This window comes from Pteronotus mesoamericanus, unplaced genomic scaffold (assembly GCF_021234165.1).
Source record: "Pteronotus mesoamericanus isolate MK-2021 breed Mesoamerican mustached bat unplaced genomic scaffold, CSHL_Meso_final contig_228, whole genome shotgun sequence".
Classification (NCBI taxonomy): Eukaryota; Metazoa; Chordata; class Mammalia; order Chiroptera; family Mormoopidae; genus Pteronotus; species Pteronotus mesoamericanus.
The window spans coordinates 915,994-1,204,351 of NW_026555095.1; the positions used below are offsets into that span (position 1 = coordinate 915,994).

At 39.1% G+C, this 288,358-nt stretch overlaps 1 protein-coding gene across 3 annotated transcripts; it reads left to right on the forward strand.

Moving 5' to 3' along the window:
* Positions 1–9,833: 9,833 nt before the first annotated feature.
* On the forward strand, positions 9,834–171,486 carry IGSF11 (immunoglobulin superfamily member 11). Of its 3 annotated transcripts, XM_054572324.1 has the most exons (8): positions 9,834–9,881; positions 150,915–151,078; positions 152,521–152,728; positions 161,806–161,961; positions 162,346–162,428; positions 168,175–168,292; positions 169,108–169,258; positions 170,762–171,486. In XM_054572324.1, the coding sequence occupies exons 2-8, from the start codon at positions 151,040–151,042 to the stop codon at positions 171,198–171,200; spliced, it is 1,194 nt and encodes a 397-aa protein (XP_054428299.1). In that variant the 5' UTR covers positions 9,834–9,881; positions 150,915–151,039; the 3' UTR covers positions 171,201–171,486. The 3 variants fall into 3 exon arrangements, with proteins under 3 accessions (XP_054428299.1, XP_054428300.1, XP_054428298.1); XM_054572325.1 differs by lacking the exon at positions 162,346–162,428 and having other exon boundaries at positions 168,170–168,292; XM_054572323.1 differs by lacking the exon at positions 9,834–9,881 and having other exon boundaries at positions 150,921–151,078; positions 152,521–152,572.
* The last annotated feature ends 116,872 nt before the right edge of the window (positions 171,487–288,358 follow it).

Genomic DNA, 288,358 nt, shown 5'->3' on the forward strand with positions numbered 1-288,358 from the left:
ATTGAAATAGCCAGTTAGATCCTCCTGAGAAGAGTGGGATCTAAACCGTAAGCAAGGATCTCCAGCCTATAGCACCAGAGCCCAAAAAGTACACAGATAACAGCCAGCTGCAAAAGCAGCAGGGTTGTCTTTCCCAGAGATGGGAGGTTGGAGACACAAAGAGCCTTCTAAAGGGCCAAAGCATAAATTTTTATTGCAGCCACTTACCCTGGGCTCCAGCAAAGGCGGGGGGCGGGCAGAGTGGGCTAGAGATGCCTGAGGAAACACTGGGCAAGGAGGCTTTAGGGAGAGAACTAAGAGAGTAGCCAGCGGAATCCTGGTGCTGACTCACCCTCTATACGGCAGCAGCCATCTTGCTCAGGTAGGCCACTCCTCTGAGCGGCAACAGCATGAGAGGACACAACAGGTCCGCTGCCAGGAGAGAATCAGCTCTGGCCCTGTGGTGTCTAAGCCTGACTACTATGTACAGAGTGGCAGCCACAGGCTAAAGTACATCCCTGGCTAAAGGGGATGCAGAGTGGTCTAGACACACTTGAGGGGAGACTGATGATGGAGTCTTTGGGGAGAGAACTGAGAGAGCAGCTGGTGGGATCCTGGTGCTTACTCCTCCCCCATATGGCAGCAGCCATATGGCTCAGGAAGACCACTCCCCTGAGTGGCAACAGCATGAGAAGACCCAATAACCCCACCTTCAGGAGGGACTCTACCCCACCCTGTGGTACCTAAGCATGACTGCTAAGTGCAGAGTGACTAGATTAACCATTGCAGGACAAAGGCACAGAGAGTAGATTCCTGGAAGTCTCTGAACAGACTGCTTAAGGTCAGACAGGATCAACATCTGACATCATCAGAGGCAGATCCAGAAAGAAAAAACAGCGTTTTTTTTCTACCATAGAAGTTCACACCATGAAGTCAGGAAGTCAAGACACATCAATTTAAGAAGCAGAAGTAAAAAGAAGAGTCTCACAAATAAATAATGGGAAGACATAGAAACACCCCCCAGTCAAAGGGAAAGGAGGAATCCCCACAAAGAGAATTAAATGAAATAGAGGCAAGTAAACTATCAGATATTGAGTTCAAAACTATGGTTCTAAAGAAGCCCAATGAGTTCAGTGAGCTCAGAGAGAATTACAAAAAACTACAGAGAAACTACGAGGAACTTATTGCAAACTATATCAGCATGACAAAGGACATAGAAACTATGAACAAGAGGCAGAGGAAATGAAGAATACCATTTCTGAATTGAAGGACACAGTAGAAGGAATCAAAAGCAGGCTAGATGAAGCAGAGAATGGAATCATCAAGCTGAAGGATAAGGTAGAGAAAAGCTCCCAGAAAGAGCAAGAAAATGGAAAAAGACTGAAAAAGAATGAAGAGGCATTGAGGGAAATGCAGGACAACCTGAAATGTAATAATATCCATATAATAGGGATACCAGAAGGAAAAGAAGAGAAGCAAGGGATAGAGAACCTGTTTGAAAAAGTCATGATAGAAAACTTCCCTAATTTAAGGAGAGAAAAAGTTATGCAAGTCCAGGAAGCACACAGGGTCCCATTCAAGAGGAACCTAATGAGGCCCACTCCAGGACGCATCATCATTAAAATGGCAAATAGCAAAGATAAACATAGAATCCTAAAGGCAGCAAGAGAGAAGGAGGCCGTAACATTCAAGGGAGCCCCAATACGGCTAGCAGGTGACTTCTTGATAGAAACACTACAAGTCAGAACGGAATGGCAAGAAATATTTGAAGTATGGAGCAGCAGAGGTCTGTGACCAAGACTGCTCTACCCATCAAGGCCCTCAATTAAAATGGAAGGCAAAATAAAGAATTTGCCAGACAAAAGAAGGTGAAAGAGTTCACCTCCACCAAACCAGCATTGTAAGATATGCTAAAGGGACCGCTTTAAGAAGATGAAGAAAAAGAGTCTATGAATATCCAGTTCCTTTCACAGTCACCAATACTTGATATTACTAATATACTTAATACTTATTAATCTGATTGTGAGAATGATGTGTTATTTTAATTGTTACTTTATTATTTGTTGAAACTAAACATGTTTTTGTAGATTTCTTGCCTATTTCTATTATTTTAAGAAAGCTTTCAATGACTTTTCAGTATTCTTTATCCATTTTGACTAAATGTTTTAGAGTTCTTTCCCTAAAAAAAACCCTATTAATCCTTTTTTAGATGTGTTGCAAATACTTTCATATTCTATTACTTGTCCTTTAACTTTTTTTACATGCATAGTACTGTATAGTCTTAAATGTTTAATATAGTCATCTTGTCAGTATTTTACTTTATGTCTTCTGGGTTTGAATATGTTACTTCAGGGTAAAAAAAAATTTGTATTTTCTCCTAAAACTCCTTAGGTTTTACATGTTGATTTTTAACTCACCTGAATGTTTTTTGTATAATGTGTGAAATAGGGCTCTATATTTGTTTTACTTCAAGTAATAGTGGTCCATGCACCTTATTTGTTGAAAAAACCTTATTTTCTCCATTGATTTGAAATATCAAATTAATCATATATTACATTGTTAGAGAGATATATACATTTGTTCCTAGAATGTTCATTTTATTTCATTGACCTACTTTATTAATTCTGTGCTGGTGTCATGTTGTTTTAATTGCTGAGACTTTATAATGGATTTAAATTTTAAATATTTTATAATGGATTTTGACATTTAAAAATAAATAAATAAAAATCAATCTGCATTAAAAAAAAAAAGAAGGAACGCCTACCTTTTGCGACAACATGGATGGAACTGGAGAATATTATGCTAAGTGAAATAAGCCAGTTGGTGAAAGACAAATACCATATGATCTCACTTGTAAGTGGAACAAAATAAACTAATGAACAAAATAAACAACAGGCATGGAAACATGGAGCAGACTGAAAGTGACCAGAGTGGATGGGGAAGGAGGACAATGGTGGAAAGAAGGGGAAGGGACTAGACAAAGAGCATGTATGAATGACCCATGGACATGGACAACAGTGTGGGAATTGACAGTGGGAGTGTAGGTCTGGGGGTGGGTGGGATGGGTGGAGGAGGGCAAAGGGAGAAAAATTGAGACAACTGTAATAAAATAAATATGATTTAAAAAAATAAATAAAAGGTTTACTTTTGACTTAAAAAAAAAGAAAAGAAATATACTGTATAGAGACCTGCCAAAATCTCTAGGACAAGAAGATGTATAGTTTTGATGTATGATTTGAAAAAAGCTGGCTATTTACAAAAGCTACAGTAGAATCTTAGTAAAAGCTGTATGCACCGATATACAGAATCTGCTTAAGTGAAGGACTCTTACTCTAAGTTCTGCTGAAAATTTATCTTGAGTCAAAGGCTTATGTAGAATTATTTTATTTAAGAAGTAATTTCAGGGAGCAGGGTTAATTGATGGGAGAGTGAAAAAGGGAGAGAGGAAAAGCCAGTCAAAAATGTAGTTTTTATTGGATGTTGTCTATTGGTTCCTGTTGATCATGTCAGGATCTTCTGAGGAGTTCGATGAATTAAGAACTGCCCATGTGGAGAACACAAGGGAGTAGAATTATCCATTGTTTCCCATCCTACATTAGTCAAGAGTGGCCTCATATGTGTTGACATCCCTGTGCTTTCAGGGTGTGCACATCAGGGCCAGCAGATTCCTGCTGGTGTCCCAGGCAGCAATGTCTGAGAAGCTCTGAGCAGAGAGAGGTACTTCGTGTAGGCCACGGTGAAATAAGTTAATGTCAGGTTATACCTGTGAGAAGCTAAGCTTGTAACAGAAGCTGGAATAGGAGGTAGGGCTGAGAAGATCTGAAATACTTCATAGGAAGGTTCTAATACTGTGGTGCTCTTTTTTTAGAAATACCTGGCCCTGGCTGGGTGGCTCAGCTGGTTGGAGTGTCATCTAATACACCAAAAGGTTGCAGGTTTGATTCCTGGTCAGGGCACATACTTAGGTTGAGGATTTGGTCCCTGGTCAGGGCTCATACAGGAGGCAACTGATCAGTTTCTGACATTGATGTTTCCCTATCTCTCTTTCTCTCTTCCTCTCTCTCTCTTTCAAATCAATAAACATATCTTTGGATGAGGATTAAAAAAATACCTGGGATTAATTTTTAAACTTTGGTAATACTAATTTTAAAAATTTTAGTAAGAATTAGATATAACTGGATTTTTCTAAAATGATATTAAAACTGTGAAACAACTTATTGGAATTAAAATATCTTTGGCCATCTCATTTCTTTTCTCACTGTTACCATAGAAACAAAGCATGGTTCACTGTTTTTAATTTGAATTCCAATTTTTATCAGTTATTACTGATTTTATTATTAATAGCACATAAAATTCAGGTATTATTTAGTTTTTCAAGTTCACGAAATATAAAGTTTTAGAGTAATTTTTAAGGGGGGTAGTATTCATTTAATTGTGTAAATCCTTATCTTTTAAGGAAGATTATTCATCAACAAATTCAGAAGACAAGCTGAAATCTGAACAATTATTTAGTATTAAAAAGTACCAGAAATGTTACCAGTTCTAAAGTGTCAGTGAGGTTGCTAATTCAAATAGAGGTATCAGGGTATAGTGGAAAGAATACTGGCCTCAGAGTAAGAAAAGTTAGTTTTTACTACTAGGGGGCTGTTGATCAAGAAGTTTCAAGTTTCTCTGAATCTTAAATTTTTTCTTCTGGAAAAATGGGGTAAAACTATTTATCTTATGGCATTGTTTTGAGGATTTAAATGAGAGTATGTATGTTAAAGCACATAGCACAGTGCCTGGTACAAAGCAGATACAGTGAGAGTGGAGTCAGCAAGGGGTAATCAAGAGAGGCGACTGTAGGGAGAATGGGGGACTAGATCAACTTGGGTCTCGTGGTAAATAGAGTACCTCCTGAATCCTCAGAGACACCCACTTCCTAATCCCTAGAACCTGTTACATGCGTGGCAAAGTGGAATTAAGGTTGCAGATAGAATTAATATCACCTTCAACTGATCTGGAGATGAGATGATGAGATTATCCTGGGTTATCCAAGTGGGCTCATTGTAATCACAAGGGTCCTTAGATGTGGAAGAGGCTGGAGACGAGAGAATGAGGAAAGAGAGAGAGAGAGAGAGAGAGAGACAGGACTTGGCCTAATGTTGATGCCTTTGAAGATGTAGGGGAAAGGGGCCATGAACCGAGGAAAGCAGGTTGGACTCTAGAAGCTAGAGAATATGAGGAAAAGGATTCTCTACAAAGAATCCAGCCCTGCCGCCATCTTGATTTCAGCTCATTGAGACCCATTTTGGATTTTTGACCTCAAAACTACAATTGTATTGTTTCCTGCTGCTTAGTTTGCAGTAATTTGTTATAACAACAATAGAAATTTAACACAAGCCCTGTAGTTTATAGTAAGGACTTTCACTGAGTGAGGCAGGAAGCCATCGGAAGGATTGGGTTGGAGGAGTGATCTGATTTGATCTAATAGGATCGCTCTGGATGTTGTGTTGCGAATAGACTGTTGAAGGATTCCTTCCTTCATCTAGCTTTTGGCTTGCCTTTTCCCTATTTATTGAGAGATCATAAATTCACTTAAGATTTAAAAGAATATGATCTCACAAACTTTGTAAGTCAAGATCTCTCTAATCTGTTTTGTTGCCAGAAATGAAAGTCTGAATTGCATTTTAAATTAAACTTCTATGGAAAACTCACCAGAAAAAATTGAATACCCCAATATATAAAATCAAGTGACCAGCGTTCCAAGCAAATTAGAGAATACTCGTGAAGAGACTTTGAAGATTCTAAAAAGTATATTCCTCACAAGAAAAAGAATACAAAAACATTTTCATCGTTTACTTTCATCTAAATCCTATCTAGCAAGATCTACCAGAGGAGTGAGCAGAAACAGATACAAGAGTAAGCAGTCAATATGTCTAGGTTGTAAACTGATCCAAAATGTGAGAAGTATGTTTTAAAATATTAAGTGATCCATTTATGTCTTAACACACAGTAAACACTTATTGGCTTGTTAATTACTCTAGCGATTCCACTACTATCTTCTCCATTCCTTTATTGTTATTTCAGAGCCATTATCGCCTCTTCACTAAGGGGAATGGGGAAAAATTCCTCTAATGTTGCACTTCTAAAAAGACCAAGCTCTGCTTCAGACTATAGATGGTTCTAAGCAGCCAGGTTAAAATATAGAACGAGTTACTGGCTCAAACAAGGAATGAAAGGTATTTTCTAACTTTAAGGAAGAGGTTCTTATAAAACATTTTATAGACAAATGTTCTCAAAAACTTAAATACAATAAACCTTTAATTATATACATCATGGAGACGGATAGGTGGCATTAATAACTTAAAATAGTTAATAGATAATATAGTGTTACAAAAATAATATATTTAGCTTTGAAAATCTTTGTAATTTCCTTTATCATTTTTCTCTCTCAATTATTTTTTTCTTAAACTAATAATTAAATTTTCCATTCTTGAATGTAGAGTAACTCACTGTGGAAAGAGATGATCCAGGGTTTTGATGGATGGGGGAGAGAAGCTGGTCTAGGATTACAATTTGAATTTGAATAATCCACATTTAAATATTTAGAAGTGGACTGTATTATCATGTCATCAATGTTTCTGAGCCAAGATTACCATATTTTGCCGTGTATAATAACACATTTTTGCCCAAATTTTTGAGGGAAAAATAAGGATACATATTATATATGGGTGGTACTAATTCTGTATCTGTATAAATGTTTTTAATTCTTTTATTTATGCTTATGTATTAAAAGTGTAACTCTAGAAAGCAATAATGACATTTGTATGCAAAATAATTCCCTGGAATACAATAATTGGTTTTGTTTCTAAATATAAATAAATAAATAATTGAATTAAAAAGTTAAAAAAACTAAAATGAAAGATTTTTTTCCTGAAGGTTTTGGCCAAAACCATGGATTTACATTATACACAGCAAAATACAGTATTATACTACAGCAGATTCTTTTATCCCAGAGTTCCTTGTCCTGGCCATTCCCATCTTCATTTTTTTCTTGGTCCTGGCCATTCCCATCTCCATTTCTTTCTTGGTCATTTCTTTCTTGGTCAGATAGACCTGGAGGTGTGTATGTGGGAGGGGGGCAATGTTATCTGAATTTTAAGCTACCCATGTGGGGGTGGGGTGGAGGTGGGATAAAAGTTGGGGAGGCAACAGCAGTGTTCCACACAGGTGGCTTTAAGACACTATAGTCTATATAAATTTCTATAGATATTGGTCTATGAAAAGATAAAAGATGTGATGTTGTAGAACAACTATAGGGTAGATGTGAGAAGACCTTTGTTCCAGTTCTGCCTATTGGTATTTGCAGTCCTGAAGGTATCCCTTGATTTCTTTGAGACTCAGTAGCTTACTATGTGAAGGCTGGGGATGGTGATAATACCTGTTTTACCTACCCTCTGGGGTTGCTGTAAAGATCAATATATGAGAAAGTACTTTGAAATCTATAAAGTATTATAGAAATAAAAATGTCTGTTGCTTTAGCACTCAGAATACTTAAGAGATTTAAAGAAATCCTACTGTGGTCATAAGGCAGATTAGGATAAAAGAGTTCATGAAATTCATCATTACTAATAAAAATGTACTAAGAATACATGCCAGTGGGTATTATCTCTGTGAATTAAAAAGCACTTTTTTTCGCTTTGTGTCCTGTGACGGTGTTCTTTTGGAAGCCTCTGTGTACAGCACTTGGAGTTTCCAGTCCTCCCGATCTGCTTCCTTCAAGTCCACTGTCTACCATCTGCCTTGTGCTTCTGGGCAGCCAGATTGCCTCCTGAAATCTGATGGTCCCCACTCCCCCTTCAGAAACTACACTTCTTTTTCTAATAAAAGGGCTGCTCCATTGAACTGTGAGCACTCTGTCCTTTCAATAACTCCCTGGCTCCTGTTGGGTAAGCAGAAGTATGCCATGGTGACAAAGAGGCAGGAGAGCTCTTTTTTTTTTTTTCCTGATTCGTGACAGTGGAGATATGTTCCATGTTCAATTAAAAGTTATTTAATATGAACCTATGATCCAATGTTACCCCAATACATTTAATTTAAAAAGTTATTTAAGAGTGAGGATTATATATTACACTTTATGTTTGACCTTCAACTAGTAGGTCATGTTGATACTCAGTAGATACATATTTGCTGAATTGATGTGCTAAGAAGTGTATCAGGTAATTTGCTTTACTAGGGTTTTTCAGCCTGGATTATTAGGTTATTTATTTAATTATATACTAAATATTCTGTATTTAAATCTGGGATTGTAATGAAGCAAAGTCCTGCTCCAAGTAGCACCTGCCAATTGACAACTTCCTTGCTTTTCTCTTTATATTACGTTTTTATGTTCTGCTTGTTCCTGGGTTAGAATGCATGAATACGTGCCAGACAAGGTAAGGAATTAGGTTGGATGGAGAAAAAAAAAATCTAGTCCTTTCCTTGGAGTTTAAATGAATGAGAATAAGCCCAGTGTTGGAATCATAATTGAAATTTTAAACTTCTGTTATTACTATCAAAGACACTATACTGTTATATTATTCTTTTCTTGCTATTAGAGATCTGGTAAGGGATTCTAGCAAATCAGAAGTAGGGGGCAAAGTTGAGGCATCTCTAATTCATAATCAAAGTATACTTTTCAGGGTATCCTTGTTAAAAGTGACTGGCATTTATGAATGTTATCCCTTCTTTAAATTTGAAATTATAACAGCACTGTTATTTTCATTTCTACATGTATCTTCTAATCTCTGTCCAAGTGTATAAATGTTTTACATATTTGCCTTTTTTCTGTGCATACTATATTCTCTCCTGAATTGCCCTGGGAGGCTCAGAATTTCTGAATGGCTCCAAGAATCCTGATCTATGCCACTGCAGAAATTGATTAGAATGGCCTGCCATCCCCTGGGCAGGTATGCCTTCACATTTAGAAGGCTAGGGTTAAGTGCTGAAGCAGAAAATGACTGGGGCCTGCAAGTTAACTGGTGACCTCAAGGGAAAAGGAATGAAGTTAGGTTTTATAAGGGAAGCTGTAGGTAGGGAAGATGTAGGTAGGGAAGATGTTTTGCCAGGGTCAGGTTCTTTCAGATTATTTCGGTTACAGAAGAGAGGATTGAGAGAAAGTGAAATGTCCAAATGGAAATCATCTTAGAACTGCAATAGAAAAGAATCTCGCAGATTCGGAGGAAGGGGGTGGAAAAGTCCCTCTCCGAGCTCTCTGGGGATCAGGACTCACACTACCAGTCTCAGGAGCAATTCAGGACAGGCGAGGAACACAAGGGCCTCTGGGTCCACTGCGCGCTTGCAGGGGAGTGCGGAAGAGTGGTCTGGCTCGCACACAGGTGGCAGGAGCCGCGCCAGCTGCGCACCGCTCTAGCTCTGCGGGTGGGCCGCCAGGCGTCGCGCGGGAGTCGCGGTTGCCCGGGAGACCGAGCGGAGCCAGTGGGCGGTGCGGAGCTGAGCGGAGCTGGGCTGCTGCGGGTGTAGCTGGGCGAGAGTTGGGAGGGGGTGTGGCTCCCTGGGCTGCGCGGGAGGCCGGCGGGTCTTGGGGCAGAGCGAGGTGGCCGTGAGGCTGTGGAGCGAGGCCGGCGGGCACGGCGAGTACGCGACGCGCCGGGTCGCAACTCAGCCTTCTCCACTGATCGAGGCGGTGCGGGAGCTGCACTTGCCTCGTCTTCCCGACCGACGGTTTCAGCTCCACCGGAGTGACTGCGGCTGGACGTCGAGTAGGGGAGGACCCAGCTTCCGCGAGAGCGCCGAGAGTCCGGCCCGCGCCTCCGCTGCGGCGAAGAGGAGCCAGGCGGGCGCCGGGCGCTCTCCCTGCGGCCCCGGCATGACTTCTCTGGGGTTTCCTCTGGCGCCCTTGCTGCTCCTCTCTCTGCACTGTGAGTAGCCCAAGCCCTCCGCTCCCGGCGGTGCCAGGCTGGGCTGGCGGGACCGGCAGAAGCTGTTTGGGGATCGCCTGTGCCAGGTCTTTGAAGCCCAACTTTCTCAGGGCCATGCATAGTCGTTGTTCTTGGCCTAGGCTCACGCGCCCACCTGCCGCGGGTGCCCTCCTGCCGGCGCCCCTCTTTCCCGCCTCCCGCACAGCCCAGGTGTTCCCTAATCAGAGAGATAACTGCACCTGCTTCTTGGTTACCGCGATCCTGGACCTGACTCTGACCCCGCTGTATTCTTTTTCAGTTAATGAACTCCCGTACTTACTGGGTCCAGTGAGAAACAGTATTCAGAATCAGTTTCTGTTACTGGGCGCCTCCCAGAAAACTAGGGATGCCTTTAAAATTAGAAAACTTCAAATAGTGCTTTTACCACAACCTTTAACAAACATGCAGGTGTAACTGAAATTGTGGTCTCGATTTTAAAAATAATTATACATTGTGCTATATATAATACATTTGAAAACAAGAATTTATTTTATTTTATTTATGCTCTAGCCTCTTCCCCAAAGGATCTAAATTGGCTTGCAAAAATACCTAGAATATAAAAAAATAAAAAAAATATATAACAACATTAGAAGAAAAGGAATAAACATATCTTTATTTTTCTTGTTAACCGTCTTTAAATATGTTTAAATTTAATTTTATACTCTCCATTTAGTCTTTCTTATATTTTATTTTCTATAGTTTCTATCAATAGCCATCGTATGAGAAACAAAACTCTGTTTTTTATTTTATACAGTGCCCTTTTCTGAATGCACTGTCCTGTGGAATCAAGTCTTCTGTTCCATTTAATTGATTGTTGAGATTTACTGAGATTTATTTTGAAGGGTTTTATTTTAAAAGCAGATTCAATGATTGATGGAAGATTGTGGTTAACTCTATTTATTTTTTTCTGGAGATGTCAGTATGTTTCCCATAGTTTTATGGTCTTATCTGAATTGATAATGTACCTGTAGATCTTGAAGTAACCTAATATTTGTTAGCTGACTTAAGTTGTACGAATTCATTTAATAAAAGAGAAAGGAACACAAACTTTGTCTATCATTTCCATAGAAGCCAGTGAAAGAAATAATAAAAATTAGAGGTAACTTTTGTGGAGCTCAATAGATATATTTTTTGTAATGATGTGTAGATAACGATTAAGTGACATTAGCATGTGCTTCCAAGTGAGTTTTGTCTGGTTTCCAGTTTGAGAGAGCTAACGTTTTTCTCTGTCCTACTTTTTTCAAGTGTGAAATAATATTGAGTAAATGGTCTTTTTAATACAACCCCTTGGACATAACTGAAACTATTTTAAATATCACTATAAGAACAGCTGAGATTTTTGGTAAAAAAGATCTGTTAACCTTTGTATATAACAATCAATGACCCTCTCTTTTTTGTAAACAGCGTTTGTGTATAGTTTGTTGAATTATTAGGCAGTACTTTTAAAGAGTTGATGTAATTCTCAGAATCAGGCTTACAAGGTCATCTGCTTTGTTTCTTCTCCTTCAGTAGAATTATTCCTAAGTCATCTTAGAATGTTTTAAAGACTTCCAAGGACATTTTAGCCTTCATGATAACCTATTCTGTAATGGCCCTTTTCACCCTCAAAAATGAAAAAATATGTTCAGATGTTCTGTGAATTTTTACTAAGCTCCTCTGGTGGGGAGGAATGGTGGTGGGAAATAAAGATGTGTGAGTTTGTCCACAGCCCTTAAGGAGTTGGCGGTTTTGAAACAGGCTGCAAACATGCACAAATGATTTATGATAGAGGAAGATATGAAGAGTGCCATTTATTAATGATGATATTAAGGAAGACTTCGTGGAAAAGTTTACTTTTGGTCTGGACTTTAAATGAGTGGGATTTGAATTGACGGAGTCGGCAGCGATTGGGCTTTCCTAAGCCAAAGGAGCAACCTGGATGAAGGATATGAAATGGCAAGTGCAGGGCCATGTTCTGGAAAGGCCAAGCCCTTCCAGTTGCTAGAATAGGAGGTTGTGCAAAGGAGAGAAGGCTAGAAATGTAGTAAAAGGAGAGTAGAGGGCCTTGTATGCTCAGTTTGGTATCTATTCAGCAGGTCATGGAATGGCCACTGACATTCAGTTTCCTTAAGATGGGGGAAGGAAAGAAGGTAAACATCTCCTGAGTGTGTAGCATAATAGTCTCCCTGAAAATACCATGTCCTGGTTGCATTAAGTTCTTGAACCAGTCAATGGTAAAGCTGGTTTCAGAGAATTAGGACCCATCCCTAAGACTTCCAGTGTGGAGTGATGGGGAGGAGTGGATATCTGAACAAAGTTATTTCCATCATGAGAAGGAAAAGAGAAATGGACACTAGGTAGATAGCCATTTGTAGCAGTGACCACCGCAATGGCATAATGCACCAAATGTAGAAATAGATAGTGTCTTAAGTTTTTGAAAGAAAATGAATGTCAAGGCATTTCTGTTTTTATTTTTGTTTAAATCTCTCTGGAGTAAACTTCAAAGGGAATTTGAATAGAAAAGTTGATTACTATCATATAGTTCTACCAATGGGTTAGATAGTCAAACCTCAGTTTTCTGCCGTCTTGGTTCTCAACTCAATTCTCGACCAAGTTTTCATAGAAAAAAAATGTCTTGGTTGTCTAACAAAACTTTGGGTCTCATTTTCTATGGGACAACCCTTTCATGCTGATACCTGTATGATCAGTCATGCATCTCTCAGGCAACAAATTGCTTTGGTTTTTGGTTTTTGAACAAATTGCTTATTGAACAGTTTTCCAGAACGAATTAAGTTTGAGAACCAAGGTTCTCTAAAGCAGTGGACCCCAAAGTTTTTGGCACTAGGGACCTGTTTCGTGGAAGGCAATTTTTTCCACAGACCAAGGGTTGGGGGATGGTTTCAGGATGATTCAAACTCACCTCCTGCTGGATGGCCCGGTTCCTAAAAGGCCCGACCGGTACTAGTCTGCAGCCCGGAGGCTGGGGACTCGTGCTCTAAACTCTTTCTTGTACTGCTTGTGATTCCTTGAAATAGTGAATAACTTTCCAGAATATGAGAAAAGTATAAAAGAAAGAAAAGACCATATAAAATCAAGTGAAAATAAATTATGAGCCTAAATGTCAGCGTTTTGAAAAATTTATTGTAGCCCTGTGGCTCTGTGTCTCAATTGGTTGGAGCATGATCCCAGACACCAAAATGTTATGTGTTCAATCCCCGGTCAGGGCACAAGCCTAGGTTGCCAATTGGATCCCCAGTTGGGGGGTGTGTATGGGAGGCAACCAACTGATGTTTCTGTCTCTTCATTTTCTTAGCTCTAATTTTAGTTATGTAACTGTTTTGGAAGAACTCACGTTTTAGTAAAAATTCTGTAGTTTGACCCACATGAAAGGTGACAGCCTCTGGATGAAAATTTTAGATAAGTTAAGCTTAATACACTGTATATTCAACATGAACTATTCAGGAAGCACTTTAAATATTAAATCACCAAGTGCTTCTAAAATGTTATGCTTAGAGCTGTTGTGGGACCCAAGGTAATGATGCAATGGGTAAGGTTTTTTACCCCCCAGTAACAGTATGTGGCACATTTTCAAATGTGTTTTCACACCTTGATAGTGGAAGCATTTATAATGAAAAGTCTCATTTGAATCTTCATACTTAAGCCATGTGATTTAGTGTCAAACAAGGTGACGTGATGGCCCATAAGATTCTTTAGTTGCAGTGAATTATGCAAAACAAGGGACTGGAAAGCCTAGCTGCGTTTGGGAGAAAGTTGGAAACTGTGGTGTTCCCCCTTAAATTCTGATCTATAGTTTATATAGAATAGGGATTCTTAACTTATTTGTATATATATTAATGATGCCAATTTCTATATTTTAGGAGACTGAGGTAAGATTGCTGGATTTCTGGTAGTCCAGTCACTTCAGATCCCCTTCTTCGGTTGATGAGGGCTACTTGGCACTCACACTTCTCGCCCTTGCATTTTGAGGGCAGCTCTCAGACCCTCAAGATCCTCCTTTGAGGTCTCTGAAATCCTCCTTTGATTGTACTTGGAGAATACGTGGTTTTAGAGAGGTTGTTAGTTCTTGGGTAGTATTCAAAATACCATCTGATTTGAGCTGGATTTGGTCTTAGAAGTAGAAAGTTAATTAGTTTACTTATGAGTTAAGCTGATCTTACTAAACTGTGGAAGGATTTCTTCCTTTCTATTAAAGTTTGGGTACCGGTAGTTGATTCCCTCTGTACCTGGTTTCCTACCACCTAAGAAAGAGACTATAGTTAGCATTTGTGATGGTTTTAAAATTGTAGAAATGTGAAGACAGTCACAGAGAAAATCTATTTCCTAATTTCACAAATGATAGACTCAGCCATTAATTTGATATCAGTTTATCTTTACTGTTATCAGATACTACAAAATATATTCAATATGGCATGGCTCTGCCTCACTCATGTACTATAGGAATATCACAGTTTAATAAATGTCCCTAAAATTTCTGTTTATAGGATTAACAATACAAATTTGCCAATGTGAACAAAAATCCTATTCAATAAAAATCCTTAGAGGAAGTATACTTCCTGGTTTCTCTTCATTTAGCATTTTGATCCTGAGAGAAGTAACAAAATGACAGGGTTAGAGGCACACTTTTATTTAGGAAAGCATGAGGCTAAAGAAGTTGAGATGCCTGTACCACATGTAGTTCTTTGGGAGAATCTTCAGAGAATTAGGTTAACATCAGTGGCTATGAAATAGAGTGGGTCAGGATTTAGGGTTGAGATAGATGTTTAAAGTAAAATAGCTTTGGAAATTCAATGCCATTTTTTCCATCAAGGGTCACAGCTATGTAATAACACAATTTGTCATTGTGAATGTAACTCTAATGTGATGAGGCTGCCTCCAGGCCAGCCTTAAAAGACTCATTAATCTAACATTTCTAAAAATTGAAAATAAATTTAGATTTTGTTGAAGCCTGTTGAAGATTACACAGTGGAAACGGTAATAATGTCCTAATTTAAAGAACCCCTTTACCCGCCTTTTCCCAGGGACTCCCTGTTCATAGCAGTTGCTCCTGTACAATCTCTTTGTTCTCACTCCTGCATTCTCAGTAATGTTGATTCTTTTCTGTCCTCTTTCCTTCTCATCCTCTCCTACCTTTTTGGAGGATGTTATATTATACTACTAATAGCATCAAGTTCTTTTAAGGTAAGTAAATCTAGCATTCTTAGCTCCTTCCAATGATTTAACTTTATGTTGGGGATTGATATAAAAAAACCAAACAAACCCAGAAATCATCTTAGAATGTGCGCATTGGTGGGGGTATGTGAGAATGTGCACGTAGTCCTATTTTCTTCTTGTTCAATAAAATTAACTTTATGATAGATACAGTTCCCTGTGTGTGTATATATACATATGCATGTATATTTTCCTTAAAGTGCAGTACCATTCTTGGCATATAGTAAGTACTTAGTAGATACTTATAAATGAATAAACAAGTGTTTAATAATGTAAGTGGTAATCCCATGTGCTTAGAGTACATAAAAGTAATTTTTTTCTTTTTCAAGGAAAGTAAGAATTTTTGTTAAAATTTTCTTTACGGATTTGGTGTTACTACGTCAGCTTCAACTTCTTTAAATTGTAGTATATATTTTATAGAACAGAGACGATAGAGATATATTTTCATAGTCTTTTCAAATTCTGTGGCTTTGGGAGTTGTACAATACAGGTCTTGCAAAATTGACTTTGAGCTAATTTTAATCATAGAAGTTTGAAGTTGTCCATTTTTGAAATATTTTTTTCCTAAGAAGTTCCCAAAGGTTTTGCTCCATTTAAAAATTTTTTAAATTGAATATATTGAGATGACATTTGTTAATAAAATTGCATAGGTTTCAGGTGTCCAGTTTTATAATACATCGTCTGTATATATTGTGTGTTCACCAAACTCAGGTCTAGTCTCCTCCTATCAACCATTTATCCCCTCTATAATGTTTTGCTCCATTTAATAAAAAATGACCTTGGACTTTTGGGACTTCACTTAGAACCTTCAGTTTTCCCATTTCCATGTCTGGCATTTTTGGTCCTGAGGGCTGGTATGTTAGAATTAGCTTAAGAACAGAGATAATTAAAATAACACCTCATGTAGTCTAAGCACAGCTTCCCCTCCCTTATCATGGATATAAAATACTAGAGATGCTTTTATAGAAATAGGAGCATTAACTAAACCAGCCCCATGCAGGGGCATTTTAACCCACTAGTAGAGGTTGCCAGTTGTCCTCCCCTCCCATTCCCTTTCCTTTTCCTGAAGTCTGCATATTTCCAGCCATAGCTTCTTCCAGGTAGGATTCATTTTCTTATTTACCGTTTTTCTCAGTCTGCAGTGATGTTCATACCTCTCAAAATGTCAAAGGTCTTAATATAATCATAGCCATATCATTGACTTATGCTCAAGATGCCTTAAGTAACACCAAACATGGATCACAGTACTTAATGTTTGTTTCTTTGGACCAGGTCTATCACCACCAGTTTCACAACTTCTAGCAGCCCCCATGGGTCGAGATCCCTTGGCAGAACACAGAATAAATGGCCAAAGGAGAGGTTGGAGTATAATAAACATCACTTGTTGCAGAATGTATTCAAATTGGGCTAGCTAGCATTTTGGCTTTCATTGGTTAAGAAAGCTTGTAGTACAGTTCACATACGCATATTGCCCATATACAAATAAAAATTGCTGTGTTAGCACTTGTTGGCCAAGACTTAAGACAATAGGCAGAACATGTGAAAAATGTGCTAACAGAATACTGCAAAAATTCTCCAACTTTTGGCCTTAATGGTTATTGGGGCCTTAAAGATTATTGACGATGATAGAAAACTTTTGTTTTGTGTGGATTTGGTCTATGGATATTTACCATAATAGAAATTAAAAGTGAGAAAAATTTTACATAGTTATTAATTTGAAAACAACATAATAAATCCATTATATTGTGACATAAATAATGTATTTTTGTGACAATTAAGATCCCCCCGCCCCCAAACAAAAAGATATTAGAAGGAGGAATGGCACTGTTTTACATTTTTGGAAATCTCTTTTAATGTCTGGCTCATTAGAAAGAAACTGGTTTCTCCTATCTGCTTCTGCATTTAATTTATTATGATGTGTTTCTTGGTTTAACTATATAAAGAATACACATTGTCTCACACAGATATGCAGTTGGAAAAAGAATATTTTGATAGCATTTTCAAATAATTTTCTATATTATTCTTTGATATTCCACCAAAACTTATTGGGTAGTAGTTTATTAAAAATTGGTTGCAATGTGGAATCAGAAACCACTATCAATAAACATTTCTTACTCTGTTATATTAAAGTCTATTAGTTTATTTTGTACTTTGTTTGAATGGGTATTTTATTCATGCATCATTTTTTGGTGACATACACATTGATAATTTAGAATATACTGGTCCATTGATACAGGTCTTACAAATGTTGACCTATTATAAAGTACGTACTGGGAAGCTGTTAAACTCACAGTGGCAGGTACAAGTTTTCTAAAATTTTAATATTTCCTCCAGTTGACAACAAACAACTGTCAGTTATTTCCCCTGCAGTAATAGTCTTATTTTGTTCATTTTTGATAAAATCCCTGCCAAATACCTAAGTCTAAATACCCATAGTCTATGAATTGTTCTTTCAAGTAAAAATGCTGATACATGGAAAAAAGCTATGCATTCGTTTAGCTTTGAGCTCCAGCAGTTGCACCAGGGCTTTTCCTTGGGACAGCCCCCACTCTGGTACGCAGCGCAAGTGCTTCATGTGTCATTCTACCCATTTTGCCACATGGAATATTATAAAAGGTCAAGCTTTAATGAAGTTACTGTTATTGCTTCATCAAAGACATTCTTTAGTCAAACTGGATTTTCTTTTTTAACTCTGAGTGCATGACAGCGAGGCCTACAATGACTTAGAGTACAGTTGTGCCAGTGCCTTGACTTGTGTGAAGGTGCCAACATTTTCACCCACCACTGCTTCTGCACCGTCAGTGCAAATGTCAGCAGGCAAAAAGGCAAATAGCATTTTATCATTGTTTAAAAAAATAGCTTTTACTTCATGGATTTTTGAAAGGGTCTTAGAGACCATCCATGGACTATAGCACTTGAGCCCTGGTGTGCTGTTATAGAACCTTAGAGTCTGTTTTTAAAAATTATATTAGCAATAAGTAGCCACACAGTCATTCCATGCTATATGGAATGGCATTAAATGGAGTATGCATGTATTATTTTAAAATAAGTAATATGTTCATTTAAAATTCTTTATTTTTGTATTATAAATTTTCAAATTACAAAAGTAGCATATACTAGGCATAAAAATTAAAACAATGCAAAAGTGTTTAAGAATTGAATTCATATCCCATCTCCATCCATCAGATTCGCTAGTTTTGCTGAGCATTGTTCCATACCTTTTTCTAAGTACAAACAAAGGCTGCATGTATATGTATTTTCAAAAATAATGCCATAAATATTGTTTCACAAATTATTTTTAAAACATAGTTTAAGATGGGCATTTTGCCACATCTGTTAAGTGGATCTACTTCATTCTCTTTAATGATTTAAGTTTAGTATTTCACAGCAAGTCTGTACCATAATTTATTTAGCTGTTTCCTCATTGTTGGACATTTGTTTCTGATTTTTTTGACATTAATGATGTTATAGTGAACCTCTTTGTGTATACATTTATAACCTGTAAATCTGTGTAGGTATTTCTGCAGCCTTGCTTGGCTAAACTGGAATTATTGGATGTATACATGTTGGAGGAGATAATAGCATTGTGTGAAAGCTTTGTATAGTCAGACATATTGGGTTTGAATTCCTGAATTGTCCTTTTTTTTGCCCTCTGATTTTGGGAATGTTTTAATTCCTGAGCTTGAGTTTGATTATCATGTAGAGTGGAGATGGCATTCTCAGTACATTCAGAAGTACTAAGTTAAAGGAAATGACACATCTTTAAAGTGTCTAGCATAGTGGCATATAGAAAATGCTCGGTTATTGGCACTTGTTGGTGCAAGAATTGATCAGCCCTAACCTGAGATAGGAAGTAAGAGTTCTATCCGGAAGGTACCAGTGGAGATACCTCAATTCTACAGGTCTGCTTTCATTTGCAAAATGAGGGAGTCGTATTTGGTAATCTGTTTTTTTTTCCAGCTCTGTAATGTCATGATTCTTTGAGTTGGCTTCCAAGTGTTGAGAATATTGTCAGTAAAATAAATGAGATAATACACAGCTGGTTTTAACATACTCATAAAACTTTTCCTAAAGTAGTTACTCGACTTTTCCTTCTGCCTCTCCCTCTATCAGTATAATAGGACTTTACGGTGATATCTCTTCTATGAATTAAAACCATCTTCATCTGTTGTAGAAATACTATAAAAATTGGCTTCAAATATGAAGAATGTTATTTTTAAATTTTATTTTAAAATGATTTCATGTTAGCTCAGGCTATCTACATACATTATTTTCTTAAATCCTTTAGGTAAAAGAAAGATCTTGTATGTGTCTGAAAAGTGTCAGTTGTAAGCACGCTATAAGTATGGCAAAAATCTTTTTACAACAATCACTGTATTCTTTTAACTTGATTTCTATCACCTTTCTCTGCTTTTCTATCATAATGACTTTTCTTTGTATAAGCCAGGCATAGGTGTCTAAATTTTATCTGTACTGGGTTACATGTTGAGTATAGATGTTTTAGTATTGCCATTATTGATTAAAAGTGAAAAACCTGTGAGCTTTTAAAAAACTGAGTTTTTCTCAGGGAGGTAGTGATACTAAAGCGAAAGCTTTAGAGAAGTGTGGTTAGGGCTTGTCTTAATTCGGACTCTAGGTTGTATATCATCGATAGTGTTTCCCAGCTGTTCTTTTTTGTATTTTCACTAAAGAGAATGTTTTGTAGAAAGCCTGGTGGTCTCCAAAACGGACAGAGTTGGTCACATTAGCAGAACTTTCAAAATAATTCTGAGATTTATAGATTCACTGCCTATTGCGTTATCATGATTAATACAGTTTGTTTTTGGATCATTAAATTTTTCCTGAAACTAAACCACACTACTAGGGAAGGTTCTTGAGTTTTGTTCTCCAAAATAGTTATAGAAACTTAAACATGATTCATTTTTATGAAAATAGTTTCTGAAATTGTGACTTTTATTTCTTCCTAACTTGTGGTTTCATTGTGCTTAGAGCAAGACATGTTTTAGTTGCTCTTTGATCAATATGTATCGGCAGTTTCTGTCCTAGCATTTGCACTTCTTTGGTCAAATTAATTGTGTTCATCCTTCCTCCCTCCCAGGTTACTTTGAATTTAGGGAGTGGGGTTGTCTTTCTCATTAATAAGAAAGTGTAATGTTATGAACCACAGGGAGCTAAACCAGTGAGGTCTCTTAGAGCCCTTTAATTCCATAATGTCCTTGATCTGATGAAGCCGTTCAGTAAATGTCTTCACAATTTCCATGACCAAGCCATCTGCCTGCATTAAAATAAATCAAATCTGCTTACTCCTTTAGTGTCTAACAAATACTCTGTAAACTGATGACGATGGAGACCATGACACGAAAATAATTTGCAGTCTTTAGCACTTCCTCTTGTATTTTTGGCTCAGATTCTCTCAGTGGAGGCTGGCATTCCAGCCTTCTTTTTCACTTGAATAAAAGGGTAGTGGGACCATTTCCCTTCTTTTATTGCAGTTACCCTATGTGTGGCCAGCGAATTAACTCAGCTTTTCCATATTTAGATTTAACTTCACAAAACCTTTACTTGCTGTTCTACTTCATGTATGGTAGCTGATTAGGTAAACACACATATACTTATCTAAGTTTAAATATGACTCAAGCTTCTGGTACTGTCACTGTTTGGAGACTCTGTGTAGGTTGTGGCAGCAACACACTGTACAAGTGCATGACCCAACAGCCTGTTCCTAGGCAAAACTAGTTTATTTTTTTTACATCTGAAAATTACAGAATCTTTAAAATATTTCTTCTAAGTGTTAACTTCTTACTATTCTTTCTTCCATTGCCACCTTATTATTAAATTATATTCTTAGCATTTTAAGTTTATATTATTCCAACAGTTTTCTAGCTACTTTTTATCTTTCTTCTCATTGATCTATCTTTTACTCTCTGCCGGTTTCTTTTCTGTCAAATACTGCTTCCATTATATTGTTCTCTTCCTTCATCAACAATAACTGCAACAAACTCCAAAACTCTTAAAGGATAAATTCCTGTGTCCTCTATGGCTTTCTATTCTTCCCCACCCAGCCCATCATGTTTCCACCACCCTCTGCTCACACTCTGGGCATGTTGCTCACATTTCCATCCTCTTCTGGTTGGTCTGAAATAACTTCCTTTCTTCTCTTCATATCCGTACTACTCACCATCTAGCCCAGCTCAAGCCTGTTTCCTTTGAGGCCGATTGCCTTACTTTCTGGTCTGACTTCTCTGTAGGGGATCTTTTTCTCTTACAGTTTCCTAAGCAATGCGTTTGTGTACTCCTGTGGTGGCACCTCCAAAATGCTGTGTCTTGTTCTCTTACACTTTCTTGTGAGCTAGACAGGGTGAGTACTCTGCAGTGCACATGGCCATGCTTACTTTATTGAGTGAATGGATGAATTTTAGAGCTTTACTTTTCAGCAGGCTTTTATCTTATGTTAGATAATAGACAATCCCGTTTTTTTTATTTTGCAGGCAAATTGTTGAAAATCTATACATGCATTTGAGATAGGAAGAAATATGAACGTTAAAGTTTTTTACTAAAGCATAGACATTTCTTATTCACAAAAAATGATAAAAAACAGATTCTTTTATGCTGTGGATTTAATTTGCACTTCATTTGTATTCCAATTTTGAACAGGTTAATACAGTTTCTGAGCCCTTTATGTGAATGAAATTTATAGTAGTTTCCCACTATCTCCTAACATGTCCCTCCTGCTTTTCTCTATACTTTGTTCATTCCACTGAAGAGCATTTGAGGCAGACAAACAGAATAGGAGGGAGGGGTAGGTCTCCAACCAATCAGCAAGAACTTTGCAATTGCCCTTGCAGTCTGTACCTCCTGTTCCGAAGATGAAGGGGGAAGTCCACAACCTGCGCCTGCGCACTGAAGAAGGAACCGGTGACCTCGGATGACCTATCCCTCATTATAATAAATCACCATTGCAGTTTTGCAATCCCCACCGCTCTGCCACCCTCCGCCATTGTGAATCAAGGAGGATTCTGAGTAAAACAGGCACAGAAAGAGACAAGGGAAGGGGAGCAAAATTAGAAGCCACAGCCACAAATCCTCAATAAAAGGAAGAACCCTGGGCCCACTGGGAGTGGCTCTGCCTTTGTTGGCAACAGCCAGACTTCCCCTCTGGAACTGTATCTGTGTTAACTTTGCTTTGGCTTTGCTCTATATTGGGACTCCACTTTCAATTCTTTGACTGTGGGAGACCAAGAACACATGGTTTTTTGTGCTATCTCCAATTGCTGATTTTATTTGGTGCCACGCCTTGGATCGCCTTTGGAAGTCCATTCTTTCTTCCCCTGAGGCTTGAGGATTCTGCATCTTACGTCTGCCTTGTTTTCTTCCTATAGTTCCCCCCAGAAAGTAGTCTATTTACCAGCAGGCACGGGTGGGCTAGATAAAAGTCTATAGTGTGGCCGTGGTTTGAAGACTCGCATGGCGGGATAAGCCATGGGATAGAACTGCTCTAGGCAGGCTGGTGGCAAGAAATTGAACATGCAACGAAGGCAGTCAGTTCACAAGCAAACATCTGCTCCCTCCTCAGCCAAGCCCGTTAGAAAGCTTTTAGATCACTTTGCCTGGGATCTGCTTTGCTGCAAATCTTTTCAATGGTTTTCCCCTCCTTACTAATGTGTCTTAAAACTGTTCTTAGCCCTTGAGAATACCAATTTCCCCTTCCTCTTATTAGGAATCGAAAGACCCTGCCCCTCATGCCCTGAATTTTAGGCTGGGTGTGTGTTTGTGCTCTTGTGGGGTGAGACTGTGGTTGCTGCAGCCTGGTGGTACATGGCTGTATTCATTCCTCTTGGGATGGAGGATTTCATACGGACCAGGTCCCAAGGCTCTCTTGGCCCCAAGCCCAGCAGGAATAATGCGAAGTAGTACCTTATACCACCCAAGTGCAGCCAAGTCCTACCACTTTGGGAGGTAGCCAGCCGGGACACTGGAACTATAAGGGACACATGTCCCCTTCTTGGTCCCCTTCTCGGTCACGGACCTAGCTCAATGTAAGGAAAGTCTAGGGAGATTCTTTGAAGACCTGGGGAAATTTGCTGAAGGATTCCACTCTCTCACCCTCATTTATGATCTCACTTGGAGAGACCTCTATATCTACTAACTGCCTGCTGTACTCCTGAAGAGAAACGAGAATCTGGGAGGGTGCTAGGCTTCATGCATGCAGAGAATGCCAATAATTGGGGGTGGTCTGCCACTACGGTGGCCAGACCAGCATCCCCAGTGGAATTAGTAATGACAGAACAGACACCAGGGTGAGGGACAATATGATACAATGTCTCATAAATGAAATAAGGAAGTGTATCAAAAAACCTGTAAACTATGACAAAATTAAAATCTCTCAGGATAAGGAAGAAAACCTGGCAATATGTCAGGGATGCCTAATAAAAACCCTCAGAAAATACAGCAACATAGACCTTCAGACCCCGGGTGGGCAGGCTTTGTTAAGTCATTATTTCACTATCCACTCAGCTCCAGATATTCTAAGGAACCTACAGAGGTGAAATTAGGACCTCAGACACCCAAGATCTAACTTAGAGATATAAGAACTAGAGTCTTTAACAACAGAGAAATAAAAACAGAGGAGGAGAGGCTCCAACAAGAGAAAAGACAGAATAAGACCCAGGCTAAGCTCGTCGTCGCAGTGGTTCAGAGTGCAATTGGACAGGCTCCTGCAACCCATCCTGGTCAACCCAGGGGAAAACCAGTGTCAAAAACCCAGGGAGAGGAGAGAGGATACTTTAAGTGCAAGAAGCAGAGACACTGGGCCTGAGATTGCTGAAAACCACTCCCAACTCCAGACCATGTCCAGTCTATGGAAAAAACAGCCACTGGAAAATCAATTGTCCCACTTCCTTGACACGGGGGACAGGTCATTGATGTAAGGCCTGCCCCTAGTAGGGGACTGAGGGTGCCCAGGGAAGAGTTTGTCCCCCTTGCAGAACAACCTTTTCATCTCCCCCAACAAGCCATGGGTGGCCTTAGATGTGGTAAATAGGCAAGTTCAGTTTCTTATTGACATGGGGGCCACTTACTCTATCTTCGTCTCTTTTGTAGGACCTCTCTCTTGAGAAATCTCCATTATTATGGGGATGAAGGGAAAGCCAGCATTTACCACTATACTCCCTCTGTTCCTTGCAGGCTAGGTAATAAGATTTTTCACCATGCCTTCCTTGTCATTCCTCACTGTCCCTCTCACTTACAAGGGAGGGGTCTACTAGAAAAACTAGGAACCATTTTTCTCTTCCCTGATCAAATTATTAATAAAATACGGCCTCTGTTTTTGGAACCCCTGGCCCATGAGGGGGTCTACATTCCATGCCAAGTCCTTGAGGGAGTAGCCTTTCTGTTTGGAAGGAGAGAATTCCCGGCCAAGCCAGACATACCACCCCTGTAAAAACACAGTTCTGGCCAGGAATATAGTGTCCTAGCAGATGACAATACCCCCTCAAGAAGGAGGCTCTTGAAAGACTAAAACCTACTATCCAGAAATTCCTGCACCATGGACTTCTGGTACCTGTACAATCACCCTGCAATACCCAAATGTACTTGTCCACAAGCCCAGTGGGGATTACTGCCTAGTTCAGGATTTATGTGCCAAAAGTGAAGCTGTTTAACCCCTGCACCCCATAGTAGCTAACCCTTATGCCATCCTAACTCAAGTACCAGGCAACACTAGTTGTTTAATGTATTAGACCTGAAGGATGCTTTCTGTTTTGTCCCTCTGGACCCTGACTCCCGGTACCCACTTGCCTTTGAATGAAAAGACCCAGATATGGGTCTATCCCAGCAGTACACTTGTACTGCTACCCCCGGTACAATACTACCCCCGGATTTTAGAGACTCTACACCTCTGTGCTTGAAACCTGGAACAAAACTTCAGGGAACTGAGCCTCCCTGATAGTATGCCTCTACAGTTTATAGATGACCTCATTTTTTACAGTCCTGACCAAGAAATCCCTTTAAAGGACACTATTGAGACCTAAACTTCTAATGACAGAGGGGATAATGAGTATCCCCCCAAAACCCAGGTTTCCTTACGATAGGTTACTTGTCTGGGATATATTTTAACTGCTGAGGGCTGACAGTTGTCGCAAGAGAGAAAAGCAGCTATTCTCGACATGGTACTCCTTGCTACTTGGAAACAACTAAGGACCTTCTTGGGGATGGCAGGGTTCTGTAAAATTTGGCCAAACTTCAGGCTAAACCTCTATACAAATCCACTATGGGACTCAATTCAGAGCCCCTTGAGTAGATTGGGGAGATAAAATGAGCTCTAAAAGACATTAAGCAACCTCTGTTAAGCATCTGGCCTGGGATCCCCTGATATCAGGAAAGCTTTTACTTCCTAGGTATCTAAAAGACAGGGAGTCGCTCACCATGGTGTCTAAACTTTTGGTGTCTCTGGGCCATACATTAAATATATAAACACTAATGAAAAGTGATGAGCAAAAAAAAAAAAAAAAAAAGGGTTTTGAGTGAATTTATGATTTTGTGTTGGGCCACATTCACAGCCACCCTTAGCTGCATGCGTCCTGCGGGCCTTGGGTGGGACACCCCTGTGAGAGATTCTAACTCAGAGGCTAGGAACAGGCCCCCTGGCCAGGAGCCTTCTTTTCTAAGAGAGTAGATAATGTTGCAAAAGGCTGGCTCTGCTTGTCCCAGGCCTGGCAGCACTGGTCCAGCTAATCGAGGAGGCTACTAAGATAACTCTGGGTCAGCCCTTAGAGGTACAGACTCTAAGTCAGGCCCAGGCAGTATGAGAAACCAAGGGACACCTTTGGCTAAAGGGCTCAAGATGAGTTAAATACCAGGCTCTACTCTTAGATGTCCCTGACGTAACTCTAACACCTTGCAACACTGTAAACCCAGCTACCCTTCTCCTTGACACTAGGACTACAGGGCTGACCTATTAATGTACTAAGACTCAAGCAGAGCTGCCCCACCCTGACCTGGAAGACACTTGGTTCACAGGTGGGAGTAGTTTCATGAGGGATGTCTGAGGAAGGGCAGGATATGCAGTGGTCATTCTCACCCAAGTCTCAGAATCTGGGAGCCTACCCTTGAATACCTCCTCCCAGAAGGCTGAGCTCATGGCACTAACCTCAACTCTGACCTTGGCAAAAGAAAAAGGAATTAACATATACATAAACTCTAAATATGCCTGCCTCATTTTACACACTAATGCTGCAATCTGTAGAGAACGAGGACTTCTATGTGCAAAAAACACCCTCATAGGCGCAGCCAAGAAATCTTTAAATTATTTCAAGCCGTACAGGAGCCGCTAGAGGTAGCAGTAATGCACTGCAGGGTACATCAAGGGGACAATTCTAGTAGATTTGGAGATCTCAGGGAAATGCCAAGGATGATGCTAAATTCAAAAGGGCAACAGAATCTGAGCCTCTGCTCAGCCAGGAAATCCTGGCATTAATCCCACATGATAGTCAAGAACACTCGCCCATCTACTCAGGCAGAGGATGAGTGGACTCTCTCAGGGAGGAGAAAAAGAAGGCCCATGGCAAAAATTAGGTAACAAAATCCTAATACCTGGGGAATTATAACAGCCTTTCACAAAGCCTCACATCTCAGCAGAGATGCTATGGCTACCTTAGTCTCAAAATTATTCATAAGATGGGTCTAGCCACTACTATTAGGAAGCTCACAAGGACCTGCCCAACCTGTCAGATAAACCTTCTCTGGGGGACAGACTTTCTCTTAACCTAACTCCCCCAGTCCTGAGATAAGGAAATTACCTGGGGGAAGATTGCCAGATGAAATTCACTCCCCTTCCCCCATGCCAGGGATACCAGTACCTTTCAGTCTATATTGATACCTTCACTGGATGGATTGAGGCATACCCCTGCTAAACTGACAAAGCCACTGAAGTAGCTAAGAAATAATTTCTTAATTCAGGCTGCCTCGGGCCCTTTAGAGTGACAATGGCCTGACCTTTGTCAGCCAGGTCACCCAAAGGATAGCATAGGCCCTAGGAATAAAACATCATCTCCACTCCTCCTGGAGGCCACAGTCCTCAGACAATGTAGAAAAGTCCAACCAAGTACTCAGACCCTTGCTAACCTCTGTCAGAAGACCTCAACAACCTGTCTCAAAAAAAATCTACCTCTTCCCTTACTGTGGGTCAAAAATTTGCCCAAGACTCAGCTACAGCTCAGCCCCTATGAAATGGTATATGACAGACCCTTTTCAGCATGCTCCTGGACTCCGAGGCACACACTCTGACAAAACATTTCCTAAATTTAGGACAGGTCCAAAATATTTTAATAGAGCATGGAAACAAAATTCTCCCCACACCTCAGGGTGCAGGGTCTCAAAACCCTTACCAACCAGGGGACTGGGTCTTCCTAAAGACATGGGAAGAGAAATATCCCTCACCCTGCCCCCGCCACCAAAAGCAATTAAAACCCAAGAAGAAAGGGCCTTGTCAAGTCCTTACTATCCCTTCAGCTGTGAAATTACAGGGCATCAACAGTTTGATGCATTTCTCCTGAGTCAGTCCCCATCCTGAAGCCCAGAGGGAGGAGACTAAGTCCAGCAGCCCCACACCACAGAATATACCTGGGAACTGCTCAAGGACCTCAAGCTTCTCCTCAAGTCTTGCAGATAAGTAATGACAGAAGCCGGACCTCTGTTTTGGATAACAGAAGGGGAAGGCGCTCTCCTCATTCTAGTGTTTTGTTTGAGTAACTCTCCTTTGGGGGATTGGAAACTACTTCTACTGTAGGCAGTAGTTAATGTCTTAGGATCCAGACACATTCTGTGATAGACTCCTTGCTGAACTAGTCATCTACCCCGAGTCTGGGATATTTAACTCCTACCCAGGCCTATTTGCTAGTTCTAACCTTGACCTGGGACAAGTTCCTCCAGGGACTTTGCCTATGATGACATCTCCTTGTTCCTTTTTGACCCTCACTATTCTCTTTTACACCCCAGCTGTCCACCCTCAGAAGCATACCTCTTACACTATTCATAATGTAACCGCACAGATCCCTAAAAAACCCAGCTGCTGGCTCTGGATGCAGAATTCCGAGAATCCTTTATGCCTCCCTCTCTTTTAGATTGGGCAAGGACTCCTGTCTCTCTTAGCCCACATCAAAGTTTCCAGAGGGTGTCTCACCTAGCAACTTCCTTGTTCATGCAGCTGTACTCTTCCTACCTCGGGACCTTCAAACCCTGTAGCCCTCACTACCCCCCTCCCCCCCAGTCACAGGGCCACCATTTGAAGATACATCTACTCAAACACAAACATATGCCATATGCATCCAAAACTATAGCAAGAACCTCTTTGCAGCCTTCCTAGGAAATTTTAGCTTAGTATCTTGCCCTAATATTCTTCCTGTCAGAGGGGATTCACACACAAGCCCACAAACATAAACAGGTTTGACACTTACTTGGCACAAAATAAAGAGCACTTCTTTATACACCCTACATCAAACATCACCATCCCTTCAGATACCACCTCCTTTACTCTTCAGACCTCCACTTTTTGCCAGGGATGATCTAAACAGGGCAATGGGCCCAATTCTCCCTGTATTCACTTGGTTATCCTCACTAAGCTTCTATCCTCCAAGAGTTCTAAGCTCTGATAGCAAGCCAATAACCTCCTGCTTGAAAATACTGCTCAAAATTCCTCTGAGGAACGTAACCTCCCTCTAAACCCCTTGACTGCAGCAAACTTCACAACCCAAGCCTTCTTTATCAAAGGATATTCATCTAGCTTCACCAAAGAGATTTAGGCAGAGAGGTGGACAGCCAACTGGAACCCTATCTTCCAGAGGCCCAATATAGAGGGTATTAAGCCTGATGTTTTCTTAGATTTTGAACTCTCTGTCCTTCTACCTTTCAGTGTGGTGCTCTTTTTCGTATGTGAGAAAAAGGCCTGCCTCTTGTTACTACCATGGTGGACAGGCTGGTCCTCTTTAGGATATACTTGGCCATTCACCTCCGTAGGTGAAGGATCATCCACTCCGCCCCTGCCAGTCCTAACTAATGGAGGAGTTTCCAAGTGAGTGCACCTCCTAACACCCTTCCTTGTAGCTTTGGGAACTACATCAGGACTAATGTGTGTCATGACAGGGATGTTATAACCACTCCCTTACCTAGCTAGCCAGAGAAACCTCCTGCATGTTGAAGGATATAGCAGAGACCCTAACTAGGCTACAGGAACAACTCAACTCTCTAGCGGCAGTTGTTCTACAAAATAGGGGGACTCTAGACCCTCTCACTGCTACCCAAGGAGGAACATGCCTCTTCCTCCAAGAGGAATGACGTTAGTATGTCATCCAACCTTTCTAAGTACAAAAAGACACAAAAGCCTTAATCACTGAGACCACAGGTTTAAAAAGAAAATATAAAAACTCCACCTGGAGGAACCCACTAGGATCCTCTACCCTTTTGCCCTCCCCCCTCCTGCCCCATTTGGAGCCATGATACTATTAATCTTTGGGCTCCAGCTCTTTAATCTCTTTGTACACTTTGTCTCTAATAGATTAGAGGCCATCAGACTCCAGAGGATGCTAACTCAGGGATTTCAGCCCATCCCAGATGTGCCCCTATAACTTGCAGACCAGGCAGGATGAGAATTCCAAAATCCTCAAGATTTAGGGACAGTACCTCTCGGTCAGCAGGAAGCAGTTACAGAAAAATGACCTACCCCTTTCTTTCCAAAAGAGTTTGAGGATACAGATTCTCAGAGGGTATTTGATCCAGGCAAACAGAATAGTAGGTATGGGCCTGGAAGGGAGGGGTAGGTTTCCAACTAGTGAGCAAGAACTTTGTGGTCAACATATCCAGTCCCTGCGGTTTATACCTGCTGCTCTGAAGATGAAGGGGGATTCCCGAGGCCATGCCTGCGCACTGAGGAAGGAGCCCATGACCTCAGATAACCTGTCCCTCATTATACCATCATTATAATAAATTACCATTGTGGTTTAACTCCTTCACCCACAGTGGGGAATCAGGGAGAATTCTTGTTAGAACATGCACAAAAGGAGACAAAGGAAGGGAAGGGGAACTGGAAGTCCAACCCACAAAGCATCAGTAAAAGGGAGGGCCTATTGGGGGCTGCCCTACTTTTGTTGGAAACAGCCCACTTCCCCTCTGGAAATGTATCTCCAATAAACTTAGCTTTGGCTTTGCTATGATGGGATCCACTTTGCATTCTTTGTGGGACACTAAGAACCCACAATTCCTCAGAGGATCTCCAATTGCTGACTTCACATTGACTTATCTATAGTCAATTTTTCTCTAATTATGATGTATTTGAGAAGTGCTATACCTGTTAGAAAAGTCAATAGTGACAGAGATTAATTTTTAAAGTGTAATACACACAAAAAAGTATAGAAATATTAATGAATTATCATGAGTGAATATACTTGTGTAACCATGGTCTAGATCCAGAGACAACATTGACAACATCCAGGTGCCCCAGTGGCCCTCTCAACCAGTTTTTGACTTCTAACACCAGAAAGTCGTTTGCCTGTTTTAAAAATTTATACAGTTAGAATCATGCTTATTCATTATGCGTTCTTTTGAGTCTGTCTTTTAGAATTCAACATTGTTTATGTGATTTATCCATGTTATATGTAGCTGTTAATTCTTCACCTTCATTACATAATAGCATTTTGTTGTATGAATACATTGTGATAACGATTTATCCATTCTACTACTGATAGACATTTGGGTCATTTCCAGTTTTGGCCTATAATGAATAATACTGATGGACACATTCTTGTATGTGTTTTCATGCATATCAGAGTGCATTTCTATTGGGTATATATCTAAGTGACATATTGCATATTTTCAGCTTTTGTAGGTTCTGTCATTTTTTTTCTAAAGTAGTTGTGCTAATCTTTCATCTGCTAGAAGTATACGAGAGTTCTGTTTCCTCTGCATTCCTGTGAATACCAGGTATTGTCAATTCAAGGGTGTCCAACCTTTTGGCATCTTTGGGCACACTTTGAGAAGAAGAGTTGCTTTGGGCGAAACATTAAATACATTGAGACACTAATCACCAAAAAATCTAATGTTTTAAGTAAATTTACGATTTTGTGTTGGGCTGTATTCATTGCCATCCCAAACTGCATGCAGCCCACAGGATGCAGGTTGGACACCCCTTCAACCATCCTGATGAGTGAATAATGGTGTCTCATTGTGTGTGCATATTTGTAGGTGTTTTGCACTTCCCTGATTACTAATGAGGTTGCACCTCTTCCTCCTTTACTGGCCATTTAGGTGTCCTCTTTTGTAAACCATCTGTTCAAGTCTTTTGCTGGTTTTTAAAAACATACTTATTGAGATATAATTCACATACCATGTAATTTACCCTTCTAAAGTATACAATTCAATGAGTTTTGGTATATTACATTAATTTTTTTAAGAATTGTGATGAAGTATAACATAAAATTAGCCATTTTGGCTATTTTAAGTGTACAGGTTAGTGACATAAAGCATATTCATTCACAGTGTTGTACAACCATCATTAGTATCTATTTCCAAAACCTTTTCATCACCTCAAACAGAAACTCCATAAACATTAATCAATAACTCCCCATTTCCCCTTCTCTCAGCCCCTGGTAACATCTGATCTGTTATTATTGCTATGAATTTGGCTATTCTACAAACCTCATACAGGTGGAATCATACAATGTTTTTCCTTTTGTAATCAGTTTATATCCCTCAGTATGATGTTTTCAGGGTTCATCCATGTTTCAGAGCTTCATTCTTTCTCTTTGACAGAACGTTTCATTCTGTGTATGTACACTATTTTTCCATTTATCTACTGATAAACCCTTGGATTTTTGCCAGTTTTTAAAATTGTAGAGAGTGTGTCTTTTTTTTATTGTCTCCTTTTTTGGGGGGGGGGTCCTGTTATCTCTTTTTCCTTCTCTCTTGCCACTGCCATCTTTATCATTGTCATCTCCTCTTTCATTAATATCATCTTTATCACCTGGAACTGAGATTAAGTTCTGAATTTCATGATTTTAATTTTATTGTTTTATAATAATTTCCTTTAAAAATAGTAACTTTAGTTGTATAATAGCATTTATATTCTTGAGTACTTTGCATCATAATAGCACCACCTTACATTTGTTTTGTACAAGAATTTTTTTAAGGTGGTAAGTTTTAAAAAAATTATTATATTGATTTATTTTTGTTGAGGTATAATCGACAGGCAGCATTATATCAGTTTCAGGTATACAACTATATTTGTATGTATTGCAAAATGATCACCACAATAAGTCTAGTTAACATCTATCACCCTACCTAGTTACGTATTTTTTCTTGTGATGAGACCTTTTAAGATTTACTTTCTTAGCAAATGTCAATTAGGCAATATGGTATTATTAACTGTAGTCACCATGCTTTACATTATATCCCCTGACTTTTTTATTTTATGACTGGAAGTTTTTAATTTTTCAAAATTCCTTTCACCTATTTTGTTCTCTCCTCCCACCCCCAACCTGGCAACCACCAATCTCTTCTCTGTATCTATGAGCTTGGTGTTGGTGGTGGTGGTTTTTTGGTGTGTGAGTGCGTGTTTTCTAGATTCTACATATGAGTGAGATTATATGGTACTTGTCTTTCTCTGCCTGATTTATTTCACTTAGCATAATAACCTCAAGGTCCTTCCATATTGTCTCATATGGCAAGATTTCCTTCTTTTTTATGGCTGAATAATATTCCCTTGTGTATGTACCACATTTTCTTTAACCATTCAGGCATTGGATACTTAGGTTGTTTCCCTATCTTGACTGCTGTAAATAATGCCTCAGTGAACATGGGATTGCATGTTCACTGAGATATGTTTGTTTTTGTTTCCTTTGCATAAATACCCAGTAGTGTAATTGCTGGGTCGTATGGTAGTTTTATTTTTAATTTTTTGAGGAATTTCCATGTTGTTTTCCATAGTTGCTGTATCAATATACATTCACACCAGCAGTTCACAAGGGTTCCCTCTTCTCCACATCCCTGCTTACACTTGTTATCTCTTGTATTTTTTATAATAACCATTCTAAAGATATGAGGTAATACCTTATTGTAGTGTTAATTTACATTTCCCTGATGATTAGTGATGCTGAGCATCTTTTCATGTATCTGTTTTCCATCTGCACATCTTCTTTGGAAAAATGTTGATTCAGATCCTCTGCCCATTTTTTTTTCAGATTGTTTCTTTCTTTTGCTATTGATTTGTATGAGCTCTTTCTATATTTTGGATATTAACCCCTTATCAGATATATGATTTGCAAATATTTTCTCTTATTCAGTTATTTGACTTTTCATTTTGTTGATGGTTTTCTTTGCTATGCAGAAGCTTTTTAGTTTGATGTAGTCCTGCTTGTTAATTTTGCTTTTGTTGCCTTTGCTTTTGTCACCAAGACCAATGTGAATGGACTTACTACCTATGTTTCTTCCTAGAATTTCATGGTTTCAAGTCTTACATTTAAATCTTCAATCAATTTTGAGTTAATTTTTTTTGTGTGTTTGGTGTAAAATAATGGGCAGTTTCCAGTTTTATTCTTTTGCACATGGCTGCACAGTTTTCCCAAGACCATATATTGAAGGACCACCCTTTTTCTGTTGCATGTTCTTGGCTTCTTTGTTGTAAATTAATTAACCATATAGCAGTGGGTTTATTTCTGGGCTCTCTATTCTGTCCCATTGATCTTTGTGTCTGTTCGTATAAGGAATTTTAACCTGTGGTCCAAAAATAGTTTTCAGATAAGTCATAGAAATTTTACACAGAATATAGTGGTGTATGCATTGATATTTTTCTTTTTCCTAGAGAGAAAAAGATGTATATTCTTTCATTTTCCAATAAGCTACTTAAACCTACTCTATGCACACCACTGTATTAGGCATTATGGGTTATACAGAGTACTTAATATGGTACCTGGTTTTAAGGAACTTAATACATGTGTAACTATAGTTACAATTTATAGTTATATCTTATAACTACAATTATTATTTGGAGATTTGTATAAATCAGAAAAGGAGTAATTGTGAAACATTGTTGAAAAAATCACTTGAGGAAATATGGTAGAAGTCCAGATAATGTGGTACTTCAGTGTCATGTGGACAACGATGTAGCCAGGTAGTGGCTTTTGTGCACTGCTTCTCTGGTCTCTGTCCCAGCTGATAAGACTAAACACCTTTGTTTCTTCTGTATTCAGCAGTTTTCAAGGAAAAAAACAAAACAGACACACAAAAATGGAGGATTTATTATGCTCCAAGCATTTGGGGATAGAAAGATGAAGAAAGTATAGGGTCCAGTTTTCAGGCCTTCATGCTTCAGTCTAAAAGACAAATATGAGTCTGTTCAGTATCATATATAAAGTGTTACATTAATGCAATGAATGAAGTGTGGTCTCCTGCTCAGTTTTCATTCTTGTTTTGACCATGCCATGCCATGCCATTTCCCTAGGTGGTATGCTTCTTGGGGTCTGTAAACTCTGCAGCTGGCCACTTTGACCATGTGCTCGAGAGATGGCATAGAGGCAGTGGCAGAAAGCAGATGGCATCTGAGGAGGTACTCCTGGTTCCTCAGAGCCCACATTCAGTGTGTAAGAGACCTGGTGAGGGAGACTGATAGAGATCTGAGGTTAGAATGAAGTCTGCATGTGCAGGAATATTTAAGATCAGAGACAGATGATCAGGACCACTGCACAAGGATGGGAACTGGCACATTCCCACCACTATTTCCCCATTCAACATCACCACCACTGCCACTGGAAAGAACACCCCGACAGGCGACCAGTGTACCTTACTGATTTCCAGTCTGGGTGTAGCCAGTTAAGGTGCTCTGGCAGAGGCAGTGCACAGCTCGAGGACTTTGTGGGGGCTATGAGGGCCACCTCTCTTCTCCTCTGCCTTCGAGTATTTTAAGGACTGTCCCCCTCATGTAGTCAGATACCCTCTTGGAGAAAAGCAGGACAAGGGGGAAGAAATCTGAAAAACTCATCATTTATCTGAGCCATCCAAAAGAGACATCTATAGGGTTACTTAAAGAGGCTGTTCAAATTGTATTGGATCAGCCTTAGATGACTAGATAAGACTGAAGTCAGTCCCCCTCCTAACCTGCACCACCCCTCTGGTTTTGGGGTGGGTTGATGGGAGTTGAGAGTAATAAGAAAATCATATCAGCTTGAGAGAAAATAGATTCTGTAATTTTACATATGCTTACTTATTAACAAAGGGATGTAAATTTACTTACTGTTTTCCTTTTGAAAACACTTGGTTGAGATGCATGGCCAGTCCCATAGCATCTAGAGTCCTCATCAGGCCAGATTCACCAATCTTGAGTTCTCTTCTAGTTTTTAACTTAAGCTGCTGTACCAGCATAGCAGCAAATGTGTAAGCAATTGCAAGAACTGTACTACAGTGGTTTGTTGAATGTCAATAAATGATCCTTTCTTCCAAGAAAAGCCTCTTTATTCACTTGATCACTTGGAGTGTTTTTAAAAAATACTTGGATTTGGCAGGCTTTTTTGACACGGAGGTGCCCACAGTGAACTGAATGTGGTTAAACAGCTTGGAACACTGGAGTTGAATAGGTTCTGGGCACATGTGCCAAAGGGTGACCAGCCAAGTCACCCTTCCTGCAGTGCCAGCTCTGACGAGCTCCAGTTCTGCTGGTGCCACCACTGTGGATGCCTCTCCAAGTCACACACATTTCTGCTGCTTTTGGTGTCATAAGTTTCTAGTCTGGATGTCAAATTTCCATTAGGATCACAGTTTCCATTATTGGCTACCCACCATGGGCCGTGCAGTGCCTGGGTATTTTATGTATGTTTCCTCACTAACCCTTAAGGCAAGCCTATGAAATAGATGAGTATTAGCCCCATATCTGAGTGAGGATTGTGCTTGTAGAGTAGAATGAACTTCAATACCTGGAGTTCAGTGCCTGAAAGATTAAGATAATATATAAAGTGCCTAAAACTGTGTTAGGCTCACACAATCAGAAAATGGATTACATTTTTCTCTTTGAAGCTATATTTAGCTTTGTGGTGGTTTTGTCTCCATTCTAGGGCCTAACTAGAAAATAATCTGGAAAACATTTATGTGAGCTGTGAGCTGGGCTTTAAAGACCCTTAGAACCCTAAGTATAAAAAGATTATGATGCCCCCTCCTATGGAACTCAAATTGAGGCACTGAACTGTAAAATCAGGGTAAGCAAGTTCAGCACAGTTGTGCTTTTTCCTTCAATAGGACTACTTTAATCTTTGTTCTGATGTATCAAACATCAACCTTAGAAACACCCCTCTCTGCCTCCCCCGCCACTGCCGCCTCTCACAGTGCTCCTGCATTGCTCTGGTGTCTTAACTATTTATTTGGCGTGCGTGTTGTGCAATAGAGCACCATCCATAAGAAAGTTTAAAATTTTATTTTTATTTATAGAAAGTAAGTAGGTACGGTAGAAGATTCGTATGTTATTAAGTTTGAAAGAGAATGATTAAAAATTATTATATTTTTATCTTTTGGAGATTACCAGAAAACAAAAATTGTGCCTGGCAGTTGTGTTTGACAGTGTAGGTGATAGGAAAGGAGAATAAAACTCCATTCCTACCTTGGCCGAGTTTACAGTTTTTGAGAAGGGAAAGGAGGAAACATTTTTTGAATGCTTGCTGGGTACCAGTTCTTCAACATATATTGTATAATTGATTTTCATTATGCCTTTGCATTCTTCCACTTTATAAGCAAGGAAATTGATGTTCATAAAGGTCATAGCTCAGACCTTTTGGTTTCTAAACCTATCTTCTTCCTGCTTCAGGAAAAAGAGAACAAGAAAATACTATTGCTTTAGCTTGAAATCCTCCTTTCTTCTTTTTTTTTTGTTTCTGGGTCTGGAAAAAAAATACTTATATGTCTAGATGCAGGTTGGATGTCAGTCATCTCCCAGGTGGACTCCCTGGATTGGTTTTTTCCTTCCCTGTCTTAATAGAATGTTGTTCAGGCATTAGCCCTTCCCTGTCTTCTGTAATCTACTCACTCATCTCTTTGTTTAACTCTCATTTCCCTTCCTTACCCTTTGCATTGTGTTTGGTACACAGCCAGTGCTTAACAAATATTTGTTTCATAAATAATAAATGGTAATTATATATTAGTTCAGGCTGTAAGTGCAGCTGGAACTCAGAGACTTCATGGAACATGTGGGAACTGACAAAGTCTTGTAGCACCTGAATCAAGTTTTAGTTTAGCATGAGGAGGCCGGTACACGAAATTGGGGAGGGAAGTGGATGACACCATCAGAAGCTGTCACGTGGAAAGGAGCATTGCTACTTCCCGTTAGGAAGTAATGTGTTAAATTTGGACGCCATGGTTATTATTTCAGCTCTTTGAAAACTGCTCCTAATGATGTCTCTTCTTTTGTTTCCTCAAAATTATCTTTTTGTAGCTATGGTAACTCATTTGAAATTCTATTATGCTTGAAATCTGTACATATTGAACTATTTGCTTCAGCATTCTAAACATTTTCCTGTATAGCCAATAAAAATTCTATATTTACAATGTTCTCTTGTGGTGAAAATTGGCTTTTCCCTTTAGATTTCTACAGATGATTTAAAAAAGAATCAGGAATGACAGTTTGACTAATACATTACCATAAATGACCATTATCTTTGTCACAAATGTTCATGCCATTATTTCCTTGTGCTGATATATTTCTATGCAGTTTTTACTTGGAGAAATTTTGAACACGTGACACACACCACCCTGGGACCCCCAATTTCCCCGTCTCTGGGGAGCCCTGCATCCTCATTCCTGAGAGCTCCATGCCTCCCATCCTCACTCCTGGACCCCTGCAGCCCAGCGGGACACCCTCTGTGGCTCTTGCCCGGCTCTGGTCCAGCCAGGTACACTTCTGTGACTGTGCCTCTCCTTTCCATGGGCTGTCGCTTATTCTGTTGCTGACCTTCCTGGATCAGCCTGTCTGCCTAGTCTCAGACTGCTTGTCCTTTATGCCCTGTGTCTGTCTGTCTCTCGGTGGTGTTTTGCACTCACAACCCAGGTCACCTAGGTACACTAGATGGCCCCATGTTTTCTTTTATTTGGTCAGAGTGTTGTTTAACCTTTGAATCTTTTTTTTAATCCCCTGTCTGGAGAGTGAGGCAGGCTAAACCTACCCCCACTGAGTGGCTGGATTAGATGAAGAGGTGGCCATACACCTGGTACAACATTAAGAGCCTTAACTCTTTTCTTTCCATCAGTCCTGGACATTGTAAAACTTGTTTTTTCAACATTTGTTCATTTATTCACTAAATGTTTATTGAGTTCCTGCTTTTTGCTGGGCACTGGGATATAGCAGAGGCAAAAATGGACTGAAAATCGACTAATAACATCTAAGGCAGTAAAAAATGAGGTAGCACTAAAATTTCTTTTTTGAAATCGCTGGTTCTTCTTAAAATGTTTGTTCTCCTATAAAATAATGGTAGGTTAAGAATAATGTAACTGATAAAGAAAGAAATTGTTAAGAATTTGAGTCCTTTTTAAAGCTTTTATAGCCCTTTGATTTTATTTGTATTCTCTAGGTACGCAATGGTTTCCTGAGTGAAGCCACGTGTCACGGTGGGACACACAGCCTGTGCTGCTGGGCCTCTGTCCCTGAAACTCTAGCAGTTGGCTGTGTTCGACAAGCTGGTTCTTACACAAGAAATTGGAACTGACTCTTGTTAATAGTGTAGTTTTTTATTTCTAATTTAGTGGCTCCTTACTCCTAAGAGCAGTAATAAAAACATTAACAATTTTGTCTGAGACAGTCATTGCTTATATCAGTCACAATACCTTACATGGGAAAAGTATTCAGGAAAGGTTTATGAACCCAGAAATAGTTTATTTCTCTAGATGAGCTCTTATACTTCTCTTTTTGGGGCTTTATCAACAATTACATTTGATGCTTATCCCCAGTGATAAACATTATCCTAGAGAATGTTTTTTTCCTTTTTCTTTAACTTATTTTTGTACTTTAGAAATACAAAATTGTTCTGTTTGAATTGTGTTTTTTTTTAAAAAAGGATTTTATTTACGTATTTTTAGAGAGAAGGGAAGGGAGGGTGAAAGAGAGGGAGATAAACAACGATGTGTGGTTGTTCTCACGTGCCCCCTACTGGGGACCTGGCCTGCAACCTGGGCATGTGCCCTGACTGGGAATTGAACCTATGACCCTTTGGTTGGCAGGCTGGTACTTAATTCACTGAGCCACACCAGCCAGGGCTGTGTTTATTTTTAAAATAGTTCTATACTGTATTAGTGTTTACTAATACAATTACATTTAGCTTTCAATATATATAACTGATACACTTTAGAGATGCACTGAAAGGTAGATAAGGAAATATTTATTGATTTGCTTCTGAGTGTAATGTTGATCATTTCACACCAGAAGGGGAAAACTTCTTACATTTGCAGTGGTTTCTTGTGAAAATTCATGCAGCTGTCATGCAGTCCCAGGATTGAGATCCAGAAAGCACCTGCAGTCTTCTGGTTTCTCTTCTCTTGCTTCTGTTTTTCATATTACATAGTAAGAAACATAGAGAGGTAACAAAATCTTTTCAAAACTACATAGCATGTAAGTGGCAAAATTTGGACCAGAATCCAGGTTAGCATTCTTTCCAATAAGGTAAGGGAAATAAACAGCCATGCAATATTTAAGTTATTTTTTCTGTCTTGTTCAAACTAATTGTAATCCCAGTAGGGTCAAAAATTATCTCCTTAGGGTCTTTGGTCTCCGTCCCCCTATCATCCCTAAAAGTATCCCACAAGAACGATGTGTGTATATCGTGAGTGGCACACAGATGTGTATACATTGTGCATGTGTTTGTGTAATTATGGAAGCGTTCGTTAAGCACAATGGAGGTGCTGTGTGCACCAGGAAAAAATACACATTGGACACCCTGCCCTTAGCTACTTTTAGGCTTCTGGCCTGTCCTTGTGTTCCAGACTGGGTAAGATGAAACAGACAAGAACATACTCAGATTTCATTTCAGAATCTGCAGCAGCTGGAGTGAACATCAAACAGATGGGCTTTTCCACCCTGATTATCCTAACTTCCTAAATTTAGAAATACATGCTTTAAAAAAAATGTAAATTACCCGAGGGGGTGGTGTAGCACATGCCAGGCAGTGCTAACGAGTGCAAATAGATGTCATCTGCTGACTTAGATGAATCTCAGCTCCCACTTCTGGGTCTCTGTTATTTCATTCCTTTTACATTAGTTTTATGTCACTGCTTCCCGTTCTGAAAATGTAGTGCCGAGCCTCATTTTACATGTAGATTAATATTACATTAGAATGTTGAGATTTATATGGTGTAGTAAACCAAAATAATGTTTAATCTGTCTCATTAACCAAAATTCCTTCAAACTGGGGTAGGGGATAGGAGAGAGACATTAGATGAGAAGCCTGTAGTATCTTACCTTTGCATTTAACTAGCTGGATGAATTTAGGCAAGGCATTTCCTCTACCATAAAATGGCTGGTCTGGACTTCTCTGATATACCTTTCAGTTATAAAGCTTTTTATTTCTATAAATTACCTGTATCTATAAAATTATTCTGTACTGTGTTGTGTCCTTAGAATCTAGCAGAATATCTGGCACATAGTAGGTGTTTAATGAACATTGGCAAAAAAGTCAATACAGTTTTTTATATTCAGTTAACAAAATTCATTGGACAAATCATTTAAGAACTAAGTGTTTTATGGCTGCTGTGCCCCTATTAGAAAATTCTGTTTCTGTCCTGTATCTTATAGTTAAGTTGAGGAGATCAATAAAGATCCAAGAACATAAAAAAGCAATATCCAAACAAGTGAGGGGATTTGAATATGCACATTACCTGCCATTGGAGTGTGAGTTGTGTGGGAATTCACATTTTATGTCAGTGAACATGTTGACAGAACCACCTTTACTCCAAAGTTACAGGCAGGAAAGCAGAAAACGATCTGTAAAGGCCATTACTGAAGAAGTGGAATGATCAAGTCTGCAAGGTTAGGGTAGAAGCAGGTCCAGACGCTTCATTCTAGGGGACAGTGGGAGTTCAGGAAGCAAGTGGTCAGGGGTGAGGACATGAGAGAGCTAGCCTTTCTGGGCATAAACAGAGTTACAGAGGCATAAAATAGTCTGGGAGCTAAAAGAAGTTCTGCATGACTGAAGGGTGTGGCTCAAGAGGACCAGAGGCTGGAGATGGGGCCAGAAGGATAGGCGAGCACCAGACATCTGGACTTTATCTGGTGAGCAGTGGGAAGCCTTCCGAGGATGTTAAAGAGGAATAACTTGCTTAACTTTGCTCTAAAGCAATCTGACATGAGCATCAGTGTGGAGAAGTAGACCAGGAGGGAGACAGGAGATCAGTTAAGTGGCTTTCGTGCTAGTTTAAGATCATGTGAGATTCCTCATAAATGTTGATGAATTAAGTGTAAGTCCAAAAGGAAAGACACAGTCTCGATTAATCTTTTAAGAACTAGGCATAATTGCTACTTCAGCTCACTTCCTGTCCCACCCCCTGTTCCAAAATAAGTGAGGAAGACTTGTACAGAGAATATTTTCTTCTCAGAATAGGGGGACTGTAAGAAGGAAATGTTAAATTTGTGGGAATTTCATTAATATATGGAATATTTGAATAATTGAAAGGTTGTTAGTGTTGCATTGAGATCAAAACCTAGCCATTTGTGTCTTGTGTTCTAGTTCTAGTGTTGGTGACCAGGCCATACCTTAGAAATCTAAGTGTGGTAACAGAAGAAATTCAATTTTAGTTAAACGTACCCATCTGAGCACAAACTAAACTAAACCTTTTTTTGGGGGGGAGGATATAAATTATGAATGTGTTAAATAAAGCATATAAAATCATTGTGTAGCACTTGGGAATTTCATGAAAGGTTTGGGGAATGTCATAATAAACACTCAGCATGGCAGTCCTTTTCAGTGTCTCCTTTTTTGAATTCATCTTAAGAGACTAACCACTGATAGTTTGACAGTTTCTCCACATTTCTCAGAGGTCCCCAAGGATCTCTTGATGATCTCTTGTCCTCCAGACTCTTTTCAGAGATTCCAGTTAAATTGTACCTTGTACTGGAAGAATCCTCTCCAACCATCCTCGGAGGAAGGGAGTAGCACATTACTGCCCTCTTCTCTCTTCTCTTACCTAGATCCCCCAGTCGAAAAGTACAGAAAGCCAAGTAAGCAGCCCTTTTTGACTACAGCTTCCCTCTCCACCCTCCATGGAAAATAGTTTTTCAAAATTAATGTTGCATTTATTTATGGTAACTTTAGTGTGAAAATAAAACATGATTTATTTTTTAGTTGAGTTGATGTAATTTTAACTTTTGCTGATACGGTGGTTTTTGTGGAAGGTGGTGAGATGGTGAGTTGCCTATTACTAGTTTACCAATCATACCACAGAATGAATAAAGGACCCTTCAGTGGGTACTGATGATTTTTTAAAAGTCCACTTTGATTAGGTACAAAGTATCCATTTAAAGTATGTAATTAGGTGATAGTTGTATATATCCATGAACCCACTACTTCAATAAAGATATGGAACATTTCTACTGCTGCCTAAAGATTACCTGCATCATTTTGCATCCATCCCCCTCTCCACCTTCAGGTTTGGGCAAACCACTGATCTACTTGCTGCTACAATGTGTTAGTTTGTATTTTACAGAATTTTTGTAAATGGAATCATTCTACATGTACTCTTTTTGCCTAGCTTCTTTCACTCAGCATAATGATTTGAGATTCATTGGTGTTGCTTCATATATCAGTAGTCTGTTGCTTTTTATTGCTGAGTGGAACCCTTTTGTATGGATATACTACAACTTGTTCTCCACTCCCTTACTAAGGAAAACGAGTTGTTTCCAGTTTTGGGATTACTGTTGTATGGGTCTTTGTGTGAACACATTTTCAGTTTTGGGAGGTGAATAGCTAGGAGTAGAATGGTTGGTGTTTAATTTTCTAACAAACTGCCAAGCTGTTTTCCAAAATAGTTGTGCCACTTTTTGGACCCCTACTATCATTGTATTAAAATTTTAGTTGTTTCACATTTCTGTAACCTTTTTAAGCATTAGCCATTCTAATATGTATATTGTTATTTTTCAAGGTTTTGGTTTGTATTTCTCTGATGACTAGTGATGTTGAGCATCTCTACATGAGTTTAGTGGCTATTCCTTTGTTGAAGTATTTGTTCAAAATTTTGCTCATCTTTAAAAAGGTTGTTTGTCTTATTGAGCTGTAAGAGTTATTTTACATTGTGAATACCATTTTCTTCATTAGATATGTGTATGAAGAAATATTTGCTGCTCTTCTGTGGGATTATTTTTCACTTTATTAATAGTGTCTTTTGAAGAGTAAATGGTCAATGGTTTCAATTTTGGAAAGTTCACTATATTTTTTTCTTTTCTTTTATGGCTTGTGCATTTTCTTATCTAAGAAATAATGTCTGTCCAAAAGTTGCAGATATTTTTTCTATGTTTTCATATGCATTTAGTCTTTACTTTTAAGTCTATAATTCATTTTGAATGAATTTCTATATATGTGGTAAGGTAGGTAAGGGTAAATGTTCATTTTTTAAATGCAAATATTCAATTTTTTTCTTTTTAAAAGATATTCTTTTCCCCATCAGAACCTCTTATCTTTATTATTTCCTCTCTCTTTCTATTTTTTTTGCACGTTTTATTTTTTTAACTTATAAATCATGTTTATTCTATTACAGTTGTCTCATTTCCCCCCCTTTACTCCCTCTACCCATCCCATCCTCACCTCCCACCCCCACAGTCAATTCCCACTCCGTTCCCATGTCCATGGGTCATTCACACATGTTCTTTGTCTAGTCCCTTCCCCGACTTTCCACCGCTGTCCTCTTTCCTTCTCCCCTCTGGTCATTTTCAGTCTGCTCCATGTTTCTGTGCCTGTGGTTTATTTTGTTCCCTAGTTTATTTTGTTGAATAGAGTCCACATATAGGTGAGATCATATGGTAATTGTCTTTCATCAACTGTCTTATTTCACTTAGCTTAATATTCTCCACTTCCATTGATGTTGTCACAAGAGGTAGGAGTTCCATCTCCCTCTCTTTCTTTCTTTCTTAAATGCAGATTGTTTTTATTTTTTTAATGTCAAAGTTAATTATAAAATGTTTAAAAAATGTAAAACCATTATAAAGTCTCAGCCATTAAACCAACATGACGCCGGCACAGAAATAATCAAGTAGATCAATGAAATAAAAACATTCTAGAGACAAACATATATATCTGCCTAACAATATAACATGATATTTCAAATCAATGGATAAAATAAGGATTATTCAACAAATAAGGTGCGTGGACCACAATTACTTGAAATAAAACAAATACAGAGCCCTATTTCACACATTATACAAGAAATATTCAGGTGACTTAAAAATCAATACGTAGACTCTAAGGAGTTTTAGAAGAAAGTAGAACAAATATTTTTCATGACCCGAAGTAAAATATTCAAAACCAGAAGCTATAAAGTAAATATTGACAATATGACTATATTAAACATTTAACTATATAGTAATATACATATAAAAAAGTTAAAGGACAAGAAATAGAATAGAAAGTATTTGCAATACATCTAAAACATGGTTAATAGGTTTTCTTGTTTTTTTTGTTTTTTGTTTTTTTTAGTGAATAAAGTTCTACAAACTTTTAATCAATAAATGGATAAAAAATACCAAAAGTCACTTAAAGCTTTTTAAAAAAAATAATAGAAATGAGCAAGAAATATACTAAAACTGGTTTAGTTTCAACAAATAGTAAAGTAACAATTAAAATAACATCATTGTCACAATGAGATTAATGAGTATTAAAAATATTGGTAATATCAAGTATTGGCAACTGTGAAAGGAACTGAGTATTCATAGAAACTTTTTCTTCATCTTAAAGCAGTCCCTTTGGCATATTGTGCAGTGCTGGTTTGGTGGAGCTATATTCTTTTAGCCTTCTTTTGTCTGGGAAACTTTTTATTTTGCCTTCCATTTTAATTGAGAGCCTTGCTGGGTAGAGTAGTCTTGGTTGCAGGCCTTTGCTTTTCATTACTTGGAATATTTCTTGCCATTTCCTCTGGCTTGCAGTGTTTCTATTGAGAAGTCAGATGCTAGCCTTATCGGGGCTCCCTTATATGTTACTACCTCTTTCTCCCTTGCTTGCTTTAGGATTCTCTCTTTGTCTTTGATATTTGCCATTTTCATGTAGATGTGTCTTGGAGTGGGCCTCATTGGGTTCTTCTTGAATGAGACCCTCTGTGCTTCCTGGGCTTGCGTGCCTTTTTCTCCCCTCCAATTGGGGAAGTTTTCCATCAAGACTTTTTCAAACAGGTTCTCTATCCCTTCCTCAGCCTCTTCTCCTTCTGGTATCCCTGTTATATGGATATATATTATGTATAATATATTATTATTCAGGTTGTCCTGCATTTCCCTCAATGCCTCTTCATTCTTTTTGAGTCTTTTTTCATTTTCTTGCTCTTTCTGGGAGCTTTTTTCTACTTTGTCCTCCAGCTCACTGATTCGATCCTCAGCTTCATCTAGCCTGCTTTTGATTCCTTCTACTGTGTTCTTCAATTCAGAAATGGTATTCTTCATTTCCTTTGCCTCTTGTTGATAGTTTCTGTGTCCTTTTCCATGCTGATAAAGTTTGCAGTAAGTTTCTTATAGTTTCCCTGTAGTATTTGGTAATTCTCTCTGAGCTCATTGAGCTTACGGAGCTTCCTTAGAACCATTGTTTTGAACTCAATATCTGATAGTTTACTTACCTCTATTTCATTTAGTTCTCTTTGTGGGGATTCCTCCCTTCCCTTCAACTGGGGCGTATTTCTTTGTCTTCCCATTATTTTTGAGACTCTTCTCTTTTGCTTCTGCTTCTTAAGGTGATCTGTCTTGATTTCCTGACTTTGTGGTGTAAACTTCTATGGTTGGAGACCGCTGTTTGTATTTTTTGGATATGCCTCTGATGATGTCACATGTTGACCCTGTCTGGCCTTAGGCAGTCTGTTCGAGGCTTCCTGGAATCTACTGTCTGTGGCTGTCTCCTTCATCTGTTAATCTATTCTCTCTGCACTCAGCAGGCTGCCTTAGACAGCCCACGGCGGGGCGGAGTCCCTCCTGGGGGAAGGGGTTATTGGGTCCTTTCAAGGCTGCTGCCCTATGAGCGAGGAGTCTGCACTGGGATCCTGCCAGCTACTTTCTCCGTTCTCTCCCCAAAGCCTCCTTCCCCAGTCTCTCCTCAGGCGTCTCCAGCCCACTCTGTCCCCACTTTTGCCGGAGACCAGGGTAAGTGTCTGCAAATAAAAATTTTGCATTGGCCCTTTAGAATGCTCTTCGCATCTCCAGCCACTTGTCTCTGGCAGAGAGCAACCTTGCCGCTTTTCACAGCTGGCTGTTTTCTATGTACTTTTTGGGCTCTGGTGCTGTGGGCTAGAGATCCCCACTTTTGGTTTAGACCCTGCTCTTCTCAGGGGGATCCCACTGGCCGTTTCAATATCCTCCTGGTGCTGCCACCCGTGGGCGCCCCACCCGCCTTCTCAGGTCTGTACTGCACTCCTTACCAGTTAGATTGCACTAAAGCTGATTCTTCTGTCTCCAAGGTTACAAGGCTCCTCTCTGGCTATTGTTCAGTTGTTTCTTCCAGGTGATTTCTCCCCAATTTAGTTGTAATTCCAGGTTGGTTCTGGGAGGAGGTCAGTGTGACTTCCACTCATTCCTCCGCCATCTTGATTCTCCCTCCTCTCTATATTTTTATTTGTTTTCGATTATTTCAGTGGAAACTTATGTCACTGATTTTTGACCTTTTCCCCCCAATATGAGCATGTACAGTTATAAATTTCTGTTAAACACTTTTTCTTGCTTCACATGCATTTTGATGTTTTGTATTTTTCATTTGAATTCAATTCAAAATGTTTTCTAATTACCTTTGTGATTGCTTCTTTGATCCATGGGCCCTTAAAAAAGTTGTATTCAATTAATTTCTATTTAAAATAAAAATATTTATTTTAATTTTTATTGTTCAAATCCATTTGTCTCCATTTTCCTGCCACCACTACCTCCTACCCCACCCAGCCCCACCTCCCACCCTCAGTCCTTCCCTACTTTGGTTTAGTCCATGAGTCCTTTATACATGTTCCTTGACTTGGCTCTTTCCCCTTCTTTCCCCCATTATCCCTTTCTCTCCTCCCCTCTCTTTACTGTTGGTTTGTTTTTTCCTTTCAATGTTGCTGGTTATATTTTTCTTGCTTGTTTGTTTTGTTGATTAGGTTCCACCTATAGGTGAGATCATATGGTATTTGTCTTTTACCCCCAGGCTTATTTCACTTAGCATAATGCCCTCCAGTTCCGTCCATGCGGTCTCCAAGGGTAGTAGGTCTTTTTTTCTGCTGCATAGTATTCTATTGTGTAAGTATATCTTAGTTTTTTTGATCCACTCATTTATTGATGGGCACTTAGGTTGCTTCCAATACTTGGCTACTGTAAACTGTGCTGCTATGAACATTGGGGTACATAGGTTCTTTTGAATTGGTGTTTTGGGATTCTTAGAGTATAATCCCTGCAGTGGAATCGCTGGGTCAAAAGGTAGTTCCATTTTTAGCTTTTTGAGGAAATTCCACACTATTTTCCACAGTGGCTCTACCAGTCACATTCCCACCAACAGTGTACTAGGGTTCCCTTAACACTTCAATTTTGCCAGCACTTGTCGTTTGTTGATATATGATGGCCATTCTGACCAGAGTGAAGTGGTATCTCATTATGGTTTTAACTTTCATTTCTCTGATGACTAATGATGATGAGCATCCTTTCATATGTCTCTGGGCCCTCTTTATATCCTCCTCACAGAAGTGTTTGTTCAGGTCCTTTGCCCATTTTTTAAATTGGATTGTTTGTCTTCCTGGAGTGGAGTCATGTGAGTTCTTTATATATTTTGGAGATCAAATCTTTGTCTGAGGTATCATTGGCAAATATATTTTCCCATGCGGTTGGTTCTCTTTCATTTTGCTGATGTTTTCTTTAGTGTGCAGAAACTTGTTATTTTGATGAAGTACCATTTGTTTATTCTTACCTTTATGTCCCTTGCTCTAGGGGATGTATCGGTGAAAATAATTGCTGCATGGGATATCTGAGAGTTTCTTGCCTATGATCTCCTCTAGGACTTTTATGGTGTCACGACTTATATTTAAGTCGTTTATCCATCTTGAGTTTATTTTGGTGTATGGTGTAAATAAGTAGTCGAATTCCAATTTTTGGCATGTAGCTCTCCAGGTTTCCCAACACCATTTGTTGAAGAGGCTATTTTTATTCCATTTTATACTTCTGACCCTTTTGTCGAATATTAATTGACCACAGAGACATGGGTTTATTTCTGGGCTCTCTGTTCTGTTCCATTGATCTAAGTGTCTGTTCTTATGCCAGTACCAGACTGTTTTGATTACAGTGTCCTTGTAATATAGTTTGATGCCAGGTATTGGGATCCTCCTACTTTGTTCTTCTTTCTCAAAATGGCTGCGGCTATTCAGGGTTGTTTATGGTTCCATATAAATTTTTGAAATGTTTGTTTCTATACCTGTGAAATACATCATTGGTATTTTAATAGGGATTGCGTTAAATGTATAAATTGCTTTGGGTTGTATGGATATTTTGGTGATGTTAATTCTTCTAATCCATGAATGCAGTATATTTAATATATATTTAATATATAATAGAATGCAGCTTCTATTTGTTTGTGTCTTCCTTAATTTCTTTCTTCAGTGTTGTATATTTTTCTGAGTACAGGTCTTTTACATCCTTAGTTAGGAGGTACCTATTCTTAGGTACTTTATTTTTCTTGTTGCTATAGCAAATGGTATTTTTTTCCTGATTTCTGCTTCTGATATTTCATTTATGGTGTATGAAAATGCCTTTGATTTATGAATATTGACGTTGTATCCCACTGTTTTGCCAAATTCACTTATTAGTCGAGTAGTTTTTTTGGTGGAGTCTATGGGGTTTTCTATGTACACTATCATGTCCTCTGCAAACATTGATAGTTTTATTTCTCCTTTCCAATTTGGATGCCTTTTATTTCTTTTTCTTGTCTGACTGCTGTGGCTAGGATTTCCAATACTATATTGAATAGAAGTGGTGAAAGAGGATATCCTTGTCTTGTTCCTGATCTTAGTGGGAAAGCTTTTAGTTTTTACCCATTGAGTATGATGTTGGCTATAGGTTTTTCATATATGGCCTTTATTATGTTGAGGTATGCCTTCTTTATTCCCACTTTGCTGAGTGATTTTATCATAAATGGGTGCTGTACCTTATCAAATGCTTTTTAACATGCATTGATAGCATCATGTGATTTTGTCTTTCCTTTTGTTTATGTGATGTACTACATTTATTGACTTGCAAATATTGAGCCATCTTTGCATTCCTGGGATGAATCCCACAGGATCATGGCAGATGATCTTTTTAATGTATTGCTGGATGCAGTTTGCCAATATTTTGTTGAGGATTTCAGTGTCTATGTTCATCAGCGATAATGACCTTCAGTTTTCTTTCTTTGTTGTGTCCTTATTTGGTTTTGGGATTTGGATGATGGTGGCCTCATAAAAGCAGTTTGGGACTCTTCCCTCTTCCTGGATTTTTTGGAATAGCCTGAGAAGGACAGGGGTTAGCTTTAAATGTTTTGTAATATTCTGTGCAACCGTCCGCTGCAAGGCTTTTGTGTGCTGGGAGTTTTTTTATTACTGCTTCAGTTTCACTGGCTATAATCAGACTGTTCAGCCTTTCTGCTGCTTTTTCATTCAGTGTTGGAAGGTTATATTTTTCTAGAAACTTGTCCATTTCACCCAGGTTTTCATATTTCTTTGTATATAATTGTTCATAGTAATTTCTTGGAATCCTTTGTATTTCTGTGCTATCAGTTGTAATTTCTCCTCTTTCATTTCTGATATTATTTTTTTGCATCCTCTTCCTTTTTTTCTTGATGAGTCTGCTCAAAAGCTTGTCGATTTTGTTTATCTTTTCAAAGAACCAGCTCCTAGATTCGTTGATCCATGAATGATTCTTTTAGTTTCTATACCATTCAATTCTGCTCTGATCTTGATTATTTCCTTCCTTCTACTTGTTCTGGGCTTTGCTTGTTGTTTCTCCATTTCTTGAAGATGTAGGGTTAGGTTGTTTATTTGAGATGTTTCTATTTTTTTTAGGCAGGCCAGTATTGCTTTGAACTTCCCTCTCAGGACTGCCGTCGCTGTGTCCCATAGGTTTTGGACTGTTGTGTGTTCATTTTCATTTGTTTCCAGAAACTTTTAGATTTTTTCTTTGACCTCATTATTGACCCATTCATTGTTTAATAGCATGGTCTTCAGTCTCCATGAGTATGAATGTTTTTGAGTTTTTTCCTTGAGATTGGTTTCTAGTTTTTAGCCTTTGTGGTCTGAGGAAATACTTGTTATGATTTCAGTTTTCTTGAATTTGTTGAGGCTTGTTTTGTTTCCAATCATGTGATCTGTCTTTGCAAATGTTCCATATGCATTTGAAAAGAATGATTTTGCTTCTTTGGGGTGAAAGATTCTATATGTATTTATCAGTTAAGTCCATTTGATCTAAGGTGTCATTCAGTTCCACATTGTCCTCATTCATATTTTGTTTGTAAAATCTATATGTTGTTGACAGTGGGATGTTAAAATCCCTTCCTATCTGTGTGTTGCTGTCTGTATCTTTCTTGAAGTCCTCCAAGATTTTCTGTATGTATTTGAGTGCTCCTTTGCATATAGATTTACAATGTTTATGTCTTCTTCCTTTGAGAATTATGAAACGTCCTTCTGGATCTCTTTTTATGCCCTTTGTTTTGAAATCTATTTCATCTGATATAAGTGTTACTTCCCTGGCTTTTTTTTTCCCCTGTCCATTTGCTTGGAGTATTTTTTTTCCATCCCTTTCAGTCTTTGTAGGTCCTTTGTTCTGAGGTGGGTCTCCTGTAGGCAGCATATGTGTGGGTCATGTTTTCTTATCCATTCAGTTATCCTATGTCTTTTGGTTGGAACATTTAATCCATTTACCTTTAAAGTTATTATTGATAGGTACTTATTTTTTTTTCTTTGTACCTGTGATCCTCTCTTTTTTACTCTTTTTCTTCATGTTCTTAAAGCAGTCCCTTTAGCTTATCTTGCAGTGCTGGCTTGGTGGAGATATATTCTTTTAGTCTCTTTTGTCTGAGAAATTCGTTATTTCACCTTCCATTTTAATTGAAAGCCTTGCTGGGCAGCCGTAGTCTTGGTTGCAGGCCTTTCCTTTACTTTACCTGGAGTATTTCTTGTAATTCCCTTCTGGCTTGTAGTGTTTCTGTCGAGAAGTCAGCTGCTGGCATTATCAGGGCTCCCTTGTATATTACTGCCTCCTTCTCCCTTGCCTTTAGGATTCTCTCTTTGTTTTTGATATTTCTTATTTAATTATGATGTGTCTTGGAGTGGGCATCATCGGGGTTCCTCTTGAATGGGACCCTCTGTGCTACCTGGACTTGTGTGACTTTTTCTCTCCTCATATTAGGGAAGTTTTCCATCATTACTTTTTTAAACAGGTTCTCTATCCCTTGCTCCTTTCTTCTCCTTCTGGTATCCCTATCATATGTATATTATTACATTTCAGATCGTCCTGCATTGCCATGAATGCCTCTTCATTCTTTTTGAGTCTCTTTTCATTTTCTTATTCTTTCCGGGAGCTTTTTTCTACCTTGTCCTCCTGCTCGCTGATTCCATGCTCTGCTTCATCCAGCCTGCTTTTGATTCCTTTTACTTTGTTCTTCAGTTCAGAAATTGTATTCTTCTTTTCTTCTTGTGTCTTACTGATAGTTTCTGTGTCCTTTTTCATGCTGATGTAGTTTGCAGTAAGTTCCTCATAGTTTACCTGTAGTTTTTTTGTAATTCTCTTTGAGCTCACTGAGAGAATCACAACTTAGAACCGTTGTTTGGAACTCAAAATCTTGCTTCTGTAGTTTACTTGCTTCTATTTCATTTAGTTCTCTTTCTGGGGAACTTTCCCTTCTTTCCCTTTCTTTGTCTTCTCATTATTTGTGAGACTCTTCTTTTTTGCTTCTGCTTATTCATCTGTCTTGACTTCCTGACTTTGTGGTATGACCTTATATGGTAGGGGACCTGTGAGATTCAGAGGTGCAGTCTCCTTGATCTCCTGAACTTGATGCTCTTGAGATACCTTCTGTGGTCTTTATGTTAGTTCTCTGGAAGTAATTGGGTTTTGAATGTTGTTTGTTCTTTCTTTGGGCGGTCCTTCCCTCAAGCTGGTTGACTGAGGGTCACTTTGCCCCCTACGTCTTGTATGTTTTTGTGCGGGTGCTGCCAGAACAAAACCAGAAAGCCCAGGAAACTAATCCACATCTGCAAAAATAACTCCCCGTGCAATCCCACTATCAACAGTAAATGAACCAGTATTAGTAGGGCTGTAAAGAGATTAATACTATTATAAGAAAGGAGAGAAATAAACTATTAGTATAAAATCTAATGACTTAATATGCACAAACTTGATGGACCTGAAATGAATGTTAAAAAGCTATGTAGTCAAGAAAATATTGCAAGTCATAAAGAAGACCACAGTGGATTTCGCGTCGGGAGCTTCTAGTATTTACTGCTGTTTTTTCTTTCTGTACCCTCCTCTGGTGATATCAGAAGTTGACCCCATCTGACTTTAGGCTGTTTGTTGGAGACTTCCAAGAATCTATTGCCTGTGGCTGTCTCCTTCAGTTGTTAGTCTAGTCACTCTTGCACTCAGCAGTCAGGCTTTGGTACCACAGGGCAGGGCAGAGTCCATCCTGGGACTGTTGTTTCCTTTCATGCAGCTGCCACTCAGGGGTGTGGTTTGCCTGACCACAGTGGCCGCTGCGGTATCGGGGAGGACTCAGCACTGGGATCCTGCCAGTTTTTCCCTCAGTTCTCTCCCAAAAGTCTCCTCCTCCAGTCTCTCCTTAGGTGTCTCTAGCCCACTCTGTCCCCGGCTTTTTCAGAGCCTAGGGTAAGTGACTGAAAATAAAAAATGTATGCCTTGACTTTTAAATGGCTCTTTGCATCTCCAGCTGCCCATCTCTCTCAGAGAGCAACCCTGCCACTTTTCACAGCTCGCTGTTATCTGTGTACTTTTTGGGCTCTGGTACTGTAGTCTGGGGATCTCCACTTATGGTTTAGACCCCATTCTTCTCAGGGGTATCCAACTGGCTGCTTAAATATCCCTTTGTCGTTGCTTCCTTTGGGCACCCAGCCAGTCTTCTTGAGTATCTGCCACACTCCTTACCAGTCAGGCTGTGCTAACGCTGATTCTTCTGTCTGTCTGAGGTTATAAGGCTCCTCTCTCGCTATTGTTCTGTCATTTGTTCCAGGTGATTTCTCCGCAATTTAGTTTTAATTCCAGATTGGTCCTGGGAGGAGGTCAGTGTGACTTCCATTCACTCCCCTACTATCTCGTCTCTTCTGTATTTAATTAATTTTTAATCACTCAAAGGTTTTCCTAGGTATATGAGATCTGTCCAGAAAGTATCCAGCCATGTACTATGAAAAATAGAGATGTTTATTGAACATACGAGGTCAAGAAACATTGTACATAGGACAGTGATGCCTCAGTCATTTTCAAAGTAGGCACCTTGGATCCTTACATGGTGCTCACAATCACCATCAGCTGTCCCGTTGTATTTTCCTGAATCTCATTCACAGTCTGAAATCTCTTCCTTTTCAAAGGTGATTTTAGTTTTGGGAAAAGCCAGAAGTTGCGCGGCACCAGATCTGGGCTGTAGAGGGGCTGAGTTACCTGGGTAATTAGGTGTTTCACCAAAAAAATCTCTGCACTGGACATGATGCATGAGTGGGCACATTGTTATGATGAAGCTGCCAATTTACCAGTTGTCCATACCTGCGGCCTTCTGAATCATCGAAATAGTTTCCAGGGAGGAATGTTCAAGCTTAATGCAAAATTTGATGCAGATTTGTTGCTCTGCTTGCTCAGTCATTTTGAATGCAATGGCCACACAGTACCATGCTCACTCAGTGTTGTCTACCAGCCCACTGACTAGTACAGTGAAGTCATCATGGTTTGCACATGTACATTCCAGTTCACTCTCCTTGGCTGGAGGCTATATCGATGTCATGCAAACCATTCTCGTTATATTAACAACGGTTGGACTTTTTCCAGACAGACCCTGTATTATTATTACCAATTTCCAACTTAATTTCTTTTTAGTCAGAAAATAGACTCTGCGTGATGTAATTCATTTTAAGTTGATTGGACTTTGTTTTTTGGAAAGCACATGTTTGTTCTTGGTGAATGTACCATGTGCACTTGAAAATAATTCATATTCTTCAGTTATTGGAGGTCAAGGTGATAATGTTGTTCTGATGATCTTTTTTCATTATTTTTTTGGTCCAATGTTCATCAGTTGCTGAGAGGGGGTGTTAAAATCTTCTATGACTGTTTTGTCTCCCTTTAGTTTGTCAATTTTTAGTTCATGTGCTTTGAGGGGTCTGTTATTAGGGTAATACACATATATAATTATTAGATCTTCCAAATGAATTACTCTTTATCATTGTGAATTGTTCCTTTCTATGTTTGGTCTTACTTTTTATGCTTAATTTTGTTTGCCTGATTTTATTATATCTCTTTCAGACTTCTCATAGTTACAATTTGCATGGTCTATCTTTTCTCATGCATTTATTTTTTAGTTTATCTGTGTCTTTATATTTAACGTGCATCTCTTGTAGGCAGCCTGCACATGGGTCTAGGTTTTTAATATATTTTGTTAATTATCTGTTGATTTTTTACATTATTATTATTTGGTGACTGCTCTAGAGATTATAATGTGCATCCTTAACTTCTTACAGTATAATTAGGTTTAACATTGCACTATTTCACCCAAAATACAGAAACCACACAAACATAGAAGTCATTTACCATAAGTCCTATTGTCTTTTATGTGATTGCTGCTATATGTCTTATACTTACATATATTATAAACCCAAATGACAATTTATGTGTTAAATGGTCATATTTATTTTAAGAAGGTTAAGAGAAAGATATCATTTTATATTTATATAAATTATAACTATTTCTCATACTTTTAATTCATTCATGGAGATTCACATTATTTTCTGGCGTCATTTCCTTTCAGCCTGAAGAATTCCCTTTAGCAATTCATATTGTGCAGATCCACTCATGATAAATTTTCTTCTGTTTCTTTATCTGAAAATGTCTTTGTTTCTCCTTTATCCTTCAAGGGTATTTTTTGCTGAATATAGTATTTCTAGGTTGACAGGCTTTTTTGTTTTTTGGGTTTTTTTTTTTTTGGTTATTTTAAAGGTATTGTTCAACTGTCTTCTGGCTTTTGTGGCTTTGGATAAGAAGTCTACAGTAATTGGAATTATTTCCCCTTTGTATGTAATGTTTTATTTTCTCTGTTTTTAAGACTGCCTCTTAGGAATGTCATAGTCAAAAACAATTTTTTTAACTAAGTGTAGTTTCCTTTGAATTTATCCTGTTTGGGTTTCACTGAGCCTTTTAAATCTATAAATTTAGGCCATATGCCATATTTTGGGAGTCTGTGGTCCTTTATCTTCAAATATTTTTCTTGCCCTATATATTTCCTCTTTCTTAGAATATAATTACTATGTGCTAACATTTGGAAATTGCCACACCTGTCCTTAGGTTTTGATCATGTTTTTTAAATCTTTCTCTCTTCAGTTTGGATTTCTGTTATTCTGCCCTCAAGTTCACTGATTCTTCTCCCCCTTTCCCATTCTGCTCTTAAGCTTACTCAGTGAATTTTTAAATTTCAGATCTTTTTCCAGCTCTAAAATTTTTATTTTGGTTTTTCCTATTTTTTTTTACTAAGATTTCCTATATTTTTATTCATTACAAGTGTACTGTTTTTCCTTTGTTGAACATAGTTGTTATAGCTAATTTAAAGTTTTTGTCTGATAATTTCAGGATCTGCCTTATATTGAGGTTAGCATCTGTCAGCTGCCTTTTTCTCTGTGGATAGTTCAAATTTTCATAACCTTTTTTATGTGGAGTAATTTTATATTATATCTTTGACATTGTAGATGTTACGTTGTAGTAATTGTTTCTGTTACTTCACCCTCAAGTATGTTGACATTTTTTCCTTTTAAGCAACTGTTTTAATTGTCATGCCTGCCATGTTGGTAGTTCAGATCTCATTTTAGTTTTAGATCTAAAATGAGATCTGAACCATGACCAAAAATACATGAAAAGAGACCTATAGGGGAATGTAAGTACAAGGCATTTGTAGTCCAGGGGTCAGCCACACTTGTGCAGTGTTTATACAGAATTTTGGGTTGTCTGCCTTTCTTTTTTGCAGGGTGGCCTTTGTTTCCTTGGACCATGGTGTGTTTTTTTTTGTTTTGTTTTCCTGCCAGAAAAGACAGCAAATTTTTGTATTGGAGTTTTAGTCTCTACATGCTGTAATCATAATAGATGACAACTCGTGTTACATTTTAGACGAATTTTGGCCTGTCCCATGCATAGATGCTACAAGGGTCTTTCAGAGACTTGGGCAGAGTTTTTAAAGAGAATTTCTTATTTTCATTCTCTGGCTGTCTTCTTTCCAGGGTATTCCCTCACTGTCTGGTAGGTCTGGTGTCTCTTAGCCCCTTTCCCTGGTTTTTCTGGTCATTAAGAAGATGAGTTGTTTTAATGGGAGCTTAGCTGTCCAGCACCATGACTGTGGCTGTTCTCAGGGCAAAACCACAAACTTGATAGTCACCCCACCCTGGTCACTTCTTCCAAGTTTAGACTTCATTTCTAAAGATGTTCACTTTTGTTCACTTGCCACAGCCCTCAGATAATTGTATTTATATGTTGTCCAGAGTGCATAGTTGTTATTTTGGGGAGGATAAATTTGTTAGAAGCTTATGCTTCCCCACCAGAAGTAGATCTTGCAGTGGTTTATTTTCCTAAGTGCCTACTTAACCTCTAAGTAGGGAGGTTTGATTAAATGACTTCTTAGTTCATTTTTTAAAAATGATTTTATTTATTTTTAGAGGGGAAGGGAGGGAGAAAGAGAGGGAAAGAAGCATCAATGCATGGTTGTATTTCATGCACCCCTACTGGGGACCTGGTCTGCAACCCAGGCATGTGCCCTGACTGGGAATTGAACCGGCAACTCTTTGGTTCGCAGGCTGGCACTCAGTCCACTGAGCCACACCAGCCAGGACGACTTCTTAATTCATTTTTAACTAGTATGGTTCATTGGGTTTAAAATTATATTTAAGGTAACTAGATGGTCTGTTTTTTGTCTACCAGGCTTGAGTATTGAGGTATAAAGAGAAGCTCTGCGCTGTTTGCTAACAATGGAATAGCTCCTGTCTTTCTTGCCTTTCCCCTTCCTGCTGTATTTATCTTTATTCCTTTTAAACAAGGCTTCTGGGGAATCCCCCTTGAATCTCTGACCTCATGCATACCACTTTGCCAGAGGAAGCTCTTTTCTTGGGCATACTCTGTGCTCCATGCAGGGATGTCCCTGGCTCTGAAATAGGAGTCTGAAGGAGAGTGGAAAACAAGCTGATACAGCACAGGGCCCCAGAGGGCAGCTTGGGGGATCACTCTTCTCATCCTAACTGCCTTTCCTTTCCCTTCCTGTGTTATGCCTCTGTCTTTTCTTTACCCTTGTTTGCTCATTCCTTTTTTCTCCTCCTCTCCTCATTCTGCATATTGACTTTTCTAAAGTAATATTCAAAATTATTTCATCAAAATAGTATCTTATGTTTTCCAGCCAGTAGAACATTATTTTACTTCTTTTTGAACTCTCTGTATTATATACTTCAAAGTACATGCTAGATCTCATGTAATAACTTGCTTTTCTCAGTTTGTGGGGTAGCCAGAAATGGTATGGCAAAATAGTAAAAAGTGATGGAAAAAAAGTCTACAAAATCTCCCAATTATTAATATTTAGGAATGGAAATTCCTGGAGAGGCTGAATGTAAACAAATTAATCTTTTTTATCTGTTAATTCCTGTTGGTTCTTTGTTTAAAGTCCTCACTTATTACTAATTTTTCATAGTTACATAGGCATTTAAAAAATGTTATGGAAGAAGGTGTTGGATGGGGAGAAAGCTTCAGAAGTAGAATTTCAAATATTTCATTCTAAGACTGTTGGTTGGCCTTTAGATTTGACAGTGAGAGAGATGGAACACAAGCAGATTACAAGTAGATTAAGGAATGTGTGCTCTTCATGCTCAGATGGCCATGTTGATTTGTAAAGGAGGTTAAACGCTAATTTAGGAAAACTTCAGAAACATTTATAATGACCAAAAATACATGAAAAGAGACCTATAGGGGAATGTAAGTACAAAGCATTCAGCACTATTGACTGCTTCCTCCTCCTAGAAGCTCTTTTTTTCTTATTTTCCCAATTTTCTTTCTCCTCTTCTGATTACCCCTTCAGTTTCTTTCAACTGCATCTTTTGTGTACTGCGAACAAGTGCATGTTTGGGGGAGGAGTAGAGAGAAAGAAGAGGAGAAAAGACTTTCCTGAAAAGATTTCACTGTGGAACTTTATTATTTGGTTTACATGTTTACGAATTCATAAAATTCAAGGCCATATGCCAAAACCAACTGAAATGTGCTGTGGATTATCTGTTGCTATATTCGTATTGACCTTCATTTCAGATTATAAGTGTGCCTCTTCCATTTTTTTTTGTGGGTACTGGAAGTAATCTTGAGTAGGGTTCATCTTGCTTTCTTTAGTGTTTTTTGGTTTTTGTTTTTTTAATCAATAAATGTATATTTTTTCTGGATGGAATGTTGTCATGATTCCAGGTCATACTGATTTGATTGACTGTGTAATGTTGACCAAATTAATCTTTCACAAGTCTCAGTTTCCTTATAATAAGCCAAATGGAGTAGACAAGCTTGAAAGGTCCCTTTCACCTTTGATTCAATGTTAGGGGGCCATTAAAGAACTTTGGTAAGTAGAGGATATGAACCTGAAGCATATTTTTCCTGAGGGATGAGGGAGGAGGTAAGGTAATGGAGGTGGATTATGTATTTGAGCAGCTTCACTACATAAAGGAGAGAAATATGACAATAGTTAGAGGAGAAACATTTCAAAATAACAGTCTTGCTTTTTTTGAAGGCACAAAGGAAGGGGTCAAAGAAAAAAAAGCTCTTGAAATATGAATTGGTTGGATGATGGTGCAAACAAAGTATTGGTGAAAGGTTGAGAAGTGATTTAAAGCAAAGAAGGAGTTACCCTGCTTCCTGTAGGATGGAAGAGAAAGGTGAAATGATAGATTAAAGGATGGATACTCTGGTGAGATAGGGAGCGATTACCTTCAATTTCTTCTAGTTAAGATGAAAACTGAGGTGTTTGCCAAGAGTTGGAAGGGTAAGATGGGGAAGGAGTTTATGAAAGATGAATATTTGGAAGAACTGTTAAAGTTAGTGTGCTAGGAACTGAATGAGAGATGAACAATGGGAATACCCATTTGAGGTTAGATGGTGAATCAAAAAGCCAACCTTTTTTGTTCATTTTGTTTTATGTTTTGAAATTTGTGATTTTTGTCCCCAACAACTCTGGGTGTCAGTTGTTCACTGGGCGTAGTTGGTTACTTGTTTTATGTTCACCTTTTTGTGACCTGAGACCCCGTTTTTCTAGAACTTCTTGTGAATTAATTTTTAGAAAACCTCTTGATACTTTGGGGCTATAAAAGAAAATGTGATACAGATAAAATTGATCTTAGGTGGATAATCTGTTATAAAGTACTGATTTATATTTTGTACTTAACATATGATTTAATGTAGCATCATATAATACATGAAGAGACATTTTGACTTTTTAATTTAGCAAGTGATTTATAGTGGGATTAGAAAAATTTAGTATGTTTCCAAACATTTTTGTTCAGTCACTTCTTCTGGGAATTTGTCAAGAAGCTCATGTTTGTACTGCTTTTCCTTGTAGCCCTGAGGACATAAAGGAACCCATTGTAGCTGATATTTCAACTACTGATAGAACATAGAAGAGGTTTAAGATGAAATTAACTCTAAGATTGCCATGCTTCATGGAATTTAAGGGACACATATGGAAGGAGCAGTTTTAAGATAATGGACATAATTGCGGTAGTTTCTTTACAAAATGGTTTTATCTATGTAATTATGAATAACCTGGTTATTGACTACTACATTTTTGAAAGTATTCACTTCTTTAAAAATCTTGTACATGGTTTTGTTTTTGAAATGTCATTTATTTTAACCATTTCTTTCTTGGAACAGATTAGACATTCACATGCCTCAAATTTCTAAATAAATAAAAATACTTAGTGAAAAGATTTTCTTGGCTTCATTCCGTTAATTTGTCTCTTTTGTAGGCAAATAGTGTTAGTTTTTGTGTTTTTTTTTTTTAGAAAATATCATTATAGAATTACTTCAAGCATATACAAATACATTTATCGCCCATCCCCATTTGCTACACACATAGTAGGACACCATTTCTGTATGTTCCCTTATTCTTTTCTTTATGTCTTAATACATTTTGTTGTATTTTTGTACCATAATTTGTTCCTCCTGTTGATGGATACTCAGATTATTTCTTGTCTTCTACTATTATAAACTGTTAAAATGAATAACTTTATTCATATATTATTTTGCATATGTAACGAAGTTGCTTAAATTACCATAAGCTAATAATGTAAAATAAGGCAAATTTTAAAATGACATGTTTTTGGTAATGAATATATAGTATAGATTAAAGTGCAGATTGAAATTAAGATTGTGTCCAGGCATCACAAAGAAAAAAACCTTACTTTGTCACCCAGTGAATAAAATCTAGAATTTGGCTTATTTAAAAATATGATTTTGGGGCTTTCTTTTTAAATACAATAATAGATAAAATACTTTAAACCGTTATGTGTCAGTACATTTCAGGCAAATAACACATTGTGAGGGCAGTTTTAATTCCCTGTAAGTGAAAAGCTGGTTTTGATGTTCTATTTGTTGTATTTTCCCTTTATTTTCCGATTGGATTTTGATGTATTGGAGACATTTTGTTTTAAGATGTCAGAAGTCTGATGAGATTTCAGTAATACAGAGGTGGTAAAACTCATTTTGAGTTGAAGGTACAGGATTTAACGTTTGTATTCTTTATTGACTTATATTTCAACAATTTGTACGTTTCCTGTATTTAACCAGTGGTCCTTTGCAGGTATAAAATAAGTGATACATAAGCAAACATAAATCAGTTTAAAATCTTAGGTCTGTCAAACATCACCAGACTGTTGCCTGTAATCACCAGAATAAGAAACCAACTGATGAGCTCATAAGCTGACTATGCTCCCTGGATATGCATACAGAGGTTCTCAAAATGTTCTGTTTTAAAATATATCATTTAAAAAATTGAAATATAGATAGATGCCATTCCCATCTCACTGAACTTGGAGGGTTTGTATCCAGAAATTAAGAAATACTGGTATTGGGGAAAGTTAAGGAGGAAAAAGGATATTGGAAATTATAATTAGTGTCTCCTACACCTGCATTTGGAAAAGCAGTTGTTATTTATTAGGAACTCTCTGACAGCTCTTTTCATTTGTCACATACAGTACTTTATATTGAATGCTTTCCACAGTAAGTTATAACTTAATTTTATTGTCTGAAAATCCTTATAGTAGCCACATCCTAATGCTGCTCTCTGGGGTCAGTAGGAGAGAGGAAGATAACTTTTGCATCATTCCTTAAACTGTTAACTCACTGGCATCTCCAGGCTGAGAAATTGCCTGGTGTAGTGGTCAGAATACAGACTTCCAAGCACTGCCCCAGATGTCCTGGATGTACTATCTGGGAATCAGGAATGATTTATGATTAACTAGTGGACGATTCATTTGGAAATTGTTGAGGACATTAGAGAGCTGAGGTGTTGCAAAAATAGTTTGAAGAAGTGGCCAAATCATAGGCTTTGCTACCAAATTGCTCCTTGTAAAGATCCCACAACAAATCTAGTGCTACGTCAGTGGTTTCTGCTGTCCTTGAAGTGCTAACTTAGACCTGACCCAGAGCCTCAGAATTTCAGGTTAGAGAGACACTTTAATCTTTTTAAGAAGCTGAGCTTGCTTCAAGCTTTATTAACTTAGTTCATGATTATCTAAAATAGTCTTAGTCCTGTTTACTGTAGATAACTCTACTTAGGTAATCCAGAAACCGGTGGAGCCAAATGTCAGGTGGGAGCCAGGCCCATACTGCCCTTTTCCAGTAGGGTAATTCTACTAGAAGGTCCCAAAGACATTTCAAACCCCACAGGCCTGTTGCTGAACTCATCATTTTGCCCCAGACCCAATCCCCTCTCTTTAGTTCTTTTTTTCTTTTTTTATTTTATTTTATTTATTTACTTTTTAAATACATTTGTCTCTGCCTCCCCCCCACCTCTTTCCCTTGCCCCCTCCCACCTTCCCTCCCTCAGCTCTTCCCCTTTGGTTTTGTCCATGAGTCCTTGCTATATGTTCCTTGACTTTCCCCTTCCCTTCCCTTTCCCTGCTCCCCCCTTCCCTCTTGTCTCTGTTGATTTCTTTTCCTTTCAGTGTTGCTGGTCATATTTTCCTTGCTTCTTTGCATTGTTGGTTAGGTTCCGCTTATAGGTGAGATCATATGGTATTTGTCTTTCGCCCCCTGGCTTATTTCGCTTAGCATGATGCTCTCCAGTTCCATCCATGCTGTCGCAAAGTTTAGTACTTCTTTTTTTCTTTCTGCTGCGTAGTATTCCATTGTGTATATGTACCATAATTTTTTGATCCAGTCATCTACTGATGGGCATTTAGGTTGCTTCCAACACTTGGCTATTGTAAATTGTGCTGCTATGAACATTGCACCCCCTGGCTTATTTCGCTTAGCATAATGCTCTCCAGTTCCATCCATGCTGTCGCGAAGTTAAGTAGTTCTTTTTTTCTTTCTCCTGCGTAGTATTCCATTGTATGTATGTACCATGATTTTTTGATCCAGTCATCTACTGATGGGCATTTAGGTTGCTTCCAACACTTGGATATTGTCAATTGTGCTGCTTTGAACATTGGGGTGCATAGGTTCTTTTGTATTGGTGTTTTGGTGTTCTTAAGGTATAGTCCCAACAGGGGAATCACTGGATCAAAAGGCAGTTCCATTTTCAACATTTTGAGGAAATTCCACACTGCTTTCCACAGTGGCTGCACCAGTCTGCATTCCCACCAACAGTGGACTAGGGTTCCCTTTTCTCCACAGCCTCGCCAGCACCTGTTGTTTGTGGATCTGTTTATGATGGCCATTCTGACCGGTGTGAGGTGGTACCTCATGGTGGTTTTGATCTGCATTTCTCTGATGGCTAGTGATGCTGAGCATCCTTTCAAATGCCTCTGGGCCCTCTGTATCTCCTCCTTAGAAAAACATCTGCCCAGGTCCTTTGCCCATTTTTTGATTGGATCGTTTGTCTTCTTGGAGTAGTGTTGAGTGAGTTCTTTATATATCTTGGAGATCAAACCTCTATCTGATGTATCATTAGCAAATATTTTCCCATACGGTTGGCTCCCTTTTCATTTTGCTGATGTTTTCTTTTGCCGTGCAGAAGCTTCTTATTTTGATGAGGTCCCACTTGTTTATTCTTTCCTTTATGTCCCTTGCTTTAGGAGACATATCAGTGAAAAAATTGCTGCGTGGGATATCTGAGAGTTTCCTGCCAATGTTCTCCTTGAGGACTTTGATTGGGTTGCGACTGATATTTAAGTCTTTGATCCATTTTGAGTTTATTTTTGCGTATGGTGTCAGCTGATGATCCAATTTCAATCTTTTGCATGTAGCCGTCCAGCTCTCCCAACACCATTTGTTGAAGAGGCTGTTATTGCTCCATTTTATGCTTCTGCCCCCTTTGTCGAATATTAGATGTCCATAGAGACCTGGGCTTATTTCTGGGCTTTCTATTCTGTTCCACTGGTCTATGGGTCTGTTCTTGTGCCAGTACCAGATTGTTTTGAGTATGGTGGCTTTGTAGTAGAGTTTGATGTCCGGTATTGTGATCCCTCCTACTTTGTGTTTCTTTCTCAAAATTGCTGCGGCTATTCGGGGTCGTTTATGGTTCCATATGAATTTTTGAAATGTCTGTTCTATTTCTGTGAAATACGTCATTGGTATCTTAATAGGGATTGCGTTGAATCTATAAATTGCTTTGGGTAGTATGGACATTTTGATGATATTAATTCTTCCAATCCATGAGCACGGTATATGCTTCCATTTATGTGTGTCTTCCTTAATTTCTTTTTTCAATGTTGTATAGTTTTCTGCATACAGGTCTTTTGTGTCTTTGGTTAAATTTATCCCTAGGTACTTTATCTTTTTTCGTGCTATATCGAATGGTATATTTTTTCTGATTTCTTCTTCTTCTACTGCATTGCTGGTGTACAAAAACGCCTTTGATTTCTGAATGTTGACTTTGTATCCTGCTGTTTTGCCAAATTCACTTATTAGGTTGAGGAGTTTTTTGGTAGAGTCTACGGGGTTCTCTGTACACTATCATGTCATCTGCAAACAATGATAGTTTTACTTCCTCCTTTCCTATTTGGATGCCTCTTATCTCTTTCTCTTGTCTGACCGCTGTGGCTAGGACTTCCAATACGATGTTGAAAAGAAGCGGTGAGAGCGGACATCCTTGTCGTGTTCCCGATCTTAGTGGGAAAGCTTTCAGTTTTTGCCCGTTGAGTATGATATTAGCTGTAGGTTTTTCATATATGGCCTTTATTACGTTGAGGAATGCCCCATTTATTCCCATTTTGCTGAGTGTTTTGATCATAAATGGGTGCTGTACCTTGTCAAATACTTTTTCTGCATCTATTGAGATGATCATGTGGTTTTTGTCTTGTCGTTTATTGATGTGCTGTATCACGTTTACTGATTTGCGTATATTGAACCATCCCTGCATCCCTGGGATGAATCCCACTTGATTGTGGTGGATAATCTTTTGAATGTATTGCTGGATGCGGTTTGCCAATATTTTGTTGAGGATTTTAGCATCTATGTTCATCAGCGAAATTGGCCTGTAGTTTTCTTTCTTTGTAGGGTCTTTATCTGGTTTTGGGATCAGCGTGAGGCTGGCCTCACAGAAAGAGTCTGGGAGTCTTCCCTCCTCTTGGGCTTTTTGGAATAGTCTGAGGAGGACAGGGGTTAGCTCTTCCTTAAATGTTTTGTAAAATTCTCCTGGGAAACCGTCTGGTCCTGGGCTTTTGTGTGCGGGGAGTTTCTTGATTACTGCTTCAATTTCCCCAGCTGTTATTGGTCTGTTCAAGCTTTCTGTTTCTTCCTCCTTCAGTGTTGGAAGATTATACTTTTCTAAAAATTTGTCCATTTCATCAAGATTTTCAAATTTCTTGGCATATAATTGTTCATAATAGTTTCTGATGATCATTTGTATTTCTGTGGTATCAGTTGTTATTTCTTCTCTTTCATTTCTGATATTATTAATTTGGGTCCTCTCCCTTTTTGTCTTGGTGAGTCTGCTAATGGCTTGTCAATTTTATTAATCTTTTCAAAGAACCAGCTTCTGGATTGGTTGATCCTCTGAATTGTTCTTTTTGTCTCTATGTCATTCAGTTCCGCTCTAATCTTGACTATTTCCTTCCTTCTACTTGCTCTGGGATTTATTTGTTGTTGTTTCTCCAGTTCTTGAAGTTGTAGTGTTAGGTCTTTTATTTGAAATGTTTCTATCTTTTTTAGGTAAGCCTGTATTGCTATGAACTTCCCTCTCAGGACCGCCTTTGCTGTGTCCCATAGGTTTTGGACTGTTGTCTGTTCATTTTCATTTGTTTCCAGAAATTTTTTGATTTCTTCTCTTATCTCATTATTGACTGATTCATTGTTTAATAGTGTACTATTCAGTCTCCATGAGTTTGCAAGTTTTTGAAGTTTCTCTTTGAGGTTGATTTCGAGTTTCAAGGCCTTGTGATCTGAGAAAAAGTTTGGTATTATTTCAATTTTCCTGAATTTGCTGAGGCTTGCTTTGTGTCCTGTCATGTGGTCTATCTTTGAAAAACTGCCATGAGCATTTGAAAAGAATGTGTATTTTTCTTCTTTGGGATGTAAGGTTCTATATATGTCAGTTAAGTCTCTTTGATTCAGTGTTTCATTCAGCGCCACAATATGTTTATTAATGTTTTGTCTGGAAGATCTGTCCATTTTTGACAGTGGGGTGTTGAAATCCCCTACTATCAGTGTGTTGCTGTCTATATCTTTTTTGAAGTCATCCAACAATTTCCTTATAAACTTGGGGGCTCCTATATTGGGAGCATATAAGTTTACAATGTTGATGTCTTCTTGATAGATTCTTCCTTTAAGTATGATAAAGTGCCCCTCTGGGTCTCTCTTTATGGCCTTTGCTTTGAAGTCTACTTTGTCTGATACAAGTATGGCAACGCCAGCCTTTTTCTCTTGTTCATTTGCTTGGAATATTTTTTTCCATCCCTTTACTTTCAATCTGTGTAGGTCTTTTGCTCTGAGGTGGGTCTCTTGTAGGCCGCATATGTGTGGGTCATGTTTTCTTATCCATTCAGCTACCCTGTGTCTTTTGATTGGGGCATTTAATCCATTCACATTGAGAGATATTACTGATAGAAACTTACTCATTTTTTCTGTTTGTACTTGTGTTCCTCTCTGTCTCATTCTTTTCCTTCATCTGCTTAAACCAGTCCCCTTAGCATATCTTGGAGTGCTGATTTGGTAGAGATGTATTCTTTTAGCTTTCTTTTGTCTGGGGAACTCTGTATTTCTCCTTCTATTTTAATGGAGAGCCTAGCTGGGTAGAGCAGCCTTGGCTGTAGGCCCTTGCTTTTCATGGCTTGGAATATTTGTTGCCATTCCCTTCTGGCTTGTAGTGTTTCTGTTGAGAATTCAGCTCCTAGGCGTATTGGGGCCCCCTTGTATGTTACTTTCTCCTTCTCCCTTGCTGCCTTGAGGATTCTCTCTTTGTCTTTGACATTTGCCATTTTAATGATGATGTGTCTTGGAGTGGGCCTCATTGGGTCCCTCTTGAGTGGGGTCCTCTGTGCCTCCTGGATCCATGAGACCCTTTCTCTCCTCAAATTAGGGAAATTTTCCATCATTACTTTTTCGAGGAGATTCTCTATCCCTTGCTCCTTTTCTTCTCCTTCTGGTATCCCTATTATACGGATATTATTGCGTTTCAGGTTGTCCTGCATTTCCCTAAATGCTTCTTCATTCTTTTTGAGTCGTTTTTCCATTTCTTGCTCTTTCTGGGAGCTTTTATCTACCTTGTCCTCCAACTCACTGATTCGATCCTCAGCTTCATCCAGCCTGCTTTGGATTCCTTCTACTGTGTTCTTCAATTTAGAGATGGTATTCTTCATATCCTCTTGTGTCTTCTTGATAGTTTCTATGTCCTTTTCCAGGCTGATATAGTTTGCTGTAAGATCCTGATAGTTTCTCTGCAGTTTCTCATAGTTCTCTTTGAGCTGCCTGAGCTCATTGAGCTTCCTTAGAACCATTGTTTTGCATTCCATATCTGATAATTCCCTTGCGTCTATTTCATTTAGCTCTCTCTGTGGGGAGTCCCCTTTTCCACTCATATGAGGGGAACTTCTTTTTCTTCCCATTTTTGTGAGAGTCTGTTAAGTATTTTTGTCCTTTACTTTTCTTTCTGGGCTTGCCTCTGATGATGCCAGTTGTTGACCCTATACAGCCTTGGGTTGTTTGTTTGAGTCTTTCAGGAGTCTAATGCCTGTGTCTGACTCCTGCTTGGAGCAGCTCTGTGACCCCTTCGGTCAGGACTGAGCTATTTTTGGGGATCTCTCTGCGCTCTCATGCGGGCTCCTTGAGCACGTTCCCAGCGTGGCAGGGTCTTTAGTTCTTTCAATGTACCCGGCACTAGGTACTGGGTGTCCCTAGGTGAATAAAACAGGACATGTTCCCTTCCTTTGGACTTTAAGTTCAATGGGAATCCATTGAACGGTTTTACACTTTAAAAAGGTCATCCTTGTGTTTAGAATGGATTGGAGTGAGTCAAGGATAGTGGCAAGGAGACTGATTTAGAGGCTGTTGGAGAAATCAAGAAATGAGGTACTAGTGGCATAAAGAAGAGCAGTGGCAGTGATGAAAGAAGTGGTGGACAGATGAAACAAATTTTGGAATTAGAATCAGTGACACTCAGTAATGGACTGAATGTGGGGTTGGAGAACAGACAACAGAGATGATTTCTCGATTTCTGGCTCAAGCACCAGCATACTGAGATGATGAAACCCAGCTCTGGGGACAGGTTTGGGAGAAAGGGACAGCAATTCAGTTTCGGGAATTATTAGCTTGAAATATCTTTAGAAAAATCTTTGGTCATCGTAGTCATTTCTTTTTATTAGGCCAAAAGCCCGCAAGTTATCCTCAGATCTTTCTTCTTCCTCAGTCTCTACACCTAGTCAGTCATGAAGGCCTGTCAGTTCTTTACCTCTTTGGAACTTTCTGGACTCTTTTCTCCCTTTTCTCCATTATTTATGCTTCCTTTAGATGCTGATCATTTACCTTCTGGGCTATTGCACTAGCTTCATAATTAATCTCCAGTATTCCATTATGAACTCTTTTTGTCCAAAGCTTCCCATACCATCTTCTGCAGACGACAAAGGGTCCTTCCGTGGTGGGGGCTAAAGGGGCATTGTCCAGGCAGAGTGCCAGCCCCTCCACCATTGTTTCAGCCGGAAGAGCTTTGCTTTTTGTTTATTTACATCTTAGAGTTCTGTATAAAATTTCATATGAAAGAAAATTAAAAATAATTACATGGGTAAATAAAAGCTGGAAAACCCTTTCCCTAGTGGATCTTCATTCTACAAACAGTTTCTGGAATGATATTCCTAAATAAATGTTATCATTTCATTCACCTACTTAAAACCCTTCAATGGTTCACTATTGCCTTTAGATAAGGTTTATAAAATTGTAGCATATCCAGAAGACCTTCCACAATCTGGCTTAATTTCCTAAACTCATCTTCTAATATCCTTGTTTCAGCCTTTTTGTCCTCAATTTCTTTCAGTCCTGAAGACTCTTTGCTATTATGTACACCTTTTCATTGCCTTGGCTATGGTTTGCCCTCCTCTTTCCATCCCCTTTTCTGCACATTCCTTTCTGACAAGCCCTTTTAAAAGTCCTGCTCAGGTGTCGTCATTCCTATGAAACTTTTGTGGGTCATCCATCTCAAGAAATTAATTTCTACTATTTGTCTGCCCCCATACTTATTCCTGTAGTTTGCACCCAGGGCACTGCCCCTGAATCATCTACATGCATGTTAGTCTTTGACTTAACAGGCCATGTACTCCTGGGGCTCTGGCTGCATTGTATCTTTTGTCCTTATAGTCTTTAAAGTTTTTTTGAATTACACTTAACATTCAATGTTATTTTATATTAGTTTCAGGTGTTCAGCATAGTGGTTGGACATTTATATAATTTATAAAGTGATCCCCTCTGATAAGTCTAATACCCAGCTGGCACCATCGATAGTTATTATAATACTATTCACTATTTTCCCTTAGCTGTACTTTACATCACCATGACTATTTTGTTACTACCAATTTGCACTTCTTAATGCCTTCCCCTTTTTCACCCAGCCCTCTAACCCCCCTCCCATCTGGCAACCATCAGTTTGTTCTCTGTATCTCTGAGTCTGTTTTTGTTCATTTATTTTGTTCTTTAGATTCCACATATCAGTGAAATCATACGGTATTTGTCTTTTTGTCTTTTTCTTTCTGACTTATTTCACTTAGCTTAATACCCTCTACGTCCTCACATGTTGCAGATTGTAGGTTTCACTCTTTTTTATGGCAGAATAATATTCAATTGTATACACGGGGGGGGGCAAACGTAGGTTTACAGTGGTTTGTATGGAAACTAATACAATAATTAATAAATTGTAATGCAAGAATAAACTCTGTGTTTTGTTTACTCACAACTGTACACCTATTTTTGCCCTACCCTGTGTGTACCACATCATCCTTATCCACTCGTTTATGGATGGACACTTAGGTTGCTTCTGTATCTTGACTGTTGTAAATAATGCTCCAATGAACATAGGTGCATATATCTTTTTGAATTAGTGATTTGGATTTTTTCAGATAAATACCCAGAAATGGAATTGCTGGTCCATAAAGTAGTTCTGTTTTTAATTTTTTGAGGAAGCTCCATACTGTTTTCCATATTTGTGATATCAATTTATATCCTTATATCCTAAACATGGTCCTTGGCCTGTGGTAGCTTCAGTCAATGTTTGTTGCAGTAAGTGGAACCAAAATTGGAAGCCAGAGCTTCTGGACTTTGGTAATCCTTAGAAACTCAAAGTGTTTGGAATGCATGCATTTGGTACTTTGGTACCCCCAGAGCCAGTTCAGTTTTAGACCAGGGCTTGGGGTATAGGTTGATAAACATGCCTGGCCCCTTCTGTTATCAGGTAGCTTTATGGATGGCTTTTAGGAATTCATAAAGGTTTGCAGTTTGTCACAATTTTTTTAAAAAGCTTTATTGAGATATAATTTACACACTATAATATTTACATATTTAATGTATACAGTTTGATGATTTTTAGTCTATTTATAGATTTGTGCAACCATGACCATAATCTTAATTTTAGAACACTTTTATCACTCCAGAAAGAAAATTCATACTTATTGCATTAGCAGTCACTCCCCACTCTTTCCCACTGCTTCCTGTCACTGTGTAACCTCTAATATGCTTTTTGTTTATATAGAGTTGACTATTCTAGACATTTCATATCAGTGGAATTAATACATTATGTGCTCTTTTGTGACTGGCTTCTTTCACTTAGCATAGTGTTTTCAAGGTTCATCCATGTTTTAGCATGTACTCTTTATTATTGCTGACTGATATTATATGCATGGATAGACAAATTTCTTTTTATCCATTCATCCATCTATTGATAGATGTTTGGGCTATTTCCACTTAAAAAAATATTTTTTTTTATTCTGTTAACTCTAGAGATAGGGGAAGGGAGGGAGAGAGGGAGAGAAACATTGATGTGAAAGAGAAACATTGATGCCTTTAGCATATGCCCTGACCAGGGACCAGATATGTAAGCTAGGCATGTGCCCTGACCAGGAATCAAACCAGTGACCTTTTGGTCTGCAGGATGAAACCCAACCAGCTGAGCCATGCTGGGTAGGGCTATTTCCACTTTTTGGCTGTCATTAATACTTTTCTGAATATGTATTTACAAGTTTTGTGTGGACATGTTTTCATTTTCATTGGATACCCAAGAGTGGAATTGCTGGGTTTCATGGATTCTCTCTGTTTAACTGCAACTATTTTCCAAAATGGTTGCACCATTTTACATTTTACATGAGGGTTGTGATTTCTCTGCATCCTCACCAATACTTATTATTATCTTTTGTTGTAGCCATTCTAGTGGGTTTGGAGTGATAGCTCATTGTGGTTTTGCGTTTTCCTAATTACCAATAATGCTAAGTATCTTTTCACATTTTTTTTTTTTTACCATTTGTGTGTTTTCTTTAATAGGGAAATGTCTTATTCACATTCCTTGTCTGTTTGTACTTCGGTTATTGTCTTTTGTTATTAAATTTAAAGATTTCTTTGTAGATGTTGGGTACAAGTCTTTTATTAGACATATGATTTACTAATATTGTCTCTTATTCTGTTGGTTGTCTCCTCACTTTCTTGATGGTGTCATTGGAAGCCCAAACATTTTAATTTTGATAAACATTTTAAGTTTAGTTTGTGAAATTTTTTTTTGTCACTTATGCTTTTGGTATCATATGTAAGCATGTCATTGCTTAACTTTGGCACAATTTATTGACTCTCATTTTCCGTTGAACATTTTTCTTCAATTTCAAGGTGGCCGTGGAATCTTTGTAAGTTATTTAAGAGCCTGCAGACTTGTCATAGCCCCCCAGGATCAGACTCAGAAAGCCGTATCTGTAGGTCAGATAGGCCAAAATTGTGTGTGTGCTTGGAGATGGAGGTGAGGGAGGTGACTGTTTGTCCTGTGAGTCTTGGAGAGGTATTTGCTAGACTCTTAATCTGGTGAAAACAGCCTTAAAAGTAGATTCAAATGATGTAGAAATAGGCTTTGTACTTTTTAACTAAACAGTCAAGGAACACCATCTAAACCATATGCTGGTGTCTTAGACTATGGTTTACATTTGTATATAATGAGATTTACTACAGGGGGATTGATTATTGGATGAAATTTACCAGTGTGAGTCGAAAAAGGAAGGACCCACAACATCAAGTTTTATGTCTGCTATGTGACTTTTTCAAAATGCTAACAATAGTCTTTATTATTTATTTCACATTTTGGAGTATAGGTTGTTTGCGATCATTTCTGGTACATTTCCCTGCTCTTCCTCTTAGTGCCACTTTAAGGAATTGCTAATTGTCCATTCTTGCTGGAAAGTACTGATTTCCATTTGAATATAACAGTCGTTTTGCTAAAACTTTCCTATGGTTGATTGGAGCAAACACAAGAAGCCTTCTGTTTGTGGACTGAATGTTCAGCCAGCCGTGACGTAGTCACCATTATCAATGAAGCTTATTCATCACTTTCCATGCTGGTGCTTTGTACGGGGCTTGTGGAGGGTCCTGAGGACTTTGAATGGAGAGCTTCTCCTCTCTTACCTCCATACACTGTTGGTATCAAGCAATTCTGTTCTCTGTCTTTTCCAGACCTTGTGGATAATTAGATCTTTTTGTTTTCTGTTGGTTCCCAATAGTGTCTTACAGAGGGGTAGGTGCTAATTGAGACTTTGTTTATTTTCTAATAAAAATAGCAATTAGTGCTCTGAGGAGATAGTTCTATATACTCTTCTCTGTGAGTATTTATCTTATATTCAATGCCATTTTACAAAGACATATGCAATATCATGTTTGTATAAAGTAAAATCAAGTGGCAGTTTATGATCTTAGATTAAAAGCTTATGCTTTAGGTAAATTAAACTTTTGAATATTTAATCTTGTATACTTGTGAAATAATTAGATTTAAATTAACAGATTAATTGCTGAATTTCACTTGCATAGATACAGCTGTACAGATCCAAAAGAAGTTATTTGTCCTTGTTCATGACTAGAATGAAGGAGAGAGTTGTCATAAAACTAAGCCTATTATAAACTTTGGTAAAATCATGTGTCTTGAAATGTCCTGGCACTTATTGTGAGTGCCTGGTCAAACATAGTCTGACCACCATAATGGATATTGGGCCTGTCCCACAACAACAATGTTAACCTAAGAGACGTTCCCTGTATGTGTTAGTTGTAGCTGATGGGGGTACGAATATCCATGATGGAACAATATTTGAATTGTTTCTGACTATAATAACAGGCTTACTTTTTTTCAAAATGATCCATGAAATATGGTATACACTTTGCTCTACATTCCCCATCCTTATTGCTTTCTCTCAAGGGTCACTGAGTTTCTGGGACTCACTAATCCTGTGATCTCCCTCCTAAGGGAAGAGTTCACTGGAGTGCAGTTTGCAATCCCTTTGGGAGGGCTGTACTTTTCGTGGAGATGAGGTCATTTCAGAGGAGCTGGTTGACTCAGTAGTTTAACTCTGGTGCAATTTCTTGATCCTCTTTTTCCCTTGAACATATTTCTTCTATCTCAGGATGGCCATGCAATCACTGTAACTAATTTGATAGCCTGAAGACTTGTTATAGCCCCAGGATTAGACTCAGAAAGTCAGGTCCTTGGGTTAGATAGGCCAAAGTAGTGTGTGCTTGGAGATGGAATTTGAAAGAAACTCAACTTTTTCCTGTAGACATTTTAGGAAGTATTCATTTCTTGTTGTGGGATAGAACTAACTTGTAGGGCATCTCAGAAGACCCTAGAGTTGCCATGGGGCTAGTGGTTAAAGAATTATTCTTATTCCCCTTTGTGTCTCCCATAGTGTTTAAATTACTGCTGTATATATAGAATGTGCATAGGAAATGTGCTAGTTGCAATTCTTTATTCATTACACACATATACATACACACTTAAATCTATTTAGATTATTAAAGCCCCATATCATTCTAAAATTTCACATTTCACCCCAGATATCTCTCTTGTCTCGCAGCAACACATTTATCATACTTATATATACTGGACTTTTACATTTCATTTTAGAATTGCCATTTTACTCTGACATGCCTTCTATTAGTAACCTACTCATCATTCTTATACTAATCTCCCACTTATATAGTCAGGCAACTTACTGAATTAAGTGAAAAATTATCTAGTTACAGATTATGATCCATATGGATAAGTAAGGAATATTACACATTCTTACTTTAAAATGTTTTTCTAAGTCATTCTCTTTTGCCTGTTTTCCTTGACATAGTGCAGGTTTTCTTTCCTTCCCACCTAGATTATTCCAGTGTGTTCATAAGCAGTCTCCATCCCTCCCTCTGGTCTCTCTCCCTTCAAATCTACCTACCCACACTGTCAGAATAGCTTTAATGAAAATATAAACACATCCTTCATCTGATTTTAAAAATATTCAGTGGTTCTTGTTTATTCCATTATAGTTGTCTCCATTTTTCCCTCTTAGCACTTCTCTGTCCTGCCCAACCCCCTCTCCCACAGAATAAAAATAAAATAAAATAATTTTAAAAAGAAATGAGGGCAAGGCAAAAATACTACATTTGAGAGGCCTCAAAATACAAAGAAAAGATCCTGTATGATGGAACCATGGTGAATAATAGGATTTAATGTTTGGAGGACATTAGGGGGGAAAATATTCAGTGGCTCCCTCTTGTGTTTTGGGTAAAGCCCAAAGCCAAAACTGTAGTCATACAGGTCTCTCTGAATCTTTGGTAGCTTGACTTTCTACATTTTTACTGTTTATTACTATGCCTCAGAGTTTATGCTATAAACATACTGTTCACTTTTATGATCCAGGCCTTTTTGCAGATGCTTGTCCTCTGCCTGAGACGCCTTTCACTTCTCACTCTCTCTGACTCACCCCCTGCAGTGCAAAAAGTTCTCTCCCCTTTGGAGCTCCTCTAAAATCTCAGAAGCCGTTTCTTATCTGTGCTAGTACAATATAGTATATAGTACTTCTGTTACATCACTTTATTGCATTGCTTCTCAAACTGTTTGTGGACTGATAATTTTGTAAAATGTAGGAAAAATGAAACACTGGAAAAATGAAGTATAATAGATAAACAAAATACAATATAGAAGCCCAAATTGTTCAGCAGGCCTAAAGTTACTGTTCAATTGTGATAAAGATTTCTAAATGTTCACTCTCAATTTCTAAACTTAGCTGTTGTCTTTTTGCAGACCAACAGTGAGTAACTGGCAGGGTGGCATTAGTTTATGGGCTACATTTAGAGCAGCATTGCTTTATAACATCGAGCAGTTTTTTTAGTAATTCGCATATATATTTGTTTTCCTCACTGGACAGGGGCTCTGTCCTTTTTTTTTTTTTTTTTTTAAATCCTCACTGGAGGATATGTTTATTGATTTTAGACAGAAATGAAGTGGGGGAGAGGGAGAGAGACAGACATCATTTGGTTGCCCCTATATACACCCTGACCAGGGATCAAACTTGTAACCTACGTATGTGCCCCGATTGGGGTTTTAACTCACAACTTTTTGGTGTACAGGACAGTGTTCCAACCAACTGAGCTGTCCAGCCAAGGTGCCTGACCCAGAATTAATCAGTAAATGTTTGTTGAATGAAGCAAGTGTAGCATTGGTCTCATTACCTTGTAACTACAATTAGCTTGTGTTTCAGTTTTTGAAGTAACTTGAGTAGAGCTTTATATTAGTTTATGTGCATATTACCTTGATATTCACGAGGCTATAGTGAAGTTCTGCTAGGGAAAAGTCTTGCAAATTTAGTCCGCGGTTGACCCAATTATGTTGTAATATACCTTAATTTCAGCAATCTCTAGAAATGCTGCATGCAAGACATCTTTCCATTATTAGCATAAGCGATATACTAGCTCTCTGCTAGGGGAGAAGTATATAGTAATACTATTGAAGCAACCTTTTAGCAAATAGTTGTTTTGAGGAGAATGTTTGCTGCCCGTTAACCAAAAAAAAAAAAAAAACCCAAAAAACAACAGGCTTTTTATTTTTCTGGTTGCTGACTGAACACATGTTGATGCCGTTCTGTCCTCGGGTCTCCTCCCCTTGAGGACATCCAGCCCCCACGCCCCTCCTGATCCCCATGCACAGTCATTAGGCAGCTTGTCTTCAGAGTCTGCCCTTTTGGAAGTGGTATTCATCCAGTCAACTTCAGAAGCCAGGAACTTGCCCCATTTTCTCCAATTTCGGAACAGTGTTCTGCTATGGTGGAGAGCACTGGAAACCTGAGTTCCAGCCCTGGCTTTGCTACTGATTGAAAATCTGCATGAATTTGGGCAAGTCACATTCTTTTTATGCCTCCATTAGAAAATCCAGATTAGGTGATTTCTAGGGTAGTTTTTTAACTCTTCCCTTTGATCCTCATTGGGCTGGTGCTTGCCTGTTTGTTTTTGGTCTTTTAACTCTGGCTGGTGATCTTCATATACTATGATACACATACTCTTCCAGCAATTGTCATATGATATTGACATTTGCTTTGCTTTTTTTCCTCCTCTCCCCATATATTACAGCTTCCTCAAAGATACTCATCTTTGTGTTAGCTGCTCTTGGCCCAGTGTCTTAATTCATATGCTTTTAATGTTGGTTGACTTGTTTAGCTGAACTCTGTCCTTTGTTTTTGCTTCAGAGTTTTGTTTAGCGATCTGCCTACCAGGAGAGAAACCTTGCATTGGTTGCATATTTGATAACCAATTAATATATTACTGTTTCAGGTTGTAGAAGTCATAAAGCCCAGTTAGAGTAATGCTGATCAGTCACATGCATGTGTAAAACAGATGCACATTGTGGTTATTCATTGATTGTTCTCCTCAGGAATATCTCATTGATTATTAGCTTGATGAAGGATCTGAGTTGGTAGCCCTCTGTCTGGACCTTCTTGGCCTTTCTGTCCACTGGCTGACCAGCCCCACAAGGCAGCCAGCCAAGAGTCTCAAGTCACATGCCCAGTGAGTAACTGCTACAGTTTTTCTTTCTTTTCTTTTTCAAGGCTGCTGCTGTTGGGCTTTCTGCCTGGTGTTCCTGAATTGTAATTCTTTTAGTTCTCTGGGTGATGAACTCCACACATTGTTTAACAGCAGATGCAATCTTTTTGGGGGCTGGATTACCTCCGGTAGGCCAAGCATGTTTTATGACACCGTGTTACCATGCAGGACTTGAAGAAGTGGGGGTGTTGGCTTCATTCTAGTCCTTGCTTCTGAGCTTGCAGCGATGCACCATATGTTGAGCCCACAGTCTTCAGCACCTCAGCACCCCAGCACCCCAGCACCCATAGGTTGCCCCAGAATGTTCCCCAATGTACATGTACATGGATATGGTGTAAAGGCAGCTTGCCCTCACCCATTTCCTGGAGGAAGGCATCCTTATGCTCTGAGATGAGCTCATGAAATAACGCTCACACACCTTTTCTAGTTAGGCATTTCATCATGCATTCTGTTTGCAGAGCTGACCCTCGAGCCTCTTTATGAAAGCTTTCATATACGAAAGCATGCAAGCCCCATTAGGATGGTTAGTACTTTGAGTGTTTGTAACAGTGGTGATTAAGACTGAGCCTTGACCCACAGTGTATTGGTCCACGTGTTTTTAAGATGGTTTACACAGGTTAGAAGTTTAGTAGATGGATGCCTAGTGGAATGAAACTAATTAATGGTTAAGTGTATTGAACCATTAACCTTAAACTTCCTTAGCACGGTGTTCTAAGCAACAACAGTGGTCTTAGAATGACCCCATTACCCAGGGTCACCCATTCTGATGAGAAACATGGAGAAAAGAGAAAACTGTGAGGCTGGAGAAGTTAGAACATTTTCTTTTAAAAATTCTTTGCATTGCCTTTTCTTTCCATTTACTTTCTTTGTTCTCCCTCTTATATGAGAAGGATTACTGAGTTTACATAAAATTTACATTTTTGTATTTGCCAGATCCACTTTCCAGCTATGTAACATTGGGAGAATTTATCACCCTCTCTGAACTGTGTTTTCCTTCTCTGTAAAAATGGGATACTACCTCTATTTAACTTGCATGGCAATTTTAAACATTATGTTTTACATGAAAGTGGGTGCTTGATGTGGTGAACTTGGTGTGCACTTGGCCCGGGGAAGACTTAGTAAAGGCTCCTTACCATTTTCCTGTTAACTTGAGCATACAGAATATCACTTACCATAAATCCCTCACTTGTTACCTGTATTGAAAACTATAAGAAAATGTTACATATAGCATAGGGAGAGAGAAGTTGAGGTACTTAATAAAAAAAAATGTAGTTCAGTGTTTAGTTCTTTTTCTGGAGTTTTATTTCGTTCTTTTAATTGGGCCATATTTCTTTATCTCCTCATTTTGGCAGCCTCCCTGTGTTTGTTTCTGTGTAGTAGATAGAGCTGCTTTGACTCCCTGCTTTGTAGTGTGGCCTGTTGTAGAAAAGTGCACCAGTAAGTTGGATGCAGTGGAGCCTTAGGTAATCGCAGGGGTGAGTCAACCTGTGTGAACCAAGCTGATAAGAGTCTCTGATAATGGTAATCGCTGCTCTGTGACCCTGTAGCTCTGTGTGGGGGAGGGTGAGAAAGGGGACAGTGATGCTGCCTGGCCTCTGGAGTTTTGTCTGGAAGGAAGCTGTGCCCCAGCACTCACCCTAGTGCCAGACACTTTAATCTCACCCCATATGCCACTGGTGCCCTTCCAGCTGCTGCCCCAGTGCTGAAGCCCAGAGGGAGTGAGTTTGCGTAAGTTGTAATTTTGTTGCTGGCCCTGTAAGTGGAGACTCTTGAGAATCCTGTAGTTTCTTCTACCTACCTGTACCCCACTAGTTTCTACAGCTAGGAGTTATGGGGGCTTATCTTTCTGGCACTGGATCCTTGGGCTCTGTGGTCTGGTGTGGGGCTGGGATCTCTTGCTCCTGAGGTATCCCTCCCAATTTTTACCCACTACATGTGGGTCTTGGACTGCCTGTTCTGTGTCTCCATACCTCCGCTCCTCCCCGTGCCTCTCTGTGTCTCCTCCCTTCCTACCCTGCTGTATGAATGTGAATTCTTTAATTCTTTGGTTGTCAGACTTCCGTACAGCTCGATTTTCTTACAGTTCTGGGTGATATTTGTTTTGTAGTGTAATTGTATTTTTGCTGTGGTTGTGCAAGGAGGCGAGAGCTGTGTTTACCTACGCCTCCATCTTGACTGGAAGTCTTAGGGGTGGATTTTTGAGTTGTGGCTTGTTGAGGAAGGGAGGACATTCTGAAGAGGGGGACCTACCCTAGGAAAATCAAAAGAGTGTAAAGCAGCTTAGGGTGTACAGCTGCTGCGGTTCAGGCTTGCTTAGTTGCAGCAGTGTGGGGCATGGCCCGGGGTGGTGGGTAAAGCTATCAATGGCTGACTCATGGAAGGCTTTTTAAAAGATACCTGGTTTATGTATTACAGAGAATGAAATTCATTTATCCCAAGACTTTATTCCAAAGTGTGGCATGATCAAAATCTCCTATTGGGATCATCCCTCTGGTGCTAGTGCCCAGAATGTATTGGTGGGAGATGAGATGAGAAGGGGTAGATGTGCTAAGAAGCTGGTGTGGGGCTCAGAGGAGAGATGGTGAGGGCTTGAGTTGAAAGAGCAAATGGCAGAAAGGATAAAGATGGGGAGACCAACTGAGAGTTGCTTAGGAAGCAAGATCTGTGGCTCCTTCCTCTTACAGGATAAAACAGTGTCCAGGCAAATGCCCTAGTCTTGTCTGCGTGCATTGGAATAGAGAATAAAAGAAGATCAGATCATCGGAACAGATGATAAATTTAGTTTGGGACAAATTGAATAAATTGAATTTGTTCTGCTTGTTGAATGTGATCCAAGGGGAAGGAAAACCAACAAGCGATTCAACATATGGGTCTAGGGCTTAACGGGGAAGTCATGGCCAGAAATGTAGCTTTTTACCTTGATCTTAATTAAAGCAATAATGTAGGAAACACCAAATAAAATGGTCCCTTTGTTCTTGCATTGTGAAAAAGGGACAGAAATTTATATTATATCACAGATGAAGCTGTCATTAAAAATGTCCGATAGATTCTTCCCCTGTCCCTCTTACCTTAATACTTTCCTTGATAGAGATAGATTATTGTTATCTCCCTTTTTTTCTCTCTATTCCCATAGTTCCTTTTGGTTTGAAATATTGCTTTGAAATTAAATAAGATCAAATTTTGAAGGGTCTTAAATTTTAATGTGATAATTTACATAACTCCATGCTGCATTTTAATGTGGATCAGCATATCTTGTGGTGCCTCTGGGAGTGCTTCAAAGAAATTTATTATTATTATTATTATTTTTTTATCATTAGCTCTCTGACAAAAATTTAGAGTAATATTAGAAAAATGAGGATGGATTCCCTAGGCTGTAAGAGGGATAAATGTAAATGTCTCTGCCACACTGGCTTTTTGTCTTATTACTTGACATACCCTGCATTCTTTCTCCTGGAGCCCTGCAGATTTAGATCAGAATCAAGGTGTCACTGAGTGGCAGTGTTCAGTGACAGAATCTTTGCAGCTCAGAACTTTTGTATAATCTTCCACACCTTCACCGTTTGCCTTTACCATCCCTTTCTCTTTTCTCAGCAGGGAAGACAGACTTCTATCTTCTTTTAGAGTACTTTAAGAAATCATATTCTTGGGCAGCTGCATTCTATTCCTTTATGGTCTATGCATATTTAAAAAATTGTCCTCTTGTCAGTATTAAGATCTGTGGTAACCTGTCCCTTTCTACTTTCTTCCATCTGAATATAGAGAAAATCAGCCTTTCTGTCCTGACCACCTTGAAATTATAGGTTTTTCTGTGTTTTACTTCTCTCTCTCCTTCTATTCCTTAAGATAAACATTCCAGGTCCAATCATCCCCACCTTCCAGACGTAACTGTTAAATCTCTATATTGCTCTAGCTACATGACGAACCATCCTTTTCTTAAGTACTTCTTGTCCTGGGAAGTTCACTGTGTCATACAGCTCATTTCATTTTCAGCAGCTTTAATTGACAAAAGACCTTCTTTATGTAACAGGTCATACTGTGATATATTAACCAATGTGCCTTCTGTTCCTGGTATTTCCTGTTGCCCTCTGATAGTTTTACTTATTCTGGAAATCAGGGGAGGGAACTGATACCTCAGCAGAATGTAGAGAAGAGGCAAGTGTCTGGCTTTTGAATTTTGGAAATTACAAACCCTGAGTCAGACTATAAAACTAAATTTGAAATAGTCAGGAAAAAATATTTCATAGACTAGTTAAGGAAGGAGAATCAGGAGCTTGAGAGACCCTAGATATTGGCGCTGCTTGAAAGAAACTTCTAGGAAGTTTTGATGAGTTTTGGAGGAGAGTGGACCTCCTATGATCTCAGAGCAAAAGTGCAAAGATTAAATTTTTGCCTCTCAGCTAACAGGGGGCTCACAACCAAACTTAAATTTAGTTACAGAAAAACTTATAAAATGGATTTAAATTTCTTGCGCATATGATTTGTAGATAGAGATTTGTATCTGCTATATCTATATTGAATCACAGTAAAATATAGTGGAAAATTGCTTAGTCTTGGAAGCCAGATTGATTTGGATTTAATTCTCGGATCTGCATAATATCCTAAAGTCAAGGTACTTAATCTCTCACAATCTGTTTTTCTCACCAGTGTTAACTGGAATTATAATACCCATTCAGAGGACTGTTTTTTCCTTTCCATTTGTGTGAAATGTCTTCTTCCATCCCTTTACTTTCAGTCTGTGTGTCTCTTTTTCTGAGGTGGTTCTCTTGGAAACAGCATATAAATGGCTCTTTTCTTATCCATTCAGCTACCCAGTATCTTTTGATTGGAGCATATAAACCATTTACATTAAAAGTGATTGTTGAAGATATGTATTTACTGCCATTTTATTTTTTAACTGTTTTCCTCTGTTTTCTTTTTCTTCTTAAAGCAAGACCTTCAACATTTGTTGCAATATTGATTTGGTGATAACAAACTCCTTTAGTTTCTTTCTTTCCTTTTTTTGGGGGGGGAGGTCTGGGAAGCTCTTTATTTCTCCTTCCATTTTAAATGACAGCCTTACTGGGTAAAATAACCTTGGTTGTAGGTCCTTGCTTTTCATCACCTTATATATTTCATGCCACTCCTTTCTGGCCTGAATTGTTTCTGTTGAGAAATCAGATGACAGTCCAATTGGAGCTCCTGTGTAGGTAACTTAACTGCTTTTTTCTTGCAACTTTTAAGATTCTCTGCTTGTGTTTAAGCTTTGCCATTTTAATTATGATGTCTTGGTGTGGGCCACTAAGGGTCCATCTGGTTTGGGACTTTGTGCACTTCCTGGACTTCTGTGTCTTTTTCCTCCACCAGGTTAGGAAAGTTTTGGTAATTATTTCTTCAAATAAGGTTCTTAATTCCTGTTTGCTCTCTTTTCCTTCTGACATTCCCATGATGCAACTGTTGTGACACTTCATGCTGTCCCAAAGGTCCCTTAAACTCTCCTCATGAAAAAAATTTTTTTTTTTTTTTTGTTGCTCTGCTTGGGTGTTTTTTCTACATTTTCTTCCAAATCACTGACTTGATACTCTGCTTCCTCTAACCTTCTGTTTATTCCTGTCAGAGTATTGTTTATTTCAGATGTTGCATTTCTAATAGTTTTTTCCATTGCCATTTAGCCCCCTTATACCTCACTCCCTGCCCCCCACCCCCAATAATCACCACACTGTGGTCCATGCCCATGAGTCCTTTTAACTTCTTTGCTTGATACTTCTTCCCCCTAGACTCCCTCACCCAGGAGCTGTCAGATATTGTATTCTTTATTTCTGACCAGTCCTTTTTTTTATGATTTCTATGTCTTTTTTCACTGTGTTGAGCATCCTTATAATCCTTACTTTAAACTCTAGGCATGACAATTTGTTGCCTCCATTTCATTTAGCTGTTCTTCTGGAGAATTCTCCTGTCCTTTCATTTGGGGACTGTTTGTCTTCCTGTGATGGCTGCCCCTTTGTGTTTGTTTCTGTCTCTTAGGTAGACCTGCAAAGTCTCTGGTGTAGACCTATGTCAGATGCTGTCTGTGACTGGCCCAGGGTAACCTGTTTGGTGCTATCAGTTATCCACAGCTTGTGGTTCCCACTGCTGGGCCTGGATTTGTACAGAAAGAACCAAGCTGTGCACTAAGGCCGGCATTTACCAGCACCAGGTCCAGGGGAGGGTCAACCGAAGTATCAAAACTCCCAGAAATCCACCAATGCCCGCAGGCTATCTGTTAGGCTGAATGACTGAACATACCTCCAGCTATACCTCTCAGTAGCCAGGCTTAAGTTCCACAGGGTGGGGCAAGAGGGATTCCTGCAAGTGGGACTATTGGTCCTCCCAGGCTGATGTCACCTGGACAGGAGTGCTTTGCTGGAGAGAGATGGTTTCTGCAGTATGGGGCATGATTCAGCCCAGGGATCCTGGCATCTAAGCCTTCAACTTTCCCCCAGAGCCACCAAACCCAGGCCCTCCCCATGCTGCTCTTGTCTGCTCTGCTCTCTGTCTTCTGAAGCCCAGGGTAAGTGGCTGCAAAATAAATTTTGGCCCTTTAGGAGGCTCTCTGCATCTCTAGCCATCTCTCCCTGCCAGACAGAAACCCCACTGCTTTTCACAGCTGGATGTTATTTGGATTTCTTTCCCAGTTCTGGTGCTGTAGGCTGGGGAGCCCGGCTTGGGGTTTAGACCCCACACTTCTCAGGGAAGAACCCCCTTCCTTGCCCTGAAGTATCCCTTCAGAACTTCAGCTGCCATCCCCGGGAGCCCAGCTAGCCTTCTCATGCCGCTGAGCTCACTGCCAGATTTGTTGTGGTAATGTGGTTACTTTTTTAAGTCCTTTATTATAAGACTTCTGTCCAGCTAGTGTTCAGTTGGTTATTCAGGATGATTTTTCTACATGTAGTTGTAATTCCAGTTTGGTCCTGGGAGGAGGTTGGTGTAGCTTCCACTTACTCTGCCACCATTTAGGATCCCTGTATATAGAGGGACTGTTTTGATGCTTAGGTGAGATATAGAAGGTCTGTCCAGAAAGTATCCAGCCATTTAACATGAAAAATGGAGGCATTTATTGAAGAAGATACAAGATACAAGAAACATTGTGCACAGGACAGTGACATCTCAGCCATCTTCGAAGTAGGCTCCTTGGGACCTCACCCAATTCTCCCAATCCTCATAAGCTACCCCATTGTATTTTCCTGAATCTCGTCAATGGTCTGAAATCTCTTACCTTTCAAAGGTGATTTTAGTATTGGGAAAAGCCAGAAGTCACAGGGTGACAAATCTGGGCTGTAAGGGGGGCTGAATCACCTGGGTAATTTGATGTTTTGCTAAAAATACTCTGCAGGAGCCATGATGCATGAGAGGGCGCATTGTGATGAAGCTGCCAATCACTCGTTGCTCATAGTTACAGCCTTCTGAATCATCCAGATAGTTCCCATGGAGGAATGTTCAAGCTTCATGCAACATTTGATGCAGATTCATTGCTCTTCTTGCTCTGTCATTTTGAATGTGACAGCCACACAGTACACATGCTCATTCAACAGCGTCTACAACCCCCACTGACTAGTACAGTGAGTCAATCATCATTGTTCATGCCTGTGCATTCTAGTCCATTCCCCTTGGCTGCCAGGTTGCATCGATGTCATGCAAACCATTCTCATTATATTAGCAACAGCTGGACTTTTTATGGGCCGACCTGGTATGAATAGTATTGATATTTATTTACATATGTGGAGTAATATGGCATCGAAATATACTCTCTTTCACTTAAATTTTTGTAAATTTTTGTATTAGTACTCTCAGTACTAATTCTTATTTTGTTCTTTCAAGACTTATAGAATATATCTGAATTCTTCTTTCATGTGATAGCCTTCAAATATTTGAAGACCATTATCTTTACCAGTGCCTACCACTGTCTTGCATATTTAAGGGTCATTATGACATAGTGTATTTTGGAGACTATTGCTTGGATTCCAGCTAGGCCACTCCCTAGCTTAGGTAAGTTACTTAACTTCTTTGGACCATAATTTCCTTTTTTTAAAGTGGGATAATAATAATAATACCAATCTAATAGGTTGGTCATGGATAGTAAAAAATGTTAACACATATAAAGATTTCCAGGTGCATGGTCATTAATTAGGTATATAGTAGTCAACTCATTGTAATAAGACAATGCTACATGTTCACCTAGTCCCATTTTATTTTCCTCTTTAGAGCCCAACCAAGGCTGTATCATCATGCCTTTCTTGCATTTAGGTTGGAGCCATGTATTTATTATAACTGGTAGACTCTAAGTGAGGAGCTGGTAGGTGTCATCTATGAGCCAGTGCTCTTTGCCATGTATATTGTGGTGATCCACATGTTGAGGTGATGGAATCACAAGGTAATTTTGGACTGGCTCTCTGGTTCACCTTTGAGAGAGAGCTTCTGGATCTATAGAGGACATTGTGTGAACAAGAAATAAACTTTGTGTAAATTTTAGAGTTAATTTGCTACCAAGGCATAATCTAACCTATGTGGCTTAATATAATATGCCTATTATTATTAAGGTTAGCTAAATACCAAATGAAAGAAATGGTTGAGTATTTAATTTTAGCAGAGGTTTTTTTCAATGAAGATACCAAGAAGGAGAGAGGAGGGGATTTTATTTAGGAAAGAAAAACAGGGATTAGACAGTTATGTAAATTTTTCTTTTTGAAAAAGATTTCTTGTAAATTCACATGTGGGTGATAAAATTATTCACTGTATTTTTTCTTGCCCTATATCCTATAATAGAAATTATTTGTTCTAAGCTTCTTCTAGCTTATTAAATGTCAAACAATTGTGTTCTGGATTGGTAACTGATAATTTCATTAGTGAGTGAGTTAATCAGATCCTGTACTGGGGAGCAGGTTTTATTAAAGGATATGGAAGAGAGTGGAGAACATAAGAGCTCCAATTAGGTTTCTGAGGAAAGGAGGGGACATTACATGGAGGCTGAGGAGGAAGCATGGGTCATCCACATAAACAAGGTCAAGTGATGCTTGAAGTGAAACCTATTAAGTGACAAAATGCTGCCAACCATTGGTCTTGATAAGTTTCTGTGCTTTTCCTGCATACCACACAAAATGGAAAATGGAATTGATTCTTGGAAAACAGGTTAAATATCTTTATATACTTAACAGAAGACTTCTCAAAATGTTTTCTGTGTCAGTTTTCTCTCTTCAATATTTAATTATTCACGTTTATCAGACTGAGTCATTATGAAGATGGGCAAAGAAATACAAGAATTAAGTGTAAGAAAAATACAAGTCATATATTAAGGTAATTTACTTAGAGGTCAAAGAATCCTATTCTTTTCCAAGAATCCTATTTGATAGTACAGACAATAGCACAAGAGGAGTTTGAAAAGATAGCTCCAAGGTTTGAGCCTGTTCTCATCATTAGCCATGAAAAAACCGTTGGGAAAACAAACTTTATCTTAAGGGGAAGATATTGCCTTCACTTTTGGACCTTGAGTTTAAAGTGACAAGTGATGACATGGTGGCTGGAAGCTTGACACTCCATCTCTTTGTGAAAAGCTGGAGTTTGCAATGGTTGCGATAAAAACCTTTCTGTTGTTAGGCCCCATTTAAAGACCCCTCCCAATTCTACTTTTGGTAGGACATATCTTTGAGATTATATATAGGTCAGGTGTATGAAAGTATATGATTATTTAAACTTCTGATGAACAATTGAGCACATCTTTTGTTTAGCAGGATTACAGATTTACCTTTGTTATAATTTGTAACAGAAACCTATATGAAGTAAGTTTTTTTAAAGGAAAGTTACTATTGAAGAAAATACAAAAGTGAGATTTTTTTTTTTAAACATAAATTTGGCTTTGTGAACAAAGTGATTTACTCTTTTTTCCAAGGCAAAGTTTCTTTATTAAGAGGAGAGAGAGGAGAATTCTTGTCTGTCAAATTTAATCTGAAGCCATCTGCTGCTGTATCTCATTATGTTCTTTGTGTAATTAGAGCAATTAGGATGCTTGCACCATATATTTGTCTTGGAAGGAGGGTTGAGCTATTTGCGGGCTCATTTTGAGAGACTGGAGATTTCTTTTAGGTAAACTGATGGAAACTGAGAAATACTTAAGCTAGGAAAAGAAGGGCAATTTTTTTCTTATCTGTAATGTTGCCTTTTTTTAATCACCATGGTAAATTGGTTTTTGACAAATATGTTTTTAATGATATTAACTCAAAAGAGAAGAGAGGTTGTAGAAGAAAGAGAGGACATGGACTCTGTGGTGCTGTGATTGTGGTAGAAACCTCTTTCCAGATTTTTGATTCTGAGCTGGTTGGAAGGAGGGAATGGAGAAAGGAGAATTTAAAGGAGACAGCATTAATCAGTCATGTAGAGCTTTTGGGAAGCCCGCCACTTGAATGTGGTTTGTGTACTGAGGAAGGGGACTAAGTACTGTAACCACAACCTGCTAAACCATGGTAGGGTCTCTCAGCTAGTACTGCAGTGCTACTCCACACACTCACCTAGGCTTAGTGTGCCTTTCCTCATCCTGGAAGGAACTTCCCATAAGGGCAGACAGTTCTTCCTTTCTGCTCTGTGTCCCCTTTTTGTCCCCCACCCCCGTCTTCATTGCCATTGCCAATACGCTAGTGATTCACATTGCCAATAACTCACAAAATGGAAAATGGCATGGAACTACTGTATTAGTTTCCAACTGATTTTTCTTGTCATTAACTACTTCAGTTCAACCTACCTGTGACCACCGAATACATGTTTATGAAATATCACCTCATCTTTGTCTTTCTTTTTGTTTAAATGCCAGACTTCTTATCCTAGAATTCAAGGTCCTCTGAGGGAAGACTGACCCAGTTATCACCCATAGCTTTTGCGAGTGAGCCCTACTTCCAGTTAGTCTAGTGTTTTCCCTGTCTTAACAATGTGTCACGTTCATCTCTACCGTTGATTCTCTGCACACGCCATTGCTCTGTCTGAAAACTTCCTCTTTCTCTGTGTACGTCCTAAATGCTTCAAGATTCAACTCAGTTTTTCACTGTTCTAATTGTTTTGTACCAAAACCGTCTTGTATATTTTTATCTAACTGTCCTTATAAGTGGTCAGAATAGTTGTGTAATATAGTGAATGCCTGAAAAGTTGTTGCTGATTGAATTATAGGAAGTGGAAGAAACTTTTTCTCTGCTTCTGAGGGGATTTATCCAGGATGCATTGAATGCATTTAGCTTCTGGGTGTGTGCCCAGTGCTATATGCAGGGAACAGTTAATTCTAGGGCCTGTCCATGCTCCACTTTATTCAGACTAGGGCTCATTTATGTGTGCCAGGCCACTGCTGAGCTTGGCACATGCTGGTGGGCAGGAGAGGCCTGCTTGTTTCCCTGCATGTGACAAGTTCTCTTCTCACTGGGTGGGGCATATGTTGGGGTGAGAGATCCTGGGTGTGAGAGCAGCAGGGAGAATAAAACACAGGGAATGAGAGACTGAGAGTGAGCAGTAAAACCAGAAAAAAAAAGAAGATAATAAAAATAGAGGGAGTTGGTATCTACATTCCGAGTGGAAGTAGTCAGCTAGAGCAGACTTATTGTATCTTAGCATCATACATCTCCTCCTAGGTCCTAGCTCACTGACTCTAACTCTTCATTCAGTTAGTGCATGACATATGCCTCACCCCAGCTCTACTTTAAGAAGGTGTTCATTCTTTATTGAAGGTGTTTATATTTTAGTTCTCCAGGGGTGACCAAGCTCTCTTTCATTTGCTTTTAGTTTATGCGAGTGAGACCCTGGTCTACGTATCTGCATTGTTCCATTTATCCTTGAATTATACCTTTTGAGCATTAAGCTATAGCTTTTACGAAATTCAGTAGTGGTGTCTGCCCAAAGGGACCAGAGAGCTGTCCAGCCCTGTACCCATACTTTATGTTGCAGGCACATGGATTTTGTTTAACTTCAGAATGGCAAAGTTATAGCTTGTCGGGATTTACACAGATTACACAGATTCATCTGTTGAACAACTATTTATTGAGCAGTGTTCTCTGTTACAAAAAAAAATATGAAGATCCTTTCCTTCATGGAGCCTTCTTTTTTAGCAGGGAAAGACAGGCAGTAAACATTAAATGTAATATCAACAAGTATAATGTATAGGATGTTATGAGGTGGTACGTACATTGGGAAACAGAAAAAGTAGAGACCCATAAGGGGGTGACTTGAAAAGACGTGAATGAGACTATAGTTTAATATTTGCAATTTGAATATATTTAAACCTTATATTTTTACAGATATATAATTTGAAGAGATGGTGCCTTTTCATGGGTTTTTAGGTTACAGGACCATGAGGACTTAGGCATTCAGATCCTTCTTTCTAGATCCCACAGGAATAATTGGCCATTTAGTTCTGTCCATTTGAGATTGGGAAAGAAGAACAGGAATAAATCCAAAAATCTCCAGTCTAGATCAAAATTTAATGAGAAGAAGCTCCAAAGTGAAAAGACACTCAATTCACCATTTTCTCATGGACTTGGGTGTTTCTCCTAAAGACAGAAATGCATTTTGTTCTAATATTTCTCTTCAATGTGCAGCAATAATTATTTGAGTTTTAGGTAGTTTTGATAAATAGCTTATTGAATAGATTTACATATGATTTTGGTGTATGTTATCTTAAACATACCATTCTTCTTTCATAATTTATACACTAAAATGTTCAGGTGTGAGGAAAGGCTTAGAAAGGTGGTGAATGGGGAAAGGGTTACGTTTCCTTTCTCCACTAACTGTGCTTTCATATCTTTATTTTCCCTTTTTCTCCCAGTTTTTTTTAATGATAACCACTGCTGTTGGAAATGAGGAAATATATCTCAGAATTAAGATGAAACCACATGACTTGACATAATCCTGGATGTTTGATGTTCTGTTTTTCATGTGTATAGATAAACCTAAAATGGTTTCCTTGAGGTATTTATTTTGTTACCAGATTCTCACTCCCTGAAATTTGATAATCTCACTGAAGCTGATGTAATTAATGTATAACGTGGAAATCTCTCTCCACTCCCTGCCCCTGTCAGAGTTATATGACATAGTTATATGTCATTATATTAGTTATTATGTTATGTTATTATATTAGTTATATGATATAGTGCGCTATAACTGCCCGTTGTGTACTTCAGTCATTCCAGTGTTTTTTGCTCTCTCATACTGTAATTAACTCATATTTCTTCTGGTTATCATATGGGTTGAGAGTGGGTGAGGTGTCTGTAGGTACTTCTGTCAGTTCCAAGGCTTGCAGGGATCTCTCTGCATTTAGGTTTTGCAGGGTGTGTGAAGCTGGGACTGTGCTCATTTTGCGTCAGCCTTATCGTGGTCCATTTTGCGTCAGCCGCCCAAATACAGCAGAGACATCACAGTGATAATCTTGGCCTTTTTTTAGCTAAATATTTTTTCCAAGAATAAATAATCTATGTACCTATTCCTACAGAGAAGAGACCGTTTAAAAGGGAACTGTGAATGGGAAGACAGATTTTTGTGTTTGAAGATTTTAAAAACTTTTTAAAAATATAATTGTGCTTTCTCTTTCATAACTGCAGCTATTTGAAATCTAATAGTATTTAAAAGCTGTGGTAATGGCTCTATTAATGAGAAACACCTCAGCAGTACAAACTCCTAGAGTAAGACTCAAATCCTTCTTGCTGGTTTTTAAGTCATCACCTTGGACATGGAAAATCTATGTGAACATAATTCAGAACCAAGCTTAGAACCTTTTCCACACTAAGCTGGCTTCTGTCTTGGTAACACCATGACTCTCATACTCTGGAAGTCCTGGATTGATTGATTACATTTCCTCTCTTACTCAGTATCCTTTATTTCTGTCTAACATTTCTGTCAGTTTTTCCTTTAATGTCTGCAAACTTAGCTATTTTCTATTCCCGAAGATCCCCTGGTTAAGTGCCTCTTTACCTCTTGCTTAGTTTGATGGATGTAGTGTTTGAGACATGAACCAGTGCCCCTTTCCTGTTGTTTCCTATTATACTTACCACCGCCTCTTTTTTGGTTGGCAATCTCTCTTCCCCCCTCCCCCGGCTGAATCTGTGTGTGTGTGTGTGTATGCGCGTGTGACCACCTTTCTTTCTTTCTTTCTTTCTTTTTTTTGAATTACAGTTTACTTTCAATGTTTTCTTGTGACTTATATTTTTTTTAAGGAAAAAACAAACACAGGATATCCCATTCCATAAAAGAATCAAGTTCTTGACTTTGAATTTTAGATGTAAAGCTCCAGGCATAAAGGGAATTGATCTGGAAGATTCCAAGTCAGTTCTTCCTCTCCTCAGAAAAGTAGAGCTCGGAATGGTGGCATAGAGCTCCTCTGAGCCCAGCATGGCTGGAGAGCACTAGAGGTGGCTGTGAGGGCTGTCTAGTTAGATGGACCTGAGATAGCCCAGAGTGGCATAGGTGTAACCAGGAGAGCAAGACTTGCAGAAGGCTTGTGGAAGGGAGGATTAGGATGAAGGAAGGATCTGGGTAGACCTACACATGGAAGAGCTTCAGATGTTTGCAGGGATAAAGGTGAGTAATGACCTCCACCCCCCTCTAAATCTAGCATTTTATAATCCTCTGGAAGTTAGATGCACCCTGAGAAAGAGGAAACCAGAAATTGACTGAGATTACCTGGAATTGACTGAAATTTAGTTTTCACGGTTCAGTGTAATGGAGGCCTCAAAATAAATTAAGTTCAGTTACACAGAAATAAACTCCAATTTCTTGTACACCTGCGTTTCTGTTTTGCCGTAGTGCCTGCTACACGAGTTCCTTTCAGTGCTGCCTCTCTACTCTTGCTGCTTTCCGTGGGAGAATCTACCAGGACTGTTTGTAATACCCGGAGTGGATTTTTAGATTTTTCACAGCCTGGTTCTCCTCCGTTACTTCCCTGTTCTCCCACTTTAACCTCCCATTTGGACAGGCCAGTCTCCTCCTTAGCCTCATGTCTGCCAGGTGGCCTCTCAGCTTCCCACCTAACTGCTCTTGCTTTGCTTATATTTCTCCTCCTAACATTCAGAAATGAGTCTGCTCTTTTCTTCTTTTTCTTTTTTTTGCCAGTTTAAATCCTATTCATTTTCAAAGTTCAGCCCAGATTGTGCTGCCTTTTAAAAACCTTTATTTTCAAATTCACAATGGTCTTGGTTTTTAAAAAATTAGAGTACCACTTAATACTTGGTTACACAGTGCTATTTGTTTCCTTGATTTTTGTCTTATGGCCATTAGTGTTTTTTTTCTCCAACCAGATGAAAAGCTTTCTAATTAGAAATATGGGCCATACACCCCATATTTCTCTGAATGCTAGGACATGGTAGGCATAGAATAGATAATGAAAACTTACTCATTAATTAAAAGGGTAGAAGCCATTGCTAGTTACACTGCTAATGAGATTAATTTTATCTTTATCTATTTGTTCATTATGTATTTCTGTATCTCTACCTCTCTAGTGGTTAAATTAAAAAAGCAAGCAGTGGGTGGATGTACTGTGCATGTCTCTGACAAGGAAAACAAAGCTGATTTCCTCTAATTTTAGAAAGCTTGATGGTGTTCATTTTTCAAGAGTCACTTAAAAATGGATAGCTAAATAAGTACCCTGTTTTTAATGCACTGCTATATACTCTGGTACAGAGGCCTTTGGAATATGGACATCACAGTTTTAACATCTTTAGTTATTACATGTTCAAAGTTGTTGAAGGATAAAAAGAGCTACTTCTTTCATGTCTGATATTTTAAAAAATTATTAAAAATTACTCAACACTAGGGTTCCTTCTTGACACAGAAATTATTCTAAAGAATAATTTTGTCACAGATTTTAGTTCTGTGTTTCATTTGTTTGCTTGAAAGAAACTCAGCTGGTTTCCTGCCCTCTTCTGTACTTTATTTTTATTCATTATTAGGGGCCTCTTCATGGAATGGTCTCCTTTGTTAGGTTTATAGAGAGGCTGGGTGTCCTTTTCCTATGTTACTTCTCTGGCTGTAATAATTCCCTGGAGGCTCAAAGTAGGCAGAAGACCTGGGGAAGGAAGGAGCAGAAACCGGAGACACTTCGCACACAGAGATGTTATCCTGCTCCCCTTCCCCAGCCTCCCCAACAATGCACCAGTTTTCCCAGTCCCAGGGAACATGGAGTCATAGTGCACGTAGTATTTTTTGAATCCTCAAATGACCCCTTACAAATAATTTGAATTTTTTTGATAAAAGCTCTCAAAAATTATATATGAGTTTATTTAATATATGTATACACATGCACACACACATGCTTTCATACCAGCCTGTGTCACAGTAAAGTTATTGGGGAGTGTGTCTATACTGTGAGAATAAAGAAGACATGCATTAACTTTGGGAAAAATCCTTGCCTCATTCAGTGGCACTGCTTGCCAGTGCATAATAAAAAATAAAATAAAATAAACTGAAATAATTGCTTCTACAAAGAGAAAGTAGGAATAATATATTTATTCACTTGCTTGCTCATTCACTTATTTATTTAACATATTTCAGTAAGTGCTGAAAAGAAAAAAAAAAAGCACAGGGTACTATAGAAAGAATACAAAAGAGAGGGGGCCTTTCTGAGAAGCGTTCTTTAAGGAGGTGGTGTCTCAGCTGACACCTGACAAGTATATAGGAATTAGAGAGTAAAAGATTTGGAGAAGAAGCTGTTGCCTTAAAGTTGGAAATGGCTGAGGCTGTTGGAAGACTTGAAGGCTTGGCATGTGGCGCAGAGACTGAGGAGAAGAGTGGCAGGAGGTGGGAGCAGCTTCTTTTAGAAATGCTTATGTTTAATAATTAAGAGAAGAGCCTTGGATTCATGATTGGCAAATAGCTGTGGAAAGTGGAATTGTTTTGGAGAATCTGCTGAAATAGCAAATTTATTTAAAGCTGTATGTAACTCAGTAGAAAATATAGTGAAAAGGCTAAGAGAGTGAGGGGGGGCCCCAGGTTGGGCGCTGGATGATGGCGGGGGGGTCCTTGTTCCCGCACAGTTCCTCTGGGTCACCACGGATGGTGAAAATAAGTCATTCCAGACACTTCTCGGTCTGCCAGGAAAAGCGGGTAGCAATTCCCTCTATTGGAGAATGCCCTGAACGCTTTTCTTGAAGTAGCTTTTATTGAGAATGATATGTACAAGGGTATACAGCATGGATGCAAAGCTCATCAATCAATGTCAAAGGGCTATGTTTACAGAAAACATATAGATAACAATTGAAGGAACACAGAGATTTGCCTCAGGTCAGGGTCTGGCAAACAAGGTGGTGCCCATTCAGCCCTGAAACCTGGGAAACTGATCACATTTTATTCTCGGACCCCAAACAGCAGTACTCCTTAACTGGAGGGCATTCTTAGCAAAGTAAGTTTCATAGGATTTTTTTTTTTTTTTTTTTTTTTTTTAGTTTCATAGGATTTAATGCATTCCTTTTCCAGGCCTAATTTTCCCTGGAAACTGCCTGATCTGGTTTAGAGTTGTACCTGCCTTTTGTATTGTTTTCAATTACCTGGTCAGTTGGTGGGCTGAGCAGCCAAGAGATTAGGAGACTTCTTTAGATAGAATGAGGACTCCGGCCATGACAAAAGCCGAGGGATGAGAAGGGGGTCTTTTACCCCTTCTCCATGTCCTCCAAGTCCTTCCCTAATGGCCCCTATGCGACTGTGCCTGTCTTCGGTTGCACCTGCCATCGAGGGATCTTACCCGTCATTGACTAACCAGTCATCCTCCAGGGCCAAGCAGGGTGATGTGAGGGAGGCAAGGGCTGTGCCCCTGACAGGTTTTGTCTCCTCAGTGGCCTATTTTCCCAGGGCCTCCTTGCTCAGCTCCAGCCTTGGGGCCCTCTCACCTGTCAGCAAAGCTATAGTCCCTGAAGCCAGGTGGGACAGTTCCCAACAAGAGAGATTTAACACATCAATCATACTATGATCAGTGGATTTTATAAGCTTCATTTTCAAATAATAGAGGGCTATCTGGATGTTTACTGGACAAATTTCATATTTATATATTAATTTGTCTTTTAGTTTAATACTTCAGCATTAATTCTTGAAATTCAGTTTATTTAGCATCCCCTTATGTTTAGTAGCCTGTAGAGCTTGTGTTATCTCACTGAGAATATAGCAGTATGGTTGAGTTGAAGCTGTCCTTCAGACTCCTGATTAACTTTGGAAAGTGTGTGTCGCTCTTTTTTTCCCCCTTTCCCTTCCTCAGCTCATCTATTAGGTAGAATTATAGATGTCGGTGAGAGCAGTTGTCTCTTCTAGACCTGGTGCTGTGTTAATCACCTCCTGTACAGACAGAGCCCTGGGCATTTGAAGATGGTTTGGGAAAGGAGATCAGACAAAGGTAGAAGAGTACTGGCCTGGCCTTAACTCTTAAAATTAAATCTAAATCTGGCCCTTATTAGTGTAATCTGGCTGTTTTTTATTTGGGTAAGTATTTAATCTTTGATATACTTAATGCTGCCTTTGTACTAGCCTGAGCCTGGAAATCTTTATGTTTGTCATTGGAGAGGCATGCCATGGACATGAAGGTGTTCTTTTTAATGTTGCTCTCTAGTAAGCAAATTGTTGACCTGATAAAGAAATGGAAAATAAATTGAAAGATTGGAAGTCTTTTTGTAGACTTACCATGACTTGTGTAGAATATAATTAAGATAAACCAAATAACTCATTCAAACTTGGAGCTGCGCTGTTGAGGAAAGCAATGTTAAATCAGGGCCGTTTAATGGCCTGCTCTGCTACAAACTAGCCATGTGACTTGGTACAGGATACTTAGCCTTTCTGAGTTGTTTCCTCGTGAACAGTTGTGAGAACTGAATCTCTTCTGGTTGCTGGATTTGTTGTTTGAAAAGCCGTAGCAGTGCCATTTCTGCATCAGCTTTGATTCAATGACCAGACCGTGGTCGCTCACAGGGTCCTGTGGCACACAGAGAGCCACAGGATGGGAAGCTCATGGGATCACCCTCCTGCAGGACTGCATGTGATCACGGGGTAGAAGAGTCATCCTGGTTTGGCTACTACCCAGACTGATGACATGCAGGTGAAACCCCAGAATCAGGATATGTGGGGAAGAGCCTGCACTCCATGCGCTGATGCTGGGGACGACAGTCAGATACAGCATGGAGGCATTGTTTGACGAGAACTGTGATGAGCTCTGAGCATGAGGGCTAGGCAAAATTTACCAAGGCAGGGATATACCTCATGTTAGTTTTGTATTACTCATTATGCATTTTGTATAAAATAAGAGACAGTATTTTTGTGCACCAAAATGGGCTCTGATTACACTTTTATCACAGTGCTTTAATCTACTACTACTGCAGTTCAATCCCTGTAAGTCTTCTTCCTTTTTAATTTTATTCTCTTTTAAATGGCCACCTCTTCCTTGCCCTTTTTAATCTCCTTGAATGGTCTTTTCTGAACACTACAAATGTTCCACCCCCCGAACTCATCCACCCCGTAGCTGAGCATAAAACAAGTTGGCCTTTCATCATCTTTCCTTCATTTCTCTAAAGTGACACATATTGCTATGCAGTAGCAATATAGGTTTATATTTAATAGATGCTTGCCTAATTTTAAACACACTATACATTTTTCAGGAATTTTCATAGATATAGGAAAGTATGAAGAAGAAAATTAAAGTTACCTATGATGCTTTAGCATCTGGATGCGACATCCTAAATTTTTGGTATATTCTTTCTTTCTTTTAAAAATTATTTAGTAAATGTTTAGATTTTCATTGCAACCCACATAGACATTACATTCGAAAACAGCACCACATTTATTATGATCTCTGATAATTTAGAACTATTTTTTCCTCAAGAATTGTAATCACTTCTACAAGAAAGTGCTTTTTTTCTTTTAACCACATCTGGTATAAGATTACTATGATTGGTAACCTCAATTCATTTTTGAGCCAAAAAAGAAGCAATGAAGTGGAAATTAGGAGACAGAAACGCTCTTTTATTTAGTAATTTATGACACAGATGCTTATCAGTTAATTTTCCTTTCCTTTTCTTTTCTTTTTTCTTTGCCTTGTTTTATTTTCTTATACTCGTTTTTTATCTCACAAATGTAGGAACTGAATGGGATCCTGCTGGATCTCTTGGGGGTGCCTTATGTGACACGGTTGAACTGGAATATCGCCCCTTAGAAGATATACTGATTCATCTAAGTTGGAGGCCCCTGATATGGGTTATCTGCACTCTCTAAAATTGTATGCCAAAATATATTTATATGTGCACTTTTCTGGGAAGATGATTGGTCCATGAGTTTCATCAGATTTTCAAATGATTCTGTGACCTGAAAAAAAGACATGGGACTTGAATCTAAGATTTGGTTGTGGATTAAACCTTAGATTGTCAACTCTGGGCAAGGCACATGACCTCTCTGAAGAGAGGGGAAATTCCTTGTGTATATATAGTGTACATGGAAATTTGTAAAAAGAATTAATTAAAAATTTATAACAAATTGGGTTTATTAGTCAGGAAAAAATGTCAAGGAACAGTTTGCTCTCAATCTGAACCATATAAACTATTCTGAAGCTAGTTATGAGCTATGAGATTGATTTAGAAGACAAAATAGATACAGGCTTCAAGCTCTAGTATGTTAGATTTGGGTATACTAGAAGGAGATGTTTCCTACAAGAATGAGTTTGTGTCATCTCTTCTACAAACCCTCACAAATTAGGTAAAATTTTTATTTGTGTGAGATGATTAGAGGTGATTTTATTTGTAGTTAAAATAGGTTGCATTACCTATGAAAGAGCTCATATACTGAATCTTAAAAAAATCTAATAGCGACTTTATTAAAAGTATAATTTGTCTTCTTTCCATTTGTATTTTCTTTCCTTGACATGCTTTTTATTCATGCAAGTAACTTATGTATTTGTATTAATGTGTGTACTTACCTTAAGTTCGAGTTTTCAAACCCTTTTCTCATCCTGTGACATACTGGTGTGAAGTTTCTCCCCTGATTCCCTTCTGTTAGTTCTGCCTCATTAGTTCTGCCCATTCTTCAGCCCATCCTTTGACTTGCACTCACTATCTGTATATATGTTAACTGTCTATGAAACACTGTGGTTAATATACAATCATCGATATAACTCATGTGGCTTTTGGGCTTGTTTTTTACTTACTTGCTATTTTACTGAGGAATCTGAAAAGCAAATATGCAAACTCATAGTGTAATGATACCCGAAGACTCTCCCAAGGTAATCTAATGTGTAGAATACTACAGATGCATCAAGAAATGACTAGAGGAACTCAAGAGAAATAAGATCTTTTGTTTAGACTTAAATGTGGGAGCTGGGGAGGTGTTGCAATGATTTTTAGAAAACAATGTGTGGAAGGTTGAATTAGATGGCTTTGCAAGGATCTTTCTGGCTCCAGTATTCTGAGACCTAACGAAGTGTTGCTTAGTTGAAGACCACTGGAAACAAAAGGCTTTTTCTGCATAATGGAGCTCATTGTGCTCCTGACCCAGGAAGCCTGGCAGAGAGGCCCATCATAAGACTGTCACCGGTCAATTAAAGTCAATAACAATTAGGGAATACTAATTAAAACTGTAGCCTCCCTAAGGAAAAAACAAGACAAAACATCGATTCTCTGTCTTTACATATAGATAAAAACATCGACTTTATATCTATCTCTCTCTCTACATGTATCTCTCTCTCTCTATGTATATAGATATATGTAGATATAAACATAGTTGTTTTTCCCAAACCAAAAGAAAGAGAATAACACTGAATATCTTTTGAATGTATCTAATAATAGTAATCTGGTGCTTTTAGATTGCATGACTGATCATTACCACCAAATAGAACTTTTCCTGTTTTGTTCTTGTTTTACATAGTTCACCTGGTCCACAACTCCATCTCCGTGGGTCTCCTAGCTGCCCATGGACTTACAGCTCCCACAGTTATAGTACTTCCACAACCCTCATTAGAATGATGGTACCACAAAATAGAAATGGACTGGTGTAAATGAATTCAGAAGTATTATTTCTGTCCTGGGTATTTCTGGCTATTTTATGTTTATCAGCTAATTTTTGACTTCTGGGTGCATTTCAGTAATAATTGCTTTAACATCCTATTTTCAGACAAACTATTGAATTATGGAATGTTAGAGGTAGAATGGACCAGAGAGAGCATTTAGTCAAGTGGTCTTCAAATTTTAGCACGTGTAAGAATTACCTGGGGAGCTTATTAGAGATACATGTCTTGAGTTTTTCCCTCCTGAGATTGTGATTCAAACATCTGAGGTAGAGTTCTTGAGTCAGAAATTTTAAACAAATGTCTCAGATAATCCTAATGTGTGTGGTTCAGGGACTTCACTCTGTAGGTCACTGAAGTTCAGCAAGTCCCACTCTGGCTCATCTGGGGTTGGGAATGTGGGCTTCTAATTCCTTAGTCCTGTGTTTCAGCAAAGTGGCCAGACCCACTGCCCTTTGGGATCTTTTGTGCAGGTTATTTTTTGGGGGGGGAGGAGACCACCAAAGACCTCTTGGTTGCCAAATCTAGAGTAGTTTGTTTGCAGGTTTTATAATAAATTGACTTAAACATACAAACTGATTTTATAACTTTTTATTCTTATGATTACTTTTTTTCCTCCCTAATTTCTACCCTCTCCAGGTACTTGTCTTACTCCTCTAGTCATGCGTTCTTGTTCTCTTTCCCAAGTGCCCCATATTTCCAGCTGTCTAGTGAGTATTTTCAAATACTTGTCCCTCAGAATTCATCAGACTTGGTGTCTCAAGTTGAACCCCAAATTATTCTCTCCCAAATGTGTCCCTCCTCTGCCTCTGTTTCCTGTTTTAGTAAATGGTCCCATAGTTGCCTGTGCAGAGTACTTGATGACCAAGTATGGGGTTGGCCAAAAAAGTCTGTTTAGTTTTGTCTGTAAAATAAGAGACAAATTTTTCATTTTTACCAATAACTTTGATTTGCATATTTTGAGTATGTTGGCTATCTCCTGCTATTGGCTTTCAGTGGGTAGGGACTAGGGGTGCTACCAAACATCTTCTAATGCATAAGACAGCCCCCCAGCAAAGAATTATTTGGCCAAAATGTCAGCAGTACCAAGAAACCTCACAAACCAATTTTAACAGGTTCAATCAGTCACAGCACCTTCTCCATACACTGCACAAATCTTTTTTTGTGTTTCAACCTTTCTGGATATTAATAAAGCATAATATACCAAAAATGTTGTGTATTTTCTTCTATCTTCAATATTAAAATGGCTACACATTCACCAATTTTGGTAAGTTTTTAAAAAAATGCATGCTGATATGACAGCTATCATAGAACAATCTAAGAAAAATGTTTCAAATGAAGTTAAAGACAATTAAGCACTACCAGAGCCATCATATCAAAAAAACTAAGCAAACTTTTTGGCCAACCCAATAATAACTGGAAAAAAAAAAGGCAGAAAACATGAAGAAATATTCTGAACAGAGTGAATTCTGCAAGTTTCAAAGAATGACTTGCAGGTAGAAGGACAAAATTGAAATAACTCAAGTTGTGTCCCTTCTGTTATAATCATTGTGCTAATTGTTTATTTGGGATCTACTATCTCCTCTTCAAGCACAGGATTATGTATTTGCAGATGTACGTGGGTCAGAGACAGGAACTATACCTGAAGCAAGTTCCAATTTCAAACAAACATGTACTGGGGGCCAGGCCATATAATTACCCATAAAATTAGTGACTTCTATAAACATAACTTCCGCATGGAATACAGTTTTACGAATAAGTAATAAAAATGTGCTAGTTCCAAGTTCATGTATGGAATATGTTACTAAAACTTAATAACCATGGTGATGGTTTAGAACTTAGACCAACGCATTTTCTTCAGGGAGTAACCTACTAGTGACAACGTTTAGAATTGTTGGTTTATGGTGACAGATTGAATTTTCATCAGCTTTATTATTATTTTTAAATTGCTTGCAAACAGTACACCCTGACTTGTCAAACCTCTTTGCCCTCAGTACACCACTGGCTTCTCCCATTCACACATTCACCTCAAGCCAGAAGCCTTAGAATAATTTCTTTAAGTTACTTTTTTCTCAGCTAATTTTGTTATTTGTTTCCTAACTTCTTAATTCTGTGGTTAATTCATTAATTTTGAGACTTTCCTTTTTGATTCTGTGAATATTCTTGGCAAATTTCCCATTACCACTCAAAAAGTAGCTTTTTTTTTGTTTGTTTTTAGTTATAATTTATATGCAGTAAAATTGACTGTTTTTCTAGTGCTATGAGTTTTGAGCAATGGATATGGTATGGGATGTGAAGGAGCCCGTGGGCCTGCAGAAACCTGGCATTGGCGTCACAAGGTCTCTCTTCAGGGTGTCATGACTAGAACTGGCTGTCTAGGACCACAGGCCCAGAGTGAGTGCCAGTGAGTCTTTCCCCAACAGCCCAGCACCAGCCCCATCTCCACAGGAACCAATCCAGGGAAGAAAGAAACCAATCCTGTAGGTGACAATAGCAGTGGTGTCCACGTGACAGTATTCAGACAGATCAAGGCCCTCCTCTTCTTCCCCTTGCCAGAAGGAGCTTGTGAGTCACTTTATGTACTCTGTCCTTTAGTCTTCCTGGCTAAGGGAAAGAGTGGTGCAGATGCCCTGAGAGACTGTCCTGAAGGCACTGAGACCTCCAGAGGGAACATTTAAACCAGCAGTTTTGGCAAGTCAGAGTTTGAATAGATAAATGTTTAAGCTGAGGAATGTTTAAACTGGAAGAGATTGAAATATGAGGTCTGCCTGGTTATTGTTAATGTGACGACAATGGTTTCTATGACATCAGTGTAACCTGGCAGCCAAGGAGGGTGGACTGGAAAGCACATGCATGAACAATGATGATTTCACTGTACTAGTCAGTGGGAGCGGTAGGTGCCATTGAGGGAGCATGTGTACTGTGTGGCTGTCGCATTAAAAATGATGGAGTGAGTAGAGCAATGAACCTGCATCAAATTTTGTGTTAAGCTTGAACATTTTTCCATGGAATCTATTCGGATAATTCAGAAGACTTTTGGGGACAATGCAATGAGTGCAGCACAAATAAAAGTGTGGCACATATGCTTCAAAGGTGGTTGAGAATCTGGTAGAAGTGATCCACGTTCTGTAAGGTCAGCAACAAGCAGAACACCTGAGACCGTTGAACGTGCACGACTGCAATCAACAAAGACCAGTGACTGACAGTGCGAGAACTAGAAGCTGATCTGGGGATTCTAAAAACTACTGCGTTTGAGATTTTGATGCAGGATCTTGGCATGAAATATGTGGCAAAATTCGTTCCACAACTTCTGCTACCAGAGCAGAAGGAACATTATGTTGCAGTTGCTAATGGCTTGATTCGAACTGCTACCAATGAACCAGAAATGGCACCCTGTGACTTCTGGCTTTTCCCAAAACTAAAATCACCTTTGAAAGGGAAGAGATTTCAGACCATTGATGAAAATCAGGAAAATATGACCAGGCAGCTGATGGTGATTCCAGCAAAGGATTTTGCAGAGTGTTTTGAACAGTGGAAGACATGCTGGCAGAACTATGTGAGGTCCCAAGGTGCCTACTTTGAAGGGGATGGAGGCATCATTGTCCTGTGTACAATGTTTCTTATGTCTTGTATCTTCTTCAGTAAATGGCTCTGTTTTCATATTACATGGCTGGATATCTTCTAATTAGTAGGTCTTTTTTTCCCCACTTCCCACTAGGATGGGACTCCTAAAGATGATTATTAAATAAGCTATAGAAATGAAAGACTTTGCATTTTCTTTGTACAATTAAATGTTTCAAATATAAATTTGTGATATTTTATGTCAAAAAGTAACCCTTGATAGAAAAAGAAATGTGTGTATAGTCCTACTGTGTGAGAATAGGAGTAATAAAGTAAGTGCTTGGGAAAAAGACCAGAAATATGTATACCAAGAGTCTTCATTTCTGAGTAGTGATGTCACAGGTGATTTTTATCTTCTTTCTGTATTTTTATGTTCCTCCCCTAAATTGTCTGAAATAAGTTATATATTTATAGCTAGGAGAAGAAAATGCTCTTAAAATAACTTAATTAACCAGCGAAAACTAATAATATTTTTATTGCATGTGTATGTATTATTACACAGCCTTATGGTGTACATTTTACATGTACATATTTGATATAATACTTTTTATAGAATTTTATATCCTGCTTTTTATCACCTAATATTATAGCATGATCATTTTCCATTTCCCCTAAATTTTTTTCAAGAGCATTTAAAAAATTAGTTATATAATAATTTGCTATTGAAGTCTTTCTCTTTTGCTGGACATCTAGTTTGTTTTAAAATTTTCACCATTTTAAATAATCCTATAATATATGTAATTTTTAATAAATCTTTGCATCTTTGATTGTTTCCTTGGGATAGATTCCTTGAAATGGTAATACTGGACCAGATAATAAGAATGTTTTGAAAGTACTAGAAATAAGATAGTTTTAATTTCAGTGATCCTTTTTGAGCCTAGACTAAGGAATGAGCTACATTACCTAGATGCAAACTTTTCATTTCATACATTCGTTATTTCTTAATAAAACAACAGCAACAATTAACACACACATTTACATGTAGCTGTCCTGCTTATCTAATCAAGACTTCCTCAGAACTCCTATTGTCTGTTGGTTCTCTTTGAGGTGAATCCACATACTATTAATAGTAATTCTTCCTTCTATGAAGTCAGCAAGGACAGCCAGCTAAGAATGGCTTTCATACTCTCTTCTTTTGTGTGGTCACATTATCCTGGGATGTTATTCCTCACCTTTTGTACCACCGGGAGTAACTCTTGACATGTTTCTTTAATGAATTCATTGCTGTTTTCTCTGTCTGGAGTATAGTACTACCTTTTTTTTTTTTTCTGTTTAATTATTCTTCTCTCTGTCCAGGTATTGCTCAAGACTCAGGCTATCCACAGTTTTTCCTTTTTGAGTCAACTATGTCATTCTCCTTTTCTGATATCCAGTAGGCATATGGCTATCTGGATTAGGAATATCTTACATGGGGGCTCAGATCTCCTCCAAGCAGAGTCCTGTGGCCTATAGTTCATGGCAGGGAACATCAAAATTTGTTCCCTGTTTAAAGAAAAATCTTCTATATGTATTGGAGAGCAGGTAGTATAATTGTACTTCTTGCCTAATTCATATAGAACCTCCAAAAAATCCAGTATTTAACATCCAGGGAAGGATACATGAGCTGGTACATGTATCCAACTTTATTTATTGATAAAACAGTCTTCTCTCTCACACATATTTTTCAGGTGCCTGTGTGGTGTATAGCATCCAGCTGATGTGAATTACTGCTGGGAGGGGAGTTAGTACTTGGAACGTACAAAACAGATGATGACTTCTGTTAATGGAGAGAATCTCATTTTGCTGCTTTGTGTTCCCCCAAATAATTAACTCAGTGCTAAGGACTAAACCTGCCTCTACTGAATATCTATTCTCTATTCATCTACACATCTGTTTCATTTTATTATTATTATAATGCCTTTTGTGTAAGTATTGAACATGTATTATAAAATATACATATTAATACTTATGGTCACTGGCTGACCATGGCATTAACTCTGATTTTACTCGCTGCAATTAAATTTAGGATTCTTCATTTTAAAAATTCATTCCAGTTACAGAAGCAATCATAACTGTAGTGTTTGTATTTCTTCATGTTACTGTAGTAAAAATGCACATATTCCTATGTAAAATTTTTTTATCTTGCTCCTTATAATTTCATCCTCATTTTTTTCCCACTGACAAGGGAAAGTTGGAATCTAATGAAATGCATGGCTGCAAGATTCCTGGCCACAGTCCTCATATAAGTCATCTGTGAGTACATTGTGATAAAGTAAGAAAAGGGAAGAATTAAACTACCAAATTTAGTCACAAAATATGCCTACATTCCCCCTTGCTTTCCCCTCTAAAGCATGAATGGTGGTCATGGTTATGGTAATTATGATGCTTTCTAGATTCTGGTTCACTGCCTCATTTGTCAACTCTGATTTATTTCTCTTCTTCCTTAATAAAAGAACAACACTACATTAATCATCATTGGCAAGGTTAATTGTGAACTTTAACCTTCCCTTTAGTGCAACTTTGAATTGTAAAGGTCCGATCTCCTGTGAAATATTGTAGAGAACTTTGTGTGCAGTGATATCCATGATTCTGAGAAATTAAAGAAAAGGGGTGATTTGCAGAATAAGCAGTGTTACGGTTAGGATTTCTGTTCTTTTTTGAATTTCCACTTGTGGATTTTAGCACCTTTGATTCTAGGAGGAGGACTGTGCAGGTACTGTAAACCTAGCTCATTTTGCTAATCAAACTGGAAATATATAACAGGCCCAGGGAAAGTAGAAAGGATAAGGAAATTTGAAGGGTGATATCCTTTCTTAGAGGTAAAGAAAGGAGTACTGGTTACTTGACCCCTACTCCAGCTGGTAACAAAACCAGCTGTTCCTTTACTTTAGCCTGTAGATGAGGCACTTTCCACTAAAGCCTCCTCTCAGTAGTCGGCTGCTGTTTCAAAGTAGAAATTACTTTCACTTTTCGAAACAAGGGTGAAGTGGGGACTAGTAATTACATTGAAAAAGTTGTTTGAAATATGTTGCTTGTGAAATAAATAAGGATTAAAAGAAATAAGGGAGCCTGCAAGAAGTGGAGAGCATGATGGTTAAGAGCATGTGTGGGCTCTGGAATCAGACTTTCTGTATTCAGAATCTGGCTCTATCATTTATTAGCAATAAATTGGTAAATTACTTTATCCCTCTGTCTCACTTATTTTTAAAATAGAGATAATAGCTTATAATAACAGTACCTATCTTATATAATAAATGTTGGAGAGACTGAGCTGGTACATGTGAAGAACTTGGAATCAAGAAATGTTAGCTCTTAGTGGCCAGCTAGGTATTGCCCTGGATAAAAGTATTTGATTTGCATTAAAAGCAAAAAGTGCTGTGATCAGTCATCTGTCAGCCAAGATTGTCCATGGATTACTAGTTTATAATCCCTGGTATGAGATGCATGCATGATAGTTTAGCCCTCTAAAAAGACTAAGGCTCTAAAACTGTGCTCTCCACTATCTAGCCATTAGCCACTTGTGGGTAATTAAATTTAAATTAATTAAAATTAAAATTCAATTCCTCAGTCACACTAGCTGCTATTCAGGTGCTCAATAGCCACTTGTGGTTGGTGGGTACTGCATTGGATAGTGTAGATATGGAACATGTCCATTTTTACAGCATGTTCTATCGGATAGAGCTGATCTAATGGTTTATAAAAATATGCACTTGTTACTATCTACTAACTTGTACACACCTCAGTGAGAAATGGCCAGACCAGTATACACAGTAGTGTGGGATTGGGAAGTATTGTTTCCTCCTTGATCTTACACTACAGCTTTTCATCCACTCTGTAGCAGCAGTTCATACATTTGTTTTGAAGTACTTTTTTTGTTTGGTGATTATAGGCCCCTGGTGCTAGGTGAATCTCTAGTTGAAGAGAAAATACCATAAAGGAATAGAAAAGGTGGTCTTCCCCACTGAATTTCAAAGGATACATTTTTTTGTGCCTCTCCAGACATGAAGGGAAAATTGAGTTGGGGTATATATGTGTTTGCATGTGTGTATTTTTCCCTCACTAAGAAAAGCACATCAGTGACAAACTTTAACCTTTAGATATTCTCTGTAAACTATATAAAATGCATATTGCCCTAGGGATTTTTTTTTGACTATGACATAATAATGCTTTATCTCATTGTGACAATCAGTATCTGCTATTGCTGGAATAATGTTTTATCATGTGTATTGGGAAATAGCACACTTTAAATAATTTAATGGTGGTTTGAAGAATTTTTACTACATTAAAACTCAACTTTTGTCCTGACCTGTGTGGCTTGGTGTGTTGAGCATCATCCCATAAGCTGAGGGGTCGCTGGTTTGATTCCTGCTCACTGCACATGCCTGGGTTCCAGGCCAGGTCCCAGGTTGGGGGCATGCAAGAGGCAACCAGATGATGTTTCTCTTACACATTGGTGTTTCTCTCCCTCTCTTTCTCTCTCTTTAAAAATAAATACGTAGAATATTTAAAAAATACCCTCACTTGTGGGAAGATTGAGCTGGTGGTGGGAGATAACAGATATTTACATCCCTTAAGGCTGTTTATGGTATTGGAGGAGGGTTGATTATATTTCTCTTGCCATTCATGGTAGAGCCTGTGTGTTACTACTTAAACAGAGAAAGCGTAGAGTACAGAGAAAGCCTGTGTGTGCACTGGGGTTTCTTTAGGAAGAGCTGGTAGCATCAAATATTACAGTAGTCACCCTTATCTCTGATTTTACTTTTGCAGTTTTAGTTACCCATGGTCAACCATGGTCCAAAAATATTAAATGGAATTTCAAAAATAAATAAATTGAAATGAAATGAAATAAAATAAATAAAATTCTCCAGAAACAAACAGTTTATAAGCTTTAAATTGTACACTGTTCTGAGTAGCATGATGAAACCTTGCACCTTCTCTCTCCATCTATCCAGAATGTGAATCATCCCTTTGTCGAGCATGTCCCCACTGTATTCGCTCCCCACTCATTAGTCACTTAGTAGCCCCTGCCCTTGGTTATCGGATTAACCTTCATGATATTGCAGTGCTTGTGTTTAAGTAGCCAATTATTTTACTTAATAATGACCCCGAAGTGCAAGAGTAGTGATGCTGGCAATGTGAATATGCCAAAAAGAAGCCATAAAGTGCTTCTTTTAAGTGAGAAGTTAGGTGCGTATAGGAAAAACAAGTATAGATAGGGTTTGGTACTATTTGTGGTTTCAGGCATCCACTAGGAAGCTTGGAATGTATCCCTGTGGATAAAGGGGAACTACTGTATATGTATCATGGGAGTTGCCTGTTTTCCCTGAACACATATGTACTTTCATCCCTGACTCAATAAAGATAGAGATAATTCTTTATATTTCTCTCTTTATTAAGTTACTGCATTGGTAACTGTCCCCTCACTTCCCCAACCTAATCTAATTTTTTCCAAGCCTTGGGTTTGAGGACTATGACCAATTTTCAGTGGTAAATTAATTTTCAGATGTTCATGTTAAAATGAATGTATTCCTTTCCCCAGAGTGAAGTATGCAGAGGTGTGTACATTTTTCTTTATGTTTGTTATACTTCAAAAATTTTGCATTAAGATATGAAGTTATAGCTGATTTTTTAATTATTTATAAGTATGGATTTATTTACTTTTGGGAAATAAACAATCTTTCTTGTTGATCTATCAATTTAGAAAACATTGTTCTTTAATATTATTTTTTATTATAACAATAACTGGTATAAATTTTATTTGTTTTATTATGTAATTTTCTAATACAAGCATTTAGAGCTATAAATTTTCTTTTAAGCACTAGTATAATTGCATCCCAAATATTTCAGGGTTATAGAGAAAAATATCCATAGCACTCTGTGGCAAGACCAAGGGGTTAATTCAAAGCTGATCCAATAAAGCCATCATTGCCATGGGCAAGGCACCTAACTCTAATGATACTTATTTGAGACCCTCTGGAGAAAGAAACATATAAATATGAGCAGGGTAAGAAAAATCTTTCTGAAGTATATCTAATTAAAAAAAAAACCAACAGACAAATACTTTGGATACACAGGTAGGTAACAAAGTACTGAATCAGAGGTCTACAGTTTGACCCAAATGGAAACCCAAAATTTATTAACAGAATATATATACAACAAAAAGATTAAAAGCAACTGATTGATTGACTTTTGTACTTTTGCAGCATAGGTTCTGAATTAATTTCATGATCTTTTGAAATGCACCTTCATGGTCTTAATTGATTTGTGACTTAAATTACAATTATACCTGAGGATCCCAATATATGTAAACAATGTAACTCTACACATAGGGATTATACTAAATTTTAATAAAATACCCTCTATACTCATAAGGAAGTTACCAAATAATAAATAGGAAACAAATAGGCATGCCTTACCTAATCCTTTGAACTATTGCCTTAACTAAATTCCCCATGGTCATAGAATTTATTGCCTTAAAATATCTCAGTTAGCATGAGTGTTCTGACGCAGTGAGTAGTAAATTAAATTATATCTCTAGCACTTAAACTTGTCTTGGAAAAATGGGACAACCTTGACCTCCTCCCCAGCCCATGATTAAAATAGTTAATATTGCCCAATGCAAATTAAAATAGACCCTTCGAGAACTGAAACCCGTATATAAGACCTTTTAGCGAAGGGGTGATCATCCCTACTGTTTCTCCATTTAATAGCACCATTTGACCTGTTGTTAAACTTGAAGACAGGAACGGTGCCTTAGAGTGGATTACCATTAACTTTTGTGCCATGCCCCTACCCATTAAGGCTGCATTTTCAGTATTGTGGAAATTAGTGACTGCATCTAATCCACTTTGATAATGATAATACTTTGCAGTCTTGGATTTGGCTAATATGTTCTCTTCAGAGCCTATTTCAACAGCCTCTCAGTTGCAGTTTGCCTTCATCTTTGAAGGGATAAAATATACCTCTACTCAGCAGTTCATGGAATAGCTCATGACTGCATGCAGTCTTTGCAGGCAAGGTCTTAACCATACCCAGCTTTCTCCAGAAGCACAAGTATGACATCACATTGGTGATGTTCTCCTTTAGGGAGATTTGTTTGACATACTCATTCAGGACATACTAATACAAAGGACTTGAGCCATTGCTCCACACTGTGCAAGGCCCTGCTTTCTTTTATTAAATTCCTGAAAATTATTTGATAAGTTGAGAGCCACTTCATCTGATGACACTGTCAAGAAAGAGCTATTGGCCCTTTAAACACATACAAATGTTAAAACAGGCCCAACAGCTTTCAGGTCATTTTGGGTTTTGCAGACAACATATTTTTCATTAAGGAACTTTACTTAAGCCAATTTATGCTGTTACTTGCAAATCAGCCTACAACAAAGGGTCCTAGAGTCTGTCCAAATTGCAATAGAATGGTTCTCTCATTAGTGCCCCTTTTCCCACTCCAACACTTTTTTACTAGAGGCTTCAGCAACTTCCTTTCATGCCTCTTAAAATCTCTGGACCACCTATAATGACCAAAAGTTGTTCATAGGCTTTGATGCAATCAACTGCCCTCCTTGTGCTTTATGCTATTTGCCATTAGATACTGACATCTGGAAATAGAGACTCTCATAGGTTCTGAGCCCATGTTCCTCTGCAGTATCTCTGTTAAGCTCCCCAGTAGCTCTTCTCTGTTGAGCTGTGTGAAATCATGCCCTTTATATGTGCAACTAAGTCACCAGCCAAAGACTTAAAGGGAACTTGAAATAGACATCTGGAGCTCGCTCTTTCTACAGTCCACTTTCTGGTGACCTATTCCATGAATTTGATCCACCTCTGTAGCCCCAAACATGAATCTCTCCTCCTTAGCTTAGTGAGTTTTCTATTCTCTGCTGTGATTCCACCTTTCTAACTAAGTCTGGAATGAGCCTCCAGGCAGAAGGCTGGGAGGATCGTGGGGCTCATCTTGTTACAGTCCTGTATGCCTGTTTTCCAACTTCTGAAAACAATAGTTTCATGTATTTTGTTCATTTTATAGTAATTTATACCCAGTGGGAGGGATAGTATGGTATCATTTAGTCTTTTGTGGCTGGTAGTAAGTTATAATATACCTTTTACTGATGTTCAGTAGCAACTTTCTTATTCTAACCATTTCAGTAATAGCATAATCTTTATTGAATGGCATACTTTGCTTTAACAGTACATTATACTTAGCATCACTTACATAACCTAGACTAGATATTATTTTTACCATGGCCATACTTTTATTTTTAATTTTTAAATAGCTGTTGAGTTGTTTGTAGGTTTTTCTGAACTATTTAGTGTTACCAGCTTCAGTTACATATAGCTCTGATACATATTTGTATATTTGATGCTTTATACTTTTTAAGCTCTTGAAATGTTTCACCAACTTTTAAACATGTATGTGAATTTTTATTTTATTTTTAAAATACATAATTTTTATTATATTTTTTCCATTACCATTTAGGCCCCTTATTACCTCGCCCCCACCCCCGCCACATCAATCAACTCACTGTTGTCTATGTCCATGAGTCCTTTTTCCTTTTTGCTCAATTCCTTGACCCCCTAACCTCCCCCTGCCCCAGCCCCTTAGCTGTCATCTGCTCTCCATCTATGAGTCTCTCTCTGTTTTGCTTGTTAGTTCAGTTTGTTCATTAGATTCCACATATGAGTGAAATCATATGATATTTATCTTTCTCTGATTGGCTTATTTCAATTAGCATAATGATCTCCAGGTCCGTCCATACTGTTGCAAAGGGTAAAATGTTCTTCATTTTTATGGCTGAGTAGAATTCCATTGTGTAAATATTCCATAGTTGTTTTATCCACTCATCTACTGATGGACACATGGGCTCCTTCCTTCTTGGTGATTGTAAATAACGTTGCAATGAACATAGGGGTGCTTATGTTCTTTCAAATTAGTGTCCTTTAGATATATTCCAAGAAGTGGGATTGCTGGGTCAAAAGGCAGATCTCTTTGTAATTTTTTGAGATATTTCCATCCTGCTTTCCATAGTGGCTGCACTGGTCTGCATTCCCACCAACAGAGCAAAAGGGTTCCCCTTTCTCCACATCCTCACCAGCACTTGTGTTTTTGGTTTATTAATGATAGCCATTCTGACAGCTGTGAGATGATATCTCATTGTGGTTTTTATTTGCATTTCTGGTTAGTGATGTTGAGCATCTTTTCACATGTCTGTTGGCCATCTTATGTCCTTCTTGGAGAAGTGCCCACCTTGCTCACTTTTTTATTGTTTTGTTTTGGTGTTGAGTTTTATAAGTTCTTTATAAACTTTGGATATTAAGCCCTTGTGACCTATATCAGCGAATATATTCTCCCATTCTGTGGGTTGTCTTTTTATTATGTTGATGTTTTCCTTTGCTGTGCAAAAACTTTTTAGTTTGGTATAGTCCCATTTGTTTATTTTTTCTTTTGTATTCCCCCAACTTTGTTCTTCTTTCTCAGGATCACTGCTGCTATGCAGGGCCTTTTGTGGTTCCACATAAATTTTTGAAATATTTGTTCTAGTTCTCTGAGAGGCATCACTGGAATCTTGATATGAATTGCACTGAATCTACAGATTGCTTTGTGTAGCATGGACATTTTAATAATGTTAATTCTTCCTATTCAGGAACATGGTACATGCTTCCACTTATTTGTATCGTCTTCAATTTCTCTTTCAGTGTCTTATAATTTTCCAAACACAGGTCTTTTACATCCTTGGTTAAATTTATTCCTTGGCACTTTATTCTTTTTGAAGCAATTGTGAATGGGATTGTTTTCTTAATTTCCCTTTTTGTTTATTATAGGCATATAAAAATGCAACTGACTTCCAAATATTATTTTTATATTCTGAATATTAATTTTATATTTATATACTTTGCTGATTAATTGATCAGTCCTAGTTGTTCCTTGGTGGAATCTTTGGGGTTCCCTAGGTATAGCATCATGTCATCTGCAAATACAGACAGTTTTATCTCTTCCTTTCCAATTTGGATGTCTTTTAGTTCTTCTTGTCTGATTGCTGCAGCTAGGACTTCCAATCCTGTGTTGAATAAGAGAGGTGAAAGTGGACATCCCTGTCTTGTTCTCGATCTTAAGGGGAATGCTTGTAGTTTTTGCTCATTGAGTATGATGCTGGCAGTGGGTTTGTCATATATGGCCTTTATAATGCTTAGGTATGTTTTCTCTATTCCTACTTTGATGAGAGTTTTTTTTTTTATCATAACTGGGTCCTGGCTTTTATCAAAAACTCTTTCTGCATTGATTTACATAATCATGTGATTTTGATTCTTCATTTTGTTTATGTGGTGAATCACATTTATAGATTTGTGAATGTTGTACCATCCTTGAATTCCCAGAATAAATCCCACTTGATCATGGTGTGTGACCTCTTTGGTGTATTGCTGTATTTGACATGCTAATATTTTGTTGAGGATTTTAGCATCTATGTTCATCAGGGATATTTGCCTATAATTTTCTTTCTTTGTTGTGTCTTTATTTGGTTTTAGAATTAGAATAATGCTGGCCTCATAAATTGAGCTTGGGAGCCTTCCCTCCCTTGAATTCTATGAAGCAGTTTGAGAAAGAGAGGTGTTAGTTCTTCTTCAAATGTTTGGTAAAATTCACCTGTGCAGCCATCTGGTCCAGGACTTTTGTTTGTTAAAGAGTTTTTTGATTACTGCTTCAATTTCACTAGGTGTACTCTGTCTAGTCAGATTCTCTGGTTCTTCCTGATTAGTTTTGGAAGATTGTGTATTTCTAGGAATTTATTCATTTTGTCCATGTCATCCAATTTGTTGGCATATAGTTTTCCATAGTATTTTCTTACAATCCTTTGTATTTCTTTGGTGTCAGTTGTTATTTCTCCTCTTTCATCTCTATTTGGTAAATTGCTTACTTCCATTTCATCTAGTTCTTCTGGAAAATTCTCTTGTTCTTTCATTTGTGGTCTGTTTCTTTGTCTTCCCATTTTGGACACTTCTTTCTATTTTCTGCCTTAGATGTTAAATTAATCACCAGTAAAACTGCTCAGTTGTTAATCTAATCAGTCTGTAATCAGCAGTCAGTGTTAAGCACCACAGGGTGGGACAGAGTAATTCCTGTGGGTGGGGCTATTGCTTCCCCTCAGGCTGATTCCATTTAAAGAGGAGTGCTCTGCCTGAGAGAGATGGCTTCTGCAGTATGGGGAATGACTCAGAACATGGATCCTGGCAGCTGTTCCCTTAGTTCTCTCCCCAGAGTCACAAACCCCAGACTCTCCTCAAGTGTCTCCAGACGATTCTGCCCTCCCTCTGCCAGAGCCCAGGGTAAGTGACTGCAAATGAAATTTTGTGCTTTGGCCCTTTAAAAGGTTCTCTTCATATCAAGCTGTCCCTCCCTGGCAGACAGAACCCATGCTGCTTTTTGCAGCTGGATATTTTCTGAGTTCCTTTTAGGCTCTGGTGCCTGTAGGCTGAGGAGCCCAGCTTGGGGTTTAGACCCCACACTCCTTAGGGGGAACCTCCCAGCTGCTGAAATATCCCTTCAGCACTTCCGCTGCCATCTGTGGGAGCCCAGCCAGCCCTATTGAATCTCCTTCACACTACCTACCAGTCATGTTGTGCTGAAGTGTTTTCTTCTGTCTGTCCATGGTTGTAAGGCTGCATTCAGTTGGTTATTCAAGATGATTTCTCTACAATTTAGTTGCAATTCCAGATTGCTCCTGGCAGAAGGTTAGTGTAGCTCCACTTATCCCTCCACCATTTTGGATCTCTGAATTTTTTTATACAATGAAATCAGATTATCATAACTAGGATATCTTGACAGTAATTTTAGCCATATACATACATATATATATATATATATTTTTTTTTTTATCATCACCCAAGGATATGTCAATTGCTTTTAGAAAGATAGGCAAAGGGGAGGGAGGAGTGAGAAAGACAAGAGAAGCATTCATCAGTTGCCTCACAATTGTGGCTTGACTGGGTATCGGACCCTCAATCTTTTGGTGTAAGGGACAATGCTCCAACCAACTGGGGCACCTGGCCAGTGTAGCCCAATATCTTTTAGGTATTTTACCATTTTGAGAGGGGGAGGAGGGAGGGCGAATGAGAGAGTGAGAAACATCAATGTGTAAGAGAAACATCAATAGGTTCCTCTTGCCGGGACCAAACTGGTGACTTTTCCCTTTGCGAGATGATATCAAACCAACTGAGCGACACAGGGCTCTTGTATTTAGTTTGAGCTCATGCAGAGACAGTACCACCAATATTTGACTTTTAATTTACAGAATATTTATTGAGTTTTCATGCGGATTGTAACATAACATATTAGAAGGTAGGGAAACATGAAAAACAGATAATTGAAATTATTTAAACCACAATTGCAAATTCTTCTCTACAATTCTAACCTTTCATCCAAAAACTTTAAAATAATAAGTCTTCTAGAAATTATTAGAAAGGATTGATTTCAGAGTCATTTTTTCTCTCCATCATCTACTAGTTGGTAAATGTCCAAATGAGAAATGGAATAAATAATGAAAGAAATGGAATAAAGAAATGAAAGTGGAAAGATAAAGAAGTAGAAATTTCAGGGTTCTTATTCATAAATACTTAAGATTTATTCCTGGGTATTTGAGTTTCTGTCTTTTGTGCGATAAATCTGATACGGTGGAAATAAAACTCAGCTGGGAATTACGGATTGACACTAGCTGTGATTTCAGACCAATGACTTCCCTGGTGTGGGGTAAATTTTTTCATTTATGAAATAAAGAGATTGAATTGGATAGTATTTAAGGTTACTTTCGCTCTCTTGCCATTCTGAAATACTTCAAATAAAAAAAAGAAAGCATTAAAATGACCATCAAAAGTGAAAGAATCTGTAAGCTCTAGATGCAGTATTCAGAGTGGCACCATAAAAACCATCCAAACTAAATACTTTCAAAGAGACTTTTAATAAAAGTAGAACAAGAGAGCAACACTGGCAAATGCCATCTGGACACTGGCTTGATTTCTAAACACAGTTTTGGTAACTGATACTCTCTTAGGAATAGAAAATTCACTGAAGGTAGAAATACTGATCACAAGGTACTGAAGCTAAAAACAACTTGGAAATGAAAACCAGTAAATTTGAAACCTATACAGTTTAAATATTTTTTTAACTTTTAGTTTATGAAATTTGTAAACTATTTGTAGAGCATCTTTATTTAAAAGCTAACAGAATGTAGCACCTGACCACTGGATTGCCTGGAGGGTGTACTTTTGTTTTTGTCAAAAACTCATAAATATTGCCTAAGTTGGTTGCTTACATATTTTTTCTGATCATACTCCCATCTCAGTTACAGAGCCAGCACAGACAGATTTGTCTGTTAGTGCCTGCCATGACACATTGGTATGTGAGCATCTAGAGAGTGCTATTCCTATTACTGCCTAATTAAATGTATTTGAAAAAATAAATTAAAATAAAATTTTAAAAAAAATAAAAAAATAAAAAAAATAAAAACGAGGAAATAATTGTTTTAGGTAAAACAACTAGCGAATTTAAAATTGAGTTGCTTATCTGATTCAACTCTTATTCCTCAGGCATTTCTGTTATTAGTATTTTAAATACATACACACACATGCACACACATGTATCTTGAGATGTAGTGTTTGAGTGGTCATAAACAGTACAGGGGATACCTTGTATTTAGGATTATTCCATTTGTGTATTATTTAAACCTCTGGCCTCAATGTCATTTTCTTCTTTCTTTTCTTTAAAAAAAAAATTGTTCAAATACATTTGCCTCCATTTTCCTGCCACAACTTTCCCCTGCCCTACCCACCCCACCTCCCACCCTCAATCCTTCCCCACTTTGTTTTTTTTTAAAGCCTTTTTTTCTATTTTTTTATTTTTTCAAATACATTTGTCTCTGCTTTCCTCCCACCACTCCCCCCCCCTCCCCCGCAATCCTTCCCCTTTGGCTTTGTCCATGAGTTCTTGCTATATGTTCCTTGACTTTCCCCTTCCCTTCCTTTTCCCCCACCCCCGCCTCCCTCCTTCCCTCTTGTCTCTGTTGGTTTCTTTTCCTTTCAGTGTTGCTGGTCTTATTTTCCTTGCATCTTTGTTTTGTTGGTTAGGTTCTGCTTATAGGTGAGATCATATGGTATTTGTCTTTCGCCCCCTGGCTTATTTGGCTTAGCATGATGCTCTCTAGTTCCATCCATGCTGTTGCGAAGTTTAGTAGTTCTTTTTTTCTTTCTGCTGCATAGTATTACATTGTGTATACGTACCATGATTTTTTGATCCAATCATCTACTGATGGACATTTAGGTTTCTTCCAACACTTGGCTATTGTCAATTGTGCTGCTATGAACATTGGGGTGCATAGGTTCTTTTGAATCGGTGTTTCAGGATTCTTAGGGTATAATCCCTGCAGTGGAATCACTGGGTCAAAAGGCAGTTCCATTTTCAGCTTTTTGAGGAAATTCCACACTGCTTTCCACAATGACTGCACCAGTCTGCATTCCCACCAACAGTGTACTAGTGTTCCCTTTTGTCCACAGCCTCGCCAGCACTTGTTGTTTGTTGATTTGTTTATGATGGCCATTCTGACCAAAGTGAAGTGGTATCTCATTATGGTTTTAATTTGCATTTCTCTGATGGATAATGATGCTGAGCATCCTTTCATATGTTTCTGGGCCCTGTGTATGTCCTCCTTGGAGAAGTGTCTGTTCAGGTCCTTTGTCCATTTTTTTTAAGTGGATTGCTTGTCTTCCTGCAGTGGAGATGTGTGAGTTCTTTATATATTTTGGAGATCAGACCCTTGTTCGAGGTGTCATTGGCAAATATATTTTCTCATATGGTTGGTTCCCTTTTCATTTTGCTGATGTTTTCTTTAGCTGTCCAGAAGCTTCTTATTTTGATGAAGTCAATTAATATTAGACAAAGGGGGCAGATGCTTAAAATGGAGTAAAAATAGCCTCTTCAACAAATGGTGTTGGGAAACCTGGAGAGCTACATGCCAAAAATTGAAATTCGACTACCAACTTACACCATGCACCAAAATAAGCTCAAGATGGATAAAAGACATAAATATAAGTTGTGACACCATAAAAGTCCTAGAGGAGAACATAGGCAGGAAACTCTCAGATATCCCATGCATCAATATTTTCACCGATATGTCCCCTAGAGCAGGGGACTTAAAGGGAAGAATAAACAAATGGCACTTCATTTTATTTTTTATTGATCACCTTTGTAGATGAGGTGGTGGTTCTCTTTGGAGTCTTACTTGGAGGAGAGAAGTGGGGGTGAAAGAAGCAGATTGTTACTTTGAGAATATTTTCATTAGGAAACTGGCTTGAAAAGGATGGATATATGACTTCTCAATTTCTCCTTTTTTTTGTGCCATGAAAGAAAAGTTTAATCCTTGAAAATTGTAGATAATGTGGCAGCATTACTGTTCTCATAATCTTCAGCTCAATGACAACTTTTTTCATGAAACTTTATTAATATTGTTCTTCTGTTGGAACATGAGTGATTTTATCTCCATATTCTCAGATTGTACATGTATACATTTGTTGGATGCTTCTGTGGTGGTTAATAGTTGCAAGCCATCTTGCACCTTGTAATCTCTTTTCAGCTGGCTGAACTTGAAAACTACAGGCAACTTTGAAGTACCATGGAATTGTCTGAAATGATTAAATTGAAACATTATGAGGCTCTCTCTTTAGTTCATAGGGCGCTGGAGAAGAATTGCCTTCCTGGGTTCAAGGCGTAAGATGGTATGCACTGTACAAAGAAAAATACTCACAATCTTAGAAGTGCTACTGCTTTTAGTCTCCAGCTCTAGCAGATGTTTTGGCAGGGGAGCAAAGGAGAGATCTTCTAAAATCATGTGGAAGGAACAGATTATTAATATTGTGTAAGTAGTTGGGATATCTTAGATATGATAGGGTTTTGCAATTTTCAAAGCCCTTTCACTCACAAATTGGTGGAAGTACATATTTTAATTGCATGCAAGTTTTTTCATTGTGTCTAGAGGGAGTCTGGATGAGTTTCACTCTTAAATCACAGCCTGACTCTCACATAGAGCAGTTAACTTTTTGAAGAAAAGTGGCAGCTGTGCAGAAAGTTCTATCTGTCCTTTGGTGTCTCCAGATTGCTATCGTTTTTTCTCATGCCAAAGAAAATGCCTCTCTCCAGCCTGTCTGCACTCCCTGTGAACATCAGTTTGATCAGAATTCAACTGAAGTCCCCTTGGCACCTGAGACAGGCCTGGAAAGGCTGGATAACCAGAGTGGGAGCCCACAAACCCTCTGCTCCTCAGAGCCCGGTGTCGTAGGACTCCAGGGAAGAGTTACCTCTCCAGGTCATCCATGGGGCCCTTGAGTGTCAGTCACAGACTTGCCAGCTAGCCTTGGTTGCATGTGTTTTTTTCCAGAGACCTGAGGACTCAGCAGTTTGTTGACAGGTCTGTGGCTCTAGAAGTAGCCATACTTATTAGAGAAATGCCTCTCAAAATATAACCAAATCTTGCAAGCGAAAGTACTTCAGCCCAAGGAAAGAGAAATAAAAGTGCCTATCTTCTGCATAACATTTATCACCATTGTGTTTAATTGATTAACAGCTTAATTTCCACTAATTGTACATTCCAGGGAGTAGAATCTGTGTTTCTTGTGTTTGCCCCTCTTACTGGTGTGTGTCATTTGGTTGGTTGTCTGAATTAATAAGTGTAAAATATGATTGGCCTGGGCCCTTATGAGCCTGTGGGCCGAGGTAGAAGCACAAAGAGTGTGATTTCTGTAGGGCTTCCCAGCCTCCAGCCATTGCCTCTTCCTTCTCTCCTCCCGCCCTCCCTCCCTGCCCACCACATACACCATCAGTGCTCTAGTTTCAGTTCCCTTCCCAGTCCTGAAAAGAGTTAAATGCATCCTTTCTTATTAGGCTATTAATGTACATGCTGTCAAAATATTTTTTCCCATTTCTGTTCCACTTCACTTGTTGTGTCGATATGGTATATTGGCTGTTCTTTCCCTATATTTTAATAAAGGGAGCCATAAAAATGTTTCCTTTTGTGATTCAAGTGATCAGATAGAAATATATGAGCTGGGCCAGTAATAAGGCTTCACCATTTAGTTGAGAACTTAGGTGAACATCTCAAAGTCACCCAATGGGGAGGCCTTCTGGGTTCTAGTTTGGGTTTCTCACTGGTATTTAGAATCTTCTTAGGTGGTTCCTAGGCACCAATAAGTTAGGAGTGGCCACAGCAAGATCTACACCAGACTGTCCTGCAGAAAAGCAGGTCTTGCAGGGAGGCGCACACCCATTCATCTAATGTCATTGCCATCTTAGCCCTCGCAGGTTTTTATCCTTTTGCAAAATGGGACTGTGTGAGTGCTGTGCTTTATCTAAGGAAATCATGCTTCTCCATACCAGCCTGGCTACAGGATCTCTCCATGATAAAATCTTAGGTCTTGTGCAAATTTGTTAATCTTGCAGTTAAAAATAAAAAATAAGCCCAAATCGGGGAATGCTGACTGCAAACTAGGGCAAGTAGTTCCCAAAGGATGACCATAGTCCTTTCTTGTTTTTACCTGGAATAAAAGTTGTTGTCAGTGAAGGTGATCCATTTAAGTTTTTCTGAACTTCTCAGCAGCAGTATAATGTACAATGGACACAAAGTCATAATCTTATGACAGTACTGTTGTAACAGTTTTAGTTATGTAGGAACAGCAGGTGAGGTAAAAGCCTATGCTTCTGTACCATACATGGGGAAACGTGTTAGGCCTCAAAAGATTTTTTTAAAGTAAAATAAGCTCATTTTAGATATCAAATCTGTCATGAAGTGCTATAAATATATTACAAATATAAGTGATGTATAAAAATAACAATGGTACTATGCTAGCTGAATTCTGGTTTTTAGTGGTTAGTCTTCCACAGTAATACAAGATTTCAGGGTAATGTGTGAATCTTTTTTCTCTTAAAGCCATTACTGAATCCAGCAGTTTTGTATGTGTATATCATATATATATTTTATCTTCCCATCTATTTCTTGCCACTGCAATTCTGTGGTTGCTATGGAGAAGGTTACAATAAGGAAATCTATCAGAAGGTAAAAAATTCTCCCTGTACCTGGGACAAAAATAACAATCCCCCTCCCTTCTTTGCGCCCTGCCTTCATGTGTTGATCTTCAGTACCGCACTGCCTATTGCTGAGGGGAGGTGATGTGATGCTCTTATTTCAAAAATTACACAGAGAAGCTAATTCTTCTCTTTTTTACTTGTCAGCTTTATCATTTTATTATTTTATTGTAGGTACAGGAAAAAAGGAGAGAAGAAGCACATTAGGATAAATCATCAACTCAGGACATTTCTGTTTTGTATAAGTGATTTTTTTTCCTTTTTATTTGTGGGTTTAAATTTTTTTATTCTTTATTTGCTGATATGAGGGAGGAAAAGCTTAGAGAAAGAACCTGATGTAGAACAGTTGAGATTTGGTTAATCTGCTTAGAAAGAACATTAATCGGTTGATCAGATGCTGTCAACAATACAGGGCCTTCTACCTCCATTATCTTCCCCATTCTTTTCTTGCGTATTTTTCCTGCGCTATCTTTAGTTTCATTTATACTTATATTTCCTGGTAGTTATTTGTTTTCTAATGTTTCTTTTATATTTTTACTTTGCATTTCCTTTATGAATTTCACTGCTGCTTTTTCAGGGGAGTGTTCAGTCTTTTGGCTTTTTACTCAGGGAACGGGGGATATAGATATGTAATAACACATATACCAAAAGAGGTTTACTCTTAAACATAGACATGAGTTATTTCATAAACCTTTTAATAGATTAAAAATCATAGCTGTAACTTTGTGTGTAAATAAGTATATGAGTATAATTTTCTCAAGGGGCAGTTTTATGAGTCTGGATAAATCCATACTTACTACTTTCTTCTTTTTGTTTTTTACTGCATATTACTACTTTGGTTTTCCCCCTGAGATCAGTTTCAATTACTATTTATTAAGAACCTTCTTATGCCAGTCACTTTAATTTATGCTTCTTCAAAGTAATCTCATGAGGTGGATATTTTTCTTAAAAATGCAAAAAACAAAAAACAAACAAAAAAAACGAGCAGAACCCCACAACCCCCAAGGAGTTTAAGTAGCATGCCCAAGGTCACATGGTAGCTATCCCTGTATTCTGAGTCCTGTGCTTTTTTCACTATTTCCAGGAGGCTGTGTAGAGTAGTCATAGGCAGGCCCTGCAGTCAGTCTAGACATAGGTTTGAATCCCAGTTCTACCTGGGGACAATTTTTTAACATCTCAGGGCCTCTCTGTCTTCATGCATAAAATGTGATTAACATTTTCACCTTCCAGACTTGTTACTAAGCTTATATAAAGTGCTTAGAACAGTATTTCACACTTAAGTTCTTGATGAATATTATTAAATACACATTGGACATTTACTGTATTATAGTCATTGTGTATTAGGATATGGACATATAGCTTCTACTTAGAATCTGGTGAGAAAGACCTATGCTAAGAGAATTTAAAGTGTTATGACAGCTTCAAGGAAGTGTGAGTGCTATGGAGGCATTTAAAGGGGAAATGTAACCTGCTCTGGGGGTCAGGCCAAGGAAAGAGAGCATATGAATCCAGGTAAGCCCAGTGTGTTCCTGGACCTAGAAAGTACACTGTGTGAGGAAGTGCTGTAAAACTGTCTGGAGACTGGCAAAGGTTAGAATAAGCAGGGCATTGAGGGCCATGGAAAGCACTTGGACACATTGTGTTAGTACATAATTTTGATGGCATATTACCCCTCCATTCTTAGATTTCTAAGAGCTTCTAACAGGAGAGATGAACTCCCCATTTCCACATTTCAGATCTCTTATTTTTTCATGTAGTACACACTGAAGAATACTTTAAACTAACATATCCAAAAAATCAAGAAAAATTTATTAAATTTTTAATTTCTATTTTTATTTCCTTTTTAGTTTTTAATTTTTTTAAATTTATTTTCTTATTTAAATATATTTGGTATATAATCTTACATTGGTTATATTGATTTCAGGTGTGCAATATAGTGATTCAACATTTTTATATATTACAATGTAATTACCTCACTATTCTAGTAATTGTCACAGTTCAAACTTACCAAAATATTATCGACTGTATTCCCCTTCCCTTTTTCACTTATCCCCACACCCTCTCTATTGTGGTAATCAGGTAATCATCTCTGTGATCTCTATTTCTGAGTCTGTTTTTATTTTTTGTATGTTTTGTTTTGTTTTTAGATTCCACATATAACTGAAATCATAAGCTATTTGTCTTTCTCTGCCTGACTTATTTCACTTAGCATAACACCCTCTAGATCCATCCATGTTGTTGCAAATGGCAAGATTTCTTTCCTTTTTTGCTTCATAATACTTCATATATATTACATATTCTTTATCCATTCATCTGGAAGTTTTAAATTTTATACTAACTTTAAAAGATGAAATAAGTTAAAATGTTAAAATTATAAAGTAAAACTCATGATGAAAGTTAGAAGAAAAAATAAAATTGGTTGTAAGTTTTTTATTGTTTATTTCTTTATTGGTCTTTTTTTTTCCTTTTAATTTTTATTTTTTGTTCAAATACATTTGTCTTCACCTTCCCACCACCACTTTCCCCTGCCCTCCTCCCTCAGCCTACCTCCCTCAATCCTTCCTCACTTTGGCTTTGTCCATGGGTCCTTTATACATGTTCCTTGACCTTTCCCTTCCCTCTCCCTGCCCCCCGCACCCCTTCCCTCTTGACTCTGTTGGTTTCTTTTTTCTTTCAATGTTGCTGGTTATATTTTCCTTGCTTGTTTGTTTTGTTGGTTAGGTTCCACTTATAGGTGAGATCATATGGTATTTGTCTTTTGCCCCCTGGCTTATTTTACTTAGCATAATGCTCTCCAGTTCCATCCATGCTGTCGCAACAGGTAGTAGTTCTTTTTTTCTTTATGCTGTGTAGCATACCACAGTTTTCTGATCCACTCATCTACTGATGGGCATTTAGGTTGCTTCCAACACTTGGCTATTGTAAATTGTGCTGCTATGAACATTGGGGTGCATACATTCTACTGAATTGGCATTTTGGGATTCTTAGAGTATAATCCCAGCAGTGGAATCGCTGGGTCAGAAGGCAGTTCCATTTTCAGCTTTTTGTGGAAATTCCAATCTGTTTTCCACAATGGCTGTACCAGTCTGCATTCCCACCAACAGTGTACTAGGGATCCCTTTTCTCCACAGTCTCCCCAATATCTGTTGTTTGTTGACCTGTTTATGATGGCCATTCTGACTGGTGTGAAGTAGTATCTCATTGTGGTTTTAATTTGCATTTCTCTGGTGGCTAGTGATGCTGATCATCCTTTCATATGTCTCTGGGCTCTCTGTATCTCTTCCTTGGAGAAGCGTCTGCCCAGTTCTTTTACCCATTTTTTAAAAATTTATTTATTTATTTTTTTCAAATACATTTGTCTCTGCCTACCCCCACCACTTTCCCTTGCCCCATCCCTCCCTCAACTCTTCCCCTTTGGTTTTCTCCATGAGTCCTTGCTATATGTTCCTTGACTTTCCCCTTCCCTTCCTTTTCCCCCACCCCCGCCTCCCTCCTTCCCTCTTGTCTCTGTTGGTTTCTTTTCCTTTCAGTGTTGCTGGTCCTATTTTCCTTGCATCTTTGTATTGTTGGTTAGGTTCCACTTATAGGTGAGATCATGTGGTATTTGTCTTTCGCCCCCTGGCTTATTTGGTTTAGCATAATGCTCTCGAGTACCATCCATGCTGTCACGAAGTTTAGTAGTTCTCTTTTTTCTGCTGCGTAGTATTCCATTGTGTAAATGTACCATAGTTTTTTTGATCCAATCATCTACTGATGGGCATTTAGGTTGCTTCCAACAAACACTTGGCTATTGCAAATTGTGCTGCTATGAACATTGAGGTGTATAGGTTCTTTTGGATTGGCATTTTGGGATTCTTAAGGTATATAGTCCCAGCAGGGGAATCGCTGGGTCAAAAGGCAGTTCCATTTTCAGCTTTTTGAGGAAATTCCACACTGCTTTCCACAATGACTGCACCAGTCTGCATTCCTACAAACAGCATACTAGTGTTCCCTTTTCTCCACAGCTTCACCAGCAACGGTTGTTTGTGGATCTGCTTCTTATGGCCATTCTGACCGGTGTGAGGTGGTACCTCATGGTGGTTTTGATCTGCATTTCTCTGATCGCTAGTGATGCTGAGCATCCTTTCAAATGTCTCTGGGCCCTCTGTATTTCCTTCTAGGAAAAGCGTCTGCCAAGGTCCTTTGCCCATGTTTTGATTGGATCGTTTGTCTTCTTGGAGTGGAGTCGAGTGAGTTCTTTATATATCTTGGAGATCAAACCCCTGTCTGAGGCATCATTGGCAAACATACTTTCCCATATGGTTGGTTCCCTTTTCATTTTGCTGATGTTTTCTTTAGCCGTGCAGAAGCTTCTTATTTTGATGAGGTCCCACTTGTTTATTCTTTTCTTTATGTCCCTTGCTTTAGGAGACATATCAATGAAAAAATTGCTGTGTGGGATATGTGAGAGTTTCCTGCCAATGTTCTCCTCTAGGACTTTGATGGTGTTGCGACTTATATTTAAGTATTTTATCCATCTTGAGTTTATTTTTGTGTATGGTGTCAGCTGATGATCCAATTTCAATTTTTTGCATGAAGCCGTCCAGCTCTCCCAACACCATTTGTTGAAGAGGCTATTATTGTTCCATTTTATGCTTCTGCCCCCTTTGTCAAATATTAGTTGCCCATAGAGACCTGGAGTTATTTCTGGGCTTTCTATTCTGTTCCACTGGTCTCTGGGTCTGTTCTTGTGCCAGTACCAGATTGTTTTGAGTATAGTGGCTTTGTAGTAGAGTTTGATGTCCGGTATTGTGATCCCTTCTACTTTGTTTTTCTTTCCCAAAATTTCTGCAGCTATTTGGGGTCGCTTATGGTTCCATATAAATTTTTGAAATGTCTGTTCTATTTCTGTGAAATATGTCATTGGTATCTTAATAGGGATTGCGTTGAATCTATAAATTGCTTTGGGTAGTATGGACATTTTAATGATACTAATTCTTCCAATCCATGAGCATGGTATATGCTTCCATTTATGTGTGTCTTTCTTAATTTCTTTCTTCAATGTTGTATAGTTTTCTGTGTACAGGTCTTTTACCTCTTTGGTTAAATTTATTCCTAGGTACTTTATTTTTCTTTTTGCTATATTGATTGGTATTTTTTCTGATTTCTTCTTCTTCTATTTCATTGCTGGTGTATAAAAATACCTTCAGTTTGTGATTATTGACTTTGTATCCTGCTGTCTTGCCAAATTCACTTACTAGGTTGAGGAGTTTTTTGGTAGTCTACAGGATTTTCTATGTACACTATCATGTCATCTGCAAACAATGATAGCTTTACTTTCTCCTTTCCCATTTGGATGCCTTTTATTTCTTTTTCTTGTCTGACCGCTGTGGCTAGGACTTCCAATACAATGTTGAAAAGAAGCTGTGAGAGCGGACATCCTTGTCGTGTTCCCGATCTTAGTGGGAAAGCTTTCAGTTTTTGCCCGTTGAGTATGGTGTTGGCTGTAGGTTTTTCATATATGGCCTTTATTAGGTTGAGGAATGCCCCATTTATTCCCATTTTGCTGAGTGTTTTGATCATAAGTGGGTGCTGTACCTTATCGAATGCTTTTTCTGTGTCTATCGCGATGATCATGTGTTTTTTGTCTTTTCTTTTACTTATGTGGTGTATTACGTTTATTGTCTTGTGTATATTGAACCATCCCTGCGTGCCTGGGATGAATCCCACTTGATCATGGTGGATAATCTTTTGAATGTATTGCTGGATGTGGTTTGCCAATATTTTGTTGAGGATTTTAGCATCTACGTTCAGCAGTGAAATTGGCCTGAAGTTTCCATTCTTTATAGGGTCTTTATCTGGTTTTGGGATCAGGGTAATGCTGGCCTCATAGAAAGAGTCTGGAAGTCTTCCCGCCTCTTGGTTTTTGGAATAGTCTGAGAAGGACAGGGGTTAGCTTTTCCTTAAATGTTTTGTAAAATTCTCCTGTGAAACCGTCCGGCCCTGGGCTTTTGTGTGCCGGGAGCTTCTTGATTACTGCCTCAATTTCCCCAGCTTTTATCGGTCTGTTCAAGCTTTCTGTTTCTTCCTCCTTCAGTGCTGGAAGATTATACTTTTCTAAAAATTTGTCCATTTCATCAAGATTTTCAAATTCTTGGCATATAATTGTTCATAGTAGTATCTGACAATCCTTTGTATTTCTGTGGTATCAGTTGTTATTTCTCCTCTTTCATTTCTGATATTATTAATTTGGGTCCTCTCCCTTTTTTTCTTGATTAGTCTGCTTAAAGGCTTGTCAATTTTATTTATCTTTTCAAAGAACCAGCTTCTGGATTGGTTGATCCTCTGAATTGTTCTTTTCATCTCTATGTCATTCAGTTCTGCTCTAATCTTGACTATTTCCTTCCTTCTACTTGCTCTGGGATTTATTTGTTGTTGTGTCTCCAGTTCGTGAAGTTGTAGTGTTAGGTCTTTTATTTGAAATGTTTCTATCTTTTTTAGGTAAGCCTGTATTGCTATGAACTTCCCTCTCAAGACTGCCTTTGCTGTGTCCCATAGGTTTTGGACTGTTGTCTGTTCATTTTCATTTGTTTCCAGAAATTTTTTGATTTCTTCTCTTATCTCCTTATTGACCCTTTCATTGTTTAATAGTCTACTGTTCAGTCTCCATGAGTTTGCAAGTTTTTGAAGTTTCTCTTTGAGGTTGATTTCGAGTTTCAAGGCCTTGTGGTCTGAAAAAAAGTTTGGTATTATTTCAATTTTCCTGAATTTGCTGAGGTTTGCTTCGTGTCCTATCTTGTGGTCTGTCTTTGAAAATTTTCCATGCACATTTGAAAAGAATATGTATTTTGCTTCTTTGGGATGAAGGGTTGTATATATGTCAGGTAAGTCCCTTTGATGTAATGCATCATTCAGTTACACAATATCCTTGTTGATTTTTTGTTTCAATGATCTATCCATTTTTGACAATGGGGTGTAAAATCCCCTACTATCAGTGTGTTCCTGTCTACATCTTTCTTGAAGTCCTCTAAGATTTTCCTTATTTATTTGGGTGCTCCTATGTTGGTTGCATATAAGTTACAGTGTTTATATGTTCTTGGTGGATTCTTTCTTTGAGTATTATAAAGTGTCCCCCTGGGTCTCTTTTAATGGCCTTTGTTTCAAAATCTATTTTGTCCGATATAAGTATTGCTACCCCTGCTTTTTTTTCCTGTACATTTGCTTGGAATATATTTTTCCATCATTTTTCTTTCTATCTGTGTAGGTCCTTTGTTCTGAGGTAGGTCTCTTGTAGGCAGCATATGTGTGGGTCATGTTTTCTTATCCATTCAGGTATCCTGTGTCTTATGATTGGGGCATTTAGTCCAATTTACATTTAGAGTTATTATTGATAGGAACTTATTCACTTTTTCCGTTTGTACCTGAGTTCTTCTCTTTCTCACCCTTTTTCTTCATCTTCCAAAACCAGTCCCTTTAGCATATCTTGTAGTGCTGGTGGAGATGTATTCTTTTAGCCTTCTTTTGTCTTGGAAACTCCTTATTTCACCTTCCATTTTAATTGAGAGCCTTACAGGATAGAGCTGTCTTGGTTGTAGGCCTTTGCTTTTCATTCCTTGGAATATTTCTTGCCATTCCCTCTGGCTTGTATTGTTTTCTGTTGAGAAGTCAGCTGCCAGCCATACCGGGGCTCCCTTGTATGTTACTACTTGTTTCTCCCTTGCTGCCCTAGGATTCTTTCTTTGTCTTGGCTATTTGCCATTTGAATGGTAATGTGTCTTGGAGTGGGCCTCATTGGGTTCCTCTTGAATGGGGCCCTCTGTGCTTCCTGGACTTGTGAGACTTTTTCTCTCCTCAAATTAGGAAGTTTTCCATCATTACTTTTTCAAACAGGTTCTCTATCCCTGGTTCCTCTTCTCCTTCTGGTATCACTATTATGTGGATATTACTACATTTCAGGTTGTCCTGCACTTCCCTAAATGCCTCTTGATTCTTTTTGAGTCTTTTTTCCATTTCTTTCTCTTTCTGGGAGCTGTTTCTACCTTATCCTTCTGCTCGCTGATTCAATCCTCTGCTTCATCGAGCCTACTTTGGATTCCTTCTGCTGTGTTATTCAATTCAGAAATGGTATTCTTCATTTCCTCTTCTGTCTTATTGATAATTCCTGTATCCTTTTTCAGGTTGATATAGTTTGCAGGAACTTCCCGATAGTTTCCCAGTATTTTCTCATCACTCTCTTTGAGCTCGCTGAGCTCATTGAGCTTCCTTAGAATCATTGTTTTGAATTCAATATGTGATAGTTTACTTGCCTTTATTTCATTTCATTCTCTTTGTGGGGATTCCTCCTTCCCCCTCATTTTGGGGGGTGTTTCTTTTCCTTTCCGTTATTTGTGAGAGTCTTCTTTTTTTTTTTTTTTTGCCTCTTAAATTGGTCAGTCTCCATTTCCTGACTTTGTGGATTAAACTTCTATAGTAGTAGGCAAGTTTTTTTTTTTTTTTTTTTTTCCTTTCTGGGTCTGACTCTGATGTTTTCATTTGTTGACCCTGTCTGACCTTAGGCAGTCTATTTGAGACTTCCGGGAATCTACGGTCTGTGTCTGCCTACTGTAATTGTTAATGTAGTCACTCTGCCCTCTGCTGTCAGGCTTAGGCACCAGAGGGCGGGGCAGTGCCTCCTGAGGGCAGGGCTATTGTGTCCTACAGGCTGCTGCTACTCAGGGGAGTGGTCTGCCTGAGCAAGATGGAGACCACCGAATGGGGAAGGAGCCAGTACTGGAACCCCCGGCTATTCCCACAGTTTTTTCCCCAACGCCTCCATCTCCAGTCTCTCCTCAAGGGTCTCTAGGCAGCTCTGTGTGTATCCCCTTTGGCCAGGGATCTACTATCTCTGCTGGCTGCACTGCACTCAGCACCCAGGCCTGCGCACACCTCCTGGGAGGAGTGTCCTGATGCAGGGGTATTGCTTCCTTTATGCCTGAGCATGATGCAAGCTGTGGAGTGGGAGATGAGTTATCACCGGGGCCCCACTGGCCGCTGTCTGAGTTCTCTCCACAAAGCTTTTCTCACCAATCTTTCCTCAGGCTCCAGTCTCCTCTGCTCCTACTTCTGCCCAGAGACCAAGGAAGGCAGCTGCCACTGCAAAGTTTTGTGTTGGCCCTTTAAATGTCTCTGCGTCTCCAGCTGCCTGTCTCTGGCAGAGAGCACCCCTATAATTTTTGAGGTTGTCTTTTGTTTGTGTGCTTTTTTTGGGTTCAGATTTTGTAGTCTAGAGGTCCTTGCTTATGATTTAGACCCTGTTCTTCTTAGGAGGATCCAACTGGGTGTTTCAATGTCCCTCTGGTGCTGGTGCCCGTGGGCACCCAACCCACCCTCTGGAGCCTCCACCACACTTCTCACTCATTAGGATGTGTGAAAGTCAATTCCACTGTCCGAGGCTCTGAGGCTCCTCTCTTGCTATTGTTCCTTTATTTTCCAGGTGATTTCTCCACAATTTAGTTGCAGTTCCAGTTTGGTCCTGGGAGGAGGTCAGTATGACTTCCACTCACTCCTCTGCTATATTCTCTCCTCTCAAATTTTTTATTTTTAAATCATGTTTATTCTATACCCTCCTTTGCCCTCCTCCACCCATCCTACCCTGTCCCCCTCTCCCACAGCCAACTACCACTCTGTTGTCCATGTCCATGGGTCGTTCATACATGTTCTTTGTTTAGTCCCTTCTCCTTTGTTCCACCATTGTCCTCCTTTCCCATCCCCTGTGGTCACTTTCAGTCTGCTCCATGTTTCCGTGCCTGTGGTTTATTTTGTTCAGTAGTTTATTTTGTGGAATAGATTCCACTTATAGGTGAGATCATATGGTATTTGTCTTTCACCAACTGGCTTATTTCACTTAACATAGTATTCTCCAGTTCCATTCATGTTGTCGCAAAAGGTAGGAGTTCCTTTTTTCTTTCCTTTTTCTTTAAAATGCAGATTGATTTTATTTATTTTTTAAATGTCAAGATCCATTATAAAATATTAAAAAAATTAAATCCATTATAAAGTCTCAGCAATTAAACCAAAATGACACCAGCACAGAAATAATCAAGTAGATCAATGAAATAAAATAAACATTCTAGAAACAAATGTATATATATGTCTAACAATGTAATGTATATGATTCAACTGATATTTCAAATCAATGAGGGAAATAAAGCTTATTCAACAAATAAGGTGCATGGACCACTATTACTTGAAATAAAACAAATACAGAGTCCTATTTCACACATTATACAAAAAATATTCAGGTGAGTTAAAAATCAATATGTAAAATCTAAGGAGTTTCAGGAGAAAATACAAAATAATATTTTTCTTACCTTGAAGTAAAATAGTCAAACCCAAGATCAAGAAAATTTTAAGACTGGTATTTAGTTTGGAGAGAGACAATGTTATTGGTGAACAAGAAAAAGATATTTCAGCTGAGCCATTTTTAAGGAGAATTTAATTGGTTTCAGAATATAGCATCCCTCCTGATGGTTTCAGATGGCTTTATTTGTTCATAAATAGCTCTACTTGTTGATTTAGACACTGTCATATGAATGCTTCATTAAACAAATGGGGCTCCCTCATTATTGCCAAGTGGGGCTGTATTCAACTGAGTTGCGAAGTTAAGAGAAGAGGGCTGTATTTAACAGGAAAAACCATTTATCTGGCCTTTTGCCATCTGTAATCTCTAGTTAATCTTTCTTAATATAAATCTTCAATCTGCTAACGGGACTAATACTGGCATTGAGCTATACTGTGGCAACCTCAGAGAGGGCTACCAAAATATACAGTACTCTGTGATTTCTCTAGAAAACAATGCCAACTACACCAGGAAAGAAAAATACATTCTTCCCACCCTAATCATTGCCCAACGTAAAAACCTTGATTTTTGGAAGTTGTTTAGAAAGCTAAACAGCAAAAAAATTTTGATTTTTTTCTCCTGAAAAGGGGCAGTTACTTGCAAGGCTAGGAAGTTACCCCTATAACAAGAGACAATCCTCAGACCCTGAAAATATAGCCCATTGAGAGTCAGTTTTCTTTCTCCAGGCCCTTCCCTGTCTCTAAACTGATTTCTGAAATGTAAAAGCACAGATATATTTTTACAAAAATAATTCTTGGGGCTGGGGCGTTAAGATTTATTTTAAAATTACACTTACTGTGTCTAGGACTTACAAAGTTTTGTAAGGAATGTCTATTCATCTATTCTCTTTGAATCAAGTTAAATACAAATATGAGATTCTCTTCTTACCAGTGTGGTACGAAATGTAGTATCAATTATTATTCAGGCCCCTTTCTGTATCCTGCATGATCTCTTACTGAGCCAGAATACTGGGGACCACTTTGATAACTAACATTCCTCTCACTTGAGACTGCAAGGTCCTTTGCAAGGCTGTGTGGAATGTGGATTACTGCCAGATCCTGAAACTTTTTTTAAGGCTTCAGGCTTTTATTTGTAACTGGTCCAGAGGTTGGTGGGCAGCCCCATTGCAGGGCCACCTTGTAGACCCCTAGCCTCTGACCAGATTTGCCTCCCTCTGCTCCTGCTGCTTCCGCTGCAGCAGCCACCGCTCCCACTCAAGCTCCTTCATTCACTTCACGTAGTCAAGATGCTCACAGTAGTCCCAGTCATGCTGCTCATGCTTGCAGGTCAGGAAGTCATGACTTAGAATATTTCTCTCACCCCAAAGTCTTGCTCTGAAACCTCTGTTCCTCCTGGGACCCCCGGGAACCTTGCATGCCCAGAGCCCCACTACCCAAGATCAGCCGTCCCCTTTGAGTAGCTGCTGTTGCCCTTGGCACCTAAGGACAGCAGAGCTTGAGTGCCTCTCCTCAGGAACTTGGCCAGCTTCCATGCTCTTTTTCTTCTTTCTCACGTTCAAAGGTAGCCCCTCCACCTCCTCTCCCTCAGAGTTATTTCCTCAGTGAGCACTGGCTTTCACTAGAGACAGGAAACCTGTTTGTCTTCAGTAGTTTCAGCTTTCCACTTCGCAAAGGCCTATGAAGTAAGGAAATACAAAGGGCTTGACAAAGACAGGCTTAAAAGAGGTAGGGGAGAGGAAAGAGAAGGAGAAAGAACTTTTAATGTTTTCCTGCTTGCTGTAGTCAACATGTGTCCTGTTCACATCTGGCCATCATATACTGAATACTGTTTCTTCATTTGGAGGAATTTCCGCAACCTGAGTCCACCTCCCCACTGTCAAAAGTGAGAACTCAAATTTCGAGCCCCTTCTTGCAGCTTAGATTTTGGCTCCCCAGTGAGATGCACATAGGTGAGACCATGATTTGGAAGAGAACAATGTGAGACCCTGGCTCTGTGCTGAGCCTCTGTTCGCTAGCACAGAGAGCAGTGTCAGAGTGGCTTTGGGGATGATAGTATGGGTGGGGTAACTGACAGACTTGTTATCAGTAGTTTCAGTAAGGTTCTGGCATTTAGGCTTTGGTGACAGGAACAGCTTCAGCAATTTTTTAATCAAGCCATTTCTACAGCTTTGTTCTGGATGTTTTCCTAGAACTTTAGCTTTGAGCTTGCTTCTCTAGCTATCTCAGTGATTCTGTGAGCTTCCCAATATTCTTTATTTAATTAAAAAATGAGATTTATTGAGATTTAATTTGCATACAATAAAAGCCCCCTATTTAGGCATACAGTTTGCAAAGTTTTGACAAATGTTTACAGTCTTCTAATCACCATTACAATCATGATATAGAATATTTCTCTCACCCCAAAGAGTTTGTCTGTGCTCCTCGACAGTCATTTTTTGTGGCCTCCTTCTTCCTGCCCTAGCTTTAGCCCCGAGCAACTACTGGTGTGTTTTCTGTCCATTCCATAAAATAGAATGTTTTTTAAATGGATGAATACTGTGTATAGTCTTTTGTTTCTGGGTTCTTTGACTTAGCCTAATGACTTTGATATTTATTCACGTTGCATGTCAGTAATTTGTCCATTCTTGTTGACTATTAATTTTCCATTGTTTGTCTATTCCACAATTGGTGGAGATTTGAGGTATTTCCAGTTTTTTAGCTATTGTGAATAAAGATGCTATGAACTTTTGCAAATAGTTGTTTTGTGAATGTATGTTTTTATAGCTCTTAGATAAATACTTAGGATTGGAATTGGTGGGTAGTATGGTTATGTGTATGTTACTTTTTTAGAAACTGAAAATATTCTCAAATGACTATGTCAGTTTGCAGTCCCTCGTAGAAATGTATGAGTTTGAGTAGCTCTACCTTCTTGTCCGCACTTCATGTTGTCAGTCATTTAGTTTAACTCATTCTTGTTAACACATAGTTATATTTCAGTAAGGTTTTAATTTCCCTGTTGACTAATAAAGTTGAGCATCTTTTCATGGTTTTATTACTCATTGGTATGTTTTCTATGCTGCATTTTAAGAATTGGACCGTTTGTGTTATTGAGTTGTAAGAGTTGTTAATATATTATAAATACAAGTTTTTGATGTGTTTTGAAAATATTTTATCCCAAAATATGGAACTTCTGGCTAAGATGGAGGTGTAGGTAGATATGGTTTGCCTCCTCACACAACCAAAAGAAGGACAACAACAAATTTAAAAACAAAAAATAACCAGAACTTCCAGAAAATTGTTTGGAAGTCTGACAACCAAGGAGTTGAAGAAGAAACATTCATTCAGATTGGCAGGAGGGGTGGAGACGAGCAGCTGGGGTAGAGAGGACACATGGTGAATTAGTGGCTGGCAGACCGGGTGGTCCCACATTTGCATGCGGAGAAACTGGGAGGAACAGCTAGGGAACAAGACAGACCATGCAATGCAGGGTTCCAGTGCAGGGAAATAAAGCCTCAAAACCTCTGGCTGTAAACACCTGTGGAGGTTGTGGCTGCAGGAGAAACTCCCAGCCTCACAGGAGAGTTTGTTGGAGAGACCCACATGGTCCTAGAACATACACAAACCCACCCACCTGGGAACCAGCACTAGAAGGGCCCAGTTTGCTGTGGGCAGTGGGGGAAATGACTGAAGCTGGTGAGAGCCGAGCAAATGACATTGTTCCCTTGTGGACCCCTTCCCCACAGACAGCGCCATAATGCAGCAATGTGGGTTGCCCTGCCCTGGCAGATACCTAAGGTTCTGCCCCTTACAACATAACAGGAGTGCCGAGACAAAAAATATGGCCCAAATGAAAGAATAGATCAAAGCTCCAAAAATAGAACGAAGCAATGGAGAAAGAGCCAACCTATCCGATGCACAGTGGAAAACACTGGTAATCAGGATGCTCACAGAAATGGTTGAGTATGGTCACAAAATGGAGGAAACAGTGAAGGCTATGCAAAGTGAAATGAAACATATACAGGGAACCAACAGTGAAGGGATGGAAACTGTGACTCAGATAAACAATTTAGAGCAGAAGGAAGAAATAAACATTCAATCAGAACAGAATGAAGAAACAAGAATTCAAATAAATGGGGAGAGGCTTATGAACCTCTGAGACAATTTAAACATTCCAACATCCAAATTATAGGGGAACCAGAAGGAGAAGAGGAAGAGCAAGAAATGGAAAACTCATTTGAAAAAAATAATGAAGGAGAACTTTCCCAGTCTGGCCAAGGAAATAGACTTTCAGGAAGTCCAGGAAGACCAGAGAGTCCCAAAGAAGTTGTACTTAAGGAAGCACGCACCAAGGCACATCATAGTTAAATTGCCCAAGATTAAAGGTAAGGAGAGAATCCTAAAAGCAACAAGAGAAAAGAAGAGAGTTACCTAAAAGAAGTTCCCTTAAGACTATCAGCTGATTTCTCAAAAGAAGCCTTGCAGACAGGAAGGGACTACTGGGGTTATACCCCAAAAACACCAATTCAAAAGGACCTATACACCCCAATGTTCATAGCAGTACAATTTACAATAGCCAAGTGCTGGAAGCAACCTAAGTGCCCATCAGTAAATGAGTGGATCAAAAAGCTATGGTACATTTACACAATGGAATACTACACAGAAGAAAGAGCTACTACCCTTCGCGACAGCATGAATAGAACTGGAGAACGTTATGCTAAGTGAAATAAGCCAGAGTGTGAAAGACAAATACCATATGATCTCACCTGTAAGTGGAACCTAATCAACAAAACAAACACGCAAGAAAAATATAACCAGCAACATTGAAAGAAAAAACAAACTGACAGTAATGAGAGGGAAGGAGGGCAGGGGGTAATGGGGAAAAGAAAGGGAAGGGTCAAATCAAGGAACATGTATGTTTAAAGGACCCATGGGCAAGCCAGAGTGGGGAAGGATTGAGGGTGGGAGGTGAGGGTGGGAGGGGCAGGGGAAAGTGGTGGCAGGAAAATGGACACAAATGTATTTGAACAATAAAAATTTTTTTTTAATTTTATGATTTTCTAGATTGATTTTTTTATTTGGTTCTAATTTAATTCACATTCTTTGTATGAATCTAATTCTTTTAAATATGTTAAAGTTTATTTTGTACCTCACAACATGGTCTATCTTGGTGAATATTCCATGTGCACTAGAAAATAATGTGTATTCTATGGGTGGAGTGCCCTAAAAAACTCCGGTTAAGTTCGTTGGTTAGTTCAAAAGTTCATTATTTAGGTTTTCTGTATTTTTACTGATTTTTTTAAAAACTGTCTTTTATGTTATTTGTTTTATGGATTCATTGTATGTTGTTGTTAATGGCAGAAGTGTTCCAGTCTGTAACTATGAAACTATAATTATAAACTGCAATTGATTTTTTTCCTTTTACTTCTTTCAGTTTTTCAGTTTTTGCTTTATATACTCTGAAGCTCTGTTGTTAGGTACATACACAGGACCATTCTGTTCTTGATGAATTGACTCCTTTATCATTATTTAATTTGTCTTTATTCCTATTTTAGTGATTTAGCTCTTCTTTCTTCATATGCTGCTGCTTTTTCAAACTACCTACCAAGAGGGAGGGTCCATTGTATTTGGTATATCTTTTGACAAGGATCTTATGACCGTTTTCTTCTAAGCAACTACCCAGACCATACGTGAATGTTCTAATTCCTGGTGCAGTCACTTGTGTCCAGGGTGTGATTGAGATTCTGTCACACAAATTGTGGTGACCCATGTTTAAAGAATTGCTTTATTCTGCTTTCTCTGAAGGGAAATGTGGCTATGGTGGCAATTGTAATGTCCTGTCCATATCATAACATTGAAAAACCTGATGCTGCTTTTGTGGTGTGCCTCTTTAAATAACTAATTATAGTCACATTACTCACTTAGCTTTACAAAAGGGTTTGCACACCCAAGTGTGCAGCTTCTCCTGTGGAGTATCAGGTAGGTACCCTAAGTAAAGTGAGCTCTATATTGTAGATAATAGGGAGTGGTGGGGGAATTGTGGCAATGTAGAGAGAGCTCATCCTTCGTGTAAAGGGGCAGCATGAACAATTTACCATATGACATGCAGACCCAGTGTTATCAACTCTCAAAATAAGTTGGTAATCTAGAGTTTTGTGTTGTTTAATTATAAGCAATTCAAAGTATTAAAAACTCTGAATGGGTCATATAATACAGGCCAAGCAAAATATGTATGTAAATTGTTTGTAACCTTTCCAGACTGTGCTCACCCCTGTAAGGGATTTCCTAAATGGACTAGAACACTTATTCCTGAATCCACATATGAAATCAACAGAGAATTATAATAATGGGATACAATATAGGGGATTCTGATCAAGTTCACCTCAAGTGTTAGGAGCTATGGCCAAGTAAATGTCACCCACATAATAGGGATGAAGGGACCAAGTAGGCAGATATCTGTACTTCCTGATCATTTGGAAAGTGGCAGAGGGGAGTGATTATAGGGAATGTGGGAGTTGGTTCAGTACAAGGCTTTGGGCTTTCCTCGGTACTCTCTCATCTCTGGACCTTCTCTGTGGAACTACACCTGAAGAAATCATTTCTATACCTTAGTCCCCTGGCGTGTTGTTTGTCCTGGCATGCTCCTTGAGGACAGTTTAGGATAAAAAGGAAAAGTTAATGGGAAGGCACTGCAATAGCTTCTAAAGGGGAACCATAATACCATGGAAATGTAATACTGTAATACCATGGGACATGTATGAGTATTCAGTGTTTCAGCTAGAAAATAAGGATATGTAATTTTATGGTAGCCTACCTTTGTATACAAACAATAAAGTATACTGTTTAATATGGCATAAAATCAAGTTGAGATCTGGCCATGATCCTAAATGATGAATACAGATGACCAACTGCATAACAAAACCATCTGCATTTGTCAGATTAACCAGACATTTACTCTTAGTTTAGTACCATGTTGATGGCCAAAATATAATTTAATGTAATTTAACATAAACATTACTTTTTCATTAAAATGGCAGTTTTTAAAATAAAAGTAATAACAATTATAATGGTATGTTATTTTACCTAATTAAAATTTAGTTAATATATAAAATGATTTGTTTCAAAAATCACTACCACATTAGAGACTTGTGATATTAATTCCCTTCAAAAAACACGAAGTAGCACATAGAATATTTTTTGATGACCATTATTTTCTTTTTTCTAGTTTTTCAATTTTTTTATTATACATTTTTTCCATTACCACTTAGTCCCCTCATACCCCCTGTCCCCCTACAATCACCACACTGTTGTCAGTGTCCATGAGTTTTTTTTCCTTTTTTGCTCAATCCCTCCACCCCCTATTCTTCCCCACCCTTTTCTGTCCTCTATATATGAGTCTGTCTCTATTTTTCTTGTTAGTTCAGTTTTTTAATTAGATTCCACATATGAGTGAAATCATATGGTATTAGTCTTGTTCTTTCTGGCTTGTTTCAATTAATAAAATGTTCTTCAGGTCCATCCATACTGTTGCAAAGGGTAAAACTTTCTTCTTTTACAGCCAAGGAATGTTCCATGTGTGAATGTACCATAGTTGTTTTATCCACTCGTCTCCTGATGGACACTTAGGCTGCTTCCACTTGGCAATTGTAAATAACACTGCAATGAACATAGAGTTGTTCTTTCGAACTAGTGTTTTGGGTTCCTTCAGGCTATTCCCAGAAGTGGGATTGCTGGGTCAAAAGCCAGATCCAATTTTAATTTTTTGAGGTATCTCCAGTGTATGTGCCAGTCTGCATTTCCACCAACAGAGCACTAGGGTTCCCCTTTTTCCACATCCTCTCCAGTACTTTTTGTTGATTTATTGATGATAGCCATTCTAACAGGTATGAGATGATGTTTTATTTTGGTTTTAATTTGCATTTCTCTGATTATTAGTGATGTAGAGCATCTTTTCATATGTCTATTGGCCCTCTGTATGTCCTCTTTGGAGAAGTGTCTATTCAGGTCCTTTGCCCACTTTTTAATTGGATTTTTTTGGTGTTTTGTAAGTTCTTTATAAATTTTGGATATTAAGCCCTTGTGAGTTGTATCAGTGAATATGTTCTCTTACTCTGTGGGTTGTCTTTTTATTTTGTTGATGTTTTCCTCTGCTGTGCAAAAACATTTTTGTTTGATGTAGTCCCATTTGTTTATTTTTTCTTTTGTTTCCCTTATCTAAGAAGGTATATGCAATAAAAAATTGTTACAATCAATGTCCGAGATTTTGCTGCCTGTTTTTTTTCCTAGGATTTTTATGGTTTTTAAATCTAACATTTAAGTACTTAATCCATTTTGAATTTATTCTTGTGTGTGGTGTAAGAAGGTGGTCTAGTTTAATTTTACTGCACATATCTGTCCAGTTTTTCCAACACCATTTATTGAATAAACCATCTTTTAACTCACTATATGTACTTGTTCCCTCTGTCAAATATTAATTGAATGTAAAGGTGTAGGTTTATTTCTGGGATCTCTATTTTGTTCCATTAATATGCATGTTTCTTTTTATGCTACTGCCATGCTGTTTTATTTCTATGGCCTTATAATATAGTTTGATATTAGGTAGTGTGATTCCTCCAACTTTGTTCTTCTTTCTCAGGATCGCTGTTGCTATGCGGAGCCTTTTGTGGTTCCATATAAATTTTTGAAATATCTGTTCTAGTTCTATGAAATACATCATTAGAATCTTGGTAGGAATTGTATTAAATCTATGAATTGCTTTAGGTAGTATGGACATTTTAATGATGTTCATTCTTCCTATCCATAAACATGGTATGTGCTTCCACTTATTTGTATCTTCTTCAATTTCTTTCTTCAATGTCTTATAATTTTCCAAGCACAGGTATTTTACATCCTTGGTTAGGTTTATTCCTAGGTATTTTATTTTTTATGAGATAATTGTATTGTTTATTTTCCTTTCTGTTAGTTCATTATTGGCTTATACACGTGCAGCTTTTGAATATTAATTTTGTGTCCTGCTACTTTGTGGAATTCATTTATCAGTTCTAGGAGTTTTTGGTGGAATCTTTGTGGTTCTCTAGGTACAGTATCATGTCATCTGCAAATGAAGACCGTTTACTTCTTCCTTTCTAATTTGGATGCCTTTTAGTTCTTCTTGTCTGCTTGCTGTGGCTAGGACTTCAGTCCTATTTTGAATGAGAGAGGTGAAAGTGGACATCCCTGTGTTGTTCTTGATCCTAAGGGGAACACTTGTAGTTTTTGCCCATTGAGTATGATGCTGGCAGGGGGTTTGTCATATATGGCCTTTATTATTGTTAGGTATGTTCCCTCTATTTTCATTTAGCTGATAGTTTTTTGTCATAAATGGGTCCTAGATTTTATCAAATGCTTTTTCTGCATCTATTGATATTATCATGTAGTTTTTAATCCTTCATTTTGTTTATGTGGTAAATCACATTTATTGATTTGTGAATGTTGTTCCAAGCTTTCATTCCTGGAATAAATCCTGAGTGATCATGGTGTATGATCTCTCTGATGCACTGCTATATTTAGTTTGCAAATATTGTGTTGAGGATTTTAGCATCTATGTTCATCAGGGATATTTGCCTATAATTTCCTTTCTTTGTTGTGTCTTTATTTGATTTTAGAATTAGAATAATGGTGGCCTTGTAAATTGAGCTTGGGAGGCTTCCCTCCCTTGAATTCTATGAAGCAGTTTGAGAAAGAGGTGTTAGTTCTTGGAATGTTTGGTAAAATTCACCTGTGCAACCATCTGGTCCAGGGCTTTTGTTTGTTAGGATTTTTTTGATTACTGCTTCAATGTCACTAGGTGTACTCTGTCTAGTCAGATTCTCTGATTCTTCCTGATTAGTTTTGGAAGATTGTGTGTTTCTAGGAATTTATCCATTTTGTCCATGTCATCCAGTTTGTTGGCATATAGTTTTCCATAGTATTTTCTTTTTTTTAAATTTTTAAATTTTTTTAAATTTTATTTTAATTTATTTTTTCAAATACATTTGTCTCTGCCATCCCCCTACCACTTTCCCTTGCCCCCTCCCCCTTTCCCTCCCTCAGTTCTTCCCCTTTGGGTTTGTCCATGAGTCCTTGCTATATGTTCCTTGACTTTCCCCTTCCCTTCCTTGTCCCCGCCCCTCCTCCCTCCTTCTCTCTCGTCTCTGTTGATTTCTTTTCCTTTCAGTGTTGCTGGTCTTATTTTCCTTGCATCTTTGTATTGTTGGTTCCATAGTATTTTCTTACAATCCTTTGTATTTCTTTGGTGTCAGTTGTTATTTCTCTTTTTTCATTTCTGATTTTATTAATTTGGGTCCTCCCTCTTTTTTTGTTGATGAGTCTGATTAAAGGTTTGTCAATTTTGTTAATCTTTTCCAAAAAACAGCTCTTAGGCTCATTGATAGTTTTTATCCTATACCTATTTTGTTTATTTCTGCTGTAATCTTTATTATTTTCTTCCTTCTGCTCCCTTTGGGCTTTGTTTGTTCTTCTTCTTCAGGTTTTTAAGTGTAAAGTTAGATTGTTTATTTGAGCTTTTTCTTTTTCTGTCTTTGTTTTTCTTCTTTTTTTTTGAGGTAACTCTGTAAGGCTATGAATTTCCCTTTAGGTTTGCTTTCCCAGTGTTCCATAGATTTTGGATTGTTGTGTTCTCATTTTCATTTGTTTCAAGGTATCTTTTGCTTTCTTCTTTCATCTCATTGTTGACCCATTCATTATTTAATAACATGTTATTTAGCTTCCATATCTTTGTGTTTTTCAGTGTTCTTCTTGTGAGTGATATCTAGTTTCATAGCATTGTGGTCAGAAAAGATGCTTGATATTTCAATCTTCTTAAATTTATTGAAGACTTGCTTTGTATCCTAGATGTGGTCTAGAAAATGTTCCATGTGCACTTGAAAAGTACATATATTCTGCTGCTTTGGGGTGAAATGCTCTGAAGATATCAATGAAATCCATTTGATCTAGTGTGTCATTTAAGGTCACTGTCTCCTTATTGATTTTCTGTCTGAAAGATCTATCCATTGAAGTCAGTGGGGGTTAAAAATTCCCAGCTGTGACTGTATTTCTGTCGATCTCTCCCTTTATGTCCATCAAGATTTACTTCCAGTATATTATTTATTTCAAATACTGAATTCTTTATTTCTGACTGGTTCTTCTTTATGATTTCTATGTCTTTTTTCATGTTGTTGAGTATCTTTATAATCATTACTATAAACTGATAAATTGCTTGCCTCCATTTCATCTAGTTCTTCTGGATAATTCTCTTGTTTTTTCATTTGGGACCTGTTTTCTTGTCTTCCCATTTTGGCTGCCTCTTTGTGTTTGTTTCTCTGTATTAGGTACATCTTCCAAGACTCTGGTGCAGGCCTATGTCAGATGCTGTTACTGGTCCTGAGCAATGTGTTTGGAGCTATCAGTGATTCACAGCATGTGGGTCCATCTGCTCAGCCTCTTTGTGTGCAGAAAGAACCAGGCTGCACACCAAGGCTGGTTTTTACCATCACCAGACCCCAGGGGAGGGTCAACTAAAGTCTCAGAGCTCCCAGAGATCTTCCTCTGCTTATAAGCTTTATATTAGGCTTAAAGAGTGAAAGTCTTCCAGCTGTACTCCTCAGCAGCAGGGCTTCCACTCTAGACAGTGGGGCAGAGTAATTCCTGTGGGCAGGGCTATTGCTGACTCTCAGGCTGATGCCACTTGGAGGGGAGTGCTCTGCCTGAAAAAGATGGCTTCTATAGAATGGGGAACAACTCAGCCGAGATCCTGGCAGCTGTTTCTTCAGTTCTCTCTGCAGAGCCACCTGCTCCAGACTCCCCTCAAGCATCTCTAGTCCACTCTGCTCTTCCTCTGCCAGAGCCCAGGGTAATTGGCTGCAAATGGAATTTTGTGCATTGGCCCTCTGTGTTTCCAGCTGTCTCTCCCTGGCAGACAGCCATATACTATGTAGGTTCCTTTCCAGCTCTGGTGCTGTAGGTTAGGGGGCCTAGTTTGGGGTTTTGACTGCACATTTTTCAGGGGGAAGCAATATCCCCCGGAACGTCAGCTGCCACCCATGAGAGCCCAGCCAGCCCGCTCGCGCCTTCTCCACACTCACTACCAATCTCGTTGTGGTGATGTGGCTTCCTCCGCCTGTCTGTGGTTATAAGGCTTCTCTCCATAAGTGTTCAGTTGGTTATTCAGGATGATTTCTCTATAATTTATTTGTAATTCCAGTTTGGTCCTGGGTGGAGGCTAGTGTAGCTTCTACTTAATCCTCTGCCATATTGGATCCTTGATGACCAAACTCAGGAACAGCCAAACAGAAGTGATGCATAAGGCATAGAGCTTCCACAGCCTTTCCAAACCAGTCTCCTGGAATCTCCGTGTGTTCACTGCCTGGAACCTCTCACAAACATAGAATTTTTATATTTTAAAATTTATTTCAGTCTGATGTAACCACAAAACTGAATTTGAATTAGGTTAAATGAATTTTATGTTATATATTTTATATGCAAGAAACAGCACTTAGGAAGTCATATGGGAAGCATATAAGCCAAGAAGCATTTTGTGGCTGCTGATATTGACATTTTGGGTGAAAAGACAACACAGTTCTTCCCAAATGTCCTGAGATCCTTTTGATGCTTTGCTGACTGTTTTTCCCAGGGGGAAGTTCTGGCAGTTGGGCTGATCCTGAAATTTGAGCACATGGGCCACAGACATCAGCAAACACTGTGTTTTGTTATCTCAGTTGGATTGCTTGGGCTAGTCCTCATTCTGAACTCTCAGTGTTCTGGCTCTGATTTGCAGGGGAGGTTTCGTGTCCTTCTAGCATCATCACTGTAAAATATCCTTTGTCTCTTCTCTTGGCTGTGCATGTAGTATGGATATCCCTCTTAAGACTTTTAAAGATTCTTTGTTGCCAGCTTGTTTTCCTCTAACATGTATCTCTTGGTCTGAAAAAATGTAAATTTCTTTCTGCTTTAAAGCTTTGGAAATATAGGCCTAAAGACAGAGTATAGACTGCTGGTATTTACAATTTCAACTCCTCAGAGGAAACAGGACCATGTGCTTTATGTTTTTCTTATTTAATTGCTAAGAGTCATTCAGAATTCATGGGTTGACTTAATTTTTCTTGGGTGAAGATACTAAGAAAATATTCAAGTCTGCAAAATGCTGCCAATTCAGCTCCCAGATTATGCATTTTACGTGTAAATATTGCAAATTGTAAGATATTTTACATGAATTTTTAATCCAATATTTAGCATTAAAGTTTAAATTTCTGCCTAGAATTTCAAACATGGAAAAATGCACGCTAAAAGGAAATTGGGTTTTTAGTTGTCTTTCTTTTTTTGTAAAGTGGAAAAAAAATAAGCATTTAAAATGTGAAAATACTCATTTCATTCATGCTTAGTCTTTCTAAGAAATTTTTAATTATACTCAGTTGAATTGGTATGTTAAATAGGAATGCTGAGGTGCAATCACCAAACAACTTTATTTTGTCTTCCATATACTTTTAAATTTATTCAAGAGCCAGTTCTTTCTATAGATGTAAACTTAAGCAGGTTACATAACTTTTCTGATCACTCTGAGTTTTATTTTTATTTTTTTAAATTTATAGTTATTGATTTGAGGAGGGGGAAGAAAGAGGAAGAAAAAGAAAGAGAAAATATTGATTTGTTGTTTACTTTTTTATGCATTCATTGGTTGATTCTTGTATGTACCCTGACCAGGGACTGAACCCACAACCTTGGCATATTGGGACAACGCTCTAACCAACTGAGCTACCCAGCCAGGGCCTTATTACTCTGAGTTTTAAAATAAAGGAAAACAAGAAGATCTCATTTTCCATACAGATATATATGTAGTTCCCAGAATGCTGGTGATCCATATTTTAGTCATCCAGAAGCCTACCTTCAACTTCCTTCTGTTGGAAGGTTCATTAGACAGCCCAGTGGGCAGAATCTAATGACCCTGCACCACCTGTTATGTGTGTTCCATCTGATCCATTGGAAACATTTAGATGTCCTTTGCCCTGACACATTCAGGGAATGCACCCTTCTGCTGGGTGGGAATGGGATGGGATTTGCAGCACACCACAGCTCTAACAAAAAATTCTCTCTGTAAAGTCTACAGACATTTACTCCTGATCCATTTATTCTCTGTGTAGTCCTAAAAGCTACATATTGAGTTTTTGCCATCTTCTTTGTGCAAATTCATCGAGGTATTCTATTTAAAACTAGCTTAGGATTCTGATATCTTAATATCTGAAATCATTAGGGTGTTGAATAACTTTCAAAATTGTTTCCTAGATAATTCTGATAGCTAAAGTGCATAACAGACTTTTTTTTTAAAGGTTAAATGTTTCCATCAGTATGAGACAGAGTAGAACAGATATATTTACAAATAAACTAAATTTTTGTTGCTCAGTATCAGTTTTTGTTGATACAGAAATATCACGGCAACTTAATCTTAATAAGTAATCATATCATTAGTTTTCTGAGATATGGTCTGTGGAGGACTTTGGTGTAGCAGAAAACATACTTTATTGTAAGTCAGAAGATGCACGTCCCAGTCATAAGAACTTTGACAGATTTCTGTCGTTAGACTCTCATATTTTCATGTAGAAATTGAATTAAGTCAATATAGCAATATGTATTTATTGAGTTCTGATTGAGTACTTGCAGTAATGGAGTTCTTAATGTACCTCACAGTATATTGGTGAAGTGATCTTACATAAACACACTAAAGAAAGTATGATTACAAGTTTGGATAGTGTTCACAATGAAAGGAACAGTACTTTAGGAGACCTCAACCTCAGCTGAAAGTCAGGAAAGGCTCCTCTATGAGAAGGTAATACTTCAGCTAATATGAAGGAAGAGTAGGAGGTTACCAAGTAAAGGGATTGGGGTGTGCAACAGAATAGAGCAAAGGCGCCAACTGAAGATGTCAAGAGAAACTTAGTTTGTAAAATGGCTCAGAATTTATCATAGACTGGGTTTGGGAGGTGATGAAGGAGTAGAAGGAATCAAGAAAGAGCTTTCAGTAGAAATTGAGAACCTGATGGCTGATTGAGCCATTCATTAGTGTAGGGAACAATAGAAAGAGTAGAAGCAGGCACAGAGGGGAATATTAAGAGTTGCATCTTGATATTCAAGTTGGCTTAAGTTGCCTTTGAGAAACCTACACAGAGATGTCTAGGAGGCAGTTGGATATAAGAAGAGAGGTTTTGGTTAGAGAGAGAAATTTGGAAGCCATTGTCATATATATAAGAATTGAAGCCATGATAGTGGATGAGTTTATAGGAAGAGAGTTTAGAAGGCAGCCCTTTGAGAAGTGCCAACATTTAATAGTTATGTAAAGGAGGGTGAAACAACGAAAGAGACTGAGAAGTATTCAGTGATACAGAAAGAAGGCCAGAAGTAAATTTTATCACTGAAACTAAGGGAAATGTGTGTTTCAAGAAGGAGGGGGAGTGGTCATCACTGTTAGATGTTACTGAGAGTCCAAGAATGACCACAAGAGTCATGAAGGCATCAGGAGGTCTCTGGGAAACTAGGGAAAACTGTTTCTAAGAAGAGGTAATGAGAGGCATGTATTGAAGACAATACCAGATGAGTCTCTAAGGAGAGAGTGAGTATAGACAGCTCTTTCAAAAAGATTAATGGTGATATATCAGAGAGAGGGTAGTCGCTGGAGAGAACTGCGGAGTGGAGGGAGGAAGAGAGGATTTTTTTCTTTTTAGTTGAAATGCTTGAGGATGTTTAAAGGCTATCAGGAAGGCTCCAGTGCAGTGGGAGAGGTTGAAGCTGCAAGAGAGGGAGCTGGTTAGGTCCCTAAGGAGGCCAAGAAGATGGATTATAAATTATGCTCAGGTGAGAGGTTGGTCTTAGATGAGCTCCTTTAATCTAATAGGGGAGAGGAAGAAGAGGATGAGGCAGATCAAAGCTGACGTATTTATAAGTTTGGAAGCAGAAAGTTGAGGGGGTTTTTATCTGATGGCTTTGCATAAAAGTCTGTACTAGTTCTAAATTTTGTGATTGTATGATATAGTAGTGATAATAATAACATTTGTGGACTGATTTCTATGAGTTAGTTATGTGTGTTATAGTGTGTGATCTCTGTAGACAATCTGCCTGGGATTTCAATCCTGACCTTACCGTTACCTTTGTGACCTTGAGCCATGTGACCTTGAGCTAGATTTAATCCTCTCTGGGCCTCAATTTCTTCTGTAAATGGCAATAAGATATAGGATTAAATGAGTGCGTGTGAACATATATAGATATATATGTATATGTTTATTTATAGTGCTTAATGTGGAGTTGATATTTGGTCAGTGTGCCCTAAATGCTAGCTAGTAAAAACAGCAGTGATAGTAGCGACTGTCAGCCATCAGCTTCTGGCACTGCCCTTATTGTTCTCTTTTGATGATGTGGTGGTAGTATTGAGCCCTGTTGTACAGATACGGCAACAATCAGAGATGAAGTGATTTATTTGGGGCCAGACAGCTAAATAGATGAAAACCAGATTTCAAACTAGATCTGTCCTGCTTCAGACCTACACTTTTACAAGTTCTGAAAGCAGCTTATCTAGAATATTTCTTCTGTAGCTCCCTTGATACTTGCAATTTCAGGGTTAACCTTATGTAAAAATATGAAGTAAACAAAGTCAGTTGGTCTTTCATAGCAGGGTCTTGCCCCTGGCCAGCAGACCTGTTCTGTTTTCCCCAGCTCCCACCCCTGTCCTGCAAATCTACTCTTCCTTTACTGAAATCCTGCCATATTCTGGTAGTTTCCCCCATCTGAATCTTTCTCTTTCATTCTTAGTTTATATTGGCCATTTTTTTCTTTTAAAATTTGTGTCAAAGGTTGTGTGAGTTCAACTTGAAATGAGTGAATTAATGGTAGAGGGTATAATTTGTCCTGGGTAGTTTAAGGGCGGGGAGGGAGCATAGTCCCTTTAGTTCTTCCTTGGAGTAATCTGAAGAATGAAGTGATGGAGATTTTGTGACGAGTTTGGCCCTTAGACTTTTTCTTAAAAACACCTGCATGGCATTTACAATAATCATTGAAACACATACTCCCTTAACTCACTTTTCCTTGATGATATAGCTTGTTCCTTTGTTCATGGCCTGTTTTGTGATTAAATTGCCTCCCCTGTCTGCCTCTTAATACCTGATGTTCTTTCAACTTTCCTTTTTAAAACTTACAGACTTTCTCTAATGTTTTTAAACTTAGATACTTTTCCTGATGCTTTATATTCTACTGCAGATGGTTTATTTTATGAAACATCTTGTGTTGCAACATGGTAACTCCTGAGAACATTGTCAGCCCCTATGTGAAGAATGTGAAATTCTATAGAAGGAAGCTGTTAAGTACAATTATTTTTTAAACTCAGTGTAATTATAATAGAATGTTATTGTGTTACTTTTGGGGGGAGAATTGAGATAATACCACTTCAAAGTAAAGCAATTTGAGATACTGCCATGGACTAATGTATTTTTCATGATTAGAATACTTTCATTGTTGGATCCCCTGATAAATTTTAATTTCCTCTTAGTCCCATATTGTTCTGTAGTCCTAGGGGAATGAGAGTTCTTTCCAGAAGAGTTAACAGTTGATTTTGGCTTCCTAGGAGTTGGCTCTGGTAAATCACTGCTTTCTTTTTCTGACTTTTAACAGCATTATTGAAATATAGTTTATATTCCACATGATTCACCCATTTAAAATACAAAATTCAATTGTTTTTAGTAAGTTTATAGAGTTGTGTAACGTTCCTAACAATCCAGTTTTAAAAGTTATCCATCGCCCTAAAAACTTTCATTGAACCTATTTGCATCAACCTCACTCCCTCTTCTCTAGCCCTTGTAACCACTGATTTGCTTACTGTCTCTATAGATTTCCCTTTTGTGGACATTTCCTATAAATGCAATAATAAAGTATGCTGCTGTTTTATGCATCTGGCCTCTTTCACTTAGCAAAATGTTTTTGAAAGCCTCTTCAGCCACGTTGTAACATGTATTGGTAGCTCATTGCTTTTTATTTCTAGTGTTTAATTGTGTGAATATTCCACATTTGGTTTATTCATTCATCAGTCAATGACTATTATTTCCATTTGCGGGTATGATATGAATAATGTTGCATTAAACATTCACGGGCAAGTCTTTGTGTGGACAGATATTTTTGTTTTACTTGGGTAGATTCCTGGGGATGACGGAATTGTGAGGTTGTATGCTAAGTTTATGTTAAACTGTTTAAGAAGCAAACTATTTTCCAGAGTGGCTGAATAATTTTACATTCTCAGCAGCAGTGAGTGAAGATTCCAGTTTCTCTACATCCTTGACAGCACTTGGTGTTGTCTTAGCTATAGCCATTACAGTGGATGTGTAAAGGTATCTTACTGTGGTTTTACTATGCAGTATCCTTCCTAATGAGTAATAATGTTGAGCATATTTTACCCATTTTAATAGGTTGTTTGTCTTTTTATTATTGAGTTGTGATGGTTCTTTATGTATTCTGTATACAAGTCCTTTATCAAATATGTGATTTATAAATATTTTTTTCAAGTCTGTACCTTAGTAATTTATTTTTTAAATTAAATGTTTTGAATCACATAAGCTTAAAAATTTTAATGCAGTCCAGTAGTTGTTTTATGTTTTATGGTATGGGTGCTATATCTAAGACATCTTGGACTGACTCAAGGTTACAAAGGTTTTCTCAGTTTATTTCAAGAAGTTTTACAGTTTTAGCTCTTACATTTAGGTCTGTGGTACATTTTGAGTTGATTTTTGTGAGTGTTATGAGGTAAGGATCTGAGTTACATTTTTGCATATTAATATTGAATTGTTCTCACACTATTTATTGAAAAGATTATTCTTTTTCCTGTTTGTCTTGTACGATTGTTGAAAAGCACTTGACCATAAATAGAAGGGCTTATTTCAGAACCCTAAGTCCTGTGCCATTTTTCTTGTGGCCCATCTTTATTCTGGTACCATACTGTCTTGATTACTATAACTCTATGGCAAATTCTGTAATCAGATAGTGTGAATTCTCCAAATTCTTTTTTTCAATATTCTTCTGGCTATTCTAGCACTTTCCCTTTTCTTGTATTTTAGAATTAGTTAGTATCAACAGAAAGCCTGCTGGAGTATTGATTGGGATTGCTCTGAATCTATAGATCGATTTGGGAAAATTTTCATCTTAACAATATTGAATCTTCCAATCCATGAACATTGTATATCTGTCCATTTATTTAGTTTCATTTGATTTATTTCATCAGCAACTTATAGTTTTCAGGTTATAGTTCCTGCACATATATTATTAGATTTATATATAAACACTTAACTTTACAATTGTGCTATTGTTATGATGCTTTAAAAAAATCAGCTTATTTCTCATTTCAAGTTTTGCTCAAATCCTATCAGTTGAATTCTCCCATATTATATTTGAATCTGGCCAAATGTTTGCCAAGTAGTGTCTTAAAAAATAGAATAAGTAGCCTCTAATATTTTTCATTTATAGTTACTAAGAGGTAAAGAAAAAAAGGAACAATTTTTTTACTTCGACTCAGTGACTGGTTAGTAGTTGTTTAGTAAGACTGTTGTATCAGTCCGTGTACATTATTGATAATGTGAAACACGCTGACCTTTCTGTCAGGAAAGGGAGAGACATAACCTCCTATTGGTTCTTCTGTAGGTGTTGCAGCTTCCCTGGAAGTCTCCGAGAGCCCTGGGAGTATCCAAGTGGCCCGCGGTCAGACAGCAGTCCTGCCCTGTACTTTCACCACCAACGCTGCCCTCATTAACCTCAATGTCATTTGGATGGTCATTCCTCTTGCCAATGCCAATCAGCCTGAGCAGGTACTCCTCTTCCATCCTGTGCTACTCTAGAATATTAATCTTTTTAAAGGAGGCAAGTAGGAAAGCATCCTGAGTACATATTTGATTTCTAGAGAAAGGTGGCACTTTATGTGCTGCTGCTGTTTTAAGTCTTGCTCCTGTATTAGTAGTCAAGTGTCAGAAGAAGCAATCCTCTTTTTAAAAGACCTAAAAAAAAATAGCAGATGTCAAGGGGATTTTTTGGAGAATTTTATGTAGGAACCTGGAGTTTCATCAAAAAACATCATTGACAGGAATACCAAGACAATATATACCAAAGCAAAATATATTTGGAAAGGAAGAGACTGGAACTAACATAGGTGGATGAGATGTGATAATAATAAGAAAGTAACATTATATAATAGTACTTGAATTATTTGGCTAATTTAACAAATACTTTCAAATAAACAAAGCCAGCCAGGCATACTGGAGCCTCAAATAGGGTACATGAAATTAGAAGCTACTACCTAATAAGGTATATCAATTATGGGTAAAAGACCCATAATATGTGATACCCACTGCAGAAAATAATGCTCAGAAAATTAATGAATTGTGATTATGGCTATACCTTCATTCCATAAGTTAACTTCTTCCTTATATGAAGTTCTTCTGCTTCAATAAGCTTATTACTACCTAAATATATTTGATAAGCTAAATTTCCTGAAGGGAAGGATTGTCAGGAAAGGGTAAGGATATAACCTCCTATGCCTTCTTCTGGTGAGTGAATGAATAGACATATTTAATAGAAACTTCTTGTATTTCTTTAAGCTATAGAACTTTTGTAATTGGACTGAGACTTTGAGATCATTTTGTTCAGGCTTATCATTTTAGGAGTCAATGATTGAGTCAAAGAGGCAAAGACAGACGACCACAGTTACGCAGACATTTACTGGTAGAGCTGGAATAGAACCAGGTCCCTCACTCTGAGCTCAAAGGGCTTTTTGCAACACAATTCTAAGTCCTCTCCCATAAACAGTTAACTTTAATAATAGAAGATGACACAAGAACAGCAATGATGGGCTTATAACTCTTCTTCCCTTTTATGACATTCATCTATATTTGGTCATTAACTGTGATCTATTATTTTGTGACCTAGCAAGCATGAGAATGGCAGTGCTAATTTAAAAATATTTTAATTTGGAACTTTTTGAACTGGTAAAAATATTTATGGGCTGATAGTAGCATAGCATAAAGATGCTTTCTATATTCTGATGAGTTAGGTAAGGAAACAATGTTATTCCACTTTGGTATGTAAGAATTTAGAATCCCTAAGTACTTATGGACATAGTTATAGTAAGAACTTGATGACAACTCTAATAAATAAAATTTCTTAATGTTTGGTGCAGTCTCTTGTCTACTAGATAGTTGTAATGTGTCTGGAAGGAGATGCAGTGGCCGATTTATTTACTTTGCTTTTTTTGCAGGTCATTCTGTATCAGGGTGGACAGATGTTTGACGGTGCCGCCCAGTTCCATGGTAGGGTAGGATTTACAGGCACCATGCCAGCCACCAATGTCTCTATCTTCATTAACAACACTCAGCTATCAGATACAGGCACCTATCAGTGTTTGGTTAACAACCTTCCAGATAGAGGGGGCAGGAACATTGGGGTCACCGGTCTCACAGTTTTAGGTGAGTGACAGGAAATGTTCCAAGCACTTTGGCTTTATGTGTGAATCTCCTCTGAAGCATATTTACTTCTGCCTGTCCTGTACTCTCCATCTGCTTGTGTCTTCCTCCTTTCTTCTCTCCTCTTAGCGCACCTTAACTACTTCTGCAATCCTCTTAGTCTCCCCACCCTCACTGTTTCAGGTAGCTCCCTAAAGGTGGTATAAAGTACCATCGTAAGTGGCCTCTCACTTTCCTTAAGCTTCTGCAAGATAGGACTATTGTTGAGAGCAAATTCAATCAAGAATTATTTATTATGAGTATGAAACACAAATCTCAGCATATGTGGAAATATGTTAACTATTACTTTATGTCTGTGTAACCAGTAGGCTCACTACAGTTCTTGGTGTACATCTCTTTTCCTGGCATAATTTTATTCATACTTCCTTTCATTCTCAAAAGTATCCTGGTTTAAATGATAAATTATATAATCAATTTGGTCTTCTTTTTTTCTTTTTTCTCTAATTTTCATTTTTTAAAAATTTATTTATTTTTTCAAATATATTTGTCTCTGCCTTCCTCTCACCACTTTCCTGTGCTCCCTCCCTCCCTCAACTCTTCCCCTTTGGTTTTGTCCATGAGTCCTTGCTATATGTTCCTTGACATTCCCCTTCCCTTCCTTTTCCCCCCTGCCCCCGCCTCCCTCCTTCCCTCTTGTCTCTGTTGTTTTCTTTTCCTTTGAGTGTTGCTGGTCCTATTTTCCTTGCATCTTTGTATTGTTGGTTAGGTTCCACTTATAGGTGAGATCATGTGGTATTTGTCTTTCACCCCCAGGCTTATTTGGCTTAGCATAATGCTCTCGAGTTCCATCCATGCTGTCGTGAAGTATAGTAGTTCTTTTTTTTCTGCTGCGTAGTATTCCATTGTATAAATGTACCATAGTTTTTTGATCCAGTCATCTACTGATGGGCATTTAGGTTGCTTCCAACAAACACTAGGCTATTGCAAATTGTGCTGCTATGAACATTGAGGTGCATAGGTTCTTTTGAATTGGCGTTTTGGGATTCTTAGGGTATAGTCCCAGCAGGGGAATCGCTGGGTCAAAAGGCAGTTCCATTTTCAGCTTTTTAAGGAAATTCCACACTGCTTTCTGCAATGGCTGCACCACTCTGCATTCCCACCAGCAGTGTACTAGTGTTCCCTTTTCTCCACAGCCTCGCCAGCACCTGCTGTTTGTTGATCTGTTTATGATGGCCATTGTGACTGGTGTGAGGTGGTACCTCATGGTGGTTTTGATCTACATTTCTCTGATGGCTAGTGATGCCGAGCATCCTTTCAAATGTCTCTGGGCCCTCTGTATCTCCTCCTAGGAAAAGCATCTGCCCAGGTCCTTTGCCCACTTTTTGATTGGATCGTTTGTCTTCTTGGAGTGGAGTAAAGTGAGTTCTTTATATATCTTGGAGATCAAACCCCTGTCTGAGGCATCATTGGCAAATATATTTTCCCATATGGTTGGTTCCCTTTTCGTTTTGCTGATGTTTTCTTTAGCTGTGCAGAAGCTTCTTATTTTGATGAGATCCCACTTGTTTATTCTTTCCTTTATGTCCCTTGCTTTAGGAGACATATCCGTGAAAAAATTGCTGCGTGGGATATCTGAGAGTTTCCTGACAATGTTCTCCTCTACAACTTTTATGGTGTTGCGAGTTATATTTAAGTCTTTTATCCATCTTGAGTTTATTTTTGTGTATGGGATCAGCTGATGATCCAATCTCAATTTTTTGCATGTAGCCGTCCAGCTCTCCCAACACCATTTGTTGAAGAGGCTATTATTGTTCCATTTTATGCTTCTGCCCCCTTTGTCAACTATTAGATGCCCATATAGATCTGGGCTTATTTCTGGACTTTCTATTCTGTTCCACACTGGTCTATGGTCAATTTGGTCTTAATACCAAGACCAAATAGACTCAGGGCCTTTTCCAAAGTTATACAGACAATAAACAACAATAAAGCTTAGATTAAAAATGTAGGTCTCTTTATTCAAATCAGTATTCTTTCCATTATACTGGCAAGTTAGATTATCTAATACTCAATTAAATTCTTTCTAAACATTTTATTTCTCAATTCCACTACCTCCGAAATGGATACTTCTGGTAGAAGTGGCTAAGTTCAGTTCATTTTGGGAGACTGAGGAAGTACTTATCAATAGGAAAAACTGATGCTTTTGATGGTCTATCATCCTACTCGAATCTCAGAATCTACATACATGTTCCTTGGCAAACTCTCACCTTTTCTTTTCCATTACTGAGTCATTTGAGGACATCAGTATTGGAGGTTGTTGCCATTTTTCTTCTTTGGGTGAGGCTATGCTGTATCCACGGTGCCTTGTTCTAGTTTTCAAATAGAATAAGGAGACTAAGAATGAAGTTGGAGATTTCTATCCTAAAAGAATTACTCATTCTAACATATTAAAATTATAGACTTTAAAATTGAGTGCTGAGTACTATTGGAATTTAATATTATTCTGATGCTTATACCTGTAAGTTAGATAACTAGTTTCCCATATTCTCTAAGTTTATTTTATTTATTTATTTATTGTTTTTTTCTTGTTCAAATACATGTGTCTCCATTTTCCTACCACCACTTTCCCCAGCCCCAACCACCCCCACCTCCCACTCTCAATCCTTGCCCACTTTGGCTTTGTCCATGGGTCCTTTATACATGTTCCTTGATTTGACCCTTCCCCTTCTTTTCCCTGTTACACCCCTCCCTCCATCCCTCTCATTACCTTTGGTTTGTTTTTTCTTTCAATGTTGCTAGTTATATTTTCCTTACTTATTTGCTTTGTTGCTTAGGTTCCACTTACAGGTGAGATCATACGGTATTTGTCTTCAACCCCCTGGCTATTTCACATAGCATAATGCTCTCCAGTTCCATCCATGCTGTTGTAAAGGGTAGTAGCTCTTTCTGCGGCATGGTATTCCATCATGTAAATGCACCATAGCTTTTTGATCCACTCATTTACTGATGGGCACTTAGATTGCTTCTAGCACTTGGCTATTGAAAAATGTGCTGCTATGAACATTGGGGTGTATAGGTTCTTTTGAATTGGTGTTTCGGGATTCTTAGGGTATAATCCCAGCAGTGGAATCTCTGGGTCAAAAGGCAGTTCCATTTTTAGCTTTTTGAGGAAATTCCAAAGTGTTTTCCACAGTGGCTGCACCAGTCTGCATTCCTGCTAACAGTGTACTAGGGTTCGCTTTTCTCTACAACCTCAATAGCACTTGTTGTCTGTTGATTTGTTTATGATGGCCATTCTGACTGGTGTGAAATGGTATCTCATTATGGTTTTAATTTGCATTTTTCTGATGACTAGTGATGATGAGAATCCTTTCATATGTCTCTGGGCCCTGTGTATGTCCTCCTTGGAGAAGTGTCTGTTTAGGTCCTTTGCCCATTTTTCAATGTTTGTTTGTGTTCCTAGAGTGGAGTCATATGAGTTCTTTATATATTTTGTAGATCAAACCCCTGTCCGAGGCATCATTGGCAAATATGTTTTCCCATATGGTTGGTTCCCTTTTCATTTTGCTGATGTTTTCTTTAGCGGCACAGAAGCTTCTTATTTTGATGAAGTTCCATTTGTTTATTCTTTCCTTTATGTCCCCTGCTCTAGGGGACATATTGGCAAAAATATTCTTGCATGGGATATCTGAGTTTCTGCCTATATTCTCCTCTAGGAATTTTATGCTGTTGCGAGTTATGTTTAAGCCTTTTATCCATCTTGAGTTTATTTTTGTGTATGGTGTCAGCTGATGATCCAATTTCAATTTTTTGCATGTAGCCGTCCAGCTCTCCCAACACCATTTGTTGAATTGGTTATTTTTATTCCATTTTGTCCTTCTTACCCCTTCGTTGAATATTAATTGACCATAAAGACATGGGTTTATTTCTGTGCTCTCTGTTGTGTTCCATTGATCTATGTGTCTCTTCTTATGCCTGTACCAGACAGTTTCAATTATAGTGGCCTTGTAATATATATAGTTTGATGTCAGGTATTGTGATCCCTCCTACTTTGTTTTTCTTTCTCAAAATGGCTGTGACTATTCAGGGTCATTTATAGTTCCACATAAATTTTTGAAATGTTTGTTCTATATCTGTGAAATACGTCATTGGTATTTTAATACGGATGGCGTTGACTCTATAAATTGCTTTGAGTAGTATAGATATTTTGATGATGTTAATTCTTCCAATCCATGAATATAGTATAAGCTTCCATTTATTTGTGTCTTCCTTAATTTCCTTCTTTAGTGTTATATAGTTTTCTGTGTACAGGTCTTTTACCTCCTTGGTTAAGTTTATCCCTAGGTACTTTATTTTTCTTGTTGCTATAACAAATGGGATTTTTTTCTGCTTTCTGATTCTGATATTTCATTGTTGGTATACAAAAAGGCCTTTGATTTCTGAATATTGACTTTTGCCAAATTCACTCACTAGGTAGAGTAGTTTTTTGGTGGAGTCTGTGGGGTTTTCCATATACACTATCATGTCATCTGCAAACAATAATTTTACTTCCTCTCCAATTTGGATGCCTTTTATTTCTTTTTCTTGTCTGACTGCTGTGGCTAGGGCTTCCAGTACTATGTTGAATAGGAGTGGTGAAAGTGGACATCCTTGTCTTGTTCCTGATCTTAGTGGGAAAGCTTTTAGTTTTTCTCCATTGAGTATGATGTTGACTGTAAGTTTTTCATATATGGCCTTTATTGTGTTGAGGTATTCCCCCTCAATTCCCACTTTGCTGAGTGTTTTTATCATAAATGGGTGCCTGTGCCTTATCAAATGCTTTTTCACATCTATTGATATGATCATGTGATTTTTTCTTTCTTTTTATTTATGTGATGTACTACATTTATTGGTTTGCGAATATTGAACCATCCTTGCATCCCTGGGATGAATCGCACTTGATCATGGTGGATGATCTTTTTAATGTATTGCTGGATGTGGTTTGCCGATATTTTGTTGAGGATTTTAGCGTCTATGTTCATCAGTGATAATGGCCTGCAGTTTTCTTTCTTGGTTGTGTCTTTATCTGGTTTTGGGATTAGGGTGATGCTGACCCCATAAACAGAGTTTGGGAGTCTTTCCTCTTCTTGGGTTTTTTGGAATAGTCTGAGAAGGACAGGAGTTAGCTCTTCCTTAAATGTTTCGTAAAATTCTCCTGTGAAAGTATCCGGTCAAGGGCTTTTGTGTACTGGGAGTTTTTTGATTGCTGTTTCAATTTCACCAGCTGTTACCAGTCTGTTCAGGCTTTCTGCTTCTTCTTCATTCAGTGTTTGAAGGTTATATTTTTCTATAAATTTGTCCATTTCAGCCAGGTTTTCAAATTTCTTGGCATATAATTGTTCAAAATAATTTCTTACAATCCTTTGTATTGCTGTGTTATCAGTTGTTATTTCTCCTCTTTCATTTCTGATATTATTTATTTGGGTCCCCTCCTTTTTCTCTTGATGAACCTGTTTAAGGGCTTGTTGATTTTGTTTATCTTTTCAAAGAACCAGCTCCTGGATTCGTTGATCCTTTTAATTGCTCCTTTCATCTCCATGTCATTCAGTTCTGCTCTGATCTTGATTATTTCCTTCCTTCTACTTGTTCTGGGCTTAGTTTGTTTTTGTTTCTCCATTTCTTGAAGATGTAGGGTTAGGTTTTTTATTTGAGATGTTTCTATGTTTTTTAGGTAGGCCTGTGTTGCTATGAACTTCCCTCTCAGGACTGCCTTTGCTGTGTTCCATAGGTTTTGGACTGTTGTGTGTTCATTTTCATTTGTTTCTAGAAACTTTTTGATTTCTTCTTTGATGTCATTATTGACCCATTGTTTGTTTAATAGCATTCTCTCCAGTGTCCATGAGTTTGAATGTCTTTGAGTTTTTTCCTTGAAGTTGGTTTCTAGTTTCAAGCCCTTGCAGTCTGAGAAAATGCTTGTTATGATTTCAGTTTTCCTGAATTTTTTGAGGCTTGTTTTGTGTTCTTTCTATCATGTGGTCTTTCTTTGAAAATTTTCCATGGGCATTTGAAAAGAACGTGTATTTTGTTAGTTTGGGATGAAAGCTATTTCTATCACTTAAGTCTATTTGGTCTAATGTGTTGTTCAGTTCCTCAATATCCCTGTTGTTTCTGATTGTCCTACATTTCCCTAAACACCTCTTCATTCTTTTTGAGTCTTTTTTCATTGTCTTGGTCTTTCTGGAACCTTTTGCTACACTGTCCTCCAGCTTGCTGATTTGATCCTTTGTGTTATGTAGTCTGCTTTTGATTCCTTCTACTGTGTTCTTCAGTTCAGAAATTGTATTCTTTCTTCCCTCTTGTCTCTTATTGATAATTTTTATGTCTTTTTTTCATGCTAATATAGTTTCCAGTAAGTTCCTCCTGGTTCCCCTGTAGTTTTTGGTAATTTTCTTTGAGCTCACTGAACTCACTGAGCTTCTTTTGAACCGTTGTTTTGAACTCAGTATCTGATAGTTTACTTGCCTCTATTTCATTTAGTTCTCTTTGTGGGGAGTCCTCCTTTCCCTTCGATTGGGAGGTGTTTCTTTGTCTTCCCATTATTTGTGAGACTTTTCTTTTTTGTTTCTGCTTCTTAAATTGATCAGTCTTGACTTCCTGAATTTGTTGTGTGAACGATCATAGGAGACCACTCTTTTTTTTTTTTCTTTCTGGATCTTCCTCTGAGGATGTCACTTCTTGATCCCGCCTGACCTTAGGCAGTCTTTTAGAGACTTCCCGGAATCTACTGTTTGTGGCTGTCTCCAGCAGTTGTTAATATAGTCACTCTGCACTCAGCAGTCAGGCTTAGGTACCACACGGCGGGGTAGAGTCTCTCTTCTGGGTGGGGCTATTGTTTCCTCTCATGCTGCTGTTGTATGAGAGAGGAGCCAGCACCAGCATCCTGCCAGCTGGTCATTCAGTTCTCTCCCTAAAGCCTCCTTCTCCAGTCTCTCCTCAGGTGTCTCCAGCTCACTCTGCCCTGGCCTTTGCCAGAGCCCAGGGTATGTGGCTACCAAAAAAAAATTTATATCTTGGCCCTTTAAATGGCTCTTTGCATCTCTAGGTACCTGTCTCTGGCATAGAGCAACCCTGCTGCTTTTTGCAGCTGGCTGTTATCTGAGTACTTTATGGGCTCTGGTGCTGTATCCTGGAGATCCCCATCTATGGTTCAGACCCCACTCTTCTCAGGGGATCCAATTGGCCATTTAGATATCCTTCTGGTGCTACTGCCCATGGGTGCCCTATCTACCTTCTCGAGTCTCTACTATACTTCTTACCAGTTAGGTTGTGCTAAAGCCAATTCTCTGTCCATCCAAGGTTTTAAGGTTCCTCTCTCACTATTGTTCAATGTTTTTCCAGGTGATTTCTCCACAATTTAGTTGTAATTCCAGACTGGTCCTGGGGGGTGGTCAGTGTGAGTTCTGTTCACTCCTCTGCCATCTTGAAGTCCCTCTATTTATCTCCAAGTCTTTTTTTATTTTTTAATGGAAGGGGAAAAAGCCTGCAATTTATTTTATAGTTAGTGCTACCTTCAAAGTATTATTTTGGTTTCCCCTCATAGCACCACAGTAGCAATGTTGAAGGCAGTAAATTGAGTAGACTGGTTTATCCCATCATAGCAGTTTGAGTGCCCTGCAATTTTTTAGTGTTCCTACCTATAAATTACTCTCATTGGTCTCTCTTTCTCCACCTACCTCCTTTCCTGGTCCCTCTATATACGGCATTTATTTTTCATTAATTAATTAATTAATTCATTTATTCATTTTTGCAAGATTGAACACAATTATTGAAAAGCTATTAGCATTACAAGTACATCATTACTTGGATTTAATCTCTACTGCCATGGGCTTAGTTTATCACTTCCTCACTCCCTTTCTCCATCTCTGACTCTCTCTTTCTTTCTTTCCTCCCTCTCTGCCTCCTTCTCTCCTTTCCTTCCTTCCTTTCCTTCTCTATAACCACCTTCTTCCTTTAGTGTTCTTTTTCTTTGGTGGTTTTTTTTTTTGTTTCATGTTTTTTGTGTCTTTATCTACCTTAATGATTAGAAAATGCACTGTCTTACTATCAAGCAGTAAGTAGACCTGGACCCTACCTTAACTTCCTGCACCTTTAAGCAGGTTAGGTATGAAGTGGGTCTGCCTGGTTTTTGTTTGTAAAGCAATAAAGAACCTTGTTCAGTGGTCTTAGTCAGAGAGTAGCCAGAAGAATAAGTGGTTGCTTTTCCTTGAAATATCTTCTCTACAAGTGGCCTTTTTCAGTAATTAAAAAAATTAGTTATGGTCAAATACACATAACATAAAATATACCATCTTAGCAGTATTTAAATGTACAGTTCAGTAGTGTTAAGTACATTCCCATTGTTGTGCAACCACTCTCCATAACTCTTTTCACTTTGCAAAACTAAAACTCTATACTCATTAGAGCAACATGGCATTCTCTCACCAGCTGCTGGAAACCACTGTTGTACTTTTTGTTTCTATGAATTTGATTACCCTAGGTACTTCATGTAAGTGGAGTCATACATCATTTGCCTTTTGATGACTAGCTGATATCACTTAGCATAATGTCCTCAAGATTCATCCATGTTGTAGCATGTGTCAGAATTTTCTTACTTTTCAAGGCTGAATAATATTTCATTGTAATGACGTACCACATTTTGCTTCTCCATTCATCCATCTATAGACACTTGTGTTGTTCCTACCTTTTAGCTATTGTGAATAATGCTGCTGTGAACATGTGTGTATTCAGTAGTGTTTTTAAAGGCAGTATGTTGACACAACATATATAGAGGGAGCAGAGTGAAACCAAGACCATAAGATACCTTGAAAATGTAAAAGTAAGATACTTTTTACATGTTTGCTCCCTGCTAACTGAGGTTGTAGGCCCTGTACCTGTGCTCAAGCCCTATGAATAGTACATGACTATCCACTGGCTTCACAACAGCTAGTCTCCTAATATGTATTCCATAAACAAGAAGGTTCTAGTGTACTGAATGTTGGGTGTTTCCTTTATTATTGTTGGCTCATAGTGAATGCGTACTTTATTGCTTACTCTTCCTATTATAGTTCCCCCTTCTACCCCTCACTGCCAAATCCAAGGATCCCAGGATATTGGCAGCGATGTCATCCTGCTCTGTAGCTCAGAGGAAGGCATTCCTCGACCAACTTACCTTTGGGAGAAGTTAGACAATACCCTCAAACTACCTCCAACAGCCACGCAGGGTATGTATGGTGTTGCTTTACTCATTTAATTAGTTACTGTGGAAAATTTCGATTCTAAGATTCACAAAGTAATTAACTTTAATGGATTTTGAAAACTAACATGCCATATTTATAGCTGCTGAAAAAGCTATCTGGATCATTTTGTGTTTTTAACTGTAAAGAAGATAAAACATTTCATTTTATCTTCTCATTCCTGATTTTTTATGAAATTTGTATTATCCAATGGTAACAAAAGGAAATTCTGTTCCATTATAGTGAAGTTTTAAAATTGCTCAATGGCAGCTTCGTTGTATTATTAACTGTAGCATGTGTCAGATACAACTGCTTATTTTAGTGTGAGAAGCATCAGCCTGATCACGAAAGGGTTAATCATCCTGTTTTCAGCCTCAAGTCTAATTAGAGAAGGAAGATGGGAAAGAGAACAGGAAAATGCTCCAGATCATCCAGCAGTTGATCACACCAGACAGGTAAACATGGAGAAGGCATGAGTATCATTGATGGTTTTCTACATGTAAAACCAGCTCTTTAAATTTGATATTAAAGGAGACACCCTTAAAAATTTGAGGAAAGTTTATAAAGTAAAATGAGGGAAATTATAGAATTATATGTAAAATTTATTTAAAAAAATAAAATTCAGCAGTTTCAGGTGTTGCATCATCTATAATGCAGAACTTGTTTCTTGTAGCATTTTCAGGGCACATTTACAAATCTTCAAAAGAGTTGGCAGTTAATGAAGAGGTCTAAGACAACCTTATTTATGCCTGATAAATTTGAGTCATGGAAAGGAAATTCCCAAATCATGTAATGAAGTTAGACGTATTAGAGAACCAGGACCACCAACCTCTTCAAGAGCTTATAAGTTTTAAGAATCCCAACAGAAATATTAAAGGACCTCCCATCATCTTTGAATTAACCTATCCCAGATTTCATCATTTTTAAAAAATTATTTTCAGCCCTTTTCAGTGTTGCTAAGTTGATTGAAGTGTTCAGTAAACTGAAAAGTTGCAGGTTCGATTCCTGGTTAGGGCACATGCCTAGGTTGTAAGTTTTGTCCTTGGTCGGGGCACGTATGAGAGGGAACGATTGATGTTTCTCTCTCACATTGATGATTCTCTTCCTCTCCATCTTCTTCCCTTCCCTACTCCCTGAAATCAACAAGCATGTCCTCTGGTGAGGATTAAAAAAAAAAACTTAAAAAACTTCTCTTTACCATAATAACTTTTGGGTTACCCTGATAATGATTACTGCAATACTGTTGTTCCTTAATTTTTTTATTGGGAAATGTTTTAGCTACACTGTGGACTAAATAGTTTTATTTGTGTACTAAGTTGTCACTCTCATCATTGTAAGTGGTATGTTTAAAATCTTGTCTTCAAATCCTGAAATTATATTCAAATTCTAGGTTTTTCTCTGACAGTTTTCTGTGACAGCTCACCTCTTTGGGCCTGGGTTACCCTTTTGTAAAATAAAGGGGTTAAACAATATCTCTAAGGTGATTTTTTTCATCTTAAGATTCTATGATTTATTATAACATTTCTTCGAAATATAGGATTGAGTTTGGAATTAGAAATGAATATTTAAAAGTGTTTGTATGTAAATTGCAAAATATCTGTAGAAAGAGCTTTCCTTACTTTTGGCTCTGAATAGATGTATACCTATCAAATTTATTGATATTTTCTTTGCAACTTAAATATTCTCTGATACTTTAGGGATAAAAGAGAACTTGAATGCAAAGATGAAAATGTCTTCTGTAACTCAAACTCTAGGTTGGTTATCATAATTACTTTAGATAATTTCATCTGTCATAATGCACATTACATGAGTCTGAGTTTTAATTTGAATTTACCTCTCTTTATTTTATTTATTATGCTATTACAGTTGTCCTGATTTTTCCCCCTTTGCCCCTGTCCACCAAGAACCCACCATACCCCACATAATTGTTCACGTCCATGGGTCATGTGCATAAGTTCTTTGGCTTCTCCATTACCTATATTGTACTTTACATCCCCATGGCTATTCTGTAACTACCTATCTGTACTTCTTAATCCCCGCACCTCTTCATCCATTCTTCCAAACACCCCTCCCATCTGGCAACCTTCTGGTAACTAATTTCTCTTCTCTTGCTGCTTTTAAGATTCTCTCTTTATCTTTAACCTTTGGTATTTTAATTATGATATGTCTTGGAGTGGGCCTCCTTGCATCCATCTTGTTTGGGAATCTCTGTACTTCCTAGACTTGCACGTCTATTTCCTTCACCAAATTAGGGAAGTTTTCTTTCTCTTTTTTCAGATGGATTTCCAATTTCTTGCTCTTTCTCTTCTCCTTTTGGCACCCCTATGATGACAATGTTGGACCTCTTGAAGTTGTCCCAGAGGCTGCTTACACTATCCTCATTTTTTTTGGATTCTTTTTTCTTCCTGTTGTTCTACATGGTTGTTTTTTACTTCCTTATGTTCCAAATCATGGATTTGATTCTCAGCTTCATCCACTTTGCTACTGTTTCCCTGTAAATTTTTCTTTATTTCAATTAGTGAAGCCTTCGTTTCTGACTGGAACTTTTTTATGCTGCTGAGGTCCTCACTAAGTTCCTTGAGCATCCTTATAACCAGTGTTTTAAACTCTGTATCTGATAGATTGCTTATCTCCATTTCATTTAGCTCTTTTTTAGGAGTTTTGATCTCTTCTTTCATGTAGGCCATGTTTCTTTGTCTCCTCATTTTGGAAGCCTCCCTGTGTTTGTTTCTATGTATTAGGTAGAGCTGCTTTGACTCCATGTCTTGGTAGAGTGGCCTAATATAGTAGGTGTCCTGTACAGTCCAGTAGCACAGCCTCCCCTATCACCCAGGCTAAGTGCTCAAGATGTACCCTTTGTGTGGGCTGAGTGCAGCTTCCACTTATAGTTGAGCCTTGGTTGCTATTGGCAGATCCATCAATGGGAGGGATTTATTTACCCAGGCCAGTCAGTTCCAAGGATTGTCTGTGATCACTGACCACCAACCCTTGTTCTCCATGGAGGATCAGCTGTGCAGGGACAGAGTGATGGTGCTCCAGTGTGGTCTGTAGCTGTTCACTGGGTGTGCTGGCCCTGGGGATTTCCTGGGTGCTGGCCAAGGTCAGCCCCCACCTGTGTTTTGCGCTCAGGCAACCTGCCTGGGCTATAAAGCAGTCTGAGATGGCTGCTACTTGTGCTGGGCTTGAAGATTCCTAGACAAAGTCAAGCAGTGATTCTAATCTGGCTGCTATTAGTGCCAGGCCTTGGACTCACTGAAGTCAGCTGTTGCTTGTTTCACAGGATTTAGGAAGTTGGGCAGTATGAGCCAAGAGCAGCCATTCATATGAAAAAGGAGTTTGGGTGGACCCGTAAGTTGGGTGGAGTCTCTGGGGATCTCCAAGGCCTGTCAAACAGTGTCAGCTAGGTTGTTGGCTTCTCAGAATTGGCACGAGCCTACTGGCTCTGTGCGGGAAGGGTTTGACAAAGGGGCAATGGCCTCTGCTTGCCATAATACCAGACAATTCAGTTTGTCCCTATATACCATGGTGCCTTTCAATCTGCCACCCTGGTGCTGGAGCTCAGAGGGAGTGAGTCTGAGTAGGTGAGTCCGTGTGTCGGCTCTTTAAGAGGAATTGCTTGGGGCTCCAGAAATTTCTTCCAGTGACTCAATCCCCACTGGTTTTTGCAGCCAGAAGTTGTGGGGACATACCTTCCTGGCACTGGAATCCTGGGTTTGGGGGCCTAGTGTGGGTTTGGGAGTCCTCGCTCCCAAGATATCCCTACTGAATTTTTATCCACCACACATAGGTGTGTGACCAGTCCATTTGGCAGCTGCGCCCCTCCTACTAGTCTCGATGGATATGGCTTCTTTAATTCCATAGTTGTCAGACTTTGATTCAACTCCACTTCATAGTTTTCAGACTTCTATTTCAGAGTCTACTCTGTTTAACTCAATTTTTGATGGGGTTCTGAGTGATGGTTGTTCTATATTTTAGTTGTAATTTTGATGTGGTTGGCCAAAGAGGTAAGCCATATCTGCCTATCCTTCCATCTTGACTGGAAGTCTAAATTTACCTCTTGATAGCTACTTTAATAAAGTAGATCTTAAAATAGCATTTAATCACAAAATGACTAGAATTTTTTTCAGATTTACTTTACTACTATGTTTGCATTTGCTTAATATAAACCCAAGATGCATTCTCTGAGAAAAGAATGTTTGATACCAGCAAGGAGTACCCCAAATGTATGACTAGTGACAGGGACATAATATTTGGGGGTTAGCATTGTCCTTGTATATAGGAGCTAGCTTGAAGGCATTTCTTTGGGCCAAATCTGAGACAATTTGAACATTAATATAAATATATAATTAATTGAATAAAATGAGAAGCCTTAAATCTCTGCTGATATACATAAATAAGTGGGAGAAAAGGGAAAGCATTTTCTTACAGTAGAATGCCTATTAATGTGCATAGAAGGATTGATAGATGGAATTATCTACCATCATTGATGTCAAAAAAGAGGAAAAGTGATAGGGCACAAGATATCTAAATAGTTCGAAAATATGTCATCATGAATTACTTAGTAATTACAAAAAAATAGTATAGTTGATCCTTGTACAACAAGGGTTTGAATTGCATAGGCCCACTTATATGCAGATTTTTTTCAATAAATACTATAAATGTATTTTCTCTTCCTTATGATTTTGTCTAGCTTTATTATAAGAACACTGTATATAATATACAAAATATGTGCTGACTATTTAGGTTATCCATAAGGCTTCTGGCTAACAATAGGCTATTAGTAGTTAAGTCTTTGGGGAGTCAAAAATTAAGTGCAGATTTTCTGCTGCTTGGGATAGGGGCATCAGTTCACCTAATCCCTGTGTAACAACTGTGACTTTATGGTAAAGAGACCAGGTGGATACCACTTTAACCAGGCGATCTAAACCTTACTGATACAGTGACAAACTGTCATCCTGTGCCTCTGAATCCTGGGTTGGCCAAAAAGACTGTGTGGTTTTTCCTGTAAAATAAAAAACACATTTTTCATTTTCACCAATAAGTTTATTGATTTGGATATTTTGAGTATGTCCACAATGCCCTGCATGGTATAACATTGATTGTTCTCAATTAATGTCTCAATTTGATCACTATCAACTTCAGTTTGTCTACCAACCGTGGAGAATTGTCCAGCGAGAAATCTCCAGCATGAAACTTTGCAACCACTTTTGACACGTTCAATCAGTCACAGCACCTTTTCCATACACTGCACAAATTTTTTTTTTGTTTTAGTTGTGTTTTTACCTTTCTTGAAATAATAAATCATAATATGCCAAAAATGTGTATTTTCTTTCATATTCAATTTTAAGATAACTACAGAAAAATTCACCAGTTTTTTTAAATGTGCACTGATATGACAGCTGTCACAATAAAATCTAACAAAATTGTTTTGAATGAGGTTAAAAACGACTAAGTGTTACTAAAGCCATCTTATGAAAAAAAAAATCCCCGAATGAACTTTTTGGTTAACCCAACAGGTGTGGAAGAGGTAACACATTTGAGACCACATAGCTGTAGGTGGTGGGGCAGACTGCAACCCAGGCTGAGTCTAGAACACATCCAGAAGTGGCTCTGGAACTAAGGAGAGAGGATTGAAGTGGAAATGTACACACATGTATTTCTTATTCTAAAGGGCATTTGAGTCCAGGTGCCTAGTTTGTATGAGATACAATGTTGCTGCAAACTAAAATAGTAGGGGGTGATGTCACTTGTGCTTTCAAATTATGTTGAACTTTCCCTATGCTTTAAAAGAAAGAAGATGAAAAGATCATTTATTGTCCAACTCTATTTCAACAAATTACTTCCATGCTAGAGCAGGCCAAGTGAAGTAACAGACTGAGGAGTTAGCCCATCTCTTTTCTGAAAGGGCCATGTGCTTGTGGCTGGAATCAGTCTGGTGCTTGCTGAAGAGGTGCACCTGGCTCCACTCTGCCTTGGCTGCACAAGCAGCCCCGAATATCTCTAGATCTTTAATGTGACATCATGATTCTAGTCTTTAAAATTCATGAACAGAAAAAAAATCTCTGCAAAAAACAAAAATAAAAAACCCTATTGATACCTCTAAAGTGTTTATTGTTATAGTCTTATCTTTTGCTGATTTCTTTGGTTTTCTCATTTTTCCCCCTAAATCCTAACTTGTTTGTTATTTTTCTGACAGACCAGGTCCAAGGAACAGTCACCATCCGGAACATCAGTGCTCTGTCTTCAGGTTTGTACCAGTGTGTGGCTTCTAATGCCATTGGAACCAGCACCTGTCTTTTGGACCTCCAGGTTACCTCCCGTAAGTATATGAAATTTTGATGTCCACTGTGGGTCTGAAACCAAGATCTTTGTTAAACTGGGGAATGAAGAGCACTGCCTAATTGTTTTTAGATGGTTTGAAAATTAAATATAAATTTGTTTGGTTTTAATAATTACTGAAAATATTTTATAAGTGTATTAGTATATGTTTCAGCCTTAGCAATATGAGATCTCCTTTATGACAACTGTCGTTCTCCTCAGAATCATTAGAATCAAATCAATTCTGATTGTATTATGCTATAGACATCATAAAATTTGTAATGATTCATGGCCATGGCCAAGACAAGACCTTTCTGTATTTTCTCCAAATCCTTTATATCAGTTTAATTATTGGGTACCCTGATCATAAATAAGCAGTGTGAAATTTTCCTTTTCAGTGGAGAATTCTGGGTTATTTAAATTCTAATCACAAAAGGAAGCACTCTGCCTACGATGAGGTGATGAGTTATCCCACTGATTGCTGGGTTCATTTGGGGCCGGCCGATCAGGCAGGTTAGACAGGTACCATCTTTTCCCTCTTCTGCTGTAGGCACGGCTTTTCTGATGCTGAGTCATGTACCTGTTCATTCCCTAAATACACATGAGCCTGCTCTGTGTTAGTCCTAGCCACCTGGGATACAGTAAGTTAAGGGAGGTTTAGCTTTATATGGATGCAATACTTTAGGCAATTTTGTACATTTTAAGAAGATTCTTTAGTAAATTTAAGTTTATAAAGTCGCATGGGTATATACTATTTCTCTTTCTCTCTTTTTTAAATTTTTTGTTCTTTAAATATACCTTAAATATATTTTGCAGCCCAGCCCAGGAACATTGGACTAATAGCTGGAGCCATTGGCACTGGTGCAGTTATTATCATTTTTTGCATTGCACTAATTTTAGGGGCATTCTTTTACTGGAGAAGCAAAAATAAAGAGGAGGAGGAAGAAGAAATTCCTAATGAAATAAGGTTTGTGTGTTAGATAATTTGTCTTGCTTAGCCAACCTCTATACTTCTATTCAGTCAGGCAACTGAAATTTCTTCGCTTATCTTACGACTGTGATGGCCAAGATAGTTAAAATGGCTAAATGATATTTTCTTGTATGTGATAACACTTTTCCCCATGGCTCCAGTCAACTTTATTTCCTGGATCATGAAAGGGGAGGACTAGGAGGACACAAGTGAATAATGCCCCTTTTTCCTCCCATATCTCTAGGGGAAGTGGGATTAGGTGGAAGCCACAGTAGAAAAGTTAGAACAATGTGTTTCACATTGACATATATCATAAGTGAGAACATAAAGCAAGAAGGAATACCATATAGCATACCAGTACCTATACACAGATAGGCCAAAGCATTATGGCTTTGTGTGAAACACAGTTCAGTCAAGAATATGATCATCTTAAGAAATAATGTCAAAACGACCTTTAAAGAAAAGTGACTCCTGGCATATTGTGGAGGTAATGGGGGTAAGTGATCAGGCTCAGTCTCAGACTGCATCGTGTCATACCCTTATTGAAAAGGCTTTAATGGCTCCAGTCTACTCAGCATTACACATGCAGCCCTTCAGGATCTGACCCTCACCTTCTTCCCTGGTTTTACCTCCCACCACTTCCCTGATCACTTTGTGTTCCATTCTGTTTTGTATTCTCTCATGCCTCAGAGCCTGTGCTCAAGCCTCTGCCCTCTTCCTGGGATATGCTCCTTCCTTTTTCATCCATCTCTTCAGTAAATTCCTTGATCTGACTCAAGACTAGTCCAGACATCACCTCCTTGTATAAGCTGACTAGTCCTTTGCCCCGCCTTGCAGAGTTGCATGTGCCTTTGCATTGATTTTCACCCCCATTTGACCATACATTTCTTGGCTGTTGGACCTGTGTCTTTTTTACATGAAACATCTAGTGGAATAGTACTCAATAAATGTTAAATGAATTAACATCTTAAATGAATGACTTCTCTTAGCTTCTTCTAATTCTTGTGGGTTCAGACTGTATGCAGGGACAGATTTCATCCCAGTACAAAATTACTGAGAAAATCTTTTCAGCAGACCAGAGTCATTTCTCAAACCCCAAAGTACAGTAAGTTCAGGGAACTCGAACCATTTCTTGAAGTTCTTTACACCAATCTCTTGGTTTCCTAGCTAACAGCAACTAGCTCAGTGGAGTTCTACATGGACTGTTTTCCTATTTAGAGCAAATATACACACAGATGTGTTCTTTTAGTTATATTGGAAGATATAAGTCTTTTGAGAGATAGAAATTACCTTTTCTAGCCTTGGAGACTGAGAAGCTGAGGGAAATTTTCTGGAGCAGTGTCTCAAAGAAAATGAATGTTGAAGCCAGGGCCACCAGGGCTGCGGTGGCCCCGAGGATTGGTATCGCACAGACGTATTAGCCTTAGCACAGAAGAAAGAGTCCTGGTAGGGTAAACCTTAAGTGAATCCTAATAATGACTTTATTTTGTTCCTTTTCAGAGAGGATGATCTTCCACCTAAATGTTCTGCCAAAGCATTTCACACCGAGAGATCCTCCTCGGAGAACAACACTTTGACCTCCTCTAATACCTACAACAGTCGTTACTGGAGCAACAATCCTAAAGTTCATAGAAACACAGAGTCATTCAACCACTTCAGTGACTTGCGCCAGTCTTTCTCCCTGCACTCAGGCAATGCCAACATACCATCCATCTATGCTAATGGGAACCATCTGATCACAGCTCCACATAAGACTCTGGTAGTGACAGCCAACAGAGGGTCGTCACCACAGGTTATGTCCAGAAGCAATGGCTCAGTCAGCAGGAAGTCTCGGCCTCAGCACTCACACGCCTACACTGTCAGCCGAGCAACCCTGGAACGAATTGGCGCCGTCCCTGTCATGGTGCCAGCCCAGAGTCGGGCCGGATCTCTCGTATAGGACAGAGTGGATAGAGCGTTTAGAAAAGGACCAGTGAAATGCCCCACACACGGGGTTGGGGGTGGTGGGTAAGTGCTGGGAAAGAAACTCTTTCCTTACCATGATACTAGTAGAAAGCACAAGAAGGCAAATGCTGTTACCTGGCCACTGAGATTTGTGAAATGAACCAGAATACTCTGTAATGAAGACTTGTTTCCCCACCACAGATGCCCCAAGATTCTACTCAGTAAGCTGGATCTCAAAGATGTGCCAAGCCAAGGAAGAACGTAAAATCTCAACTGCATCCAGGAGGGTTTGTTCTTTAGTTCACGCCTAATGTAATAATTTTTCAAGAGACTAAAGTGCCAGATGGAGTTTAAATAATGAAATATTTTAAAAGATTGCTATCTTTAGAAAAAACAGTGAACATCCTGAGATATCTCCTGCCTGTCCCCATTCCCTCTTTATGTAGAGGGCAAATGGCATGAATGGTTCATACTTGTGCCAACAGGGCTGGCTCTTGCATCACAGAATCAAACTTCTTACACAAGCAAAATTCAGTAAGAAATGGGAGAAAATGAAAGAAACTTCTTTGAGAAGCCCATTTATATTTATTTTTTGAACCACAAATTTCATATTTGGAATATTGCTCTGTTGACAGATTCTTGGCTGTCTCTGTTTTTTAGGGCCTGCTATAGGTCCATGACAATTACTGCTCATTATTTCCTGGGAAATTTTTTTTAAACTATTGGTTTTTTAAAAACAATACATGAGGGGCATTGGACTAGGGAAAGAAAAGACTGTTGTTACCACATTTGGGGACTATTCCTTGAGCCCACAAGGTCCATCATGAAAGAGGTAGGTGTGGGAGCAGCTCAGGAGAGGAAGACAAGCAGGTCCATGGGACTGGACCTTTCCTGGCAGCCTCTCGGAGAAGGCTTCCAAGTCTCCCTGCTCTCACACTGGGTTCCTCTTAATGAGGGCAGCACTCGATGCCTTTTGTACTGAGGAAGATAGCTTTCTCCTTGTTTCACAAGTAGGGGTTAGGTTAGTAGGTTGTTACAGGCCAGGAGATGTTTTGTTTAATAATTATTTTTGCAAAAGATGGTACTGAGACAAAAAGGATGTGTCTTCAGGTATGCTCCTGGGAGGATCTGCCCTATATTTGTCAGAGCTCAGGGTTGCAATAGTGCCCAAATGCATTTTACCCCCCTATAAAGAGACTCCTTTTGTGATTATTAACCTGGCGTGGCTGGCCTTGGAATTCAGCAGGTAATGTACAAACTCGCCACTCTACTTTGTGCTATGTAGAGCTGGCCATACTTGGATGGGTGACTATTTTGCCTTAATCACACTTTAATCAACACACAAATGCTTTCTTCCCAGACTTAAAAAAAGTTATTTATGATACTGATCCCATGATTCCATAAGAGTGTCTTTTCTATTCCTGATGTCTCTCGCTCCCTGTTTCCACTACATCCTTTGTCCTCTTTTCCTGAAGGCACCATCATCACAAGGAGTGGCCCCCTGATTTTCAGACTTACTTGAATAAATGGAAACCAGCAGCTTCTGCATACACTAGTTTCCAAGAATGCTAAGCCCAGAACATAACCATTCCAATATTGATGAAAAGCTGAATTTACTTTAGCATTACTTATTTTTTTTCATTTGATCGTTCTTGACTTTGTAAAAAATTAAATAAGTGAAAGTCTATACTTTATAATAAGGAAAAGTGTGAAACTACCATGACACAGAGAAGATGATATTGTCAGATATTGTTCAGAAAGCATTTATCTTGCATTTCTTTATTCTTTCTAATTATCTAAAATTTAATAAAAGTTTATTCATATAAAAACAAGTTGTTGTTAATTATCATAATACTAACAAATAGTTGATTATGTGTTCCCCTTAATCTTACAAGCACTTTCCAATCTGTGCAATCATATTCATAATCATTTTAATGAACATATAATATGTGGTCTGTCTAGAAGGTATCCAGCCGTGTAATATGAAAAGTAGAGACATTTATTGAAGATACAAGAGAGACTGTACATATAATAATAATACCTCAGTGTCCTTCAGTGTAGGCACCTTGGGACCTCACACAGTTCTCCCAGCTACCATCAGCTGCCCTGTCATGTTTTCCTGAATCTCATCAATGGTTTGAAATCTCTTTCCTTTCAAAGGTGATTCTAGTCTTGGGAAAAGCCAGAAGTTGCAGGGTGCCATATCTGGGCTGTAGGAGGGTAGGTAACCTGGGTGATTGATGTTTCACCAAAAAAACTTTGCATGATTGGAGATTCAGATGGCAGAAGAGTGAATGGGAGTCATGCTGACCTCCTCCTCCCAAGACCAAACTGGAATTGCAACTAAATAGTGGAGTAATCACCTGGAAAACAATGGAACGATAGTGGGAGAGGAGCCTTAGAGCCGTGGACAGACAGTGGATTCGACTCTCACACATCCCAACGGGTGAGAAGTGCGGTGGAGGCTCGAGAGGTTGGGCTGGGTGCCCACGGGCACCAGCACCAGAGGGACATTGAAACGGCCAGTTAGCTTCCCCCGAGAAGAACGGGGTCTGAATCATAAACAGGGACCCCTAAACTACAGCAGCTAAAACCAAGACAATACAGACAAAACTCAAACCCAAAAAGCTTAGGGGCACTCTCTGCCAGAGACAGGTGGCTGGGGATGCAAAGAGACATTTAAAGGGCCAACACAAAAATTGCAGTGGCAGCCACCCTCCTTCATCTCTGGGTAGAGGCAGCAGCAGGGAGGGCTGGTGCCTGGGAAAAGACTGGTGAGTAAAACTTTGTGAAGAGAACTGAGACAGAGGCCAGTGGATCCCTGTTGATAATGCACCTCCCACTCTGCAGCTACCATCTCGCTCAGGCACAAGGGAATCAATTAACCTACCTTTTGTGCGCTCCGCTCACAGCTTGTGCACGTGTGAGCTGGGGGGCTGAGTGCAGACTGGCTGGGAGAGCCTGGAGGAGAGACTGGAGACGGAGCCGCTGGGGGAAGAACAGGAGGAGGAACCGGGGAGTCCCGACTCCCTTTCTGTTGTAGTCTCCATTGTGGGCTAGAAAGGCATGCCCCCAGAAAGGCAGAAGCGGGGTGCGCAGGAACCAGGCTGCCTGCAATTGAAACGCAGTCCGCACAGGGGGTGGATCCTTGGCCGAAGGGGTCACAGAACTGCCCAGAGACCCCTGAGGAGAGACTGGAAACGGAGGCGTTGGGGAAAGAACGGGAGGAGGAACGGGGGAGTCCTGACTCCTTCTCCTTGCCGTAGTCTCCATTGCGTGGGAAGAGGCCACACCCCCAAAGAGCCAAAAGCTGAAAAGCACACATGGACACCCCAAAAACACCCAGTGCAGGCACGCACACTTGTGCCGAGTGGCTGAGGGTCGGCGAGTGTGTTTGTGGACCCACGTGGGCTGGCGAGGGCTCGCACAGATTGGCACCAATATGGTCTGCGAGGCAGTGCACAGAGCGGCAAGGGCAGGCGTAAATTGACCCGCGGGGCCGTGATTGCGGAGCGGCTCACAGAATTAGTAGATCCCCGGCCGAAGGGATCACAGAGCTGCCCAGAGTCCCTGGAGGAGAAACTGAAGACAGGATTAACCTGAGAATCCCGGAGCTGACTTCCTCCCATTTCCATAGTCTCCATTTGGCGAGGGCAAGCAAAGCACCCAAGAGACAAAAGCGGCGAAAACACACAATAGAAGACCCTAAACTGACCAGTGCTGGGGTGCCCGCCGGCCAGGGGGGCCAGACGAGTACACGAGGTCGCGAATAAGCCCCCTGGTCTGGGGCAAGCACATGCGAGCCCAGGCAGGTGGGGGATCCTGCCGTGCTGGGGAGCGTGCTGAAGAAGCCGGCATGAGAGTGCAGAGCGATCCAAAGAAATAGTCCATCCCTGAGCAAAGGGGTCACAGAGCTGCCCCAAGCAAGAGTCAGACACAGACAGTAGACTCCTGGAAGGCTCAAACAAACGACCCAAGGACATATAGGGTCAACAACTGACATCATCAGATGCAGGCCCAGAAAGAAAAGTAAAGGGAAAAATAAATAAATAAATAAAGAGACACACCTACTACCATAGAAGTTTAATACACAAAGTCAGGAAATCTAGACAGCCCAATTGAAGCATAAGCAAATATAGATAAATAAGTAAATTACTTAACAGACTCTCACAAAAATGGAAAGAAAAAGAAGTTCCCCCCAAATGAGTGGAAAAGGGGACTCCCCACAGAGAGAGCTAAATGAAATAGAGGCAAGGGAACTATCAGATACTGAATTCAAAACCTTGGTTCTAAGGAAGCTCAATGAGCTCAGCCAGCTCAAAGATAACTATGAGAAACTGCAGAGAAACTATCAGGATCTTACAGCAAACTATATCAGCCTGGAAAAGGACATAGAAACTATCAAGAAGACACAAGAGGATATGAAGAATACCATTTCTGAATTGAATAACACAGTAGAAGGAATCCAAAGCAAGCTGGATGAAGCCAAGGATCAAATCAGTGAGCTGGAGGATAAGGTAGAAAGAAGCTCCCAGAAAGAACAAGAAATGGAAAACGACTCAAAAAGAATGAAGAGGCATTTAGGGAAATGCAGGACAACCTGAAACGCAATAATATCCGTATAATAGGGATACCAGAAGGAGAAGAAGAGGAGCAAGGAATAGAGAACCTCCTCGAAAAAGTAATGATGGAAAATTTCCCCAATTTGAGGAGAGAAAGGCTCTCGTGGATCCAGGAGGCACAGAGGACCCCACTCAAGAGGGACTCAAAGAGGTCCACTCCAAGACACATCATCATTAAAATGGCAAATGTCAAAGACAAAGAGAGAATCCTCAAGGCAGCAAGGGAGAAGGAGAAAGTAACATACAAGGGGGCCCCGATACGCCTGGGAGCTGACTTCTCAACAGAAACACTACAAGCCAGAAGGGAATGGCAACAAATATTCCAAGCCATGAAAAGCAACGGCCTACAGCCAAGGCTGCTCTACCCAGCTAGGCTCTCCATTAAAATAGAAGGAGAAATACGGAGTTTCCCAGACAAAAGAAAGCTAAAAGAATACATCTCTACCAAACCAGCACTCCAAGATATGCTAAGGGGACTGGTTTAAGCAGATGAAGGAAAAGAATGAGACAGAGAGGAACACAGGTACAAAGAGAAAAAATGAGTAAGTTTCTATCAGTAATATCTCTCAATGTGAATGGACTAAATGCCCCAATCAAAAGACACAGGGTAGCTGAATGGATAAGAAAGCATGACCCACACATATGCGGCCTACAAGAGACCCACCTCAGAGCAAGAGACCTACACAGATTGAAAGTAAAGGGATGGAAAAAAATATTCCAAGCAAATGGGCATGAGAAAAAGGCCGGGGTTGCCATACTTGTATCAGACAAAGTAGACTTCAAAGCAAAGGCCATAAAGAGAGACCCAGAGGGGCACTTTATCATACTTAAAGGAAGAATCTATCAAGAAGACATCAACATTGTAAACTTAAATGCTCCCAATATAGGAGCCCCCAAGTTTATAAGGAAATTGTTGGACGACTTCAAAAAAGATATAGACAGCAACACACTGATAGTAGGGGATTTCAACACCCCACTGTGAAAAATGGACAGATCTTCCAAACAAAACATTAATAAACATATTGTGGTGCTGAATGACACCCTGAATCAAAGAGACTTAACTGACATATATAGAACCTTACATCCCAAAGAAGAAAAATACGCATTCTTTTCAAATGCTCATGGCAGTTTTTCAAAGATAGACCACATGATAGGACACAAAGCAAACCTCAGCAAATTCAGGAAAATTGAAATAATACCAAACTTTTTCTCGGACCACAAGGGCTTGAAACTGGAAATCAACCTCAAAGAGAAACTTCAAAAACTTGCAAACTCATGGAGACTGAACAGTAGACTATTAAACAATGAAAGGGTCAGTAAGGAGATAAGAGAAGAAATCAAAAAATTTCTGGAAACAAATGAAAATGAACAGACAACAGTCCAAAACCTATGGGACACAGCAAAGGCGGTCCTGAGAGGGAAGTTCATAGCAATACAGGCTTACCTAAAAAAGATAGAAACATTTCAAATAAAAGACCTAACACTACAACTTCATGAACTGGAGACACAACAACAAATAAATCCCAGAGCAAGTAGAAGGAAGGAAATAGTCAAGATTAGAGCAGAACTGAGTGACATAGAGACAAAAAGAACAATTCAGAGGATCAACCAATCCAGAAGCTGGTTCTTTGAAAAGATAAATAAAATCGACGAGCCTTTAAGAAGACTCATCAAGAATAAAAGGGAGAGGACCCAAATTAATAATACCAGAAATGAAAGAGGAGAAATAACAACTGATACCACAGAAATACACGGGATCGTCATAAACTATTATGAACAATTGTATGCCAAGAAATTTGAAAATCTAGATTAAATGGACAAATTTTCAGAAAAGTATAATCTTCCAACACTGAAGGAGGAAGAAACGGAAAGCTTGAACAGACCGATAACAGCTGGGGAAATTGAAGCAGTAATCAAGAAACTCCTGGCACACAAAAGCCCAGGGCCGGACGGTTTCCCAGGAGAATTTTACAAAACATTTAAGGAAGAGCTAACCCTTGTCCTTCTCAGAATATTCCAAAAAGCCCAAGAGGAGGGAAGACTCACAGACTCTTTCTGTGAGGCCAGCCTCACCCTGATCCCAAAACCAGATAAAGACCCTACAAAGAAAGAAAACTACAGGCCAATTTCGCTGATGAACATAGATGCTAAAATCATCAGCACAATATTGGCAAACTGTATCCAGCAATACATTCAAAAGACTGTCCACCACAATCAAGTGGGATTCATCCCAGGGATGCAGGGATGGTTCAATATACGCAAATCAGTAAACGTGATACAGCACATCAATAAACGACAAGACAAAAACCACATAATCATCTCAATAGATGCAGAAAAAGCATTTGACAAGGTACAGCACCCATTTATCATCAAAACACTCAGCAAAATGGGAATAAATGGGGCATTCCTCAACGTAATAAAGGCCATATATGAAAAACCTACAGCTAATATCATACTCAACGGGCAAAAACTGAAAGCTTTCCCACTAAGATCGGGAACACGACAAGGATGTCCGCTCTCACCGCTTCTTTTCAACATCGTATTGGAAGTCCTAGCCACAGCGGTCAGACAAGAGAAAGAGATAAAAAGCATCCAAATAGGAAAGGAGGAAGTAAAGCTATCATTGTTTGCAGATGACATGATAGTGTACCTAGAGAACCCTGTAGACTCTATCAAAAAACTCCTCAACCTAATAAGTGAATTTTGCAAAACAGCAGGATACAAAGTCAACATTCAGAAATCAAAGGCATTTTTGTATACCAGCAATGCAATAGAAGAAGAAGAAATTAGAAAAAAAAATACCATTCGATATAGCAAGAAGAAAAATAAAGCACCTAGGCATAAATTTAACCAAAGAGGTAAAAGACATATGCACAGAAAACTATACAACATTGAAAAAAGAAATTAAGGAAGACACACATAAATGGAAGCATATACCGTGCTCATGGATTGGAAGAATTAATGTCATCAAAATGTCCATACTACCCAAAGCAATTTATAGATTCAACGCAATCCCTATTAAGATACCAATGGCATATTTCACAGAAATAGAACAGACATTTCAAAAATTTATATGGAACCATAAACGACCCCGAATAGCCGCAGCAATTTTGAGAAAGAAAAACAAAGTAGGAGGGTTCACAATACCAGACATCAAACTCTACTACAAAGCCACTATACTCAAAACAATCTGGTACTGGCACAAGAACAGACCCAGAGACCAGTGGAACAGAATAGAAAGCCCAGAAATAACTCCAGGTCTCTATGGGCAACTAATATTTGACAAAGGGGGCAGAAGCATAAAATGGAATAATAGCCTCTTCAAGAAATGGTGTTGGGAGAGCTGGACGGCTACATGCAAAAAATTGAAATTGGATCATCAGCTGACACCATACACAAAAATAAACTCAAGATGAATAAAAGACTTAAATATAAGTTGCAACACCATCAAAGTCCTAGAGGAGAACATTGGCAGGAAACTCTCACATATCCCACACAGCAATTTTTTCACTGATATGTCTCCTAAAGCAAGGGACATAAAGGAAAGAATAAACAAGTGGGACCTCATCAAAATAAGAAGCTTCTGCACAGCTAAAGAAAACATCAGCAAAACGAAAAGAGAACCAACCATATGGGAAAATATATTTGCCAATGATGCCTCAGACAGGGGTTTGATTTCCAAGATATATAAAGAACTCACTCGACTCCACTCCAAGAAGACAAACGATCCAATCAAAAAGTGGGCAAAGGACCTGGACATACACTTTTCCTAGGAGGAGATACAGAGGGCCCAGACACATTTGAAAGGATGCTCAGCATCACTAGCCATCAGAGAAATGCAGATCAAAACCACCATGAGGTACCTCCTCACACTGGTCAGAATGGCCATCCTAAACAGATCCACAAACAACAGGTGCTGGCGAGGCTGTGGAGAAAAGGGAACCCTAGTACACTGTTGGTGGGAATGCAGACTGGTGCAGCCACTGTGGAAAGCAGTGTGGAATTTCCTCAAAATGTTGAAAATGGAACTGCCTTTTGATCCAGTGATTCCCCTGTTGGGACTATACCCTAAGAACACCAAAACACCAATACAAATGAACCTATGCACCCCAATGTTCAAAGCAGCACAATTGACAATATCCAAGTCTTGGAAGCAACCTAAATGCCCATCAGTAGATGACTGGATCAAAAAATCATGGTACATACATACAATGGAATACTACGCAGGAGAAAGAAAAAAAGAACTACTTAACTTCGCGACAGCATGGATGGAACTGGAGAGCATTATGCTAAGCGAAATAAGCCAGGGGGCGAAAGACAAAAACCATATGATCTCACCTATAAGCGGAACCTAACCAACAATACAAGGATGCAAGGAAAATAAGACCAGCAACACTGAAAGGAAATCAACAGAGACAAGAGGGAAGGGGGGGGGCGGGGAAAAGGAAGGGAAGGGGCAAGTCAAGGAACATATAGCAAGGACTCATGGACAAAACCAAAGGGGAAGAGCTGAGGGAGGAAAGGAGGGAGGTGGCAAGGGAAAGTGGTGGAGGGTAGGCAGAGACAAATGTATTTGAAAAAATAAATTAAAATAAAATTTTTTTAAAAAAAGAAGTGAGTTTCTTGTAGACAACATACTGTTGGATTGTAATTTTGTGTTTATTCTGAAAATATCTGTCTTTTAGTTTGTATATTTAGGTCATTTGCATTTAATGTAATTATTGATATGTTTAGGATTTAAATCTGCTTTTTAAATTTTTTTTTGTTTTCTCTTCCTCTCCTCTATTTCTTATTATCTATTTCTCTTTTTGTGACTTCTTGTGATCTACTTGGACAATTTTTAGTATTTCTTCTTTATATAGTGTTTTTGAGTATATCACTTTATATAGTTGGGTTTTTTTTTTTAAAGATTTTATTTATTTTTAGAGAGAGAAAGAGAGGAGAAAGAGAGGGAGAGAAATTTCAACGTGTGGTTGCATTTTGCACGCCCCTGCTGGGGACCCAGACCTCAAACCAAGCATGTGCCCTACACTGGGAATCAAACCAGTGACCCTTTGGTTTTCAGGCTGGTGCTCAATCCACTGAGCCTCACCAGCTAGGGCTATAGTTGGGTTTTTTAATTATGTATTTTAATATTACAACAGGCATACGTAACACATCACAGTCTACTTGTATCAACATTTTACCACTTTGAGTAAAGTGTGAAAATTTACTCCTGTATATCCCCCTTTTGTTTTCCCACCTTTAAATATCTTTTCCTTGATCCTAAGATGATGTATAATTTTTGTTTCAATCATCAGATGTGATTTATAAGATTTATGAGAAGTCCATATTCCTATGCTTTTTTGGTTATACTTTTCTTCCTGATTAATGGTCCTAGATTCCTTCTTTCTGCATTTCCTTTCTTTGAAGAACTCCCTTTAGCCCATTTGTAAGCATAGGTCTGTTAGCAACCAATTCTATTTGTTTTCTTTTGTCTGATAATGTCTTTATTTACCCTCCATTCCTCACCTGATACAGTATTCATGGTTGACAGTTCTTTTCTTTCAGCACTTGAAGATTTTGGGAAGCATTGAAAATTTAGGATTATTTCCTAAATACTCTTTCAGCCTTACTCTCTTTCTCATATCCTTCTGGGACTCTGATGATGGATCTCTTGTCATTGTCCTACAGATTCCTGAGGCTCTGTTCATTTTTTCAGTCTATTTTATCTCTGTCGTTCAGGGTAAATCCCATCGATCTGTCCTCAGGTTTACTGGTTTCTGTCCTCTGTCATTTCCTCTGTCTACTATGGAGCCCACCAAGCAAGGTTTTTATTTCAGTTGCTATTATTTTTTAGTTTGATAATTTACATTTAATTCTTTTTAAAACAAATTTTAATTATTAATTTAAATTACACTTATATTGAGATATAATTTACATATCATAAAGTTGGTTTATATAAAGTATACAATTTGATAGTTTTTAGTATTTTTAGAGAATTGCACAAATATTGCCATAATATAACTTTAGAACATTTTCATCATCCCCAAAAGAAACCTATATTCACTAATAGTCACTCCTTGTACCACACCACTTTCAGCTTTAGGCAACCACTAATCTGCCTCCACTCTCTATAGATTTGCCTACTCTGGACATTTCAAACATAAATGTGCATGTGTGTGTGTTTTGTGACAGGCTTATTTTACTTAGAATAATGTTTTCTAAGTTTATCAATTGTGTATTAAATAAAATTCTTATTCCTTGGCTTGACTCTGTCATATCCTTCTACAAATGGTCTACCATCTTTCCCTGCTCAAGTCATGCCACCCTTCCCACTTTGCTCCAGGCCTGTTCATTTTCCCTTGAACTGGCTTTTTTCCTTTTTTTCTGCACCTTCCCCCTCTCTCCACCCAAATCCCCTTTTACAGCAAGTTCAGTCCAAATACTCTCTCCTTCTTAAATCCTTTCTTTTTTCAGTCTAGTGAGAAGTGACTGCTGCTTGTCTGCTACAGCATTTACTGCATGTATGGGGATGGTCACAGTCTGTATTATATTCCTGTATTTTTGTACATGATCAATCTCCCCTGCTGGACTGAAACTGAGTTTTCCCACAGTCATTTTTGATCCCTTACTGTGTGCTGAACCCTGTTCTAGGTGCTGGAGATAAAAACAGAAAATGAGTTACAATGGCTACCCTTAAGGAGCTCATACCACAGGAAGAGTACAGACCCATAAAGAAATAATTGCAATTAGTATCATAAATATACAAGAGGATGTTTTTACAAGTGTAAGCAGGTGGGATGATCTCTTCTATATTTTCATTGTGGTCACAACATTTAGCACATCGCTTCACTCAGAGAAAGTGCTTGAAGGATGTGCTAAACTGATGAAACAAAATGTATGATTGGCCTCTGAATCTCAGGTGTTAAAAGTAGCAGTCAAATATCAGAAAGCAAGGGTGCCTTGGAGTCATGCACCCAAGGGGCAAATGATTGCACCAATTCCCTGGAAGCATTTGATGTTATATTAGAAATGCAGTAGTCTTTGGAAAAGTTGTAGAAATAACATACTAAACGCAGTGATTTGAAAAAATCCCATGTTAAGTAGTAACAATGAAGTATTTTACATAAAAACAATAGTAGCTATTACTTGTTTTGTGCTTACTACATGACACGTGATGGACACTTTTAAAAATACATTTAAGCATTGATTCATTTAGTCTCATCACAATCTTATGTGGGAGATATCATCACTTATGTTTAAGAAGTCCAGACACTGAAGCTAGCAGTAGTTAAGCAAAGTTTTCTCAATAGGTACTTCTGTTTGAGTAAACTAGCATCTGAAAAGACATCTGGGGTCTTTGTTGTTTTTCCTTTTAATAGCCCTCTTTTCAACAAGTCATCTAACTTTTGGATAAACCACCTAACTTGTGTCCAGTACTTAACGTGACAGAAATATATTGTATTAAAGGAAAAAAGAAAAACAAACCTCACAAACCCCAAATGGCATCACTCATGCTAACGTCCCACAATACCAAACTTGGATTTAGTACCTGATCCAATTTCAGTCTCAGTCTCTCCTAGAAATGTACTGTGTGTAATGTGCACGTTTTTGCCCAAATTTTTTAGGGAAAAATGAGGATGAACATTATACATGGGTAGTACCAATTCCATATCTCTATAAATGTTTTTAATTGTTTTACTTATGCTTATGCATTAAAAGTGTAACTCTAGAGAGCAATAATGATATCCGTATGCAAAAGAAAAAATACCCTGGAATACAATAATCAGTTTTACATATAAATAAAAAATTGAATTAAAAAATTCAAGTGAAAGAATTTTTTCCTGAAAGTTTGGGCCAAAAATGTGGGTGTGCATTACACATTGGAGCTCGTTATAGACCGCAAAATACAGTAGTGTTAATCAACCAGTGTGTTAATTTTCTAGTCCAGCACCAGTCAGCTAACCTGTCAAATTGGCCTTCTGTATCCTTCATAAAGGCAATCTGCATGATGGAAACCCTTCCTGCTCTCTTCCCCCGTGGAAGAAGTATCCTGGCCCTAAAATAATCCATTCTCAGCTTCTTAGTCCCACGCTCTTTCTGCCTATATAAGTAGCACTCATTTTTTTCAAAGTTGGAACATTCTTTCAGGGCTTCTTGAAGTTATATCCCCAGGCTATAGTCCTCAGGATGGCCCGAATAAAACTCTTAAATTTTCAGAGATTCAATTTTCTTTTCATTGGCAGAAGATAATGCAATCTACAGATAAGATGACTTGTAAATTCTATATATATGTAGTTATTTATAGCTTTACCTATAGCTCCTTTGTAAATATGTATAATTTCTCCATTTCAGGTAAAGACAGGGCACAACATTCAGGCTTAATCATAAGACAATAATGAGAGAGACAAAATTATTAGAGCAGTAAGTGAAAGTGCCTACTGTGTACTTAACACTGTAGGTTCAGTTGATATTTGATTAAGTTTGGTAGGTTGGCTATCTAGATTAGATAATTTAGCTTAAAATAATTTACATTAAAGCCACATTTTTATATTATCCATCATTTTCTTTCTAAGTTCATCAGATTTACAGCAGTTTTGCATTTTGGCCTTGGACAAAATTATTTGTTCATGTCCATGTCCATGGACAAGCTACAATTGCTCATCATATTAGATTTATCAAATTCTGTAAGGCTCAAATTCACCTACAAAATGGAGACAATAGTAGTTACTTCTGAGACTGTGAGGACTAAATAATGTCCAGTCATAGTATATACTCAGTATCAGCCATTAGAGGTAGTAGTAGTTCAGAAGCTTTAAATTTCTAGGCAATAGCTCAGTCATTTACATTTACTCAGTATTCCAGCTCTTATCAGAGGTACTGTTTGAGTGCTGTTGCATACAAAACAGCACTTTGAGACTCTCTTTAAGAGAAAAGAAAATACACTAATTATTGTTTACTCAAATAGTCCCTTCCTATTTTTTTTCACATTTCATTCCAAAAAAGCACATCTATAGTCTGATGACCATCAATCTTAAATCACTGAGGAGAATTGATAGGGTGGGAAAACATCAACAGTTATAGAGCATCTACTGTATACCACGCAGCATATTAATCACTTGGTTGTATCCAATTTAATCCTTACAACACACTTTGAAGTTTAGTGTTTTGCTAATGGTATAGATGAGAAAACTGAGGCTTACATAGGTTAAGTAGTTTGCTCAAGGTCACAAAGCTAGTAAGTTGCAGAGCCAAGGATATTGCTCATTTATTGCCCTAGACTGCTCCTCTATTAAGATAATAAATATTAAAAATCTTGGCACTGCTTCAAATTTGCCATGGCAAAGAACTCTAAATTCCCTCCAGTCATTCTTTGCTTAAGTATTTTTCAATGATTGAAAAAATATTTTTCCATCTCTGACTTTTTAGACCATTAAAACAATTTTCTCCCTACAGGTAAACTTTCTGAGTCTTCCTTTTTGATTTCTACACATTTATGGAGTCTCACTGACTTTTAATATTTTCTCTTCAGTTTTCAAGGCATTTGCAATATGCATAAAATACAGTTCCCTCACCATTTTTAGCTCTGTAGTTAGAGCTATTGGGAGAGAAGGGTGAATTTGAGGAAATTTTCTTAGGCAAGAAGTTTTGAGGGGGGTCCAAGAAGTCCCTGGAGGCACATGGTGGATTTGGAGGAAGCACTGACTGGAAGGACAGGCATGCTACCCTGGGACTTGAGTGTCAGACCCCTGGTCTGTCCCTTCCGTCCTCACTTTCAGCAAGTTGTTTGGCCTTTCTGAGCCTCATTTTCTTCATCTATAAAATGAGATCGTAATTCTTAACATCATAGTTGTGAGAATTAAATTAGACAATATATGTTAAATGAAATAGTTCTTGATCAAGTAATTTACTTTAGAAGGAATTTATTTGAATTTTATAAGGAGGAGGGGAAAGTTCCAATGGAGAGACTATAGAAGAAATGCTGATTTGTATATTCCTGAGCCATGTATGTTGGCAACAAATTTTGTAAAAAGTTAAACCCTGTACCATTTAACTATACATGTCTGCGGGGCTTAGTTGGCCCATGGGCCAGTACTTATAACCTCTTGTTCTGGAACAGATCTATTTCTAGCAGCTCCGTGAGTTGATCCAGCATGGCACTCTCCTCTGCTGGGTAGGATCTCCTGTCCAGAAACCGTGTGCCAGGAACTCTCCTAAGCACTTTACACCTACTAGCTCATTTTCATCCTCACAACTCTGTGAGGTAGGTACTGAGAGAGGGAATGTGGGAGAACAACTGCAACTGATCAAAGCTTACAGGAACTGCCAAGAAGCAAGCACCTCCCTCCCGCCCCTAAACACATATGATTTATGTCTTAATACTGGCAGAGACAGGCTGGATCCAACATGGTGACTAATCGCACCCAATGGTAACCCTTAGCCTCAAAATGCAGCCATTGTAATATACTAATATGCCAAACAATACAACCCAGAACCACCATAATCAGAAAAGGAAAGCCCACCTAAGGACACAAAGTGGCCCAGGAAGCTCCTCTCCACCCGTTTCCTGGGAAGACCCTGAATATCCCTACCCTTCACTGAGTACCCTACCCCCTCACCCCGATTAAATGAACCTCAATAAAGGAAGCAAATTCTGCTAAGAGGGGACTGCTCTGTCTCACTGCCTTACTGATCAACTCACTTTCACTTTAAACTCTATGCTGGCTCAGATTTGAAATCTTTTCCTGCATGAAGCTGAGAACCCACAGTGGGGCATGGACCCATGGAACACCTGCCTCAGTATGATTGCTCTCTTCCTCTTATAGGTGAGGAAATGAAGCACAGGTAAGTAGGCCAAGGTTCCAGAACAGTAGCAGAGCTGGGACTGGATTCAGAGGTAGGCAACCTAGCTCTTAACTGCCATATTGTGTTTTCTGATATATGTGCTTCCAGAAGAGGAAGACAATGTGCGTTTCTGATCATTTTTAAATTAAGAGAAAGATTGGACAATTTAGATCAGTACACACCTCTCACCTGTTCTTACAACAATTTGGATGTCACCTTTGGAGAGTAGGGGAGAAAGGCTGGTTCTAGCATCTGACTTCCTCTGCTATGTTCTTCCGAAGTAAATGGAGCTGAAAGCCCCCATTGTGTAAATTCCCAGCCTCCCCCACCCTGCTCAGGTAGAACTCATGAGCAAGTCTTGAGTCTCTGCATAACTCTAGAGGCCATAGAGGAAAACTCTTCATTAACAACGCATTGATTTGTGACTGCACTTTTATAAAAAGAACAGCTTTAATAGAGGCTTCTGCAGCTTTTTCGTATAAGTGTAGTATTTTTGGTTACTTGCAAAACACTGAACAGGAATTAATTTTTACATGGATACAAGGAATCTTCAGATGTGTTGCTACTGGCACTTTTTTTTTCATTGAGTACAAGGGTGAAAAGAATGTGAAATTTCAGGGAGGATTATCAGGAAAGAGAATTTCTTCTCGGTTGAGGAAACACAGCCTAAAGCAGGGAACATCTTTCACTTAGCTCTGACTTTAATTATTCCATATGACAAAAAAAAATTCCTGTCTTGTCTGAAAAGAAGAATGAAAAACTGTCATTTTAGTCTTGCACTAAAAAAACTTATAAATATGTTTAAGAGAGGAAAACAGGGCCAGGTAGAAAATGTTGGTCAAATGAAAGCAGGGCTTAGTCACTCCAGTCCAGGAAAAGGAAGTGATGCATCGAGAGCCTACCATGTGCCAGACACAGTCCATACATTACTGTATTTATTCTCACTTTATGTCCCTGAGGTATTATTTTCCCTGAAGTATTGGCAAAAGCCAGTCACCCTTCATTCCCCTTCACTTCCACATCCCCTTCCTCCACTCCCAGACACGAGTGGTGGCTTCAGAGAGGGAAGCTGCTTAGAGGGGCAATCTATTGGAAAGTGGGCAGTGGAAGAGAAAGTGGAAGAATTTTCCTGTAAGTCTGTTAGCATAGCAAATACTTGTTTTCATTTTGTCTGTTCATTTAGGAGGACTGCAGGAGGTTAGGGGAGAGCTAGCTCTCCCAGCCGCCCAATCTGCCCTTTGCCAGCACCAGCACCTCCCATTAAGTCCAGACTGTGGACTTGGCATTTTAATACTGCTTCTCCTTTCATCTGGTTTTTTCCTCCTGATTTACCTGGACTGTCAGGATGGTCTCTTCAGCTGCACTTTCTGCTTTCAGTCTCATCACGCCTAGCCCATTCTCTACACCGTTGCTGATTAGAAATGTGATATTACACTTTTGTTTATTATACTCCTTAAACATCACTAATTATCTATAGAAAGAGGCTGGGTAAGAATGTAAAAAGGTAGGTCTTAATAAGGGCCAACTAACCAGCATAGCTGGGTGCTAGCCAGGCATCTGTAGCTTTGAAAGCTGCGTGGGCAATGATAATGTGTGTCCTTGTTAAGAATCAGTGGCCCAGAGTGTCCAGACTCCTTGGTGTGGCACACAAAGCCCTCTATAATCTAGCCCGTGCTCGGCTCTCCAGCCTCACTTCTCACCCCATGCTCCCCTTACCTCATGCTCCAGTTACATCATTATACTTGATGTCCCTCAACTCACCCCTCCCTGTTCCTGCACCCCACTGCTCTAGCCTTCTGTCTGGAATGCTCTTCTTTTCTTCCTTGACATTTTGGGGTGAACTCATCTTTAACATCAGCTTGGAAGTCACTCCCAGTAGAAACGAGGACCCTATCTCTTTCGGGTCCTCACTGTACATCTTACGTTCCTCTGCAACACCAGTGTATTAATTTGTTTAAATGGCTGCTTTTCCATGATAGATTTGGAGCACCTTCACATTTTGAGTCTGGAGTGCATAATGTTTTTGGTTAATAAGTGTTTATTGAATAAAATGAAACACTTTACAGTTAATCTGAGGTCACACAGGACTCAAGGACAATCTAAATCCCATGCTCTTCTGTTCCCCACAAGAAATTCTGACGTAGGAATATTAGGTAAATTGTGGACAGATTAAAGCACTCTTTCTCTTACTGATGGCCCTAGGGAACCGTCCCAATGCATACATGCTTAAAAATGGCTACATTCAGACTATAGAGATAATGGGTAGTTTGCTTTTTATCACTTAATATTATGTTAATATATTCTGATTAAATGTTATTTTAAGAAATATTTATGTAGCTAAATTACATTCCATTATATTTTTATTATTTTTCAATCTAGTTTTTTTTTTCAAACTGTGGCTCACAACCCCTTTAGTGGACTGCAATCAACACTTAAAAAAATAATGGATGCACTGTATGTAGTAAAGATATGTATTGTCTTATGAAGATTTGTTTCAGATTTTATATATGTCTGTATATATATGTGCAAATGTGTGTTTGGCATGTGAATATATATTATAGACAAAAAAGTTCAGAAACTACTGTTTTAAGCACTCTTCAAAGGAGGACATTTAGCTTATTTATATCTTTTACTATAATAAATGATACTGTAATGGATTTCTCTGTGGACAATTTCTTGAGTTTGTTTTCCTAGAAAAGATAGATATGGCAGATAACTGGGTCAAAGAATCTGAACTAGTTAGTCTCCTGGTATCTTCTACCAAATTATTATCTAGAAAAATTATAGCAAGTTACATCCCTGGCAACAACATATGACAAACTCAGGGGACTTTTTTTAGAATCATGAGTAATGAACATTCCCAGGCATTAGATGAAGGAAGAAAGCACATTCCGGGCAGAGAAAGCGGAAAAATGAAAGGAATTGGAATGGGGCGCTGAAAGTGCCTATTGGTTTGGAGGAATAGAAGGTAGTGTTGTGTGTAGGTGGTTGCTGAAAAATAGCAGGCATATAGTAACAGCTGGATCCAGGGTTCAAGGGCTTTATATACCTTGCCATGTTTTTGATCTTTGTTTTTTGGGAACTGGAGCACCAAAAGGTTTGAAAGCAGGAAGTGAAGTGATAAGATGATATCTGTATCATAGAAAGACAAAATGGAGGAGAAACTAAGCCTGAGAAACCAGTTAGGAGGCTATTAGAATAATTCAGGTAAGAAATGCTGAAAAACTGAACTAGAGTCATAGAGGTGTGGATAGAAAAGAAGGTACCATTTAGATGCCTCTTACATAGAATAACATGGCTTGAGGGTTTATAGTTAGATGATTTATGGCCAGTAACAGAAATGGGGACCTGGTCAGTTTGAGGAGAGAGGATGGTAATAAAGTTCAACCCTGGAGGGTTCTGCAGCCGCTGGCCCTGTTGCCGTGGTTTCAACCTCTCTGTGGCCTGGGTTTGGCTGTGTTTCTGGAACAATTCAATGATGGGATGAGATGGGACACAATCTGAGCACAGGGCCATTGAGAACTGTACTTGCTTTTTCACCATCCTCTATTCTTTTCAAAAACTCAGGAAGCCAGTTCTGAAGGACAAAACTTAGAAATCAATATGTTTGGCGGAGGGAAGTTCAACCTTGGATTTGAGATTCTGACTTGGAGAAGGATTGTGAACAACTTTAATATTTGAGTACAGCATTTATGAATGCTGGGGAAATGATGAGGGCTCGGGGAAAAGGCAGGATTGCCTACTACTAAATGTCTCATTTTCTCATTCTGTACTTCTGTTTATTAAATAGACTAAGATAGAAAATGGAAGGTATTTACCTCCATGCATTAAGTGACTGAGGCATGCCTAGAAAGCTGAATGAAAGCATTGCCAAAGCTATGCAATGGCACAGTACACACACATATATTGCAGATTTGTTCCTCCTCTGTTTTCCTCAAGATTTCATTCATCATTATTTTCAACAAATATTTATTAAACACTTACTGTGCCAGGGACTCCTCTAGGTGTGGAGATGTAGCAGCAAACAAGAGGAAGTTTCTTCCCTCAAAGAAACTTAATTCTGAAAATTGTACAATATCAATAGTCAGAAAGCCTTCCCAACAGTATCAAAATCAGAGACATGTGTGGCACTCTCAATTAACCAGAAAGTTCCATTCTTTATCATTCTAGATTCTAGATAAATTGGAAAGTGTGACTTTATGGCTATCCAGACCATTTAAGCTGATCACCCTGTTTTTATTAAAACCTATCTACAATGGAGCCTACATAAGTTACACTAATATGTATGTATGATTCTGGTTTTTCTAATAGTAGCAGAGTGTGTTTTGGACTTGGATTCAGGAGATACAGTGCTTGGCTGACTGACGAGCTCTGTAACCTTGGCCCATTGACTTAACCTTTGCAGCCTAATTCTACTTTTGTAAAATGAGTAGCATGAGATCTGCCCTACTCATTGTACAAAGTAGTTATAAGTTTCAAATGAGATTATAGTTGTGAAAGTTTCTTTGAAAAGTATAAGGGGTAGAATACATATAAGGTTATTAGTATCTCCCAAGATCTTATATGGGCCTGAAAGGGCTTGTTCTGACCTAAGGACAAGACAGTCAAGTTTATTATGACTTTTGATTCTGCAAAGAAGGCAAGGAGAAGGTAATGTGCTATGATAATAACGTGCAGCATTGCATAGAGGAGATCCCAACTCTGAGTTAGAATCATAAGGACTTGGAAATATCAAAGCAGAAAAGAACAAGGACTGCTCTTGAAAAATATACTTTAACATTTGGCCACTCCCCAGCCCTTAGCACGTTGGTGTCATAAAGACATTTCCTGATTGATAGAAATACTCTAGTAAAAATGTATCTGCAATGTAACATGAAATGGTGCAATACTTGTTTGCTTGTTTGTTTCTTTTTATTGTTATGTCCAGGTTAAAATGTAAGCAGTGTCTTGCATTACGTGATAGGCTTTACACCGATTTTCTTTTAGGTCTTTTTAGGTCTCAGGTATCGATTGTTCAGCAGCTCTAGGGTGACACTTGCTGCAAATTGTAGGAAATGCATCCCTTAAAAATTCAACATTCAGATTTCTGCAGGCAAACCCGGTGTGACGGATTAACAATTACACTGATCCCACAAATTTCTCACAGAAACCAGTTTCACTGAGCCACGGAACACCTCGTTCTTGTTTAATTGATGCACAGCTGGAAATTGAAAGCGACGTTTATTAACATCCTTGAGTGCTGTACTGGGCACTGTGCTGCGCCCCCGTGTGGTGTAAGAGGCTGCGGGGCGCAGTGGAGTGCCCTGACCTTGGGCTTAATCGGAACCTGCGGCTGAATTGCCGCCCGGCCATTTACCACCTGTGTAAGATTTCTGTGGGTCATAAAACATGCCTTGCCTATGCAACTGGATTGTTATGTGGATCAAGTAGCATGCATATGACAACTCTTGCAAACTGTGTATATATAATGGTTGTACTAAGCCATCCTCAGGGACTTTACTCTCTAGCCGAAGGTAGTATAAGCAAGTAATAAACCGTAACGACCCAAGACACATATACAACATCGGCAGCAGTAATAATAACAATAGCTAACACTCTGTGGTGGTTTTATACCGTGATAGCTCAGTTAAGCTGGGACTGCATCTCCCAGGATTTCTTCCTCGTGTGGTTCTTTGTTACGGTGGGCCACAGAAGAAACACAGGAGAGATTTGGAAGACGGAATGACCCAGCAGAGAGTGTGGGGAAAGCTGGGAGAGTGCGGGGTTACACTGGCTGGGTGCTGTTGTCCTTCGACTGCCTTGTGTTTATGGGAGTCAAACAGCTACTGGGCCTGCAGCTCCTTCTGCTCCCACCGAATCTCCTTCAGCGCCTCGAAGTTCAGGCAGCTTAGTGGAGAGCCCCCGCATCTTTTTCGGGTCACCAGCAGCGCATGGGTTAAGAGCTGTCAGAGCAGGTGGTGGGTTCCACAGTTCCTTGCTTTCCTCTGCTTTGGTTCAGGGTTTCTCTGCCAACTACCTGTCCTTCTTGCCGAGCACCTCAGGCCACCAGCAGTTGCAGGGGCCGCAGTCTTCCTCAGCGGTAGTCAATCTACAGCTGTCCTTGTGGTTCCCGATCAGTGATTTTTCTTTGACCCTCTAGCTTTTCCTCTTGCAGACTTTTACTTACCCAGCTTTTCCCACAATACTGTAAGGTTTGATCCCTTGAATAAAACCTTATTCCATATCAGTCAAACCCTCCATAGTACATGCTTATAGAGACTCTCCTAAACATTTCACATATATTTACATATCTAATATACAAAAAAGTCAGGTGAATAGTTCCTAGTTTTATCTGCATTTTGAAAAAGAGGAAATCAAAGCGTACAAAAGTTAAATAACTTGTTTAACATCACAGAGCCACTAAGGGGCAGAGCTGGAATTTGAACCCTAGCTTCAGTTTGGCTCCACTGTCTTGCTCTCTGTACTATAACGTCTCCCCTGGTCATTAGTTTCATTGCTGTTGTCGTTGCCCTTCAGAGTCAGGACTGAGCCATGAGGGCTGAAACTTTCCGTCAATAGCAACGCAAGTTGCAGGAAAGAGCAGAGCCTGAGGGTATGGGCCCTGAGCCTCAGAGCAAATGTGAGCCCCACACTAGGGCACCGATCCACAAGGACAGGAAATAGTCAAAATTAAACCCAAGGTCCAAGGGCTAAATAGAGGAACAAGGTTGGTTGGGTTCTCAGAGGAATCCCACACAGGTTAGTGTGACAGATCCGACTGCAGGCATTGAGAAGCTGGTTGAAAGGACCTTTGGCTTGGGAGTAGGAATGCAGTGGGACTTCATTTTCCTTGTACAATGATTAAGTAGAAGATGAGGAACTGGTGGTCAAATTATGACTAGATGAGCGGCTATTAACATGAACCTTCCTAATTGCCCTTGCCGCAGCACTGAGCCTGGGGTCTGGGGCAGTTTAAACCCACAAGTGGTTGTTAGGTGGATATGTGTGATTTGTACCATAGTTTTCTCTGGGGACAACTTTCCCTCATTCTTTGTGGTTTGGGGGTGCGTCCCAGCCTCCTCACTGTACCCGCAGGTCGAGAGAGTAGCATGTGAACAGGTTTGGGCAGTCAGAGCCTTGTTTGCCAGATCTGTTGAAGACAATGTGGGTTGGAGTTGGCTCTATTCCCCTGGCCTCAGTGACTGGTTTATGGATAGTTACATGATATCGGCAGCACCGACTGATGCTGTGGGGATGATGTTTTCCCCCTGAGACTGTGACCTATAAGCACAATATTAGCTGGAACTACTGGTGGGCCACCCTGTCTGACCAAATGAAAGTATCTCTCTTTCTGGAGAGGACAAACTCAATATGCAAAGAAAAGTTAAACTCAGAGAGAACCCAATGACAGCTATTTGAAAGTCTGGATCCAGTCATACCTTGAGGCCTGGCTCCAGGCCTCTGCCCTCTAATATGGTAGCCACCAGGGCAGATGGCTCGTCCAAACTGAAATGTCCTGGAAATGTAAAATACAAATAAGATTTTGGAGAATTAATGTGTAAAAGGAAAAGCAAAATGTCTTAATAATTTTAACTTTCTGATTATATGTTAAAAGTAGAATAATTATAGATATTTTGGATTGATAAAATATATTAATATTAACTTCACCTGGAACTTTTAACTTTTTAAGTGAGTCTATTAATTTTAAATTAAATATGTCACATTAAATTTCTATTGGTTAGTACTTCTTTAGACTTTTTAGTTATGGTAGCCAGTTAGTTCTAATTTGAACTGAGTTTTTGTTACTTGCAAACAAGAGGACAGGCCCATATTTATTAGATCCCAGCTTGGGAGATTAGGAAGACACAGGAGTGCCACGCAGAGCCCTGCATAAAGCATCTGGAGGGAGACCACAGAACAGGAAGCTCTCTGTGTCAATGGCTTCTGTGACCTCCCAAGTTACATCTCTCTGTCCTCACTTCTCTTCTCAGTGCTAGACACAAATTTACAAATGTTAGACATTTCTGTTTTGCCATTTCCCACCACAAAATCAACATGTTTGTAGACAAATTGCACTGTCCTTCTGGTCAACCATAGTCAAATATTTGAAGTCATCCTCGATCTCACCACCCTTCCCTACCTCTTGATTTTCAACAAAACAGACACTTGAGCCAATATAAACTATTAAGATCCTCTGGTTGGCTGTAAACAGAATTCATAGATACAAAAACCAATTAGAATGCCTGTTGAATCTTTTTCCATGCTCTTTGCCTGTCATAGCTCTTCCCAAGTGACAGAAGGAGGCCATTACCGCATTCAGGTCCTTACCTTTCTGCAGGAGGAAGCCCGTAGTCACCTCTTCTGGCTGCTGGTATTGTAACTGCGTGGATTAAATTATCTTCTTGATTGCACTGCCCCCTTGTGGCACCAAAAAATGCTGGTTAGTAGTGCACCCAATAAAAAAAGAAGTCAAGAATTAAAAAAGTATTAATTTGGTTTTCATTTGCTTGTTTGTTTTCATACAAGAAGAAGCATATAGCATTTGACTCATTTACTTATCAAATTAATACTAGAGAACAAACCTTGTTCAAAATAATTTAAATGCATACTTTAATAGTAACAGAGAAAGAAAGGAAAGGGAATAATTAGGAGGAAGAGACAAAGAAAGACCTCAAGAATGGGGCAAAGAGAGGATAACAAAGGACATTTTAAAATAAAGGACATTTAAAATAAAAAGACGAGGAAAGATAGAATGAGAAATACAGAGACTTACAGGGAGAGATTTTTAAATGAGAAAAGCAATCACTATAGATTGAGGGTTTTGCAAAGTCTGACATTATCATCCCAAGAAGGATTTCTAGCTGTTCAAGACAAGGATGGGAGACCTTTTTGGGTGATGACTAAACTGGGCCTTTTGAGGAAACTAGTGAAGAGGCATTACCACTAACAGCTGAGACTCTGAACTAGGCTGGGTGTGCAGGGCAGGGTGGATGGTGCCAGGTACAACACCTGATGCTCCTGCTCTATGCCTCAGACTTAGCCTTAGTGGGAATCTCTCAACTTCCTGTAAGAAGGATATAAAAAACTGAGGATTGGGGGCCACAAACAAAGCAGTGTGCCGGAAGCAAGTGACAAGGGAAGTCCATCCTGTCAGGGACTGTGCTAGTCAGCTCCAGCTGCTCTAACAAAATACTGCATACTAGCTGACTTACGCAATGGAAATTTATTTTCTCATAGTTCTGGAGGCTAAAAGTCCATGATCAAGGTGCCAGCAGGTTTGGCCTCTGAGGAGGCTTCTCCCCTAAGCTTGCAAATGGCTGCCTTTTCACTGTGTTCTTATAGGGTGAAAAGAGAAAGAACACCAGTCCTATCACATTCTACTGTTATGACCTCATTTATCCTCAGTTACCTCCTAAAAGCCCTGTCTTCAAATATGTCATATTGAGGGCAAGGGCTTTAATATGTGGTCTTTGGAGGGACACAATTCAGTGCATAAAAAGGGCTAAGTTAGAACGTTGGAACATCTGTGGGGAGAAAGTCCGTCCCCACCCAGCGGGGTGGTGAGCCTGGGGAAGGGCAGTGAGGCACCAGACTACTGAGGGAGAGCAGCAGTGTGGCGATGGCCCCAGCTGGACGGACGGTCAGGGCGACGAGGCCTGCCTGCGTTAGTGATGGCCAGGCTCGCCCATCATCTGCCATGTGATAGAGGCAGGAAGAAAATGGGCACTCCAGCCCTGAGAGGCTTAGAGGTGAAATTTGCTCTACGGCACTAGAGGTGAACTTACAATGACTTTCAAGCATAAAGAACCAGTCACGGACAGTTAGGAAAGGGAGGAGCTCTGGATTCTAGTGTTTTGACTGGCAGGGACTTAGTTTCATTTTTTAAAATTGCCCTCATCTTTCTCAGGCTGTGACACCTAGAAGACATAAAGGTAGTGATGCAGAGGGAGACGGCAAGTAATGAGGCTGAGGGACATGAGAGGACTGACTGAGAGGAGTAGGAGAGGAACTGACAGCCACACGCACAGAGATGAGCTCCAAACACAGTAAGAAACCCAGCGACACTTTCTGTAGTGGAGAAACTTTATAATCTAGCCTTCTGGTGTTTTCTAGCCTTCTTAATGCTAGGTGGTGTTTTCCCAGTCACAGGTGTGGCTTCCTGTGGCGTCTGATCCTGGCCCCTGAGATGGCAGCACTGGGATCTGGTTGGGGGACCAGAGGTCCCTGTGCATCCACTCCTGGTGTAGTGGAGCTGGAAGAAGGCCAGCGGGAGGACTTACCCTACTGTGTCCTCTAAACCAGATGCACGTGGAGAAATGGTTAGTTTCCAGGGCACTCTGCAACCAACTTTACCCTTGCTAGTGAAGAATGTAATGGAGCAGAGTCATAATCAGCATGTTTACACATCTGTTAGGAATGTTAGGGGAGGAGAAGCAGGAGGTGACTTAGAAGATCTGGGCATTTTTGTAGTAAGTAGAGGAGAGACAACAAAGGGGCAGAGAATTAATGAAAATCAAGTTGCCATTTAAGTTCAAGTACCCTGAAGGTCTTGCTTCATCCACTTAGAAAGCAGGGCACAGTCAGGCCAGTTTCACAGAGCTCAACATCCCCAGACCAGCAGATACTTACAGTGGGTATACATAGCCACATTATCAGAGGCAAGGGTAGGAGAAGAGGCAGCAGAAAATCCTCAGGAGTGCGGCACATCCATGGACACAAGAGCCATGCAGTGCCTGTCAAGGTAACTCTTAGCCCTGAGGACTGGTTGCCTTCCCTCACTCCTGGGCAGACCCATGAGCTAGAATGCAAAGAAAGCATGCTTAGCGGCAGAATGATCAAGGTGGGACATAGTGTATTTTGCCATGTATAGTGCGCACTCCCCCTCGCCACATTTTTGAGGGAAAAATAAGGATGTCCATTATACATGGGTAGTACGAATTCCGTGTCTATATAAATGTTTTTAATTGTTTTATTTATGCTTATGCATTAAAAGTGTAACTCTAGAAAGCAATAACAATATCCATATGCAAAATAATACCCTGGAATATGATAATCGGTTTTGTTTTTAAATATAAATAAATAAATAATTGAATTAAAAAATTTAAACAAAAGATTTTTTTCCTGAAAGTCTGGGCCAAAAACATGGGTGCGTGTTTTACACGGGAGTGCATTGTACACAGCAAAATACGGTATCCTATATGGGGGTTTTGTGTCCCAGAGGCTGAAAAGCCATAGGGGGTCTAGGCCGGCAGAGAAAAGCGACAGGAGTTTAGAGATTGTGTGAGAGGAAGTTGAGGGAATCATTGGTGTCTGGGGCAGAGGGTTGGGATGTGTGAGCACGCACGCGAGTGTGTGTAGCCATCTAGCCTGAGGATTGGCATGATGCTAATAAGTAAATAAGACCTTTCTGCCTCGATCGGCCACCTCAGAGGAAAAGCCGCAGCTCCCCTCTCCTGGGTCATCTGCTTCTCAGAGTTCCCACAATCCCAAAGTTCCACGTCTGTATTTGTTGTTGTTGTTGTTATTATTATTATTTACTATTTGTGGGATCCAATTGAAAGCCCAATACTTTGGAGAGAAGGGTATTTCTTTGCTAGATTTACTTCAGTTAGTTGTAGTGGCTGGTAAGACAATTATCCCTGTGTTCAGAGTTCCAAGGTTGGTGTTCCCCAGGATCACACTCCACATGCCAGTTTGTTAGGAACATGGGAGCCAGTGTTGGGTCTCCGAATTGTGGCTGCTGTCTGCAGGGACACTTGCACAAGATTTTGCGATCCCACAGGTCTGCTTTTGCTTCACTGCCTCTGTAACCCCAGAGACCTGATGGACCCTTGGTTGCTCGTGGGATCATGGCAGTAGGAGACACAATGCATCAGCACCTGCTTCCAGAACTAAACTGCCCCAGAAGTTTTCAAGGTTCAAATCCCTTTTTACTTCAGAGCATGGGTTGGCACACTTTTTCTGTAAAGGGCCAGAGAGTAAATATTTTAGGTTTTGTGGCCCAGTTTCTGTTGTAACCACTCAACTCTGCCATTGTGACATAAAAAACAGCCACAAACCATATGTAAACAATGAGCATGGCTGTGTTCCAATAAAACTGTTTACAAAAACAAAGTTTGGCTGCTGGCTGGATTTGGCCTGCAGGCCATAGTTTGCTGGCACTTGATATAAAATATGTTTTATAATCTTCCATCTTAAACTCCTGCCATCACCAGAACCATGTAATCAGGACAGAGGGGAAGAATTTGAAAATTCAAGGTATATATTTGTTTGATACCTCTCCCTGGGGTCTTGGCCCTTGATAAGCTCTGATGTATACTCCTGATCGATCAGCATTTGAAGATCATTCTGAGCCTGAGTTACTGAACAGAGTTCTGAGCGTTCTTCCCAGTATCCTATATCAATAGAGTAGTCAAACACCAAGATGACATCACCTCTGCCTGGCAAATGAGGGGTTGAGGGAATAATTTAGCCTCAATCATATCATGATTATAAGAGGAGTCTTTGAAATGTTTCCAGGTAAAAATAGAATTCGGGATATCGCTAACTAAAGTTGTAGAAACATCGGTGGGATAAATGCAAATGTAATTTTACTAGAAATAGTCATTTTGCCTATCAGACAGCTAAGAATAAGAACAAATATTTTTCTGTAGCTTTGCCAAAGGGTATAAGATTAGACTCATGGGTTTTGCTGGGAGATAAGTGAGAAATAGTATATCTGTGTTGCTTTAATTTATGTTTCCCCTATTCGGAGTGAGGTAAGCATCTTTTCATATGTTTATGAAACATTCTTTATCTGTGAATGTTTGTTGGTTGCTGTTTGCCCTTTATTTTATTGGGTTATGGGTCGTTTGTGCTAGATTTTTTTTTTAAGGTTTTACATTCTTATAGAGACTAGTCTTTTTTTTATATAAGTTATATTATACACTTCACTTTCCCCAGTTTATTCATTTGTATTTTTTAATTTTTCAATGTAAAAGTGTTTTCCTTTTTTCTTCTCTTTTTGGGTACATTTTATGTAGTCAAATAGACCAGTTTTCTCTTTCTTGCTTCTGAAACTTAGGTCATGTAGGAAGATTTTCCTTCCTTTTAAGTTAAAAGGAATATACCTATTTTTCTTTTAGTTTTTGTATATTCCATTTTAAAAATATATAATTTCTAAATCAATTTGGAAGTCATCTTGGTGGATAATGTGAGGATGGATTTAATTTTATTTTATTTTCCAAAACACTATCTAGTTATCTCATCATTTATTAAAAAGTAATTTTCACCTATAATTTGAGATACCATTTTTTCATATATCAAATTATCACATATACTTGGATCTATTTCTAAATTTTCTATTCTGTCTGCTCATGTCAATATAAAACTGTTTTAATTTTAAAGGATTATAATATATTTTATATATTTTATAGGCTAGCCTCTTCCTCTTTGCACTTCTTTTATCTGGATTTTTCTGGCTGTTTTGTCTTGTTTCTTTTTCCAAGTGAACTTTATATTCATAATTCAGTTGTCTAACAATAGAAAAACATTTATATTGGCATTTTTGTTAGAGTTAAAATAAATTTATGAATTAACTCACAGTTAAGATCTTTATGATGTTAGGTCTTATTGAAACACATGGTATATGTTTTCATTTGTTCATATCTACTTTAGTATCTTTCATGAATATTTATAATATTCATCATATTCCTTCAGTTCGAAGAACTTCCTTAAAAATGTCTTTTTCGGCATATCTGCTGGTAATGAGTTATTTCCATTTTTGTTTATCTGAAAATGTCATTTTACCTTCACTTATGAAGGATATTTTCACTGTACACAGAATTCTAGATTGTCAATGTTTATTTTTCCTTTCAGTATTTTAAATATGTCATTAATTGTTTCTAATGAGATTCCAGGGACAATTTTTAGCATTTTGGGGTCTTTCAAAATCTGGCTGCATTTATTTTCATCATTGATATTCAGAAATTTTACTATGATAAGCTTATGTGTCTTTTTTTTTTTTTTTGGTTTATTTGTATGGAGGTGTGTTGAGCTTCTCCAATCTGTGGGTTGATATATTTCATTAAGTTGGAAACTTTTCAGATACTTCAGCATCTCTCCTCTCTCTCCAGAAATCCAATCACATTTTTCTTAGACTGTCTGATATTACCCTATAGTCACTGAAGTTGTGTTAATTTTTCCAGTTACTTTTACACTGACCCTACTACCCACACTTCAGTTTGGATAGCTTTCATTGTCTTGTCTTTATGTTTACTGATTTTTTTTTTTTAGTATCCAGTTTGCTGTGTGATGAACATTTTTCATTGCAGTTCAGTTATCAGTTTTAAGTTATATAATTTCTATTTGGATCTTTTATATAAGGTCCCCTTATCTCTTTAGTTTCCTTATTTCTTCATTTATTTTGGCTACATTTTCTTTTAAATCCTTAAACATATATATATTAGGTATTTAAAGTAGTCATTTGCTAATTACAAAATCTCTGTTATCTCTGGATATGTTTCTATTGGTTTTTAAAAAAATTATAGATCACATTTTGTTACTTCTCATGTCTGGCAGTTTTTGATTGTGTGCTAGACATTGTAGATACTACATTAAAAAAAACAACAACCTGGCTTTGGTTGTCTTCATTTAAAGCATTGGAATTTGTTCTCTCAAGTAGTTAACTTAATGGAGGATTAGTGTAATGATTTCAAGGCATATTTTAAGCTATGTTGGAATAGATCTACTATAGTCTTAATTCTATGGCTAGACTAAGGCAACTCATTTGTGGAGTTTCCGAGGTCTCAGTTGAATTCTTTGAGTGTGGGGTGAGTCTTCTTTACATTGGCTGGTTGGGACACTCATGTGTCTATGTGTATTCTATGGCCTCTACAATCTCCACTCCAATCTGCACAGATCTCATCCCCAGTAGTTACTGCCTGTGTTGCCTCATCTACCCTCATCCTGTGCATATGCAACTTAATCTTTGTTCAAAGCATTAAGAGTCTTTGCAGATTTCTTGTTTTCCCTCTGCACTGCGCTCCCTTCTTGCTAATATAAGGTTTCACAGGTTCTATCCCCTTGAGGTTCTGATTTTCAAGTTCTGCCTCTCTTGGCAATGAAGTCATTATGCTCTACATGAACGTACCTCCCTGAACTATGGACAAGAAGTTGCTTTCATAAAGAAAATAGGGAGATCATAGGGTTTACCTAGTTTGCTTCTCTTCTTTTATATGCTGCTTGTTGTCCAACATTTAAAATCATTTACTTCACAGATTTGTCCAATTTTATAGTTCTTTACTATGAGAATATTAGTTTGGTATCAGTTACTGTTATGGTCAGAAGCAGAAGTAGGGGCTGCTTTGTTTTTTCTTGTTCTTGTTACTTAGCATGATGTTTGGGAAGAAACTTTGTAGATTAAACAAACACTTACATAAGCAAACAAACCATTTCTGCTTCCATTATCCTATGGGATCCTGAAATCCTCATCCATGGAGTTAACTATAAATACAGGGTTAAGCAAAAGCTGTTTTACAGTTGTTCATATGGAAACTAATGCAATAATTAATAAATAATAATAATACAAGAACAAACTCTGTCTTCCAAGTACTCACTCCTGTAAAGCTACTTTTGCCCCACCCTATATGCAACTCTCTATCTGTGTAGCAACGCTCTAAATCATTTTAGCTACTACATTTGCCCTTGGAATTTTGGCAGTTTGTCACATTTGCCTCTGAGATTGTCACTATGTTGACCATTAACTCTTCAGGGACTCTATCCTGGCTTGAGCTCCCTCTGTATATTTTGGCCCTCACCTTAAATCTCATGCCGCAGCTATGCCCTTGCCTAGTCCTTGTGTTTGGGTATACAATCAGCTGCGGCAGGATTCAGTTCATCCTGGAACTGGATGAAAGAAATAAGACTTACCAGTCTCGAGAGTCGCTGTAGAGTATGAAGAACTCCAGTGTATTGTGGGCATGGTCTGAGAATTCAAGCCAGCAGTCCCAGGGGCTGTTGCTGCTGACAGCACACCCTTTAAGCAAACCTCATAGGGATTAATAGTGACTTTGCCTGTAAAGCTTTGACCCTTTGCAGCAATAAGGCTGTCACTTCCCTGGAATTATAGATTCATACAGTGCAGCTGCTTAATTCCCATAGAGAACCAAGATGGTTTTCCCTGTCATGCTGAGATGCTCTTTACAAAAGCTTTTTACAAAGACAGTATCCCCACTCCCAGCCTTTCCTTCTCTTCTACCAGGCAGCCTGGTGACAGTGTGCAACTGTTCTGGCAAAGGGGCATAAGGATGCTGATTCCTTTTATTCCTTTATCTTGGGCTGAAACTGTGGGCTCATATGACAACGAGTCACAATTTTATTTTGTCTTCTCTGGCTAACAAATGGCTTAACATCTCCTATTTTATTTATAGAAGCCCACACATCAAAGGAGAGAACAAGGGAGACTTTTGTATCACATGGGTCTTAGCAAGAATCTGCAAATGTTATGTGCTTTTTTCTCCCTCACTGCAGATATGCAGTCTCTCATTGGAAAGGGCACAGGGATACCCAGGCATGCCTTTCCAACAAATAATGATTATAGTCTATTAGATCTGTTTAGTCCTGTGAGAAGGAAAATGCCTTATGTGGTTGTGCCAGGAAATCTAGAAACCATTTAGGACATTTTCTAGAGAATATTTGATACATCATTTAATATAAATGTGATATGATTCACAGACCTTTTACAAAAAATTCTCAGGCAGTTTATTTTATCGACCATGTTGTTGCTTATTACCTCTTTTTCAGCACTCTAAGAATTAAGATTTCTTATAAAAGAATTAGTTCATAGAAATTTAATTTGGAAACAACACACCATTAATTCCATATAGAAGCCAAAATACCTTGTGTTGCCAGATGTAATGTTCTTTAGCTCATCGGTGTGGCTGGAGTCTTGGGCATATTTCTTGGGCCTCAGTGAGGGACATCATCCAGGTTCTTATGGATCCCACTCTTTTTCCCCTACTCTGTTGCCAAAACCATTATCTTTAGTTGTTGTTTGGTCTCCTGGGTGCTACGGATACCTCCTGTATACACCACATGGCCTTCTATAAGGGACTTAAAGGGAAAGGAAGTGCAGTCCCTTTTCTCTGTGTAACACTCTCTTTGACTCTTCTTATCCTCTGGCTATTTTTTAAATTAAATTTATTGGGGTGACACTGGCTAACAAAATGATACAAGTTTCAGAGGCACAATTCTACAACACATCATCTGTACACTGCATGGTGTGTTCACCACCCCGAGTCAGGTCTTCATTCATTACCATTTATCTCCACTACAGCCTTCACCACCCGCCTCCCCCAGCAATTACCACACTGTTGTCCGCCTTCACAAGTTCTTTTCTTTTTCATTCTTCTTGCTTAATCCCCACCCCCTCCTGCCCCCAGTCCTCTGGCTCTTCCTCTGGTGCCTGACTTTAGTGTTTCCTTTACTGGCCAGGGTGCTCCTGCCAGTCTTCAGCTGAGCGAGAGGCTTTTCCCTGGTCAATTATTCAGCCTCTGCCCCTCTCTGTGGTGTTTTCCTATATTGCAGCCACATTGCATTATTAAACATTTTCATGATAAACAATTCAGTGTAGCATTCAAAATTAAAAACATTCATCCCGAGGCAAATAGGAATTCTTGCTTATTGGAATGTGCTTTAACAATAATCTGATATTCCTCAGAAGCAGGTCATCAAATTGCAATTTGACTTGCTGGGTGGTAGCTATCTTTTAGGGTCCCAGGACCTAGAGACCCTCTCCTCTACGAATTTGCCCTTGGTTCTCAGCAGTATGGTTCTCACCAGAGCTCTGTGCTTTTCTTATAAGAGCTGATTTTCTATTAGGGACTTTCACCCAATTCTTCTTTCTTACCACACTTCTTTGAGAAATGGGTATTTGCTTCCTCCTTCCTCCATTAGTTCTAGGTGAACTGCATTATACTATTGTATTAAGGTGTACACTTTGAATAATGTACCAAGATCAGTATCATATTAATGAACAGAACTTTAAAATTCTCACCATTTCTGGAAGAATTTTATTTTATTAACCCTTGAGGCACTCTCAAGGGTAATCTCAAATTATTCCTCATGTCTCTTACTTAAGTGCCATTGCCTTTAAAGAGCTGCTCAAATATAGCTTTAAAGAGACAGAACTACAAAAACGGTGGGTTCATTGCTTCCTGTATCTCCAAGACTTCACAGCTCACATCTGAGTACCTCAGTTTCTCAAGTGCAGAGAATGTGAAGCCTTCATACTGTTTTCTATAGGCTGTAACAATTTATATTCCAACCAACAGTACACGAAGATTTCCTTTCTTCACATTCTGGCCAACACTTGTTAGCCATTCTAACAGGTATGAGATCATACTTCATTGTGGTTTTGCTTTGCATTTCCCTAATGATTCATGATGTTGAGCATCTTTTCATGTACCTGTTGGCCATCTGCATGCCTTCTTTGGAAAAAATATCTCTTAAGATCCTCTGCCCAAATTTTAATTGGATTTTTTTTAACTATTGAGTTATATGAGTTTTTAAATATATTTTGGATATTAACCCCTTTCAGATGTATGATTTGCAAAAATTTTCTCCTATTCACTAGGTTGCCTTTTATTTTGTTGAAGGTTTCTTTTGCTGGGCAGAAACTTTTGAGTGTGACATTGTACCACTTGTTTATTTTTGTTTTTGTTGCTTTTGTTTTTGTGTCAAATCCAAAAATCATCACCAAGGCCAATGTCAAGGAGCTTACCACCTATGTTTTCTTTGAGCAGTTTTATAGTTTCAGATTTTAAGTACCCTAGAAATTATTAACAGTGTCCCTCCTTCACTCTTAGAAATGCCTTAATTTAGGCAATAAATTATAAGGTCATTCTTCTGTTGTCTTGTAATCACCTTCAAAATTGTTTTATGCCAGAGGTTCACAATCTAACATCAATTTCCCACAGACATTTACCTCTGCATTACAGCCTGGTGGTTTCAGTAGGCTCCTCTATTTTAACAACTCTGTTACAAAGCTTCCAGGAGAGTTATGTTGAGGATTAGGTTAGAAAACCTAACATAAACATAGTTGTGGTGAAACGTATGATGAGAATAGGACATCAGTTGCCAGAGTAGAAAACTCTTTTCTCAGGTGACACCTCCTCATGAAGCCTTATATCTATTTTAGAATTTACCACATTATATTCAAATTAACTTTGTCTTGTGACTATACTCCTCAAAGGTAGGGACAATTTTGCAGTTATGTGTGCTTTTCCAGGGCCTGACACAATGCTTGGCACTGGTAGGTGTTGAAAAAATGTTTGTTGTTCTGACCATTTGTCATGCTCAATTGAACTCAGGACTATTTGTATCAACTCTGCTAATGATTGAAGTTTGTTAGTTTCTACTGGAGGCTGCTGACCACCTACCTTATAAAACAAATTAATCTGCTGTGTTGTCAGTCATACAGGCCACCCACCCCACCTGTGCTTCCAGCCTTCTATGTCTGGAACATCCTCGGGCTTCCAAGTCTCATGAAGGCAAGTGAACCTCTTTCCCTTCTCCCTACTGTTAATAAATCTTAACAATACCCTATGTTCACCGTCACCTGATCTTAAGGCTTCAAACATAAGGTTTCAAAACTGAGGCAACACCTACTTTAGTCAAGAATTTTTTAGTTAGATCCTCTTAGAGATTATAGCCAATCCTAGAGAGACATTATTAAAAAGCCCATGGCCAAACCTGTTACCACCTTCCTTACTTGGGCCCATGGCCACAAGTAAAGCCAATGGCCCAGGTAAGGAGAGTGGGAATGGGTTGCCCTGGCAAAAGTCTTAAGTGTGGAGTCTGAGATAGGAGCTGACCTTGACCAAAGAAACCAATCATACGAAGAGAAACCAGTTAAAAGTTAGAATAATTCTCATTCCCTGTTTGTAATTCTTGTAAAATACTTGAAAGTAGAGCTTCACATATGTTGTTTACACTCTGTGGATTTAAGTGACCTAAGCTGCTTTTATCTTGCTTTACAATGAATAATGGAGATTTGGGCATTGCTGTATGGGGAAAAAAAAAAAGAGTGTTTCAAAATCCAAAGTGACTATTGCAGTTTTAAATGAGGTGGAGGTGACATATTTCATATCAGAGGAAAAATATATGCCTGTACTCCTTCCTTCTATTCACAGAGGCCAGAGGAGAGAGAGCAAGGACAGCATTAAACTTCAAAGTCTCTGCAAGTTTTTTGGGTACCAAGAGTCGAGATAACCCATTGTTTTATCAGTGGACATATGTGAGTTTTTATGTATGTGAAAGTGAGCACAGAGCTATGATAGAGAGCTGAATTACTCTGCCTCATAAAATGAAGGGAATTGAGATGTGAGATTTGAGGGAAAGAGGTCAAAGTGGTCTGAAGACTTTTAAGTACAGGAATGGCTAATAATGTAGTATAAGGTGTAGGCTCTGCTGCTGTGCAAACTCCTACATTGTCCCAAATCCATAATATTTCTCATCATATTTTTGGGGAAAACAGAGAGCAGCTGAGTTCCACATCTACATTGCTTGCATTGAGTACAGCAGAGCTTCTTGAACTTTAATATGTGTGCATATCACTGGGAATCTTGCTAAACTTGCGGATTTTGATTCAGTTAGTTTGGGGTAGGGCCCAAAATTCTACATTGCCAGCAAGTGCTCAGACCTTGGTCTCAAGACCACCTTTTGAGTATCAAGGGGAGAGGCAAGAGAACCACAGGCAACAAATGCAGGTGAACTGTCACATTCAGTGGACTGAGAAATTTAGAATCAGAAAAACCTTGAGAATGTATACCCTAGAGATCCTCAGATATTTCAAGGGAGAGTAGTAGGCTGTCCACTGAACATAGGAAAAAGGGATGGAGTAAGGTTTATTAAACCTCAAATGGCAAGGAAAGGACAGCTGGCACTTGAGTTTCAGGCACCTGATCTACTTTTTGAGTTTTAGGATTGAAACCATCCTGATTTGTTTTTCATGGTCCTTCAGTTTTTAAAATTCTCCACTGTTCCTTCTTTTCTATTCTTACCCTGATCTGCATTTTGCTCACATCCAATGCATGGTCTCAACTGGAATCATAGGAAGAAAAGTCAAGCTTGCCCTGAAAGTGTCACCCCTAATTAATATCCTAGGAGGCCATCCTTTCATTAGTATTCAGCCCTGGTTTCAGCCTAGATCATTAATGGACTCTTTCCTCTGAGTATGATAATTATGTGTGACGCTGATGTTCCCTGCCAGTCTGGGGACATGAAGAGCTTTATCACTGTGATGGGTTCATCAGAGAGTTAAATGGCATGGCTGAGGGCTGTTCTACTAAGAAAATATCTTCTGATATAGTAAGCAGTTTCAGCCACCACCAAACCTGACGTCGCTGCATAACCTCATGTGAGGTTCATGTGATCACTGAGGGATGAGAGCGCTAACTAACACTGCCGTGTCTGATATCAGTAAACACTATTCCTTGTCCTCAGCCCTGCTGTGGAGTTACCTGTAGGTAGGCTAAATGCAACAAAAACAAGAGTTCCTCCTATGAAATCAATTCTAATCTAGGATGCTCTACATTCTGACTTAATGCGAGCTCTGAAATTGTAGATCACATCATGCTTCCGAAAACCTCATTTTTCCCCTCAGCCTTTCACTCTGTTGACCATTCTCCAATTTAGTCTTTAATAGCTTTGTGTGTATCAAAGCACTTCTGCATATATCCTTATTTGATGCTTATGCCATTATCTCTTTCTAATTCTCTTATTTTCTTCAACACCTTTTCAATGGGAAATTGCTTGTCACTTTCTCTGGCTTACATTCACAGGGCCATGTGTTTCACAGTATTATGCAAGCAATTCCCTCCCTCTCCCTGCTACTTCTCAGAGCTCTAAGTCTGACACGTTGGGGTGTGGATGGCAGCTCTTCTTGTGTGGCAGGTGGTGATTAAGCTGGGGCATGGAGGGTAGTGCCAGGAATGAGAACCAGGCCAAAGGGCAGATAAGAAACATGCAGGCAAATCAGAACCTGGGGCTACAGTTTCCTGAAGAGCAAAGCAGTGCAGGTGGTCTACCTTCCATGCAGAAAGTTAGGACTTGTAGTGCTACGGAAACTGAAGAGGTACAGAAAAGACAAACAAGAGAACTGCAGTATATAAGAACAGCTGGAGAATCAGGCTGTTTACGGAAGCCATCTGCAGTCCCGGAAGTTTATGGATGCTTCTTCCTAAGGTCAGATTTGTTCCTGGGAGTGGCTTCCTCTGGACCTGCAGGTAGAAGTCAGTGAAATAACTTGCTAGAGTGGAGGATGGAGTAGGAATCAGGAGCACAAAGGTAAAGTCAGTTCCTAATGTAGACACACACTATTGTTTCTGTAAATTTGGATATCTCATGTATCCAAAGTTATAGGATGACCCTGGAACATTGCTGTCTGGAAGGGACAATCATATTGCTACCCAGATTTTAGAAACCTTTATATGGAGCTGGTATGAACTTTACTATTAGCGTGGAGCTCGATAGTATGGGCAGGCTGGGGTCTGTACAAGTGGAAGCTCTGGATGTGTAATCAGGTAGTGGGGAATTAACATGAGTAAAAAGGAGCACACATGTTGAGAAAATGCAACACAGCAATAAAGGGAAGGCTGCATGTTGGGAGAAGGGCTATGAAAAAAGCACACAGTGTCAGAAATCCAGAGGTGGAGCATCCCCAGAGTAGGTTAATTCAGTCACTCACTAATTAGTGGCTTTGGGTGGCCAGCTTCTTTCATTTTCTCTGGTCTCCAAACTCCCCAGGGTGCTTTTTCCTTAGGATCAACCCTTGCACGGTGGTGGGGTGGCTCTTCCGTTCTGCAGTCATATAGAGACACAGCATCAAACAGTACTATGAGGACTGTCTCTTCCAGGTTCTCTGTCTTCATAGAGAGGTCCTAGAAGACCACACCTCATTCTTCTTTGGCAAGAACTATGTTTCTGTTTACTCCTAAATCAATCCCAGACAAGCAGAACGAAGTTTCCAGGATTACCATGTGTTATGCTGAGCAGAATGTATTCCTTGAGGCTTGGGGGCTGGGGTTGGAGTTGACTATCTTTAAATACTAGATAGAAAAGGTTCAGCAGGTAAAAGAGTTTGGGCAGGTTACCATAAATGTCTATTATAACAGACACTTAGGTGATTCGAGAAGCAATTGGAATCAGTCCTTGTGAAGTCCAAAGTCTAGGGTCTGGTATGCATGCCACATTTACATCTCTGATAGAATGTGTGTTGCCATCTGGACCACTGAACTGAGGTGGTACTGAAGACCATGTATGCAAAGGGGCAATGCAGAAATGAGGGGGGAGAGGCTGCACCCCTAAGTCATGATCTTTGGAAGTAGAACCCACCTATTGCCTTTGATGTTGTAGGTGTGTGTCACAGGAGTCTTCTTTTAGGAGGCTGCCAGTACCCTGGCTCACCACAGAGCTCTACTGATGATTCACAAGAGAAGATGTTTCTTTTGGTCCAGTGACTCTTCTGCATGGTCCTGGTTTAAGGACCAACAGTGTGGATGCTCATTCTTCAAATCCCTTTCTCCTTACTAGCTAGATGTCTTCTTACAGTTCTCTGTCCTTCCAGCCCCTATTTCCCTTGCTGTCTGCTTAGGCTCATGTAACTTCCAAGGTGAGCTTTGAACCAATGGGAAATGCATTTCTCTCTGGGACTTTCAGACAGCCTTGTGGGGGAGTTGGGAGCAGGATACCTCTTTCTTGATACCTCTTGTCTTACTAAATAACTGTTCTGTCCAATGTATTCCTCCTTATGCACCTTCTTTCAGATGTATTTCAAGTTCAAAGAGGCCAAAGTGAATGATGCTTTCTTTTTTAATCGTGTTTTCCACTTAACTGTTGTGGTCGCAACATTCACGACACTATAGTTTTAGGTTTGGAAGGATGCCTCATTCCTATTTCATCCTTTACTTCCTAGTGACGCTTAGTTATAAATTCCTTGGCCAAATTCAGTTGGCAAATGATCCTCCTTATCTCATTGTCCATTTCTTTATGCGAGACAATCACAAAAAGTACTTTTTATGTTCTGTCTCCTGAGGTTTAAATGGCAGTCTAACCTCTTGTACCCTTGACACATTGTCTCAAGATGATTTGACAATGGAGACATTTTAGATACCATAGGATATTTCATAACTTTAAATATTTTATAACAAATTAAATGTTAATTATATGCTGGTCAGGGAAGATAATAACTGAAGTATTTAATTAACATTTGATTTATTAGTCATCAAATATTTAAGTAGTTCCAATCTGAGGGACTTTACCTCCTCATTAGTTGTTAGTAACAAGTTATTCTTGTTAGTGGCTGCAGCTCCTACCACTCCAAGCATGTGTGGCTTTTCTACATTTCTTTAAAAAGACCTTTGCATACATGTACAGGTAGACCCCAGTGTAAAAAGACATTTCCAGAGCCTTTTTTCCCCCCTCTAAGTCTTTTGGGGAGTCCAGTTGACTGCTGCTTAGACATAGAAACCCTGCATTTGTATGGTAATTTATACTTTGAAAAATTATAATTTTTCATGATCTCAATTTGCCTTTCATTGGTAACAACTTTTATGAAATTTGTAGTTTAAGTGGAATTACTGCTATCTTGTAGGAGTTGGAATCTCAGTGTGTTTGGGTAATTCCCAATGTCATGCAGTCTGCCAAAGGTGGAATTCGATCCCAGATTTTCTTTCCTCCAGTTTAGCCTTGTATCATGTTCAATGTCAGGTGGTATTTCAGCCTCAGAAAAATCCTGACAGTTGCTTTCATTAGCCACATTTATCTTTTGCTCCTAATACATTATTAATGGAAAATGTGGCCTGTAAAGGATTTTCTTGATATATTTTTATTTAAGAAAAGTAAAAGGTCAATTTTTTGTAAATGTCTTATGGACATAAGACAAAATATATATGGTTTATTTGGAGCCATATGGTTCTCCATATATTTAATATCTTTGCTGCTTATATTATTCAGTTTATTGATTGTTACTTAATTCCTTTAGATATTTGCTTTTTTTTAGTCTAGTAGCTGTACTCATTTCTGAAAGAAGTATATGAATCTTCCAAGTTTATATTTGTTACGTTTATTTATTAAATCCTTTTTGTATTTTTAATATGTTTTGTTTTACACACTTATCTGCTGTATTATTTGGTGAATATGGTATCTTCTTTATAAATAGGACATTCTTATTGTTACAAGAATCTCTTTGATTTGTTTGATGTTTTTATAACCTTGTCTGATTTTTTAAAGATTCATTCAATTTTTATTTATATTTTCCTGGTATCTCTTTATTTTTAATCTTCATTATCACTTTAAATATTTCTTGTAAGCTTAGAGGTTTCTTTTTTGACCAAGTCTGATTTTTGTCTTTTGTCTTTTAATGGTAAATTCAGTCATGCACAGTGCAAGGACTGGTACACTTGAAGTTATTCCACCTCTCTTGCTTTGTTTTGTATTCATTTACATAGTTGAGTCCTGTTTTTTATTTACATGGCTTATTGAGACATAATTGAAACACAATAAATGAACATATTTAAAATACCCATTTGATCACCTTGATATAGGTATACACTTGTGAAATCATATCTGCAGTCAAGATAATAAGCATTCCTATCAGCCTCTCTTCACTCCTGGCTCTCAGCAAATACTTCTGCTTTTTGCAAATGTAAATTAGTTTGAATCCTCTAGAATTTTATATGAATGGAATCATAGACTATGTACTCTTTTTGCCTGACTTTTTTCAAATGGCATAATGATTTTGAGATTTATCCATTTTGTGTGTGTAGCAGTAATTAATTTTTTTAAATGTTTCATTGTTTGGATATACCACAATTTGTTTATCCAAAGACCTGTTGATGGATATTTGGGTCATTTCCAGTTGTTGGAGTTTATGAAAAGTATTATGAATGTTCATGTAGCAGTCTTTTAATGGACATATGCTTTCATTTCTGTTGGGTAAAATATGTAGGAGTAAAATGTCTGGGTTATATATTAGGTGTAATTTGAACTTTATAAGACACTGCCAAACTATTTTCCAAAGTGGTTATACCATTTTGCATTTTTCCCAGCAGAATATGAGAGTTCCAGTTATTCTACATCCTCATCAACCCAGAGTATTGTAATAGGATCCAGAATTTATATGATGTAATATTCTCAATTTCTAGTTACTTGATGTACAGAGAACCAGGAAAATATAACCAGTTTCTCAAGGGAAAAGACAATAAACAGTTGACAACCCTGAAATGGCTTCGACATTGCAATTACCATAGTCTTTAAGCATCTATTATAACTATGCTGATCCATGAGGCCAAAGTAAACACTTCAAATGAATGGAAAAATAGGAACTCTCTTCAGAGAAACAAACAGTATAAAAAAGAATCAAATGGAAATTTTATAACTAGAAAGCATAATATCTTAAATGAAAAGTTTACTCTGAACTCAGTGGCATAGTAGAGAGGACAGAGAAACAAGTCAGTGAATTTGAAGATAATCTCATCGGAAACACAAAGAAATAAAAGTTAACAGAGACTCAGAGACCCATGAAACAGTATCCAAATGTCTAACATACATGTCATGGTGGTCCTAGAATGAGAGGATAAAGATATTGAGGCAGAAAACATATTTTAAAGACAATGTACCAAACTTCTCCAATCTGTGGGGTGTCAGGGGTGGTGAGAATCATATGCTTACAGATTTAGGAAGCACAGTGAAATTTAAGCAGGACAAACTCAAAGAAAGTTGATCCTAGATATATCATAGTCAAACTGATGAAACTAGGATAAGGAAAAAGGCTTGAAGGCAGCTGTAGAAAAGTGACACATTACATACAGGGAGGAAATGATTAGAATGACTGTGGATTTGTCATCAAAAGCCATGGAGGCCAGAAGAGAATGAAACAACAACTATACTAAAAAAGCACCCCAAAACAAAAACTGTCAACCCAAAATTCTATGTCCAGTGAAAATACCCATCAAGAATGAAGGCAAATTAAATGGTTTTTTTTTTTTTAAGAAAATTGATTATCAACAGATATTTTTCCATAAGAAATGCCCAGGAAAGATTTCAGGATGAAAGGGTCTTTGGGAATAAAGGAAGAGCAACAGGAATGACACATATCTGTGTGAATGGAAAAGACTTTTTTCTCTTAAGATTTAAAAAATAGGTATCACTGAAAAAAAGCAAAACTCTGTGGGATTTGCAATGTATGGATATGAAATATATATATTATGACAATTACACCATAAAGATTGACTGGAGGACCTATAGGATTGGAAGGCTTCCACCTTTTACATGAAGTGAAACAAAATTAACTAATTATTCTGAGAAGGTAAGATTAGATATTTATATTGTAACCTTTAGAGCAATCACTAAAAGGCAAGACAAAGCAAAAGAAATATAAGCCCAAAAGCCAACAGATACATTAATATAAAATAGTAAAAATATTTAAATAATTTAAATGAGTACTCTTTTTCATTTTCACCATTTTTGCTGATTTGTTAAAGTTGGTATTTATTTCATGTGTTTTCTCTTATTAATTTGGATGTTCTGTACTTTCCTGTTCCTTTTTCTATTACTCAAACTCATACACATACTTTTATACTATTTATTTAAAAAACATTTTGCCTACTTCCCCCATCAAGACCCTGTATCTTTCCCCTATTTTTCTCACCATTGCTCCAATAAAGATTTAAAAGATACTTTAACTTTCCTCATATTGTAAGCTTCCAGCCCTGACCTAGATGAGACTTTTGGGAGACATCTTTCCTTTCTCTAACCATAACCTCAAAATTTTGCTGAAATAGTTTCACTTTTAGTTCTCATGTATTATTAAAATTTTCACTAAAGTTTATTCCTTTTATTTTAATAAAACTTATTTAGTGCATACATTACTCATTCCCACAATTTTCAGTATCCACTTATAGTTCTCTCTCTCCCCCCTTTCTCCTCTCGGTCTCTGTCTCTCTTTCCCTCTTTCATGCACATACACACAGACACAGAAAAGCTTGATGCTCACCACTGTTTCTTCTCTTTATCAAGTTGTAAGTCGAGTTTTTGGCTCTAATTCATATGTTTTTTGGCTAGAGTTCTTTCTTGATCACTTTCTTCTGATGAAGGATGGGTGACATGATATATGCAAATTTTTTTTCTCCTGACAGTTAAATATCAGAGTTGGATATAGAATTCTTGGGTTCTGATCCTCTCTGCTCAGTAGGAAAGATGTTCTCCAACATTGTGTCTTCTAGCTGCCAATGTGAGGTATAAAAATTTCTATACTAGTTCTTAGTGGATAACTTCTTTCTGTTAGAAACTCGTAATTATTTTGTTATCTTTGGAGTTTAGAAATTTTAACATTATGTGTTCGACAGTATATCTATTTCAGTCATATTTGCCTAGAATTTACTATATATGTTTAATCTGAAAACTTGTACTTTCCTTTGTCTCAGGAAAGTTCTCTTTTATTATTTGTTTATTTTAATTATTTCCTCTTGTCACTGTATTCCATGGGTGATTTCTAGGACTCCTATTAATGACATCTTAGTTATCCTGAGTCTATTCCCCAAGTATTTTATCTTTTTCTTCTTTATACTTTTATGTCTTTATACTTTTCTTATCTTTATACTTTTCTGTACTTTGAGATAATTCTAATTAGAATTCCAGGTCACTAGTTTGGATTTCACCATTTGCCACTTCTCTGTCAATTAATTTACTGAGATATATAGTTTGAAAAACAAAGCCTTCAGTTCTAGAAGATCTTGTGTGTACGCTCGTGATCTGTGCTTGAATTTCATGAAATGCTACTGATATTCTTTTGGCCAGTTATCATCTGTCCGCTTTGGTAGCACCATTTTGCTGGGTGCTCATTTTGTTTGGTCTTACCTTCTCTGGATCCATTAGCTGTGTTGTTATTTTCCTTTAAGTGTTACTGATAATCAGATCTGGTTATTGGGGCATCCTCAGTGGCAGCATTCCTGATGATAATATGAGGTAATGTGGGATGGTGAAGTGGAAGCAGCAGTCTGGAATTTCTGGATAAAGTTGCCTTCTGCCCAGACACCACACAGCCTCCTCACCTGAGGGGCAGATAGACCTCGGCTTCATAGTTTAGCACATCCCAGCTTTCTGGGGACTTGTGAGACCTTTCAGAAGGGGCCAATGTTGACTTTACCCTTAGAGGGGTAAATCTCTGGGGGCCACGGTTCTTCAAGGTACCTAGTTATTATCCCAGCTTTTTGACCGTGGTCTTTGGGCCTCTCATGAACTCTCCCCATTAGACATGGATTGGAGCCTGGGATCTTCTGTGGCACTCAGCTGGCATCAGCACCAGCAGCCACGTGTGTGGGAGCAGCAGACCATGTGGATTTGGGAGTATAGAGGAGACCTGTGCCAGGTACCAGGTTGCTGTCATCCTGGGCGCATTCTTCTCGAGGAAGTGTAGAAAAGCCCAAGCTGATTCTGCATAAAAATAGTAAGGGAAATGGGAATAGGATTTTAAGCAAAATGAATGAAAAGAAAATGTACATACTCATTTCAGATGTGAGTTTACTCATGAGAACAAAGAGGAGACATTTATCTTAGAGGATGGAGGCAAGTTTGGGACATTTATATTGCTAATTTTATATTAAATGGGCTATTACCTAGTGCTCATTGATTAATAAAGTTGAGTGAGATAGGCTGGAAAAGGTGGCCAATAAAATAAAGAGTGACCTTAACCAGAAACAAAATATCAGGCTTTTTTGACCCATCGGTGATAGATCTGGTGTGGACAGTGTTAGGAGTTCCTTCAAGCCTTTCATATTCTTGAGAAATTCCTGCCTTCCTCAGGGACTATTGGAGCCGAGGGCCGGGGGTCCTTTGGGGATAGTGAATGTCTCTGAAACCTCCAGTGAGTTCTTAGCGGGGGAAATCTCTGGTCAAGGGGAGGAGAGGACCCTTATGCTAGTCATATAGCTATTGTCTCTCACCTCCACGGCCACCCTTCTATACCCTGCTTTGTGAAAATCTGCCCGTCACATTTATGCTTGGTCAGCAGGTTCCTCATTAGGATTTGCCAGTAGGGGACACTAAGAGAGAGAACGAAGGCTTGAGGAGGAAGATGAGATTTATTCCCGTTTGCTTTTTGTTCCTTTGAATGTCACCCATTAAAGCTTCTTCACTCTGGAAGCAGCAATGCCTTCCTGTAGCTGCAGCTGAATTTGTTTTGCAGTTTTTCCAGTACCTGGAGAATCAGGCCCATTGCAAACACCTCCCACCCCCATCCCAGACACCAGCACCATTCAGCTGGCACTCCCTTTTCAGAAGACAGTATCCCTTCTGTAAGTTTTTTTTTTTCCTTCTCTGAGTTTTAATAACTACATACTCTTCATTTTGTTCCTCCAGGCCTAGGGGTGATAGCTGTTTCTTGTACTTGTCTCTGTGATACATAAATATTTTATTCTCCTTATTAATAACTTTATATAATTGTTTATACTAAATTCTTTCCACTCAAATTTCTTCTGTGCTTTTTGTCTCCTGACTGCCTTCACTGATGCAAGACTCCACCTGAGCTTGTATCTGGGACAGCAGTGTGGATTTTCAGAAAAGGCCAACCTGGGAGCCCTTGACACTTATAGTCTTTGCAGAAAATAGGAAGAGCCATGAACACTCTAACTTTCTCAGTTCTCAGGACCCTCTGTGAAAATGGATCACATGGATCCTGCCTTATATGATGGTTCTATTTGAGAGCCACCCTTTGCCCAGAATGTTGTCACCAGAAGTTGCACACTTCTAGCGCAGGGTGAGACCAAAGTAGGAGTGCTCAGACACCCAGAAAACGAGGTGCTGATGTAGAAGCATGATTCTTAGCCTCAGCAAGAGTCTGCAAAGCCAGCTAAGGATGGATCTGAAAGGAGAAGAGTTAATGTTGCAGAATTCACTGGAGTTTGTGGACAGGGCATTTCGGAGAGTCTCATGGTAGTGGGTGCCCTAGTAGCTGCTATAGGTTAAATTATTACGGTTCATGGGAAGCCAGGGAAAGCCATGTCTACAATTAAGAATCTGGGAGAAGTTTTGAAGGATAATTGACATATGGCTAATAATAGTATCTTCAATTTATTGAACACTGTAAATCTTAAACATTCTACATGTATAATCTTAATAATTTTGTAAATGAGGAAATAGTTTTAAATAGGTTTAGTAACTTACTGAGTCCTGTAGTCATCATACATTTAGTTAATACTGGGAATGGGCTTTGGATCCAGTCTGTCTTGAAACTAGAACTGCTAAACACTATTCTTGTCCTTTTCATGATGCTAAAATTTGGATAGTGAGAAGTCAGTATTCCAAATGCGGGAAGAGCACAAACCCTTCTTGGCTATAACTGCTTATTTCCTGCCTCATTCCCTCTTGGTCAGAAATTAGTTGTAATTAAAAAAACCACTAATTTGAAATAATAGTAGATATATATTTTTTCCCTAGGTAGTTTGACTTCTTCTGCTTTGATTCAACTTATTTCTACTCTTTGGTAACCCAAGGTATCTCTTCAGAGAACAAATTGCTTTTTTTTTTCTCCCAGACTTTTCTCTCTTTATTCCTCCTGCCTGGACTCATATAATTTCATACAATTGCTTGATCTTCAAGCTAAATTGGGTGACTTCCCTGTGATGGTAGAAAGAATCCTGTTACAACCACAGTTATTTAGTGTACACATGAATAGAATTAATCACACATCAGGGCAGTGGAAGAGGACTGTAGTTGGAAGAAGAAGGGGCAGAAGGAGGGAGGATCACCAAGTTCTTGCCTCGACTTAGATCACAAACTCTTAGAAGGCTGAAGCTCACTTTCCAATTTATGTGGCCTAACCAGTGCTGTCAGTTGGTATTAAGTAACTGACCTAGGGCTTCTATTTTAATATATTTTATAGTCTGTCCAACATGAACAACACACTTAGCCACCTGTACATAATTATGCAGCCTGTCCTCATGCCTAGTACTGTTTGTGTTGATATGAAGGGAGCTGGTTGATGGGTTTAGTGTTCTGTCTGTAAGTGGGTATAGCTGTTTGCTATGAAAACAGAAACAAAAACACTGCTACTCTTTTTTTTTTTTCAGTTGTTCATATACATTTGTCTCCATCTTCCTGCCACCACTTTCCCCTGCCCCACCCACCCCAACCTCCCTCCCTCAATCCTTCCCTACTTTGGCTGTGTACATGGGTCCTTCAAAAATGCTCTTTAACTTGACCACTCCCCTTCCTTTTTCTGTTACCCTTCTCCCTCCTTCCTTCATGTTACTGCCGGTTTAATTTTTCTTTCAGTGTTGCTGGTTATATTTTTCTTGCTTGTTTGTTTTGTTGATTAAGTTCCACTTATCAGTGAGATCATATGGTATTTGTCCTTCACCCCCTGGCTTACTTCCCTTAGCATAATTTTCTCCAGTTCCATCAATGCTGTCTCCAAGGTTGTAGTAGTTCCTTCTTTCTTTCTGCTGCGTAGTTTTCTTTCTTTTTTAAATTAATTAATTAATTAATTTTTCCAAATACACTTGACTCTGCCTTCCCCCCACCACTTTCCCCTGCCCCTCCTCTCTCTCTCTACCTCAATCCTTCCCCACTTTGGTTTTGTCCATGAGTCCTTGCTATATGTTCCTGGACGTTTCCCTTCCCTTCCCTTTCCCCACCCACCCCTCCCTCCTTCCCTCTTGTCTATGTTGGTTTCTTTTTCTTTCAGTGTTTCTGGTCTTATTTTCTTTGCATCTTTGTTTTGTTGGTTAGGTTCTACTTATAGGTAAGATCATATGGTATTTGAATTTCGCCCCCTGGCTTATTTCACTTAGCATAATGCTCTCCAGTTCCATCCATCACTGTTGTGAAGGGTAGTAACTCTTTCTTTATTTTTGCTGCATAGTATTCCATTGTGTAAATGTACCATAATTTTTTGATGCAGTCATCTACTGATGGGCATTTAGGTTGCTTCCAACACTTGGCTATTGTCAATTGTGCTGCTATGAACATTGGGGTGCATAGGTTCTTTTGTATTGGCGTTTTGGGATTCTTAGGGTATAGTCCCAGCAGGGGAATCACTGGATCAAAAGGCAGTTCCATTTTCAGCTTTTTGAGGAACTTCCACACTGATTTCCACAATGGCTACACCAGTCTGCATTCCCACCAACAGTGTACTAGGGTTCCCTTTTCTCCACAGCCTCGCCAGCACCTGTTGTTTGTGGATCTGTTTATGATGGCCATTCTGACCAGTGTGAGGTGGTACCCATTGTGGTTTTGATCTCCATTTCTCTGATGGCTAGTGACACTGAACATCCTTTCAAATGTCTCTGGGCCCTCTGTATGTCCTCCTCGGAAAAGCATCTGCCCAGGTCCTTTACCCATTTTTTGATTGGATCATTTGTCTTCTTGGAGTGGAGTTGAGTGAGTTCTTTATATATCTTGGAGATCAAACTCCTGTCTGAGGCATCATTAGCAAATATATTTTCCCATATGGTTGGTTCCCTTTTCATTTTGCTGATGTTTTCTTTAGCTGTGCAGAAGCTTCTTATTTTGATGAGGTCCCACTTGTTTATTCTTTCCTTTATGTCCCTTGCTTTAGGAGACATATCCGTGAAAAAATTGCTGCGTGGGATATCTGAGAATTTCCTGCCAATGTTCTCCTCTAGGACTTTCATGGTGTTGCGACTTATATTTAAGTCTTTTATCCATCTTGAGTTTATTTTTGTGTATGGTGTCAGCTGATGATCCAATTTCAATTTTTTGCATGCCCAGCTCTCCCAACACCATTTGTTGAAGAGGCTATTATTACTCCACTTTATGCTCCTGCCCCCTTTGTCAAATATTAGTTGCCCATATAGACCTGGAGTTATTTCTGGGCTTTCTATTCTGATCCACTGGTCTATGGGTCTGTTTTGTGCCAGTACCAGATAGTTTTGAGTATAGAGGCTTTGTAGTATAGTTTGATGTCTGGTATTGTGAACCCTCCTACTTTGTTTTTCTTTCTCAAAATTGCTGCGTCTACTCGGGGTCGTTTATGGTTCCATATAAATTTTTGAAATGTCTGTTCTATTTCTGTGAAATACGTCATTGGTATCTTAATAGGGATTGTGTTCAATCTATAAATTGCTTTGGGTAGTATAGACATTTTGATGATATTAATCCTTCCAATCCACGAGCACGGTATATGCTTCCATTTATTTGTGTCTTCCTTAACTTCTTTCTTCAATATTGTACAGTTTTCTGCATACAGGTCTTTTACCTCCTTGGTTAAATTTATTCCTAGGTACTTTATTTTTTTTTGTTGCTATATCGAATGGTATTTTTTTTCTGATTTCTTCTTCCTCTATTTCATTGCTGCTGTACAAAAATGTCTTTGATTTCTAAATACTGACTTTGTATCCTGCTGTTTTGCCAAATTCACTTATTAGGTTGAGGAGCTTTTTGTTGGAGTCTACAGGGTTTTCTATGTACACTATCATGTCATCTGTAAACAATAATAGTTTTACTTCCTCCTTTCCTATTTGGATGCCTTTTATTTCTTTTTCTTGTCTGACTGCTATGGCTAGGACTTCCCATACTATGGTACATAGAAGTGGTAAAAGTGGACATCCTTATCTTGTTCCTGATATTAGTGGGAAAGCTTTTAGTTTTTGCCCTTTGAGTATGATGTTGGCTGTAGATTTTTCATATATGGCCTTTATTATGCTGAGGAATGCCCCATTTATCCCATTTTGCTGAGTGTTTTGATCATAAATGGGTGCTGTACCTTATCGAATGCTTTTTCTGCATCTATCAAGATGATCATGTGGTTTTTGTCTTTTCTTTTATTTATGTGGTGTATTATGTGTATTGACTTGCGTATATTTAACCATCTTTGCATCCCTGGGATGAATCCCACTTGATCATAGTGGATAATCTTTTTAATGTATTGCTGGATGTCGTTTGCCAATATTTTGTTGAGGATTTTAGTGTCTATGCTCATCAGCGATATTGGCCTGCAGTTTTCTTTCTTGGTTGTGTCTTTATCTGGTTTTGGGATTAGGATTATGCTGACCTCATAAAAAGAGTTTGGGAGTCTTCCCTCTTTTTGGATTTTTTGGAATAGTATGAGAAGGACAGGGGTTAGCTCTTCCTTAAATGTTTTGTGAAATTCTCCTGTTAAGCCATCCAGTCCAGGGCTTTTGGGTGCTGGGAGTTTTTTGATGACTGCTTCAATTTCACCTGCTGTTATTGGTCTGTTCAGGCTTTCTGCTTCTTCTTCATTCAATTTTGGAAGGTTATATTTTTCTAGAAATTTATCCATTTCATCCAAGTTTTCAAATTTCTTGGCATATAAATGTTCACAGTAATTTCTTACAATCCCTTGTATTTCTGTGGTATCAGTTGTTATTTCTCCTCTTTCATTTCTGATATTGTTTATTTGGGTCCTCTCCCTTTTTTTCTTGATATGTCTGCTCAATGGCTTGTTGATTTTGTTTATCCTTTCAGAGAACCAGCTCCTGGAATTGTTGAACCTTTGAATTGTTCTTTTAGTCCGTATGTTATTCATTTCTGCTCTGATCTTGGTTATTTCTTCCTTCTACTTGCTCTGGGCATTGTTTGTTATTGGTTCTCTGGTTTTTAAAGTGTTATGGTTAGGTCGGTTATTTGAAATGTTTCTATGTTTTAGGTTGTCCTGTATTGCTATAAACTTCCCTCTCAGGACAGCCTTCAGTGTGTCCCATAGGTTTTGGACTGTTTGTGTTCATTTTCATTTGTTTACAGAAATTTTTTGATATCTTCTCTTATCTCATTATTGACCCATTCATTTTATAATAGCATGCTCTTCACTCTCCATGAGTTTGAATGTTTTTGAGAGTTTTCCTTGAGGTTGGTTTCCTGTTTCAAGCCCCTTTGGTCTGAGAGAATGCTTGTTATGATTTCAGTTTTCCTGAATTTGTTGAGGCTTGTTTTGTGTCCTATCATGTGGTCTATCTTTGAAAATGTTCCATGTGCATTTGAAAAGAATGCGTTTTTGTTTCTTTGGGATGAAAGGTTTTATATATGTCAGTTAAGTCCACTTGGTCTAATGCATTGTTTAGTTCCACAATATCCTTGTTGATGTTTTGTTTGGAAGATCTGTCCATTTTTGACAGTGGGGTGTTAAAGTCCCCTACTATCAGTGTGTTGCTGTCTATATCTTTCTTGGAGTCCTCCAAGATTTTCCTTATGTACTTTGGTGTTTCTATGTTGGGTGCATGTAAGTTTACAATGTTTATGTCTTCTTGATGGATTCTTTCTTTGAGTATTATGAAGTGTCCTTCTGTGTCTATTTTTACGGCCTTTGTTTTGAAATCTATTTTGTCTCATGTAAGTATTGTTACCCCTGCTTTTTTTTCCCTGTTCATTTGCTTGGAATTTTTTTTTCCATTGCTTTACTTTCAGTCTGTGTAGGTACTTCGTTCTGAGGTGGGTCTTTTGTAGGCTGCATATGTGTGGATCATGTTTTCTTATCCATTCAGCTATCCTATATTTTTCATTGGGGCACTTAATCCATTTACATTTAAAGTTATTATTGATAGGTATTTACTCATTTTTTCCCCTTTGTACCTGTGTTCCTCTCCTTCTCACTATTTTTCTTCATCTTCTTAAAACAGTCCCTTTAGCATATCTTGCAGTGCTGGTTTGGTGGAGGTGTATTCTTTTAGCCTTCTTTTGTATGAAAAACTCCTTATTTCACCTTCCATTTTAATTGAGAATCTTGCTGGTTAGAGCAGTCCTGGTTGCAGACATTTACTTTTCATTACTTGGAGTATTTCTTGTCATTCCCTCCTGACTTGTAGTGTCTCTGCTGAGAAGTCAGCTGCTAGCCATATCAGTTCTCCTCTAGTATGTTACTATCTGTTTCTCCCTTGCTGACTTTAGGATTCTCTCTTTGTTTTTGATATTTGCCATTTCAATTATGATGTTTCTTTTTTTTAAAAATTTATTTACTTTTAAAATACATTTGTCTCTGCCTCCCCCCCACCTCTTTCCCTTGCCCCCTCCCACCTTCCCTCCCTCAGCTCTTCCCCTTTGGTTTTGTCCATGAGTCCTTGCTATATGTTCCTTGACTTTCCCCTTCCCTTCCCTTTCCCTGCCCTCCCCTTCTCTCTTGTCTTTGTTGATTTCTTTTCCTTTCAGTGTTGCTGGTCATATTTTCCTTGCTTCTTTGCATTGTTGGTTAGGTTCCGCTTATAGGTGAGATCATATGGTATTTGTCTTTCGCCTCCTGGCTTATTTCGCTTAGCATGATGCTCTCCAGTTCCATCCATGCTGTCGCGAAGTTTAGTACTTCTTTTTTTCTTTCTGCTGCCTAGTATTCCATTGTGTATATGTACCATAATTTTTTGATCCAATCATCAGAGAAATGCAGATCAAAACCACCATGAGGTAGCACCTCACACCGGTCAGAATGGCCATCATAAACAGATCCACAAACAACAGGTGCTGGCGAGGCTGTGGAGAAAAGGGAACCCTAGTACACTGTTGGTGGGAATGCAGACTGGTGCAGCCACTGTGGAAAGCAGTGTGGAATTTCCTCAGAAAGCTGAAAATGGAACTGCCTTTTGATCCAGTGATTCCCCTGCTGGGACTATACCCTAAGAATCCCAAAACGCCAATACAAAAGAACCTATGCACCCCAATGTTCATAGCAGCACAATTTACAATAGCCAAATTTTGGAAGCAACCTAAATGCCCATTAGTAGATGATGTTTCTTGAAGTGGACCTCATTGGGTTCCCCTTGAATGGGATCCTCTGTGCTTCCTGGACTTGTGTGACTTTTTCTCTCCTCTAGTTAGTAAAATTTTCCATCATTACTTTTTCAAACAGGTTCCATATCCCTTCCTCCTCTTCTCCTTCCGGTATCCCTATTATAAAGATATTATTATGTTTCAGGTTGTCCTACATTTCCCTAAATGCCTCTTTATTGTTTTTGAGTCTTTTTTCATTTTCTTGCTCTTTATGGGAACTTTTTTCTACCATGTCCTCCAGCTCAGTGATTCAATGCTCTGCTTCATGTAGTCAACTTTTGATTCCTTCTACTGAGTCTTTCGATTCAGAAATTGTATTCTTCATTTCCTCTTGCCTCTTTTTGATAGTTTGTATGTTCTTTATATTGCTGATAGTTTGCAGTAAGTTCCTCATAGTTTCCCTGTAGTTTTTGGTAATTCTCTTTGAGCTCACTGAGATCATTGAGCTTCTTTGTAACCATTATTTTGAACTCTATATCTGATAGTTTACTTGCCTCTATCTCATTTAGTTCTCCCTGTGAGGATTCCTCCTTTTCATTTGATTGTGGGGTGTTTCTTTGTCTTCCCATTATTTGTGAGACTCTTCTTTTTTGTTTCTGCTACTTAAATTGAACTGTCTTGATTACCTGACTTTGTGGCGTAAACTTCTATGGTAGGAGACCACTCTTTTTCTTTCTTTCTTTCTGGCTCTGCCTCTGATGATGTCAGCTGTTGACCCCGCCTGACCTTAGATAGTCTTTTAGAGACTTCCAGGAATCTACTGTCTGTGGCTTTCTCCTTTAGTTGTTAATCTAGTCACCCTGCTCTCAACAGTCAGGCTTAGGCACCACAGGGCAGGGCAGAGTCTCCCCTGTGTGCAGGGTTATTGTTTCCTCTCATGCTGCTGCTGCTTAGGGGAGTGGTCTGCCTAAGAAAGATGGCCTTTGCTGTATGATGGTGGAGTCAGCACCGGGTTCCCTCTGGCTACTCCCTTAGTTCTCTCCCCCAACCCTCCATCTTCAGATTATTCAAGTGTATCTAGACCACTTGGCACCTCCTTGGCCAGGGATCTGCTATCTTTGGCTGCCAGTCTGTACTCAGCAGTTGGGTTTATGCACCACCACCGGGGTAGAGCCTCCTGGGGGTGAGGCTATGGGTCCTCTCACACTACTGCTGCTCATGGGAGTGGTCTGCCTGAGCAAGATGGCTGCTGCTGCATGGAGGGTGTGTCAGTACCGGGACTTCCCTCTGGCTACTCTCTCAGTTCTCTCCCCAAAGCATCCTCCCTCAGTCTCTAATCAAGCAGCTCCAGCCTACCCTGCCCCAGCCTTTGCTGGAGCCCCAGGGTAAGTGGCTGCTAGTACAATTTTATGTGTTGGCCCTTTAAACGGCTGTTTGCGTCTCCAGCCACCTGTCTCTGGCAGAGAGCAACCCTGCTGCTTTTTGCAGCTGGCTCTTTTCTGAGTGCTTTATGGGCTCTGGTGCTGTAGCCTGGAGATCCCTACCTATGTTTCAGACCTCGCTCTTCTCAGGGGGATCCAGTTGGCCGTTTAAATATCCCTTTGGTGCTGCCACCTGTGGGCACACTGCTCACCTTCTCAAGTCTCTACTGCACTCCCTACCAGTTAGATTGTGCTAAAGCTGATTCCTCTGTGTGCCCGAGGTTTTAAGGTTCCTCTCTTGCTATTGTTCAGTTTTCCAGGTGATTTCTCCACAATTTAGTTGTAATTCCAGATTGGTCCTGGGAGGAGGTCAGTGTGACTTCCATTCACTTCTCCACCATCTTGAAGTCTCCACACTGCTACTCATTTATAGGCCAAAATATTGTGAACCAACACTCACATTTTAATTTTAATTGTATAATGTCAGAATGTTTAAATTCAAAGTTAATGGAAATCATAAAACTGAAAAGGGGGATTTTTCAGCCCACAACATGGAGATGGTATGTGGCAATGCACTGGACTTGGAGTCCGAGGACACGGTTTCATCATTTATCAGCTGTGTGCTCTTGTGTCTCATTAGATTTCAGAACTTCAAGCTTATCTCTTAAATGGAGATAGAACACCTGACTGAATCCCTTACATAGTATCCATACCAGTTAGGGTGAAAGAAGCTGCAAAAATCAAAATTCATATCAATCAATATAAGTACTAGAGGGAGTTTATTAGCTTATGTAATTGGAGATCTAGAACTAGGTGGGCTTCAATATTGGCATGATTCAATGGATGCATTGTTGTTAAGGATTATGTTTTTATTCATCTCTGTCCTTTTTTGCCTTTCCTGGTGCCAGTCTCATCCTGAGAATAACTCTCCATTGTTGTCACAAGTCAATGCACATATGCTTTTTTTCCACATTTGGATTGTGTGTGTGTGTGTGTGTGTGTGTGTGTGTACCCTCTAGAAGTCTTTGGAAGAGAGATGATGCTTCTTTCTTGTAGACCCCTAGAAAACTCCAGTGTACAGTCTCATTGGCCCAAACTATGTCTTATTCCTACCCTTGAATCAGTAAATGCGGCCTGGGGTTGGGATAATACTTTTTTTCTGCATGACCCATGTCTAGAACCAAGTGTGGCATGACCTTATGCCAAAGCATGTGGGCTACAGTGGGTAAGGTGTGGATTTTGGAATGGATATCTTGTCTGCTACCAAGAAAAAGGGGAATGGAGTTAGGGAGGCAACCACAATATCCATGATAGTAACATTAAGGGTAAAATCAGGCAGTATGTGGCCATGGTGTTCCAAATTCTGTGTCCCACTGAGCCTCAGGGATCACCTCTAAGGTTGTGAGGGAATGAGGGGATGGGACACTCAGCCCCATCATGCTTCTAACACACAACCTGGTCCTTCAACCAAAGCAGCTTTCTCTGACCAATGAACTACAGGAAAATATTAGAAACCTATAAAGCACTGCGCATAGTATTATTATTACTAATAATAGCAACAACAACAAAAATACCATCATCTTAACTGGTTTAGTTTTATATCGTATGGACTTTGTTATGCACTTTCTGTTTGGCCAGGAGAAGAAACAGATCATTTTGTACCTTGCCAGGGTACTAAGAGTGTTGAGTAATGCTGATTCCAACAAGCTTATGTCATTCTCTGCTGATAACATATTTGAAAGCACCTTTTCTGCACCTGCAAATGCAGATTGGTTTCTGTTTACTGTTGCAAGAGACACCTTTTATTAAGATGTAAGCAGAGCGGAAATAAAATTATAGAAGGAGTCTTCAATTTTGACCTTCTTGACTTTGTTGCTAATAAACTGTCAAGATAACACATTACCTTATATAAACACCTTAAAATATTCAAGACTCCACTGGTCAGATTCCTTAACCAAAGGAAAGATAAATCTACGTATAAACAGGTAGATTACCAATTTATATTGTCTGTTTCTTGTTTATCAGTCATTGAAGTTCAAGGCCACAGTAGCTGGGATTTTTCTTGTCTGAAAGTCTAACTTGGTGTTTTTGGAAAAGGACTCTTAGCTTTTCAGTCTTCTGACCTTGGAATGCCATTCAAAGTACAGAATCTCCCTCTAATGTGGCCTTAATTATTCAAAATGCCTTTAATCTTACAAATTAACCAAATCCCTTCCCTGCCCTTGCCCAGGGCTCAGGGTAGACCTTTATCAGTTAATGAAATTTGACTTGAAAATTTTGAGGTTTTTATCATGTACATTTAATTTTATACTCTCCTCCCACCCCTTTATTACAAGAGTTAAAGCTACAATGAAGAGCAGACTTCCCCCAAAGTATGGCAGCATTATTTTAAAACAATAGATTTTATTCAAATCCTAAGCAATAGAATAAAATAGTTCTATCACATATGGGCCAGCCTTGGATATAGAATTTCTTCATCTAGTATTTGACCTTAATTTAGGAGCCCTGTCTCCTCTCTCTCTCCTCCTCTCTCCTTTCCTTTTTTCTTTCTCATCTTCACTCTCCTCCTCCCCTGCCTTCCTTTCTTCACCCCCACCTCCCTCCTTCCACCACAGCTAGAAGACAGATTTCTGTCCTCAGCCAGTCTTGCTTGGTTTTAGGGCCTGCTGCATAGTTTACTGACTATCCTGTAATTTTGCTCCTGAGATAAACTTTTCTATCCTGAATTTTATGACTCAGATGGGATTGGGGGTTGGGGCGTAACACTCCCTCCCATTCCCTGTACCACAGCCACTTAATGCCTCTACTCAATTTTTTGACTTCACCAGGGCTGTAATTTATCTTTGGGGTTTACATCAAGCCCTTCTGAAACTTCTCTACCAGCTGGCACTGAATACTGGAACCCTAAGGATTGGTCTTTACTGGAGGATTGGGACTGCCTGCTGTGGCCAAGTGCCAACAGGTGACAGAAAGATCCCTGTCCCCCTCCCACCCCCCTACTTCCTGGAAGCTCTCACTCCTGAAACCCTGTACTCACTGTCTTCAAAAATCACTCATGGCTGATTGGGTTTGCCCATCATCTTCCGACTGGGAAAGCCTCTTGCCCACGATTTAACCACGAAAAACCCAGGAGCTTTTGCCTCTGGATTGCCGAGGGCTGCTGCACCAAGCAGGCTAGATGGGTTTCCAAAGGCTGCTGGCCTTACTTGAACTACATACTCTGGCTCTGTAGGTAGGACTTGTCTGGGAGTCTTAAAGGAAGCTCCTGTTCTGGACATCAGCACAGAGAACACCATAGTCACTCTTTAAGCTGGCATACATCCCTCTGGCCACTGTCACTTAGCTGGGCTCTTCTACCATTCCCAGCAAGGACTAGATGGATCCCTTGAAAGGATTTCTAGTTCTTTCTCTGTCTCAGGGAGAGTGTGCAAATTTAAATCAAAGGATTATGCTTGTTAAACTGACCCCAGGAGGGGCTGTTGACTTTCAGCATTCATAACCCAGCCTCCCACTGAGCTTGACTGGCTCACTGTTAACCTGCCTCCCTACCACTTTCTTGCATCAGTGCTTTTAGAGCGGGAAATGTTTTCTGTACTCAGATGGTCTGTGTTCAGATGCTGGCTCCACTGCCTTCTGTGTGCCTGGGAGAAGTGAGGTTTCCCTAGACCTCAGTTTTTTCAGCTGTAAAACTGAGCCTAAGCCAGTATCTGTCTCAGTGGGCTCATGGAAGGCTTAGACAACCTGATGTCTGTGAAATACTTAATCCAATGTCTGGCATGTCATAAGTGCTCAATAAACACAAGTGATATTTTTAATCACACCTATATTTGGTTGCACTCTGGTTATTTGTAGGTGTTTTCACACTCATCTGATTTAAACCACACAACAATTCTGGGAGATGGAAATCACTGTGTCTCTGTTACATAGGCAGAAACCAAGGCTCTGGGTAATTGTCTTGTCTAAAGTCATGAGCTAAAGCATTAGGACCTTGCTCATTTGGACTTTGGTAAATTCCAGAGCATAGACCTTCTCCTCACTGTTTCCTAGGTGAGGAGATTCAGTCAAGCTCCCAGTGCCCTTACCCAGGCCCTTCTCCACTGGGAAGGACCTAGACCTGTGCACTCCTCCTAATTTGGAATCCCTCATTCCTGAGAGATCTCCCTCCCTAGTTTTCTGAGCTCAGACTCAAGCCTGCCTGAGCTTCCATGGCCCACGGGTAAGGGACTTCTGAGCACTGGGCTCCATCCCCTCCCCTTCTTCCTGGTAGGCAGCCATGCCCAGTCTCCCTGGGCTGTGTGCTTCTGCTCACCACTTCCTCTTGGCAATCCCAGGGCGCTCTTCCTCCCGGAGCACCACAGTGCCCTCCCATGTAGGCTGTAGCCTCACAGTAGAAAAGGGAAGCTGGGCAGTGCTGGGCTGCAGAGGGCCAGGTTCAGGTGTGGGAAGTTCCAGGAATACCTAACCTCAGCAGCTCTCAATTTGTTATCTCCCTTTGGAGATAGCCAAATGTCTTCAAAGTGAGCCCAGCCAGCTGCTTAAAAAGTTCCCAAATGTGGGTAAACATGGCAAAGACACCAAGACTTTTATGAGTATATGAAACATTCAGATGTAACCTTTAAATTGGGATTAGCTTATCCCTCTCTCCCGTATAGCTCATGCTTTGTATGCGTGGTCTGGGGGTGCTAATAGATCTTATGAAGCTCTGTTGGATAATGAAACTCCAGATCAACTATGTTTGAGGAATGCTGGTTTAGACAGTTATTTCCAGTGGAATGCTTTTCACAGCCTTAATATAATGTGCACTAGAACTCTCTAGAGAGAATGTTGCTTGCAGCATTTACAAACATGTTGGGCCCTGGAGTCATGCCTCTACCCCCTCCATAGAGCATCCACCGAACTAAGTATCTCAATGGACTAGGAGGTAGGAGACAGGGGCTTGATCCCCATTGCCATCTGCAGCCCTGTGACCTAAATAAGTCATGTTCCCTGCATGGCCTACAGCATCAGCAGCCACATAATAAGGATGGGGGGGCCACTAAATGATTTTTTCCAAATATGCTGTTCCATCTTTGGGTTATATGTGTTTGCTGGGAGATGGAGAGGAGGAAATGGGTTAGACAGTAGTTGTAACACCTGCCAGGAGGCTTGCTCTGGTCCAGGTGAGAGAAGATGTGACTAGGACTAGGATGTAGCAGTGGAAAGGGAGAGAAGGAGATGGATGAGAGGATGGATCTCAGAGGCTGAGTCTGTAGGACTTGGCAACTTGATGTGGGCAGAAGGGTGTGAGGGAAAGAACAGAGATAAAGAGAATTCCCCAAATAATTTCATTGAAAAGGAGACTATAATGGGGTTTTAAAAAAATAGCTCAAGAAGATGTAGCCCTTAGGTAGGTGTGCCTGCCCCAAAGCATATACTATATGTCCTGAAGAGAGTTCCTGGCACTGTTTTCTGTTCGTAGACTCACTGCAAAACTCCTGAGTGAGAGCCACTCCCTACCTCCTCGCACCACCCTCAATTCTGCCTGTCTGTCAACTCGTTGTTTGCCTTCCTGTCCTATAGTCATTTATGTGGAGAACACCATGTTATAAATTATCCATACTTTGCCTGGCTTCTGGAAGAGTAGGCATAAAAATCAACAGGGGAGCTTGATAAACATACAAATTACTAGCACCATCCCTGGAGATGGGAGTCTGGGTGGGGCTCAGGCATCTGTGCTATAACTAGGTACTGAGTGATGCCAATGCAGGTGGGAAAAACACTGCCCTCTATTCTGTGATCCCCAGAACAAAGCACCAGCATCACTTCAGAGCTTGCTAGGAATACAGATTCTCAGGCCCACCCCAGATATTCTAAATAATAATACGTATTATTATTTAGAATAGTAATACATTATTATTATAATTTATAATAAATATAAATTATTCAGTTGCATGTGGTTCCGTTGCATGGGGAATTCCCAGAGCCCTGCTCTAGATGACCTCCACTGTCTCATAATGAATGTATGAGAAGTGAAGGGCCTGCCTCTGGTCCTTGAGGACTCTGGCTGTTCCCTTTTTTATAATTCTGTTCAGTTTCATTCCCATAAGCTAGCCCAGACTCTGCCTTTACTCTCTTCTGTGCCCTGGACAGGACGAGGCACATTCTGGCCCTAGGGGAGTGGCATGGGCTGGGGATTGAGCCGTGGCCTGGGGAGGAACTTGGAGTTCTTCTTCTCTGGTAGTGAGTACATCTCTGTATGTCCCCGCTTCTCCTTGCCCCTGAGGAGACCCCTCTGCCTGCTGCAGTTTTATTGCTTCTAAAATCTATTTTATATTCCATTATGTGATTCCACTGTCCTCCCTCACATTCAGCTGTAGTACATGCTCTATTCTAATCTAGGTTCAGAACATTTCATCAGATGGTCTCCGATTAAAATCCAATAAAATTTAAAGCAGGGGAAAGTCCAGAATAAAGGAGATGCCATATAACAAATGAGGTTGGAATGAAATTCCATTTTAAGCTTTCCAAACACGTCCTGGGGACCACCACTGAGGCTTATATTAAAAAGGAAACAAAACAACACTAAGAACTCCCTCCCCTGCCTCCTGCCACACAACCTACTCTGTGTCTTTAACCTTAGGGACGAAATATTGTCTCTGAGGACCTTTAGAGTTTAGTATGTTTGTTAGGTACTTATATGCTACCCATGGGTACCAAATATTTTTTTCTTTCTTTCTATGTATCTATCTATGCAGTTATTTGTGTATCTATCTTCTATCTATCTAATCTATTCATTTGTCTGTCCACCCACCCACCCACCTGTCCATTCATCCGTCCATTCATCTTCCTCATCACCTGTCACCTGTTTCCATCACAACTGCAGCTCTCAGGCCCTTGGAGCCAGTCTTTCCAGGCCATGTACTATCTGCACTCCGACCACCTTTCCCCTTGCCTGAGCTGCTTATGGCTGTCCCCCAACATGACTCTTTGCCTCCTTGCATGGTGCTTTCTCTGAACAGCACCATTTGTCTCCTCCCACAGGCAGTGCTTCCATTCAGGGCAAAAACTGACATTAGGGAGTGAGAACTCGTTTATCCCCGACAAAGTGCCTATTATGGAAAATGGATTGTCAACCCGTTTCCAATATATGTTTTCTTGTCACATTTCTCAATATATATAATTAGATGCATCCAACTTATATATGCTCTCTGCCCCTTCATAATTACGCTCCCTCCCATTCTGCGAAAGGAAATGTTTCCTCCCCATAATTCCCCTTACTTTAAAATAGCAAACAAAGCTGCAGCCAGATCCGCTGTCATGCACATGCTGACACCTTCACTCAGAATCTCCATTATAATGCTTAGCATAAAGAATTTTTTTGCTTTATGCAGCACTTTTTTTCCCTGGGAACTTAAGGAATTGTCATAATTGCCTGGGACAAAGCATGGGCAATGTGATAGGAGGGACAGAGTGCAATTAACTTTGTCATTGATTTGGGGGATGGTCCCTCTGCTCTGGTAGAGTAAGCTCACTCCTCCTTGCATTTTGCCCTAACAAAAACTAAGAGATGGGGTGGGGAGGGAAGGGAGAGGGAGGTGGAAGGGGGTGGGAAGGAGGTGCTGTGTATTCATGAATATGATCTTACTGTTGGTGTGCATTTCTTTTCTGTTAGGTTACCAGAGTGGGAGTGAGAGAAGGGAACAGAGCTAAAACTCAACTTGGTTATTTTTTTTGTTTGTTAAATTGGAGGAGGAGAAGAACTGCAGGGAGGTTCTGTATTATCTTATATTCAGTTTTAAATATTTCAATTATGCTTCTCCATTGGTATGGAAAATTGAGAGTTGGCTATAAAATGCTTGTAAAAATAACCATACTTGAAGCAGTTTAATTACTTTAATGAAATGGAGACAAATATTTGTAAGTGAAGAGCGTGCTCATAGATAATGCAAGTAGAGTATATGTATTATTCAGCAAATGACTTAATTAGTTTTTAATTAGTAGAAATTGCAATAATTTTTCAGCATATCTTTTATTGGAATGTTTTTTAATAATAAAATAACATGTGGATATCCCTTGTAGAAAGCCATTTACTGTAAAGCAGGATAACAGATTTGTTGTTTCAACTAGAAAAATTTCAGTTCTATTATAAGCTAATTATAGCTCAATTGTCTTAGCAATGCTCCACATAGTGCTTCTGGTGTGTCATCTGCCGTATGTACATGTCTAAATATGTGAAGCAACTTGAATGTACTTAGTTTTTACATTGTTTCACCCTTTGAAAACCTATAGGTTTCCATCTATCCATCCATCCATCCATCCATCCATCCATCCTTCCATTTATCACTATTCATCCATATATTTAATATTTAAGGCATATCAGGAATGGCACTAGCTATTGGAGATTTTAAGATTTCTAAGATTTAGGGTCTTTGAAAAGTTCAAAGTCCAAGAAGGGATACAGACACATAAATGAAAAATTAGAAATAATTTGGTAAATGACATCCTATAATGAAGTATCAAGTGGTTTTTAAGTAAAGATGAGGACAAACCAGTTCTTACTGGAGGTGTCAGTATCATCTAGAAGAAGTGACTTTCAGTTCTTGTAAGGATTTCCAAGCAACAGGAACCTTAAGAAGAAAAGCAGGGAACTTGTGGTCAAGATGGCAGTGTAGGCAGACATGGCTCACCACTTCGAACAACCACATCAAAATTAAGACTAAAATGTAGAACAACCCTCACTCAAAACCCTAAAACCCTTCCATTGAGTTAAATGGAAGTCTGACAACTATGGAATTAAAGGAACCATGTCCATCTAGGTAGGAGGGGTACAGACATGAATCAGGCTGGTCTCACACCCACGTGTGGTGGGTGAAAGTTTGGGAGGGATATTTATGGGAGCAAGGGGTCTCAGCCCCACACCAGGCCCCCTAGACTAGGGTTCCACTGCCAGGAAGATAAGTCCCCACAACTTTATTGGTTGCAAAACCCAGCAGGGATTGAGTCAGTGGAAGAAACTACTGGAGCCCCAAGCAATTCCTCTTAAAGAACCCGCACATGGACTCACCTACTCACGTTCACTCCCTTTGAGCTCCAAGGTGGCACAGCTAGTCCAGGGTGGCAGCTTGAAGGACACCAGTGGCATACAGGGAGAGGCTGAAGTATCTGGCATTGGGGTGAGCAGAGGCCATTGTCCCTGGTCTGAGTCCTTGCCCCACAGAGTCACAGAGCCGGCAGGCTGGTACCATATCTGAGACTCCATCAACCTGGCTAACACTGTTTGACATGCCTTAGAGATTTCCAGAGACTCCACCCACCCAATTTACAGGCCCGCCCAAGCTGCTTTTCCATATGAATGGCTGGTCTTGGCTCATACTGTAGAACTTCCTAAATTCTCTTAAACAAGCAACCCTTGGTCTCAGTGAGCCCCAGGCCCACCACGAGCAGCAGTCAGCCTAGATTCACAGGTTAGCTTTGCCTGGGAATTTCTAAGCCCAGCACAAATAGCAGCCATCTCATGTTGTTTTATAGTTCAGGCAGGATGGCCTGGGTCAAAACACAGGTGGGGGCTGACCTTGACCTGAAATACCCGGGAAACTCCAGAGCCTATGTACCCAGTGGATAGCTACAGACCATGTCAGAGCACCACCACCCTGCCCCTGCACAGTTGATCCTTCATAGGGGACAGAGGTTGGTGGTGATGGTCACGGATAGTCCTTGCAGCTGACTGGCCTGGATAAATCCCTCCCATTGATTGATCTGCCAATAACAACCAAGGCTCAACTATAAGTGGAAGGTGCACTCAGCCCACACAAAGGGTACATCTTGAGTACTTAGCCTGGGTGATAGGGGAGGCTGTGCCACTGGACCTTAAGGGACACCTACTACATTAGGCCACTCTACCAAGACATGGAATCAAAGCAGCTCTACCTAATACATAGAAACAAACACAGGGAGGCTTCCAAAATGAGGAGACAAAGAAACATGGCCTACATGAAAGAAGAGATTAAAACTCCCAAAAAAGAGCTAAATGAAATGGAGATAAGCAATCTATCAGATGCAGAGTTCAAAACACTGGTTACAAAGATGTTGAAGGAACTTAGTGAGGACCTCAGCAACATTAAAAAGCCCCAGTCAGAAATGAAGTATACACTAAAATAAAGAACATTTTACAGGGAAACAATGGTAGAATGGATGAAGCTGAGAATCAAATCAATGATTTGGAACATAAGGAAGAAATAAACATTCAACCAGAACAGAATGAAGAAACAAGAATTAAAAAAAAAAAAAGAAGAGGATTGTATAAACAGACTCTGGGACAACTTTAAGAGGTCCAACATTTGCCTCATAGGGGTGCCAGAAGGAGAAGAGAAAGAGCAAGAAATTGGAAATCTATTTGAAAAAATAACGAAAGAAAACTTCCCTAATTTGGTGAAGGAAATAGACATGCAAGTTTAGGAAGCACAGAGAGTACCAAACAAGATGGATATGAAGAAGCCCACTCCAAGATACGTCATGATGAAAATGTCAAAGGTTAAAGATAGAGAGAATCTTAAAAGCAGCAAGAGAAAAGAAGTCAGTAATCAACAGGGGATTTCCCATAAGACTGTCAGCTGATTTCTCAAAAGAAACTTTGCAGGCTAGAAGGGATTGGCAAGAAGTATTCAAAGTCAGGAAAAGGAGGGACCAACAGCTAAGATTGCTCTACCCAGCAAAGCTATAATTTAGTATCAAATGGCAGTTAAAGAACTTTCCAGACAAGAAAAAACTGATGTTCATCATCACCAAACCATTATTTTATGAAATATTAAAGGGATTTAGTTAAGGAAAAAAAGACCAAAACTATGAACAATAAAATGGCGATAAATACATGTCTGTCAACAATTGAATCTAAAAAACAAACTAAGCAAACAAAAACAACAGAGACAGAATTATGGATACAGAGAGCGTTTTGATGGCTGCCAGATAAGAAGGGGATGTGGGGGAATGGGTGAAGAGTTGAGGGGATTAAGAAGTGCAAATAAGTAGTTAGAGTAGCCGTGGGAGGTACAGTATAGGAAATGGAGTAGCCAAAGAACTGATACCCACAACTCAGGGACATGAACAATGGTGTGGGGATCGCCTGAGGGAGTGGGTGGTGCTGGGTGGAGGGGGGAAAGGGGGATAAATCAGTACAACTGTAACAGCATAATCAATAAAATATAATTAAAAAATTAAAGAAATATTCAAATAAATTCTTTCTTGATAGACCAAAAATAAAAAAAAGCCATCAGTATTAAACAAATAAGGTGAAAAAGAAAAAGAAAAGCAGGGCCTGTGGAAGTGCCTGCTTTGTTTAGGTGACAATCAGGGGTAGAGAGGAGCAGCTGGAACGGAATCTTTCTGGGGCCTTCAGTGCCAAATGATGGAATGTACTTACTTATTTTTCTTATTTACTTTAATTAAATTTATTTGGGCAACATTGGTTATTAACTTTATATAAACATTAGGTGTACAGCTTTAGAATATAATGTCTATATACTTTATTGTGCTTCCCACCCAAGTTTAGTCTCCTTCCATCACCTTGTATTCAACCACTTCAAATAAACATTTTCTTTAATTGTTAAAGTATTACATACTCATTACAGAAAATTTGGAAGAAGCAAAGTATTATAAAGAATAAAATAGAAATCACTGGCAATCTTACACATTGTTCATGTTTTGGCACTTTATTCTCTGCATACAAATGCACTTAACATAATGATGGGATTATGCTGCATAAATAGCTTTATATCCTGTTTCTTTCACTTAGTGCATTGTAAGCATTTCCCCATGTTGTTCAAAATTCTTTGTAAATGAAATTTTTAATGGCTGTGTAAAGTTCACAGTACGCATGTTTGTATTGCCTCTAATTTATTTAAGCAGTCGTCTACTGTGGACATTTTTATTGATACCATTTATTACTATAATAAATAATGCTATAATAAACATATATGCACATAAATTTGCCTGTATTTTTGATGATTTTCTTAGGGTGGCTATCTAGAATGAAATTACTGGGTCAAAAGCTGTAAAAATTTTAAGAATTTTGATGCATATTGTCTTAGCATTTCCATAATAGAAGATGATTAGCAATATACCATATTTTGCTGTGTATAATGCTCATGTTTTTTGCCCAAATACTTTAGGGAAAAATAAGGATGCACATTATACATGGGTAGTGCTAATTCTGTATCTATATAAATGTTTTTAATTCTTTTATTTATGCTTATGTGTTAAAAGTGTAACTCTAGAAAGCAATAATGATATCTGTATGCAAAATGATACCCTGGAATATGATAATTGATTTTGTTTCTAAGTATAAATAAATAAAAATTTGACTTAAAAAATTAAAATGAAATTTTTTTTTTGGTGAAAGTTTAGACCAAAAACATGGATGTGCAGTATACACAGCAAAATAAGGGTAAAAGGTATGTCATACTAGACAGAAGGAAATTTTTTTATAATGTTCTTAATCTTTGCCAGAATAATTGAGAGAAAATAGTATCACATTGCTGAGGTAATTTACATTTTCTTAATTATAGTTCTTTTTATTTACATATATTTTAGCAGCTGATAGGCTCCAAAATATTAGCAGCCATTAGTACTTTTCTCTTGGAACTGTTTCAGTCCTTTGCCTATTTTTCTGTACTGTTTTATAATTTTTATTATTGATTTGTTATTTTGTTCATAGGTAAAACTATCAAAAATATCTTTGAGATTTCCTCCACTCCTGATGATATCATTTGACCTGTTCTCAGGTAACCCTGCCGCCATGTGCCAATATGTTTCTTGACCTATGTTCTGCATCTGTAAACAGTGAGGTATAGGTTATTATTATGACCTAATATATACTGCAAAAGAGAATAAACACTTAACATGTTGATTAGCACCCAGCCAATATGGCTTGGTTGGTTGGAGCAGCATCCAGTGCAATGAAGAGTTGTGGGTTCAATTCCCTGTCATGGCACATACCTAAGCTGTGGATTTGGCCCCCAGTTAGGCATGTGTGGGAGACAACCAATTGTTGTTTCTCCCATATTGGTGTTTCTCTCTCTCCCTCTCTTCCTCCCTCTCTCTCTCTCTGGAATCAATAAATATATATATTTTTAAAAAGATGTTCATTAGCTTTATATTGTATATATGGAAATGATTGCATGTTTGCTACTTTGTAATGTCTTCTTAGAGAATGGGAAGCTTATTTCTTGCAGCCCGGATGAAAAAAGGAAAGTTGTGATTGGATGTCATTATTGTCAATCATGTTTGATTATAATATACAAAGCTGTGATCTCTCAAGGGAAAGATAGAGGAAACAGTTTACCACGTGAGAACTTAACTAGGGTGCAACTAAGCCAGTGAATGTGGTGTGTGTGCATGTGTATATGTGGGTGCCCAGTTTGGCTCCGGCCTTTGAAACAGTTCAAGGAGAATTGATAGCTGATGATTTCTTTTTATTTATTTATTTATTTAAATTTTATTTTATTTTTTCAAATACATTTGTCTCTGCCTCCCCCCCACCACTTTCCCTTGCCCCCTGCCTTTCTCCCTCCCTCAGCTCTTCCCCTTTGGTTTTGTCCGTGAGTCCTTGCTATATGTTCAAGGAACAGATAGCTGATGATTTCTTAATGTTACCTTGAGTAGAAAATAAGAGGACTTTGTTGAGAAAGAAAAGTCTGATTGATGTCTGGACCATTCACTCACTCTCTTTAAAAAGCAACCTATTACTTAACTTGGGGCCAACTAAGGAAAAAAGATTACTGAAAGTTGGCTCAAAATTCTTCTAAATCTTCCAATTCTTGTAATCTATTTCAAATAACCTTATTATCAAATTAAACATTAAACAACCAAAAAAAGAAAATACCTGAAATAGTGTACATCCTGAAGAGAGAGTTCCTCATTCTTCTTTCAAGCTATTTAAAAAAAGATATTTTAAAGTATATTTTATTGATTATGTTATTACAGTTGTCCCAATTTTCTTCCCTTTGCCCCCCTCCACCAGATACCCTCTTTCTACCCAGCAATCCCCTCCCTTAGTTCATGTCCATGTGCCACGCATATAAATTCTGTGGCTTCTCCATTCTCTATACTATCCTTAACATCCTCCTGTTTATTTTGTACCTACCAATTATGCTTTTTAATCTCTGTACATTTTCCCCCTTCCTCCTCCCAGCTGATATCCCTACATGTGATCTCCATTTATCTGATCTGTTCCTGTTCTGGTTGTTTGCTTAGGTTTTTTGTTTTTGTTTTTCATTTTTTTTTTGCTTTGTTTTTAGATTCAGTTGCTGATGGTTGTGAATTTGTTCCCTTTTTACTGTTTGTAGTTTTAATCTTTTTCTTAAATAAGTCCCTTTAACATTTCATGTAGTAATGGCTTGGTGATGATGAACTTCTTTAGCTTTACCTTGCCTGGGAAGCACTTTACCTGCCCATCTGTTCTAAATGATAGCTTTTCTGGATAAAATTATCTTGGATGTATGTCCTTGTCTTTCATGACTTTAAATACTTCTTGCCAGTCCCTTCCTGCCTGCAAAGTTTCTTTTGAGAAATCATCTGACAGTCTTATGGAAAATCCCCTGTAGGTAACTAACTTCTTTTCTCTTGCTGCTTTTAAGATTCTCTCTTTATCTTTTACCTTTGGCATTTTAATTATGATGTGTCTTGGTGTGGTCCTCTTTGGGTCCAACTTGTTTGGAACTCACTGTGTGCTTCCTGGATTTGCATGTCTATTTCCTTCACCAAATTAGGGCAGTTTTCTTTCATTTTTTTTTCAAATAGATTTTCAATTTCTTGCTCTCCCTCTTTTCCTTCTGATATCCCTATGATTTGGATGTTGGCACATTTGGAGATGTCCCAGAGTCTGTTTATAATATCCTTGTTTTTTTGAATTCTTATTCTTCTTTCTGTTCTGGCTGAATGTTTATTTCTTCCTTGTGTTCCCCATTGAATCCTGGCTCCCTTCCCTTCGCTGCTGGTTCCCTGGAGATTTTTCTTTATTTTACTTAGTGTAACCTTCATTTCTTCCTTTATGTTGTTTCTGTATTCAATGAGTTCTTTGAGCATCCTGATCTCCAGTGTTTTGAACTCTGCACCTGATAAGTTGGCTATCTCTCTTTTGTTTAGTTCTTTTTCTGGAGTTTTGTTGTGTTCTTTCATTTGGGCTGTATTTGTTTGTCTCCTCAATTTGGCAGCCTCCCTATGTTTGTTTCTGTGTATTAGGTTCAGCTATTTTGATTCCCTGTAAAAGATACCTGTAAATTGTGTGAGGAAGAGCTTTAGGTAGTATCCAGGGTGGGGCAACCCACTTCATCACTTTCTGGCTCTGTGTGGGGGAAGGGTTTGAAGAGGGGACTGTGCTGCTGCCTTGTTTCTGGGGATTTGTCCAGCACTCAATCTGTTTCCAGTCACTTCACCCACTCCCTGTATGCGACTGGCCCTCCAGCTGTTGTACTGTGTTGAATCCTAGAGTGGGTTGGTTTGTGTTCCTTTTAAAAGTGTGTGGGTCTTTTAAGAAGATTTTTCTGAAAATCTGGCAGTTTCCTCTGCTGTCCCAACCCCCACTGGTTTTTATAGCCAGAAGTTTTGGGGATTTATTGTCCCAGTGCTGGAACCCTAGGTTGTGCCATCTGGCCTGGAGCTGGGATTGCTCACACCCAAGGTATCCTTCCCAATTTTTATCCACCACATGTGAATGTGGGACTGCCCATGCCTGTCCCACCACCACCACCTCTCCTTACCACATTGTGTCTCCTCATCTCTCTGCCTCATCTTTGCATTTCTGCCACTCCTACCTGTGTGGATAAATGTGGCTTCTTTAAATCCTTGGTTGCTGGACTTCCATACAGTTCAATTTTCTAACAATTCTGGATGTTATTTGCTTTGAGATTTAGTTGTAATTCCTTTTTGTGGTTGCATGAGGAGGTGAAGGGTGTGTACATATGCCTCCACCTTGACTAAAAAATTAAAAAGATATTTTTATCTGTTCAGTTTTCTAAATGGAATTTAGAATAACTTTGTCATGTTCTATACCTCTCTCTTTTAAAACTCTCCAATAAAAATAATAAGAAATGCAAGCAAAGATTAATGTGTACACATTTTTGTAGCATATTTATTAATAGATTTGATGAATTGATGTTTGAGGTAAATGAGATAAATGCTGAACAAACACTTGACCATCCAAATGTCCCATAGCATCATACAAAAATATGAAATCAAGCAAGCTCCCTTCCAAATGGGACAGGTGAACACTTCATTTCCAACACATGTCCCACTAAGCATAGTCTAAAAACATTGACCAGTGCATGCCCTTGCACCATGATTAGGGCCGCAGACCTAGTAAGATTACAGGTAGGACCATTCTCTGCTAAATGAAGTTTCTTGGCTCAGTCCAAATATAGGGATGAGAATAATTTCTCTGATGTTCAGTGGACAAGAAAGAATAAGATTTTGGACAACTTGGAAATGGGGTCAAGTGGTTTGGTTCAGATGATGTAATTATTTCGACAGCAGTGTGATGCAGCCACCTTGGCAGAAATGTCCTTCCACGTGAGTATGTTGGCCCTGAAGGACTTCAGTGATGGACTAGCACATGGGGCTGCCCAGTGTTCCAGCCAATTGTGGCTGCTTATTTCAGGGAGTGTTTGTTGCTATGGTTCTGTTCATTTTTGAACTTGTGGGAGGCATCTTTGTTGAGAAATCAACTCTTCAGAAGTCATTTAAAAGTGCAGGCTTATTAGCCCTGGCTGGTGTGGCTCAGTGGACTGAGCACCAGCCTGCGGACCAGAGGGTTGCTGGTTTAATTCCCAGTCAAGGCACATGCTGCGTTGTGGCCCAAGTTCCCAGGAGGGGGCATGAGAGAGGCAACCACACACAGATGTTTCTCTCCCTCTCTTTTTCCCTCCCTTCCTGTCTAAAATAAATACACAAAATCTTAAAAAAAAAGTGCAAGCTTATTAATTTAGTTATCTCTGGAAGTTCCTCAATTAACTTCACAGTTAATGTAACATGAACTAACCTCAATTTTCTTATCTGTAAAATGGGATAAATATATTGTCTCCCTAACTCGTTGTTTTGATAATAAAATAAAAAGTATGTATTTGCAAATACTATGTAAATGTAAGCTATTACCATATCTCAAAGTTACATCTTAGCATTGATCAGCAGATTCTCATAATATGCATGAAGATGTCTTTGCAGATATCAGGACTAACCTCGTTTTGCATGTTGTTCTGTCTGGGGTAAGACAAGAGTTTCACAAAGCAAGATATTTGGTAAAAATAGCTTTCATTACTTAATGAGTGAAATTCTGGAGCCCTGTGATTTGTATCCAACATTAGTTTATCTCCATTGCTAAGGCATGTTTTATTAGTACGGAACAGGGAGAACCTTGTAAGTTCCTTCTCACCACAAGGTGGTGCTAGTGTACCCAATAAAACAGTTTACCCAGAGACTGACTCAAAAATCCGTTTGTTTCAGCCCTAATTTATGATCAGGATTTACAACCCGTTGCCATGACTTTACCTTTCCTAAGCCATCAATTCTTGTTTCACTTTTAGGAATTATTACTATTTTTGAGAGTTGTTTGCTTTTGTGACAAATCCATGTCAACATTTTCAACTATTAACTCTTGATTTCCTTATGGGCTAGTTTGTCTTTCTTCAGTGGGATGCTACAAGACCCAGTCTTGGGCCTCTTTGTAGAATGTGACCATCGGGTTCTGATTTTAAATGTTTTATGATAGATGGTCAAATGGGAGGATAGTTTGAAGGCATTTTGTGTATTGCTGAGGTTAGAAGGAGCTTTGTACTCCACATTGAGAGACCTGTGTGACCCATGGGCAAGTTACTTGACCTTTCTGAGCTTCAGTTTTTCATCTTTAAAATGGCAGTAATGTAACAGCAATATCTTCTTTATGAGGAATAAAGAGGGATGATAATATAGTTTTATCATCTGTAAAATGGGATAGTAATCATAGTTACCTCTTAGGGTTGCAGACTAAGTAAATTAGAGAAACAGCAAAACTAAGCACAGTGCTTGGAACTTAGGGAGTGCTCAGAGGACATTAACGATTGCTGTTGTCATTGAGGATGCCATAGATTCTGTGCATGGAGCTGGGGGTCAGGCTGGAGGTCCCTGCTCTTCGATTCCTTGTCTCTCTGATTGTTCGTAACTGTCCCTCTGTCCATGCATAAAGATGGCCATAACTACATTGGAAGTGGTAGATCTTTTCACCTTATCTTTTTCTACTCCTTTTTTTGTTTTCCTTTTCACTTAAAGAGGGAATAGGTTACCATATTTTGCCACGTATAATCTGCTCCCACGTATAATACATACCTATGTTTTTGGCCTAAACTTTCAGGAAAAGAAATCTTTTAATTTTTTAATTTAATTTCTTATTTATACATAAAACTTATTATCATGATTTGGGGTATTATTTTGGCATACAGATATTGTTATTGCTTTCTAGAGTTACACTTTTAATGCATAAGCATAGATAAAAGAATTAAAAACATTTATAAAGATAAAGAATTAGTACTGCCCATGTATAACGCACGCCCTTATTTTTCCCCTCAAAAATTTGGGCAAAAACAGTGAGCATTATATATGGCAAAATATGGTATTTCCATTTTAAACTTCCCCTCATCCTACCTTTAGGATATGAATTTGCATTTCTGTAAAAAGATATGCACAGAAGACAGGAGGCCTCGCTGCCCTCCTTGCAGTCCTGTGAAGGACCTGTGAGATCAGGGAGGGCTGGAAGCCAGGGGTCTCTAGATCTAGAGACTTGGAAATATAATCCCTTAAAATTTAATGACTTACATTTTCTGACTTGATGACTCTTTAAAATGGGAATGGTAATATTTTTTTCTTCCTACCAGACAGGGTTGTTATGAAGGTAAAGATGAACATGCAAGGTAAGAATGAAAATGTGGGAGTTCCAGATATTAATAGTAAAAATAGAGGTTATTAAGTATCTGAATGGTTCATATGTGTGTATTAGATGAAAGAGAAGAGGTCATGCTTTCAGTATGCTGGATGAAATAGGACTGACCTAGCAGTTTTCAACTATAAAATCAGGAAGCGAGGATATTACACATTATCTCTCTCTTCCACACATACATACCCGCACACACATACCCTTGTTCCAGTTTAAAATATAGGACAATTATTTGTCCCAGTGGAGTTGAAAATGGAACAAACAGTAAAATATGGGTCACTCCCAACTGTGTTTGGGATATCTAGTGATTTTGCCTTTGGGAAACATGAACATTATTTTCTAGGGCAGGGATCAACCCCTGGCCTCTCCTTAAGAACTCTAGTGGAGCAAAACCTGCCTAGACATAAGTAGGGATAGGGCATAGGTAGCAAAGAAGGTACAGAACAGATCCCAGAACATGCAAGGAAGTGGGATAGAGAGAAAGAGATGAGGAAGGCAGAGAAAGGATAAAGAAAGAGTTGTGCATTGTTGAGACTAGAGACAGTTAGCAGTTATGTGTTCATAGGTGGGATGGAGAAAAAAATGGAAATCTTGGGAAATAGGAAAACCAGGGCTGGAATTCCATCTGTACTGCTAGCTGACCTGTGACTCTAAGTAATTTACTTAACAGCTCTGTCAATTTCCTTAATTCTAAGGTGGTGTTAACAATATAATATATATCTTTGTGTGGTTGTAGTTAGTTTAGCAGGATAAAACGGCCAGTATTAATGTGTGTGTGTGTGCATTCTTGCCCAGAGCTAAAGTTTCCTGCCTGCCCCTGCCAAGCCTTCTCTGCTGAAGCCTAGGTGAATTGTTCAGCGTTGTCATATGCAAACACGCCACGGAGAGCATTCATCACTGTCAAAACTGTGCAACAGAATGGCTCCAAGGACAATATTCTCCAGGCCCCCTTTCAAGCTAACTTTGAAACATAATCAATACTACCTGGGGGTAGGTTTTCAAGCAGACACAAATATAATCACACTGCCCATTAGTCCCCCGTTCACTGTCTTAATCACGGGAATGTTTAATATTTGGCTGAAATCAAGGCATACTATGTTAGCAATGTCCCTAAAGTTATTCAGCTTAGTAAGTAATTCTAAAATACGTGTTTGGTTATAAATATTTTAAAGTATTTTGTTATAAAGTATGTTCTAAATTTCCTAAGAATTGATAAGTAATGTGTTGGTCTGTAGCTAGTATAGGAACTCTTCTTTTTCCTCCTTTTAAAAACTTCCCTCCTCAGCCTTCTAATACATTGCCTAGTCTTTATGATTTTGTCATGCTAACATAGAGTAACTCTGAGATATAGATGCAAATTCCTTTAGCACCTGAGATATAATTAGTTTGGTTTCTGCTACATGTTTTTCTTTTAAAAATAATGATTTTAGTTTCGGTTCCTATAACAGAATACTGCAGACTGAGTGGTTTAAAAACCAGAAATTTATTGCTCTCAGTTCTGGAGGTTGGGAAGGCCTTTATTACGAAAAGCACTGGCAAATTCAGAGTCTGGTGAGAGCCCACTTCCTGCTTCACAGAGGACCATCTTCTCACTGTGACCACACATGGCTGAAGGGGGATATGTGGAGACTCTTAGACCACCGCTAATTCGGTACATGAGGGTTCTGCCCTTGTGATCTAATTACCTCCCTAAAGTCTCACCTCTAAATACTATTACATTGGAGGTGAGGTTTCAACATATGAATTTGGGGCAACATAAACATTCAGTCTAGAGCATGATTCTTCATTAGTATTGGAATAACCATAGATTATTTGGGTGTTGCCTTAAAAATTGAAAGTACTTCCACACGCATTATCTCAAGTGGTCATTATAACCACTTGGGAGGCTGGTAGGACTGATGTTATTATCATCTCCATTTTAAAGATGGGAAAGCTGAGGTCAGAAGATTAAGTAACTTGCTCCAGATCCGAGTGCTGTCTCTTTGCAGAGCTTGGTTCTGCAAAGCATGGAGTTTGACTCGATTCTTTAATGTCTCATTACATTTGTGTTCCAGTGTACATAAATACTATTTTCAAAAGAAAGTAAGCTAGAAATAAGAATGCACACATATGTATACATGTAGTACAGATATAGAACTTTTTCAATATATGTACATGTGTATGTATATGTGCTGTCCAGTAGGATATTTTGCGATGATGGGAATGTTTTATAGTTGTACTATCATGTGTACACTCCAAGTCCAGTAGCCATTAGCCATAGTGGCTGCAGAGCACCTAAAATGTGGCAGGTGTGAATGAGGAACTGAATTTTTAATTTTATTTAAATTTTTTTTAAATAGCCACATGCTCATGCCCAGGAGTTAAGTGGGACAGGACCCTCAACCAGAGTCCTTTTCCCAAAGCTAGGCAGTCATTACATCTACCCTCTGCAGGCTCTAACATGGCGAATCCTAAATGCAGTGAGCGTTCACCCCAAGGAGACTGTTTTAAGCCACAGGGGTTGCTTGGAAGCCTGGCAGCAGCAGGCAAAGGGAGATGAAGGCTCAAGAGCATGGGAATTAAACTCCATTTCTGCACATCTGAGTTTTAGTGTGTAAATTTTAATTCACTGCATGAGCAAGCATCAGGCCCTTTGGGGCTTTTACCCTGATGAATTATTCTTATAGGGTCATGCCATCCTGTCTATGAAGCTTTGGTAATGCCTGCTGCTTTCTAATTCTGCACATTTCTACGCATGTATCTCCACAGAGGTAATGGGTTGTGTTGGTCCTGCTTGGGGAGAACCCGGTGCTCCCTGACCACCTTCCTTGGAGCCCACAGCCAGGGCCCTAATAAGCAGCAGATACAGTGTTTAGACTTTAGAGCATAGACGCTGGCCCCAGGCTGCCCAGGTGTAGATCCCCGCTGTGCATGACCCTGGGCAAGCATGGAAGTACTGTGACCCAATTTCCTCACCTGTGAAGTGGAGATGAAAACAATAGTGCCAACTTCATAGATGTTGGTGAGAGGATTAAATGAGTGAGTATATTTAACAGCATCCTGCACAGGGTGTGCCGTGTCAGTGTTTGTTGTTAATACTGTGGTGGGCTCAGTCCCACTTTGGTCTCAAATGCCAGTGAGACTAAGCAGAGTTTAGGCAAAAGAGACTTAAGGAGCACCAGGCTTTCTTTCAGCACCTATGCAATGAGAACTTTCTTGCTAGTTTTGCCTCAATAGGGGTTACTTACCTAGCTTCTAGAGGTCCTATCTGGGGATCCCAGATAGTACAAATCAGTTCCCAGTTGCAGCTGGACTTTCCTAGGGCTGAACCCTATCTGCCTGCTGGTGGCCCTAACCAAACTTTTACTTATGATGCTCAAACCACCTGGCTACAACTTTTGCAGTCAAATGCTGGAAGCTTGAGGCACCACCTGTCCTACTCTGGTGGGTTTGTCCATTTACCAGCTTCCAACCCCTCAGTTGTCTGGCTCCTTCTGCTTCTCAGCCTGTCTCTTTTTTATTTCCTATCAGGCACTGTTTTGGGAGATCAAATCAGACTTATTTGATTTTTTTTTTTTTTTGGTAATTTCCCACTTCTCATGAGCTATATTTCTTTGGGCAATAGGATCAAAACTTAGCTTTTTTCTTAAAATTTGAAATCAGCTGATGTAAATTCTATCATTAACTTCTTTTTTACAATCTAAGCCAAATGTTCACTCATTTATTCATTCATCCATTCAACAAACTTTATTTTCTGAGTGTCTTCTGTGTACATGGCACTGTGCTAAGTGCTGGAGATACAGGATTTTGCATAATTCTAGGCGCATAGGAGGGTTTCCAAAAATAGTTGCTCAGTTATACCCTATAGGATTAAGCACAATGTCAGACTTCCCTGAATGGCTGCTGTACCTTTAGAGAAACTTATCTCAATGCCCATAGGTGGGAAGGAAAAGGGAAGTGAAAATACAAAGAACTGAAGAAGATAATAAAATTATCACCAGGACTTCTGTCCCTTAGTTTATGGTCATCCTTTTCCATGGCTTTGCCCACCTGCACTTTGCAAAGGATGACGCAGAGTCCTGAGGAGACATCCCTGATCTTGTTTGCAGCAGACCACCAATGTCCTGCAAAATGGAAATGGCAAGATATATCAGAACTCCCAAATTTTGAAGAGGTATTTGGAACTGTAAATTTGAATTCACAAATCGAATCTTGTTTCAGATCTAAGACTCTGCTGGTCCCTGGCCTAATCAGTTATTCAGGAGGAATTTACAGAGCAAGGCACTGAAACACATACCTACAAACATGCCATTTTGGTTTATTTGCTTTTTCAAATACAAGCAGTTTAATCAGGGCACTATTTACCATGTGCTGTCTTAGAGGAAAGAGATGTAAGTCTTATGTCATGTTTATTGGCTCAGGAAGTTCAGTCCCTGCTGCGGGAACCCAGGAGGGCTCCCCTGGCAGTGACTGGGGCCTCAAGGTTGGGAGGTGGTGGCAAGTGCAAGAAAATGTAAACTCTACTTGGTATTATCAAACCAAGACATGGCCAATGCTTGGAACAGAGCAAGGAAACAGAGTGAAGGCGTAAGAATAAGAAAAACCCTGGTTGTTAATATGCGTATTTTACATGGCATCTTTGAAGATGAAGCGGCTGCTTATGCTACTTTACTCCAATTCAGTGAGTTTTACAAGGCCGCAGGGGGATGTGTTCCAGTATGAGCAAGCTGAAAATGTCTTAAAGTTGACAGAATAATGAGTATATTTTCTTTGTTTAATATTTTTGATCCAGATCAGATAACTGCGGTTTCTGTCATTTCTACCCAATATACCCTTTGCTGCTTTCTAGCTGTGTCTTTCACCTACTGGAGTATTTAATTTCTTGTATGTATATTAAGAAAGTCCAATCAAGGCAATAATTTCAAGTTATTATGAAGAATTTTCCAAAATTATGTAGTGAATATTTGATTCCCTGGTTAGTTAATTTTAAAACCAATGGTTTTGACAGATGTATTTTTTTCTTTTTTCTTTTATTCTAGTTACTGTATTTCTATTCTCAAAGATTAAACTGTGACTAGAGTTTGGCTTTCCACTCCTGAACAACCAGAGGGGACAGAGGGATAATTTTTCAAGATAAAGGTGTATTATCCAGATAAGCCCAGCTGGGATTAGATTTGTAATCGGTGAGGTGAGTGAGTGAATATTTAGAAGAAGGATTTGTTTCTGGCCCTGAGAATGACTGTTTCTAAGGAAGGGCTTTATTACCATTGCTCTTACCATACCAAAAATATAGTTATTCAGTGCTCTGAGTCACTCATTCCCTCATTTGTGCTAGGACACTAAGGTTTAGAGAAAGTAAGGTCACCCAGCTGCTGGAAACCCAGCTATTTGTTTCCAAATTTGTTCTCATTTCACAGCATACTTTCTTCATCATTAAACCTAGGGATTCTGTGCCAAAAATCCCCTAAAGGCCTAGCTAATTTTGGCCCCTGAGGTAGTAGTGACTGTGATGCTAGAAAGAACAGTATGTGCTCAGCCTCCTTTATAATTTATATGCAATTTCACATCTGACTTCATTTTTCACGTATGACTTCATTTTTCATATGGACCCATTTAACAGATAAGGACACAGAATCTAGAAGCAATTTTCCAGAACATCTGTTATACTTTCAACTCTCAGCCTCCCTGAGTGCAAGAATATATGGGCCAGACCTTGTATCTTGCACCTGTCCACAAACCAGGAGAGAAAACGAGCGGTCTCTACCCTAAGCCGGGCTCTAAGGACATCTCTGCAGTCCCTCTGCAGTCTTGCTCTGCCCTCTCCCTTCATGGTGTGTGGATCGCCTCCACTGCTTCTCTCTATATCGTGGGCCTGTTCGCTGCTTCCTGCATGTGCACCCGTTTCCCACACCCGTCGAGTGTCAAGTCTTCATTCCCATCCCATTAGGTCTCATTCTGTTTTCTTTATCATTTGCTGGTTGCAGCAGCAGCTCTCAGCCCATTCAAGGGCATGATGAGGTACATTGGAAGGAAAATTAAATTTAAAAGGATACTGGAACTCTGGTCTCATTGGCTTTGTGGCTCTGAGAGGCCGTGTTTCCCCTCTGTGAGCAGTCGTTAGAACAAGGGTGTGGACGCTAATATGATTCCAATATGCAAGGCTCTAAATGCGTTGTTTTTGGAATGTGAGAGGCTTATCTCCTCAACTTTCTGGGAAATGGATAGATATGCTTACTTTGTTGCTCAGAACACTCAGTACCAAGGATAGTTAGGAGTTTATATTTCACTCTTTTCCCTGACAAAAACAGAGAGAGAGAGAGAGAGAGAGAGAGAGAGAGAAATTGCATTTCTCTAAACTACGGACAAACCCAAGGGAGGCTGCATTTATCTGTGATGCCATCTGCAGCAGAAGTGAGAAGCCCCCAAAATGCAGTGCGGTGTGCCAGTGCCTAAAGGAAAAGCTACATGAGACATACCCTAAAGCACCAATTGTATAAGCGCAAACTTGATTAGGAAGAAGGAAAAGCTGGGAGACAGGGCCAACTCTCTGGAGAATATTGCCGTTTTTGGTAAAAGCTCTGAGGAGAAGAGTTCTATTTTTCACCTAGAGGACAGCAGAAAGACTGAGCAATAAACCCTTTGGGTGTAACAAATGTGTAAATATGGTGCAAGAATTCTATATGAGATGCTGACAATTTCTCCTTGAGGTTTCAGTCTTGATTTGGATTTTTGTCATTTATTTTTCTTTCTTTACTTTCTCATTTTTCTAGGAGAGGATGAGAATGCCCTATTTTATTAGGCTTTTGCCTTATACGTTTTTCACAAGTTTTTGGTTTGAATCTCAATTTCAACAACTATCTCCTTTTTGTTTTCTGCCAAGTTCTCTTGTTTCTCTACTCCCAAGTCCTGACTTGTTCCCATCTCGGGCTTCCTGGAGACAGTACTTTTCACCTGGAACACCAATGCCAGCATCCATTCTCACTGAAAAAGAAGTCAAGGGATTAACTTTGCTATTTCAAAGTGCTCTGAATGTCTGCCACAGTGGGGTCTCATGTGTCAATGATAGCAAATGGAGAATAGCTTATATCTCTTTATTGAATGTTAGTGTTCAGTGGAATCCAAAGAATAAACAGTATTTAAAAGAGAGACGATAATATAATGTCTTTGAATAAATAAATAGAAGAGATCTCAAGGGGAAATTCATTCATTAATTTGTTCATATTATTCCTTCAGCCAAAATAACTTCAGGAAATTTTCAGGAAGGCTCATATATACGTGTTAGTGCCCCCTCCAGCTTTCCTAGTGAGGTCCTTCTAACAGAAGAAGAGAAAGAATGGGCACTGCCCTCAGGAGGCCTGGGAGAAGAACCCAGAATGATCAAATTTTGTCTTTCAATTCATAATATCTTATGTTTCTCCTAATATTGACATTTTAAAAGACCTAGCTTTGATTAAATCTGGGACTCCAGGCATGAAAGCCACCTCTGTCCTGTGTCTTCCTGGATCCCATGACTTGTCACTACATGGCCTACGGATACATGCACTTCAGTGTGAGCAGAAGCACTGGTAACAGGACTTTCAATAGGTATAACATAATAGGTATAAAAGTCAGGTACTCTAAAAAGGGGGATATAAAATTCCTAAGGACAAAATTAGCCTCTGAGGTCCCTAGCAGTAAGGATGAGCCAGGAAATCTCAAATATACATTTAAACCAATGAAGCCTAAGTCTTTAGGGAAAAATTTTACTTTTGCTTTTATTGAATATGATCAAGGAAAAATGTTGTTTAGTCTATCAGAATAGACTACCTACTATTCTTTGTAATTGATGGCTCTGAATACCCTTTGACTGCCTATATGCTTTTTGCCCCAGGTGTGAAAAGTTGTTTCTATTCATTCCCTGAATATGGTCTAGTGTTTTTTTTTCTTTTTTTTTATTGTTGTTCTATTACAGTTGTCCCAATTTTCCCCATTGTCTCCCCTGCTCTAGTGTTTTTCAAACTTCCTTGAACATTAGAATCACCTGGGGAGTTTTAAAAACTCTCTCAGCTGCACGTGAGGCTAATTAAGTCAGAATCTCTGGAGGTGTGGGAGAAGGCAGGAACTAGGCATCAGCATTCTGCTTTTTAAAGTTTCCTAGGAGATTTTAATGTGCATCCATGTTTGAGATTCAATGTTAAGACCAGTGGTTCTCAAACTTGAGCGTGTTACCACAGTCACGTGCAGGGGCTGTATAACACAGGTTCTGGGCTCTGCCCTCAGATTTTCTCAGTAACTAGGCTTCAGGTAAGGCTTCAGAACTGCATTTCGATCACGTTCCCAGGTGGTGTGGATGCTAAGAGTCTGGGGATCACGTTTTGAGAACCATTGTGGTAGAGTTTTCAGGTCTGTAAATATTACCAGAGGGGATGGGATAAAAATCTCCAAGCTCTAAAGATGACTTTGGGTTACTTTGGCAAAACCAGGTGATACAACAGGCCCTGGGGAATGCTTGTAGAACCATGCTGTTCTGCTACAATGCCTGTGCTTGACTTTGATTGACAACATGTTTTGTTTCTGTTGGATTTAACCCAGGTCTTAGAGAACCAGCAGTCTGTTTCCTACGGGTTAACACTGTTTCATAAATGCAAGTTAAGAAACTTGTCTGTCTGCTGCTTAACACACATGTCCTGTGAGTCACCACCGTGCATCGGGAATGCTGTCTCATTACACTCAGTGTCTGGTGATTGTAGTGGGTGCTGTGATGCTGGGGAAGTCTTCAGAGGAGTGATAAATGTCCTTTCTCTAGGAGGGCTGCAGCTTTTTCTTTACTGGGCTTAACAGTGCCTAGCCTGGCAAGCTCTGGCTTCAGTTTACTGCGGTGTGTCTTTTTCTTCTATTATAAATATTATCTGCACAACTCTCTTAGCTTTACTTGTCCCATTAAAAGGTCATTAGGCTTCCCATTAGCTGCTGCTGTTGATGGTTTCCTGAAGAGGCCTCAGCATGGGCCTTCTTGCCATGAATTTGAGCTGGGGGAGAACTACAGAAAGGAGGGAAGTGTGGAGCTCCACTAATATCAGCCATCTGACTTCAAAACACGAAAACCAGGCTGGAACCAAAGTCTCCCTTCTTCAGCAGACCTGGCAGCAGGTAAAAAACAATTTGTGTATTTGTTTCTGAGGCTCCAACAGCATGTTCCACTTAATCTTTTTGCTTCTTTTTGTATTTTTAAAATACAGAAATGTAAAATCCATAAATAAAAAACAAACAAATACATAAAAAATAAAAACAGAAGAAATGTTCAGTTCCGTCTGTGACTTTTTACATCCCCACCTTCTGCCAATTCTTGATAATGTTTAGTTTGTGCCTGGTTTTCTTGCATTTCTAGATCTCTCATTAATTAGGTGGCCTCATCTGTGAATTCCCAGCTGGGCCACTGGTGAGGTTGAGTTCCAGAGATGGTGGTATATATTTTTTACTGCATTTTGCCTTTCTTATAAAAGCAGTAACCTTTTGCACTAAATTTCCCACCATGAAGAATATAAGCAGAGTAAACATTAAAGTTTAAACACAAAACCTAGGTATAGTTAGAAATCTTGCTTATTGACTGCTTATAGTGATTAATATCAATCTTTTTTAAAAAATCTATAACTTTAAAGAATGCTTTCATCACTTAAGAATTTCTAACATCAGAAGTCCGTTTAGGTTCATGTACTTCCTCAGGCTGCCAATATCCTCCGCTCTTTACCAAGACACTTATCAAGGCTAATCTGTCTCCTCGGTGACCAAGGAAATCATCTTCCTGAAGTTTTTGACTTCCTTCTCCTTACATGCCTACCTTTCCATTTTCACACTTTGGAGGAAAAGAATGAAGGTCCTAATTATAGACACCAGTTCATTTACCTGCTCCACTTCACCATGACTGCGCTCTTCTGATTAGGAGAGAAAGTGCTTTCTCTGACTGCTGCTAAGATTTAGCTCTGTGCCCTTTCCAGCTGAAGAGAGTCCTAATTTGTGTTGCATCCACACGATTAGTCATCGAAGAGAGTCCTAATTTACATTGCATCCACGCCGTTAGTCATTACCACAAAATGTTACAACGTCTTGCTGAGAATCTCCAGGAGCTGTTCTGTCTGGCTTGTGGTACAGCTTTGAGCCTATATCAAAGCGCCCCACACAATATGGTTATTAAGTTAGGAATGGGAGTGATTTTGTTCCCCAGAAGGGGAGGTGGTTCTCTGGCTTCCAGGCCATGTCCATCCCACTGAATGGAGATCTGCAGGTTGACAGTGATGCAGCCACTGGAGGGAGCAGAGTGTGGCCATGGCTCTGACATGCTTTGCACTGACAAGCTGTTAAACTCTTGAAGAAAATTATGTGTAAATCAAAAAGAAGCTTTTTAAATGACCTCCATTTACTAAGCTTCTTGGGACAATAGAGCTCTCCTTTTCCTCTGCAAAACTGGGACGCTGCCTGAAGTTGTATGGTCGATGGAGAGCTACAATACGCCAAGCAGGCCTGCTCCCGCTGATGACTTCCTCGCTTCTTAGAGTTGGCTGCATTGGTTGCACACTTGTTTATGCCAATTGTATTTGTTATCATAATTAAATAATTTATTAACTATGCAATAAGTAGATGGGACATTCATGCAAGAAGAAAGCATTTCTATGAAAGTTAAGCTTATTTGGAAAGATTTGATAAAACAAGTTGCTAAAAAGAATTGTCATCAAATTAGGGATGGGTAAAACACCTGCAAAAGATTAGAAAAATATCATAGACATCTAGGAGAGTTTTGTCTCATCTAGAGAAATTAGATTCTGCATTATTCAGGATGTGGTTTATGCAAGAAAGACAGTAGAGAACTCTAATCAACAGACTCAGTAGGAGGAGCAGCCTTGGCTCCTCATTAATACATTGGAGAATAAATGTACATTTATTTAAGTTTTAATGCAATGTTTAAGGAACTTGAACAACTGTGAATCCCTATTGCATTCACTTTTTATTCAACCCAAGTACAAACTGGGTATTCCAGCTCTGTGAGAATTACAGGACATTGTCCCAAAGTTCCATACCTGGCTCTGTGGATTTTGAGAATTTCTGGGGGCCTTACATATTCATGGTCACCTTTGGCTCTAAGCTTCTGATCCTTTCTATTTTTGTTTTGCATTATCACTTATCCTTTTTGTGTTCTCTTTTTTCTGTGTATCTTAGCCCTGACTGTGAAACTTGTTTCCCTAATTTCTCTAAAAAACCCCAAAACTTACTTATATAATACATTTACATGTACAGCAGACTTGACTGAAGTGGGGGAAAGGAAGGGCAGGGCAAGGTTTTACATCTTAGGAATAAAAATAAATTCAAATTGGAAACCCGGTATCTTTATACTTAAAAGTCCTAAGTTTACCCTATAACTGGGGATTTGAGAGTTAACCCCACACAGTGCCCAAGCCATACATTATTTGCCTAGTTTCTTGCAACTCTACTCATTTCTTTCTCCTGGCTCTTCTCTCCATCCCTATTTAGGTCAAATGTATAACAGTTAGGCCTATACTTGGCTTCCTCATTTCCTGCTAACACTTGCTCTAGGATGGCGTCTTAGCTCTCTCCTGCCCTGCTTCCTCTCAGGTGGCTTATATGTAGTTGTAAACATATTCTCAATTCGGAGACCACATCCTGCGAACTGGAATGCCTTTGAAAGTAAAAGTGGGCGATATTAATTTCTTAGGACAAAAGGAAAAAATTTGGGCTGTACTTGACAAACCAATATTGAAGTATATTTTTAACCATAGAAAGTTTTCTCCTTAGAAGACTTCAGGAAGTAACATATGAGAACTAAATTGAAGCCATCAGACTCATTTTCTTTACTCACTTATTTCCAGATGTGAAAGTTAATGGGCTTGGATTGGCTGCTAACTCCCAGTTTCATCTAAGACCATTTTCCCTAAGGACATGAACTGCAATTTATTGATTGGGTGGGGGAGGTCTGAGGCATTTTGGGCCTGGGTTTGTACTATGGCCTAAGAACATGGTTGGAGCTAAAATCCAAGCCTGCCCCCCGAATTTGTCAAATCGAACAGGAACACTGTGACTTTAGATTCAGAAGCTAGGTAGGTTGACAAATTGAGCCTTTAAAAAAAAAGTCTCTCCTTATTACAAAGAGATAAGTAGCTTTTTCCTTCCTCTGAGAATAGGAATATGGGCCCATTTTATATGTGCTGATTCTGCTTACATTGGGGGTTATGTCTATTTATTTCTTCATTGTCTCCTGCAGCCAGTGATAGTTACTTAGATTTGTCTATACTTGCTCTTTCTACTTCCTCTGCTCCTGTCTTGAATCCATTCCATGCAGGAGTTTTACCTCCTGTACTCCAACCAACCTACTCTTATGATAACCACCAGGGCTCACCCCATTGCTAAAAACGGAGGTCAAGTCTCAGCTCTGACTTTCATTGCTCTGTCACAGCATTTAGCATGTTGGATTATACTCTTTCACTTGAAAAAATTTCTCCCCTTGGTATCCAGGACAGCACACTCTCTGGTTTCCTCTCATGTCAGGGGTCATTGGCTGCTCCATTTCTGTTGCTTTGATCGGTGCATGTTGCCTTTCTTCACCTCGAAATACTGGGTTTTCTAGGATTTGGTCCTTGGGTGTCTTCCTTGTTCTGCTGACACTCATGTCCATCCAGACTCATGGATTTAAATACCTTCTGTCTGCTGAAGATTCCTAAATTCATATCTTTGGCCTAAAACTCCCTGATGGACTTGAAGCATACACACTCATGTGCTTAACTATCCTCTTTAATTTGTAATAGGCATATTGAAAATTTAATATGTCTCATACTAAATGTCTGTTTTCCCCCAAACATGCTCCTCCTCATCTTTCCTTACCAGTCAAGGGCAACTTCTCTCTTTTAGTTTCCCAAACCCTTGAAATCATCCTTAACTTGCCTTTTTAGCCCATATCCTACTTGCAGAGCATCAGAATAGCTTATTGGTTTTATCTTCAAAATACCTGAATATCTAGGATTCTGACCACATCTCATCACCTCTTCTGCTTTCACCCTGATTCTGAATACAATCCTCTTTTACCTGGTTTATTGCCATATTCATCCGGCTTCTTCTCTGGCCCTCAACAGCTGACTTTCAACACAGCGGACAGAGTGATCCTTTGAAAACCAAAGTCTGATATGTTACTCCCCTGCTCAAACACAGTTCACTCAGTCCTTATAAAGACCTACAAGGCTGGTCACCTGTTTCTGAGCTTATAGTCTCTCACTGTGTGTTGTCACTGCCCACATTGGCTTCTAATTCTCCAATCTCATTCTTGCCTCATGAGATCTCCTCTTGTAGTTCTCTTTGCCTGAAATTTTATCTCTCCAGATATATGCATGGATAATTCATTCACTCCTTAGGGTCTTTGTTCAAATGTCATCTTCTAAGTGAGGCCTTCCTGATCATCCTATTTTGGAGGCTATGAATTAATTAAAAAGTATCAGGTAGGGTTTTTTCTTTCTCTTTTTCAAACACTTTTTTCCCAATCCTCACCCAAGGATATATTTATTGATTTTATAAAGGAAGGGGGAGAGAGGGAGGGAAGAGGGGGAGAGGGGGAGAGAGAGAGAAGGGGGGGAAAGAGATGGGGGGAGAGAGAGAGAGAAACCAGTTGCTCCCCATATGCGCCCTGACCGGGGATTGAATTTGCAACCTAGGTATATGCCCTGATCGGAGTTCAGATCTGCAACCTTGGTGTATAAAGACGATGTTCCAACCAACTGAGCACCCAGCCAGGGCTACCAGGTGGGATTTTTATTCTTGAAGGTAATGTTTTCAATTTCTTAAGCTGTTTACTAAGAATATAGTAAATCACACCTAACCATTCTTTTTAAACATGCAGTTTTAAAGAGCAATGTCTGTGTTACTTGAATGGTAGGTATCACATACCTGCTTCTGCTTGAACTGACCTTTTGTCACTGCATTCTAGAATCTTTGAATACTTACTACGGACATGACACTGTGCTTTCCCACCTCCAACTTTCTATGTTGTAAATTAATTATATTTGTCTCACTCTGTTTTTAAGACCTTATTTTTTAATGATATGATAAATTTATTCTAGCATTATGTTCTCTTCTATGAATGTAAAAGTAAACCTATTGAACTCAGTCATTGGGAGCCACAGGTAGTGGCAACCACATATTGTATAGGCTCAGGTGGCAAAATCAGGGTCACAGAAGGCAGGTGAAGGGATATCTGAACTACAGAAGCTATTGAGTGGAATTTGTCTCGAGTTATTGGATTGAAGGAAAGGGTTCAGTGCCCCTCCCTTATCTGTTTTTATAGATGTGCAAGCTGTCTTCTTTTATCTAGACCAACACCCCAAAACCACTTTTCAACCTATTAAAAAGTGATAACATATTCTTTAACTATATCTTACCCTGCTTTCAAATGTGGCATATTTAAAGTACATTTGAAATGTAAGTGAATTATTCATTTGCTAAAGAGCAGACTTACACAAAAATAGTTCAGGATAAAAAGCAGCATATGAAATTATCTGATTGTCACCTACTTGCATTCTAACAACCATATGTAGTTTCCCATTCACATTCGATATTTTCAGTCCTCAGGCTGAAAGGTCTCAAACAGCCTTTGAGATTTGAGAATTCTGAGGCCTTTGATTAAATCCATACCTCCTGGTGATCCAACTGCTGATGATGCCATATCAGGAAACTTCAGGAGAAGAACTTTGCATGTTTAGACAGCCGACACTTCTGAAATTTTTACAAAGTGCAAATTTAATTATTTAGATTTTTCAAACTAAGAACCAAGATATATGCTCTCTCTCTCATTCTTTCTGTCTCTCTCTGTGTCTCTCTCTGTCTGTCTTTCTCCAATTTTCTAGCCTTTCTTTGGAATATTGCCTTAGATGCTTCATTAGTTTAACCAGTGTTAGAGAACATGTAATGAATTAGGCAGCCAGTCAAAATTAGAGTGTTTTGAATGGAAATGCTCATTTTCTCAGATGTAAAATCAGAATCTAAGTTTAAAGTAACGTTAAAGTTCAATCTAGACTAGTGATTCTCAACCACAGTTGCACATTAGAATTATCTGGAGAATGTTTTAAAATACTGCTGCCTTAGACCAATTGAAACCAAATTTCTGGGGATTGTGCCTAGATATCTGTATTAAAACAAAAACAAGAACAAAACCCTAAGTGGTTTTAATATGCAGGCAAGATTGACAGCCATGATGGAGGTAAACCCTCTTGATACTCAAATCTCCTCTGCATAATCATCAGTGCCCCAGATTCAGCTGGTCTCTGTTAGATATCTCTGGGGAAGAAGTGCTCACTCTGTAAAAAAGAGCTCTGTAGGAAGTTCTTCCTTATATTAACATAAACACAATTTCCTTCCTCCTTCTACCTATTGTTCTCAGCTCTGTTATTTGGGACTACAAAGAACAAATCTCAGTTTTCTGCAAGGTAGTTCTTTGAAAATTTGAAAACAATTATCAGTCATTCGCTTTTTTAAACAAATATTTATTGGCCCAGACCTGCCCTGAGTTCCCAACATAAAAACAGTATGATCTTTGCACTCATGATGCTTACAGTCTGGTGGGAAGACGGAGAAACCAGTGACAATGGTATAGCTCAACAATGCATTGTTATCCTCCTACCTCTTCGCCCTACCTAACACCCCATCTTACTCTTCTGCAAGCAGAATATCCTCAATTCCTTCAACTTGCCTTCTTATAATGTTGTTGTGAGGGCTTCTGTCTACTGAGGTTTAAACTTACCTTAGGTTGTCTACATTCTAGGGTGGATTAAAGATGTCAGATGTGTGGTCTGAATACACTGAGGAGAGGGAATGACATCTACTCTCTTATACTTCTAGATAATACTCTCTTGGTTTATCATGAAGGTTCAGACAATTAAAGCTATTAGGACTTGTTCATATAGCCAGGGCCCCTTGTAAGTAACCCATCTCTACTTTGGGTGGACAGGAGGGTAGGGAAGGGAAGGCCGATGAGGTCAAAGCAAGGGGTTGGAGGAGTTTAACTTCTATCTCTCTCTTGTTTACCTTCTCCCTTGGCTTATTCATGGGTCCCTAAAGTTTCATGTGAACATTCTGATAACTGACCACCTATGTCACTGGTCCTAAAGGGCCATGGATGGGCTAGTCCAGAGGTGGGCACATTTGTCAAGTGAACTGGACCTAAAAGTGAACAGAGGAGCAACAGTTTGGTAGAACTCCTTTCTGTCACCAGATTTTCATCTACCTGCTAATTAATACTGAAGAAAGTAGTTTTTCTAGTGGTTGCTTATGGATGGGAAGAGGTCAATTCCATTTTTTCAGCTCTCTTTTTTTCTGAGCTGTAAGCTAGATAGTAGAATATATATATTGATTTCTAGAATTACCTTATGGTTTTATGAAAACTCAAATAAGGGACCTCTGATCTTTATCTTACTCATTATTTACATATTTTAGGGTGTCAGTGTCATTACAGACAAGTATGAACCCTCATCAACTGATATTTTCACTGTTTGCTCCAAACCACTCTCCGTTTATGTTTGCCAGTTAGCATTTCAAGAAGGAATATTGCTATATATTTGGATTTTTTCACTTACATTTAATGAAATATTTCACAGATATTTATAATACAATACATTCTGCTCTGCTGAAATAATAATGGGTACACTGAAGAAATGTCAAAGGCCATAATATCACCATCAGGATCAGTAAACATGCATTGAGAATGTGAGGCATACTTGGTTCAGATTAAAACTGATTTGGACTCTAATCTGGGGAAGATCTGGACAAAGCTCCTTCATTGCTGGTGACTTCTTCGATATCTCTTTATAAGAACAAAATGTCAACATCCATAAGGCTGTAGGAAAGCATGGTGAAAAACCATTGCTGAATACATAATGTGTGCCAGGTCAGCAAGTAATCAGGGTAGATGCTTATGAACAAAGTGGAAGTAGAGCTCAAGTGTCTGAGGAAGGAATTTTGTATTTTATTATGCCATCCCAAGAGCATCTAATCTGCCTACTGCTGGGCACAATGACCAAATCAAGATGCTGGCATTATATTTGCAGATGTACATGTGGGAGGTGTTTAGAAATGGGCTTTTATCTACCTTCCTGATCCCCTTACCCATTCTTTATGATCGACTTCCAGCTTTTGAGGAGCAAACTTGTGTCAATACCAGTGTCCTGTTCAATTCTCACCACCCTTGTCTTCTCTGCAGTATTTGACTTCTTTGACAATTAAAATCTGGAAAATCCCTCCTTAGTGCTATTTTACTACACTGTACTGGCTGGTCATATCTTTCTTCTCTCATTGCCCTTGTACCCCCTAACAATGGACATTCCTTGAGAGGCTCAGTATTTAGTTCTGTAATATTCTCTACATGTACTTTTCCATTTGGATTTCTCAGGATTTAACTACCACATATAACTATAGGTTCCAAGTCTTTATTTTCAGCCGTAGAGCACAACATACATACATTATCAATTATCTGTTAAAGCCAAATATCATTATAATCTTTATTATCTTAAGTCTAACTGCTTTTGCCTAACACTTAATTTTTTGTTTCCTGATTTCCATGTTTCTTCAGTGGTACTCCCATTTTCTTACTCATTCAAGTATAGTGGCTTTATCCCACAACCCCTCCCCCCCCAAAACAATATCTACTGTACAAGGTCTGTCTAGAAACAGCCCAGCCATTACTAATATAACAACAGTTTGCTCGACATGAGTATAACCTGGCAGCCAAGAACAGTGGACTAGAATGTGCATGGGTGAACAATGACAACTTCACTGTACTAGTCAGTGGGGGCAGTAGACACTGTTGAGTGAGCATATGTACTATGTAGTCATCACATTCAAAATGACTGAGTGAGTAGAACAACAAATCTGCATCTAATTTTGCATTAAACTTGAACATTCCTCCTTGGAAACTATTCAGGAGATTCAGAAGGGCGCAACTATGGGCAACTGGTGATTGGCAGCTTCATCATGACAATGTATCCACTCATGCATCATGCCTTGTGCAGAGTTTTTTTGGTGAAACATCAAATCACTGGGATAACTCAGCTCTCCTACAGCCCAGATTTGGTGCCCTGTCAATTCTCGCTTTTCCCCAAACTAAAATCAACTTTGAAAGGAAGAGATTTCAGACCCTTGATGAGATTCAGGAAAATACAGTGGAGAAGCTGATGGTGCCTGGGAGAACTGTGTGAAGTCCCAAGGTGCCTCCTTTGTAGGTGATTGAGGCATCATTGTCCTCTGTATAATGTTTCTTACATCTCTTATCTTTTTCGAGAAAATTCTCTATTTTTCATGTTACATGGCTGGATACCTTCTGGACAGACTTTGTGTTTCATACACTGTTATTCTACATACTTGGTAGATTATGCACTAAAAGATATGGTCCTACCTTAGTGGAGTTTGGATTCCAGTGGGAGAGTTAGACATTGATCATATACTTGCCAACAGACACCTTACTGCATGTGTAAAGAGAGCAACAGGGGAAAAGTACAGGGAGTGTGAGAACCTGGCACAGACTGGAAGGTGGGGAAATACCTCTCTGAAGAACTGATGCTTGACCTGAGATCCGAGTAATGAGTCAGGGCTGGAGAGGGGCACCGAGGCATAAAACACAGCATTCCTTCTGGGCGTGGGCCTGGGGTGGCTGTGGGAAGAAACTGTGTGATTCAAAGTAACAAAGAAAACAATGTAGGTAGGAAAGTCACCTGGAAGGAGAGTAGCAAGAGAGGAGGCTGAGTCACATCACATTGATGTCATATTAAGGACTTTGATCTTTGTTCTTAGAATTATTGCAGCATACCAAGTGAGGGAACAACATGATCGGGTTTGTATCTTTAGGTGATCATGATCTCGGGGGAAGGGATTGAATTGGCAGGGAATGAACAAAAAGGGATGTATGGACACTGGTCTGGAAGCTGTTGCAATAGTGCAGATAAGAAAAAGGGTGGTGGTTATTCAGAGGAAGAAAAAATGCTGGCTCTGGGACACAAACCAAAACCTCAGAATCACTGTGTCTGAATACTTACTTGGGATTAATTCTATGTGTTTAACCAACACATTCTGTTAAATTTTCCTGTATAATATCTTTTGCATGTGACTTCCCTTCCCAATCCTGTTCTTGCCACTTAATTCCAGAGCTGTGAACTCATGTCTAAATTATAGCCATCTTCTGTTGGGGTTCACTCACTGAGAGCTGCTGTTCCTCTGCCCCTCAGTTTCCCACCTTAGCCTGGGTCTCAGAAGTCCCAGTGACTTGTCCCAATGTCAAGACCTGTAACAATAGTGCTGAGACTGGCTTCTACTAGGACAGAACAGTATGAATTTGTATGTCTTATAAAACCAGGGTTCCAAACATGAATGTTCCCTTATCTGGTGCACTTTAAAAATGTACAGATTCCTTGGCTCAGCACCCAGAGGTTTTGAATCTGCAGCTTGGGGGTGTGGCCCAGGAATCTATATTTTATGAAGCTCAGGTTTCTGAGGATCAGGCAGGTTTTCTCTGCTCTGAAGCACTGATCTGTGTGTCCTGACGAGGACAACTGGGTTTTGTGCTATCTACCCAGCCTCCTTCCTCCCCTAACTAAAACAACCTTTCTCACTTAAATCTTCACTTGACTTTAGCCTTCTGTTTTGTGGTTTTTCCTCCCTCTGTGGAATCTCTGATATCTTCTCAGCAGGTGTAGCCACCTGTGAAGGGATGTGCCACGCCATAGAGGACTGCTCCCAGAATGGCTAAGTGACAGGGAGGATTTCCTGAGATCCATTAGAAGGCAAACCCTATGTTTGCGAAGATGAAGTGTTGCATAGAGGAAGAGAGGGAAGTCAGCAGCGAGAAAATAATCTGTTTGAAAATGCAGCCCTGTTTCATGTATCTATCAATTAGATTTGCTTCCTTTTGGTCTTTAGATAAAAAGTTTTCAAGTAAACATGACTGCGGTGCATCTGTTTTAATGCTTCTAATCTTCTGACTACTAGAGCAAAAAATTAATATCTTCCTTCCTCGGTAACAGTAAAAACTTAGATACCAGTGGAAGGAGGAAAATGAACAGCGGCAGTTTATCTCTGGGTGGGGGACTTGCATGGTGCGGGTGTGTATGCAGTCACATACGTATGTGATTAGCATCAATTTCACATTTTTATGAAACTGTAGCAATAGATCATGTTAGATATGTAAAAAAAATATCAAAATTGGATCCCTGACCTACTATACTTAACTTTCTAGGAAAAGTACATTATCAGATATCCATGAGCCAAAGAAATAACATGAAGGGAAGTTTACTTGGTGTCCAAATATGGAGTTATTACTTTTTAATCTTCTATAATGTTTATTCTTAGAATCACAGGTCTTTTCAGATGTCCTTTAATTTCATCTATAGTCAGTGTACTGACAAGTGATTACTGATCTAGGGAAGGTTTCAAGAGAACATGTATTTGCATTTCCTAAAATTGAATCACTGAAACCCAAATGAATTCTGGGGACACAGATGAATTCTGAATTTAAATTGTAGTGTGTGTGTGTGTGTACGCGCGTGTGTGTGTGTGTGTGAGAGAGAGAGATGAAATGGGGAAGGAGGTGAAACTGGAAGGAGGCAGGAGAATGATTGGCTTCCACTCGTAGCACAGAGGAAGATAATTCACTGGAGATTAAAAAAATGTAAAAAGCTTTTCCCATTCGCCTCGCTTGTGGTGTCTTTGAATGTGTTTGGCAATAGTGGGCCATGTCAGGCCACCTGTGCAGTCAGGAAATTGCTCATGGTATCTAAGAGGCTCCTTTATTAATCTCCTCAAGCAGCCCTTTTGAATATTGGATGCATGCTTTGGGATGTCCACTGTATTTTTACCTTCCTCAAGGTGCTATTATGTTTTCTTTTGTAATGAGGACTCTCCCTATCCCCACAGTGAACAAAAAGCTCCTTCCTTTTGGAACACTGTCTTCCTTTCATATCATTCAGAATGCCTTGTCCAATGGTAAACAGAGTCTGTAAGGTGCGAGGTTCCAGGGCACAGCTCTTGTGCTCTGAGGAAGAGGTCAATGTGGGATACACTGTGAGTGGTAACCCCTGAAGTTGTGCAACCTGCTAGTAAACACTCAATAAAAAAATAAAACAGTGAATAAGCAACTGAGTAATTGAATGAATACTTTTCTTTTCATTTTGCAGAGACAGTTTAGTGTAGTTTATGTTGAGTCCAGATGAAATTGAAATATATAGACTCTGGATTAAGAGGGACTTGGGTCCAGCCCTGGCTCCCTCATTTACTTACTATGTGGTTTGGCCAAATTCTTTGAACCTCAATTTCCCTATCTGTAAAATAGATAGAATAATACCTATTTTGTACAGTTATAAGGAGAATTATATGCAATATATATGGAAAACACCTAATATAGTCTCTGGCATAGATACTGAATATTAATAATGATAATTATGGTTTTATGTTTTTCAATCAAACTTTAGTTAAATTGCCATCAGTGAGTGGAGAAAGTAGAGCATGGACATAGGACTGAACTAAAATGTGTATCTACTAAAGGCAGGGCTTGTGTCTGTTATTCAGGTGTAGTTCCCAATGTGTGCCTATCATAGGGATAAACATTATGTAAATTATCATATCAGTTGCTAGCATGAGCTTGCAATATATTTCTTTGTTGAAACATTAACCAGTGAGTTGAGGATGACTGCTTCTCCATCATGCGATATGAAGGATGTTCATCTGATCATTCACTGGCCTTTGCCAATGGCTATGCAACCAATTAGGAAGAATACTCAGTCGGGTTCTGATACTAAAGTGCGAGTGTTCCACACCACATGGCTGAGAGAACAGGCCCCAATTCCTCTTCCAGTTTCTCCTGATCCTCTGCCATGTTCCACTTCCTTTTCTACTGTAATAAATTACTTATCAAGCCTGTAGCCTGCCTTGCAGAACTTCTCAAACTTATCCCTTTTTAGCATTATTACCTCCGTCTTGCTGCTCTTTTACATTATTTGTGCCTTTGCTCTTTCCATGCATTTATTAACTGAATTAGCACATTTCCAATGTTTGTTCACATTTAATGAGGTATTGGTATTTGGATGGCAGAAATGAAGAAGTGAGACCCACGGGTGAGAATTTTATTGAACTTCAATATATTTTATTTTTCAAGATGTTTGACTCACAAAGTCGTAATGTATTGTGCAACACAAAGTGATACATGTACCTACAGTATCTGATATTTTAATGGCTGCAAATATAACACGGTTAAGGAATGTTCCTTAGACAAATTATGTGATACCCTAAAAAGTTCAACTTTTATATAGAAAATGAAAAAAAGTTTTATCAGCCACTAAAGACTTCAAATATATTAAGAAGTTATTAGAAATATAAAATTAAATTGGAAATGCCTCTGGATTAATTGGATTAAATACTCTTAGTCAGGGTTCTTTTCATGCAAGTAACAGAAAGCTACCCAAACTGGCTGGAACAGGAAGGGAGTTTATTATAAGGATATGTAGGGGTCTCAGAGTTCCCAAGGGCAGAAATAGGACTGCAGCCTGTAGCTAGGAACCTGTCAGAACCTAGGCACAGACATGTTTCAACCTTCAGCCTTCTCTCTCATTGATTTGTTATTTGGTGTTTCCTTCTGTCTAGTTGAAGTTGGCTATCCCCAAAGAGCAAACTCACCTCCTGAGTCAAATGAAGAGCTCATACTACACAGCATCTCTGCCTCCTAAGCCCAGAGTCCTATGAGAAAAAAAATGTGATTGCTTCAGGATGTAGGAGTCCTGTAATGAATACCTGGCTACCCGGATAATTGAATTGGGTAGAATGGAGAGAAGCTCTCAATGAAGTGCGTTCATAGGACAAGCATTGCCTACTACACACTTTGTCTTGCTTGGTCCTTTTACAGAAAGCCAGTTTGATGTAGGCAGACAACAGAGGTAACTGATGTATTTTTTGATATTTGGTTACTGTTAAAAAGCTGAAACTATATATGCATGCCAAAGTGACCTATTAAAGACACTTTCCTTAGAAATTAAAGCCTAATAATTTTTATCTGAAATAAGTAGGCAATTTGAGAGGTTGCATATGTTTTTACCTTATATTTATTTTTCTTTATCTTATATTTATTTTATTTATTGGCTCTGGAGTAGGTTGTGTTTAGTCATCCTCATAAGCTCATTACAGTGGTAGCCTTTATTTAATTATTGAGATATTTATTATTTCATTGGTATTTTCCTTTTCTCATCTTTATTCCCTCCTTTGTTCCATTTTCTCCTCTACTTCACTCTATCTTATGCTTTCTTTTTCCCCTCTTTTTTTTTTATCACTCCCTTTCTCCTGAGGACTGAAAAGATGTGCGTGGGTGTTGTTGCAAGTGGGAGAGAGGAAAAATTGAGCAATGACAGGTTGAAAGTAGCAAAGTTATTTTAGTAACTCACTGTCTTGGGAGGATACATATTGATGTATAATTTATACACAAATGCAAATAGTCATGTAAATTCGGTATGTATTTTAGCTCTTGGAAAATGACTGCCCACACTTTGCTGTGCAGACCTTCTTATACTTTGGCTTCAGATGGCTGTGCTGGAGTCAGTAGGAGTCAGAATTAGGAGGATCTGATAAAACTTGGATGAAATCTGAGGCCTTTATATTTCCATAAAATGACCAAAGCTTATGAAAGTGATGGTAGGAGAGTAGAGAGAAAAATAAATAAAACAGTAAGATTTGCAAAAAGACAGTGAGGTTAATGGGGAGAGGGCAAGCAAGGAAAGAGAAGGGGGCAAGCAGGCGGGGGCTGCTGAACTAAGCAGTGTGAGGCAGATTCCTGGAGGGCATTCATTTGGTCAGAAGAGGGCCCCTGCTGGCACATCCAGTGTCTGTGTGATTTAGGAAGAGACACGGGCTTGCACTTACATGGCTGCAGATGAGTGCCTTCCTCCACTGGGCTGGGCACACTGTGCAGGACAAACCTATATAATGTTAAGAAGCATTCCTAAGGGGTAAGAGACATGAGAATTGGATAGCCAGAATGCAAATCTAGGGTTTGCAAAGAGTCCTTTCTTTGCTCATGGCCCCTTGGTGAGGACCCATGACAATGCTGCAGGAACTATGAGGGTGAGAGGTAAACTTTGGGGTGTCATTGCTTGGAGACCCCAGAGCAGGGAGAGTCAATGGGAGAGAAATCAGAAGAGACAAGGGCTAGAGTTTGGGCCATGCCACTAAGTGAGGGTGAAATAGGATCATGGGTGGCTATGGACAGAAGGTGGCCTTAGGTTGGAGAAGGCCAGAGGCACCTATTTCATTAACTGAATTAGGTACTATTGGGAGACAAACTTCAACTGCTGGTGGGGGGACCTCCTATTTCCATGTCACCCCAGGTGGAGGAGGAAGAACACTTAGATGGGCTGATATCAGCCTCTGTGTAAGGCCATTACTTGGATAATAAGTGGTAGAGATGAAATTGAACTTAGGTCTGTGTGGCTGCAAAGCCCATATTCTGTACATCGTGCCTTGTCACCTGTATCATCTCCCCTGTCCTCCCTAAGGGCAACAAGGATGACTGCCAGTTTTCAGCCAGTATGCTGCACAACCCTTATAAGCGTGCAGCTCCTGTTCCTAGAGCAGTCACAGAGAAGGGAAGTTATTGCAGCAAATGTTAGGACTTACAAATTGCCATAGGAGACAAGGTCCATGAATCTGTTCTTCAGATTTTCTGAAACAAAAATTGTATGTGATACATGGTCTGACAAAAGAATTTTATTATGCTGCTTCATGCTGTGATATCAGACTGGGAGACACAGATAAGGGATGAAATATTCCAAACTTCAGGGACTCTGCTTGTTTGGGGAACAACAGAAGAGAGTGTTTGAGATAAAAATTGTCCTGGAAATTTCAGGATGTAAGTTTGTGCTGCCTGTGGAAGCCTACATAGTAGGTTTACCATCTCTAACAGGTCATAAGGGGCAACCAAAGACGTATTAGACTTTGTAGCACATTTTTGCCCTAACATCCATACCTTTTGCCTTAACAAACATATAGTAAGGAATTACCTCAAACAGTGATGATGCAACAGTAACTCAGGAGTCTACAGAGAAGAGAGCTGGCAGTTGGAAGAATTATACAGAGAGACTTTTGAGGGAACAGTTATGGCAGAGAAGTGTAAGGCAGGCAGGAAGCAACTCAGTGGTAAAAACAGAGCCATAAATAGAAAAAACAAGATAGTGAACTATACATAAATTAAGTTCTTTTTCCTCTTGACAGTCTGAGAGAGGGCTTTTGTGAATGGCATGTGCTTGCTTGAAATTAGTATTTGTGCAGTGTTCTACCTCCTCTTTGTCCCTTAAACTCGTGGCTTCTACAGGGGAAGCTAGTTCCATCGATCCTCCTTGAAGGTCCAGTTTACACAATCTCCCCACTGAAACCTTTATGGATTCACTCCTTCCAACTCCCACCACAGGAGAATAGATCACCCAACAATGTAACAATGTAAGGGGGCTCCATGCTAGGCACTGGGATAGAACAGCAGTAAAACCACACCCCGTCTCTGCTCTTGAGATTTCCCCCTTGGTGCTACTGCTGAGCCTTCTTAAAAATATGTGCTACTGTTATTTAAAATACATACACATTGTTTTGAAATTATTTATATGTTTCTGTGCCCTCTTAGACTGTGAGTCCTTGAGGGCAAGCAATATGTCTTAATCAAGTTTTTATCCTCAGTACTTACCAGAGTGCCTGGAATATAATAGTAACTGAACAGGCACATGTATAATGAATGAACACTCTTTGTATTTTTACCTTTTATAAATTTTCAGACTTTGAGCATGTTCTCATTCATCTTTCATCTTCCAACAATTCCATTTTCATAAAGAAGAGCCTCCCAGGAGAATTTAGTCCCCTTTACAGACATTTTTTGAGCTCTAATATCTATCGTAAGGAGATCAACAAAAACTGGGGCAGAGTGATTGCGGTGACATTAAAATGAATTTGTTTTTATTTTTACATGGCTATTTTCTGAAACTTTAGATTTTCAAAAATATGCATTATTGGAAATTGCTTAATTTTTCATCATAGGTTCCTTCATCTAGCAAGTTCCAGTACATTTGAAATATGATTCAGTTTACAGAACATTGATTTACAAATAGCTTTATCAGCAATTTATCTATTGTTTAAAATATGCAACAGCAATATATGGGAGCAGAATGAATGATAAGTTAATTAAGAACAGGGGACATAAAACTTTAATCAATAGACATAACAAATAAAATGTACTTCAAACTGATATTATGGCAGGTAAGTGGTAGGGAGAGGGACGGATGAAAATGGATGGGCCTGTGAGGTGAGGAGGTGGGAGGAAGAGGTATAAAAGGAGAAAGGAAAGATAAAGAGAAGGGATAACAGGGAGTGAGAGAAGGAGGGAGTGGGGTAAAACAAGGAGGCATGAGAGGGACAGAGAAGACAAATTGAGAGAGTAGGAATAAAGAAGTCTGACAAGGGTCTGCAAGAGAGATGAGGGGCAGAGGGAACTGGGGGCATTGATACAGAGGGAGACAAACTGATGCAGGTAGACAACGAGGCAAGGCAGGGAGGGGCAGAAGGAGAGGAAGCGTGGGGCTTAGTGTGTGTCCACTTGTTTGGCAAAGCCCTACACCTGCAGTGTCATCTTGGATATGGCACTGATGGAATTAGCTAATTCCTTGAGTCATTCATCCATTTGGTGGACCCTGATGGAACCACCAAAATCCTGATTGAACCAGCAGAATCAAATGCTGGGCGTTGTTCTAGGTGTGGTTAACAGAAGGATAGCTTTGGTGATGAGCTTGCCCTCTAGCTCCTCTGATTTCATAGGTACAGCAGTAGGATTTGGGTCTGCGCTTGCAGTAGGTGCCTTTTACAGCCTCTCTCTCATACTGTGGGTCTGCCTGCGAGTTTCCTTTAACATCCTTTGAAACCCTCAATATTCGTGGCTCTAATCTCTTGGGCTGGGCCATTTAGTTGTAGCTTCACCATGGACCCAGAAGAAAAAAATGGACCTACAGCAGTCACCAAATGAAAAGTCTCTTTAATTCTTGCTGTTTCTGCTTCTAAGATGTGTGTGTATGTGTGTGTGTGTGTGTGTGTGTGTACATGTGCACAAAGGTGTGCATGCAGATTGTGACCTGAAGGTTGTGCTTTTTATTGGCCACACTTCCTGTGCTTCCTCTCCCCATAAACAGACTGCTGAGAATACCCAACTTTTGTTGAATCACCCATCATGGGAGGTTGTGATGATCTTGGTAGGGATACTAATCAAATGGACCAGTGCTGGGGTCGGGTCATAAGGGTCAAGGCTTGGTCAGGCATGGGAGTTACCCAATGCAGACATAAGTAGATGGACCCAGGGAGAGCCTTGTTGCAGAAGGGGGACTAAAGCTAACCAGAGAGAACAGATTTATCAAGTCTAAAGAAAAGATATGAAGGCTAAAGAAAAAATGAGGTTAGGAAGTCTGGAGCTGAGCAAATGCAAGCACAAGGCTGAAGATGGGACAAATAAGGATGAGGGAAGTCTCTTGAGGGCATTGGGAGGTTTGGAGCTTCTTCTTGATGGCTTCTGGCAGCGTGGGTAACTGGACATGCTACCAGGATGAAAGACAGTGTCAGGCATAAACAATTCAAACAGTTCCAATTTGATATGTGGAGACCTCGGTGTAACCAAGTGACATAATAAACAAGTGAGGCTCAGGGAACAACTTTGCTTCTTGCACTGCCCATTAATTTCCACACTGTGGCTGGTTGCTACCTTCCTTTCTTGAAAACCAGCACAGCAGGGCAGTTTACACACATGCATCCCACAAACACAGTTCCAATAATTATAAAAACAAATCCTTATGTAAAGTTATGATTTCTCTCCTCCCCTACTTAGCTCCTGCCTTAAGCTGACCCCTTGCAAAGGGACAGAGAATATGGTCAGGTTTTTTCTTCTTCTTTTCCCCACTGAGTAATTTAACCTTCCCCATCTTGTTCACCTTTGTTTTGACCCCAAGACTGCCATAGACTTGAAGCATGTGGAAGGTGGTATGTTTGTTTTATATTGCCATGAAGCAAATTACTACAAGTGTAGTGGTTTAGTGACATTCATTCTTGAGCTCACAGCTCCTGTGGGTCAGGAGTGCAGGCCCAGCTGGGTCCTTTGCTCAGAGTCTCCCAAGGCTGCAGTCTAGCTGTCTGCTGGACTAAGGTCTCATTCAAGGCTTGGGATCCTCCTCTGAGTTCCCATACATGCAGACAGAACTCATTGCCCTGCTCCTGTGGGACTCACTGTGACTTGTTTCTTTAAGGCCAGCAGAAGAGAGTATCACTGATCTCTAGATGCTGTTTTGAAGGGCTCCTTGACCATGTCAGGCCAACCCAGGAAAGTTTCCCTTTTGCTTACTTAAAGTCAGCTGATTAGGGACTTGGCTCATATTTATAAAATCCCTTCACTTCTTGCTGTAATCTACTGGGTAGAAGCAAGTCACAGGTTTTGCCCACACTCAAGGAGAGGGGTTTCACTCAAAGGCTTGGCTACCCAGAGCAGGAACCATGGAGGCCAGTTTAGAAACTTGCTAACCCCAAGTGGGGAGAACATGCCTCACTTCATAAATATTGCTAAGTGCTGGCATTGGTGCTTTTTGGGCTTGGTAAGTGTTTGCAACCGACCCTCTCATTAGCCATTCTGATAGCTCTGCTGGAAATGCCAGTTCCCTTTCCTGCCCCCACCACCACAGGAGCTCCTTTACCTGTGATTTTCTTGACACATCTGAATGTGCCTGTATTCCAGCTACAGTTTGTGATGCTGCTCAGACCCTGGCCTACAGCTGGCCACCTGCTGGCCACCTCTCTTGGCGGAGGTCCCTCGCCCCTGTAGGCGGCTTTCTTGTTCAGGATCTATGAGAATTACATGTTGGGGTAGCCCACGCCTGGCTCACCAGAAACACTCCCACATGTATTTACCTCACAAATACTGGGAGTGCTGGTTGCCTCTGTATGACAGAGCCTCCCTTTTCTCACGTTATGGGGGGCCAGCCATAACTTCTCTCATCTTTTGGATTTCACAGACCTAAGTTATTCACTGTTACCCTGCTCACCAAATTGCAGAGAAAGCACATTAAATTCTTGGTGTAGGGAGGGGTTCTGTTTAAACTTCTTTACCTTGGCTTGACTGGAGGAGGTGGCATCACCCCACCTGAGGTTGATATTCTGGATCAAACCACTCTTGAGCTCCGACTGATGTAGATCAGTTGGTTGGACATTGTCCTGCAAAACGAAAGCTTGCAGGTTGGATTCCCAGTCAGGGCATATGCCTGGAATGTGGGTTCGGTTCCCAGTTAGGGTGTGTGTGAAAGACAACTGATTGATGTTTCTCTCCCTCTCATTCTCTTCCCTTCCCCTCTCTCTAAGAATAAATAAAGTCTTTTAAAAAACCCACTTTTTAAAAATACTCTCCTGATTTCCTACTTTCTCTTAATTCCAGTTTTTTTTAAAATATACATCTCAAATTCAGAAGTGAACTCAGCATCAGTGAACCCAGTGGAGTGCATTTGCAGAGGAGCACTCCAGAACCAGGATAGGCACTGGGGTTGTGGGGTGAGGAGTACAGGACGTCTGCGTCCCGGCCCGCAGCTAGGGAGGACATTTAGAGACCAGACAACGCAAGGCCCTCACCCTTGAGAACAAGCAGTGGAAAATCAGATATGCAGAAGGAAGTACATATTGCCAGGCAGGGCCCAGTGAAGGGCTGTAAGTTTAGGAAAGCAGTGAAGAGCCAGGGAACTATGGGCAGAGGAAGGCCAGACAGGCAGCAGATGGCACCAAGATGACCTTTGTCCCCAGCCAATATCCTAGCTCAACAGTACTGCACAAATGAGGTGACTGATGAAAATTAGTAAGAAACATCAATAATTGTCCTGTTTCATTTCTATTTAAAATTTTTATACAGGGTGGGGCAAAAGTAGGGTTACAATTGCAAGTATGTGAAATGGAATTTATTCTCATATTATTAATTATTAATTATTGTATTATTTTCCAGATGAACAACTGTAAACCTTCTTTTGCCCCTACCCTGTATGTAACTTTTTAAACTCAACATAAGTCTGAAAGTTCTGTGTTGATCCCTACAGGAACTATACAAAAAATCTTTCAAAGAGTTTATGGGGGTCAAATAAGTACATAAATAACCATTGTAAGGATCAAATATACCTATATTTTTCCATGTATAATGCACACTCTTTTGCCCACATTTTTGAGGGAAAAATAAGGATGTGCACTACACATGGGTATAGTGATTACATGCCATGGGTATAATAGTCCCATGTATAATGCATACAAAAATGTGGGTGCACATTATAAATGGCAAAATATGATACTTGTCAAAAATCCTCCATTCTGTTTCAGTATATTACTTAACACTTATTCTAAGGTTAAACATATTATTAAAGTAACCCTAATGGAAATATTTAAACCACACAGAAAGGTCACCTATCTACATACTCCACACAGGTAGCTACTTTTTTTCTTAACAGATTCTTTTAGAGCAATTTTAGGTTTACACAAAAAACCTACTCCCAGTAAATACTTTTTAAAGTTTCTGACTTTTAGTTGTTCTGATGCGCATTATTATAACTTTAAATTATTACCAACACTTTCTTTTCTTGATTTATTAATTCTGGAATGTATTTGTTGATTCTCTGACATGAAGGATGAAGTATTTATCTCACTATATTTTCTCCCAATCTTTCATCTCCTTTTTCTCTCCTCAATTTGTTACATTAGTATTTTTTTCATTTGAATTTATATTTTCTGTAGTGAGTTTTTTGTGTGTGCTTTTACTATAGGTTTATTGGAAAAATTAACCCCTCCACACACAGCATTTACAGTGTTATGCTTATGCACAGATTATTGTCCATTGTTACACCAAGCTTAGTAAGACAATATCATCTTATGTCACTAAACCACATGCTTGAAAGAAAAAATCTTAGGTCAAGGTCCACTGGATCATTTTCTTTTTAAATTTTTTTTCAACTCTCTTCAGTTCTAGGTCATATGCAGCAACTGCAGCTTCTTATATCTTTTATTGTCTTTTTATATTTCTTTTTTAATTTTGTTGGAATAGCTTCTAGTATTTTTGCTTTTTTTAGATGTGAATTTTATGAATCCTACATGTCAAAAATACCTTTATTTTGCCCATGCATTATTGGTGGTTTGAATATTTATGGGATTTTGACTTTAAAAATATTTTTCTTACAATTTTGAAGGTATTAGTTGATTGTGTTTTCATACTCAAGCTTGTTGATGGAAGGAATTGTACAATTTTAAATCACTGAATTAGGTATTCTTTTAAAAGTGCCTAGAAAAGGGCTGGCCTATAATAAGTGCTATATAAGTGGTTGATAAATAAAACACTGGCTTCCGAGAAAAAGATGGCGGAGGAGTGAAAGGGAGTCACGCTGACCTCCTCCCAAAACCAAACTGGAATTGCAACTAAATAATGGAGTAATCACCTGGAAAGCAGTGGAGCGATAGTGGGAGAGGAGCCTTGGTGCCGCGGGACAGCGGATTCGACTCTCACACATCCCAACGGGTGAGAATTGCGGTGGAGGCTCGAGAGGGTGGGCTGGGTGCGCATGGGCACTGGCACCAGAGGGACATTGAACCGGCCAGTTAGCGTCCCCCGGGAAGAACGGGGTCTGAATCATAAACAGGAACCCCTAAACTACAGCCGCTAAAGCCGAGAAAATACAGACAAAACACAACCCCAAAAAGCTTAGGGGCACTCTCTGCCAGAGACAAGTGGCTGGGGATGCAAAAAGACATTTAAAGGGCAAACGCAAAAGCTGCAGCGGCAGCCACCCTCCTTGATCGCTGGGTACAGGCGGCAGCAGGGTGGGCTGGTGCCTGGGAAAAAAAAATAAAACACTGAAAATTTTTTCTGATTTTTTTTTTTATAAGTGATTGTTTTCTCTCTGAAAACTTCTGGATTTTTTTTTTTTCTTTAACCTTGGAATTCTGAAATTTCATCAAGCTGTATTGCTGTTCCTACTTGGCACTTGATAGAAACTTTTGTTTGGAAAATTTTGTTTCATTATATTTTATTTACCCACTTTCATTGTCTCCATTTTCTATTTTGACAGCTTTTATTAAATAGATGTTGGACTTCTTGATTCTATTCTCCATATCACTTAATTTTTCCTTCCACTTTTTTCATTTCTTGGTACCTTTGCTTCTGCATCTTTTGGATCACTCCTGTCTTGTTTTATAGAAATAAAACTCTTTTGGATATCTCAGAGCAGACTAATTCGATTTTTAAAAACTCATATATGCTACTCAGTAGTGACATCTGTTTCTTGTTGAGTCCGTTATTTGGCTTAGTTACTGTGGTAGAGCTTCTTTCTCTCTACATTTCACTCAGATGTCTAGTGAATCCTGGTTATTGATTAAGGCACATTAATTAAGGGCTAGATTAATTAGTATATATTCCTGATATGATTTTTTCTATGGTTGTGCTGGGCAAGTTGAGGTGTAGCCGACACTCAGTCTGCAGCTGTCACGGCAGCTGAAGGTGCTCCAGAGGAGGATGTTCTGAAGGAGAGCTCTCTTCTCTTCCTCTTCCTTCTCCATTCCTCCTTTTCTTATTCTTCCTTCTTCTCTTCCCCCTCCTTCTTCTTTCTTTTAGGGTCTGATGTAGGAAACAGGAATGCCTGAAACTTTGTTCTCTTTCTCTCTCTGCCTCAAACACCCACACATTGACCCATACCCGGAAGATTGACCATTTTTGTCAGGGAGTGGTTTTAAGCTTCATCTCAGCAGGCACAGGTTCTGACATTTGTGTTCTGTATACCTGTAAGAGAGGAGTCAGTACTTTGCTGTCTCAGTTGATCTAAAAAGAGTTCTTCAGTTAACTCATCTGATTGCCTCTGAGCTTATTTCTGAGCTTTGTTGTTTGATGACACCAGGTTGCTTGGCTTGTCTCCAACTTCTTCAGGAGGCATCTCTCAGTTCTGGTGTTTTAGGTTGTGACATCCCTCCCATCCCACCTTCTGTCTTTAAGGGTTTCCTTAAACTTTCTGGTGCCCTGATCACTCTCTTTCTTATGTGTTACTGCTGTTATGATTTTATTTTTAAAATAGTATCATTGTAGTTATTTCCCTGGGAACTGGAATTTTTCCTTTCTTTCTCTTTTTTCTCCTTCCCTCCCTCTCACCCCATGCCTCCCTCCTTCCCACCCCATGCCTCCCTCCTTCCCTTCCTTCTTTCTACTTTTTAATATATATTTTATTGATTATGCTATTACAGTTGTCTCATTTTTTCCTTCCCCTGTATTCCCCTCCACCCTGCACTGCCCCCCTTGCCCCCACATTCACCTCTTACTCCTTAGTTTATGCCCATGGGTTGTACAAAAAGCTCTTTGGCTTCTCTATTTCCTATACTATTCTTAACCTCCCCCTGCCTATTTTGTACTTATTATTTATGCTGCTTATTCCCTGTACCTTTTCCCCCATTCTTCCCCCTCCCTCTCCCCTCTGATCTCCATTTCTATGATTCTGTTCCTATTCTAGTTGTTTTCTTAGTTTGTTTTTGTTCGGTTGTTAATAGTTGTGAGTTTATTGTCATTTTACTGTTCATAGTTTTGATTTCTTCTTTTTTCTTAGATAAATCCCTTTAACATTTCATATAATAAAGGCTTGGTGACGATGAATTCTTTTAACTTGATCTTATCTGGGAAGCACTTTATCTGCCCTTCCATTCTAAATGATAGCTTTGCTGGATAGAGTAATCATGGATGTTGATCCTTGTCTTTCATAACTTTGAATACTTCTTTCCAGCCCCTTCTTACCTGCAAGGTTTGTTTTGAGAAAGCAGCTCATAGTCTTAAGGGAACTCCTTTGAGGTAACTCTCTTCTTTTCTCTTGCTACTTTTAAGATTCTCTCCTTATATTTAATCTTGGGTAATGTACTTATGATGTGCCTTGGTGTGTGCTTCCTTGGGTCCAACTTCTTTTGGGACTCTCTGAGGACTTCCTGGATCTCCTAGAAGTCTATTTCATTCACCAGATTGGGGAAGTTCTCCTTTATTATTTTTTCAAAGAAGTTTTCAATTTCTTGCTCTTCCTCTTCTCCTTCTGGCACGTCTATGATTCAGATGTTGGAATGTTTAAAGTTGTCCCAGAAGTTCCTTAGCCTCGCCTCATTTGAATTCTTGTTTCTTTATTCTGTTCTGGTTGTATATTTATCTCTTCCTTCTGCTCCCAATCACTGATCTGAGTCCCAGTTTCCTTCCCTTCACTGTTAGTTCCCTGTATATTTTTCTTTATTTCACTTTGTGTAGCCTTCACTTTTTCCTCCATTTTGTGACCATACTCACCATTTCTGTGAGCATACTGATTACCAGTGTTTTCAGCTGTGCATCCGATAGGTTGGCTATCTCTTCATTGCTTAGTTCTATTTCTGGAGCTTTGATCTGTTCTTTCATTTGGGCCACATATTTCATTGCCTTAGCACCCCTGTTATTTTGGGGGGTGGAGCCTTAGGTATTCACCAAGGCGGGGAAACCCAGGTTGCTGTGTTGTGATGCTATCTGTGGGGGAGGGGTCTGAGAGGGAATAATGCTAGTTGCTCAGCTCTTGACTGGCTTTCAGTCACTTCCCCCACCATCCACAAGCAAATTGGACCTTTCTTTTGCTGATACCCAGGTGCATGGGTTTGTACATTCTAGGACCCTGTGGATCTCTCCAATGGATTCTCCTGTGAGTCTGGGAACTTCTCCTGCCACCGTGACCTCCACAGGTTTTTACCTCTGGAAATTTTGAGGCTTTCTTTTCCTGCACTGGAATCCTGGGTCGTATAGTCTGTCTTGCTCCCCAGCTGTTCCTCTCAGTTTATCTGCATGCAAATGTGGGACCTCCCAGTCCTCTTGCTGCCACCTGCCACACATCCTCTCTGCTCCTCATACTGGTCTGGACGAATGTTTCTTCTTTAGCTCCTTGGTTGTTGGACTTCCATACAGTTAGATTTTCTGGCAGTTCTGGTTATTTTTTTTTTAAATTTGTTGTTCTTCTTTTGGTTGTGCGAGGAGGCAAAGTGTATCTATCTATGCCTCCATCTTGGCTGGAAGCTCTTCTTTTAATCCTCACCCCAGAATGTGTTTTTTATTGCTTTGAGAGAGACAGAGAGAGAGGAAGACATCAATTGGCTGCCTCTCCCTGATCAGGAATCCACTTGGAACCTGGAATGTACCCTGACAGGGAATCAACTGAGCCACCTGGACAGGGTCGGCAGTTTTCTTTCTAAAGTACTTACATTAATAGTAAAATCATAATGGGAGCATGTGCTAATTGCTTCCCCTCATGTAAGTACACTGACAGAAAACAGAGCTCCTCTAGCTTCTAAGCTTTAAGAAAGGCACCATCTGGGTACATGTTTGAATTGGGGTCAAGTCCTTATGAGGAATTGGGAGGCTTAATTATTAAGCCTGCAGACCCAAATATCTAAATAGGTATAGTAGATGTCACTGCTACTCCCTGTACACAGCTTCCTCACAGTCAGTGCATCTATCACTTCTACCACTTTGACTGCTGTTGCTCATATGGAAAATATGGGAGTGTTAGGAGACCATGAGGGCTACAGACCTTCATGCCTGAAGGTGAGAATGGCTCTAAACCTGATGAGAAGGCCTCCTTTATCAGGCCTTTAGGAAGTGTCCTCCTTCATGACTGAGAATAACACACATCTCTCTGCCTAAAGTATTCAGCTGGTGAATGATGGGGAGCAGGGATATTCTTAAGATTCAGGGAAATTTCAGTACAGCAAACACTATTTTCAGCCTTTCTGAAAACCTTTTGATTATCATCTTGTGCTTGGAGCCATCTCTGAAAAAAAATCCAATTCAGTATATTTTATGGATTTTATTATACTGCTATTTATTCTCCATCCCAGATAGCTAAAGCCAATGTTAAATAGTGCAGGCTTTGTAGCTCAGAAGCTCCAATACAGACTCAGCCTGTGTTCTTCGATTTCAGCTTTCAGAGAATCAAAGGGTGGAGGAGGGGAAGGCAGCTGTAGGAGCCAACTCACAGCCCTTCAGTGCTGCAGGGAGCTTGGCCCACGTGGATGCTAGGAAAAGCTGTCCTGGAAGTCGGGACACCTGGGCCTTCTGAATCAGCTCTGAGACTGTAATTTGTTTGTGTCCCTGGGCAAGTTGCTGAACTCCTCTGGACCTCAGTTTTCTTCTTCATAAAATGTTTAGTTTACTACTACCTCCTCAGGCAACTTCATGCTAGATGGTCTCTAAGGTTTATTTTGCATATTCTGAGTCTTTTCTAATAAGATTACCTTTAACAACACAGCAAGCATCTCTGTAAGCAAAAGGAATGAGTGGAAATAGAATTCAACCTTAGTTTACTTAAGGAATAGTAGTCCCATATTATAGGTTTTTTCAGCCTCAGAAGGAGGGAAATGTCTATCAATGGTCAATGACTTAAATGAGGTGTTATTATTATAACTAAAGACCATACTGATGGGTAACTAGGAATGTAGGATCATATACCACCTAAAATACAGGGTGAGGCAAAAGTAGGATTACAGTTTTTAGTACACAAAACAGAGTTTATTCTTGTATTAATATTTATTATTATATTATTTTCCATATGAACAACTGTAAACCTACTTTTGCTCCATCTTGTATATCTCCAGTATCCTGTGTGTTTATAACAGGTGAGACTAGTTTTGGGTGCGTTGGTTTAAAGGGTACATGGATAAAAGGAATATATGTAAAAATAGGAGTACATGGATATCAGGAAGACTTGGGGGTGCAGAAGGGGTGGGGAGCAGTATGGAGAAACTTTGCCATTGGAGGAAAAAACTAAGAGGTGCCCTTAGAGCAACACACATAAAAAGCCTACAGTTTGATAAGGAAATAAAGAACAGGATGAGATATTACACAATTCCATTCACATGAACTAAAAATATATATTATGTAAGGCCACATAACAACATAATTTTAAGAGAGTTTAATAAAAAGAAAAATTTAAAGGACAAAAGATTAAAGCCTGAAGAAGAAAAGGTTTGAAAGGGACATAGCGTATTTTTGCAGCTGTTAAAGACTCTCCTGTGGAAGAGATTGGTTTTCTGTAGCACTTGAGGGCAGATATGGGACCATTTGTTTTGCAGTTTGGGAGCAAGTTTTAGTTCAACATCACGAACCTTTGGTGTGCCAGTGAAACCTTACAAAACAGGCCAGTTGGGCCCATTTAGGATAGGTAAGGGGAACTAATCTTGGGTTATGTGGAAGCAACCCCTTTATTGGACATTTTTGATCATATGTCTAAGGCCCTTCTTGTGGCTAATTTTCTACATATTAGGACATGTGTAGAACAATCTCTAAGTCATCCTAGAGGAGGTAGGAAAGGTAGTGGTGTAAAGATACGTGTTGTTCAAGGTGGGAAAGGCAGCTACTTGGCCACCAAGATATTCCCAGGGTGGCGGTAGCTTGGTGGATTTACTGCTAACACTGGGATAGAACTATCTGATGGAACTATCAGAACAGCTGTTTTCAAACTTTAATGCATATATGAATCCCCTACACCCTTTTTTTAAACTGCACCATCCCCAGGTGATGCTGACCTGGTAGGTGGGATTATTATCTGTTGCTCAACTGGGATTAGAAATTGCTGCCCATTGAAGCAAGCAACTAGGTGATTCATAGGAAGGTGGTGGTCACCAGATAAGCTTTGGAAAACTTTGTGTCAGGGCAAGATGCTGTAGATGGGGTCAGGTTTAGAATGAGGGTTTGAATTCTTGACCTCAGGGGACCTTTTAGCTCTGAGCTCCTGAGATTCTCTGCCAACACTCCATAAGAGACTACTGGAGCCTCACCTTCACCCCATGACCCCATTCTGTACCCTGAGGGTCTCTGGCTCCCCAGCTTCCTTCCTGACTGCTACAGAGAGCACCTCTATTAACATGGGCACTTGACAAAGGTTCTAGAATAATGCCTAGTGAATGTCATTATTCCTGAAGATAAATATGCTGATTTAGAAACAGATGTAAATATTTAGTACAGAGCTCTTGCTTTTCACTGCTAATGAGTCTTTGATAAGTTTTTAGAGTTTTATTAACAAAACATGCACCAGTGATCCTGAGTACTAATTGCATTTTTTTTCCACATACAGAGCTGGTTGATTAGGTTGGCTCTAGAAATAAAATTAGTTTTTTGAAATTCCATATTTTTGTTTGTTTGCTCACTAGTCGTTTTCTCCTAACTTGCATGCCCAGGAACCCAACAGGAAGCTTGTGAACAGGAGCACATTCTGCTGTGAAGCATGGTTCCCACACTGGCTAAACATCAGGATCACCTGGGACTCTTTTAAAGCAGTTCTCAACTGGTTTTAAATTTTGATGACTGAGTCCCACTCCCAGAGATTACAATTTAATTGATCTTAGAGGTGGCCTGGTCATCAGGATTTTTAAAAAGTTCCCCAGGTGGTGCTTCTGTGCATCCAAATTTAGTATATTTTTACAAAAACAAAGTTTCAAGCCCCAACCAAGAGATTTTGATTTGATGTGTCTGGGGTGGGGCCCAGGATTCTGCATTAAAAAAAATTCCCCAGTTACTTCCAAATATGAGGAAACTACTGGTGTAAATAAAAACAGTTTCAATTTAGGATTAGATTTTCTTCTAATTCCTATCTTGTTACCTGTTAGCTGGCAATTTACATCCATTACCCTCTTTGAGTTGTTTTTACATCTGTAAGTGGGTAAATGCACACTGGCTTCACAGCCCAGAGTAGAGTGTAGGGGTTCCTCACCTCACTCTGGTGTCAGGCTGCCAAGAGTTTGGCTCCTGCTCCTTCATTGGACACATGTGAATCACTGAGCAGATTCTCTAATCCTGGGCTTCTCAAACCTTAATAGTTGCCTTGTATGTGTGTCACCTGGGGCTCCTGTTCAAATGCAGATTGAGGAAGGGGCCTGGGATTCTGCATTTCCCACCCATGCCCAGATCATAGTGATACTGCAGACAGGGTGAATACTGCAGGGTCCAGTGCAAAATGTAAATATGGGGCCCTTTGTTCAAAAAGCAGGAAGAAAGTGTGGTTAAAGGTACTAAAATATACAGCTTTTTCCTTTCTTTCACGGTCTCACTTTTTACGTGTTATGGTGTGTTTTATTACTTAATGTGGTATTAAGTAAAGAAAAACTAAATTCCTAAGTTATTAGCATGAAATTTATCATTTATCTTTAAATTGTGCAATGTCACCTTTAAGTGCAGATATAGATGCATTTAACTCATATGTTCATTCACTGAAATTATGCAAGTAACATTTCGTTGCTTGTGTGTATACATCTGTATGTATTCTGTTCTTACTAGAACAGGTATAATTGCTCAAACCCAACTCTACTGTTGTCATTTCACTTCTTGATACACTGAAACATTCTCTACCTTCCAGTCACTGATGAGTAAGGGGGGACTGGGAGGAGAAGGAGCTCTGGGTTGCCCTACTTTCTACTCTCCCTTTTCCACCTCTGTCATCATTCATTATTAAGTGTCTGGCTAAGAGGAATGGGGTAGGATTAAAAGATGATATGAAAGGGTTCCTTGTTAGTTTGCGTTTCTTAGAAAACCATTTTCATCTTTTTGTGTTCTGGTAGGAAAAGAAAATTCTGGTGGGAAAGGAAATTGTGGTTTTTGGGGACTGCAGGACTCTCACTTAGTCATGAACTTAGCATCCTTACCTTGTACTTGAACTCTCACACATCATCGATCCACTGAGATTCTGTGCTTATGGGCATCACAGATGTGATATGTGAAGAGGCATCAAGGTAAATATGCATGTTGCTCATATCTCCTCTGCTTGTATGCATGCTCCATGACCTATTGGATTTCATTTGCAAAACCCAAGGTGAAAGGTAAAATTATTAAGAATTCAAGACAGCAGAACATTTAACAAAGTGTGACCATCCTCAGCAAAGGTCCTATGTGACTGCAAAGGTCTCACGTTCATGAAGCCAACCATGACCATGCTTTGTAGGATCTAGTAGTCTCTATACTACTATGCTCTATATACATTTCTATAACATGAAGATAGGCCAATATCTCCATAGCAGGCAGCTACTGACATGTAATAAGTCTGAGCAAGTGTTAATACTTTACTTTCTTATTTTCCCACTTCTCCCCTCAAAAGAAATAGCAGTTCAAAGGAAACCTTTGGGATGCTGAAATGAGGTTGAATAACCACAGGAGACAGTGAAAAGGACCATTTCTTTTGAACATGCTCATCTTCTGATGAAAGAATGAGTGAGCCTCGACTAAGCTAAGCTTGATCTCCAGTCCTAGAAAGAGATATGTGACTGGCCAAGGCCAAGTGCAGCCAAGTGCAGCCACTGGCATTGGAATTCCAGTCGCAGGGTTCCAGGGAAGAGAGAGAAGGCCAGTTTCCCAATCACTGAGTGGGAGAACAGCCCTTGCCTCTATTTGTCCCTTCTAATCCTGCTGCTTTTGTCCTCTGAGCTAATTCGTATCTGCAAAGCTGATATTTAATTGAACAGCCCCCCATGGAGCCTTGTGCCTGTGATAGAAGTTTCTAAAAATCTCTCAGTCAACAAAATGATAACAGCTGGTCTTTGAAACTCTGGGAGCTCTAGACTTGGATGATTTTAGGAGAGAGAGAACTGAGGAAACCAGGAGCTGGGGCTGGGGAATGTACTATTTGTTAAGGATAATGAGGCAAAAATGTGACAGAGATTTTTATTACAAATAATAGACAGAAGTCTTCAAACAACAGCAGAGAGTCATTTAAAAAAAGAAACAGAGTTAAATAATTGTCTAATTAGCAGGCACCAAGAAGACAAAATTTATTTCATTAGAACTTATTAAGGGAGAGTCAATAAATTCACAGCTGGGTGTTCACTTTCTCAGGAATAAAGAGAATGTGGATTTTTCTGTTGCCAAGTTGCTCTTCGATCCCTTTGCCAAACGTCCCTTCTGATTAACTTAAGGTGAGTCTTGCATCAGAGAACTGCTAGGCTCAGTTACTTTACTCGACCATGTCATTAAGTTCAGGCCCAAGTATTGAGCCTTCAAGAAGTCAGGAGCTGCAGGGAACACTGCTATGAACACTGCTGCTGGCTAACATGCATGCAGTGCACCACAGCTTAAAGCACGTCGATATACATGATTGCATTTGAATTCTTACAGCCACTCAAATAGGGAAGCTCAGTGTGTGTAAGGGAATGTTTATGGGTTTGGATGGTGTATTTGTTAGCTTGGTCAACCATAACAAACTATCATAGATTGGATGGCTTAAACAACAGAAATTTCTTTTCTTACAGTTTTGAAGACTAGAAGTCAGAGATCAGGGTGCCAGCATGGTTGGGTTAGCTCTCTCTTCCTGGCTTGCAGATGGCTTCCTTCTCTCTGTGCTCACATGGCTCTTCCTCAGTGCAGGTGGAAAGAGGTGTGGGGAGAGAAAGGGGGGCAAAGAGTGGAGGGGGAGAGAGGAACATGGAGTGTGGGAGTAGGGGAGGAAAGGGAGGAAGAGGGAGAGGAAAAAAAGATCTCTTTTCCTTTTCTTATAAGACCTCCAGTTCTATCTGATCAATGTCCCACCCATATTTCATTTGACCTTAATGACCACCTACATGCCCTGTCTCCAAATACAGTCACATTGGGAGTTAGGGCTTCAACATATGGATTTTGGGATGGATACAGTTTAGTCCATACCAGATAGGAACTACCTGGTGAGAACACAAACCATCTGTAGACACACAGCTCACTCTCTGCAATATCATGAACTTATTTCAGGACACTCTTGCCCAGGGATATGATATTACAAATATTATTTGGTGAAGGAACTTCCTGAAAATCCATTTGTCAGAATAAAAATATTTCAGTTATCCCTCATTAGAGTAAATAACCTCTTTTCAGGACAATATACCACTTTATCTAACTCATCAAGCTACTGTTGACACTTCAGTACTGTTCCGGAACACTTTTCTTGCTGTGTCAACCAATCCCAAACTACTGTGTCAGGAGCTTGGCCCAGTCTGAATTAGACCTCTGCGTTAAAATACCTTTCTCAGACCAGCCCCCGAAACCTCATAAATATCCCTTCTAGAAAATAAGACTCTGTCAAGGGTGTTTTCTTTTTTACTGCAGTAAGTAGAGAACTTCAATTTGTTTCATCACCTAGTGAGCAATCAACATCAGTTTGAACCTTGGCTGGCCCCAACACCTCCTAGCTGTCTGTATGTATGATCTTGGGAAAAATTTCTGAACCTTTTTGAGCCTCATTTTCCTCATCTGTAAAATGAGCACTAACCACAGAGGGTCATTATAAGGTTTACATGAGTTAGTACAAGTGGAGCTCTTACATACCTGGCAGGGATCTCAATAAATAGAAGTTATTATTATATTTATATTATTGAACTCTATCAAATGGACATTTTTTTCTGGATACTTCCCTCAAATAAGGCTGCCTAAGATAAATAAAATATAACATGCTTTTGATTTATAATGGATTTATATATTTAATTTCCTCCATTTGTGAAATATTTTAACACCTCTGTTAAATATCAATTTAAATTCAGCTTGAGGCAAAAAAAAAAATGGGACACTGTCATACTAAGTGTACACATTGGCCATAACATGCACACCATTTTCAGAAATGATAAAATGTAGTAAAAACTGTCAAGGATGAAGTACATTGAGTTTTCTCCCAGAGCACTTAGAGCTTTTGTGGGCAGGATCCCCCACCTTAGGGTCCCCCTAAAGTGTTTGAAACCTGTTGATATAGCTGAATTGTTTCTGATTTCCTTCTAGTGGCAGGCTAGGCCAGCGTGGGTAAAAAGGCAGTGAGCCTAAAATCATTTCACATATGTTTAAGTTGCTCATGGATTTGATCATGGGACCTTATGTTTGCAGACACTTAGGATGTGTTTTTTGTGGGCTGGGGATGACCTTTGCTTGAGGGAGGCCTGGGAGAGGGGCCTTCCTCCCACAGAACCAGCATTCTGCTTGGCTGTGCTGACAAAGTGTTGGTTCAGCCATCATTTCCTCTTCCGCAGAGGACCTTTGCTCTGTCTCTGCTCGTTGGTCTCATCTCCTTTCTTGGCCTCATTTCATGACATATTCATGGTGATGGTCAAGGCACATCATCTATACAGTGCTTCCTAAAGCGACATCTGTAGGCCAGGGCCAGTGTGCAAAGACTATTTCCAGTCTTGAATGAGAAAAGTGCAGGAATTGAGAGCATTTAGACATTTTATAGCAATTTGACATTATCATGACATCTAAGAAGATGATTCATGACCTCATCTCACTGAATAGGACCAGGTCAGGTGTTGTGTTATGCCCATGCTTAGTTGAATTTTGTGTTAGATACATACTGGTCATGTGAAGTATTACTATATACTGTTCAGTAGTGGGCTGAACATTAAAAACAAACAAACACAGAAACAAACCAGAACAAAAACACTATCCCATAACCACAGATTTATTGAAAAATACTGTTCTAAAAATTATTTTATATCTAGAAGCTATACCTGGCATTTCAGTAGCTGCCACCATGTCATGCAAGATCTTGAGACACTGACCAAGAGTTCCCAGCCCAGCAGGTTAAAAATGATTAAAGTTTAAATTCATTTTACACTTGATACCGTTCTGTATACTAAAATA

Excerpts from the sequence above, each read along its gene's own strand:
- IGSF11 (XM_054572324.1), top strand. The coding sequence starts at position 151,040 with ATGGTCATTCCTCTTGCCAATGCCAATCAGCCTGAGCAG. Across the intron at positions 152,729-161,805 it reads CACCGGTCTCACAGTTTTAG|TTCCCCCTTCTACCCCTCAC; the intron begins GTGAGTGACAGG and ends TTCCTATTATAG. Across the intron at positions 169,259-170,761 it reads GAAATTCCTAATGAAATAAG|AGAGGATGATCTTCCACCTA; the intron begins GTTTGTGTGTTA and ends GTTCCTTTTCAG.